We start from the raw sequence: 288358 nt of genomic DNA, 5'->3' as shown, positions 1-288358 counted from the left end.
TAAATATATATACACATATTTCTATGTGTGTACATATATACCTTTATATAGACATATGCAATTACATGTTTTATATATGTACATATAAATACATGTATATATGTGTGTTCATTTGGCTAAACTATTTTTTCTCCATTTTTATTACTTAAAAAATGACTTTGTAGAATAGGAAATAGAAAGTGATCAGTACGCAGGAAAATATAAAAATTAAATCTGTCAATAAAAATTCATAAAATATAAAACAAAATTATATCAATTACATGATTCAGACAAAACGTTCAGAAGTAAGAATGGGTCACTTCAAACCAGGGTGAGCAGGAAAGAATTCATAGAGATACTGAGACTATTTGAAATGTGTTTTATAAGCATTAAAGAGCTATATCATCATCATCTCTATTTCTATTTGCTACTTTCACGTATTATTCCTAGTTCTACCATCTGGACTGAATAGACTATAATCTAAATCCCTCTTGCACAAGTTTTTGTTGTTGTTGTTGTTGTTGTTGTTTAGTTGTTTCAGTCATTACCAACAATTTGTGACCCTATTTGGGGTTTTCTTGATAAAAATATTGGAGTAGTTTGCCATTTCCTTCTCCAGTTCATTTTATAGATGAGGAAACTAAGTAAATAGGATTAACTGATTTACCTAGGTCACACAGCTAGTGAGTGTCTGAGGCCAGATTTGAATTCAGAAGAACTTTCTGACTCCAGGCCCGGCATCCTATCCACTATGTCATCTAGTTCTTCCTTTTGCATATGACAACACTTCATATATTTGAAGAGAATGATCATGCTCCTCCTTTCCCCCAACTTCAGTTTTTCTCCTGGCTACATATTCCTAATGCTTCCAAGTGATATTCATATGACAGTTACTCAGACTATGGCTATGTACCTATGGATATTATATAATTTATCAACGACCTTCCTGGAATACAGAACTAAACACTCTAAATGTCACTAACCAGTATGAGTACAGTGATACTTTCATCTACCTCATTATGGATCCTTAGCCTTAAATTGTATTAGATTTAGCTGCCATATCATACTATTTACTCCAATTGATCTCACAATTGATTAAAATCTCAAAATCTTTTTCACATGAATTTCATCCAAAATTACCTTTTTGATCTAAATGTAAGACTTTAAAGTTTATCCCTGTTAAATGTCATTTTCTTATATTCAGCCTGTTATTCTAGCTGAAACAAGATCTTTCTGGATTGTACTGTTAACTATCTTACTTTCTGTCATTCATAAATCTCACTAGCATTCCATCTACTCTTTCATCCAAGTCAGTGGTAAAAATTTTATTGAGGACAGATCCCTGAAGGACTTTACCAGAAACCATTTTCCAAATTGAAATTGAATCATTAATGATTACTCTTGGGATCTCACCAACCTTTCCTAACTGTAATATAATCTAGTCCATATTTATCCAACCTCTCCACAAGAATAATGTGAAGTTCTTTATCAAAGATCTGGGGAAATTGGACCAAAGTGACTGAAAAGAAGAGTTTATATAATAAAATATAAGTTTGGGATGGAAGATGGAGAATATCATGCTAAGAGTTCTGGACTAGTTAATGAAGAGCTAGTAAAATTTACAACTAAAAAGCCAACATTATAAGAAGATTAATCTGGTGGTGATGTGCAGTAGATAACCAAAAAAAAAAAAAATAGTCAAGTTATAGTGATACAGATAGTGGTGTTTAGTAGATACAAAAGGAAATAGTCAAGCTACAATGATGCTAATCACAACTAGTATGTGACACAATCAGGCCATTTGTCAAAACAGTTGAGGATCAAAATCAACAACAGAAATAGTTAGGGATGGTAACCTAAACCTTCCATGTTAAAGGATGAAGAGATTACTATTACATTATAAACTCTTTTATGGTGAATAATATTATTATTTCACCTTTGTATTGCTACTGCCAAGCAATATAGTGTTGTTAACAGGAAAATTGAAAGAGGCAATAATAACCCAAGGCTACATAAAAGCAGAAAGGAACAAAATACATAGATTGATGATGATTAAGTATAATCAACTGTGAGAAATTCTCCCTCAGCAAGATGATTAATTATAGGAGAATATATATTGTCAGGTCAATTTACAGAAAACCTTTGATTTTTTCCGAGATTGACCCATCACAATTGTGAGTCTATATAGTAAGCAGTTTGAGATGTAGTCTTACTATAATAATCCAATAGATTCATTGCCTGGATCCTAACTGTCAAATCTGAGCTTTATTCCTAGGTTGCGAACAGGTTGTGGAGATGATTGAAAGTCAGGCCAAGAATTTGAGACACAGGTCATACCTCTAAGGTTACCTCTTCTTTTCCCTATCTCTACTTTTCCACTTAGTGATCTCATCAATTATGATGGATTTAATCATTATACTTGGACAGATGACTGAATTCTATATATTCATCCCTACTCTTATACTTGACATCTAATTCAACATCAGCAACTGCCCATTGGATATTTCCAACTGCATGTCCTGAAGACATCTCAAATATAACACGTGCAAGACAAAACTCATCATCTTTCCCCCAAACCTAGCCCTCTTCTGAGTTTCCCTATTTCTGTCAAGGGTACTGCCATCCCTTCAGTCACTCAGATTTCTGTCTTTGTTGGCTCCTCATTCTCCATATGTCATTAGTTGCCACATCTTATCTTAGCTCCATGATATCTCTCTCATACATCCCCCTTCTCTCTGGTCACTCAGCTACCATTTTAATTGAGTCCCATATTACCTCTCATCTGAACTATTGCAATAACCTCCTAACTCACTTCCTTGTCACAATTCTCTCCTTTCTCCAAAACATCACAGATATCAAAATGATTTTCTTAAAAAAAATTAGTCATCCCATTACTTCCCTACTTAATAAACTCCAAATATTACCTTTTACCTCAAACATCAGATTTAAGTTCCTCTATTTGCCTTATCAAGCCTTTTCCATGTCTTTAACCTAACTTTGTAGCTTATTATTCACTACTCCCCTTCCCTCATCAACAATCGGGAGCAGCTATGCAGTGCCATAGTGCAAAGAATACCTGGCCTGGAGTCAAGAAGACTGACTCATCTTCCCGAGTTTAAATCTGGCTTCAGACACTCAGCTGTGTGACCCTGGGCAAGAACTTAACACCGTTTGTCTCAATTTCCTCATCTGTAAAATGAGCTGAAGAAGGAAACCACTCCAGTAACTTTGCTAAGAAAACAATGAGGTCATAAAGAGTCAGACATGATTGAAACTACTGAACAACAACCAATAGTCCAATCAAATTGTTCTTATTGTTTCCCACACAAAATACTCTCCATCTCCCATCTCTGTGCCTTTGCAGTGACTATTCCCCATGCTTAGAATGTACACCCTCCTTACCCCCAGCTTACAACAGTTTTGGGAGATAGGTGCTATTATAATCCCTGTTTTACAAATGAGAAAATCAAGGCAAAAAGAGATTAAGTAACTGGCACAGAGTTGGAGAGCTAGTAAATATCTGAGGCTAGATTAGTACTCAGACCTTTGTGACTCCAGATTTGGTACTCTACCTACTGTGCCACTTATCTTACCAAAAAGAAATTATGGGGAGGATTCTGGGAAGATGGTGGAGTAAGTTAGTAAATTTCAAGCTCTCCCAATTTCCACCCCCACACACAAATAGAACAAATTTGCACCTCGAAACAAGGTTAGACTGGTGAGAAATCAAGATTTGGGGCAGAACAAAGGTCCTTCAGATACAACCCAAGAAGGCCTGAAGAAAGACCCTGGACTAGGGAGTAACTTATCTGAAATGCAAACACCTTCCGGCCAGTTCCAAAACATCAAGTGGGGACCCTTCAGGCTAGCTGAGTGTGGTTGGAGCCTCAGGGGGAACCACAAAGACTTTCACCTTCCAGACAGTTTGTCTAGTTGTGGTTTGAGTCCTAGAGGAGAACTTGGGTGTTTGGAAACACCAGACCCAGCTGTGCTGCCCTGGGTGGGTAGCAGCACCGGATGAGTGCAAAAATAATGGGGCAGGAACGCTGCTGGCTGTGGGCACTTGCAGGAGGGGGGACCTCTTGGTTTGGGTTTCCCGGTCAGAGTTTGGAGCTGAAGGGAAGCTTGAGGCACCACTACCCCCATCCCATAATTAGAGGTGCTTACACTAATATCTCTTTTTTTTTTTTTTTAAGAAAAAATGAACCAGCAAAGAAAAAAACCCAACATTGAAACATTATGGGAACAAGGAAGACTGGAGTTCATCTTCAGAGGAGGACACTTTAGTTTAAAAAAAAAAGGTTCTACCCAAAAAATAATGTGAAATGGCTTCCTGCCCAAAGAGAATTTATAGAACTAAAAAAAAAAATTAAAAAGACATTTGAGGAAAAGCTAAAATAAATAAAAATAATAACCATCCAAAAAAAACAAGATTATGAAAAAGAAAAGTTAACCAACTAGAAAAGGAGATATAGAGTCTCAAAGATGAAAATAATGCTTTGAAAATTAGAATTGGGCAAGGGGAAGCCAGTGAAGCTATGAAAGACCAAGAAATAACAAAACAGATTATAAAGAATGAGAAAATAGAATAAAATGTGAAACATCTTAAAAGAAAAACATCTGGAGAACAGATCAAGAAAAGAAAACATAAGAATAATTGTATTTCCAGAAAGTTGTGACCAAAAAGAGAACCTTGACACAATAATGCAAAAATTAAACCAAGAAAATTGTCCTGAAATGATAGAACATGAGGGAAAAGTAGAAATAGAAAAAAAAATACTATCATCACTTCAAAGAGATCCTTTGTGGAAAACACCACAGGAATTGCCAAATTCAACAGATCAAAGAGAAAATTTGGCAAGAAACAAGAAAATAATTCAAATATACTAGAGCTACAATTAAAATTGTACAAGACTTATCAGCAGCTAAATAAAAGATTGTAGCTCCTGGAATCATATATATCGACAATCAAAAGAACTAGGTTTGTGGCCAAAAATATCATATCCAGCAAAATTATCTATCATTTGAATGAGAAAAAAATGAATCTTCAATAAACTTGCAGATTTTTAGGACTTTCTATCAATCAAACTTGAACTTAACAGAAAATTTAATAGAAGATACAAAAGCCATTTGCAAAGACCAATTTTAAAGAGCAAAATATAGGCAAATTGTTCATGTTTTTTTTTAGATGGGAAATGTATACTATATGTTTAAGATTCACATCAACAATAGGATAGCTCAAAAAAAAAGATTGGCACAGTTAAGGTAAAAATAGTAATCATGTTTTACAAATGAGGTGCAGAGAAAGAATAGACACAGAAGCATTAGAGTGGGGAGGAAGGTTCATAGTTCTGAAAACCTACTCACATTGAAAATGGGTTAAATAGGCAACTACATACACACACACACACACACACACACACACCATGAAGGGTACAACACCCTCCAAAATCTATAAAGAAGCAAGGGGAGAGGGATGGGCTGATGGGGAAGGCAAAGGGTGAGGATAGAAAACGGGAGGGATCCTTGAGTGGGAGAAAGTTAAGTAATAGCAAGGCAAATTATAAAGCAGAATTTAATTAAAGAGTCAGCAGAGATAGGAAAGACGTGTGTATGGGGGGGGTGAGTTTTTGTGTATGTATGTATATATCTACATATTATACATAAATATATCTTTTCTTAACTACAACCTACTTGGGGGGGGGGGGATAAAAGGGGGGAAAAAGAATAAAGTAAATAAAACATGTAGCAGAGAACCAAAGAACAATTTACAAGGAAGTAAAGAAAAAATGGACATTCATGAATATAATTTCTTCTATTAATGTATATATACATACACACACACATACACATGCACACACACACACTCACTTTCTTGTTCTGGTAATTTGTTGTTATATATTTTGAATTTTCTCTAATGTTCTGCTAGACACATGACAAGGTTTTTGCTTTGTTTTATTTTGTTTTGCTTTCCTTTTGTTTTTCTTTTTTCTTAATCTTTTTTCAAATAAAATAATTTTAAAAGAAATTACAAAAAGGAAAAATTGTCAGAATTGATTTGGAACAAAGTAGAACCACAAGAAAATAACACATACCATGACTACAATAATGTAAACATAAAGAAAGAGGAAGAAAAACCCTGAATGTGGTATGATTGTAATGATCATGCTTTTTTCCCCCCACAAGAAAAGTTGAGAAAATGAACCTTTTGCTACTCCTTGATTGAAAGGTAAAGTAATAGAATATATTACAGGTGCTTTCAGGCTCAATTGATATATTGATTCATTTTACTATGCTGATTTTTTCCCCTCTTTTTTTAAGTATCTGTTATAAGGGATGATTTTTAGGTAGGGAAAGGGATAAAGAAAGACAGAGAGACAGAGAGACAGAGAAAGAAACAGAGAGACACACACACAGAGAAGTAAGTAGATATGCATATATGTGTAAAAACAAGACATAAAAAGATATCAATAAAAATAAGATAAAATTTTAAAGCTTCATAGAACTCCAGTTTCTCAATCCATAGCATGGATAAAAATACCCCTATATTACCTATCTTGTTGAATGTGTATAAAGAAAGTGTTTGGCACACCTTAAAATGTTATAAACATGATTTGCTTTTTTATTTAATTTTAAATTTAAATTTTATTTAACTGTTGAAATATTTTAGTACATTAATAGATCCTTGATGTCACTTGGTATGATACCTCTTGAGATACGGAAGCCACCTGCCAGTGGCTGCTGGAGGTCTAACTCAGACCTGGTGAATGGATCTCTTCATGTGAGAGAGGAGGAGGAGGAGGAGGAGGAGGATACAAGGAGACTGAGAGGCAGTTGCTGTTCTCTAACCTCTCTCCTCTTCCCTCTGCCTCCAATTTATTTCATTCCCAGTTACAAGGAACACCTGTGTCAGTAAAGGCTGCCCTGCAACAAATTCAGATATTATGATCCACAGCTGTGGAGGCTCTCGGATAATTAACCTGCCCCTTAACTTAGGCATGGTCCCTTAACAGGTACCCACATAACATTTTGACTTATGCATGTTTTTCCTCAAATTCTCTATAAATCTGAGACACTAGAAATCTTCTTCTGACTGGCCAACTTTTTCCAAGCATACATGTCTGTCATAGAAATGTTGTGCTACTTCTCATATACACATCATCACTGGTGACATATTACAACTGCCTTGTACCCATGATATAGTTTTCCATTGCCTTTTGTATTATTTATAATTTGATTCTTTCTTTTGAGTTATTGGTGTTGAAGATTTCCAGTCACATAGCATCACTAGGAGAATAAGCAGTTGAGAATCATTACAGAGTTTCCCTATTGGAATTCAGTCCATTTTCTTCCTACTCAAATTGGGGTCTAGCTTACTCAGTAAAATGATGTACTCAGGGTCTCACATAGCCAAGTCACACACTGTCCAAGATTTATATATTGATAGGCAAACTTGATGCCCACCCAGCTGCATGTCACAATCTCTTCCACTTAGATTTTTGTATAAAGATGATTAAATTGACGTTTTTCATTTCTGTTAGTTCACTGAAGAGACTGTAATGATCCAAGACTCACTATGATTGGTGCAAAAAAAAAAAAAATTGAAGCCTTTCAAGAACCAGATAGACAACAAGTAATCTTCCTATATTTAAACACTGTGTTCCATAACAGTGACAGACATCTTTCAGGGGTCCTCAAACTTTTTAAATAGGGGGCCAGTTCACTGTCCCTCAGACTACTGGGGGACTGGACTATAGTAAAAACAAAAACTTTGTTTTGTGGGCCTTTAAATAAAGAAATTTCACAGCCCTGGGTGAGGGGGATAAACGTCCTCAGCTGCTGCATCTGGCCTGCGGGCTGTAGTTTGAGGACCCATTTTACATGTCCCCTGATTCCAATTCTAAGCAGATCATTGAACACTATTTTGCCCTTTTTTGCAATTAATCTTGATTCAACTTGGGAGAAGATTTCTAATGAAATTTCCCAGGGATCTGTGCTTAGTCCTGGACTGCTTGATATTTTTATTAATGACCTGCATTAAAATATAAAAAGCATGCTTGTTAAATTTTCCAATGACACTAAAAGTGGGGGTGGATAACTTAATTACAGCATGTATTTACATAAAATGACATTTTAAGATTTGCAAAGACTTCTACAAAAGTTATCTCATATGATCCTCACTACAATCCTAGGGCATAAGTGATATATAATCCCCATTGTACAAAAAGAAAACTAAGACAGGAGGAAGTAAATGAGTTGCTCAGAATCATACCCCTAGTCAGAATTTAAGACATGACTTCAACTCAGTACTAGCAATCTATACCACCTAGCTACCATTGTATCAAATGATATAGTAAGGATCCAAAAAGATCTTCACAGATTAGAATAGGTTGAATATACTTAGATGAAATCAAATATATAGGAAATAGATTAATAACATGATCAAAAAGTCACCTTCTAAAATCTCCTACAAAGATCTGAGGATTTTAGTTTAATATGAATCAACAGTGTGATATGGCTGGCAAGCACACACACACACAAACCACATACACAACACACATACACACAACACACACACACACACACACTTAACCACAAACTAACTTTGGAGCCTTTCAAAATAGCATAAACAGGATTCAAAAAGCCTCTCCTTACTTTAAGGGTGTCTTTTCACATCATGATGTTGTTCAGCTGTCTGAATATTTGCAACTCTGTTCCTTTGAGATTAACTATCCCTTATAATGTCATTTCACTTAAATGTTTTAATTTTAATAACTTTAGATCAAGTATGCTTGTAATTTGATAATTTACCTTAATTGTTTCATTATGTTCACGATAAAGACCTCAATTTTAGATGCCCTGGGATTAGCTCTTATTACGAATATCCATTATCATTAGCTAGTTTCATTTTTAAAAAAACCACAATTCAGAAAATTCATCCAAAAAAATTGACTAAGACAGAAAATTTTCCAAAGTTGGTTTATTTCCAAAGGTGAAAAAGGCTGTAGTATGAGATTTCCCAATATTTTAAATTAAGTAAACATAAGATATGGAGTAGAGGGAGGGAAATCATGAAAGTCTCAGAACTGAATAAATAGTTCCCAAGTACATTAGTCTGTTTTAAATTAATAATCTTTTTGCTGTTATGTTTTTTTTTAAACTCATTTGTAGAAATCCCCTGGGTATACTACATAATAAATAAGGTCAGAATATTACTGTTCATGTCACATGCTTTTGGGCTCTATTTATATTGCTCTTAATCTGATTTTAACTGGACAATATATAAGCCCCTGATTCCATTGATAAAAGAGAGTGTTCTTGGGTAAATTACAAAGGTGAATGAATTATTATTCTGAAGCAATCTTTTATGTTATTTTGCTAAATCCTTTTGGGAAAAATACTTCCATAACAGTTTGTGTATTTATGCTTATCAACTTTGTTCAAACCAAATCTATCAGTAGAAAAGAGTCTTTGAGAAAACGTTGTTCTTCCTACCTAGGACAAGACTTAATAGTGGGTATTTAACTTTAGTCCCTCAAGTGCTAATAATAAAAGCTTTTTATTTGCATGGCACATTATGATTTATCACAGAAAAAATAAACAATTATTAAGCACTTGTCTATAAAGCATTGTATTAGGTGCTAATAAGATCCAAAGTTTAGAACATTCCTATTCTTTGCAATAAAGGAGTTTATAATTTAATAGGGGGATTAGTGAGTAACAAAGTTAGATATAATCAATTAAACCAATAGGAATTTATTAAGCATCTACTACAAATTAGATGCTAGGTCCTAAGGACAAAGACAAAACTAAAACTGATTTGCCTTCAAAAGCTTTTGTTTTACAAATATTTGTGTGTTCTTGTCATACAAACAGAACACATAAAAATGTATAACAGTAACTACAAAATAATTTGGAAGAGAAACTAGAAATTGGGAGCATTAGGAAAGGCCTCCTATAGAAAGTTATCCTAGAACTAAGCCTTAACTCCAAAAACAGCAATCTTTCCTTTGCTGTCAGCTGAGTTCATATCTAACCTCAGAAATTTACTAATGTAGGCAAATCACTTATGCTCATGCTGCCTCAGTTCCTTTTTTTATAAAATTTTGAGGTATTAACACCCAGGATTGTTGTGAGAATCACATAAGATATCTGTAAAACAATCCTGGCACATAATAAGCACTTTAAAAAGCTTGTTCCCTTCGTTTCCACCTTCCTCTGAAAGGTACAATGGGGGGAAATGGATTTATCATTAGAGGAACTGAGTTTGACTCTAGACTTTATGGCTTGTGTGAACTAAGGTAAGTCTTTTTACCTCAATGTTACTCAATAAGTGCTTTAAAGAATAATAAAGCAAAATATTGTCTAAGTTCTGAACTAGTAGTGTGAGTACCGTTTGGAGGAGGAAAAGGGGAGATGAGATAAGACTTCCTGAAGAGATAACTGACATTTGAGTTAAACATATAAGGATGAGTAAGAAGACCACATGGAAAGAGAGGGAAGGAGGGCAGTTCACATAAAGGAAATATTCTGAGCAGGATGAATTAATGAATTAATGAAAATGAGTGAATGAATGAAAAAGATTTATTAAGCATTATGTACAAAGAATAATGGTAAGAACTAGGGAAACAAATTAAATAGTATCTTAGTTCCTGATCTCAAGATTTCATTTTTTTTTACTTTTTGCAGTTAAAAGTATTTTTCCCAATTACATATAAAGATAGTTTTCAACATTCATTTGTTGTAAGAGTTTGAATTCCAAATTTTTCTCCTCTCCCTTTCCTCCTCTCTCTTTAGAGCAAGCAGTTTCTTATAGGTTTTATATGAACAATCATGTTAAATATCTTTCCACATTAGTCATGTTGTGAAAGAAGATTCAGAACAAAGGCAAAAACCATGAGAAAGAATAAAATAAGAAACAAAATGAAAATAATATGCTTCGATCTGCATTAAAACACAATAGTTCTTTCTCTGGATATGGATAGCATTTTCCAGCACGAGTTCAAGGATTTCATTTCAATCCAATAATCATTAAGTACTTTCGATGTACCAGGCATTGTACCAGACACTGAGAATGCAAAGTAAGAAAAAAAAAAGGCTGTTCTAACAAGGGAAGACAACATCCAAAAAGAAGCTGAAAAAGAATGGAGAGCCCATCATGGAATACCTGGTCAGGGTACAATATTCTTCTGTGGGTCAAAACCAAGCAGAGATGCTAGTGAGATGTAGAGACATACCTGGAAAGGTCATAATCCAGCCCTCTACAAAGGAAGGTTCACATTCTAATAGTAGGGCATTATTTATTAAAGAGATTTCAGATGAAAATCAAATGGAAAGATCCTCCCAAGCTCATAGGATATGGTGACAAAGTAGATGCTAAGAAATCTTTTTTAGTATCATTACCGTTAATAGAATCCTATGCATTAGAGCATTTGACATTTCAAAGGACTTTGTGAAAACGTTGTTTTCCTGTTCATACTATAGCTGCTGAGGAGGTTTGGATTGCAGCGTCTGGAGGAGCAGTTATCAGCATTATTCTTCCGACCAATGGCTCTAAGGAGTGGACTGGACAGAGTCAATTGTCTTTAGACAATTCAGACAAGCATGTTCCCAGGTTTTTGAGCTTACCTGCCCATAGCTGGCAGTTAGTCAAAAACTGACAGTGATGGTAGCTAGGATGTCAGGCACCCCCTTCACAGAGTTTGTTTCCCTGGATGATGGCTTGAGGGCAGAAAGGATGGACTGGAAGCTAGGAAGTCAGTTTGAGGAAAGAACAAGGCTTTGGGGTGCAGGATGCTGAATTGTTGTCATCAGTCTCTCAAGAGATTTGGTAGTCAAAGTGGTAATGGTATTTTGCCCTAACCTGTCACATGTCATCTTCTTAGCTCTTCCTCAGTACACTTGTATGTTATGCAAAAGTACTGACTGAATGACTGAACTAGTTGTGGTATATGACTATGATGGACTACTACTATACTACTATAATATAAAAAAACCTTGGAAAACCTATTTGAACTGATACAAAGTGAAGTGAGCAGAACTAGGAGAATACTGTATACATAATGTAATGATGATCAAACTACAAGTAACTATGCTACTCTGATCAAGACAATGATCTAAGACAATTCCAAAAGACTCATGATAAAAAATATCCTGATGGATTTATAGACTCTAGGTACACACTAAAGCATACAGTTTTTCTTTTTCTTGCTTTTTTGCAATGTGGCTAACATAGAAATGTTTTGTATGACTTCATATATATCATATTGCTTGTCTTCTCAGCAAGTAGGCTAAGGAAGGAAGAGAATTTGGAATGCAAAATGTTAAAGTAGATATTAAAAGTAATTAATTCTTTAAATGGGAGAGTACAGAATATTCCAGGAGACTGAAAGTCTGATTTGGCTTGAGAATGGAGTACGTAGAGTGAAATAATGTGGAATAAACAGTTAGCCAATCAACAAGTATTTATTAAGCAACAATAACTTTCTAGGCACTGAAAATATAAAAACAAAAATGCAATCATTTCTGCCTTCTAGAACCTTACATTTTAACAGGAGAAGCAACATGTATACATTTTTGTATAATATATATTAAATGAATATGAGATGGTAATGGGAGGAGAGTGCTCATAACTGACAGGACCAGGAAAAGCACTGTGTAGAATATGGCCCTCGAGCTGAATTTTGAAGAAAACTAGAGACAGATGTGAGGAAAGAGCACATTCCATATGTGGAGAACAGACTTCAAGACATAGAGTCTTAAAGGAAACTAAGAATCCAAGAAGCAGAGGTGAAGAGGAAGAGCATTCCAGTTATGGGGAATGAAAATGGCAAGCAACCATTATACCTAGTTCACACAGTCTGAACACATATGGTGACACCATCTAGTGTCTCCAGGATGGCTTTCAATACTAGGGAGAGAACTATGAACTTTGCTAATTAAGTAATAGAAGTTTTATGAGCAGAGGATTAATATAGTCATAGCTAAGCAAAAGAAAGATGTTTTCCAGGAGAAATATGAATGACATGAGTGGGAAAGAGTGGAAGAAAAAAAAAAATTTGGAAGCAAATGTAAGAGCGTATGGTGGCAACAGGAATTAAGAAAATGGAACAGTGAGAGATGTAGCAGAGATGGATGCAACAGTCCCTGGTAACTGGTTGGATATAATACATGAATGAGAAAAGAGACTGAAAGAAACCCCTAAGCTTGTAAATATGAAAGATCAGGTGAATGATGGTATCAGAGATAAAAGTAACAAGATTTAGAAGGAAGAGCAGCTTTAGGGGAAAAAGTAACCAGTTCAGTTTTAGTTATGTCAAAAGGACATCTAGGTAGGATCTGCCAGAATTTGCGCTCTGCATATATTACCTTTGAGAACTCAGAACCTCACCCACAACACAATAAAGCATTTGAGTAACACTTTGGTGTAGGAGTTCAACATAATTTTTTAAATTTTTTTATCTCAAGTTTTAGAGGATCAATAAGAAACAAATATGACTTTCCATGTTTATCATTGTATGATCAAAAACAATTTTATCTCCTAGAAATTGCTTAATTCAGGTTCTAGTGAAGGAGCAAGTAAAAAATGAACCATGGGACAGCGATTATTGTCAAAGGAAATAGTGTGTCTACAAAGAATTGGGTGAAAATTAAATGTCTGAAAAGTCCTATGAGTATTTAGGTATGCGGTCCTGTGTAACTTATACAAGAAATGACTACATTAATAACAAAACCCCATGTCCATATAGAGTGGTGTTAATAACTTTCAGGAATGCGTTACCAAATTCACCATGAACATGAATCAGAAGTGTACAACAATGCAATAATATTTTTCATCTTTTAAAAAAATGACTAATTCTACCAAGTAAATGTACGGCTGATGTAACTTTCTGGGAAAGATTGTGTTTGATTTCCCCCTTAAGGTTTGTCAAGATATTTATTTCACTTACCCTAGGAACAGCAGTCCCATTAGAGTTCTGTACCATCAAACACTGCAAACCCCTCATCATTCCTGACTCTCCCCCAACATTCTTGGCATGATAGCATCAAATCAGCAGACTCTGTACTTGGATTGGGATGTTATAATGGTTTACATGAGTGTCAAGTTGATCAAGCTGCTCTAGTTGATTTTAATATAAAGTCCAAACTCCCAAACAAAAAGAATGAAAAGAGAAAACATAGGAGAATGAAATCAGTTAAATCAGAAAAATAATTTATATAATGTCCAAAATAATATAGGAGAAACAATGTTGAATAACTTCAGGACTCTGATCAATGGAGTAGCAATCTTAATTTCAGGAGATGGTACTGTCCCACCCTTTGGCAAAGAGGATGAACCAGAGGTGCAGCATGAAACTCATTTTTAGACATAGCCAATGTACAAATTTATTTTGCTTGATACTTGGCAGGGTTTCTATTTAGGAGATGATGATGAGCTACAGAGAGATAAAAAAAATATCAATAAAACAATAAAGAATACAGAAAAAATATTTAGAAGGGGCCATAAACTAGATATGTTAATAACATTAAAGTGTATACATATATATAGGTATATATATATATATATATATATATATATATATATACACATATGTATTTATGTACTTTAAAAAAACCGCAGACTACACATAACAAAAGTTCACAATTTCATAGGTAGCCCCCCTTCAGGGATGCATACTGGAGGGTTATTTCTCCATTCCAAGAAGAGATATCTTCTTACTGCTTCCTGTCATACATTAGCAGCTGAGCTAGAACTCCAAGATATATAAAAGGAAATTCCCTTGAACTACAAGTGATATTTCAATCTCCAATATTTCATCCCTCTCCGTTTGACGACTCTTATGCATTTATCATGATCCAACTTATATTTCAGTTATTTATGTAGAAATCTTTATAAGGAAAAAAATTGGATGAGCATCCCATTGAGTTACTCTATCAGTAAACATATGTTAGATTGCAGAAGGACAATAATTTGGCAAGTGAATTTGAGAAAGAGAAAGGTCTGGATTATATTTGGAAAATTATAGCACTTTCAATGATCCTGAGTTGCTCTATGATGGGGGGAAAATTCTTCCTTTTTAAAAACAGGTATGATCTATGGCTATGAACCATGGGACATAATGACCTCTAAAGAATCCAAATCATGGATAAGCCAAAGGACAATGGAGACATGGTAACTTAAGTAATATATAGATTATTATCAAAATTGACCTGGGGTAAAAAGGGGTATAAAATATATCATTTAGAAAGTCCTTGAGGATTAAGAAATATATTAAATATAATGGAATAAGTCGATTCTCAACCTAACTCTGGAACCTCACCAATTGGGAATCAACCAGCAATACACTAGATATATAATAATTTAAAATGCAACAAGAAGAAAAGATGGGCAACATTACCACAAAATAAAAAACCTTCTGGAATAATAGCAAGAGACTAAATTAAGAACCCGCCATCATACCAGTTCACCCTATATAGCCAAACCGCATAGACTTCTATGTCAGACTTTGCTTATAGTGCTTCTATGGCTCACACCCTCTCAGCATTGACACAATTTGAGTTGATCATCATCATCATACCCACCACTAAATAAAGAGACTATTAAATTCATTCAGTCTCATAATTGGAAGGATGAACAAATACGTAGGGAAAGAAGACACAGCAATGTAAAATCAAATTTATGTGCTGAGGGAAGAAGATATAGATATACAACTGGCTAGAGTTACCATCTTCTTCACTCACAACACACACACACACACACACACAGAGTGGAGTTACTATATTTCATGGAACCAATTGGATACTGCCACATCTCAAAGGAGGCTTTGAAAATGCCCAGCCCTGATGGCTCAAACCAAAGAAAAATGTATGCCATTAACTGGGAGAGAGGCCAAATAGTTTGGAGATCTAATACGATGCCATTAGATAAGAAAAGAAGGAGTAATGGAAAAAAAAAAAAAAAACCTAACAAAGTTGAAAGGATGTTATAAACTCAGCCTCCAAGGAGTGAAACTCGTTTTTAAAAGAATGTTTTAAAAGTAAGAAAATTAGGAACGAGCACAACATAATGAAGAAATACCATACAAAAATGTTCACCAAAACTTTAAAGGAAAAAGAAGGCAAGACAACAAATTTCACAGGCACTGGGAAGAAATTCCAAAATGGTTCCAAAAAAAGGAATCAGGGTAGCTAGAGAAGAAATAAAAATGGAAATTGGGGCTAAATTATAAAACTTAGAAGAAAAATCAATAAGAAAAACAGTAGAGAAGACAAATTACAATACAGATGGAGAATATCTTTAAAAATAATAGAGAATATGAAAAAGAAGAATAGGTTTAGCAATGAAAAGTATAAATTTGGAACAAAACAGTAAAAAAAAATTAAAGAGAAGCAGCATTTGGAAAAATATGTGTTCTATGTTAAAGAACATATGTTCTATATGTAAAATATATTGTAAGTTAAAACAATTGCCTTAGAAAATTAGTATTCAAGTATAATTTGAGGATCATTGGACTCCCAGAAAAACATGATTAATTAAAATTCCTGAATACCATTTTGAATAAAATAAAAAAACTAAAATTAGCCAGAAGTATTAAATAAAAAAAAAGAGGACAAAATGTTTCATGATAGATCCATAAGTTACCAAAAGAGAAAAAAACCTGAACTTTAATAACCAGGGAATATAGTGGTTAGACTAGGTAACAACTTCAATCAACAAATATTGCAGGCAACCAAGAGAAAGGCCTTTGGCTAACAGTAGAAATTCATTTAACTGACCTGGGACTAACTCCTTATCTGTGAAAAAACAATAAAATCAGAATATGAAATTCTGAAAATAAAGGCAGTATGAATATACTTCAAATACAGAATAACAGACTCTAAAATACTGGATTAATTTGTTAATGAAAAATTGTCTTTCAACAACTAAGAGGTAATTTAATCGATCTTCCACAATAAATCAAATGTTTCAAATGAAAGAAACTTGAGAAAGTGAAATCAATATAATTAATAATACTAAATAATGCTGTCAGGATATCATAGAAAGATAAAGGTGTTTGTTTTTTTTAAATTCTTACAGGTTTGAGGAACCAAAGGGAGGAGAGAGATTATAGAAAGACAAGAGAAAGAAAAAGATCTAAGGAATCATTTAAATTTTAAATTTTTTATTTCTTTATATTTTATCAATGTTTTTGTTTGAAAATGAGTATATAGGTAACCTAGAAAGAAATAATTGTGACATGAAGAAGGGATAGAAGTGATAGAAGAAAGTCAAAATATATGTATAGTTAAGTATAACAAATTTCTTACGCTATCTAAAGACTTTATATTTGATCTTAGATAATAAGAAGCTTTTTAAATACATGTTGAGTTGGAAGTTGGGGAGAGCATCATGTTGTCAAAGAGATGAAATGATTAGTCTACATGGCAAAGTTGGGATTTGAATCTAGTTCCACAAGAAAGTTTGGAAGCCCACATACTTTTGCATCTTGAGAATGTCATCTCAAGTAAATATAAAATTCAATTTAGAAGCACTGGTTTCTTACAAATAAATATTTCCCAGCACAAAAGACATTTTTTTTGCCTTTGATGTGTGATATGTGAGATATTTCTCTATTAGAAGAAAGTCTTTCCCGTTGCTTGTAGTTCTTTAGTGAAAGGAAGCTGATAGACACCACTGAATTGATTCATCATTTTAATTAATGATTACTGCTACTCACATGGCCTTCTGCAAATTGGAGCTAATGAATTTTGTGGTCATATCGAAATTTCTCATATCACCTGGAGAAAGTGTCCAACAATTAGTAGCATTAATAAAGTAGCAATATAGAAAACAAACCTTAACTTCTTATCTGCCTCCATTTCCCCAATTGTAAAGTGGGATCAAGTAATAGTAGAATTATTGCTATTCTACTATTTATGTCTAAATAGCAGAATCCCAGAATCATAAGGATAAAACAAAATACTTTTAAAGCACTTAGCAAAGTGACTATCATAGAATAGGTGCTTAACAAATGCTTGTTTTCTTTTGTCCTTCCCCATCCAAAATAATTATTTAAAGTGTTTGAAAAAACTAAAATGTGGATTTAAAGTTTTGTTCCATGCTATCAAAATAGTGACCTGGGCTCACCTTAATCAAGAAAGAAAATTTTAAGAAAAAATATAACAAGCTTTCCTGCATTCAATTCTGGCATAACCCCTTTCTGGATGAAAGGTGCAGGGTTTCTAACTTTTATTATGTACAGTTCTATGGATTTCCTATTGTTGCCAGGGCTTAACACAGGAGTTCTTAACTTGTTTTGCTTCATAGAGCTCTTAGGCAATCTGTCAAAGCCTATGGATCCTTTCTCCAAATGTTTTAAGTCCACAAAATAAAATTTACAGGTATCTGTAAATTTTCTCTCTTATCTATGACCTTCAGGTCACTCTTCCTTGTCCCCAGTAAGTTCAGTACCTGGTTCAGTCTTCCTATTCACCCCAAACTCTGACCTTCTCACAAGGAATCCTCAACCTTCTCAATTCAAATGACCCCTAGCCCCAATCTCTCTTAATCAAATTTAGGACTGGCCACACCTTACTCAGATCCTTCATCCACTTCAAACAAATTAATTCAAGTTCCAGAATCCCTAGATACAGCTCTAAGTGCTGTGATCATTACAAACAATGCTTTACTTGGTCCAATCTAAAATCAAAGTAGCAATGGACAGTAGATTTGTTTGCAAGTGAATGTATGATGAATTGGACTCTATACAATAAGATTCACTTCAAAGGAAGAGACCACTTTCAAAAGCACATTCCAGGGACAAATGGGGGAACTATAGCTATTAATTCAGTAATTGGTAGCTCAAGATCAGGCCTTTAAAACATAGTCCAAAGCAGCTCATTTAGCTATCATAATGGTTCTTCCTTTATAACTGTGTAGACACAGCCTAGTTATTACTCACTCTGAGTGATATACTAAATCTGGGAAACTTGCCGATTTGAGCAGGAATTGGGGAATGCTGCCATTTTCCTCCTCCTCCTTTTCTTCTTCCTCCTCCTCCTCCTCCTCCTCCTCCTCCTCTTCTTCTTCTTCTTCTTCTTCTTCCTCCTCCTCCTCCTCCTTCTCTTCATCCCCCTCTCCTCTTCTTCTTCTTCCTCCTTCTTCTCTTTTTCTTCCTCCTCCTCCTCTTCTTCTTCTTCATTGTTAATTTTTTTTCTCAAAAACCTGAGACAAGTTACATTTTGTCCTGCTTGGTTTTCATTATTGATTCCTTGAAATTTAGCTCTGAAAAGACAGGCTTTGAAAAAGCCCATTATGCTTTATATGGAATTACTTAATGATTCCACCTTAAAACTCAAATTATTCTGGCTTTCACTGAATGGACAATAATAACCCCAACCCAAGTCTCTGTCTCTCTTTGTTTAGATTATGATGGTTTAGGAGTATAAACAGTGATTGTTCTCTGTTCCTGTTCCACCAGAAACTGAGAGTCTTTCCTTCCCAGACTGATACTTTATTATGGTAAATTGGGTCATCCTTTGCCTCAATTTTTGTCTAGTCCTTAGTCACTGAATGAGCATGGCCTCAGACAAACTGAGACCTGGGAGAGACATTAATTTAGAAAGGCCAAAATCTCCCACTGCATCCTGGGCCAGTCATCCTTGACCTTTGACTTGCCACTGAACCTTAATGATTCTGAGGAGAAAGTAAAGCTGATGACTTTGCACAGCCCTGCCACACTCATATCCAATTCATTTCCAAGTCAAGATATTACCCTCATGATGTCATTGGTCCTTTTCAGGAATAAAGGATGAATAACAGCCACCATATCTATAGACCAAATAACAACATCTCTAAAGTTAGGAGGGATCTCAGAAGCCATCTAATCCAACTTTCCCGTCATATGTTAAATGGATTGCTCAAAGTCACATATGTAATAAGATAAACATGATTAGAATCTCTGACTCTGATTTCTTCTGCTGCTGCTTCCAAGATAAAGGGGAGAAATGCCATTTCACCCCATGTTTGGTCTCTCTATTCTACTCTCAAAAAGACTATATACTAAGAGGAAAGAGAAGTCCATAGATAAACATATATCCATTTATTCAATAAACATTTATTGAGTGCCTACTATATGACAGGCAACTAAACTAATAGTCCCTGCTAAAAGAGGCAAGAAAGCAGAGGGGAAGGAGAGTTGGGTGCCACAGTGTATCTTGTTCCATAGAGTTGAAACCCAGTAGAGCAGTAGATAAAGAGCCAAAAAGTCCAGTTTCTGTCCTTCATAAAAAAAGACATTGGGAGGAGTTTGTTACACTAGCTCCCCAATCAGAGGAGAGAGAAGGCTAAAGAAGGGAATGTCAGTCAAGGCTTGAGTTAGAAGCTTGGTTATGAGATTAGAAATGATGAGTTTATCTTAGCAGGGACATCCTGTGCTGAGGAGTAGAAACCAAGCAGAGCAACAGATGCAGAATGGAGTGACTTTCTATAAAGTATAAATGTAAATAGAAATGTAAATAAAATAGATGGTAAAAGAGGGAAAGAGTCAATAATTTCCAGAATTAGGAGAGAGCTTTGGGTGGAAAAAAGAGCTTGAGGTGACTTGTGAAGAAAAGGAAGGATTTTATAAGAAGAAGAAGTAATATAGCATCAGTGCAAAAGCATATAAATGGGAGATAAAGGATTATGAGGGAGGAACTAGAGATTGCCTAAATTGCAAAGTGTAGGAGGCTGGAAAGATAGGCTGGGGACAGGTTGTGAAGGACATTAAAAGACAAACATAGAGGTTTGTATTTTTTGTTAGAGCCAATAGGAAATCCCTGGAGCTTACTGAGATTATGCAGTCCATCTAATGAGTGAAAAGGATATATTATTGGAATTTCAACATTGGTTATTTAAACTCACCAGAGAATATCGTTGATGCTAATGATGTAACCAAGTTAGTCTTTATCCTGTAAGGGAAAAGATTATTTAGGTATCTTTCTGAAAATTAACATGACATTAAACTTAATGTCTGGTCTCTTTCTCTGTAGTTATGGAATAAATGATTAAAGTCTGCTTCTCTTCCCAACTGTTCTCTTCCCATGGCCATGAGTGACAGAAGTCAAGCAATGATCAACATAAAGCTAAATAGAATCCGCCATTGCAAATGGATAATCTACACTGCTTGAGAAGAGGCAGAAAAACAACCTTACATCTTTAGTCCCTTTTGGAACCCAACTTTATCAATCCCTGGGAGTCTCTAGACATGTATCTCATTTCCCTTCTCTATAACTAGAAGTAAAGAAGAATGTTAGCTAATTATGTTAGGATTTCCTGCTTAGGCTGGAAGGAACAGAGAGGATGAGGGAACATAGATAAACATATGACTTAAGTCAAGTGCCACATGGAGGGAGAGTGCTTGTTCTAGAACTTGTAATTTAATGCTAAAAAGACCAAGAGGTTAAAAAAAAAAAAAAAAAAAAAAAAAAAAGGCAGAACTCTCCACCTAAAGGAAGTTCATATTAGAGAAGCTTCTTCACTCAACATCTCCCCCAAACAAGTCTATTTTACTTTCATCTGCTTCCTACAAAAGCTCTCCTTTGACTCATTTTGTATATTGTTATTCAGTAATTTTTCAGTCTTGTCCAATTCTTCATGATTCCATGAGAGGTTTTTTGGGCAAAAAATATTGGAGTGGTTTCCTGTTTCCTTCTCCAGCTCATATGACAGATAAGGAAACTGAAGCAAACGGGGATAAGTGATCCCCAGGATCACACAGCTAGTAAGTACCTGAGGTTAGATTTGAATTCAGAAAGATGAGTCCTCCTGACTTCAGGTCTGGCTCTCTAACCACTGCATCACCTAGCTGCCCCATTTTATGTGTAGCCTTTTTCATAATTAACCAAAACAAATTGCTTCTCTGTTCCTTTCGGCCTGACACTTAGGAGCAGATTGTATATTAATGGAAATTGTTCATATTGAATAGATAACTTTTCAGAGATAGGTCCTGGAACAGGGAATTGCTGCTTCTGCCATGGAAAATTGAAAACATTTGGGGCTGATGTGGAGCACAGAGGTTATTTTTTCCCCCTCCCTGAGAATAAAGGCTTAGATCGTGCCTGAGACACACTGCTGCTTGGCTAGGAACCAAGTGCAGATGTCTGAAATGGATGCTTATTACTTCTCTTTCCAGTTTAATGGAACCTCTTCTGTTACTGTTCCAAGACTGTTGCTTTCAGAGGTATTAGCAGTATCTTCAAAGGAAGTATGAGACAAAGGAAATTAGAATTAATACAGTTTCCCCAAAAGGAATTAGCTTAATAATAATAAACATTTGGTAAAGGAATTCCAAGATCAACTGATATTATCTTAATGATATTTTATACTACACTTTCTCCTAATGAGTTTCATATGAAGATCTCAAAGCATCAATGAATCTTCATCAGCTACAAATATTTATTGACTGAATCAGATTGCATAAGAATTCATACTCCTTACAGAATAGTGGATAAAACTTGACCCATCCAAAATAAATTACATCTATTGACCAACTGTCGTCTGGCCCCTGTGACTATCAGGTTCACCTTTCTTTCTGAATTAAATCAACAAACTCAGAAGTGGAAACTGAGGGACAAAAAAGAAAAGCGACTGTGAGTGCTAAAGGCAAAACAAAAATTAGAAAGCAAATTTCCTAATACCAGAGCATAAACCTCTCTTCTCATTACTCTACTATACCCCAAATCATTAGAGACAGAAAGAGAGAAAGAAAAAGAGAGACTGGGACAGACAGAAACTGAGACAGATGCAGATAGAATCAGGTTAAAATTAAATGCACCTACTATGTATACCATGCTGTTTTTTATAGATATTATCTCATTTGATCCACAGAACAATCCTAGGATGAAGGTGCTCATTTCAGCATATATTAAAAGCATGTATAAGTCTGACAAGATGACCGCTGAGGTTCCTTCCATTCTCAAGATCTGTGTTTGTGTGATTTTAATATTATATGGGAAAGGGGACATTGCATTGTGCCTTTCTTTTCTTTTTTGAGCACTTCAGTTTGTTTCAGCTGAGTATAGTAACTTTTCTTCTTGACTGGGATCAGTTTTCTGGAGAGATGAGTCTGTCATAAAACTGTTCTAAGATAGCCTATGACAATGCGATTACCTCAGACTACTCTTTATCAATCAATCAAAAAGCATTTATTAAGAATCTACTATGTACTAAGCACTATATCTATCATTCTTAGAGCATCAGTGGCAGAAAAAACCCCACTACTGTCTTTCCTTCTTTAATTTTCAGACAACATCCTATCTATACTATGCAATTAATGTCTTCATCATATAGCCCAACTAAGACTAGTTCCATTATAACTGCAATCCCTTGCCATGGGGTTGATCAATCTATCTCTCACTAGTTTTCCTGCTGGGGGCAGCCATTATGCCGACTCTTGTCTCTTAAAATACTACATTTTCTTTCATCTCCAGACAAATAAAGGACAAACTTTCTGATCTGGCATTCAGGCCCTCTACAATATAGCTCCATTTTACCTTTTGAGCCTTCTGTCACACTACTTCCCATCATATACCATTTCTGGAATATCTCCCATATTCCTATTTCAGCACCTTTGCTCAGACTATTTTAAAGATCTAAAGTATCTACCATTTCAATCTTATTCTTCTAAATATGGTGTGGTTAAAAAGTACATTGAATCAGCATTGAGAGATATGAATTTAAATCCTATCTCTAAACTAACTCTGTGGCCATGGGAAATCATTTAATCTTTCTCATCCTCAGTTTCTTCATATGAAAAATGGATATAATAACATTTGTTATACCTTCTAATCTAGGTTGCTGTAAGAATGAAAAGAGATAATGTGATTAAAGTATAAACACCAGCTCAATAGTCACCACCTCCATGAAATGTTCCCCCCCCATTGTTAGAAACAATTATTCCTTCTTCTGATCTAATAGCAGTTTTTACTCCTCTTATGCATTAATAGTTTAATTTGTATTATAGTTATAGCTCCAGCTTTAGTAATTTCTCCCATAAAATTGTTGATATTATTATTGTAACTTTAAAAGAGATACAGACTCTTTGAGTGACATTTTACTCTCACTATATGAGAAGTCTGTGAGGAGAAAGAAAAATTTAAGTATTGTTTTAGAGAAATTATTGACTGTGATAGTTATAGAAAGACCATTAAAAGACTAAGAGAACTTACTTCCTGAGAGAACAGTTTTATCTTTATTTTGCAAAGAAATACTAAGAGAATTCTTGAAGAGAAATTATAATTGACATCCTGAGAGAATTTATTTGTGGAACTATATTTTCAGAACTTAAAAGTTAGACATTTTAGGGAACTTCAAAGTGATTTTGGCTGTGATCTTTCTCACAGAAGTTTCTTTGGAAATCATTATTTATATTTGTTTTATTGTTTGCCACACCGTTAAAAAGTAACATGGCCAATAACTGTGATGTTTATTAAAACTAACAGATTTTTATAGGCTTGATAATAAAGGAAGAAATTACCATGAAAAAGAAATTTGTCCAGTTAATAAAACAAATAATACTATTAAAAGTAAAGTAGAGACTCAGAGATATTGGCTAAATAATGAGAAAACTGTTACAATTTTGTAATTAATATAAAGATACCAGAATATACCTCTTGATTACCTTAGAATCTACTATAAAAATGAATAAGGAATATAAGCAAATATGCAGGGAAAATACTGCTCACCTTACCTGGGCTACATGGAAGAGTCAACCCTAAAATTCCACAATGTTTTTAAGTGATGTTTTAATATATTATGTCTATATGAATCCTCCAACATATGGGTCAGTGCATTCTACATATTAGACACTTAATAAACAATTATTTTATGTATCATTGAATGACAACAGACATAAAGCATTCTTAAAATTTAAACTCCTACACAATATGTTATTATAACAACATTTTGCTACATTACTATTAACATTGAAAGAATATCTGGATCTGGGAGTCAGAAGGCCTAGTTTCCAGTTCTAGTTTTTCCCCCTATGTGCCATTAGGTAAATTGATTAACTATCTTCTCTATGTCTTAATTTCTCTATTTTATGAGGATAATAGCTCTTATTTCTGTTTATCTCAAAGGAAGTTATAAAGAGAAAATAAGAATCCGCTAAGTTATGGATGTATTATTGCCACTCAAGCTACTACTTTGTTTTGTAAATAATATAGCTAAATCATGCAAACCACAAGATGAAGCAATCTAAGAATCCCAATGGTGAAAATGGGAAGTTTACAGAGCTGTATCTTAGGATGATTGAGTACTTGAAAAAGCAGAATATTGTAAGAACCTAATGATTTGCCTCCAACGTCTAATGTATTAGGATATGACAAGATCATAGAACTAAAACCTGGAAAGACCAGAATATAAAAGTAAAGGATTGAGACAGATTCAGGAATAATAGAGATAACGATGAAATGAAACCCATAAGACCATCTGAAAAATTATTGTATTTATTTTTGGGAAACGATAAACCCCCAAGCCAAGAATACATTTGGCCCTGCCTGAAGTTCCAAAATGTAGTTTTAGGATTCTTGTGGGAGGAAGAAGGAAAGACCAGGAGGTTTCAAAAATGAAATAAAAAGAATGGTTCTAAAATATCATTGTTGTTGAGAAAATGGTGTTAGAGAGAATTCTGAGTAACAGAGACACATAAGAATCAGAGGCAAGATTAAACTGCAAAACATGAGAGAAATCTATGGCTATTGAATTGTTTTAAGGAAGAGTAAAAAGGATTACATGTGTTATGACAGCTGCAGAGTTAAAGGCAACCGAGTTGAAGGTGCCTGGGAATGGAGACAATAGAGCCCTTTGTAAGAGATTGAAGGGAGATATAAAACTGACTTTCTGAGAGAAAAATACAAACTATTTTAACTGAGAGCAGAGGAAGGTTTTAAAAGCTTAAAGGAAAAAGAGAAATCTATGAAAAGGTAGCAAATATTTTGGCTTTCCATAGGAATTTTACCATCTAATAATCTTAAAATACTTGCCAATCTTGGAAATAGATTTTGATTTCATTAGTTGTCATTAATTATGTATTAAGTTATTTTTGTATTCCCCTGAAGGGTTTAGCATTGCTGTGCACAGAATAGGCACTTAAAGATTATTAAATTAAGTAACCAATTGATTAAGCTCCCTGGGGGGAAAGTGTGATATAAACATAGTACCTTTATCCATATAATCCAAAACAGGAGAGAAGTCAACAGTAATGGTAATGGTTGGAGGGAGGAGAGGAAAAAGAGGAGTAATATCTAGTGTTTATATATTTTCCTGAATTTTGCAAAATGTTTTGATATATTACCTTATTTGCATAAGACCTAGTGTAGACTAAGTATTGGCCAAGATTTATATTTTGGAAATGGCAAACTGAGAAATATGTTGACATAGCCAGTGTGTATTTTTATGATTGTGCTTAAAACAAAGATGTCAGAGCTCAAATTGAGATCAAAGGAGACAAATTCCAGGTTTGGAACTAAGAAGAAAACCATAGAAGTTTTTTCACAAATCGTCTAATAATAAATAATCCACTAGACAACTTTGCTAACAGAACCCAAATAAATATTAGAAAATATAGAAATTAAGAAATTATTGTGTGTCTATGCTGCCATCTTCTGTTCATTTTTATAGTTTGTATCACTTTTATTTCTGGTTTCTGGCTCTATTTTTAATGTTTCATCTTATATCTTTACCTTTCTAATTCCCTTTCTCATTGTTAAATATTGCTGGTTCTAATCCTGCATTGTAAGAAGGCAAATTTTCTTCATGCTTCAGGAAGTGTTAAATTCATTGACTATGTGAGGCAGAGCTGTATGTTTAAATATGGTGGTATTGGTTTTAATCACCCCCTCCATAGCCATCATCAAATATTCCAAAGGAATAATAAATTCATAGAATTTGAAAATTGAAAGAAATCTTTCAAGTTCTCTAGGCCAGTCTACCATTCACTGCAGGAGTCACTTTTAAAAGATCTGTGATTATGCAATCTCTGTCTGAGCACATCTACTATTTGACTTCTCACCAGCAAGAACTGTTTTGCCTTTCTTTGCATTCCCCATGTTTGACAGGGCGTGCCATATAGGAAGTATTTCCTATTTATTGATTAATGGATTGACTAATTTAGGAAACTCTTCCTCTGTAGAAAGCTCATTGTATCTTTGAATGCTTGGGGCTAGTCCCAGTTCAACTATTGATTACCTCATTTACTTCTCTGAGACTCAATTTTAATGTTCTTTCCTGTAAAATGAATATTTTAATAGATTTATTCATGGTCATGGATATTCCATCAATTGGCACAGATCACAACTCATATACCTTGTCTCATTCTACACAATTCTTGTCCAAATTTCCTATTCTCCAATATGAGACATTATCAAAAAGACGTATGACTGGGGGGAGTGGGGCATCAGGTACATGGGATATGGATTGGCACCATAACAAGATGGAGGCTATAAGATGATTTGTCAGATAAATCAGTGCTGGGGTTCTTTTTATGTATGGGTTGGACCAAATGGCTGCTAACATCTTTTCTAATTCTAAAATTCTATGAATCTGTAATTCTGTGATTATACATGTAAATTGATCATTACCAATCACTATTATAGTTCCTTGGATTTCCATATCTTATATCAAAACATTATGTTGAGTGTAACCATGGTCTTTTTGCTCATCTAGTTCTTGCTGCTAGCCCATTCTAACTCCCACATCCCCATTAATTTCCAAGATAATTTGGAATTTATTTGACTATCCTAGTCTGACTCACAGTTATCTTAAACTAATAGAGAAATATAGGTTGTTTTTTGTTCCAATCTGACCACTCCTTTATGTAGTTCCTGCTATGGGTCAAGTTTATATGACCAATAACTAACTTTAATCTTCTAAGCACAATCAGTAAATAATATAAACATTTGTTAGACTATTCCAAAGTTGCCTACTCCTCCCCTGTAATCTGTCTGCCTTGTAACTCCCATTCTATAAGGCAAATAACTCCTATTTTGCTTCCATTTGCTTCACTGAAAAATATAGAATAAATACTATTTTAAAGGAAATATGATATGAAAAATAATATTGAATTTAGAGTCAGGCAATCTGGCTTTTAGTTTCTGTTCTACCACTAATTAGTTTTATGACCATGGTCATGTCAATTAACCTTTCTGAAGTTTAGTTTCCTTATCTATAAAATGGAAGGAATAATGATATTTACACTATTTGCCTCACAGGATTGCTATGAGAAAACACTTTTAAAAATTTAAAAATTAAAAATATTGTGAGTAAAGAACTCTAAGAAACTATAATAAATATTTCAAGGATCTGGGTTTTTTTTTTTTTTTTTTTTTTTTTACACTTTAAAAATTATAGAATGTCTTTGTCTTTCTTGCTGAGACACCAGGAGGGAGTTTCTGCCAACTAGGAACATTCCAAATATGAGAAAAGTATTTCATAAATGTGAGCTATTTCTGATTAAAGACAATTAGTATTTTATCATTACATGATCAGAATCTATAATAAAACAGATTTTAAAAATTAAAAAAAAAAACAAAAATTAAAAAACAAATTCAGCACCACATAGATCATGGACAGTTATAGAACAATGCACAGATATGGTTTTGTAATGCCACCTTGTGGAAACAAACTCTAAGAGCAGAAGAGTATCAATTTTTATTTTGTATTAAAGCTTTTTATTTACAAAACATATGCACAGGTAATTTTTCAACATTGACTCTTGAAAAGCCTTCAGTTCCAAATTATCCCTTCCTTGAACCCCCTATTCCCTACCCTAGATGCCAGCTAGTCCAATGCATTTTAAATATGTTAAAATACATGTTAAATCCAATATATGTATACATAGTTATACAATTATCTTGCTGCACAAGAAAAATTGAATCAAGAAGGAAAAAAAAAACTGAGAAAGAAAACAAAATGCAAGCAACCAGCAACAGAAAAAGTGAGAATGCTATGTTGTGGTTCACACTCAGTTCCCACAGTCCCCTCTCGGCTCTCTTCAGGACTGAACAATTGGAATTGGTTTGAATCATCTCAGTGTTAAAGAGGACCACGTCCATCAGAATTGATCATCATATAGTCTTGCTGTTGCCATGTATAATGCTCATTTCACTCATCATCAGTTCATATAAGTCTCTCTAGACCTCTTTGAAATAATCCTGCTGGTCATTTCTTATAGAACAATAATATTCTATAACATTCATATACCATAATTTATTCAGCCATTCTCCAATGATGGGCATCCATTCAGTTTCCAGTTTCTGGCCACTACAAAACATTTTTGCACATCTGGATCCCTTTCCCTCCTTTAAGAGCTCTTGGGATATAAGCCCAGTAGTAACACTGCTAGGTCAAAGAGTATGCACAGTTTGAGAACTTTTTGAGCATAGTTCCAAGTTGCTCTCCAGAATGGTTGGATCCATTCATAATTCCACCAACAATGTATCAGTATTCCAGTTTTCCACATCTCCTCCCACATTCGTCATTATCTTTTCTTGTCATCTTAGCCAATCTGACAGGTGTGTAGTGGTATCTCAGAGTTGTCTTAATTTGCATTTCTCTGATCAATAGTGATTTGGAGCAAGTTTTCATATGACTACAAATAGTTTCAATTTCTCCATCTGAAAATTGTCTGTTCATATCCTCTAATCATTTATCAATTGGAGAATGGCTTGAATTCTTATAAATTTGAGTCAATACTCTATATATTTTAGAAACAAGGTCTTTATCTAATCTCTTTCTCCATGTTTAGTTTTCTTTCTAGTACATCTACAGATGAACTGAGATTCAAGCACCTGAGATTATATTCAGAAATATTTATACAGCTGACATAATAATTATATGATAAATTTAAATGCCAAAGAAAGGGAAGTCAGCTAAGACTCAAGTTTTCCTGATCATTGTTCATGAATTATCTTTGTTCACAGACTACAACAATAACAGAAACAATATTTCACATTTAAAAGAAGTATCTTCAGGAAATTGAATGTTTAGCTCTATCATTCAACTATCACATTGTGATTGATTTTTCAGAGTTATATAGAAGAGACCTAAGAAGTCACAGTCCAACTCTCTACAAATACAAGAATTTTATCTACAGTATACTTAACAGATCTAATCTTTACTTGAATAATTCCAATGTCAAAAAACTTTTGTTTTTGTGAAACACCTTGTTCCACTGTTTGACTACTTTGGTTTTTTAAAAACTACTTTGTATCTTCTCAAAGTCTTAGAATCTTTGAGTTAGAAGGGACTTCAGAGGTCAATTAATCTAATACATATTTAATCAAAAATTCATTTTTCAATACCCCCAATAAGCTGCCATCCAGTTTTTACTCAAGAATTTCTAGGAAGGGGAAAACCACTAGATTCTAAGGCAACCCATTTCACTTTTGAATACCATTAAAAAGTTTTCCTTAAATCAAGCCATACTCTGTCTCTCTGAAATTCCCAACATATTGGTCCTGGCTATGTTCTTTGGAGCCAAGCAAAACAAAAAGAATCCTCCTTCTAATTGAGGACTCTTCAAATACTTGAAAAAAACTGACATCTCCCAAAAGTTTTCCCTTCCTTTCTCCAGACTTAATATCACACTTATTTCAACTGATCTTGATAAGGGGTTTGTACCATTGGTTGTGTTACTGAATCAACAACCCAATTATAAATTATAAAGGATAATTTGTTGTATAATTATTACAATTCTTCATCCTGAGCCCTTTTCTTCATGTTTTAAGCAAGCAAAGTGTCACTGACTTAACAGATTTCTTATCAATGGAAAATTTTAATATAATTCTAGAAATTCTAGCAAAAGGAATAAGAAAATAAAACTAAGGGAACAGGAAATCAAAAGAAAAGGAAATTTCTTCATTTTTGCAGATTAAGTTGTTTCACTTAAAGAACCCTAAACAGTCAACTAAAATTAATTTAAAATAAATTCAGCAAAGTTAGAGTATATTAAATAAAACTACATGAATCAAAATCTCCCAGCACTATTGAATGACTTTCTATATCTCTGAATAGTGCAGTTAATTTCCCTTTACAAATGTATATGTTAAGACATATAAGTTTAATATTAATATTCACAATGTGTTTTCTTTGTTTAATCTTTTTATGTTATGAATCTGTTTTTCACATTTATGATAAACAATTAGTAGTTTTATTATTATAATAATCATATTTTCTTTGTTCTGTCTAATAACATAATTGCAACTCCTGTTTCTTTGGATTCATCTGATTCATGGTAAATCTTTTCTCAGTTTTTCATTTTTATTCTATGGATGTCTTTGTTTAGGTTCTTGTAAACAACAGATTGTGGGATCTTGTTTTCTTATTTAATCTGATACCTTTTTCATTGTTTTAGATTGTTTAATCCATTCACATTTAAAATTGTGAGAATTAGGTTTACATTTTTCTCCAATCGTCTCTAATCACTAGGGTTGTTGTTATTTTTTTTTCCAAATAGAGATCTTTTTCTTCCTCTTCCTTTACAAACACAATACTTTCTTCAGTTATCTGAGTTTAATTTACTTTAAGGCTTACCTATTACTACTAGTTCTCTTCCACACACTTTCAAGCTCCAACCTCTTTCCTATTTGTTATCCTTTTAACCTATTCTTGGAGTTTTATTAAATTTGTCAGTTTTTTTTTTTAATATTTAGTTATTTAATTCTTCCCTTCTTTCCCCAACCCTTTTAATTAAGTAGTTAAGTAACTCCCCTTTCCTCTCCTCCCCTTCATCTCGGTTTGTTTGCTATGTGTGTGTGTGTGTGTGTGTGTGTGTGTGTGTTTTTGGAATTTTTTCTTAAAAGGATTTTTTTATACTCTTAATTGTTTATTTTTTCCTTTCTAATGTAGACTTATTCTTTGATTCATGACACATATTTATTGAGTTGTATTGGTTCTTCATTAACTTTTATATTCCTCATGGAAATCAAATCAAATTTAAAGATACCTATAAGGAGTTTCCCTTTCTAAAGAGTTTATATATTATGCTCTTATAGACCTTGCTCCATCCCAATACCCTTTTTCTTTGACAATGCCTCACCCTTAGAAATACCAATTACAGCAAGTGATAGAGAAAGTGTTGCCCAATGGTAGGAATTTTCGTATGTTCCTGATTGGACTGTTCATTATTAACTTTTGCCTGCTCTTTGCTCATTTTTCCCCATTTGCCATGGATCTCCTCCCTGATTCATGCCCTTTCACTCTTCTAGATTTCAGTTGCTGGAGTTTATTAAAAAGGACTTACAAGGTCAGAATTGTGCTTCAAGTCATTTTGACAGCAGTGTGAGACAGAATAAAGTGGTGACAGAATCAATGCACAGAGATCAAAGAGGAAGCTCTTTGCAATAATGTAGGCAAGAGGGAATGAGGGCCTGAACTAAGGTGGTGGCTATGTAAGTGGAAAAAAAGGCTACTTTTCAGACACCATCCTCACCTAGAAACTATCAGTCCACCTAGCAACAACTAGGCCAGATCCCTACTAACACATCAGGTAAGATTTGGTCCCTTCCCAGCTGGCTAAGAAGTTACTAACAGCATAAAAATTCTGAGATTATCAAATAAAATGGAATAATATGTTACCAGCATGGTTGTTCTTTTGTGTGACTACAGTATATTTGTCTTTCTCTCTCAAGTATTATTGCAAGCACTGGTCATTATGGAGCATAATAAAATCAAAAAGCAGATTTAGAGTAGAAGGGAACCTTAGAGGTTATCTACTACAATGCTCTTATTTTACAGAGGAAAAATCTGAGTCCCAGAATGATCAAGTCCCACTCAAGATTACACAGTTTGTTAAGTGGAAGAGGAAGGATTTGAATTCAAGGCTTCTGATACTAACTCAAGTGCTCATTCCATTGAACCATGTTCTCTCTCAAAGGAATTATTCCAGGTAAAGAAATAAATCTTTTCCTTTTTTGTTATTAGAATAAAAATCTCAATAAGACCTTGCTAGTATGAGTCTATGAGTAGTGGAAAGGAGTGAAAATACTAGTCTGAACTGTTAAGGAGCTCACAGTCTAATAACGAGGACAATCACACATACATACACACATACAACTATGTACAGGCAAGTCTTAAAGAGGTTAAACTGAGGTATTCAACAGAGAGAAGGCCCCTGCCAAGGGGGATTGGAAAGGGCTTTTAAAAGAAGATGGAATTCTAATAGAAGATAATTTAAGCTGATGCTTAAAGCCAGGGAAGTAGAAATGAGGAGGGAAAGGGCTTGAGACATAGGGGAGTGCCAGTGAAAATACCCAGCACAAAAAGACAGAGGAATAGCAAGAAAGCAAGTCTTATTGAATCTCAGTTGATGAAAAAGTTTAAGATAGAAGCAGCCTGGAAAGATAATGAAGATATAAATGTCAAACAGAAGCTTTTCTGTTTGATTCTGAAAGTAAAAGGAAGGCTCTGGAGTTTATTCAACGTGGTCAAATGCATGCTTTGGGAAGATTACTTTGGCAGCTAGGTGTAGGATAGACTGGATCCCAGCATCATGGGGTAATAAGGAATTAGATTGGTCCTGGTTGTTTAAAACTTAGGACTTTTACCTAAAGTTATCATCTTGCCAGCTCTAGCATGATGTCGGATTATCTATTGAAAGTATATTTATGTGTGTTGGGGGTCAAAAGAAGAAAGGAATAGAAAACAGTTTGGGAGAGAAAGGAGATTTGTTTTTAAGAGACATCATGGGAAATATTATAGGGAGTTTATCAAGCAACATGCAAAAGAGCCCAATTTGACAGACATATGATATATAAAATCAATGATGTTTACACAGTAGGGCTGTACTTCATTGTGAATAGCATATCATATAGTCAATTACAGAAATTAAGAGCTGAATGTGATCCCACAATCATCTAGTCTAACCCATCATCAAAAGGACCATCTAGTATAACATATTGGACCTTTGCCCAAAGACCTCAAATGAGGGCAAGGGCTAGATAATGTCAAAGGAAGCAGAGAAGCATATTTCTACTAGGTAGATGGATAGATACATCCATCCATCCATATATATATGTAAATGACAGATGATAAATAGATGTAATAGATAGATGACAGATGAATGATAGATGAGATAGATATATAAATGGCTGAAACAGATAGATGAAATAGATGAAAGAAAGATGACAGATGAGATCGATTAGAAAGATATAGATATATATATGTGTGTGTGTGTGTATGTATATTTATGCATGTGTGTATATAACATTTACCTCATCTATGGGGCACTGAAATTCCTTTTTCTTCTGTTTAAATACAAATTCGTATTAGCTGATTAATGGTGCATATTCATAGCCACACAATCATTTGTTAAGCATTTGCTATGGGCTGGACATTGTGTTAAGTAAGCAGTGAAATATAGAGAAGGGGGGAGGGGAATGGTCCCTATCTTCAAGGAGTTCTAAGGAGGGAATCAACATACAAATAACTAAACGAATACAAGGTGTATACAGTGTAAATGGAAGATTAACGGAAAACATATACAATTACACAGAGAGAACATAAAAAAAAATTTAGGACCATAGATTTAAAGTTGAAATTGTCCACAGAGCTAATAAGGAAGGTACAATTTCTTCACTTTACAGATGAGGAATCTCAGGCCATAAACTAGAAAGACTTGGCCAGCATCTCTCAGGGCAGTTAAGTATAGACCTAGGATTGAAACCATGGTCCTCTGACTCCTAAGCCAGCCCTAATTCCAAGACATAATAGTGCCTCACGATAAATGAGTCTCTTAACCTCTCTAAGCAGTTTTTTTCCCCAAATGAAGGAGTTCAGTCAGATAGTTTCTGAGGTCTCTCTATAATCCCATGATCTAGGATAATCAAATAGATGCAAAAAAACTCAATAACTGTCCTCCCCAATCCGCATAACAGCACCCCTTCCACGTATTCATCTTAACAGGGTAGCATTTTTTGAATAGGAAAGCGGATCCAGGAGGGGAAGGAATAATGCCACTTGAGACAGTCAGTAATAAGGGAGTGAGAATGTAGAGGCCCTAGAGAATGAGGGGCAAGAAAGGACCTGATGAAGGTTTGTAGAGCTGAGAGATAATGTAATATCTAATTAAGACTAAGGAGACCAAAGGTTGTTGGAGCAGGGGTAAAGGAATGAATTAAGGCAAGGAGATTAAAAATAGAGTTTAAGGACCTATTTTAGTTCACTCTTAAGGTAGTGTTTGGACTACAAAGAACTTCAGAATAACAAAGTCTTGGTAATTAAACTTCTGGGTTCCATCTGCTTGACTCAAAATGGCAATATTTCCCCAGTCCAAGCAAAATTAGAAGAACGAACCTATACATGTGATGGACCCTAAATAGGTTCAGGGGATTGTGGTGGGGATAGAGGAAGGACTGGAAGAAGCAGTATTGCCACAGCACAGAATTCCATGGCAGTTGGAAGCTGCTGTGGGGAGACATTGACCATAGGATTTTAAACTTCCTTAATTCTTAGGTTCTCAGTGATCCCACCATTTGAAGGAGGGGAATCTGTTGGGGAGTAGATGAGACCAAAAATCTGCTTGGAGTATGTCAGTGGTGTAAAAATTGGGCAGAGGATAATTAAACAGGGAATAGTCAGATCAAAGATATGTTGGTTTTTTGTTTTGTTTTTTTTTTTTTTTTTTTTTTTTTTAATAAGCAAAGAAGGGATTGTCATGACTCCAAATAAGTCAATCCTCCAATTAGAAACTTTAATATAGAGAGGATTCAATAGCCTGAAGGGATGCTGAAGGTATTCCCAGTTCTGCAGAGTATAGGAGTTATGTTTCTGGAGGAACAAAGGAAGAGAGAGACATTTAGTCAAGAAAGAGTGGGAATCACTTTTTCTCCCTTCTTCCTTCTTCCCCATCTTCCTCCTTTTCCTTGCCTCTATAGCCAATAAAATCTATCTTTTATTTCTGCTTTCCATATGAGGGCAGAAAAAGCTGGTCTTGGATCAAACCAGATTATAGATCTACATTTTCTGCATCAGCCTGGGTGAAATTGGCTCAATGTTTTGCATCTTTCCTCTAGGTACATTTAGTAGTACAGAAAAATAGTTTCCATGTGTTCCTTGTAGGATTCTGGATATTATGCAATCACACTATGTGCTGGGACCACATACTTCAGCCACCCTGTGAATGATCTCTCTGGATCTATGGATCATTTTATTAACTGACCCTTGCTGTGTTCTCAAACCCTGATCACTTGTTCCTTTCACACAGGGAATTTTTAGGGGATTCAGACAGGAGAAATTTTTAGCCTTATTATCTATGCACTTTAAAAAATATTTTGATATTTCAATATAATTGACTTACTTTGTAATTATCTTTGTTTTATATAATTCATTTTAAACATTATTCTTAGCAGGTATTTCTAGGATACACCAGTCTGTCAGGGAGTTGTCACATTCTTATACACACACACATACATATATATATATATATATATATACACTCACACACATAGCTAAGAAAAACTGAAATTTAGCATTTTCTTCAACCATGAATACAGGCAACAAACATTATTCTAAGAATGGATCCAGATAACTCAACAATCTGCTAAAAGAGTCCACACTGCCAAAAAGATCAAGAATCCTTGGAAGATCTTCCTTAGCTCTTTGCCTAGCATCCAAAGTATTCCTCTTGGTAAATTTGTGCCATCAACTAAGTTTTTCTTAGGCACTCTCAGTATCTGCTTTCTTTATAATTTTGCTATCTCAGCACCATGAAGAGTTTCTCTTTCCTCAGGTACTTATTCTTTCACCCCCTTTTTATTCTTAAAAGACTTTTAAAAAATATATCTGCATTGTATTATGGTATGAAACTAAGTCAACGTGTCTTATTTCCCAGGGCCATTGCCTTTTCCAGCTTATTTTCATTGTGGAATAAAAGGCTCTATCTCCAGTTAAAGGTATTTCAGGTATCATCTTGCATATAAGGAAGGCACTGGAACTGGGGTGAGGTGGAGTGGGCAGGCTTGCTGTTGTCTCCGAAGTTGTGACATGTGGGTGGCTTAAAGTTTACATGTAAATGTCAATTCTTTCTCCACCCTTTTCTGTCCCTTCCTTTCCTGTTCTAGACTGCCCACTGTCATCCCTAGGGCTTACTGTTTAACTTTAGTCTAGCTTCTCCTTTTCTCTTCAACTTCTCAATTTCTAATTCTCCAGGATGTTAGACCTCTTCCCTGTCATTAACATCATTACCATCAACTGACTGCACTACAAATCAATGGAAAAGGATTATTTGGATCTGGATATGACCACCATTTTTTTCACGTCTGGTATAGATGCTCCCCAGCAAGGCCATTGTTGGGCAGATTGGAGAAGTTAGCCAAATTTCATGGTTTATTTTTCTAGTACTTTTCCCATTCTATGCTCTTTCCTCTCCTTTAAGTATTCTCTCTCATAGTTTCTTCCCTGCCCTGACCCAGTTGTCTACAACTCTCGAGATGTCTGTGCCCTCATCCCTGAGGATAAAGGAGGATCTGGGAAAGGGAATCATCAATATAAAGGAAAATATTTCTTTTTAAAAATCATTATCATTATTATTAAATGCATTTCAAAAGGTTTCCAGACTTCAATCCTCCTTGACTAGGAAATTTTCCTGGTAACTCTTTTTTTTATAGCTTTTTATTTACAAGGTATATGCATGGGTAATTTTTTAGTATTGACAACTGCAAAACCTTTTGTTCCAATTTTTCCCCTCCTTCTCCAGACTTCCTCCCCCAGATGGTAGGTAGACCAATACATGTCAAATATGTTAAAGTATATGTTAAATACTATATATATATATATATATATATATATATATATATATATACATGTCTATATAGTTATTTTGCTGTACAAGAAGGATCGGACTTTGAAATAATGAACAATTAACCTGTGAAGGAAATCAAAAATGCAGGTGGACAAAAATAGGATTGGGAATTCTATGTAGTGGTTTACACTAATTTCCCAGAGTTCTTTCGCTGGGTATAGCTGGTTCTATTCATTACTGCACTATTGGAACTGATTTGGTTTATCTCATTGTTGAAGAGAGCCATGTCCATCAGACTTGATCATCATACAGTATTTTTTTTTTAATAGCCTTTTATTTACAGGATATATACATGGGTAACTTTACAGCATTAACAATTGCCAAACCTCTTGTTCCAATTTTTCACCTCTTACCCCCCACCCACCCCCTCCCCTAGATGGCAGGATGACCAGTAGAGATCATCATACAGTATTACTGTTGAAGTGTATAATGATCTCCTGGTCCTGCTCATTTCACTCAGCATCAGTTCATGTAAGTCTCTCCAGGCCCTTCTGAAATCATCCTGCTAGCAACTCTCAAATCAGGATTTGAGCGACTTTGGCCTTAGCTAACTGATCCCAGGGCTTTGGCCCTTCTTGATTTCCTTTCCTAATCCCCAAGTAGCTCTTCCCAGAGCACCAAGGTCTTTGAAGAAAAGTAGGGGGACAGCTCTTGAGGCAAGAGGGACGTGAAGGTCATGCTGAAATGTCTCTGATAACCAGAATCTATCTGCCTCCTCCTTTTTAGCCTTGTTATGCTCCTGGTACACATCGAAAGCAACACAAGGTATTCGATGGAGAGGAAATAGCCATGGATCTATCACCTCACTTTGGACTGGAGCTTCCTCTACCTGCTGGCTGGTAAGTTAGCTCTCTCTTCAGTATAAAAGGAGGAAAGGAAAATGCATTTTGGGGAGATACAAAGTTCTGCTGGGAGAGTGTTTTAGCTCCTGTACTTTCCCCTAAGACAGCTAAAGTTTTCTGATTTGAAAACACTACAAATTACATCTATTCTTAAGACCCTTGTCTTTGAAACAATTTCTATTAAAATTACCTCATTTCAATCAGGGCTAAAGTTTTAGAGAAAAGCTAGTGTCTATCTCCTTTCTAGTTCTTTTGTCTTGCCAGAAAGAAAAAAAAAATCCTTTAACAACATCTATTCATTCATTTAAAATGTTTTTACTATTATCGTCAATAATATCTAACAATTATATAGCACTTCACCACAATTCACAAGATATTTTACATATATTACCTCATTTAATATCACATACTTCCTGTGGGTGAGGCCCCTGGGAGAGATACAAAATTAAATGGGCTGATCCCTAATTCCTGCCTCTGGATCAAACATCATTACCTACTCTACCAGCAGCAAACTAAAGCAAAATCAACTCCCAAACCAGTCACCAAAAAAAGATCACTCTTACAATGAACATTGGAAGTAGGAAGAGAAAAAGGATACTAGTCCTAAGCACATGACACTTCACTCTTTTCCTTATTTGACAATAAATCTTCTATTACCTTTTTTTAAAATATATATTTTGTTGATACATTTTACTTTCTTTTTCCTATTCATCAACCACTTCCCAATTACCATCCCACAACACACAAACACCCTCTTTTCTAGAAAAAAAAAAAAAAAGTCCTTAAAAACCATCCCTGAGAGCAAATGCAAGGTTTCACCTTCTAATAGAAATGAGAAAAATATATCTCAACATCAGTCATCTTAAGCCACAATAGTTGTTGCATTTCTCTTAATTTGTTATCCTTTATATTTTAGGATTATCTTCATTTACATTAGTATAGTCCTTATGCATATTAGTCTCCTGAGTCTGACATGCATGTTTTTCTACTTGTTAATTTATTACAGGAGGTAGTAATTTCCCTCTGGGTCAGCAGACAAGAGGTGTTAATTTCTAAATTCCATTAAATCTGATCTTATCTATGTGTCCTCCTTCCAAGAATGTAGGTCTTTACCTATTCTTGATTGTTCATTCTGAGTAACTCAACTTATAATAAATATGGTGATAATGATGATAAAAACAATAATGGCTAGCATTTATGCAGTATTTTAAGGCTTGAAAATTTCTTTACAGATATTATCTCTTTTTATCCTCACAATATCCTCCTGTCCATATACTCTCCCAAATTTGTCCACTGAATGTGCTAGACTTCCACCAAAAAGCAGACACAAGGATCATCCATCATTTATTCCTCTATCTTGCCAAGTGATTAATCCTTTTTTCTTTTTTTGTTGAGGGAAATAATGATTTTTCTATTATATTAATAACCAATTATTAAATTAGGTTTGAGGTTTTTCCTTTCTATGTCCTCACCCCGGCAGATTATTCAGTTTCTAAGAGACCTTGCTGATAGATGAGCATGCCCAAATCCTCCTTGTTCTTAGACAGGACCCCACCTAACTAAAAAACCTTACTTCTGTCTACAACGTAAACATAATTCAGGGTAGGTGAGTTTTTGCCCCAGGGAAATGAGCCCTTGTCCTTGGAACTCTCCATTAGAATTCAGGATAAACCAGCTTAGGAAAATGAAAACCAGTCAGAATGGTCTGGGTAGAGACTGGTTCCTTTGTCCAGAGTGCTAGAGGCAGCTGAGTCTTGTGACCAAACCAAGTTATCAGCAAGAAAAGCTGACGATTTTTAGCCAATCTCCTCATTTGAAAGGCTACTCTCATTATTGCCAACCAGGGTTGATTTTTTTTACCTATCAGAGCATCTCCTTTTCCATAGGTATTTACATATTCACGGATATCCATGGTTTTGTCTTTGGTTACTGAGAGAGACCTCTGACCATCAATTATTTGATTATTTTTATAGTCTAATTAATAAATTTATTATTAATTACCCAGAAACTCTGTCTCTTTGACTTTTCATTCATCTCATTACCCATCTTTTCAAATCAGTTTTTAAATATAATTTTATAATGGTATATTAATTATTGTATTTCAATGAAATATTCCAAATATCCTACAATGTCTTTTCTATAGAATTTCATATTTAACCAATGCTGAATGATATCCCATCTTATGAATTTCATCCTAACTTCTTTTCCTAGGGCTCAATTTTTTATTCCATTATGCCAGCTAATCATATCCTACACCTGAGCAAAACCTCATTGGAATTTTCCTAAGAAGACCAGCAGTAGATTCTGGGAGATCTATGGCCTGATTATCTCCAGTGCAAGGTCACCATTGCCTGTTTCATAGATGGGGCTGAAGTCAATGAGAGAGTCATCTTCGTCAGCGTTAGGGTCAAGATTGCAATTAGTAGCACTGACAAGAGAAGGATCAACACTATTTGGAAGATCATCAGCAGATATAGGCAAAGGAAATATCCCAAGGTAAAAAGCAGGGGAGTAGAGGTGGGAATGGGGATGGGAGAATCTAGCTTCAATAAACATGAGATATAAGGGAAAGAAGCCATTGACAAATGAAAAAAATAGAATTGAGTTTAGAGGTTAGATCCTGCTCTTCATAACTGAGATTAGGTTATAGATTATGTATGTGTGTGTGTGTGTGTGTGTGTGTGTGTATATATATATATATATATATATATATATATATATATATATATACATATATATCAGAAGTAATTCTAAATTCATCTTAGAATGTTTCTAGTAAATTCTCCCCATATTACATACTATTCCTGTGTTACTTCAAAAGCAACAATTTGTAAATGACAAAAAAGTTATACAAAATTCATTAAAAGAAAAGTTTCCTAAAAGAAAATGGGCATGAATGTTGAGAGTGGTGAAAGCTAAGAAGTTTTAGAGATCTATGATCACACAGATTCAATGAAATGAGGAAATGAAATTTCAGCAAGAAATCATTTTCGTAATGATCCCCAGTGCCATTCACTATTCCTAATGCTGTGTGACTTTAAACCAAGAGATCAAACTGTCTTTTCCTGAGGTGTAGGGTCTGAAGATGGAAATGATTTTCTGTCTGCCCCCACCTACCTCAGGAAGATTTATTCATTAATTTTAAGTCAATAAAACATTATAGAGATCTGTTTTCTGTAAGACTCAATGAACTGAATTATTTTCATCCAATAATCAGTTCCAGAACATGCAGAAAAATGGGATTTTTGATGGGAATCCAGGGTGAATAACTTTGAGTTAGAAGACTCTCAATTATCAAGAGGATAACAAACAAGTTACTTAGAGTTCTTAAGTTTGAGTCAATATTTTAAGTATTTACTATGTGCAAGGAAATGGTCCAGGCACTTAGGAGACACCTTCTTCCCCACTCCCCCAAAACATGTCAAATAAACATTATAAGTATTATCATATCAGGTTACAAATGAAGAAACTGGGACCCAACTTAAGTGACTTGTCCAAGTTACACAGTTAGAAGAATCAGAAGTGGTATTTGAATCCAATTTTGTGTTTCAGGATTAAAAAGGAACATTTAATGTCTAATTTTAGTGACTAAGCTGGGCCCTAAAGAAAATATGAGAATATGCACTTTTCTCTCTTCTTTGCAGGATGTGGAACACTATATATATATTGCACCATTGGAACTCTGTGTATTTATTTAGTTGTGTGAAATTGTTTTTGTTTTTTCCTCTCTTAACACGGTATAGCCTTCTTAGAAGAGAAGACGACATGGAAAAATTTGGGAATAATAGTGCTATAAAAAATAAAAAGTATCCATTAAAAGTAAAAATTTATATTAGCATCTGGAAGGAGACTAATATAAATTTTGTCTACTTTGAATTATGTTTAAGGTTCTAGTATCAACTTATGTGCCACCAACAACCATTCATCTGAGTGATTGAAAACCTCTGCTTTCCTCAATTCATTCTAGTCTCTCCACTGTAGCCCGATATTTTTTATTTCCATTTGCCCCCTCTTCTACTGGGAGAAGGGGAAGGAGATGTGGGACGGCAAAGTGATAAGTATAATGTGGGCCAAAGAATATGAGTTCAAATCTTGACTCTGCTATTCACCTGTAAGACTCTGGACAATTCATTCTAGCTCTGTGGAATTTTTAACAGCAGCATCAGCAGAACCAAGCACAACTGTCTGACTCTTCTGTATTTTACTGTCGGTTTGATGAAATGTTAGTCTGTTTGCATGTTGCCTTCCCTCATTTCCATTCCTCTACTTTCCCCTTTTCAACTCCACAAATTATTTTCTTATCAATCTTTATAGAGAAAGAAAAATATTCCTTTCTTCCTAGAACTTGTGTTCAAAAACCTCAACACTTTTGAAAGTATCTCTGTGTGCACGGCTTTAAAATTGTAAATTTATTACTTCAACAATTTCTTGTTTTACATCTGCTATGAACAAGGCATTGTCGGTAGTATTAGTCCTGACAATTCTCCATACACCACTTACTCTGAAGACCAGTTAGGAGCAGCAACAGCTAGGGAAGGATTCATACCAACTGTCTACTGAATAAATCTGTGAGAATAGAATGCCTGTCACAGGGAAGATATTTATTTTGGAACCAATTCACTAAAGCCAAAAGACTATGCTGGGCATATAATCAGAGGCCAGAAAAAAGAGTTACTGTAGCTTTGTCCATTCAATTTCCTATAATCCTTTTATCTAAGACCAGGAAAGAATAGAAACAACAAGGACAGAAACACAATCAGGGTTTTATGTTCGTGGGCCACAATGGTGGAAGTTCTAGTGGGAAGACCAAAGACCCAACACCTCTTCCTCTACCCAAAGATTTACAGCATTTTGTCCTCTTCACTCAGATGCAACAAAGTAAAGAAAAATGCTTGTACAGTTAACACTTTTTGTAGACACATCCAATTCTAAAGTCAAATCAAAAGTTTTTTTTTTTTCATACCATAGTAAGTAGACTAGAAACAGAAATAGGAAATGTGAGAATGTTTTAAATTATAATAAATGAGAGATATCCTCAATTTCATATCATGAAAAGACTCAGCTTCGATGGGGAGAGATTACATCAGGCAAAGCAAATGGTGTATTCTCTGAGGGACTTGGTTCACATTGGTCAATCCTACATTACAGAAAATTTACAAAAAATTAAAAGAGATTCTTCCAATTAAATCAAAGCAAATGATAGGAAAGGACAGCAAAAATAATGTGGAAAGTATTTCACAAGTAATAAGCCAAATAATTATTGATATATGAAAACCCCCTGAATTATAAAAATGTCCATCAAAAAAAAATTGGGAAGATACTGGCCATGTTGCTTCTTGAATAGCACCCCCCACCCAGTGAAACTATGTCCTTTAAAAAAGTATGTGAGATACAACTCTAAGATACCACTACACACCTGTCAGATTGGCTAAGATGATAGGAAAAAATAATGATGATTGTTGGAGGGGATGTGGGAAAACTGGGACATTGATTCATTGTTGGTGGAGTTGTGAACGAATCCAACCATTTTGGAGAGTAGTTTGGAACTATGCTCAAAAAGTTATCAAACTGTGCATACCCTTTGATCCAGCAGTGTTACTACTGGGATTATATCCCAAAGAGATTATAAAGAAGGGAAAGGGACCTGTATGTGCACGAATGTTTGTGGCAGCCCTTTTTGTAGTGGCTAGAAACTGGAAACTGAATGGATGTCCATCAGTTGGAGAATGGCTGAATAAATTGTGGTATATGAATATTATGGAATATTATTGTTCTGTAAGAAATGACCAACAGGATGATTTCAGAAAGGCCTGGAGAGACTTACACGAACTGATGCTGACCAGTTCTGATGGACCTGGCCATCCTCAGCAACGAGATCAACCAAATCATTTCCAATGAAGCAGTAATGAACTGAACCAACTACGCCCAGAGAAAGAACTTTGGGAGATGACTAAAAACTATTACATTGAATTCCCAATCCCTATATTTATGTCCACCTGCATTTTTGATTTCCTTCACAAGCCAATTGTACAATATTTCAGAGTCTGATTCTTTTTGTACAGCAAAATAACGTTTTGGTCATGTATACTTATTGTGTATCTAATTTATATTTTAATGTACTTAACATCTACTGGTCATCCTGCCATCTGGGGGAGGGGGGAGGGGGTAAGAGGTGAAAAAATGGAACAAGAGGTTTGGCAATTGTTAATGTTGTAAAGTTACCTATGCATATATCCTGTATATAAAAGGCTATTAAAAAAAAAAAAAAAAGTATGTGAGATGAGGATCATCAAACCGCAGGCTTGTTTGAGTTAAGATCAAAAGTAATACAAAGATTGAAGAACAAAAATGAAAAAAGATGCAGCTTGCAAATTGTTGTTTGTTCATTATTTTAGAAGGGCAAAGACATTACAAGTGATGTCTTGACTCGTGGATGAATTGGATTTAAGTGAGGCAAGTTGCACAAAAAAGTTAGTCTTCACTCTCTCTTCCAGAGCCATCAGAATCCAAAGTCAAGATGACTGGTAATGACCTTGGCATCTTTGCTGTCTGCCCAAGCTCTAAGAGCTTAACAGCATTTGTTTTATGGCCATTGGAACAAACTGTTCTCATCTGCCCATTCCAGGGAAAGTCTACACATGCTTGGGGTAGGACCCCCTCCCCCCACTCAGCTACAGGTTGAGACCTATCTGTTACCCTCAACATTGTCTAGCCCATCTGCCAAAAAAGTGGCCACTGTGAACTTACAGCTCAGCATCAGACAAAAAAAGCAACATCAGAACGACCTATTTAAACAAGTATTTAATGCTGAAAAATAAAAAATGGATTAATCAATAACTATTTACCAGGCAACTACAAATATGCCAGGCTTTTTGCCAGGTGCAGGGGGTACAAAGACAAAGGCAGCACAGTTCCTGACAGTGATAATAATGATAGTAACAATGGGCAACATTTATAGAGCCTGTTAATGTTTGCCAAGTATTTTTATGTGTGATATCTTGTTTGATCCTTGAAACCCTTTTGAGGTATTTACTGTTATTATCCCCCATTTTATTAATGAGGAAAATGATTCTGAGGGATGCCAAGTGGCTTGCCTGAGGGAGGATTCAAAGTCAGGTCTCCCTGATTCCAAATCTAATATACTATATATACTGCTCCACCCAGTTGCCTCAGGTACATCAGTATATTTATCTAGATTGTGATTGTGTGTGTGTGTGTGTGTGTGTGTGTGTGTGTGTGCATTGATAGAGTGCCAGGTCTGGAGTCAGAAAGACTCCTCTTCCTTAGTTCAAATATGCCTCAGATACTTACTAGCTAGGTGATCCTGCTTAAGTCATTTAATGATGTTTGCTTCAATTTGCTTGCCTGTAAAATGAGCTGGAGAAGGAAATGGAAAATTACTCCAGTATCTTTGCCAGGAAAACCTTGAATGGTGTCATGAAGAGTTGATCACAACTGAAATGACTGAACAACAAATATATATGTGTGTGTGTGTGTGTGTGTGTGTGTGTGTATGCATTTGTATGTATGTGTATATATATACACAAATATATATGTAGATATATTTATATATGCATATGTATAGTTATATATCTATACATATATCTAGTATGTACAAAATAGATATAGGTAACTTGGGGTGGCAATAAGTACTACAGAGATGAGGAAAAGTCTCATATTGAAGGCAGCATTTAAGCAGAACTTTGAAGGAAAATAAGAGGCAAAGATGAAAAGGGGGTGGGTTCCAGGCACACAATATGTACATATGGATGTGACTTGAGGAAAGAATATCTACAGTGATTACAACCATTTTGTGAAAAATTTAGTTGGGCATGACTAATTTGGAATTATGTTTTGCATGATTCCACATATATAACCTATGTTAAATTGCTTACTGTCTCAGGGAGGGACAAGGGAAAGAAGAAAATTTGGAACTTAAAAATACGTCGTTAAATGAATGTGAAAAGTTGGTTTTTAAATGTAATTAGGAAAAAATAAAATATCAATAAAAAAGTTTAGTTGCAATAGCTTAATTGCTATAAATCTTGTCCATCATAATAAAATATGAACTAATTATATTTATATATTAAAGAGACAAGAAAAGCATGGTCAATCAATAAATATTATTATCTTAACACCAGTGATGGTTTGACATTGGTCATGTACACCAAAAATGAAATCTTTTAAATACTTACCCTCAATATTTACAAACTAACTTCTTATAAATTATCTACTTAGAATACCATACTAATATATTACATATATTATAAAACACATAAAATTAGACCCATGAATGGTCAAATAAAGATGAAACAAATATTTTTTAAATAGTTATATTAAGGGATAAAAAAATTTCCTCTCACTAAAAATGGAAATAATAAGACATGTAATGGATATGTTTTATTATTTTAAATCTTGGTTTAATACTATATCATAAGGAAAAACGAAATAATGAAATAACATTACAAAAAGGAAATTGATTACAGTTAACAAACAAGAAATGACTCAAATTGACATGGGAATTATTCCTGAATCACCTACAAATCAGGTTTCTAAGTTCAATTTATTCCAGTACTTGCTTTGAATGACTGCCAGAACAAAAAAGAAAAAAAGGCAATTCACAAACATATAGATATCAAAGGAAAAAATGCATTTTGGCTACAATTCCTAAGTTATGATACTCATTTTTTAAAGTCCCATTCACCAATCATGCAAAGGTTTTTGCTAAAAATTTAGTTAGTAAATTTCTATCTTTCTGAATTTCAATCAGTTGTTCTTGAAAATCAGACTATGTTTTATGTATTTTTAACAAATGGGTTCAAAGCTCATGCAAACCCTTCATGTGAAATGTCGGTAAACAGATTTGAACATTCTTTTTCCAAATTTCTCAACTGTAAATGTTATAGGTAACATATATCATTATCAAGGGGAAAAAAGATCTTAGTTTTTAGATGTCATACAATCAACTTGTTTTCACAGTCTCATTACCTTATATCTCAAAACTTTTTATGTTAGAGGAAAGTTCATCATTAATAATAGTAGGTATAAATTCACATTTCAAATAATTTTGATAATTTTGAATTGTTTTAGCAGACCATGTCAGATTTCAGTTGTTTTATCACATAATAGGAATGTCAATAAGCTAATAGTAAAATGAAGAGAAATGTCCTTTTCTTGTTTCTCAATTGTGTTCAAATTATCGTCAATTTGTAGTTCCTTTGTAGGAATTTTTTTAAGCCAATTGTCCATTTTGTGAGGGCTAATAAAATTTAAACTAGATTATATAATTCACAAATCATTTAGCAGGGCATACATAGAACACCCAGCTCCCAAATACCTATTCCAGAAAACTACTGAAATTTACATCTTAGCAAATAATTATCAAAAAATCCATGAGAAATCATAGAAAAGATTTTGCCTAGAGTATAAGTGCACACCAGCCAGAATCCCAAGGGCAGTAAGGAAGGGTGCCTCTAGCAAAGATGCTCTGCGGTAGACTAGTGAGGGTACAACTGGAAAAGGGACAAACACAGACTTCAAGGCTTTGTGTTTGGAGGCAGGAAGAACAGAGAGATCTTAAAAAGATCCAGGGTGGTTTTAAAACTCTACAGAGGAGACCTTCCAGGTCAGTACCTGGAAAACTCATCATCATTGAACTCCCTGAAAATCATGATAAAACAAAAAGCCTGGACATTATATTTCAAGAAATCATAAATAAAAACCACTTAGATATTCCAGAAGCAGAGGTCAAAGTAAAGAGAAATATCACAATTAATTCCCAGAAGAAACAACAGAAAGTTAAATCTCAAGAAGACCAAAATCCAAAGCTTCCACATCAAAGAAAAAATACTGTAACCATCCCATCCATTCACCCTTCTCATAAAAAATGCAGATGGTACTAAGGATCTGTAGTCAGGATCACATAAGATCTGGCAAATTCTACTCTAAATGAAAGGAGATATTATAACACATTCCAAAAGGCAAAAGAGATAATGTACAAGAATAACTCTGTAAAGGTAAATATCATTCTGTACTAGGGAAATGGACCTTTAATGGATCAATGGACTTTTAAGCATTAATGATGAAAAGATCCAGAATAGCATAAAAAATTTAAAAGACAAGAGGAAGTGAAAGAGGAAAGGAACAAGCATTAAGCATCTCTGATCTACCAGACACTCTGATAAATGCTTTACAAATAACAACACATTTGATCCTCACAGCAATCCTGTGAAGTAGCTGCTTATATTATGTCCATTTTACAGATGAGGAAATGGAGGTAGAGAGATTAAATTAATGCCCAGGGTCACAGCTAGTAAATATTTGAGGCTAGACTTAAACTCAGGTCTTCTTGACTACAGCACCTATGTCCCAAAGTTGCTGTGAAGATGAAATATTTGTTTCAAGTGTTCAACACGGTACCTGGTATATAATAAATGCTGTGTAAATGTTTATTTTCATCCCTTCCTGACTCCAGGTCCAATGTTCTTGTTACTTCCCTATCTAGAAATATAAACACAAGAGTCTAAAAATCTAAAAAGGTAAATTTATTTTGAACAATTGGAAGCCAAAGCTGATATGGGACTAACATAGAAGGGAGGAGAAACAAATGTCAAGATTGTAAAGTCTTCAAAGAAAAAGAGGTCCTGCTGGTAGATTAGTACTGTTCTATGAGTTTGAATAAAGGAAACAAAAGGGAGGGAGGAAAAGAAATATACCAGTGTAGAAAGATGGAATAAAAAGAGTGGAACTTGCAGAGAATTCTGGGTGATATGAAATGACACAGAATGAAGTTAGTGGAACTAGGAGAACAATTTATATCATCAGGTAGAAATGTTGTAAAGAAAAACAATTTTCAAAGATAAAGGAACTTTAATCAACACACTGATCATTGTATCCAGAAGATCTATGATGACATGTTATCCACCTCTTGACAAAGAAGTAATGGAAATAAGCTGCAAAAAGATCAATAAATATTAGACAAGGCAACTATGTAAATTTACTTTGTTTGACTTATGCTTATTTGTTAATAAAGATTTTTTTCCCTCCTTATTGGTTTTTAATTGGAAGTACTAGGTATGAGGAAGGAGGATTAGCAATACAAATATTAAAAAAAAAAAAAAAGTTCAGAAAAAAGCACATAGGATAATTTTGAAAGCAATGTGCAAATTTTATTAGGTATTTTGTAAAAAGTAATATAAAATGAAAATTTAGTTTCATAAAGAATTTTCTTCTAGCATTCTGCTATATACATGGAAATATTTCTCTTTTTGTTGTTTAAATTCAGAATATTTTAAATGAGAAGGGAAAAATGCAACAACCTGAAAATTAATAAATGAGTCAGCATCTCAATGTTTGAAAATCCTACTTCTCCTTCCATGTACCTGATATATTATACAAAACACGACATATGGATGAAGTAAGGTTCCAATATGAATTCACATTTTAAATATTAGTAACACTTAATTCTTCCTCTTTTTTAGATAAAAAGAAATACAAATAGAACATCTAATATTTTCTTCTCCATGCCCTAGTTGATAGTCTTGCATATACCATGTGGTAAACATATCTAACATATCACTGGTTTAGAATATAAATTTATTTGTAAAAGTTCGCAAAGAATAAAGCTGGAACATTATGCATACCATGATCTCATAAAATAGTGAGAAATCATGAAAGAGGGGGGGGAAAATAGGCTAAAGAATGCTTGATAAAAAAAAAAATTCCAACTAAGTGTAATCATTCCAGAAGGAGGACAAAAACCAGAAAAAAGATGGAAAAAATCTGTGAAGATTTTAAATACAAATACTTTTCATCACTAAGGTCAGAGTAACTACCACAATTAAACATCCACTTTCTAGATAAGTTTCTAAAGGAAACAACAATGGAACTGAAGAAAACTCAAGCAGAGAAAGCAACTGGATTAAACCAAATATGTGCAGAGGTGATATAATTTTGAGAGCATTGAGGGATCAATTCTTGAAGGATCTGAAAAAAAGGGAAGATACCAAAAGAAAAAAAAAAAAGACTCTGATCTCATTATTAACCCAGAAAGGTAGCCAAGAGAACATCAATTATTACTCAACCATATGCCTACTTCCATTTATATAAAAAATGTATGAGAATAATCTACATATGCCTCAAGGGCATCCTTGATGAGCATATTCAGAGGACAGGAAAGCTCTTTCACAAACAATATTCCACAGTATACTATATCTTTACCATCATAAAACTGACAGAAAAAAAATAAATATATAATGCTTATTGTTAGTTAACTATTAAAATGGGGGGGGGGGGTTGTTAAGAGTAAAATACTATGCTAAAGCATTTTTCTAACAAGTTGATTCCCAAAGGTATATCAAAGATTCAATGAAAAGCAAATCAATAATTTTGTTCAACAAATCTGATGATTAATATAAAAAAGACATAAAGATGAGTAGATTTTGCTCACTAAAGGCGCTCATCACACTCACAGAGGAGCTTCAGCACAAAATCCAAGTCGAGGAAAAAATTCCTAAAGGTGGTGAGGTCCTCCAAATATTGTGGATGTTAATTTGCATCAAGATCCCAGAACACTGCAGAAATCTCTAACGATAAACAATTATTCCAAAGTATTTGATCTATCTGTAAAGGAAAATCTAGGTAAAAGTACATGCCCATTTAGTAGACAATAATATAACAACAATGGCAACAACAATAAAATTCATATTAGCACTTTAAGGTCTACAAAGCACTTTTTAAAAAAATTATTTGATTTTATCTTCACAAAAACCCTGGGAAGTAGGTTCTACTATGTGATACTGTGCTAAGCAGTAAGAGATAGAAATCAAAGCAAAAATAATCCTTGTTCACATTCCAGTGGGGAAGATGATATCCAAACAACTATGAATACATAAGATATAAGCAGGGAAACCTGGAGAAATTATCAGAAAGAAAGCATTAGCAGTGAGGGACACTGGAAAAAGCTTCTTGAAAAAGGTAAGATTTAGGCTTATACTTGAAGTTAAAAAGCAAGATGAGAAGAGAGACCTCTTTTGTCAGTGTTTGCTAAAGTCTGTGGACTCCTTCTCAGAGTGATATTTTCAAATACATAAAATAAAATACATGAAAGCAAAAGAAACCAAATATATTGAAAGTTATTAAAATATTTTTAAAAAGAAAAACTTAGACCTCATATTGAGAATTCCTTTAGACTCTCAAAAAATTTTTAGCCTAAACATTGTAATTTGTTGCATATAAACTGAATGGAATTATTTTTTTTATCCAGTTATTTTTTATTTTGTTTTCATTATATTACATATTATTATATATTTAATCCAGTTATTTTTTAACTAGTGATTTTTAACCTGTGATTCTAGTGAATATGGGGAAAACTCAGAAGGGAAATTGTACCCATGTGGTTTAACACCTTTAAATCTTAGAAAATTGTGTAGGGCACTGAAAAATTAAGTGACTTGCCCAGAATAACACAACCTATAAGAGTCCTAGGTTTTCCTGATTCTGAGTTTGGCATTCTATCCACTCTAGCACATGCTTCATTAATAAGGAACATAAATTAGATCGCTGGTGAAGAGTCAAACCTCTTTCTGAATGTCCCATTTCTGGCTTTGGGTTTTTGTTATTGTTTTTTGATTTTGTTTCCTATACTATTTATATGATCATTTCTAAGGAACAAGTGTCCTGTTGGTTTCACCTGGCCTTGCCCAAGGGTTGTGCTTGAGGTGTGGAGCAGTAGGGAGTCTTCTGTGAAATTATTGAGGGGTCTGGCAAAGCATAACACAGCCAACATCTGTAAGGATGTATCTCTATGATTCTAATGCATATTTTAATAGCATTTTTGTTTGTAAAAATGCTTTACCTAATCATCTCAATAGTTTTTCACATCCCTATGAAAGAAGTGCTATTTATTATCCCTAAATTCCTGATGAGGAAGTTTGAGAGGCTAAGTTGACTGTGCCCAAAGTCACCTAGCTGGGAAATGTCTGAGCAGGATTTGGATCCAAATCTTCCTCACTACAAGTCTATTGCTCAATCTACCATATCACGTTGCCTCAAAATTCTAATTTTATGGAACAAAACAATTATATTTAATAAAGTGTGCCTGCATACTTAATGTGCTTTGTGTAAAAGGGATGTAAAGCAATAACAGTCAAGCCTTTGGAATGCCGTTTCTGTCTATACCCTTTAACTCAGAGATTATACTAGACATATATACTCCAAGAAGATTATTTTTTTTTTTAAGTCTCCATATAAACCAAAATATTTATAGAATCATTGAAAAAGCTATGCTCATTGATTTGGGATTGGCTAAACAAGTTGTGGTACACAAATGTGATAGAATATTACTATACTATAAAAAGTGGCACATTTTTTGACATGGTAAGTATAGGAATTTATTTTGTTTGACTATGGATATTTGTTTCAAGCTTTCTTCCTTTTTTAGGGAAGAGAAATTAGGAGGGAGAAAAATATCTCAATTGAAAAATAAAATCAAATATAAAAAAGAATGTGAACATGAATAGAGAAGCCTGGGAAGATTTACATAAACCGATGCAGAATGAAGTAAAACCAGAAAAATACTATGCATAATTATCAACAATTTAAATGGAAAAATCAAGAACAAAACAACCAAACTTGAATGTTGCAAAATTTTAATGACCATGACTAGACCCAAAGAAGCCATATAGGAGGCACTTCCTTCACACCTGTTTGCAGAAGTATTGATTTACCAGGTTTGGAATACTGCATATACTACCAGACTTTTTTCAAAAAATTGGTTAGTTTTGCTAGTTTTCTTTTCCCTCTTTTTTATTCTTTGTTAAAAGAACAATTTTTCTGGGAGGAAGAAGGATAATTAGGATATGCAAATGTTATCAAGACAAAAGAAAACAATTTAAACTTTTTTAAAAAAAGAAACAGTTTCTCATTTTAATTACAGGACACCTAATTAGTATCTGAGACTGGGTTTGACTCAGGTTTTCTTCATTTCAGTCCCTGCACTCTAAGCATCATATTTCCTAGATGCTTCTTTTTTATTACATGTAGATACACATGGATATATATGTGGATATACATATATGTATATAAAACAGCTATATCCTGATTAATACAAATAAGTCCCCTGAAGTAGACACGTACTTAGATTCACATTATTTAAAGTTATAATTATGTAAAATATGGTAACTGGTTGTAGTCCAATGGAATAATGCCATGTAAATTTAGAATAATATGGTTGCTCAAAGTAGTCTTTGTTTCACTAATAGGGACCCAAGATTCATTTTTCCCACATTATTAGCCTTGTTATCTATCTCTACATATAAATATGACAGAACAGATGCAAAAAAAATCTTTTCCTTTCTGTGCTGAAATGCCTGTAAAGATTAGGTTGGTTTGCAGGTCCAATCACCATTTACATGACCTAGAACTATCTGCAACTGTCCTTTCACTTATTTTCTCAGAAACAGATATGTAATTTTTTCTGCTTATAGTTTATGCGTTTCTGATGTGGTTTTCATGAGAGATCTTGCAGCCTTTCTTCTTTTAACACGCTTACTAAATAGCAGGTGCTTGAATTTTCTACTGTCATCCATTATTCATACTTGACCAGTCAGGAAGACTGGTTGCAATATATATCATTTATGTTGAATCTTGGCTGTGTTCCAGCCCCAGTTGTTTCTTGTCATTTTAACAATGCCTTGTAAGGTAGAGTATCACTATGGTACTGAAGGTATTCACCCTGGAAATAATCCTAGATGCCTAAATTATGGGTGAGGTGACAGATAACAATTCTAGGAAATATGAACAGGAACACACCAAATTAATATTATTTTGGTAATAATACTCAACTTGCTTTGAGGAAATGAGATAAAGTATATGGCCTCTTTTTGTGTTCTACTTCCACAACCAAGGCCCTGACCAATTCTTTAATCTGATAGTATATAGCATCATGTCTCAACCCTCTCCCCCATATACACACTTCCTATTGAGACTACCCTAGATTCCTAAAAATCATCACTGATGATGGTATTGATGAAATTAATGTAACAGGAAATTGACCAATAAGAACAAAGTCCAAGAAAGTGAACTTGCTTCTAGAACTGCCTGATAGAGAGGGAATGGAGGGCTTTGTGGCCCTGTCTTGATTCCGCGAATGAAGAATTCACAAGAATGTGTTCTCTGACTTTTCTGTCTGCTTACTGTATGGAGAAGAAAAGCCTTTTCTTATTTGTCTGATTTACAACAGACAAACTGGCTGCTAAGCTGAAACTGAGTGTAATTATGAAGTTGTTGTTCAGTCATTTTCCAGTTATGAATTTCTCTTTGTGACCCCACTTGGAATTTTCTTGGCAAAGATGCTAGAAGAGTTTTCCATTAACTGCACCAGTTCATTTTATAGATGAGGAAACTGAGGCAAACAGGGCTAAGTGACCTGCCCAGGGTCACACAGTTAATGCATCTGAGGCCAAATCTGAATTTAGGAAGATTAGTCTTCTTGACTCCAGACCATGTACACTGTGGCACTGTAATTACAAAAAGCACCACGAAAAAACTCTCCTTCTTTCCTAGCAGTGAATGGGAAAGAGGCCTTCCAGCTCTAAATTTAGGATGCAAGATATAGAGATAAGCAAATATAAAGTATCTGATAATAACAGATTTATGTGCCTAAGGTAGGCAAAGTACTTTAAATGTATTATCTCTTTTGACCCTCAAAACCACCCCATTTTTCATTTCATGAAAATGCAGCTCTAGGAGAAGTGGCCTGACAAGGATCATATGATTAAGTTAGTGTCTAAGGCAGAATTTGAAAGCAGATCTTCCCAGCTTCAAAGCTAACAAGCCACAGATGTCTCTCATTAAAGTTATAAGGAAAAAAAAATCTGGATTACTCAACATTCAATTTTAACAAACAATTGCCACAGACCTATTATATGCAAGGAGATAGACTGATCACTAAATAAATAAAGACAAAAATTTAACAATCTCTTGACCTCAAGTTTACTTTGGGTAAGAACAAGTAAGTAAATAGGAGGAATTTGAGCAGAAAGAGAATATTTACCAAATGTTAGAACTGGGAAGGGTTTCAATCAATATATATATCACCCAAACAGATTCTTGAAGGAAAATGAGAATTCTAGTAGACACATGACAAAGGCATGTGATATGACCTTATATGAATTCACAGGAGAGGGAGATATAATGCAGAATCTGGGATATAGCTAATAGTCTTACTGAGGCAGCTAGATAGCTGAAATCAGAAAGACATCTTCCTGAGGTCAAATCTGTTCTCAGACACTTTATAGCAGTGTGACCTTAGGCAAGTCACTTTACCCTGTTTGCCTCACTTTTCTTATCTGTAAAATAAGTGAGAGAAGAAAATGACAAAATCATTCCAATTTCTTTACTAACAAAGTTCCAAATAGGATCACAAAGAGTCAAACACAATTGAACAACAACAATAGTCTAATATGCCAGGAATGTTAAAGTTGTGAAAGAGAATAAAAGGAAATAAGACCAGAGAAGCAGGCTGAAGTCAAATTATGGAGGAGGTTTAAAGGCTAGGCTAATGAGGGTTGTTTTGGGGTTTTGTCCTGGACACAATGAGGAAACCCTGAAAAATTTCAAGACTGGCAATGATGTAGTCAGACAGCAGTTATCACAGAAAGAATATTTTGGCAGCTGTGTGATTAGAGATTGGAACCAATTAAGAGACAGAGTTCAGGAGTGGGGTGATGAAGTGCCCTATTAGTGGTGGCTAAGTACTTGGAGAGCTGCAAGAGATAATGTAAAGGGAAAATTAACAAAACAACAAATGATTGGATATGGAAATGAGGAGGACAGAAGAATTACAGATGACTCTGAATTTGAAAAACCTATAAGATGTCCAGATAGAGTTCCCCAATTTGGGCCTAGATTTAAGAGGGATTAGGATTATATAAAGATTGGGAGATATATGCAGAGAAATTATAATTGAATCTAGGGAAACAGATGAAATCCCAAAGAGTATATGTAGAAAGAAATTAAATGAGTTCTGACTAGAGTTGGAAATATCCCCACTAATTAAGAAACTATAGAAAATCCAGCAAAGAGTCAGTTAGGAAGAAAAGCAAAATTACTGAAGCAAAGAAAGCACTATGGGTCTAGGAGGAGGTTAAAAGCTGCAAAGAGATTGAGGACCAAGAAAAAGTCATTCATTCCACTTAGAATATATACTGAAATTTTTAAATGAAGAAATCTCAATAAAATGGTATGGTCAATAGATATATTGTAAGAAGCTGCTGATGAGGAAGTTGGGCATGAACAACTCTTTTGTGAGCCTGGTGGTTGAAAGGAATGATACAGGTTGAGAGCTTTAAAGAAAGGATGGCAATTATAAATGGAGTTTGCAGAATCAGGGAATAATCTGGCAATGATTGTAGGTATCAATCAGTAAAGAAGCTGGTAAATAGGGGGAAATCAGTGATAAGGAAGAAAAATAAAAACAGGGCAAACTCCCCTTTCAGAAAAAGCAGGAGACGGGATCCAGGCTCTGAGTAGAGCAGTTAGCAGAGGAAGAGTATAGAACAGAAAAAAGAAGAGGACAAGTGAAGATGGAAAGAATTTTGAGGTTTCTGGAAATGAGGTGTTTCATAACAAAAGGCATTTTTTTTTTTCAATTATATAGTAAATCAAGTAGTGGGAACCAGGAGTGTGACATTGTTTGACAGTTTATAGAAAGAGGTTTGGAATAGCACTTTGGGAAAGTTTGATAATCAGAGGGTAGAAGGACTATTATGTGGCAGAGGAGCACAGGATGTCATCATGAATTTGTAAAAATCCCATTGATAAAATTGCTTGACTTTCTCAGCACCATTCAGTAGCATGGGCAAGGCAAATGTTCTTTCTCCTTCACACAGTAACCTTTCTCTTTTGAGGTTCATGCTATTTATGTAATAGCATCAATCAAAATCCTGGTAGCCACTAACTAAACTTCAAGTCACTCTTCTTTCTCAATGGATTTAATAATAAGTGTACAATTTGTGCACTTCTTCCCCAACTCCTACCCCTCTTCTCTTTTAAAGCCTCTAACCACCCAGTTCCTTACTCACTCTCTTCCCACGAACTCTCCCATACCACCTCTGTCACACATAAAGATGGCTATAGCCTTGATCTTGCCACTCACTAAAGTATCTCCTCCTCCATGTTCAAGAATTCTGAAACAATCTATTTTTTACCTCTTCCTCTGTCTTTTCTTAAATACCCCTACTTTTCGTGGCAGTAATCTCAAATCCCTTGACCCTTCAGTTCTCTCCAAGACCATTTTCCCTGCACTAGCCACTTTCTCCTCTTCTATCTTGTCTCCTTGTTGAACCAATTTAATTCCATATGGTTTTCCTCTTTTGAATCCTTAGCCCCCTCATCATATCACCAATTAGACCCAGCCAAATCTCAATCTTGGATCATTCCCACCATTTGTCACTTTACATTCTCACCATTTATCACCACCTTGCCTTGAATGAAGGTGAAAAAAATCATGTGACCATTTTGACTTGGTGCCTCTACTTTCTCTCCTCTCACTTTCTTCTTACCCCTCTACAAGCTGACTTCTGATTATCATCATACTGAAATTGTTCTTTCCAGATTTACTAATGATCTCCTAATTGTCAAATTCGACGGCTTTTTCTCAATCCACATCCTCCTTGACCTCTCACAAGATTGATCATTCTCTCCTTGATACTTTCTTCTCTTTAGATTTTCAGGATGCCATTCTCCCTTGGTTATCCTACATACCTATCCATTCCTCCTCTCTCTTCTTTGTTAAATCTTCCTCCAGATTATCCCCTCCACCTTTAGATGTCCCTAGGGGCTCTCTTCTCTTCACCTACAATATCACTTAATCTTATCAGATCCCATGGATTTAATTATTACCCTAGGCTAAAGATTCTCTAATTTACCTTTCCTGCTCCAAGGGTCTTTCAAATCTCAAACTGGACTTCCAATAGATATCTTAAACTTAATATGTACAAAATAGAACTTATTGTCTTTCCCCAAAACCTTTTTCTCTCACTCCCCCACTCTTATCTACTTTCTGTTTTATTATAGAGGTGACACCATCCTCCCAGTCCCTCTGGCTTGTAACACAGAAATTATCCTAGATTCCTCATTACCTCATATCTCCTCTTCCCCCCATATCCAAGCCTCTATTGTCAAGACCTATCAATTGCACCTCTCCAACATCTTTTGAATATGCCCCCTCCTCTCCTCTGACATTGTCACCATTTGGGCATAGACTCCATCATCTCATACCTTAATTACGATAGCCTGCTTGGAAGGTCTGCCTGCCTTTAGTCTCTCTTCATTCTAACCTACCCTCCATTCAGCCATTAAAGTGATTTTCCTAAAGCTCAAAGCCAATCATGTTATCCCCATACTCAACAAACTCCACAGGCTTATTATTGCCTCTATAATACAAAAAGTTCTGTTTAACCTTCAAAATCCTTCATAACCTAATGTCCCCCCTCCCAATCTTCTGACACCTTAAATGGCAGTAGTCTCTTGGCTGTTCCATGAACAATATATCCCCATTTTTTTACTCCAGGAATTCTTTCTAGCTTCCTTCATAGCTAGAATTCTCTCCTTCAACTCCTGACTACTGACCTCCTTGGCTTCCTTTAAGTCCAGAATAAAACCCAACCTCCACAGGAAGTCTTCCCTAACAATTCTTAATTCTAATGCTTTCCTTCTTTTAGTTATTTCCTATTTATGTATGTATACATTATATATAACTTTCTTTGTATATATTTGTTTGCAAGTTGTCTCTCCGATTATATGTAAGCTCTTTGAAGGATATGTAGGTAATGTCAAGACCTAGAAACACGATGTGCCTCCCTAGGACCCTGAGAGATAGGAGCTGTTATTATCCCCATTTTACAATTGAGAAAACTGAAACAAACAGAGGTCAAGTGATTTACCCAGGGGTCACAAAGCTAGTAAGTGTCTGAGGCTAGATTTGAATACAGGTTCAAGATATAAATTATGATATAGAGATATATAAAGCTAAAATGGCTTAAAGATACCATTTTTGAAATAGGAAAATTAATGGAATCTATTTTTCCCCTGAGGCAATTGGGGTTAAGTGACTTGCCCAGGGTCACACAAGCTAGGAAGTGTTAAGTGTCTGAGGCTGGATTTGAACTCAGGTCCTCTCAGGGCTGCTGTTCTATCCACTGCACCTAGCTGCTCCAGAATCTATACTTTTAACAAAAATTGGAGGTAAAATAGAAAGTAGACTTTTAGTAACTTGGGTTGAAACAATGGATTCTCACCTCAGCTTAGTCACTTACTGTGACCTTGAGTGCTTACCAGTTAACCTCTCTTGAAGCTTGTTTTCTTATCTATTAACTGGAAAGACAACTCCCGTTCTTATTACAATTCTTATACTAGGGACTTGTGTCCAGAGAAGCCCAACTCACAAAACTTGGCTTCTGTCTGCCTTTCTCATGACCGATCCAGCATTCATCACTACACTTCTCTAAATCTAAATTCTCTAACCTTGTCACCTATAAAATCCATGTGACAAGAGTCTTACAATCTGAGTAGACTTCATACTGCAAGCCTTACACTCTTGCACTTTGGGCTATTTCATGTCCTGCCTTTCCTTTAAGACATAACTCAAGCTAAACTATTTGGCCATGAACTGTGCAAGGAATTAATGAAGAGGTAGGGAGGAACAAAGGGCTGACAATCAGGACTCCATTGCCACTAATTGTGTTACTTTGAAAAGTATGTGGCCTCTCCATGTCTGTTTCTCCACGTCTTATTTTCAATAGAACAGATATGAGTTAATGATCATCTCTTAATGGCATTTCTTTTAAATGGTATTCCAGAAATTTAAGTGTCTTATTAAATTGTCTAATATAAGGGTAACTGTGTGCTTTTGCTATAAACAATATAAGAAACTATTAATAAACATATGCTCACAAAGAAGTTAAACCTCTTTTAACTTTTAATCTTGTATAGTGCAAAGGAAAAAACTATATCACATGCCTAAAGTCAAATACTTCTCTTTGCCAAGGAATATTCTTTGAACTGGAAAAGAACGGAACAAAAAATGAAGCACTTAAGCTCATGGAAAAGTAAGGATTTAGCAATCAATCGGTCTGTCATTAAGAATTTCCTATACTGGGCACTAGCAATTTTGATAAGTCAAACAAGAAGCATTTAGGAGGCCTTCTATATACTAAGCACTGGAGAAACAAAGAAGGGCAAAAAACAGTCCTTGTTTTCAAGACCCACAGTCTAAGAGGGAAACAATGTGCAGACAACTGAGAGCCAACAAGATAAATCTACACAAGATAAAGCAAGAAATTACTAAGAGAGGGAAAGCACCAGTATTAAGGATGATTGGAAAAGGTTTTTGTAGAAAGTGAGATTTTGGCTGGGATTTGAAGTCAGAGAGGGAAGATGACAAAAGAATGAAAGAATTCCAAGCAAAAAAGATAGACTATGAAAGTGCCTATAGTGTGACAGATGAAGTGCCTACTACAGGAACAGCAAGGACCACAGAGCTGGTGAGTGGAATCTAAAGTGTAAGAAGACTGAATGGCAGGAGAGGGACAGGTTTTAAAGGGTTTTAAATAATAGAACAGAAATTTGAACGGAAGAAAAATTAGGAAGAGGGATTAGGGTAGGGGGAAATAATTTAGTTTTGGACATGTTGAGTTTAAGTTGTCTATGGCAGAACTTCTTAAATTTTTTCCACTAACAATCCCTTTTCACCTGAGAAATATATATGCAAACCTGAGCATATAAGCATATAAAATAGGTATACAAAACAAACATTTTCTGATCATAAAGAGATTTTAAAACAATTCTTTGGTATAGATATAACTTTACCATTTATTAATGATAAGAGCAACATATATATTGAGATAGATGTACTTGTTTATTATTTTTACACAAAATAATTAAATCTTGGCAGAATGTTACCAAAATTTTTGAGATCTCCACATTCACTTATAAAACCCCATGTAGGGTCACAACCTACAGTTTAAGAAGGGACACTCAGTTTGAAATAAGGCAGCGGGAGATGTAAAATTGGAAGTCAAGAAAGAAATTAGAGCTGTGAAAAAATTCCTGCTCTTGAACTTATAAAATGGCCAGGAAGAGATAATACATACATAGCTACATCTACAAAAAATGGTTGGTTGTTGTGCTTTGTTCTTGAAGATGATCAAAATGATAACTATGTTAGTCAAGTTATAGTACATTTGACTGTTGCTAATCAAATCAATATGACTTCAGAATGCTCTGTCACAGATTGGTCACAAATAGTTCTTATAAACATTTGGGGTGTATTCTTTAACTTGGTACATTTTGCATTTCTTCTGAGCTAACTCAATTCTGTGCAAAGAGTACAGCACCTTCTCTGATGAGGGCATGCCATGCTGGGCAGTCCTGTGCCAGTTTTTCACATAATATTATCAATTCTAAAGTTGAGAGACCTTCAGAGTAGTCTTTTTTGCCAAGTATACATTTGATATTCAATATGGCCAGCCCAATGGAATTGTGCTCTCTGCAGTACAGTTTGAATGCTTAGCAGTTTAGTTCGTGAAAGGACTCAATATCTATTATCTTATCTTGACAGATGACCTTCAAAATCTTCCTAAGACAATTCAAATGAAAGCAATTCAGTTTCCTGGTATAGCTCTGGTATTTTCTGGATTTCAGAAGCATACAATAAGATCGGCCTGTTGGTTCTGTAGATCTTCAGTTTGATAGTCAATCGAATACTTTTTTCTCTCCAACACTTTCCTTCCAAGAATTCCATATAGAATTGATCATTCCAGACTGACTTCCTTCTGAGTCTCCCAAACACTGAGCTAGCTCTGGAAATGCATGTAAAAAATAGATATAAGATAAATGGGAAGAGATAGCTGTTGGGGATAGGGAACCTCTTAGGTAAATTTCATACTGTTTGGGCCCAGTCAAGTAAGAGGTGGATTCTTAGAGGCAGTGGTGAGGAAATAATAAAAACAAAGCAAAGGGCCAGTCAACACAAAGATACTAAGATAACAGGCATTGGAGTATGATGTGTGAGGAAGAATAGGACCTTAAGTTTGGCTGGATCATAAACTTACATAAATAACACTTATGTAGTAGCCTTTTGAGGTCTACAAAGCCCTTTGCACAGTATCTTTTTTAATCCTCTCCACAAGCCTGGGTAGATAGGTGCTATTATTATTTCCATTTTGCAGATACGGATATTGACATAGACGTGATGTTTGTCCTTTGTTCTGGAAAAGGACATCAAAAATTAAGTAACATGCTCAGGGTCACACAGCCTCCACAGAGGCTGGATTTGAATTCAGCTCTAATTCCAGGTCTAGTGTCCTATCAATCACACAACTTAGCTTCCCATTGTTAAATAACTAACAAATGAGTCTTTAGGTAACAAGAATTCATCTGACTATCCTTAATGAATTCAAGTCATGAAGTATAAATTAATTTCAGCCCATAGATAGTGAAAGCTCTAGAAGCTGTGACTGGTGGGACACTTAGTTAAGATGACTGAAAGATCATTCTGTAGAAGTAGAGAAATGATAAAAATTTAGCCAACAAACTATAGTCCCAGTGACAATTGTCCAGAATCGATCATTCTAGACTAACTTAATTTTTTTTTGACAGGATTAGGAGACAACAGATCAGATCAATGTCAATATAGTAATATACTTACACATTAGTAAAACATTTGACAAAGAAACTTATGTTAATAATTTTGTATGAGGTGGAAAGATTTGAACAAAATCACTGGATACAGATAGACTCAAACTAGCTGTACAACCAAACCAAAGTTCAATCTGTCACTAATGATTAGACTGTAGGGTATTGAAGCCCATTCTTGGTCCTACTATTCAGAATTTTTATCTGAGTTAACTGGATGACAATATAGATGGTTTGCTTATGAAATATACAAATAAAGTTGGAAGAGAAAGCTTCCATACCATGTTACAGTACACATGCTAGAATATTGGATTTAATGTGGTAAAAATTAAAAGGGATGTTATAGTATTATGTTGTTATTCACCACCATAATATAAGGGAGCCTTAAATAAATCTTGTAACTCTAAATACTACTAATAATCTTTTAATTACCAAATCTAATGGTCTTCCTTTAATCCTCATCCTTCTAAACCTCTATGCAACCTTTATCATTGCTAACCATCATCTCCTCTATACTACTTTCCTGGTTCATTGGCCTTGATAGCTGCTTCTCAAATCTCCATTGCTCAATCTTCTTCCATATCATGTCCACTCAATGTCCTATAGGGTTCTGTCCTGGTCTTCTCGCTTTCTACATTATCTTACTTGGTGGTCTCATCAGCTCCCATGGGTTCAATTTTCATCTCTATGCAAATGATTGTCTGATCTCTCTCACAAACTATAGTCACTTATCACCAACTGCCTTTTGAACAACTTGAATTGGATGTGTCAGCATTTCAAACTCAAGATATTGAAAGCAAAAGTCATTTTCTCCTTCTACCCACAAACCCTCTCCTCTTTTCAATTTCATTATTATCAAAGGCACCATTTATCTTTCAAATTATTCCCCTTTCCCTAAAATTTGTCACTCTTGACTCTTCATTTGCACCTACCACAAATAACCAGTCTGTTGTCTATTGTCATTTCAATCTTCTGTCTTTCAATACATCCTCTTCTACTCCTTCAAAAGCATTCTCATTTCAGGTTTCATTCTATACAATTCAGTTTTTTAATTGGATTTCTCTCAATTCTGATCCCCACTCCAGTTCATCCTTCATTCAACTGTCAAGGTGGTTTATCTAAAACCTGGACCTGACAACATGATACTCTCCCCAACCCCTAACTCAACATGTATTTAAAAAGCATCTTATTATCTAAGATCAAATATAAAGTCTTTAGATAGCTTAAGAAATGTTATACTTAACTATACATATCTCTAACAGATGTTTTTCTTGCTTTCTTAGTGGGTATGGGAAGGGAAGGCAAGAGATAGAAAATTTGGCACTGAAAATAAAATTGAATTTAAAGGTCTTAACAACCTGGCCCCTCCACACCTTTCCAGTGTCCTTATTGTATTTCCCTTCATAGATTTAGCTAGAGGTTTTTCTGGTTCCTCACATGACAATCTCCTGAGTTTTCATCAGCTGTCTTTCCTACCTGAAATGCTCTTTCCTCACCTTCAACACTTCTTAGCTTCCGCCAAGATTCAGTGTAAATGTCACCTTCTCCAAGAGACCTTTCTGGTTCTTCCCTCCTTTCCTCCCTTCCCTCCCTCTCCTCTTACACAAATTTATTTACATATTTTCTTCCTTATTAGAATGTAAACTCCTAGAGGGAAGGGCAATTTTTCCTCCTTTCTTTAAATTCCCAGCACTTACTATAGTGCCTGGAACATAGTAAATGCTTAATGTTTGTTCACTAAAAAGAGGTGAGTTTAACAGACTTATAGCATATAAGTATGCTATAGTAGCTCAAAAAGCTAATATGATCTTAAGACAGTGTAAGAAAATATATGGTATACAAAGAATGGGAGGCATGAAAGCAGTAATACTCATTGGGCTATACCCCTGTTAGACCAAACTAAATATTATGTTTATTCAGGTATCATATTTTAGAAAGGTAATGGCAAAAGTACCATGAGTTAGGTGGTTAGGATTGTGAAGGGTTCAAGATCACCCCATTTAATAATGAACTGGAGGAGACCTAAGAGGCTAAATAATAGCTGTCTTCAAGTTTGTGAAAAACATATACAAAAAGTATTCAGTTTTTCTGCATGATCCCAGAATGCAGAATTAGGATCAATGATTGGAAATTGGAGAGGCTTATCTGAGAAAAAATTTTACAATTAAATTCATCCAGGAGATCTGCAAGCAAAGGCTAGATGACCACTTACCTGCCTAGTTTATTATAACAATGCCTAGGGGTAGCTAGTAAGTGCACCCATCCTTAAGTCAGGAGACCTAAGTTCAAATCTGGCCTCAGACATTTAATTCTTACTAGATGTGTGACCTGGGCAAGTCACTTAATCCAAAATGCCTCTCAAAATAAAATAGTGCTAAACTAGACAGTTCTTGAGGTATTTTGTAACTATAAGGTTCTGCAATTCTGGTTGCTCCTCAATATGCCATTTTTAGGAGCATTTATGAATACTATAGCCAACCTATAAGCTATTAAACTTTAGTTCTATCTGGAAACTATGTAATTTTAAAAATTGGTAACAGAATTTCCATCTCGAAACAAGAATACTTAACCCTTCCCAATTGGATACTAGAACGTCTTACCTGGTGGTCAGGACAAAGGGGTTTGGTTAACACTGGGAACCACAATACTAGCATGTGGGCAGACATCCTAATCAGACTGAGTGAGCATTCCATGATTGGCCTAAATAATGAAGATTCCTGGCTCTGTGGCTAATTTCAGATTGAGCCACATTTACAAAAAGGTTTTGATACCTTATGGCAGAGCCTGGTAAGAATGTATTCCATATATCATTACAAAACATTGGTTGACATAAAATTTTCATGTTATACCTATAAAACAGCGTTGTATTTTCTCTCAAATCTGTTCTGGAGACTGAGATTTTTATTGTAGTGCTCTGGATTTGCTGAAATTTATTATTTCTATTACCTAGTCTTTAGAAGAATTGTTTTACTATTTATCTGAGAAGTGATTTTCATTAGCACTTGCACAGTAAGATCACCTGGCAAATAAAGGTTGTTTACTTTTGTGGCCTTAAAACAATTAGAAATCTATGGGTGTTGTCTTTTCTTTTACTGGAATGGTGATTTCAATGGCACAGTCAACTCTTTTAGTAAGGACACTCCCTCCCTCTCCTAAAACTGAGAAACACTTGGCTCTACAACTTAAGTCACAAGAATTGCCCAAGGCCACAACAGAAGCCCATCATGTCAAAAATTTTCCAGACTCTGAGGCAGTCAGTCTATCCACTATGCTAAGGCATAGTTACAAAGTTCTTACTCTGAAAAATAGCAGTTTAAATCTTTTAAAAAGCCTAGTCAATTTTAATTAAGAAAGGTGGTGGGAAATTCCCATGAAGCAATCATAGAAGGTGCATGGAGACAAAAGACTTTACCAAGATGGCGTAGGCCAGTAGCAGTGCTCAGAGCACACTAACTACTCCCTTACTCATCACTCAGTTGACAATGACATTTTAGACATGGGAGCATCAGTTGTTTTATTGTCTATGGCATAGCTGCCTCATCCTGTTGTTTATGCATGAATGATATATTCAACAATTAGCCCAGCTAAGGGATAATAGGCACCACCTTGATATACCAGTCTTAAAAAAACAACAACAACAAAAAAAAACAATAACACGTGGGTCACCTCTCTGTGTCCAGAGTAGTTGTTAAGCTGGTTTACCTGGAATGGCATTAGTAACTCAATCTGAATCTAGGGTGAAGTTGAAAAATAAGAATTCAAGAAGGGCCCAGATGCTTTATATTTGAATGACGCCCAAAGTCACTGTTCATAAATAAATATGATAAGTAAATATTACATCATACTTAGTAGGAAAAGCGAATTATTTTGGTAAAATATCTTAAGATGAAGTAATTTTCTACCCTAGAAAATAAAGATGATAGGTTCAGTAATTTGGGGTAAACCTATCCGAATGAAGCCAAAGTGGCTAAATCTCCAAATGTAATGAGTCTGATCTATTACAACTTCTCCTTCAGGTCATCATGCTGGTCACATGATGCTAGCTAGGTTCCCTTGTTGCAGCGTATCAAACTAACAACTATAGAATCAGACTGGAACAGATTTTTTTCACTGTGGCATCAGTGTAGAATATGAATTGTTTTAACTCTGAGGCTCTAGTTCATACTGGATTACTTCATGCCTGAAGATAGGAAGATGATCACATAAAGACTCCCCTGTCATCTTTAACACTAGAAGCAGAGATTTACTTAAATTATTATAGAAGAAACTTTTTAAATATTTAAATATTTCTCCTTACTTCAAGTTTCCTACATGAAGGATGCATAAAACTAAACAATGAGAACTAGCTTGGGTTTTTATCAAAGACAAATCAATTTTACAATGGAGTTATGCAATCTTAACATATCCTTTGCTGACCTCAGCTGATCAGTATCCAGGAATAAAGCAAGAGTCCTGACAAGCTTCACATTTTTAAGCTGGCAAAATTTTATTTTTTTCCTTCCTGGGCTGTCCAAGGAATAGAAGCAATTAAGCAAATACTGGAAAGAAAAACATGGGATTATTCTTCCCAGTGTTGCTAATAAAATGGTTCCACTAGAGGTGTGCATCTATTAAACCAACTAAGCCCCTTCATTTAATAGTTGAAAAGACTGATTCAGAGAAGGGATGGCTGGCTTGAGTCAACGAAAAATCAGGACTTCTTACACAAGTCTTGTCAGACTCAACATATAGCACATCCCAGCTCTTTAGAAAAGTTTAAAGCGCTTAGAATTTTTGCACACTCTCCTAGCGCCCTCACCCCAAGGCAGACAAATGAAGGGATCCGAGATCGAGAACCAAGCCCCGGTCTTTAACCCCTCGGGGAACGCAGACTGAGCCACCACCTCCCGCGTTTGCGCCCCACGGCCGAGTCCCACCCCCGGAGCACACTTCTCCCCTTCTGCCCCCCCGAAATGCCTCCGTACACCGTATGCACTACGAGGGAGCCACGCTGGTGCTCCAGCCGCAGAACGAGGGTTCCTCGGCTTGGGGGGAGGCTCCGCCGTCTGGGAATCGCGAAAGCCAGGCGTAGGCGCTGCTCGCTTGGACGTGGAACCTGACTTGTCCCACGAGGTCCTCCCACGCGCGGCACTCGCCGACGGAACCAGGCTCCCACCCCGGCCGGGCTCCTGGACTAGGGCCGGGCCTCCTTCCTTAGTCTCTTCCCCATCGGAGCCTCTTTTCGGACAAGAGGTGGCTCCGAAGGCCCTCGGACGGAGACTCGCGGGGAGAGACTAGGCCTCGCCGCCCGGCCCGACGCGGAGGGCGGGCCCCGCTTGGAACTAGGTCCCACGCCACCCCCAAGTAGCCGGGTCAGGTCAGGTCGGCCCGGCCCTGCCGGGCCCTGGAAATACCAGAGCGGCGCAGGTCAGTCAGGCCGCGGTCACTCCCTCCACTCGTGGGAGCCTAGGAGGAGAGAGGAACGGGCGGGGGCGGACCTACATGACAACGGTCCTCGCCCGCCCGCCCCTCACTCCTCCGCCAGCGCTGTGGAACCACCCGCCGCGCCAATATGGCGGCGCCTCGGAGGCATTTCTCGCGCGCCCGCGCATGCGCTCTCCACAGTCTGGGCGCGGAGAAATCGGACCGGAAGGAAGGTGAGGGGCCGCGGGGGCGTCGGGGTTTCCCCGGGAGCCAAGCAGGGGCCACGGGGCAGGCGGCAAGCCGTCGCAACACGTCTCCGGCCCGGGAAGAAGGCGGGGCCGTGGGCGACGGGAAGAGGCGGGGCTCGCCTCTGGGGCGGGGTGAGGCGAGACGGCGTGACGGGACGCGGTGACGCAGGGCGGCGCGGTGACGCACGCCCCTTTGTTGGCTCAGTAGCGGTAGCAGCGGCCGTGGCGGTGGCGCTGGGGGTTGTTTTCTCTCGGAGGCCGGAGCGGAGCCGCGTCTGACCGAGGCGAGCGGGGCCCCCCCCTCCCTCCCCTCCCCCTCTCCTCCCCGCCGCCGCTGCTGCTGCTGCTGCCGCCGCCGCCGCCACCACCAGCACCGCCACCGCCACCACCCACCCCCGGCCACCACCTCCCGCCGCTGCCGATCAGGCCCCCCGCGTCCGGCCGGGGAGGAGCCGCCGCCCGCGCCCGCCGGGGCCGGAGCCGGGGCCGGAGCCGGCCAGGCCCGGGCTGTCCCCCCCTCCCCGCCCCGCCGCCGCCGCCCGCCCGCTCGCCCGCTCGCCCCCCGCGCGCCATGGACTCGGACGAGGGCTACAACTACGAGTTCGACGAGGACGAGGAGTGCAGCGAGGAGGACAGCGGCGCCGAGGAGGAGGAGGACGACGACGACGAGGAGCCCGACGACGATAACCTGGACCTGGGCGAGGTGGAGCTGGTGGAGCCCGGCCTGGGCGTCGGGAGCGAGCGGGACGGGCTGCTGTGCGGGGAGACGGGCGGCGGGGGCGGCGGCAGCGCCCTGGGGCCCGGCGGGGGCGGCGGCGGGGGCGGCGGCGGGGGCGGCCCCGGGCACGAGCAGGAGGAGGACTACCGCTACGAGGTGCTCACGGCCGAGCAGATCCTGCAGCACATGGTGGAATGTATCCGGGAGGTCAACGAGGTCATCCAGGTGAGGCGGGCGGCGGCGCGGCCCGGGCCCGGCCCGAGGGGGACTCGGACGAGCGGGGGGTGCGGGGCGGGACGGTCGTCCGGGGCCGGACACTTGTTGATCGGCGCCGGCCCCGTGGCTCCGGAGGGCCCGGCAGGAGAGGGCGGTGCTTCCGCGCCCCGCCATGGCGGAGGCCTCGGGCCGGCCGGACCGCCGCGAGCTCCCGGGGCCATCCCCCCGCCCCCCTCCGGGTTGGGCCGGCCGGCCCCAGGCGGTAACTTGGGAGCGCCCGGGAGCCGAGCTGGAGGGGGGTAGGGGCGCCGGGGTTTCCCAGAAGCAGCGTGGCGGGGCAGGGCCTCCCCCCGGGAGTGGGGCCGGAGCATGAACGCATCTGTTTACATCCTCGCAGGCCCAGTGTGGGGGAGGGGGCGGGCAGCCAAGCTCGGCTCACCTGCGCGGCTCTGCCGGCCGGAAGCGGGCGGGGGTCGGGGCGCTGGGGCCCGGAGGGAGGGAGCTTGGGCCGCGGCTTCTCGGTGCCCTCTGCCCCGAAGCTTTCCCGGGAGAGCAGTCCTGCGTTATTGTTTAGCTGGAGACAATACTGGGATTGTGAGCTCGCTGCCTCTGCCCTTCTTTCGCGGAAACTTCTCGGGGAGCAGCAGCTTTGTTCAGGCCGCTCCCAGGTCCCTTGGAAGCCTCTTTTCCTGTAGGTCAGATTGTATTTTGAGCTTCAGGAAATTGAGGAAAGTTTCCATTAGCTTGATAAGAGGCTAAGGAAGAGGAGTAAAACTGGAACCTTGATTTAAAGAAGTTTGCTTTTTTTTTTTTTTTAATCGCTAGTGTAAGAAAACGAAAGGAGATTTCTGAGCATCCCCAAGCTTCTTGCTTGGCCGAATTGCTTAGTAATTTTTCCTCTTTTCTGATAATGTATTGTGGAAAACCAATAAGAGCTTTCTATTTTTTGTTTTGTATTAAATCGAAATATTTAATAGGGACTGAAAATAATGAAAACAGATTAAATCATTCAGTAATCATTTGATAGTATTTCTAAAATCCTAAAAAAAGTGAATACAGATTTCCCTGATAGCATATTTTAAGCCCTGTTTTCACGGACACACTTAACTATATAAATAGAATGTGTTTGGAAAGGAAATGGGTGAGGCTGAGACCATGCTTTTAAATCCCAGAAACTTCAGGCTTTCCAGAGGTAGCTCACTGGCTGCAAGAGAAGCAGCCCTGAATTTGGAGTCAGGCTCTTAGGCTTCTGAGCTGAAATCCTCTATTTTGTTACTCGTGCGATCACCTAATCACCTAATCTTCCTGTGTCTTCGTATTTGCGTGTGTGTGTATGTATGTGTATGATGAGGGAGGTTGTGCTAGGTGACCCTTCAGCTCTAAAGCTTATGATCCATAAGGTGGTTCTTAAGGGAAACTAACATAGAAGTAATTGTGCGAATGTAAAAATAATAATAATAATAATAAAAGTACAACTTTAAGACCCTATAAGTTGGACAGATTCTAGAATTGTTTGTTTTTGTTATTTTACATTTTAAATTTTTGGCTAGTTTAAGTCTTCTTTAGCCTTTCTTTGGTGTTTTAAAATGATATTTCCTAACAAGTTTCTGATTGATTTTAATTAACTAGGCACTTCATAGGACCAGATTGTCAGAGCTAAATGAAACAACTTAGTATATTTTCCAAAATCAAGCTTATCAAGTACCTACTGTATGTCAGGTACTGTATGAGGCAGAGAAGAGAAGAGGAAAATAATGTGAGAGACTAGTCTTTTGCTCTTTAGGAACTTAGATTCTCAGTGAGTGATGGTCACTAAAGATACAAAAACATGTCTATTAGCATTTAAGTCTACTTTTAGATAATTGGGAGGAGATAAAGTGAATTCTGAACTTCAGAATGAACAAGATCCCCCTTAAGCTGATGGTCAGACATTGGCATGAAGATTTTCATGTCCATGCTACCTTAGTGATTCATATTTGAGGATCACCCCCCAAAATGAGATTCTTAGGAATAAAATGTTACCACAATAATAGCTAATATAGAATGATTTATGGTTTGATAATGATGACATAAAAATACAGGCTGTATTTTTACCAAAACGGTAAAATTGGTTTAAGGCTTCTTTTGCCAGTTCATTAATTTCAGCATAAAATTTGATAATTAATTATTATTTTTGTCTGATAGTGAGTTGAGTTGTCCTAAACCTTTTCTTTTGTAACACAATTATAGAATTAATAGGACACTTAAGATTTGCAAAGTTCCTAACTATATTATCCTTACAACAACACTGGTGGAGTAAGATTTTATTTATCCCTATTTTACAAATAGAGGAAATTGAGGTAAGAGTTTAACTTGCTCAGGGACATTCAGCTAGTAAATGTTTCCAAACCAGGTCCCTTATGTATGATTTTAAATGTTTCTTAGTCTAGGGTTTTGTGTATAGGAAACAAACAAAAGAATAACATAACATCAGAAAATATTCATGGTAAAAATAGATCCTAAATCAGATTATATGCCTACTGTGTCTAGTTTGTAAAGCAATCCTAACCGACTACTCTTTGTTCTAACCTCAACTTCTCAATAAATTAAAAGATTCACTTATATCACTAATTTTTAAATCTATTTGAAGGCAAAATAAGATCCCAAAGCTACTAATACAAGTTAAATTAACATTTGGCCTTCAATTGTATCTTTTTTCTTTTTCTTTTTTTTTTTTTTTTTTGGTAGGGAGGGGAAGGTATTCAATTGCCATTTCTCCTAGCCTGTAAGCCTACAAATTGCCATTTCGACATTTAAGTTCAAGAAACTTTGGTCTAGTGAAGCCATGTAGTAGGACTGTCCCTAGGCTAGGTTGTATGCAATTCTTTATTTAATTTATATTCTTGATCAATTATCTTTATGCCCTTCTTATCTGGCTGCATGAATTGCCTCTTGGAGCCTGAAGAGTTGCTTGTTACACATATAAAGGTCTTTGAACTTTTTAAGAACAATACCACTGTTACATTAGTATAATTTAAAGTAAGTTTGTACTATAACTTTTAAGAGCCTCTATTTAAACAAACTGCCAGCACAGATGCTACTTGTCATTCTGTGTGTATTCCATAACCTGAGGAAGAAAGTTAGGGTTGTGAAATTCCAAACCTTGACAGGCCTAATGAACCTCAAATTTTGTATAAAAATAAAGAATTATCATTTGAATTGGTTTCAATGGGTTGAAAATATTGTTTTAATTAAAAAGTATATTTAATGCAAATAGGAATTTAGCAATAGTAGATTTTTCCTAACAAACTAATTTTTTAAACTTTATTGACCATTTCATTATCTATAAGTAACACCAGGCTGTTTGTTGGATAAATTGCTAAACATCATATATAGTTGCTAAAAATCTTGTTTCCTTGAACTCTCCCCCTCCCCCCAAAAAAGACTGTTTTGATAATAAGATGCAAACTCATTAATATCTATAGCTTATATACATACATATATATACACACATAACTTAGGAGTTGAAAAGGGCATAAAACTTATTTTTGAGTGAAACAAAATAGCAATTGTGGAAATGAAAATTGTTGGTGAATCTTTTAAAGTATGGTAAACTTTTTCCCTTGAAAATAACTAAAATTGAAGTGAAAATTAAATATTTGTAGAAAGTTTATCATCTCCAATGTTGACATTAGAAAATTCTAACTAATCTTTCTATAATCACAATTTCAATTCCCAAATTATTGTATAAAGTTGAAATGTTTTTTTTTAAGTTGAAAAAAAAAATTTGAGACAAAAACAATCTTTTAACTTTTAGAAATACAGAGCTAGAAGAAAAGGTTTTGCTTGGTAGAGATGACTCAACAAAATTAAAATTGCATATTATTTTCAGGCAACAAAAGTTCCTGGAGTTATGACCTCTTTTTTCAGTAGAATTATGTTCATTAGAGATTTACAATCTCCTACACTATATAGGTTCTAGTAACCTCTGCCAAGGATTAAATGCATTAGCCACTACATTATTATATGATCCAATACTTTATTTGGGGATTAAGTGAACTAGAGCAAAAGTACATGACATAACACAAACATCCAACTCAAGGGATAAAAATAAAAGGTCAAGGACTGACTTTCAAATAATGTTAAAGAACATGAGAGCACATAGGTTTATGTGAGAGAAAAGACTTGTCCTTGCTAACATGCACAGTAGGTATTCAGCAGCAGCAGCATGACTGTGAAATGGCAAACAGCTGCATAAACTTCATTTTTCATTTATGTTTTGATGTATTGTTCATCATGTGGTATGGGTGGATGGACCAAAAATAGAAGGATAATGAGAAAGTAAAGTTATTGGTGAGGAGAGTTGCTAGGAATTCTGAAAGGCTGATAAATCTTAAGTGTCTAAGGCCTAAGACTTTTAGAAACTTAGACCATACAAAATATATTGTATGCATAGCTTGTTTTATGATTGTGCATATTTTACTTTGAAGAAAGAAGGTTATTAATGGCATTAAATGACAAAATGTGTTTGAGAAGTATTGTTTTCTAACCTAATCAGGCTTTCCACTCATAGTTGGGAACCTGTGCAGGTAAGAAAACACCACCAATAAAAGAAAATTGGAGGAGAGATAGTTGGCTTACCTTATAGTGTCTTGGAAATAAAATTGCCTCAAGTTTTGTGATGATAATTAAATCAAACAGTAATGTTGGATGCTATGGGATCTGAGAGGTATGTTTACTTTATTGCATTTTAAAAAACTTGAAAGACATCAGTAAATGGCAATCTGTGACCAAGTTTTAAGTAGTATGGAATAAACTGAAGTAGAGGCTGAGAAAAAAGGAGAGACACTGGGGTAGGACAGTAATCAGAAAAAGTTTCATAAAGGAGTTAAGAGATTGGTAGGATCTATTGGAGATAATTGAGAACTATAATTATACTTATGTGGGGTGCTGGAGGGAAGAGAAAGGAGGTTTGGGGATAGGTGAGAAGAGAAGGTTGGAATAGGCTTTTGTTTTAAAAGTACCTTGATAATTTTTAGTTGGCATTTGGCCTCAGTTATCTGTGATGATGGAGGGAACTTGGTTTGGATCATTTTTCCTGGATTATACAGAAATCATTTATTTTTGCCTTTGGAAAACATTTGACTTAAAAGCGAATTTCCAATCTTAGATTTTGCTAAGATGAAATTTAATTTGCAGTTATAAACTATATAAAACTGCTCAGCCTTGTATCCTCTGCTTGAACGCTTCCACTTAAGTAACATTTTTGTTAATTTATAAGGATGTTTATCCAAAATCCTTTATACTAGTCTAGTAAGGTCGTCTCCCTGTGGTAGTGGTTCTTAACTTGGACTCAAGTAGTCTTAATATTCCTAAGGAAAAACCCTTGTCAGAATAATGCTTTCAAATGCATAAAATTTGTAGGACGAGAAAGGAAACTAATTTTATATTGAAATGCATTTATCAAAAAAATTTTAACAAGTTTGTGAATTCTTATTTAAAATCTCTGGCTCTTAGAGACTTTCTTCATGAGTTTGCTTTGTGCTCTCAGGTCTCCTTAAATCTTTTCTTCTGACTTGGGGTTTTCTCAGTTCAGTCACACCATACCACCTTGCCCTCTTATCCCTTTCATTTGTCAATGTCCCTTTTAACTGAAGTGCCCAAGACTAATAGACTGGAAAAGAATACTGTTGGTCTCAATAATAATAACTTTATTCCACCAAGGCAGTGGAAAGACATTGACAGTATGGTTGTTCTGAAAAATATAAATCCTGGTATCTAAATCCTGTGGCTCTGTAAAGTGATCAGGTGACAGGTTCTTTGAAGTAGACACATTTTATACAAACGAATCAGTTCAGAAGCTATCTGCCTGGTGAGGGTAGTACTAAACTTGGGAGACAGACAGATAGACCTACTTTTCATCTAACTTCGAATCCTTGACTCCCTTAAGCTCTTTGAGCCTCCTGATCTGTTTGACATATACTGTAGTACCTACATCTGAGAATTATTGTAAGGCCCCAAAAGCAACCTTTTTAAGTACTTATATTAACATTAGGTATTATTTTTCACAGCTGATTGCAGAAGGAATGGTCCAGAGATAAGTTATATCTTTGGTATACTGAAAGGTTGGAGGATACCTAATTTTCCAGGTGAACTAGTACATTCAATTCTTGTTACTGATCAGTCTTGTAGCTGTTGGGGACACTCTTTTACTTGAATGCAAGTATATAGGTGGGCTTTCCTGGAACTTTATTTTGGTTGTTTGGTCCATGATTCATTTGGCCTTTGAATCTTAGAACAAGAAACAGGCATTTTTAGGGCCTAATGATATCTCAAAAGTCTTGACTGCAATTTAAACTTTATAGCTTATTTTTACCAAGATAAAAATTAGAGCCACTGCCCTACAGGACTATAATATTCTTTGGTATTGGCTATTTACCCAATTGGGGGCCATTTGCAGACTGATAAATATGCCTACTTTTATTTGAGGATTGACAAATTTTTTTCAGTTTTGTTTGAAACAAATTACTTTAAGAAAAAAAGATGCTGAATATATAGATAGATATAGATATCCAGAAAGAGACCAAAAGAAGAACTTCATTACTTAGTTTGTCTTTCTAGATGTTGGTTTATATATCCTGAGATTTTGATTCAACGGGCCTTTTTTAATTAAAAATTTTTTAATCAACAAAAATCTGCCTTTTCTCCCCTCCCTCTTCGTCTGCTCTCCAATATTGAGAAAGAAAGAAAAACAAATCTCCATTTATAAACATATGTAGCAGACCAGACAATGCCCAACCTGCATGGCTTCTCTTACTTCCCCTCAAAAAATGTCTGGAATTGTGTTTGATTATTGCATTGTTTAGAATATCTAAGTCTTTTAAAGTTTTGTCTTTATATTATTGGTGTAATTGTGTATATTACTCTCCTGACTTCATTCAGAATCAATTCATATAAGTCTTCCTCGATTTTTGTGAAACTGATACTGTCATTTACAGCACAATAGCATTTCATCCCATTTCTGTAACATAATTTATTCAACCATTCCCTAATTGTTGGACACATTTTCAAATTCCAAATTTGCCACTGCAAAAAAGTGCTCAACAAATATTTAGTAAATACTTAAATGTGTGCAGGCACGCCACTATTGGGCATCAAACAGTCTAGCAGTAAATTTTTGGCACAAATAAGTTATGGTCAGGAATTAAACTTTGTTTTCATAAAAAATGCTGTTTTTAGTATGCTGATAAAGCTACTGAGTTCTAATCCTTTTGAGCAAACTTTGCCCAACAGTTACTGCCATAACAATTTTGGGCTTTTTTAAAGTCATCCTCTTTAACCTATTTGCTGTTTTTTGGCACTCTGGCATTAAACTATTTCCATCTCATCATTGAATAGTTTCTCTTCCCTAACTCCTAAGAAACATCATACATTCTTTGGTTCTCCTACCTCTATGATGTCTCTTTTTTCATCTTTCATTGATTCCTTGTCTTTTTCTCAGCCTAATGTTGGAAGTCGTCCCCTAAATATGGGTCATTGGTACTCTTTGTGTACTTTTCCCTTTGATGTCTTTATTTAGTCTTACATTTCCCATGTGAATGATTCCCACGTTTATATTTCTAGTCTTGGTTTTTCTTCTGAACTGATTTCAAACTCAATATAAAGACACCTCCACCCTGAAAGATACTAGCATCTAAAACTAAGATCTTTCTATCTTAACCTTTATCTTTACCTGATTTGCATATTTACCTGGTCAGATATCACTAAGAATATGCCAACTTAAGCTCTTTAATATTTTTCTCCTGGCTAACTATTATTTAGCCAGGTCTTCTAATCTCCAGTCATTGCCAGAATAATCTTTCTCACATAGAAATATGGTTGTATTACTCCTGTTAATTTTGTGTGGTTTCTTAATGTTTTGCAAGTAAAATCAAATTCCTTTGCTTGGCATTCATTCATAATTCTTCATAGTCTGGCACAATCCCAACCTACCTTTCTCCTACTGCAACTTTACTTATTATTAAATTCCTAACAGTCCTTTTAAAATCTCTTTATGAAGATGCCTTCCTTGGTTCTTTTCTCTTTCCATACCTCAATTCATCCCTTCCCTCCAAAACTATTTTCTATCTTCACCTTAGAGCTAATAAAGGTTTGAGGCACTTTTTGTAATGCTTACTTAAATTATTTAGTAATGTGTTGAAATCTTATTTATGTATTTAGATTGTAAGTGCCTATGGCTAATAAACATGATCTCTGCACTTAGTACCTAGCACAGTTCTCTGTGTTACATAGTAGGCAAAAAACAAACAAACAAAAAAAAGCATGCTTATGACTGATGATTGCTGTAGATGCATAATATGTATCCCTAAATTTGGACCCACTACACTACATAAGTATCATAAGACAAGAGGTTGATGAATACTAATCTGTCACTTCCAGGAACATCTAATTGTTCTTCATTTTAATATTAGAATGACAACATATCTGGTAGCTTTGTATAAGATGTATATACATCTTTTCCCCTCTTTCAAAGGATAATTTCAGTTGAATCTTAGGTGTTGGAAAGGACTTTAAGATATCTTGAGTCAAATTTCTTCCTGAATATAACATTCCTAATGTGTTCTTATAGAAGAGCCACTGACAGAACTCATCATTTCATTTTTTTGACAGCTATTGTTGTCCTTTGTAGCATTAGGACAGACTTTCTTCAATTTGCTTTTCTGTTTTCTGGCAGACTACAAAAGTCATAGACTACAAAAATCTTGATGTGACCTGAAGGAGATTAAAATGTAATTGGAAAATATTTAACAAATAAAAATGCCATGTAATATAAATAATGTTAATTTGTATTTTTCTAAGTCAATATGTGACTGGGATCTATTTCTGTTTGAATTTGACACCACTATTCTGGTCTGTACAGAACAAATCTGGTTCCTCTTACATGACTGTTACTTGAATAGATATAGTGCTATTGCTCACATTTAATTCTGTCTTCATAAATATATTCCCACTTCCTTTGGAATTAAAAAGGGTATCCATTCCAGCTCATGAGCAAAAGAAAAAGTCCCCCAACCTCGGGTACCTTACAATAAAGGAGTTATATCACTCAACTAGTATTTATTTATTAAGTGTGGATTATGTGTCAGGCACCTTTTTTAGCATAAGAATGAAAACAGAACTGTTTTACATTCAGGGAGCTTGCATTCTGCTAGAAGTATACAACTTGTTTTTTAGTTGGCTTTTCTTGAACAACCTTATTAATTCATAGTTTTTTGTAATGTATGTGTTCCTGCCTCTCCATTATCCTTTAGATAATTCTCAGTTTGTTTTTTGGAGACTATTGGTTCAGGACTCAGATTATATTTTAAAAATTGACATCTGTTTCAGAGAGGAGTTTGAGGTCCTCAAGAGAATTGTAGTTTCCCAAAGGCAATCTCGCCCACTCTCCTCCTGTTTTAATTCTGGGCCCAGCTCTGTCCATTTGTATTTTCTGTCCTAGACACAGAAATGAAAAAAGCTCTTTTTTGTATGCCATAGACTGGACAGTAGGCTTTTATCATCCATCTTGGCTTTTGTGTGTAGAAAAGCCAAGTTCTTGGGGTGATTATAAAGCTCATTTAGGAGGCTCTACAATGTTTTGGGGCTTGAATTTATCAGCACTGTGTCATCCAAAAACAGGAACATCTTGAAGACCTTAGGGGAATCCACATTGGACTTATGACAGAGGCTAACATGTTTGGCAAGCATGTATCTTTGTTTTATGCCTGCCTTGATGTTAATGATCAGAGAACAATGTTATTTCTTTCAAGGATTTTTATATTTTGACATAGGCAGTAAAAGATAGTTGTTGGACATTAACATTCTGTTTTGTAAATGGAAATATTTTGTTCTTTTATAGACAGACAATAAAGTGTAGTAGGTTCCTTTCTACATCTTTTGGTCAATTACATGATTATGGATCTATGGAATGTTGATAGCAAAAGCTTCCCCTGTTCCCTTATCACAAATTTTTTTTAATAGCTTAAAAGTAGACATAGATTAGATAATTATAGATATTCTTAATCATCATTTTAAAATGTGAGGCTGTGTGATCTACACACAGGTCCATTAAGAAAACAGTACCATTAAAATTGTCACTATAAGGTGATAAGAGAATAGCAGTAAAATAGTGCATTGATGGTGAAGCTGTGAATCAGTACAACTATTTTGGAAAGTAATTTACAAATGTGCAAATAAAGTAAGCAAAATGGCCATACCATTTGATCCAAAGATTCTACTACTAGCCTTCTATTACAAGAAGATCACTGACAGAAAATCCAGTAATACCCAAAATAATAACAGAAGCATTTTTTTGGCACCACCCCCCCCCCCAAAAAAAAATGGAAATAAAGTGGATGTCTGTCAATTCAAGACTTGATGGCACATGAATGTGTTGGAATGTTATTCTGATATAAGGCATAATAAATAATATCAATACAGAGAAGCATGAAAGATTTACATGATTTGATGCAAAGTGAAGTAAATAGCCAAGTAAAATGGCATGCGTAGCTTAAAACCATATAACCAAAAAAAAAAATCTGTCTTGAGTTTATATTATTTTAGTGCATTGATTGGTTTTTACTGATCTTTTCTTTTAAAAAGTATATGTTATTATGGGATGATTCTCTGGAAAATTTGCCAAAATTCTGGTGGTTTTTATAAAGCAAAAGATAATAATAAAAATTTTATTTAAAAAAAAAAAAGTTGCCCGTTCCAGAATGGGCCCTTCTCTATGTGTCTTCATTCAATAGTTTTTCCCTTTTGTTTTCTTCACTATAGTTTTACATGAAGAACAAATTCCTGGGGTTCATGGATAGATATTAAGAAAACTTTGCAAGGATATGTGTTTTATGCATTTAAAAAATATTCTAAGAAGAATTTGCCAGCATTACAAGCATATCCCCAGCCTCTGTTGAAATCCAGATTGTGACTATGCCCCAAAAGCCAATCAACTAATACTGGGACAACCCTAAAGAAATCATAAAGGAGAAAAGGGGTTCATATGTACAAGAAAAATTCTAGCAGCTCTTTTTGTAGTAGCAAAGAATTGGGAACAAGAAGGTGTACTCTTTAATAGGGAAATGGCTAAACAAAATGTGGTATATAAAAGTGGTATATGATGGTATATCATGTGTATGTGGTATATTATGCAGTCCTACTGTACTTTAAGAAATGATAAAGGGCACAATTTTAGAGAAACCTGAGAATACTTGTATGAATTTATTCAAAGTGAAGTGAGCTTAACCAGGAGATTATTTTATATAGTAACAGCAATATAACTCGAAAAGATTTGATAACTGATCAACGTAATGTCCAACCACAGTTCCAAAGGACTTCTGATGAAACGGGCTATCCACCTCCAGATGCAGAACCAATGGACTCAGCATACAGATGAATTTTTCTTTTTTGTTTGTTTTTCTTGCCATCTCAATGGGGGGGGGGGGGGGGTGTAGTAGTAGCAAAGAAATAGAAACATAAGAACTAAAAATAAAATAGAATAAAGAAAAAAAAAACTTTGAAAATCAAATGCAGTGGCTTTATTAGCTTTTGAGACTCAGAAAGTTCATCATAAAAATTCCTAGGGACAGCTAAATGGCACAGCGATAGAGCATAGGACCTGGGTTCAAATGTGACCTCAGACACGGAACACTTCCCAGCTGTGTGACCCTGGGCAAATCACTTAACCCCTATCACCTCAGTAAAAATTAAATAAAATAAAAATTCCTGACAAACTTTTCTAATTTTTTCTTTACTTTGTTTCATCTTTAAATGCTTTCTAGATAACTTAAGTTTATTCCTTTTTTGAAGCAGTGGTTATCATATACTCTTCCATCATCCTTATGAATAGTTTTCCATTCTGGGCTTTCCCTCAACTATCTTATCTCTTCACTTAGCAAATAGGACAAGCATTTCTAGATTTAGGTTCATTTTCTTTGCTTGGTGAATGATTTATTTTGATCTTGTGTCTTTAAACAACTGATTGAAAAATCTATTGGTTTTTTTTCCTGTTAAAATACCAGTTACATTTTCCTCATTTTTATTCTCTAACTTTCTATTCATTTTGATCTTTTGTCTCTAAACATCTAATTGGAAAATCTATTGTTTTTTTCCCCTGTTAAAATACCAGTTATATGTTTTTTAGTGATCCTTAATTCTGAGGCTTTCATGTAGTTCATTAAAATTCGTGTAATCCTGCCTCACATTTAAAATATATATATATATAATTTTTTTTTAAATTGCTGTCCTCCCCTTTTATCCACTTCTGCATTTTAGACTTCGAAGAGGGTCTTAACAGATGTCTCATTAAGTGCTAAGGGAATTTTAAAAATCTTTGTCATTAGGCTTATTTTAATGTTTTAGTAAAAGTTAAAATACATGATTTTAACATAAAATGGGATGTTGTGTACATGAAAGTATCAAGTATTAGGTCAAGGAATGGAGCAAGTCATCATTCTGACTAGAAAAATCAAAAGAATATTAAATATAGAATTGGGCATTTAAAAACAGGTTCTTGAACAAGATATGTAGGTTGCCAGTAGATAAATGTTGGGAGGAGGAAGTTTTCCGAGATTTTGAAGAAATGCAATGTTAGATTCTGGCAGTTGTGAGTAGACCATTTTAATCTGGATTGTAAATTATGGGTAAAGGGAGAAAATGATTACAGATTATGGAGGGATTTCATGCAAAATTAATTGACACATATTCAGCTCCGACATGTAAAGGTTACCTCATTTGATTCTTATAAAAACCTTTTTTAAGGTGGTATATCTTTGATTTTAGACAAGAACACAAAAGGTTACTTATAATAGCTGTTATTTGCATAGTGCTAAAAGGTTCACACAAATCTGTTGTTTAATAGTTGCTGTTACTTTTTCCACTTCAGTATGTTATTAAACACTTGCTCATTATCACACACACAGCTAGGCAGTGAAAGGGCTGGGAAATAAACCTGACTTGCTTTTGACTCCCATGTCTAAAGCCTTTTTGACCAGATGATGATGTCACTCAGCATTTTATTAGGCAAGTAGTAGGGAATTGTTGAAGATTTTGAAGAGGCAAAGGACATTAAAAGAATGAAAGAAGGCTTCATCATGCACTAGTTCTAAATAGCTGCTATCTGCCAGGCACTATGCTAGATACTGGGGTAATGAAATAGTCTATATTGAAGATGAATTGGAAGGACAGTATAATGGGCGAGAAAAATAGTTTTCAAGGTGATTGGAAACATTCTTATACCAACTTGTTGCATTTTGGGACCTGTTAAGTCTTGCTGATTTTCTGAATTTCTTTGATTTGGGCATATAGCTGTCATCATATTTCATTTGCATGTCTTGATTGGCATAGGCTTTTAATAAACTCTTGTGCAGGTCATAAGAAGCAGGCAAAATACTGATACTGTGTTGCTCAATTAACTTGTTAGTTTCTGAGTTTTCATGTGATCTGTCAGTGGCATTGTGCCTAACAATACTGATTGTTAACCTCTTTGATAATGACCTCTTAAAGGAGAAAGCATTATTACTTATCTATTTATTCCAATAGGATTTTAGAGTGACTTTAGGCTTCATTCATGTGTTATTCACTTTTTTGTTGGTTTGTGGTTTTTGTACAAAAAATCAAGCAAGCTAGAAATAGCACCACTGTTTATTGTTGAAGTAGAATGAATCGTCTGATTCTTAACACTTAGAGATATTAGCAGAATGCCACTATTTGGATCTTGAGTATATTGGTATTTGATTCCATAATTAGTAATGCAATAATGATTGGAGGAGTTTGTGGAGTAGGGATAAATTTGTGTTTTGTCTTTCATTCTCATGTACTTTGCAACTCTTTGTGACACTTTTAGTTGAATGTTCACAGCTACTACAGGAATTTGTTCAAATTCTTGGGAAATCTTTTTTACTTTGTTTCTTGTAACAGATTTAAAGCATTTGCCATTTCGATGAAAAAAAATTCTACATTGCTTAGATGAAAGGGGAAGAAAAGGAAGTCCTCCTTGTCCATATTTTCATATGCTATAAAAGAAATGACTGTTTATGAATCCTACCTAATCAAGCCAAACTTAGAATTTTTAATAATGAATTTGGTATTCCTGATTTTACATAAAACCCAGTAAAGTGTGGCTCAAGCATGCATGTGTGACTGTGACTATAATGGAGGAAATGGAATATTGAATTTTGGAAGTAAAAAGGCACAATATCAGGAATAGATGATAGGAAGGGGGGGGTAAGTTAGCTTCTTGACAAGTTAAGCAAGGTAGTAACATGTACCTGTTTCTCAGATACCCTGTGGAGCTCTCTTTCCTGGTGGGATTCACACCACTGAAAATCTACTTTGTAGTTGACAAGATTTAAGAATCACTGAGATAAAGACAGTGCTTATATAGAAAGATGTACATCTACCACTGGATACATGTCTGGCTCCTTCACAGCTGATAGAAGCTACAGCAATCAAGAAATCATTAGGTAATGTTTTTTCCTGTTACTGAAGCATTCACATCTACATGAAACTACGAATAACTGGAAATACATTTTTGACTATACCTATAAGTCTCCTATGAAAAGTAGACATTTACTTCTGAAAGGAATCAGTTATGCTTCAGATTCAAGTCAATCCAACAAATTTTTATTAAAGCTAATGGATTATTTTCTGCATTTTTCTTCTGGAATAACTACTGAACATCATTTGGATAGGAATTGCTATATACCTATTGGAAGAATAGAGGACAGAAGTTTTTTCTGTGTGTTAAGAATTTTAAAACAGCAAATTTTCAAATCATATTAAAGTGGTAATTTGGATAGGATTTAGTTCTTTGCTTTATAAATATTTGTTTCACATGTAATACAAAGTAGCACTATTAAAAGAAATTCCAGGAAGACTGCTTATGATACTGTTTTCAAACACCTTCAGTACCATAGAAGCCATTTAACAAATTTTAACAAATAGTTTGCTCTAGTAGATAAGAATTTACTGTATATATGAACTGGTGTGCAAGTTACAAATCGATATAATATAAAGCAGTGCTTGCAAAGACATAAAGGAATAAAATTTTAAATTTGACTAATTAGGGGAGAATTGTGAGCCATCAATTATGGAAATAGAGATCTACGTTTTCTAGATATAGAGGATGATGTAGCACATCAGTGGGGATCACATGAAGTAATTCTGGACCTTGAAAGCCATTCAGAAAGGATTGTGTACTGGTGAGATACTGTTGGATCACTGGATCTCAAATGAGATCTGAAATACCTGAGCTAGAATTGGGTTAAGGATGCCGAGCTGTATTCTAAACTAAACATAGATCTATTTAGCTTCTTGATTCATACTTTTTAGAAAAATCAATTGAACTAATAAACTATTTGGATGATGCCACCCACAATACAAATCGGGAGTTTGGGGAGAAACAGCAGTCTTTCTCTTTGGAGAAAAAAAAAAAAAAAACTCTTTTGATAACCGATGAATGAATGGTAGAAGTGACCAAAAGTTACCGGGAACAGCTTTTTGAAGTATATTCTAGATGCTAACTTTCAGCTGATCAAAATTCTTCTCTTAGAAAAAAAGAGCTTTTCCATTGTAAAATATATAAGACATTCCCAGGTTAAATTGTAGATATTTTATTCATTGATTTTATTGAGTATTAACCTCAAATAAAAATGTTTAACCCTAGACATGTTCCCCAGAGATATAATATCCTGGGAGATGTTCTTATATTCTAAACCAAGAATTCAAAGGCAAGGTCTTCAACTCCTCATAGAAAGCAAGTGAAGTTAGAATATATCTTTAAAAGCTGCTTTTGTCACTGGAAATATTAGGACATTGCATACATAACCACATTGCATACATAAATTTGCATAAAAATAAATGAAAAGAACATTACTCCTAAGTGCCATACATTCTCCCCTCCCCCCTTGAGGCAATTGAGGTTAAGTGACTTGCCCAAGGTCACACAGTTAGGAAGAGTTAATGAGACCAGATTTGAATTCAGGTCCTCCTGACTTAAGGGCTGGCACTCTAATTATTGCACTGCCTAGTTGCCCCCAATGCCATACATTCTGGTAGGAAATTTTTTCGTTTCTCTCTATCCTATGGAACATCCCATAGCTGAATTAAATATTGAAGATTGCATTAGGTCTTTAATGGCTCCAGAATTATAAAAATCTTATCTTTTTATATAGCATTTCTTACTGTGTCTTCATCTGTTTGTAAAGTATGGAACATCACTGTCTCTGCATTAAAATTAATATAGAGGGGCAACAGACAGATCGTATACACAAATAGACTGCAATATATTACCAATAATCTTCAAGAAGTACATTAAAACATCATCAGATCTATAAGTTACTGAAAAATTAGCCATATGGTAATATAACAATAAATGGACCTCTCAGGACGTTAATGTTTCACTTCTGCCTCTAGCACATTGAAGGAAAAAAACAATCTGGTAGATTTATGGAAGAAGTTGGCAAAAATAACAAGATAGAGTATATAGAGCATGCCATGGGTACCAGTGGGTGAAGTAGTTCAAAGGACTATTAAGTTGATGTAAGATATGAATTAAATAGCTATGCTTCCATCCCAATCTAACCTCAATTAACATCCTCCTTGTCTGCCTTCCCCTTGTGTCTAGTATATGCTACTTTACTTCTTGTTTGGGTAACCTGGTGTTAGCTCGAAATCTGAGATAGGCCATATAATATATGAGTGATTCTGTGATTTTTTTTTTTTTTTGAGATATTGATGTTGGTCATCATAAAAGATTGTCACAGTCCCCGCGATCCCATGAGACTTTGTGTTAAGGTAATTCTGTGGAGGCTGAACAACATTCCATTACTAGAACTTAGATTTCCCTGTCAAATTCTTTGAGTCTGCCTGATTCTTTTGCCAAGCCTTCTGTTGTCTGTTTCTTCCTCTCCATTCCAAACTCTCAGTCTTAAAATTCTTACTATTTCTTGCCCCGATTATTACATTTGCTTCTTCCTGATCTATATTCTTGTACTTTTCCCCCCTCAGATTAAGCTTCTTTAAGAACAAATCATAGCTTTTACTAAAATTCATTAATAACTTCCCAATTCTGAACTCAGTATTCTAAAGCACAACCTGCCTTTCAATTTTATCTCCATTACATGTATCTCTAGACTGCTTACTTTTTTAAAGATAGTTATAATTTTTACATTTTTTATCCTGAACTTAAATGTCATAAAATGAACATCCCTAAATGTATAGCAGAATACAAAAAGAGGATTATGTAAGAAACCATTAATATCCATTTCATACCATTTGCTTTTTTGTGATAAATTCATTTTACTTTTCAAAACTTTCCTCTTTATTTTGTGCTTCTCTCTGAACATTTTTACATTTTAAAAAATGTTTTAGTGACTTTTTTTTTTTTTCCTGGCATTTGTCCCTATTGCTATCTCTTTCCCCTGGGGGGTGGGGGGGAGTATTTTTAAAGAGTAGTGGAGAAAACCCCTTGTAACAAGTACAGTCAAAAGAAATTCACACCGTAGCCACATCCAACTATGTACATAATGTCTCTCAGGAGTTAACATGTTTCATCATAGATCACCAGAATGTATGGTTGCTCATTATTTTTATTATAGTTCTTGGTATTATTATTTCTTAACAATGCTAACCTTGTATATTTTTTCATCATTTCTTGTAGTGCAATACATTTATGTACTGCAATTTGTTCAGCTATCCCCAGTTGATGAGCACACCATTCTTTGCCTTGGCTTTTCTCCATCCCCTAATTTTTCACTTATTCTCATTTTAGAATCAGGAAACTTCATTATTTTGTTCATTGAATTATCTTTCCTATAAACTGTGCCCCATTCTCTGATCCCTGCTTGTTTCTCTTTTGAGTTTAATGAATGGTGAGGGAGAGGGAGGAGAGAGGGGAAAGAGGAAGAGATGGGAAAAATTAGGCTAACCCTCTTTTGCCTATCTCAAATAATTACAGGAAGCTTTGCTGTAACTCCTTAATTTTAGTGCCTTCCCTCTATTAATTTTTTTTATTTATCTTGTGTATAGCATGCTATTTGCTTGAATGTTTCTTTCATCCATTAAACTGTAAGGTCTTTGAAGGCAGGAACTGTCGTTTGCATTTTTTTAATATCCTCAGAACTAATACAAAGTGCCTAGCATATATTATGTATTTAATAACTGTTTGTTGATTGATTTGAATAGGAATAAGCTTCATCTGATTACTACATTTTTCTCTTATCCAAATTAGAGAATGAATAAGATCTACTCTCTTCTCCTTTTGCCTTCTCATCTTGAAACTCTCAGAACAAATCCACTTCACCTTCAGGGTCACTTTTTCTTATTTCACTTCCACAGTACCCTTTGAGGACATTTAAGTTTTAAATGATTATTTGTTTATTCTTCATCATTTTGCAAACCCTTCTAATTTTTTTAATAAATAAGTTGACCTTCCTTAGAACTTGCATTTATATTTCAAAGTTCCTAATCAAATTCTAGGACTTGAAAATCATTTTCCCATTAAAGATCCATTAGTTTGCCCCCTACATGATAATACTTTCACTTACATGCTTATAAAAACCCCTCTCTTACTGTCTTTTGGAATACTGTATTTCCCTTATTTATAGTAGAATTGGAATCTCATGTTATCCTGACTATAGTTCTTTGATATTGTAATTGTTTCTTCCTGAATACTTGTAGTTTCTTTTCATGTGGGAGCCTCTGATTTTAGCAGTGACATTCTTGTTTACTCTTTGGGTTTCTTCCAGGAGATAGCTGGTAGATTCTATTTTCACTATAACTTCAGGTTCTAATAGATAAGGAAGTTTGTAATTTTCTGGTATTTACTAGATTGAGTTGACAATTTTCCTTCCTTTGACCTATTTTCTAGTTATTTATCTCTCTTCTTTTCCTTCTTTTTTGGGGGGAGGGCTGATATTTTGATTTTGTTCTAAAAACTTTGGCTATTTCATGGAGTTGTTGGTTTCTGTTTAGTTTCTTCTGATTTTTTTTCAGAGAATCTGTTACTTGAATAAGGTTTGCCAATTTCTGTTCAAAGATATTTATGCTCCCAGTTCTTCCAGAGAAGTTTTTTTTTTTTTTTTCATCTTTTCATCTCTTATAGGTTAGGTACTCATATAATCCTCCAGAAAATGCATTTTCTTCTTTCGAAGTTCTGCTTTGTAATATTATATAGCATTATTCTTATAAGCACTTGTAGTGGTCATTTTCTTCAGTGGTTTACTCATTTCTTCAGTCTTACTTCCTGAGCTGGAAACTTGAAATAGAAATAGGTCTGTATCTGGGAATTCCAACTACTAGGAAAAATCAAAACATTTTAAAGCCTGCTTGTTAATGTGAGGCCAATATAAAGTATGTCAATTGATGACTTAAGTTTACTAACCTATGAGAATATTAGTTGGTGGATTTTTAAAAATAATTTTTTAAAGTACACCTTAATCTAATGATTTATCATAGTGCTGATGATTATTCACTTGTTTGTATGATCTCTGGCGTGTTCTGTAAAAGATTGAATTTCCTGTTGTTTCTATGTGTCCTTATATTCTGGACACTTTGATAATTGGTCATTTCTAGTTCATTAGTAGTCTTTAAATCAAGATTCCCCCTTTCCCAACCATTATGGATAACTATGGTGAGGGTAACTTTAAGGAAGTTTTACCTTCTTTATAGAGTAATCTAGAGAATGATTTTAATTTGATTGAAGTAATATAAATCGATAGAAAGAATGTAACATAGAATTGACCCTTCCCTACTATAACTCTGGAGTCATTACTTTTCTCTTTGCTGAACATTAAGTGCCCTTGTACATTGTAGATATTACTACAGCTATAAGTATTATAGAGTATCATAATTGCTAGTTGTTGTTGCTTTATCTGGCTGTCTGACCTCTTAAAATAGACTTAAAAGTAGTCCCTTTGCTTCCAGATTGTATTTTATATTGCAGCAGGGGTAATTTTCCTAAAGCTAAAATAATTTCTAAACTACTTTCTGACACATTCCAGTCTACCTAGTCTTAATTACTACCCACCATACTTAAACTACATTTATTAGCCTCTATTTTGTTGTATAAAATCATTTCGTTTGAAAGGTATCGGTTGATGATTTGAATTCTTCAATAATTAATCTTCCTACTTCTTTGAATCTTTCCTTGGCCACCCTGGACCTGAAGTGTTTCTGTCCATATGGTTCAGCCTCATTGCTTCATTTTCACTTGTACTTGATGTTCAGTGAGTTTTTTTCTTCTTAAGGAAGTCTGTACAAAATTGCATACAGAAAAAGAGATTGAGTCCTGACAAATCTTGACACATCAGCCTCATTTTTTCCATTTATGAAATAATTCCCTGTTTTAATGCTGCTGTTGTGGGAATGCTGTTGGTTAAAAGACAAAATGGAATATTATGATCACTAATCTCATTAGTCCTGTTGGCTCTCAAACTACCTTTCTGATCTTCTTATTGGCTAGATTTATTTTGCCCCTTTGCTCTCAGCTGAGGAGACCCCTACCTTGTACTAAGAAAAATAGAGGCTGTTTGTCATGAACTTCTTTTTTACCTCTTTTCATTGCAAAACCATCTGATAACCCCTCCTGTTCCACTCTCTAATAAAGTTCCCTTTCTTCTTGACCAGCCCTTCTACATGTTTCCTTAATCCCTTTCTTTTCCATAACAAATTACTTACTCCATGCACTTCCCTTAAACATCACCACTTTTCATCTGTTTTTTTCCAGGATTGCCTTCAAATGCACCCTCAAGTCTTCTCAATCCTCGAAGTAAATGCCTTTATGCTCCCTAACATTCCCTCAAACTATCATCCTAGCTCTCTTCTCCCTTTCTAAGCCAACATTCTAGAAAAAGCTTTCCGTGTTTTAATTAATTACTTTCTTTTGCCTCATTTCTTTAAAATCTGGCTTCTAGCTTCACCCTTCGATAGAAACCATACTCTCTGAAATTTACAAGTGATCTTTATCAAATCTAGCCTTGTTACTCCTCCTCCCCCCTCAACCCCATTCCCCTGCAGCATTTGTTTGACATTATTGACTACCCTCTCCTGGATCCCTCTTTCTCCATTAGTTTTTTGTGACACTTCTCTTATGTATCTGACTTAATTCTCTTCTGTTGGCTGTCCCTCTCTACCAGTATCCTCTTCTCATTACTTGGTAAACTGCCCCATTAGTTCAGGCTCTCATTACTTTTTTTTTTTTTTCCTTAAAGCTTTTTATTTTCAAAACATGGATGGATAATTTTTCAACACTGACCCCCCTGCAAAACCTTGTGTTCCAGATTTTCCCCTCCTTTCCTCCAACCCCTCCCCTAGATGGCAAGTAATCTAATATATATTAAATCCAATATATGTATACATATTTATTTATAAAATTATCTTGCTGCACAAGAAACAGATCAGAAAGAAAAAAATGGCTCTCATTAATTTTCATCTAAATTATTGCAGTGGTCCATTTCATGTCTCCTCTGGTTCCACTCTGGTTCAGGTTCTCATGTACACTCAACCTAGAATATTGTAATATGACCTCCAATTTGACTTCCCGGCTTCAGGCCTGTCCCACTACCCTCCATATGACAGCCAAAAGTGATTTTCTTAAAGCCTCATTCTGATATCACACCCCTTTTCAAACTCTGTTGAAATTCTGTTGACTTTAGTATTAAATAAAAAGTCTTGCTCACCTTTTAAAACTTTTACAACCTGGTTCTAATCTTATTTTGCCTTATATGCCATCTTGTACTTTGCCTCCAAACTTTTTTTAGGTGTCATGTGGTTTCCATACATTGGACTGCTATCTTTCATCTTCATTCATTTGCCCTATTCCCTATTAAATCATTACTTCCTTAAGTACCACATTCTACATGAAAACTCCCTAGTCCTCTCACAGACCCACTGCCAAATGTTCTCTAAATTCCCCCATATATTACATATGTTTTTTCCTGTTATAAAATGGAAGCTCCTTGGGAGCAAGAACTGGTTCATTTTTGGTTTTATAACCCCTGGGGATGGCACATAGTAGTAGGTGTGTATTTGATAAATGCTTGTTGGCATCTGATTTATGTTGTCAACTGGTCTTTGTGGTATTTCTCACAAAAATGCTCTTTGTCCTCCATGCCTTTTTTACAGGCTCTTTGAAAAGTACTCCTTCCTCACCTCTATCTTTTGAATCACCAGTTCGGTTCCAAACCAGACCTTTTCTTTCCTATGAGATGATTTTTTTCCCCCTAAAAGTTAATAATGCTGCTCTTCTTTCCAAATTAACTTGTTATTAATGGTTTTTTAAGCTTTAATTTTCAAAGTATTTTCACAATTATATGTTGAAACAATTTTTTACATTTTGAGTTTCAAATCTATCCTGCCTCCACTCCCATACCACTCCCACACCCCTAAGAGTAAACAATCTGATATAAGCTATACATGGGCAATCAAATAAAAGGGTTTCATATTAAGTCCGTCTCCCCTCCCCCCCAAGATTTGAAAGTGAAAAATATTGTGCTTTGATCTCTGTTCTAACTCTTTTCAGTTCTTTCTTTGGGGATGGATAATATATTTCATTATGAATTCTTTGGAATTGTTTTGGATCATTGTATTGCTGAAAGTAGTTAAGTCATTCACAGTTGATCATTGGACAATATCTCTGTTACTCTGTACAGTTTTCTTGGTTATGCTTACTTCATTTTTGTATCAGTTCTTGTCAGTCGTTTTAGTTGTGTACTTTAGTACACAGGTTGTTCTCACAACGTGTTCTCCTCGAGTTCAAGGATTGGGTTTTTTTGCATTTATTTTGTCTCTATATCCACAGAACCTAGCATAGAAAAAGCATTTAAGTCTTTGTGGATTAATTATTATAGAAAACATCAAGTATAAATCTTGATTCTTTTTTAAATTGGCCTAAGTCATACTTTACCTTGACTAATCATATAATTCCCAACACTTTTGTAACCATTAGCTGTACTTACTATCCCAGTGTTTCCATTTTAATTTTAATATCTTTATGCTTTCCCCCCCATTCTTGCCAATTAGCAATTCATTTTTCAAAATCCAGCATTAAGTTTTTCTGTGAACCTGGATTTAAATCAATAAATCACTTTAAATCACTTAATATAGTAAGCAAAGAGAAAATCACTAACTCTTTGGGCCTTCATTTCCTCGTGGAAAAGTCCAAGGGCACTAGATGAACTAGAAGGTCCTATCATCTCTCCTGAGTCCATGATCCTATGGTGCTCTAAAAGTCTATGCCTTGGTTTATATTTAATCTTCATTGTAGCCAATTTTTTTTTAGCCTGAAAAAAATGTTCATGTTTTAGGTGTTTACTTAGTTGTAATCACTCAAGCTTTCTTTAATATTGGGGAAGTAGGAAGGGAGAACTCGTAAACTCTTCCCACTTCACGGATATTTAATTTAAAGCCCTTCTATACCTGACAAGTGACTAGATATATTTTTTCATCCTTGAAAGAGACATGTATTTTAATTCCCCTGATACTCTTCTATACACTTGAACCTAGGTAGGATCAAGCTGCTCCTCCTGCATTTTTGCTGAGCAATGATAACTAGCTAACTTTATTTCAGTCCTAGCTCCTTTTTCCTTTCTCAGAAATGCCATGTGTATAGCTTATATGGCTTGTTGTAGAGCCTTAGAGGAAGCTATTGAAAGAATGAATGGAGTGAAGAGGAGGAGGAGCTCAAATCCTTTCTCAGACACTTGGGAACTGGCTGACCTTGGGCTGCTGAAATTTGTTTGCCTTAGTTTTATCAACTGTAAGAGGTGGTGATAATAGCACCTACCTTCCAAAGATGTTTTGAGGATCAAATAAGATATTTGTAAACAATAAATAAAAAAAAAATTATCTCAGTTCCTGGCACATAGGAGGTTTTGGATAAATATTTAGTCCCTTTCCCACTCCTACCAGCCTTTCTCTTTTTATTGTTTCGCTGAGTATCTTAATTTCTATAAACATTATTAACCTTTTTTCCTTCGGTAAACTCTTGAATAATTGTCATTGGAAAATCTACATTATTCTAAGTCTCCCCTGCCCGCCACCCCTCACCCCCCCAAAATGCAAATCATAATGGATGCAGGGATTTTTATAGTCTGGTGAAAAGAGCAAACCGCCTCTGCAACCCTTGAATGTGTATTTGTAAACTATTAGTTCAGCTGTTGATTTCTCCTGTTCACCTCACCCCCACCCCCAAATTGCTATGGTTCTAGAAATATTTTCTACTGTTTTAATGCTTGATTTCAGTTATGTTGTGAGTTGGTTGTAGTACCTTGGGAACTTAATCACACTTCTAGTCACAATGACTTTTTTCCCCCTCTGGGAAACTGTTCTGAATTTCAAACAATTAACTTAATATGACATTTTTGGAACATAACCTATTTGTAAGGGAAATTGTTAAAATAAACCTATTTTCCTTGGGTAGGTTTTGTTGACTTTCATTTCTTAATGCATATTTTATGGCAGAGCTCCTGATAACCTTTTTTTTTTAAACTATGAACTAGAAAATAAAACAAACATTTCTATATACAAAGAAGCCTAAAAAAGAGGATTTTATGTGAAACTTTAGCTTGTTATATAATATTATATATATATTTATGAAATTTAACGTAGTAGTGTTAGCATTGTTCTACCTGTCTTGTGTCCCCTTCTGAACTTCCTTTGCTTTCTTCTGTGTGGTTTTTAAAAGATTTTGTTGACACTCATTTCTTCTTTCCCTCCCTCTCCCCCGTTCCTTTCTTTTCTCCCTTTTTCCCTTTCAACTCTATTCCTCTTCTCTTATCACTATTTCTCTGGTGTGAGTATACTCTCAGGATACCCAGAGTTTAGTGGCTTTTGCTCACAGTTAAATTGTTTTCCATAGAGGTCAGTTCACAATTCTAACAACAGTGCTTTAGTGTACCTGTCATTTTCACCCCGATAATTGTAATTTTCGTGTGTGTGATCTTTCCCTATTGTAATATGAAGTCTTGCTTTAAAAGATGATTTCTTTTCCATACATAAGGACTGAAAATGGATTCATACCAAAAAGTAAACATTTTGCAAATATGAGAATTTTAAAATTAATAAAATCAAAAATAAATTAAGCTGTGAAATAATGAGGCTTTATGTAATGAGAAATGTTCAGTATTGTAAGGTGTATTCCTACTTTAAGGAAATAATGTAGAGTATAACTTATGTCAGAGAACAAAGACTGCTGACTCGGTAAATTATAAATACTCATAAAATCTAAACAATTTAACCTAGATCGAGCAATAGGTGTTTTTATTAGATTACTTTGCCAGTAATTAGAGAATTAGTTATTGTATTATTCACTTTATTGTGTATCATGTAGATATTAAAAATAAATATAATTTATCGAGTTAAATGAAATACTTTGCAATGATTGCAAATATTTTCATAAAATTGCTTATTGCTTCTATTTAAACGAAACATGTGTAAAACAGTGTAATTATATTTTCTATAATAAAGTATAAAGAAAACTAGAGTATAAAATATATGTATATGTTATTGTAAAACACACAATTATATATTTGCTTGTTGTTTCAGACAGTGAAAAGGCAGTTTAATTTCTAGGATCCAGTGGGAGCTGGCGTTAGCTTGGTACTAAATTTTGTTTTTAGCTTAGTTTTTAGGAGTTTGCTCATCAAAGAGTTCTTAATTATATCACTGAAATCAGTAAAAATTATATCAATCCCTATTCCTTTAAGAAGTCATATTACAGAACTGTCAAATTTTGGTGTAAGTTTTTAATTTGATAAGTTTTAATTTAGAGCCACCAGACTTTTTAAATTTATAGATGTATGAAAGGTATCTCACACTTCCCATATAGCTCAAAATTTCAAACACAAAGCATAGCGTACCTGATGATGTCTCCAGTAAGTGATAGATGAAATGTGGTCAATTCCATAGGAATGGTGTTAATATTGAGAATGTGTTTTCACAGATGCCAAATTACTCTTTCTCCCTGCATAGCTCCTCCATCTTAGAAGTCAGATCCACTCATTCCTTTTGGAATCTCGGGGTAGGGTTCCTGCTTAAGAGTTGGAACAGATTAACCAAAGAGTATATTAAAATTGAGGGGAAAATTTTCCAAGGTTTAGGAGATAGTTGACAAATATAGACAGTAGCCTATAGAATTTGACCTATTTTTTAAGGCCATTTGTCTGCTTTTTTTTTTTTTTTTTTTTTTTGTCTTTTTCATCTTTTTCTTTTTATGTACATTATATAAAAACAGATTTCTTCAAGTGCTACCTAGTTACCAGTAAATACTCAGTAGTTCCTAAGTAAATTACCTGCTATTATATGAAGTGAAATTATTACCAGAGGATGGCAGTAGAATTTTTCCATCTGCATGTTATATAGGATATAATCCTATTATATAGGTCCTCCCATATAGGTCCTCCCAATCCTATCAGTTGTCAGTTGGCTCCCTTCAGAAAAAAAGTTGGGAGACCTTTCCCCTGTGTTGCCTAATGTGATTTTGGTTAATGAGACAAAAGAGTGTAATACTGAATCCTGGTCAGGTAGTTTACTTCGCATATGTATATTTTTCCACTGGCAATGTTAAATTAGTTCGGTAGTGTTCAGAAATACTTAACTGTCACGTGTGAGAGTTGACTATTTGGATGCTGCTGAATGGTAGTAATCACTCAAGTTGTTAGTTAATCAATCAAGTTGTTAGTTAATTTGTTCTGCTCCAAAAGAACTTAAAATCTTGAGTACCAATGCTAAATTCCAGGCTGCTTGGTGGGGGGGAAAGTTAGTCTTTCTGAGGGGAAAAAAGCAGTTATCATTAAACTTACTGTTTTTAAAATGTCTCGTTATTTTCAAGAGATCCTAAGTAGATTCTAATACTCCATTTTTCCAAATCAAGTATAATTCACAGACACAAGACTATATAAATTTGTGTATGTCACAAAAGACCTTAAGGTGTACCATGTTTTCTCTATTGAGGTTTTTAAGCTAAAGCTAGATAATAAATCATAGCCAGATGGCATAGTGGATAGATTACAGGGCTTGGAGTCAAGAAGACTCAGTTTCCTGAGTTCAAATCTGGCCTCAGATTCTTACTAACTTTGGGATCCTGGGCAAATCATTTAATCCTGTTTGCCTCAGTTTTCTCATCTGTAAAATGAATTAGAAAAGGAAATGGCAAAGTATTCCATTATCTTTGCCAACAAAATCCTGAATTGGGATCCTGAAGATTCAAATGCACCTGAAACAGTTGAAAACAAAAAGCTCACTCCCTTGTTTGAAATCATGCAGAGAAAGAATTCTTCATTTGCTCAGACTTTCTGTGCTGTGGAGCAGTGTTCACACATTCATTCCTAACTGCATGCTGAGTTTAACCCTAGTTTTTAGGAACCTTTGATATCCTTTGTAAAGTGTGGCACATTGAAGTAAAACATACTGTTTCCTTTCTTTTCCCTGACACTTCAGTGTGTGTAAGTGGGATAGGAAGGCTTCCTGGCAGGATCCCTGAGGAGAGGAGATGTTCTTCCAATGGTAGAACTTTTGAGGCAGGGCCATTTTTGAAAATCAGTATGCTAACTATTTATCTTCATTGCGTCTAATTCAGTGCTCATAGTCCCACTAGCATTGTTTGGGTTTTTTGCCTAACAGCAATATATTTTTCCTTGGTTTATCTTTCTTTAAGGATTCCTACCCATAAAATGATGAATAATTCGAAAAAGATGAAACAAACATATTTTTGAATGTTATTTCCCTGAACTGCCATTTGGAGATAGGTAGTTTAGGCCCACTATAGCTTATGGGAAGTGGATTTTTCTAATTCCTTCTTTAATAACTCTGAACATAATCTCTTTTGCTTACCAGAAGCAATTAGTGATTGTACTTAATAAAAAGTAAAAACTCTATAAAACTTTAAGCAAAATTTGGAGACCACATTAAGTAAAAAGATTATAATAAATTTAAGAAATTGAAAGGCGCATAACATGTCCTGAATAGATGGTTAAGACAAAAATTATTAGTTGACATAAATGCTAATACCATGAAATTTTTTTTTTTAAGGGGGAAAAGTTTCCTTGTAGATGTAGTGCCTTTACTTTAGAATGTTTATTATTTGAACAAACTTCATATTAAAAAGAATGAAATGACTACTAAATATGAGAATGCTTTTAAGGAAAAGCTTCTGTACTTAGTGATAATAGTTCACACAGATAGAACACTTGAATAAAGGTTTGCAAATGCTTTAAGTTCATGGTCTCATCTGACCAATATACTTAAAATGTTGATGTTAACAATGAAGAAAATTTCTCCATGTAACAATTTTCTTTTTAACATTAAAAAATGGTTCAAATAGGGAAAAGTACTTTCATCCTATTAAAAGACAATTAAAATCAATAAAAGCAAGACAGTTTGTGTCCAAAGACTTCATGTCTGCATATTTTTGGTCAAGTAGTAGAGGCAGCTTTGGGGGCCACACAATACAGATAGATCCCCATCTGGACCCTTCTTCCCCTTAATATACCCTAATTTTATTTTTTATCAAGTCTGTCATTCTGACCTCTGCCGCTGTGGCCCATTGATCTGTCCATCTGTCTGTTACAGTGCTTAATGGGTACTTCCAGAAGTGTGAATTCAGTGATGAAAAGGACAGGCGGGCTGCAGCAGCAAAGGTAGGACAGAACCATTCCAAAGACAAGTCATTCTTAAGGACCATCTTTTATTGATTGGCAGCCAGAACACAGTTATTCAGGCATAGAATATTTGTCCTGTAAATCTTTGGGGAAAGCCTTTTTGCTCTCCTTGCCCCGCCCCCCCTTTTCCCCCTGAGGCAATTGGGGTTAAATGACTTGCTCAGGGTCACATAGCCAGGAAGTGTTAAGTGTCTAAAGGCACATTAGAACTCGGGTCCTCCTGACTTCAGAGCTGGTGCTCTATCCACTATGCCACCTAGCTGGCCCTCTCCTCCCCTCCTCACGTCCCCCATTTTTTCAAAGCAAGTCTGGATAGGAAAAGTACTGTTTCCTTATCAGAAACTTACTTAGAATTTCAGTGGGAAAATAATTTAGCATTTTAATGAAAACTGTTTTGAAAGATGGTGTTAGTGAGAACCTTTAGGGTGTTTTCCTGATAGCCATTGGAACCAGGATAAATCGAAATTGACATTTTTTGAAAAGGGGTATCATTATTAAGTTGGGAAGGGAAAAGAAGATGAAGCAAAACCTGACAGTGTACAATGGAAGACATTTTCCTATTGCAGAAATAGTTAAGTGAACTAAAAGAAAATATAACTACAATAATATGAGAAAGTAAAATGTCTATAGACTTTTAAATAGGTCATGGATTTAGAGCATGTCATGGGCTACTAAGAGTGAACATTTTGAAGCCTGCCAGCCCTCTGCTCAGATAAGTTTTCAGAGCTCCTAAGGGTCCTGACAGGGTCATCAAGTCCAGCTCCCAGATACTCCAAATGAGGAAATAAAAGCCCTAAAAAGTGGGAGGCCCCAAATGAAGCAGTAAACATCCCAGGCCTATGGTTCAAGGTCTCCACTATATTTTTCAAAGGAGCATATATTTTAAAAGGAGGATAAAAGAAAGGATGAAGTTGTATATTACTGTTATCCTTATTTTCTTCAACATTTCCTGGTTCTAGAAAATTCCATTTTTAAGTTAACTTTATTTTCTCTGCTCATCACTTTAATCTTGCAGTTCCTTAAACCCAAATCTATACTTTTCCAATGAATTATAGATGGAGGATAAGATTAGACAATTGTTTTGAAAAAACTGTTTTCCACTTTATCCAAGACTTTTTACCTCTCTTCTCTGACTCTTCTTAAGAAGCCCAACCTTTCCATTCTAAGTCCAGGCCTTTTCCCTTTCCTATAGTGAAAGATTAGAAACTTAACTTTCCATTCTGCTAGACTCTGTATCCCTTCAGATAACTATATTCTCTGGGCTTTACTGATTGAAAATTTCCATAATAGAAATTTCCCACAATTTTTGTGTTGTTAAATCTGTTAAATTCAAGCACATTTTGAACACCTGAATGATTTGTTATATTTTTTGCATATTATCTGCTTTAGTGTATTAAATTCAAAGTTTACAAAAGGTGTGATGCCTTCACCACATTGTACCTTGGTAGCAAGATTTTAAAAATCATTGTGGAGGAAGATTTTGCCTTTTAAATTATTTTTGGTGTATTAACTTCCCAATTTAAGTGTGTTTCATACTGAAAGGCACATTTCATGCATTTTGAAGCACTGCCATTGCCTTATTTTGACTGATTTTGTAGTAAGCTACAGTCAGAATAACTTTTTAAGTTGATGGATAGAAATTCTAAGATTATTAAAGATAAACCTGTTTTGGGGACCATGGTACTAAATTTATACATTTTCCATTCTCTTTTCCTAAGTGGAAAATATTTAGCTATATTAACAAATCAAATTGAATTTAGTTGTAAATATTTTAGAGCACTGAAGTGCAAAATGCTTTCTCCCCAACATCTTTCTTCCAATAGCGGTAAGGCTTTCCTTACTAGCCTCTACTTCTGAACTGTTCCTACTGAACTGTTCCTTCTGAACTGTATAGGTCTGTTTTTTTATTCATCTTATATTGCATAGGATTTTTAACTAGTGAAATCTTTTCATTGGTCTCTTTAGATAAATCCCTATTATCAGAATTGTTTCTCTTTGTGTCTTCAGAATTATCTCATTAGCAATTTCCTGTTCTTTCTGCGCTAACTTCCTTGAAACAATTTTATTTTTATAGAAGGAATTTTGAGACCAAAAACTCTGGCGTTTCCTTCAGACTTGGAGCTAGGAATTTTCTTCCGGTTATACCAGCTCTCATAGCGATCTGATATATTTCTATGGCTATAACATTTATGCCATTGACTCTCAAGTCTGTAGCTATAAACCTGAGTTCCAGTACTGTTTCTCTAGTGCTTCAAAAATCAACATGGTAGAGACTGACCTCATCAGTTTCTTTAATATTTGCTGAAACATTTCTCTAGACAATCAGGATTGAAACCTTAATATCATAACTTAACATGTCCTTAAGTCCTGATTTTATCTCAGCAGTATTTCTTGCATCTTTCTCATCTTCTCTCTCTACCATCTCATTGTTTAGGCACTTCCCTCATCTCCCTGCTTCTCTCTCCAAATCATTCTTTTTACTAGTGTGTCAAACACTGTATGGAATAGATATTCCAAATGTAACATATGCATTCATTTATTTAGTTTGGATGTACAGGTATAGAATTATCAAGGGATTTTTCTCTGTTGTCTAACAAATCCATTAAACTGGTTTGATTTGTGGAATTCTTTGAATCAAGAAGCATTTATCAATGCCAGGCACTATAGAAATTCAAGTAGAAAGACACAATATATAGAGTCTTATAGTGCTATCCTAATCAAGCCCCATTTGAAGAAATGGCAGTTTGTTTAATTTACTCATACATTCTACATTAAATCTTTCGTTACCAACTTTTAACCAATAGCTTCCAAGTTCTTCCATCCTCAAGTTGTCTACCTTTTCCAACCATCTTTGTGATGGAGTTGTATTCCTTAATTAAACACAGGTCTAAATGCAATATTAGTACTAGTTCATTAGTTAATAAACACCAATAACTCCTTTACAATTTGGTTATTATAACCTGCCTTTTTCTGCCTTCCTTTATGTTACTGTACAGCTCAGCCCAAGCAATTTTCTTTTTATCAAATGACATTCCCTCTGGGAATTTTCCTCAAAACCTCTGTCAGAATTTCCAGTTTACTTTTAAAGTAAGTTTTTTTGATACCTTTTGTTTTTTGTTTTGTTTTGAATTATTGTTTATATTATTATAATCCCCACCCCACCCCCACCCCCGTGTCCTCCTTTCTCCTTCTTGAGAGCCACCCTAGAGAACATAATTTTTAAGAAAAAAAAATCATAGTTTATTAATGTTATTTTAAAAGCCTGAAAATCATGGTTTTGGCTAATACTTGAGAACTTTCTACCTCTACAAATAGATGAGGTAGCAATGTCTTTTGAGCCATGCTAGTTCTTCGTGATTATACAATATACTTAATTTTGCTTCAATGATTCTTTCCATATACAGTGTTGTAGTCATTGTATATATGCTGTTATTTTGGCGCACTCAACTTCACTCTGCATCATTTCATGTTGATCTTTAAATGTTTCTTGCTATTCTTTTGTATGATAAGATAATTTCTTACATCTGTTCATATACTCGGGTGCACATTGTCTTCAAACAATAGAATGTCATCAATTTGAGGAATGAGTTAGCTCCAGAGCTGTTTCTTTTATTTCATATCATTGCTTCTCAAAGTAGGTTTGATGGTTGATGATAATTTTGGGAAGAAGTTGCTAAGACACAGATTGAGGCTTGAAGTTAGGAAAGATTCCTCACAACTGAAACTATTCAAAAATGGAAAAGAGCCCCTACATTTGGAATCTGTAGGCAAAGATTGGCCAGGTAATCAGTTGTTGTGTGTATTGTAAAGGGAGAGGATTATTATTCAGTAGACAAATGTAACCTTCATGTTCTATGAGCTCTTCATGTCCTGGCATTGGATATAGTGCTGGACTTAGAAGGACCTGGATTTCAAATAGGATCATGACGATGAACAAACCACTCAACATCTGAGATTCTCAACTTCCTTTCCTGTAAAATGAAAATAATATTGATATTTTAACTAATAACTATGATTTATGCTTTTCAGGTCAATTTGCTTTCAACTATAGCTGGATTATGAATTAGTCGCTCTTCAGTTGTTGCTTTGCCTTCAAACATACCTAGTACACTACTTGTTTCCCTGTTTGTTGGCGAGCAGAGACTCCTGTGGCTGAACTTGATATAGCACCTATTAACTTAATAAAAACTAATTCAGATGAGTTTGTAAATAAAATGATAAAAGAAAAACAGTAACCATATAGGTTTGCTTGTCATTTAGCTATTCAGAAAAATATTTGCCAAGTTCTCTTTTCAGTAGTTTACTTAGTGTAAAAACCAGGGTTTATTTCTCTCCTTCAATAATTTTTTCTTTGTATCTGCCACTCTTAAGGATTTTGGAAAGAGTTTTCAGGTGGTTAAAAACAGAAATAATTATTTTGAAGTGTTAGCACCTCACTGCTCTTTATGACTGCTTATTCGTAAAACATTAAGTAGGAACATATATTGGAAGAATTTTAAGAAAGGGACTTTAATCGAATATCATTTTAAAATATTCATATCAAGTTGACTAGATTTCAAGTCCTGATTTGAAAAGAATAAGTTATTTCTGATTTTTTAAATAATCAATTTTATCTGTTTACTTTTTCAAATGCTAATTTATTGAACGTTTCTTTTTCTATTTAAGCTTTGCCCAAAATAAAGATGTAGCTGATAATTATTTAGTAAATGAAAGTATTGTTACTTTTAGTATCCATGGACATTATCTCTAGTACCCTGCCCAGGAGAGGGGTACAGTGTTGGTCTGTTTATTTTCCCAGAAGCTAAAAGTAATCTGGTTTCTTCTGGTATGTTAGTAGCAATGTGAAAGGTCTGTATACTGGGTTACTGTCTTTTTTCCAAATTAATGATTGTTCACTGAATATCAGCTATGGAAGACTAGGACCAGACCTTCAAGGAGTGAGTATGACTAGAAAGATAAAACAGATGTACCTCTATGTGAAGCACCTAATACAAATGTATATTGCTGGTGTTGAGAAAAAGGTCTAGGAATGCCTTTTATAAGGGGTGGGGGGCATTCTTCCTTTCATTGGATTACCATATAAACTGTTGAGTAACTTAACTCTGCTGCTATTGTGAGCCTCTTCCTAATTTTTATTCTTGATATGGGCAGGTTTAGAGAAGGTAAGGGAAACAATTTGAACCGAGTTGCTGAGAGTACTGGAATAAGACAACTATATGTGTGAGACTTAAGATAGTTGTTGAAAGTTATAGAAATATTTTGGAGGAAGAGGATAACCTCAGATTATCCCCCTCAAACACAGTGAAATTTTCTTCCCTTTTCATAACTTTGCAAGAGTCTTAACATTTTTATTGCTTACAAGAGCGAAACTACTAAATTTGTGTGTAGTGTAGTAAAAAGATAAGCGAATTGATTTTATATGTTGATATAAGCAAGGATTGATAATATATAATGTGTGACTTTGGACAAAGTCATCTAACCTCTGGGTCTTGAATTCTTAATCTGTAAAGTGAGAATTTTGTAGTATATCTATTTTCACCCCATCCTTTAAAAAAAACAAACAAACCAAAAAAAAAAAAAAACCCTGTGCCTAATATTCCACAAAAATTTTGTTCTTTGTGGAGTGGAAGTATAAGAATTCCATATTTGTTACCTGGTCATAAAAGTTTAGAGTTAAACATCATTTCATAATTGACTTTTTACAGTAGACATTAATATTGTTTCTTGGTGGATGTGTGTGGGTGTGGGTGTGTGTTGCTTTTTAGCAGTGCTATGCCAAGAACCTTGAAAATAAACTAAGTAAAGTCTATGAGGGAAAATGAATAATTGACAAGGGAAAAGCTTGTTTTAAGGGGAAAATGAAGGTATATATTCCCAGTTTTTCAGTTTTGTTTGATGGTTTGAAAACTTGGCTGTCTTGGATATTGAAAGAAATTGGGGAAGATTAGCTAGGCGTGATAACAAAAGCTATAAGGATATAACACTTACTCACATCACTGTGAAAATATGAAAGTAACAGTAAGTATTCCCATTTTTACATAAGCGAACTAAAGTTCCTAGAGTTATTTCTATTTTACCATGCAGTTCTCATCTGTATATCTTTGGTAATGTCTTCCCTGTATGTTTAGCAAGTAATTGATATGAAAAGTGATCAGGATTGTTGGAGGGGATGCGGGAAAACTGGAACATTGATGCATTGTTGGTGGAGTTGTGAACGATTCCAACCATTCTGGAGAGTAGTTTGGAACTATGCTCAAAAAGTTATCAAACTATGCATACCCTTTGATCCAGCAGTGTTACTACTGGGCTTATATCCCAAAGAGATCATAAAGAAGGGAAAGGGACCTGTATGTGCACGAATGTTTGTGGCAGCCCTTTTTGTAGTGGCTAGAAACTGGAAACTGAGTGGATGCCCATCAGTTGGAGAATGGCTGAATAAATGGTGGTATATGAATATTATGGAATATTATTGTTCTGTAAGAAATGACCAACAGGATGATTTCAGAAAGGCCTGGAGAGACTTACACGAACTGATGCTGTGAGTGAAATGAGCAGAACCAGGAGATCATTATATACTATATTATATACTATTATATACTATATTATATACAGTTCTGTAAGAAATGACCAACAGGATGATTTCAGAAAGGCCTGGAGAGACTTACACGAACTGATGCTGTGAGTGAAATGAGCAGAACCAGGAGATCATTATATACTATATTATATACTATTATATACTATATTATATACATTATATACTATATGATGACCAGTTCTGATGGACCTGGCCATCCTCAGCAATGAGATCAACCAAAGCATTTCCAATGGAGCAGTAATGAACTGAACCAGCTACGCCCAGAGAAAGAACTCTGGGTGATGACTAAAAACCATTACATTGAATTCCCAATCCCTATGTTTATGCCCACCTGCATTTTTTATTTCCTTCACAAGCTAATTGTACAATATTTCAGAGTCTGATTCTTTTTGTACAGCAAAATAAGTTTGGTCATGTATACTTATTGTGTATCTAATTTATATTTAAATATATTTAACATCTACTGGTCATCCTGCCATCTGGGAGAGGGGGTGTGGGGATAAGAGGTGAAAAAATGGAACAAGAGGTTTGGCAATTGTTAATGCTGTAAAGTTACCCATACATATAACCTGTAAACAAAAGGCTATTAAATAAAAATAAAAAAAATTTTAAAAAAGAAAAGTGATCAGAATAGATTCCAAAGGAAAGACCTTAGTAAAATTATTCTTTAGGAAATTGTTCATATCCAGAACATTAAAATACTGTTACTATGAATCATCTAAAGGAACATGCAAAGAGTTTTTCTTTGTAGTAATACATTGTAGTATTATCGAATTAATGTTTGGTATTAGGGTAGAGATCCCTGGTTTTCTATGATGAAATAGCTACATGGGCAAGACCATAACAGCATATAACCACCAAACCTAAATGGCCTTTTATTCTTTTACCTTTCCTAACTTTTGACCCTGCTCACCCTTTTCCTAGTTTTCCCCATGCTTTTAGACATACCATAATCTTAGGTTTTTCCCTATCTCTGCTGATAAGCTCTTCCATCTCCTTTCTGGCTCTCATACTCTTCTTTGACCCTTTAATAATTCTCCCAAGGCCATGTCTTTGACCTTTTTTCCTTTTCCTTTGGTTTCAGCTAACACACTCCATTCAGATAATGATCAGGGTTTTTTGTTTGTTTTTTCTGTCCTTATTTCTCTGATGAAGCCCTAACTAGCTTTCTCATGGACTGATTGATCCAACATTTCCAAATCTTCATGTGGTCATGCCCTATCTACCAACACTTTAAACTCGAACTTTTCTCAAAATTGAGCTTATCTCTCCCTAAAATAAAATGATTCTTTTTTTCAAGACTACATAATTAAAAAAAAAAAAAGTTCTTGAGTATGCAGTGAGAGAACAAAACTCTTCCTCCATGTTCATAACCTCCTACCTCCTCTGCCTTTATCTTGCTTCTAAGATAAAATAGCTCCTCTCTTTAGCATTTAAAGCCTCTTCAGCCTGACTCCAACTTTTCCAGCTTCATTGGACTTTTCTCTCACACACACATTTGTGATCCTACCAAACTGAATACTGTCTGAATACATCTACTCTCACCTGGCTTTGTACTGGACATAGTACATGCCTGGAATGTTCTCCCTCATTGTTTTTCATCTCAGTTCTTTTTCTTTAAGATAAGCAGCTCAAGTATCATCATCTGGATGAAAGCCTTTTCTGTTCTTGCTCTCTTTTCTCCTCCCCCAAAATTCATGCATTTCCACACTTCCTCCCCCACCCCACCCCTAGCAACATTGTTGTATTTTCTTTGTGTGTATAGGGTGTTCCAAAAGTCTTAGCTACTGGTTTAAATTCTCAGGACTTTAAACTTCATTCCCTAAGACTTTGGGGGCATCTCATATTTGTATTTATTCACTTTACATTTATATTTATGTATATATATATATAATATATATATATATATATATAAAATATATATATAATTTTTTAATGCTTTATCAAAATGTAGGTTTCCTGTGATTTCATGTTATTTCTTATACATAGTATAGTGCCTAGCATATAGTAGGTCCTTAACAATTGCTTTATTGATCTCATTTTTAAAAATATATTTCCACTATCATGATACTAGAACAGCCCTTAGTTTTCACCTACTTAATTATTTTCTTTTCAATACTTTTCTTCCTTTCTGATCTGTCATTCCAAATTTTTAATACTGAAACTTGTGGTAGTAATTTTAATGCATGTGTCTTGATATTCCTCTTGCTTTGGCTGTCCAATCAAGGCCAAAACTTAGTCAGCCTTAGTCAGACCCTACCTTTCCACTCTTCATGTCACATTATTCTATACAAGGTTAGTTGTTGCTTTATCCAAACTGAGTTTGGAACCACACTCTGCTTCTCTTCCCTTCTGCCCTTCACTACCAAAAGTTATTCTCTTTTAGGATAACTACTTTGCTTTGTTCTCTGTTTATGCCTGGATTGGGTGTTCCTTTCTCCTTGATGAATTCCTACTGTGTTTTAAAACCCAGTTCAGTTGTTGCCTTCCCTGAAGTGTCTTTATCTTGAATATTTTCTGGTTTGGTGAATAACAAACTCATCAGAATTTTGCAAGATGAGCAAAATGGTGCTTTCATTAAGGAGAGAGATGGGTTACTAGACTTTTGAGATCATTGCATTGTCAAAAACAACTTCTCCTTTCTCCCAGAGTCCCTCTTTGCCTTACATTATACTTTACTCTCTACATGTTTAATCTCATCTCCAGTAGAAGGTAGAGTTTCTTGAGTAGTCGGAACAGTCATTCATGTCTTTGTAAACATTGCCTGCTCCTTCCCTGTGTAAAAAGGTACTTAGTAAGTGTTTATGGCTATTAGCTTTATGTGTTGCTTGTAGCTGTAATATATAGCATGGTTTACATGTAAAATGATCAGCTTGAACTTTTTTTTTTTAATACAGATGTTTTTGAAAGATTCACCATTAAAAAAGACTGCATTCAGATGCAACTTTTGATGTCATGTGGATATAGAAAGTGTTAAACATTCTAATATAAATAAAAATGAGCATTTATTAAGTGCCTATTAATCTGTTTGAATTTTTTTTTAATTCTAGTTAAATTTTAGTAAGAAAATTTTCCAGTTTGGTAATGTCTTTTATAATCCACATCAGTTCTGTACAATAATGCACAGTTAATTTATTTTTCCCTGCTTGATCTTATGGTTAAGAGATTAGGTCCTTGAAGTAGGGACCAATGATTTTATCTAAATTGTTTTATCTCTCAAAATCTAGAAAGGAGGCAAGGGCACACTTTAGCAAAAGAAGAATCTATTGTATTTTTCTTCAGTACTTGAATCATTCATTCAGCAAGCATTTATTACATAATTAGTATGTGCCAAGTACTGTGTTAGTCACAAGGGATACAAAGACATTCAGCAAGAGTTCACTGAATGTCATTGAAATGGTATTACTCTAATGTGACTTCTTTCCCTCCTTTAGAATCCAGCAACTATCACAAGAATACTCCTTAGCCATTTCAATTGGGATAAAGAGAAGCTGATGGAAAGGTAAGATACCATTGACAGCTTTACGACTACAAATAAGGGGAAGATAATATAGGGAAGAACAACTGTTATAGATCCAAACGGGCAAACTATTGCATGGTGACCCCATCACTTCTTTTAAAATTTAGAACAGTTTGTAGGGCTGAACCTTAGACTCACAGGGAATTTAAAATCTTTCTAGTTGAGCCCTCGTCAAATTGATAATCACTACAGCATCTTCAGTAAGTGGTCATCCTTCTTCTTTTTGAAGACCCTCTAATGGTTAGAAATCATTTTCACCATTTCTCCCCCTCAATTTAAAAAAACTTATTTTTGAGAGATATGTATATTCTAAGTGAGGGAAAAAAACTTTTTTTGTTCCCCTAAGATTCATTTGCTTTTATTCTAACCTTCATTATACTCCTCCTTCTCTCTGGAGAAAAGTCAAAACTATTCTGCTTGGGTTTAGCCCACCAAAATGTTCTGATAACTATATGTGAAAGATCCTAAGAGTTTATTGGCTGAGAATTGAACCAAAATCTCTTCTACTCCACAGTGTTTGAAATAAAGAGGCACTCTTGCTTAATTTCCAAAGAGAAGTGAGAATTTTTTTTTTTTTTTTTTTTTACTGCTCTATCAAGGAAGACTTGGTTCAGTAGTTTTGCCATGAAAAATTGGATTAGGTACTTTAAAATACCAATTTAAAAAATTGGGGGGGGGGGTGCCACAGAGCCATAATTTTAAAAACCAGCAAATGGTTTGGTGGATGTTCCCCAGTATTTTGCAGAGAATTCTATTAGTTTCCAGATAGTGATAAGATATAGTTCACATAGGTTCATGCTCAGTCAGTGTCAGAAAGGAATGTTGGCCGAATTCTTTTTTAAAGCATTTCTTTTGACTTTGGTAAGCTGTAAAACTCTACCCCATTATTGCAGTGTTTTTGTAACTGTCCTTATGGGAAAGTAGAAATTTATCTGACAACATTATATATTGACAATAGTCATAATTAAGGGAATACCAATAAAGTGTGGTCTGGATTTTATTTGATGAATCCTTTCAAAATTCTTTATTTAAAAATTTGATGATCCCATTTCAAACTCACAACATGCTAATTTTTATATCATGTATGATTTAAAAATATTGCTGCAGATGTACTTGGTCATTGGTTTATCAGTTGATAAGTTCTTAAGTCTTAATTATTCAAAAAGAAATAGAGATATTTTCAATTAAATATTTTGTTGTGCTTTGCATAAAGGAAGTTCAGTTTTTTGTTGTTTTTAAGCAGCAACTTATTTGTGGTTTTGAAACATTTTTGATTCCATGACACTAAATACATTGTGTCCTGATTTCAGAATTTATCCTTTACTTTTGGGGAATTAAGAGAAGGAAATGTTTAGATAACTAAGACAGCTTTGAAAATTACATGTTGAGTTTACTGTGTATTCTCCAAAAGAAAACAAGATGTTCATGTGTGATTTGTGGTTTCATATAGAGTGTTCTTTTTGTATTCTATTTTGTAAATGGAAATTTTATATAGTTTTCAGGGGTTTAGGGGGTTTGTTGGGGCTCTCCCCTCCCCCCACATTATAGGGCTGGGACATTAAATATGGAACCTTTAACAAGAGTGTTGATAGTATTGATTAAGTTGTTTTTTTGGTTTTTGTTTTAGCACTGTAACAGATTCTTTGAAGGGCAGTGGCTTTAGATGCTAGGGAATGTATTGAGGAAGAAGGAGATACATGGGGGAATAATAAATAGCAAACTCGTAGAAAAGCTGTTTCAAATATATCAGAACACATCCAGTGGCCTGTTTGAGGAATGCTTGTTGACTAATTCAGCTTGCAGTCCATCAGAATTCCCAAAGCCTTTTCATCTAAACTATTTTTTCTTATCTAGATATTCATACTCACCTCCACTACCATTTTGCATTTGGGACATTGATTTTTTTATTTTAACCAATATGTTATATGTAACATTTTTCAGTGTTTATTTTGTTCAGTATGTTCTAGTCTGGCAAGGTCTTTTAAAATGCAGGCTCCAATCTAGTTTGCTAGCTCTCCACATCCTGTCATCTGGAAATGTTAAGAGCATTTCACCTGTGACATTATTTGTCATTAATAAAAATACTTAATTACTACTACACACCTGTCAGATTGTCTGTCTAAGATGACAGAAAAAGATAATGATGAATATTGGAGAGGATGTTTTCCCACAAACTGGGACACTGACATTGTTGGTGGAACTGTGAACGGAACTAACCATTCTGGAGAGTTATTTGGAACTGTGCTCAAAAAGTTATCAGACTGTGCATACACTTTGACCCAGGAGTGTTACTACTGGGCTTATATCCCAAAGAGATCTTAAAGGAGCGAAAGGGACTCACGTGTGCAAAAATGTTTGTGGTAGCCCTTTTTGTAGTGACTAGAAATTGGAAACTGAATGGATGCCCATCAATTGGAGAATGGCTGAATAAGTTATGGTATGTGAATATTATGGGATATTATTTTGTATATAAGGAGTAAGTATTCACAGTGTTTAACAAAATACTTTGATTAAAATTGTCTTTTTTTTTTTAAGTAGGGGTATGCCTTTTAACTTAGATAATACAGTACTAATACTGACTTGATTGTTTTTGACCAGTTTTGTTGCCTGCCATTATTGACTTTATGTCATTGTAATTAACATTTGCATTCTGCTTTCTTTTGGATCATGTCACAAATGCTTCACCATTTTTTCTGAATTTCTTCATTGTGATGTTCCCATCATTCCACAGTTATGACTGGGATCCAAAGATTCAAGTCCAGGTTTGATTTTAGTCCTGGAATTTTCAAAAATATTTAGATCCATTGACTTCCCAGGCATTTTGAAGCACATTTAGTTCCATCTCTTGGATACATTTCTTTTTGTTTTTAATATAATCACCTTTTTGGCATCACCTAAAATGGAAATGTATCAGTCAGGGATGGACCCAATCCTACTCTGATGGGCACAAAAATTTTGACTTCCTTCATTTTTCCAATTTGAATCAGTTTTCTCTTTTATAGACAATACCTGGGAGCTCACCTTGTTATACTGAACTTAATGCAGATAACCAGACAGCTTTGAATTTTTTTTTTTTTTTTTTGAACTACTGCAGCTTTGAACTTCCAAGCTCAAGAAGTCCTTCAGTCCCCATCTTTCTAGTAGTTTGAATTTACAGACATGTGCCTGCTTACATTTTAAGATTGATTTGCCAATTGTTGTTTTGTTTATTGTCTTACTTATAACATGGCTTCTCTGTAGTTAAATGCCCTGTCTAGTTACGCCTGGTCAATTACAAATGATTCCACCAATCACAATTAACTAACATCAAAAAACTACTACAAAGCACAGACATGTTAGACCATACTGAGTTTCTTGAACAAATTTCAACAAGGAATTTTGGTAAAGCCTTGAATGAAAAAGTAACTTGTAATGAAAATCACTCTTCCTCCCAATCATCAATATTCCAGTCTTAAAATAGTCTTGCCCATAACAAGTATTTTTTAGTTTATTGTTGTTAAAATAGCGATAGTTTTTTTTAGCTGTGGGGTTTTTTGTTTTGCTTTGTTTCATCTTACATCATCACGTTCTTCCAACATCAAAATGCCCATTACATCTTTTAGAGAAAAATTAAACTATCTTCCCCTCCCAGCTCTACTCCTGACTTTCTGGACTTGGCCACCTGCCACCGTTCTCAGCTTCCATTGCACCTTAGGAATTCCCTCTATGCCTGGGGCCTCCTCACCCTGGAGCATCCCTCAACCATGTCAGCCCTCTCTTCCCATTGGTGAGTCCCTCTCAGTCTTACATTTGGGGCAGGGCCTTGATCAGCCAATCTTTATTTCCCACACACCTTGACTTCTGACTTTCTTGACTTTCTCTTGTCCCCAAGCAGGTCTGTGTCTAGCTGTTCTCTTTCCCTTCCACTCTTGTGTTCCCTCATTAGAGTGGACCCTGTTAAAGGGCAAGGACTATCTTTTCCTTGTATTTGTATCTCTCAACGTTTTGTATAGTACCTGGTACGTAATAAACACTTAATAAATGTTATTCTCACATTTTTACATACACTGAATATAAGGTACATTTTTTAAAAAAATAAAATGTATTTCTAGGGGATGGTATGGAACCAAGATTTCTTGTAATTAAAATGAGTTCATATGCCAAGACTAGATTAATTTATTAATGTTTTCATTTATATAATTAATATAGTTCTTATGAATGGCTTTTGGCCTCATCCTTTAGCAGAAACTACTCTCTCCAATATTGCCAGCCATCACTTGTCAAATCTCGGGATTTTCAGTCTTCATCTCACTCAGCCTGCCATTGTATTTTACATGTAGACGAGTGGTGCCAGGGCCTTCTAATCCATACCTGAGGATCCTTGTAGGTCACATATTGTGATACAATAAAATCTGCTTTATTTTGTTTCTTTTGTTACCTATTTCCCAATTACATTTTAATCCAGTTCAGATTTTCCTTGAAACTATAGTGAAGTGTGTGTTTGACATCTGTGCTGTAGAGTATCCCTTCTTCTCTGGGTTTTAATGATATTGCTCTCTTCTGGATCACCTCATCAGACCTTATTTTCTTTGTATCAAAAATTCTTTACCTGAGGTTCACGAGAAAGAGAAAGAGGGAAAAAAAGTGCATCTTTATTTTTATTATCTTTAACTGAAATTTATCATTTTCCTCAATGACAAATGTGAGCAATGAATATTGTTTAAAATATGGGGTCCATAAGTTTTCCACCAAATATTGCCAAAGGTACAAATAAAAGATTCTGAACAAAATGGTTCGGAATAGTCTGTTCTACAGTTTCTTCTTCACTTCCCTATCAATTCTTAATATGAGACTCAAATCTATCTATTATGTGCTGTATGACTTGGAGAATGCACCTAATGTTGAAATCTCGTTGTCTTCACTCCCTCTGTTCTTACCCACTTAACTATTTCTGTTAAGTACTGCCAGACTTCCCTTCATCATTTCACCCTATGTGTCTGGTTACCACATATTGCTCTCCTGACCCTTGAAAGGAATGCATACAAGCCACCTCTAACCTGTATTATTGCAATAGCCTCTTGATTGATTTCCCTGCCTCTATTTTCTGTCTTTCGGTTCATCTTTTCAACTGCTGCTGCCAAAACAATTTTCTTTCTTTGCAGCCTGACCATGTGATTCCTCTACTCTCCAAACTCAATAACTTCCTCTTGCCTATGGGATAAAATAATGGACATTGGTGTTTCCATCTTTAACCTATCTTTGCCTACCCCAACCTATTTTTGCAGCTTTTATTGTAATTTACTTCCCCTTCTTTACACTATGATTCAGCCAGAATAACTTGGGAACAGGTTCCTATCTTGAATCCCTCTCTTTTAAGCCTTGAATTTTTCCTTTTGTTTATATCTTCCTTCTCTCCCTACCACCATTGCCAGAGACCTGCTTCCAATACATTGCATAACTACTTTCAATTTGTTTACATTTATGTGTTGTATATGCTTATTATGTGCCCCCTCAGAGTGTAACTGCCTCCCATTGAGCAACGTGTTTTCATTCTCAGTACTTTTCTCCCCTCGAACAGGGCCTCAAGCACAGTAGACACTTAAATGCCTGTTAATTGATTTGCTGATTCTTTGTTTTTCCATCATTTCATACAGATGTTTACATGTTTTTGAATTAGTCATTTTTTAAATAATTCAATACTCTTCCATTATTTATCTACTTCCTCAAATAGTGAGCACCCACATTTTTTTTGCTACTACTAATAATCTTAGATCCCTATGTCATTCTTTCTAATTTGCTTGATTACAAGATAAAACCAGAGTTGTCAATAGTTTACTTGTATTACTTTTTCATATATGAATTAATGGTTTGCATTCCTTTCTACAACTTCATCTTCTTTGTTGTTGTTCAGCCATGTTCTTTTTGTGAGTCATTTTGAGATTTTCTTGGCAGAGATCCTGGAGGGTTTTGCCATTTCCTTTCCCAGCCTATTTGACAGATAAGAAAACTAAGGCAAACAAGTTAAGTGACTTACTCAGGGTCACATATCTAGTCAGTGTCTGAGGTTAGATTTGAACTCAGGAAGATGAGTCTTCCTGAGTCAAGCCTGGCTCTCCATTCATTGGTCTACCTAGTTGACCTCATATTTCATCATCTTGTTTTCTGTTTTATCTTTTATAATCACCTTTTTTAGTTAATTATACAAACTTTTTTAGTTAGCAGTTCAATTCTCCATCCATAGCACCATTTTCCTAATTATTTTAATATAGAATCTTTTTACAATTTGGAAGTATGCCCACAAAGCAATCAAACAGCATATATTTTGACTCGTCAATACTTCCACTAAATCTATGCCAAAAAGAGACAACCTGAATCAAAGGAGGGAAATGACTGAAAATACTTTGGTATATGAATGTAACCAAATATCTTTATGCAAGAAGAAATGATAATGTGTTTTCCAAAAAGGGGGAGGGGCGGAAGCCCAGAAGACTTATAATGAAAACTGGAATAGAGTGAAATAAGCAGAACTACGACAGTAGTTTATATGGTAACACCAATGTTGTAAAAGACAAACAACTTTGCAAGACTTAAGAATTCTGATTAATGTAGTCAATCCGATGGCCCAATGATGAAATATTTTATCTCCTGACAGAAGTAGTCATTAAAGGGGCCAGTTTTAGATATTGCAAGTTATGGGATTTATTTTTCTTGATTGTGCTCATTTATTACCAAATGTCATTTTTCTATTTCCTGGAGAGTGGCAGGGTAGTCTAGGAGAAAAGGGGAGCTACTAATGATAATGCTGCCCAGAAAGAATATTGGTGAAATTTTCTTTTTTTAGTGTACAGAAGAGAACAGGCAAGCTAGAGACAGCTTTGAAAGTGATGGATTTATTATAGACTTCTTTACAAACACCTGGTCTGTGACAGATTCACAGTTTAACCATAATTTTCTTTCTCATTGACTTTGGACATAAAATGTTTTCTTTTATTTTTCCCAGTCTACTTTGTATCGTGCTGGTCTAAACCTTCCCCCCCCCCAAAAAAAAAAAACAAAAAAAAAACTACTCCACTTTTCTGAGGAAATTTTTCTCTTCCTTCTACCTTTTCCCTTAGTAGTTTGTGTTTGAACTATCAGTACACTGAATCTTTCATATTGGAATTTGGATTCCAGCGTGTTAATTTTTGTGTGTAGATTTACTCCCTCAAAGTTAAAAAATAAAATAAAATACAGAAGTTGAGGTTCTCACTGCTCTGGGAATCTGGTAGAAGAGGAGAAATTTGATCACCAATAACCAAACTTAATTTTTTTTGGGGGGGGGTGTTCTGTTTTTCAAGGGAAGAAATGTTAAAGGAAAAGCAGTTTTCAGATTACTCATTTGGAGGGCATTTTGAAATCCATTGAATCTATTCATCTTAGTCCTTTTTAACTTGGTATAGATTTTTTATTGAGACCCACTTTTCACATCATTAATCTATTAATTTCTGTCCACCTATTTTTCCCATGGAACACTTCCTTGATTGATGGTCTTTTGTTTGTTTGGGGGGGGCGGGGTGTAATTTTGTTCTATCATTCCAGTCACTTTACTAGATACTGTTTATTGGAAGGAGTAGGGGGAAAGGAAGACATTTCTTCTTCTGATCCCCATCCTACTCCTATGTAGAGTGCACTGTGGAGATTAACTAATGGCATAGTTTGGATCCTTTTGTAGCCTTTTAGTCAAGAGCTTTATTTATACTTGTTTGATTCTAAGTGGGACATGTTCCTTTTTGTGCTGTTAGTCAGATTTTTCACTGTAATGTTGTGGAGTTGCTGTGTTGCAAACCTTTTGTGAGAGTTGATAAATATTGTTAAATCTTTCAACAAAAACATTGTCTTTCTAACCTGAAGCATTGAAGAGGAAAACAATCAAGATGATTCATAATCAGTATTTGAGCTTATCCATGAGAGATTTTTTGTTGTTGTTGTTTTGGTTTGGCTTTTTTTTTCCCCAGACCTTTAAAATTCCTAGTTTGGATGTGTATAGGATCTTAATAATCATTATTAGTCACCAGTGCTTTCAAAAGCCTCTTGCCTAAAACAATTACATGTAGTCAATAGATCAAAAATCCACCTTTGGGAAAGAAAAGCTGTAATTTGTAATCTGAGGATTCCACAGCCACCACCTTATTTTGAGTTTGGCATTTTATATTGTTTTATTTATTTATTTATTGCTGAGGCAATTGGGGTTAAGTGACTTGCCCAGGATTACCTAGCTAGGAAGTATTAATTCAGATTTGAACTCGGGTCCCCCTGACTTCACCATCTAGCTGCTCCTGGTATTTTATTTTTAAGGGCCCAGTGGTGGGCCTTGAGTCAGGAAAATTCATCTTGTTGCATTATCTGGCCTCACAACTTTACTAGCTTTGTTGACCTTAGGCAAGTCACTGAACCCTTTTTTGAGAAACTGAATCTAGTTTCTCATCTATAAAATGATCTGGAGAAGGAAAAAGTATACCATTCTAGTAACTTTGCCAAGAAAACCCCAAATGGGGTCATGAATAGTTTTATTCATTTATTCAGACACAACTGAAACGACTGAAAAATATTTATTTTTTCCATCGCTATTCAGAATCACCTCTTAACATTGTATCAATCAAATTTTATTATGAAATGTTTCTATTTACCAATAAGTTTTCAAGAAAGTATTTAGTTCTACATTTGTTTTTAAAATAATTGCTTTTTAATGCGAGTTATTTTCAAATAATTTTCTGTTTTACCTTTCAGCTTCTCCCTGTAACAAAATCCAACCACAAGACAGCAGTCTCATCTTAACAGCATTCTATACCATTAGTCTGTCCCTCACTTCTCCATTGAAAGGAGAAGGGGGTTTCCTTATCTTTTCTTGCTCCAAGATTGGTTAGTAAGATTGTATGATATTTGGTTTTTCACACCATTTCTGACAGGTCACAGTGTTGAGACAGGTTTTAGAGGGGTGTGTCAGTTTTCTCTGTGTTGTATCTCCTGCTAAAATGTAAATTACTTGAGTGTAAGAGCCTATTAATTCCCATCAATGGTACAGCTTGGAGCATTCAAAACAGTCTTGTAGAGATGATAGTACCATATAACGGAGTGTTGGAATAGTAAAGTGGTCTCCATAGCCATGTCAAAAATTAAAAGTTTAACAACTAAGTCATTTCTAAATGTTTTATTTCCACTACCCACTGATACAGTTAAATAAAAAATAAAATAAGCTTTAGTTTGTGATCAGAAATCATTTATTAACAGCAGTCCTGTTGGTTTTACAACATAAGAAACAATATTTGCTTTGGGGCCTTTAGCATTTTTAGAGTGAAATGGGAGACAATGGTTAGAAGCTTGGTCCCAGGAAAGAATATTTGAAAAAATATAACAGGCATGTGAAGGTAGTGGCTTTTGGGGGGCAGGCTTTTACTCATTGAAATTTAAATATATTTCTAAAATTTAATATTCTTGATCCTTCCATTATAAGGTCTTTAAGACAAGGACCATAAATTAAAGCTGTAGGGACCTTTAAAAATCCTCCAATCCAAAAACCCCATTTTATAGAAGAAGAGACCTGATGCCAAAAAGGGTGATATGACTTCGAAGAATCAGAAATGGTATATAAACAGTGTCCTCTTGATTCCAGATTTGATGCCCTTTTGAATTTTTGAATTTTTTTATTTTGTTCTGTTTTTTAACTAAAAGCTTTTTATTTTCAAAATGCACACAAAGATTCATCCCTGCAAAACCTTGTTGAACCACACTTATTATTTCTATATATATGAATTAGTGCTATATAAATGACAGCTTTCTGCCCTAAAGAATTATATGATGGGTTTATAGTGTTTGGTAGACATCAGACTTTGTTCTAATTTGTCTAATACTCCTTATACATTGAGCGTGATTCTTGTTTAGACCTTCTATAGATTCGACATGAGATACCTCTAACATCTTGGAGAGGGCTTCATCTTTGTCTTTTAATATGTTTTGGGGTAATAGTGTCATGCTTGGAGCTTTTCTATTTTACTTTTTCCCTTTAGATATGGCTGTCTTGATATGTTATTTGTTTATCCATGTAAATTGTCATTGCTTATATATAGTTTTACCTACTTAGAACTAGTACATGTCATTTTCTCATTGACCTTTGGATCATTTTCTCAGTGTCCAGAATCATGGACATAGATCTAATGGTATAATGTTCTCATAGTGCCCAGCATATATAGTAGACCCTTTATAAATACTTATCCTCTTCCTGGGAGATATTCAAATCAAAATAGTGTAATCAAAACATTTTCTGGAATTTTTACCACATATAAAATCTTTTTAAAATTCAAGATTTTTTTCTTGTTGCTTTTTAAATGTAATTTATGCTATGTATGAATTGATGAACAATTTATTAGAAATTTTTAGAATATCTAAACATCAAAAATTGATTATTATTCACTTATAAAATCTGAAGAAACATTGTTTATGGATATCATTGAAATAAATATGTACTACACAAGTATATCTAAAATTGCTGAATTCCACCTTTTTTTTTTTTCAGAATCATATCTGATATATGATTTTTAATTTAATTATTTAGGTCAGCCTATTAAGAGACTGTCCTAATTGAGGTGAATTTAACAAGTCTGCTGATTGTCGATTCAGTTGTCTAATAACAGCTATGTGATGGGTGTCTTGTTTCCCTCATAGTTTATTTTAATAATAGTGACCCATCACTTCCAAAGACATATGGAACAAAAAGCTTGTATGTTATATGGAACAGAGAGTTTGTATGCTATGTTCTAGGTTGGCATGTCAATCTTTACTCTGGACCTTCAATACCAGCGGAAGTTTTAATTTCTGTATGCTCTTCCCTGGGCATAACCAGGTTTGGGGAAGTTCTCACTAGGTAATATCGCCAAGTTCTCATCCCTTCTGTTTGAATAATGCAGGTACTTTGATGGAAACCTGGAGAAGCTCTTTGCTGAGTGTCATGTAATTAATCCAAGTAAAAAGTCTCGAACGCGCCAGATGAACACACGGTCGTCAGCCCAGGACATGCCTTGTCAGATCTGCTACTTGAACTACCCTAACTCAGTGAGTATTTGCATAACCACATGGCAGCTCTGGCACAGAGAGCTTATATAGCATAGTGTTTGAGAAAAGTGGCTGGCCATAAAGCAAAGTCTCAGGCAAACCTCCTATAAGGTGCTAACACCAATGTCTAGTGGGAGAGACTCCCTGATAGTAAGATCACATGATTCCTTTCCCGTGAACTAAAACATCCTGAATTGCATATTACTTCTTAAATACATTCAAATTCTTTTAATACCAGGCCATTATGGAGATTGCAGGATTCACCATATGAAAAGGTTTTCCCAGTTATAAAAGTCATTATAATATAGAACCACATGTTAAGAATTAAAACATTAGTCCTTAAAGATAAATGTATTTAATATGCACAGGGAAAAAATTGGTTTAGGAATGTTGGTTTTACTTAAATAAAATAATGATCTTTCATGTAAATTTTCTAATAAGCAGAGGTCCAAAATCTTAGAACTTTCTGACTTAAAATGGGGCAAAGAGCACTGGTTTTGGAGCCTAAGGACCTGAGTTCAAATCAAGTTACTACTATTTCTGCTACATGATCTTGGGTCAGTTAACTAATTTCTTTGAGTCTCAGTTTCCCACATGTAAAATGAAAAGATTGGACTAAGATGCTCTCTAGTTCTATAACTCTAAAACTGGTCTCACTGGGTTGGTAATGAGTTATTGGTCCAAAATAAAATTAGCATAAGATTAACAAATTAATTTATTATAGCAATCCTTTATTCCTGTAATTATTTTGTCATTTCATCTCTCTTCTCTAACCCTTTGCAAAAACAAACTTCTCTTCTGTTAGAATTTCTTAGTCACATTGCATGTTCTTTTAAAAAAAATTTTTTTTTTCATTGTCTTCACATTCCCTATAGTAGCAGGAAAATAAAGTCACAATAGAATATTATTGACATGTGAAAGGACCTTTGAGGTCATTTAGTGCAAGCTTCTCAATAGGGAAAAGTACCAAACGTTAAACTTATAAATAGAAGTAGTGGTGTAAAAAGGGATGGTGTATTCTCTTGACTGTAGTGTATTTTTCTGAATTGAATCCATGACTTGTGTTTCTATTGATAAAAATCTAAATTCTTAAAATACTAAAATATACAGAAAATCTCTGCCTATCCTGATGTTATACATGTAAATTTTCTTTTGTTAAACAAGTTAATTTATAAAGTTTGTTTGAATTAGTAACATCTAAAGAACTTTTCTTGATGTAATATATTGATTGTTTTGTCCAGCATAGTTTGGTCAGGTTTACTGTTTCTATATTTCATAAATGTCCTATAGTTCTTAACTCATTTAAAAATTTGCAATATCAAAATAAGGAACTAGTAAGCCGAAATATATTGGAATCCATCACATTATACTGATCCAGATAGAATTCTCTATATTGTGGAATAGTAGACCAGGAGTCATCTAGTGACACGATAAAAGGGGTTATGGAACCCCTCAAGCTAAGGTGTTAAATCTGAGACCAGCCTCTGTAAGTCTCAGCTGTAGAAGTGATGAAAGCCAAAAAGAGCCCAGGCAAAGGCCAGGCTTCAAAGGAAGGTGCAGAACAAGCCTAAGGACAACGTGGTCCTATTCCACTACTGAGATAACACAGGTATGATTCACCAGCTGTCCATCCGTACACATTTACTAAGTATTCCCACGTGCCAGGCACTGTGCTAAGCATTTGCTGCTCCATGGTGAAAGATTACCACGACCTCTTGTTGTTTGTTTTCAAAGAGATCCAGTGACATCACAGGGTGAATTGGATTGAAGTGTGAGGCAAGCTGTACAAAGTCATCAGCTTCACTCTCTCCTCCAGAGCCATCTGAGGACAGTTTGTTCAGTTTGTCATCAGAAGCACCAGTGTAAGGGACGCAGCATGATGTAATGAAGAGAGGGCCAGTTCTCAAGTCAGGAAGATCTGGGTTCAAGTCACCTCTGTCACTAGCTGTGACCCTGGACAAATCATTGAACTTCATGGTACCCTAGGGAGCTCTCAAAAATTGTAAATTGCAGTCTTGGAGAATCCTCAACGAGAACTCCCTGTACCAATGAAATCCCAGATTCTATGCTGCCTCCCACAGAAAGAAAAAAATCAACCACATTTTAAATGTTAATAGTCAATGAAATTTTTAAAAATTCTAATGAGAGACATTTCTGTCATGAGGGCATTTAGTCCATGTAGGAACTTGTGTATAGTCACAGTTTTAAGGATTATTACTCACAGTTCTATTTACTTGGAAACATTTTGTGTAAAAACACTTAACCTTTCAAGCTTTATTTTTCACAGATAAAATAGATTTGGGTAATAACATACCTCAAAGTTATGTTGATTTGTAGACCAAATAAAATAATGTGAAAAGCTTTGAAAATTGTAAAATGGTTATATGAGGATAATATAAGGTCATTGATAACACTGTGAAACACAACAAAAAAAGTTTTAGAAGTGAGTGGTGGTATAAGAAGTGTTCCTTTATCTGTATAACAATTCTTAAAGTAATCCATTAAAATTAAATAAGGAACCAATTGTCCATCATAATTTGGAACTAAGAAAGCAGACTCCTTTGTATTATTGGACATAATGAGGATCAAATGCTTTGGTGTACAATGATATGCAGTTGTATGTATATACAAATCTATAAGCTATTTTTTTCTTAAGTCTTTTTCACTCTCTACCTTCTATGTTATTGTATGCAAGAGAATGGATTTTTTTCCCCAGATAGATTTATTCTGTTTTGTTGTTGTTGTTGTTGTTGTTTGTTTTTGCTGTTACCCTCAGTTATATTTTTTATCATAAGTAATTGGTTCAACATCAGTTCCAGCTTTCAGCATTTTTGGTTTCTGAATGTCAGAAGATAATACAGCTTTCCTTGTAATAGAAGAAAGCAAAAGAGACAAAATCTATAAAATTATCCATACCCTGCTGTTTCCCTCACAAGCCATTTGTTAGGAACAACTCTCTTTGAAAATCTTAATGCACCTACCTAAATGTGAATATTCATTTATAGAGGGAAAATGAACCAAAATCTTGTAGTATTGTCCCTAGATAAACATTAAGATAGTACTCGACAAACAAACCTCCGTTGTTTTTTTTTGAGATGATTTATCATTAACTAAATTTTCATTTTAACATCAACCTGAAATTGAAACTTGACTACAACATCTTTTGGAAAGTATTGTAAATTACTGCTGTTTCCTGCATTGTTCTTCATTTACTGTATTACTTGATAACTTGGCTAGGCCAGGTTTTAATAGTCATCAAATGGGGAGTAACTAATCTTTTTTACATTGAGCATTTATCTTTGGCTTAAGTGTTTTAGATTTTGCTTCTGGATTTTATTTATAGTTTATATCATCTTTTGCATTATTTTTATTGAGGCTAAAAGAATATTATTTTTGCCTTTTGTTTAATTCATATGTGTATGTGTGTGACACATACACATTCATTTATATGTGAAACACAAATGAATTGGTATGACAGAATTTGTTTGCTTGTCTAGGATCTCTCCCCTCACTGGAAGTTTATGGGCATGACCCTTTAATTCTGCATTGGACCCTATAAAGATGCATGTAATGTTATTTAATATTGCTGCCTTATCTCAAGGTGCATTCTTTGGTGATTGCCCAAATAAATCATTGCTAAAATTCATTCTTTGTTTTTGCTGCAGTATTTCACTGGCCTTGAATGTGGACATAAATTCTGTATGCAGTGCTGGAGCGAATATTTAACTACCAAAATTATGGAGGAAGGCATGGGACAGGTAAAGAAAACCTGTTTATATCTTTGGAATAGTTTTGTATGTCTTCATTATATGTGATCCTCACAATTTGAATTTGTTGAGCAAATTGACTCTTTACAGATTCTTTCTCCCTGCCCCTTATCCCAAAAAGCAGGAGTTAGAAATTAAGTGGCTGTATCTGTTACTGGTATTAATATTTTCATTAGGGTTTGAGCATGCCAGATAACACAGACAAATGAAGGAAACTATTGAACATTTTTGATTTATATTCTATATTGTTAATTAGAAGAATCCAGAACTAATAGATAAGAAGATGTATTTTGAATGAATGTGAATTCACTCTTTTTCAGACTATATCATGTCCTGCTCATGGTTGTGATATCTTAGTGGACGACAGCACAGTTATGTAAGTACTTAGGGTCCATAGGCTTTCCCCTTTGTTCAGACACCAAGCTAAATTGGCTTTTACAGAACATTGTGTAATTGCTGAATTTTAAATGTAAAAATATTAATACTTTCTTAATTCCTTTCTAGTGGTGTGGGCCAAAGACATTGCATTTACTACTTGAAGCACTTCTTGTAGTAAAATACCCAGTCAGTATTCAGGCAAACTATGGAATGTGATAAGCACCTTTTTATTACCCATGCTAATGGAGAGAGGGCAAAAATTGGGTATGTGGATTTCACAAATATCATTTTAGCTATTAGTTTCAACTCTTTTCTTCCCCAAACTTATAGAGCAGTAAATGATTAAGAGAAGTTTACTCTTAAGATTTCCCACTTTATTGGTTCCCCATTTTTTACTAAGACAACAGGACATGTGTAATATATATATATATATATATATATATATATATGAGGAATCACATCAGCAAATATATCTTGTGAATGGTCATCTGTTTTCTAAATATAACTCCCTAGTGTTGGAAGATTCAATTTTGTATACAAGCAAAGCTACATTTTTGGATGGCTATAATGAGAAAATTCTTTTCTCACATGGAGCTATAATCTGCTCTTCTGAAACGCCTGCCTATTATTAATCCTCATTCATAAAATAATAGACAAAGAACTGGAAGTCTAATCCAGCCCTCTCCACCAAATCACAAACTCAAATTAATTGACTGGATCCATCTCGCCTAGGGATTAGTGAGAAGAGCTGGGTTTTGAACCCAGGTCATTTGGGTTTTTTGAGAAAAGACCATCCAGCACAAACTTTAATTTCTTTTCTGTCAAACAACTCCTTAGATTCTTAAATTCAATTCAGCACACAGTAACCATCTACTAACTTAGAAAATAATTGTCCAGTACTGGGGATAAAAAGATGAAAAATCCCTTCCTGCCCAAAAAGTGCTTACTAATTAGATCAGTTCAACTCTTTCCTTTTATAAATGGGTAAACTGACTCTAGCTAGTTAAACTAATTTGCCTGTTACCTAACAAGTAGGAAATAGCAGCATCAAGGTGAGCATGGATCTTAATAGTCCCAAATCCAGTATATCTTTCTAGTTTGCCAAGCTGCTTCCAAGTTGAATTTGATTCTTCTTATGCCCTTCATAGAAATGTCTTCTCCTCTCCAGGCTTTACAGGGCCCAATTTCAGTGTATACACTGCAAGTGTTCTGCACCAAACATTGTCTGAGATTCCATTATTGCAAAAGCATCAGCTCTTTCAGAATCTGAAGAGCTACTTACAAATATCCCAAGGTAGCATTGTATTCCTGTTTTAGAAAACTTAAACATTGTTGCTAGTCATAAAAACTTTTGAAATACCTTGCTTTGTGGCTGCCTAGTTTATCCATTATAATTTATCCTCCATCCTCATAGAAAATAGGATATTCATTCAAGGAATTTATTCTCTGAAAAGCCTTCATTTGGATTGTAATAAGTGTTTTGAGCTTTGAAAGTATGCAGTTCTTGTTTCACATTTAAGGAAACAACCACAGAATGATGAAGGGACTTGCCTTAAGAACACTTAGGTAATAGATAGGAAAACCTGGCTAGAGCCCAGATCAAATGTCGGGTGACTTAATAGAGCCTAGATAAGTTATCTTGTTTTAAGTTGGATGTAAAGATATTTGAATTGAAGCAAGTTGCTGATGTTTTTTAATATCAAATTGTTTTGAATGCTCTGAGATAAGTTTTATTTAAGGGAATTTATATCTTTAAGCAAATATCAATACTCATGTTTCTATAAAACTTACACAATTTTACATTTTTTCTGTGTTTTTTATAGACAAAGCTCAGACTTCTTTCTGTATCTTTGTTTTCTAAGATCATATATTCTTGGCGAATGTTAAAAATCAGGCAGAACATTTTGGGATTTTTGAAAGAAAACAGAAAGAGAAAACCTTTCTTCTTGCCCTTTTGCCATCTCTGGACATGAGCACAATTGGGAAAAAATGAGATTTGAAAGAGAAAGTCTTTGGTTTGTGTTGTTGTTACTGTTATTTACAATAAATGCCTTAATTTTTAATCTATAAAGAAGGGAACTTTAGTAACTGTCTAAAAAGAATCAAATTGATCTTCAGCGTTTCAGCTTTTGCCTTTTACTTCTTTTTCCCCTCTTGATGCATGCTGACTTGGTTTGGAACATATACTCTTTGGTGCAATTAATGAGTGGGAAGAGAAGTAAAATGAAGCAACTACTTTTGAATTTTTGCATTTTAAAAATATTTAAGAACAAATTTTGAAATATTAGACTGCAATTAGATTTGATGGTGGTTTTAAAGAACCCACTTTAACCTTCCACTGCAGGTGAATCAATTTGTTGTATGAATAATAGAGGAAAAATCTTTTTTAAATTTGAAGGAGAATTATAAACCATATTTGTAAAATTTTTCAATACCTTGCAATGAGATTGAGGGTAATCTGTTTCTGTTCTTCCTGGGCTTTTAACCTAGATAGAGAGTTGGTATTCTGAATAATTGAGCTTAGCATGCTGAGTTCTCTATTGCCACAACTGTCATGAAACCCCATCTGTAGTCATTTCTTGATACCATGCCCCCTGCCATTTCATCTCAACCCACACCCACCCCCCAATCTGCTTACCTAATTGCTACCTTTTTTGTCTAGATAATGGAGATATCTAAAATGTTGCATCCTGACATGATGGAAGAGTTAGATCTATGTGGTTTTGATCCAAGTGAAGAGGATAAGGGGGGGAGGGGGAGGGTTAAAGAAAAACATCTTTGCCTATATCTCATGATATGAGTCATTTCCCTTTCTAACCCCTAATTGTTGACCTTATTGATTGGATCTTTTAATAGTTACAGAATTTCCTGGACAATATTTCCTTGTTAAGTTGATTTCCTAAAGTCACTTCTTTTAACTAAATATAATTAGAGGCACCCAAAATGAGCCTAATTCTGCTTGCTTTGAGATTCAGTTTTGTCATTTTTACACAAATGGTTTTGGTCAAACTTTCAAAAAGAAGATAGCTGTTTTGGCATTTTACCACACAGTGAAATAAGCAATTGTATATATCAAATGGCAATTCTGAACAAAATCATAGTGATAGTTTGGCTTAGAAATGAAACATAAAAGTCATGGCTCACAAAAATCTTTCCTGTGTCTGAAATATTTTCAGGAGAGGAGCAAAAAGATGTATTGAATATATATTCTAGACTGTTAGATTGTACTACAAAACTACAATCAGATGTCCTGTTAACAGGGAGTTAATGATAATGCATAGACTGGCATAGGGAAACCTTGCTGATATTTGTCACTTTTAAAGTAAAGATTCATAGATTAGTACAATTTTAATATTTTCCGTTCTTCATTTACTTCAGCAGAATAGAGTTGATCCTATACTAAGAGGATACAGGATGGTGACTAAATGTCATTTAAGAAAAAATAATTATTACTAACTGGATTCTTCAGAAAATGCTTTATGAAGGATGTGGTATTTGAACTTTATTGAATTTTATCAGGTGGAGATTTGGAATTCGCTAAGTAATAGCTTAAACCCTGGGAAGAAAAGACTTCTACAGAAAATAATGAATATTTTGTGTCTGTTGTATATGAGGAGTCTGTGGGATAGAAACTTCTTCTCCCAACACAGATCCACAACTGGTCTGTGATTTAGTAAGTTTCCAGGGAGTTGGCAAAGGAACAGAGGCTTAAATTATTTAGCCCGGCTTTCTTCAGTATCAGCATAGATTTTAAATCTAAGCTCTCTTTCTGTTATATCATGCTGTTTCTGCAATTTGAATTATATTCCGTAGTTAGTAGATTGAAAGATTGGAGGCATAATTGTGAATGACATGATTATCTGGTGTATAGTGATAAGAATGTTAATTGGGATGACATAATAAGAGGTTGGAAAGAAGAGGCATGCAGGCAAGTTACGGGAATAGAGACATAAAACTGGATGCAAAGGAAAGAGGTTTCTGGGCTTCAGAGAAGTAAAGAAAGATGATCATTGTATGAAGAAATCATTGTTTTTAGCTATTTCATTTGAGTAATGTGGGGGAGATAAGCCAGATTGTGAAGGCTTAAGTAGGTTTTGAAGAAGTAGGGCATTGATTATAGGCTTCCTGGACTAGTTCAGGCCTGGCTGTTTCATAGGGCAATGGAAAGGAAGAGATTAAAAGGAATATAATCCCAAATGATTGAACCAATCATTTGGAGAGGAGGCAGGGAAATTAGCTTTGGAAAAAGATCTATCTCCTTTCCTGGAAAAGGAGGAAAGCAAAGATGAGTTTAAAAAAAAAAAGTAACAATTCATAGCAAAGATGGGTGTAAAAAAAAAAAAAGTGACTAATTCTGAGCAGTAAATCTGGGCATGGAGCCTTTATTAGTGACATCTTTAATTATGAATTCATGAAAAATAATTTTTTGAAAGTTATACTATTGTGCGGTAGACACCCATTGAATATTGAATTATTAGTCAGAGAAGCTGGATCAAATCCTAATCCTGATATGCATTATACAGATAATTCTTATTTATTTGTCTGAGTTTTAAAAAAAAAATGATGAATTCTGAACATTGAGTAACTACCTTGTGTCCTAATATCTGCTGTGAATTAACTGAAGGTCAGGAGGTATTTGGAGATTTTCAGGGAAGAAAACAACAGTAATATATGAAAATTGAATGGGAGAATGAATAAAGATAATTGATGTTTTAAAATCTTGAGCTGATGATGTTGGGTTAGCTCTATTTTAGATCCAGTCTTAAGATTAGGTCAAACTTTAGTATTGATGTTATTTGTGGCTAAACTGTCCTTCTAATTTGGATGCAACACACTTGGGTTTAGTTGCAGAAAAATTTCTTAAGTTTGTGTGTGTGCTTTGTGGTGAAACCCTCCCTACCCCCCCAAAAAAAGTGTTACTTTTTTCCCTTTGGCCTTAGATTGCCAGATGATTTAGAATCAAATTTGCAATTGAGTTGTATGTAACTAGCTTACCTCAAGTACTTGTTAGCCTCTATTTCCTTGGTTTTTTTTAAGTAATGCTTTTAGTTCTGTTTTTATCCTTAAATATTCCATTTTATATTACTCATAATTTGTCATTTTGTGAATAACATCCTAAATAAATTCCCAAATAATTATCCTCTTGTAAATTCTATGATAAGAAGAAAGATAAAGCCATGAAATGAGCAGAACAAATTGATTATAGATTTCTAATTCCAGATAATTTAACCTGGTTGCAGTTCTGGGTGTGGGCATCAATTTAAAATTTATGAGACCTTTCCAAAGTTATGTTTAAAATCTTGATTTCATATAAGTGATGTTGATAAACTGTTTTGATTGGTGCAATTAAGTTGGATTATGGCAAACATACTAATGTCATTATTTACAGCCCATCTCCCTCCTTGTCAGTTTGTAGCCATAAGCAGAGATTAGCAATTATGAAATAATGTTTTATAATTGTTAATGTACTATGTTCTAGACAAACCTCCCAGTAAACTGTTTTTGCTTCTTTTCTTTCCTGATAGGCGTCTGATCACAGATTCAAAAGTTAAATTAAAGTACCAGCATTTAATAACTAATAGTTTTGTAGAGGTGAGTGGTTTTCTCCTGAAAATTCATTGTTGTTGTTGTTGTTTTAACTTTTGGGGTTTTTTCTTACATCATAAATTTCTAAAAATAATTGGATTGTAGATTTGTTTTAGAGGCTAATAATTATAATAAAAAACTCCCAAAACTGGAAACCAATCTGTTATCAAATAGGTGTGTCTCCTGAGAATTAGATCTTTAGCCATCAATTTTTAAACTTGTGAAAAGTATGGTAGAACTAACTTAGTATTTTATTAATAAATCAATCAGTATGCCTTTTTTTAAAAAAATTTTTTGCCTAATAGCACATTTTCAGTCTGTACAAAATCATAAATCAGTGAATATACATAATTAGAAAAGAACATATCAGCATTCAAAATGATCTTAATGTCTTTTTTCCTTTTTTAAAAATTGGTTTTCAAAATTTTTTTCAATTGTCCCCTTATTTTGAATAAAAATAAAAAATAAAACAAAACACTTGACTAACAAGTATATATAATGCAGCAAAACAAATCCCATTCATCATTACAGAAGTATATGTCTTAGTCATTAGAATAAGTCCCTTACCCTTTGGCAGGAAGTTGGGTTTCATCTCGAGTCTTTGGGACTTGTTATTGCATTTATTATTGATGTTCTCAAAGTCTTTTGAGATTTTTTTCCTGTTATGTTGTCATTGAATAACTTGTTCTAGTTCATCTCACTTCACGCTGCATAAATTCATGAGAAATCTTTTGTTTCTTCTGAAATGTCTTATATCATTTCTTATATTGTATAATATCCCATTGCATTTCTGTGCCACAAGTTATTTAGCCATTTGCCAGTAGACAGGCACATACCTATCCCTCTTAATTTCCAGTTTTTGATTACTATAAAAATGCTGCTATAAAATGTTTTTAGAAAGACACTTTTTCTTTCATCTCTTTGGGGGATAGACTATTATATAGCTAGATAAGAAGGTATATGTAATTTGGTACCTTCTGGCACATATTCCAAATTATTTTTCAGAATGATTCGCATAGTTAACACCAACAGTGTATAATTATGCCCAACTTTCTTAGTTTTTTCCAGGTTTTCCCCTCTGACATTTTCCATTTTCCTCAGCTGTCATCTTTGCTACTTAGATGGATGTGAGATGTTGGTTTTGAGTTGCTTTTAACTTGTAATTCTCTGATTATTAGTTGTGTGAAGCATTTTTTCCTAAGGCTGAAGAGAACTTGGATTTCTTTCCTTGAAAACTACCCGTTTGACATCCTTTGACTATTATTTACAGAATTTCTCAATATCTTAGTCACTTTCTCTAAAAGTTTTTATTTCATTTAAGTAAGGTAGAGAGTTCCTAAAGCTAGAGCTAATGCTCCTGAGCAGATTTCCTTAGTGTTGGGTAGTAACCAATAATCTTCCCTGACGTGAATTTCCATGAAAAACACTTTCCGTGAAAGAAATCACATTAGAAAGTAGGCATAAAATGGACTTATGCTCAGCACAAAAATAAAGTCATCTAACAATTTACAAAAATAGGCCAAGAGCCAGTGGAGGCTATACTCTAGAGATCATTTCATAAAGAAGAGCATTCATTCCTCAATTGGGTAATTTTCTGTCAAGCACTCCCTTTGTAAGGGTTGTTGACTGTTCAGAATGTCATTACCAACTATATATTGAATAGTATTTTGAACTAAATGTGGCCTACTCAACAACAGGCATAGAAAACCATTAAGACATCAAGAATTTTCAGCATGATTTTGTGAAATGAAGATCAGTGCACAACCCTACCCCAAACACCTCCCTCTCCCCAAAATAAGCTGACATGTTCTTGGGAATATTCATAGATAGAGATTGCCTTTGTTTGCTGTATTTGTGGTCCTTTTTTATTTTTTCGCTTAAATTTTTTCTTTCTTTTTTTTTTCCTAGTGCAATCGACTGTTAAAGTGGTGTCCTGCCCCAGACTGTCACCATGTTGTAAAAGTCCAGTATCCTGATGCTAAACCTGTTCGCTGCAAATGTGGGCGCCAGTTTTGGTGAGGACATATTGAATAAAATTTGAAAGAGTAGCTTTTCTTAGCTCATTGAGGGAGCTTTCTTATCTTGATTGTAGGTTCGCATGCTATTTTTCAATATGTATTAACTGGAGAAAAAGTTAAAAATTGAATTTTAAGTGATGTTGCTCATGATAAAATTGAACTTGGGAAGGGCAATAAGCAAATAAAAAGGCAAAAGGTCCAAATGGTTCCCACAGGAAAACATAACACCTTCTGAATCCTGGTCTAACCTTGTAATGCTTCCCAGTTTTTTTTTTTTTTTTTTTCCCCCTGAGGTAATTGGGGTTAAGTGAATTGCCCAGGGTCACACAGCTAGGAGGTGTTAAGTGTTTCTGTCAAGATTTGAACTCGGGTCCTCCTGACTTCAGGGCTGGTATTCTATCAACTGCACCACTTAGCTGCCCCAAGTCATTTAAACTCTTGATGACTTTTAAGTCCTCTTAAAATAATTCTGATTTCTATAGTGCCAAGTAGGTTATTTTGTAGCATGTAAATGGGCTGTAAGGCCCATGACTTGCTTATACATGATCATACAGCTCTCCTGGCTCCATGACTAATACTCTTGTCTGCTGTACTACTCTTTCTGATCAAGTCAGGTATGATTTCCCATTTTACCATTGAGGAAGCTGGAACTTGTATTGCTTAGGAATTGTCCATGGTCATATGTGTGGCTATTAACGGGCAAAGGCTTGCTCAACATCCAGGTATTCTGATGATTCATCTAGAATCATTCTGCTATCTTTCTAAAACTATTCGGATATTAATTTCATATCTTTCCCCTAACTTCATGGACCATCTCTTGTAATAAAGATTTTAAAAAGAAAGAAAAAGTTAAGCAAGCTGTTTGTGTTTTAGCCAAGTCACATGGATATCTTCTATACCTGTAGCCTTCCCATCTTTCTCCAAGGAAGAAATAATCCTTTCTCCTTCTCTGAAGACAAGCCTGATCCATCAACATTTCACATCATTGAATTTTCTGATTTTGTTTTTTCCATTTACTTTATTGTATTGGTTGTATTATTCTTCAAATCTTTACAGAGTAGTAATACTTCATTCCATTCACATTCCACAATTTGTTTAAGTATTCTCTTATCAGTGGGCGTACCTATTTTTGTTTCTAGTGCCAAGGAATCATCTGCATAAAGATAATTGAAATAATGGGAATTGATAAGGAAAGCTGAGTAAAAATAAAGCTGAGCAAAATATTCACAACAGTATTTTATTGTGGATGCAAAAAGAGCAGTCCTTTTAGAAGCTTCCACCAACTCCTCTCTTCCATTTTTCCACTTAGTAATACACCGGATTATTCTCTGATCACATATAATCAGTATTGCATGTTTCAGGAAGTGAATTTTCCTAGAGAAGGTGAAACTAAGCCATGTTTCAGAGCTCAGAAAATTTTAAATTGAGTTTAAGGCAAGTTCATTTGGGGCTATGGATGTGCTTCATTCAGATATGGACAGAGGTGTGTGCTTGAGGGCACCCATTTTTAAGAACAGTAAAAATGTGCTGCCTTTAATTTTGTAGTCTGTTAGATACTAATATGCAACTATACTAAGATAGTAAAATGCAACGATAACTTTTGTTACTTACAGGATGTCTCAGCCTAAATTCGAGAGAATTACATAGAGCACAGTAGCAAATGTCACTTTAATTTTCCTTTACTGCCAACAACCCAAAAGAAGTAAAATCCACAATTACCTAGAAAAGTGATGGTTTGACCTAATCTGGGCTTATGCCTTTAGAATGATAATACACAGATGGACTGTGGATGTCTGACTGTTTTTCTTGTGATGAAAAATCACAATATAACTGTCAAAGTGAGACCAGATATTATTTACTTTTAAGAATGCAAACTCTCTATCTCTTTGTGTGTGTCACAGCTTTAACTGTGGAGAAAATTGGCACGATCCTGTTAAATGCAAGGTGAGTTTGCCTAGGATGTTAGTTTTTAATATTTTCACATGACTTCAAAACGATTGCCAGCTTTCCCCAATATGTTCATCATTCTACCAGAAACGTTTCATAGGTACCGGGTCTCTTAACTATATTAAAGGACTATATTCAAAGCCTATTTTAAGGGAAATATTGGTAGTTTTGTAGATTTAAAATAGCAGCTTCACTTTCTATAGATTGAAAGCTTTGGAATAAATAAAAATTATTATATAAAATAGCACTTCTACATACTTGGTGTAGAAGCTGTTAAGAAATTTTTTTCACGTTACTAGTCATTAAGGAATTATTTTCTTTGCTCATAAATTGATTATATACAGATTCAATAACTTCTAGGGCCTTTGGGATGAAATCGAGTATAGTTAGTATTTTAATTTGGGAATAATGCTAGATTGGAAAGACAGACTTCTATATGCCATGACAAAAATAGAAATCCCGGTGGTAAATTCTTAAATTGATCATCAAGAAAAGTCCATGTAGAAAGGCATTGTTAGATATAAGAAAAAGATTTTCTTGTTAAATTGACTTTAAATTAAGTTTCATCAACTTGGAGATAGGTATTTGGAATATCCTTTAGTTGCAGGTTTGCAGTCAGAAGATTTAGGATTCACTGATGATATATAAATGTCTGTCCTCCATCCCCATCCCTCTGACTTATACATATTGGCAAGTTTGTATAAGAATAAAAGTTCATTAAAAGAAAGACCTTTAAAAATATTCAGCATTTTCCCCCACCTTAAACTCTTTATTGTAGACTAACAGTTACTGTTTCCAAACAGTGGTTAAAGAAGTGGATTAAAAAGTGTGATGATGACAGTGAAACCTCCAATTGGATTGCAGCCAACACAAAGGTTTGTATTTTGCCTGATTTAGTTCTTGATGATCAACTGTAGTTCTTCCTTTTTCTGCATATTGTGGCTCCTATATAGAAGATTGGGGGTGTGTATGAGAGGTGTTTTTTAATTTATTTATGTCTGAACAAAAGTTGGAAATTAAAAATGTGTAATTTCACAATGAAATTATTTTGCTTTGGTTCATAATTCCTTCATAGAAAATGTAGTTTCTCACGTATAGTTTATACTGAAGTTTTTATTGTCAGTTTCAGCATTGTTTCCTCATTGAGATGTTCAACATCATTTCCATGCAATGAATGTGTGAAATAGCAAGGTTTTCCCTTCTGCAGCTTGAAGAAGTGCCCTGAGTTTGCCTGGTTGGGATTTCTTTTCTTTATGACTGTTTGAAAAAATTAAAGGTCAGAGTAGATCAAAAGAACTGCTAAGAAACATAATAGAGATGAATTGAGGAAGGCAAACCTTTTAGGTTGATGAGTCCTGGATTGTTTTGTTGTTGTTGTTTTTAATCATGATTTAAGACAGTGGTGCTCTTTTTTACTCCTCAGTACTTACAGGTTTGTGTTTACTGATATACTTACTGTAGTTTAGAGATTTAAAATAAGCAATGTACATGCTTTTGTGGCAGTTTGTACTTTACTGTTTACCCAAGAACGATTTGGCTGGCATGTGATGTACACAGCCTCTCGACTGGTTTTAGATAAAATAAGCTTTTTAAATGTGCAGCATGAAAAGCTTATATTCTTTTCTTGGTAGAATTCCCCATACACTTTTTCCAGTGTCACCATCTAACCATAGGACTGTCAGACCATATGACTGGAATACTGAATAAGAAAAGCTTTCTGTGTGAATGATTTGTGAGTGTGTAACAGGCAACTCTTATATGACCACATCAGTTCGAAAGGGGTACTGCCTTCTCTGTGTAATAAAGGATGTTTTCTCGTCAGCAGTGTCACCCCCCCACTCTCCTTGTTCCCCCAAAATGTTCTGGAGTGCAATCTGATTCTTAACCCCATGATGGTCCTGCCTGTCTCGGGGGCTCTGACTTGTACATGAGGGATGCTAATTTGCCCAAGTACCTTTTTAGTGTGGCAATGCTAGTCTGTATCATTCTTTTTATGCTCTGTTCTGTATTCTATAGGCGACTTGGGACCAAAAGCTTCCTCAGTTTGCTTTTATAATTAGCTATTGTTGTAAAAATCCTTCTCATACCTGCCCAACTGAGTGTAAGAGTGAAAGTGATAAACTTGGTGGTGGTTCTTCACAGGAGTGCCCTAAATGCCATGTAACCATTGAAAAGGATGGAGGTTGCAATCACATGGTCTGTCGTAACCAGAACTGTAAAGCAGAGTTTTGCTGGGTGTGTCTTGGTCCCTGGGAGCCACATGGATCTGCCTGGTAAGTTAGGACAGGTCCGGGCGGAGTCGGGAGATCTGATTCAGCTTTGGTTCCTTACTGGGCCTCCCAGGGCATGTCCTTGGCTGGTGAATGACACACCTTTGTTCTGCTCCTAGGTACAATTGCAATCGCTATAATGAGGATGATGCCAAGGCAGCAAGAGATGCACAGGAGGTAAGTCTGGGATCTGGGGATGGGGATGGGGGGAGAGCAGCTCTGCTTCCTCTAGTGGGAGCTACGGGTCCCTATAACTGGCAGTATTCTGTCACCTCCTTACATAAGGGGGACTCGCCTTTGTGTCCCGTGACTCACAGACCATTGGATTCTCTTCTCCGTGGCTTGTCTGACTGCCTTGTGTGTTGTATATACATATAGATCAGAGATTGATGCTGGTCATGGGATGCTTCATTATACAGGGAAACTTCGCTTCTCTTACAGATTGCCATATTGATTCATTCTTGATTTTGATTATTAGATATTGAATTCACATTTAATGAGAAATTTGAAACAGTTCACCAATTCAACTTTTTCTTTCAACTTTTAAAAGTTCAGCAATTATTTTTGTCTTTTTTTCTCTCTTCCCCCCATGTCCAGTTTAGAAATGCTCCTACCCATCTCAGTTATAAAACTTCAAGCATTGAACAACCTTCCCTGCATCTAGCTGATGTCTCAGGGTTCCAGAAGCTGCCAGGGAAATGTTTCAAAGTCCCCTCAAATCAGCTAACTAGAAATCTGCTATTCGGATTTATTTCTTCATTTTCACTTTTAGGGGTTTCTCTTTTTATGTTAGTTGCTTTTATTTATTTCAGATGAGACAAGGTAGTTTAGTTTCCTGATGTATCGATACCTCTGTTATTTCCATAGCTGAAAAACTAAACTTGAATAGACACTTAACTCCTTCCTGTTGTTCAGTGTGAATTGTTTAAAATGAGTACTGAATCCTAGATCAAGTTTTTCTTAATATCTAAATCTTTATAATTAATGTAAATAATTACTTTTACTTTTTAATGAATTTCTACCTAGAAGAGTGTATATATTCCTTAGAAACCCCATCAAGACTGACATATTTATCTTTTGTCTTAATGACAGTGACATAAACCTAGCTTGAATTATGCCATTTTGGTGATTGGGCTGTGAGCATCATCTTTTTTTCACAGGGCAGGGAAATGGAGGCAGATGAGGTCAATGAACCCATCTGCTACCCTTAGCCCTTGGGAGGAGAGACTCAGGTTCCTGGTTTCTTCTGACCCTCTCTTCCCCTGGGCATGCTACAATTGATCTTGATCATTAAAAATGAGGAGCTACTTCTCTCCCCTTCCCTCCCTTCTCTAGTTCAGGAATGGGTCATACAATTTAGTGGATATAAGCATGGAAAGTAGAATAAAACTCATCTGGCTCCAGATTACCAGTTGGTGGCTTTGAGATGTGTTCATAGGACAGAATCCTGTCGTGATTGTTGTTACGTCATCTGGACAAGTCTGTATCAAGGGCCTGTTCTCTCCAAGGTGCTGCTCCTCTAGGCATTAGGAATACACAAAGGAAACAGACATAGTTCCTGATCATTTTGCTTTCTAATGAAGGTTTATTGGGATTTTAAAATTTAAATCAGCATTGCTTGGTTCAGGTTTGGGCTAAAGTGTCTGTAGGTAGGTACTCCAGATAAGGGAAAGAGAAAAGGAGCAAGGTTTATGTAATCAGTACACAGCTGTCAGGGGTTCTCAGCAGTTAGTAGCTCTTCAGTGCAGTGACCAATCATGACACATGCCTACTTTTTCACACTTAAGTGTACTACTTTGTTACAAAGGAAGAACCTTTCGGGAGGTTTGAATTTGCTTAGTGAAGCTTTTTCAAAATTTATTCTTCATTTGACAACTATGACCCCCACATTCTCCCAAATTTCCATGTATGAATTAGTAAAAAGGATTATAGATGAAATCACAATTTCTATTCTGTGTATCTGCTTTGTTTTTTTACAGCTTTCCTGCTTGTTTTTCCTTCTGAGTTTTGATGGCATTGATCTCCAGTCTAAAAGTTAGCCTTTTATAGTTATACCTTCATTGAATTTTCACAAACAGTAAAATAGAGTAATTGCTTTTCCTCACCCATGAGCACAATTTCTGGCCTCCTTCTGGGCTTGGTCAGCAGCTGCCTGTCTGTCTCAGTATGTTGCCTCCCTCCGGCTCCATCACAGAGACCATAAAGCACATGGTAAGAATCATTGTGCTCAGCCACGCACTCTGTCCATTCACAGCGGTCCCGGGCGGCCCTACAGAGGTACTTGTTCTACTGCAATCGCTACATGAACCACATGCAGAGTCTCCGCTTCGAGCACAAACTCTATGCTCAGGTGAAGCAGAAGATGGAGGAGATGCAGCAGCACAACATGTCCTGGATCGAGGTGCAATTTCTGAAGAAAGCAGTGGACGTGCTGTGCCAGTGTCGTGCCACTCTGATGTACACTTACGTCTTCGCCTTCTACCTCAAAAAGAATAATCAGTCCATCATCTTTGAGGTAGGAGATACCCCTTGAGGAGGGAGGGAGGGACAGGAGAGAAGCCAGGCCATTGAGCTGTGAATTCAGTTACCATCTTAGGACTAAAAGGCGAAATTCATCTTCCTGTCCTTCCTTTGGGGGAAGCTTCTGGACCTTACCTCAATCTCGGTTCTAAATCTTAAAATGAAATCCATCAATTACAAAATAAACTAGTTAAATTGAAATACTTAACATAATGTTTTTTTAAAGTTTGCTGATAATCATTTTTAAAACTCCAGTTTTAGAGGCAGATGAAAATAGGGAGAGGGAAAAATTTTTCTCTTTTGAAAAGTCTCCTTGAGATTAAATAGTAGTGACAGATTCTGTTCTCTTTGGTCACAAGATCTTCTCATGCCAAAGGATCTTTTCGGGTCCTCTTGTGATGATTTAGCAGTGAACACTTGATATTTCCTCAGATCAGATAAAGGTGCATACAGGAAGTTGCCTCAAGAGCTTCTCTTTAGTGAGATGGCAGGAGCTATTGAGGTTTCCATATATAGAATATAAATTTAACCTGGTTTGATGAATTTTGTTCCTGGAGGCCTTTGATCAGATCTGCCTTCTGGGGCCATCTTGAACAAACAAACCCTGTTTATTGCCCAGAACCTCAATATTGTTTCTACTAAATGCGTCTCATGTCTGTGCCTGATGTATTGTACTCATCAGTAATCATAACCTGAATTCAGCTTTGTTTCCTCAGGTTTCGTCTTAAGTTTCACACCAGTTTGCAGAAAATGAGCTGTCATGATCTATTAGGTTATAAATTCCTTCAGACTTTGTCCTCATCTGTCCCTCCCACCTACCCATGTATATTGGTATATTGGGGGAAGAAGGAGACCTGGAGCATTAAGTGATGTGTGCTAAGTCACATGCTAATGATGTCAGAAGTAGGATTTGAAGTTTTTTTTTACTCCAGTCTAAAACTACTGAGCCATGGTGTCCTTTAACTTACAGTTGAAACTATTTACATATTCTTACTTGAATTATAAAATATTAGATCTAAAGTTGGAAGGAACATCAAAGACCATTTTCAGTTCAGTTCCCTCCTAAGACATAACTGGAAACTTGAGACCCTTGGAGATTAAGGTACTTGCCATTATGTCACAAACAATAAATGTGAAAAGCAAAATTTGACCCCAGACTCTTGATTTCAGAGCTAGTCTTCTTTGAACTGTATCTTGCTTTCTCTCTTTTATGAAACAGATGTTGTTCCAAAATGTAAATTTCTATTTATGTTTTTTAAAGAAGATTGTGTATTATTTTTGTCATAAAGACCTTGTTTTTATGTTTTATTTAACATCAGAGGTTTAGTCAAATAGAAGATAACACTTTCTGGATGTGTATTTCTAAGACACAAATTTGGAGAAAGTGAGCACTGAGAAGTGCTCTATTTTGAAATTTCCATGGAAAGTGTGAACAGAGTGTTAGAAGTGAAGACTTGGTTGTAGTAGAGGCCTGAGATTTTGTCATTTGTAAGTGAACAGCATGAAAACAGTTATTGAATAACTGACTTACAGGCTTGACACTGTCTCAGACTCAAAAATGTTTAAAGCACAATACAGTTCTTGTCTTTGAGGAGTTTCTCATTTAGTGCCAGAGATACAAGACACCTCAAGCATCTTCATTTCCTTCTGACACCCCACCAGCTTGAATAAATTTTTTTTTCCTAATAAAATTAAGTGCAGTCTCAGATGGCCTCTTATACTCACAACTTATACTGAGTTTTTGATAACTGTATACAGTACTGCTGAATTCTGATGTTAACTCGATTGTGTACGAGTCTCGTTAATGTTGACTTCTTCTAATGAGAAGAAAATCCACAGACTAAGAAACCATGGGACTTCAGGGCAGAAAACACATTGATTTCCTAGAGCAATCATGTTAATCAAGGTTCTACTAGGGAGCCCCAACGGAGCCCTGTAGCTGTATATTGACTTAGATTTTAAATGTAATATGTTCTGCCCTTGGGAGTAGCCCAGGCCAGTGTTTGAGACTTAAGATAACAGAAAGTAAGGAGGAATAGCAGGGAGCTCACAGTTCTTTGAAGTAGAAAAAACTGAGGCTTCTTGTTGTTCTTGCAGAATAACCAGGCAGATCTGGAGAATGCTACCGAGGTGCTGTCAGGGTACCTGGAGCGAGATATATCCCAAGATTCACTGCAGGACATAAAGCAGAAAGTGCAAGACAAGTACAGGTGAGGTGCTGCAATCCAAGATTGCTTCTTGGTCAGCTGCCCGGCTTGTTCTAGCAACATAGGCCACGTGTCTGTACTTCGGCAATGGCTCAACGATAGGAGGGAACGCTGCCTCTGCAGGAGGCAGAGGTGCAGTCATTCACCCATTCTTTCCATAATCAAATCATTCTGTTTCTCTCATATTTTGGGGTGGGAGAACGGGAAGGAGGGAGATAGGCAACGCGACATGCTGTGCGGAGAAGAGGGAACAACAAAAAAGTTACATTTTGCACACGGGCATTTCAGACAGATGATTAGGCACAGAAGAGCACTTAGGAGGGGGAAGATCAGGTGAGCCGGTTGAGGTCTTGATCCAGTCAGGTCTCAGTGGAAAGTTAGAGGTGGGGGGGGCAAGAGCTTTGGGAGATTTTCTGTAAACTTGGGAAAGATGATGATGATGAATGGAATTGAGAATACATGGGAGGAAAAGAAGATACCATTCTGGAGCCATCTATTTTGAGGGACTTGGAAGAAGAGACAAGAGGAAAACCAGTCAGAGGTAACAGACTCTGTGTTTAGTTCACATGGCATCAGAGGGTATTATTAGGATGCACAGGGATTAAGACACACTTTAGATTTGGCCATTTAAATAGCCTTTTGATGTGGGGAGAAGTATGCTCTATATCAGGATAGTATTGGACAAAAGCCAGATCCAGAGGTTTGAATTGTCATAGGGAACGATGGTGCTGTTGATTAATGGGGGGAAGATCTTGGTTTTAAAGGAATTGGAGAAACCTGAGCAAAGGGTGAAGCTAAGGATACCTTGGAAGCAGGATGTAGGGAGGGAGGAAGGTGCTGCAGAAGCAGGACTGACTTGAGATGAATTCCCTTTAGGAGCAGAATGCTCTAGTAGGCCATTTGTAGATAGGATGCTGAAGAATGGATTGTTCCTCTTTTCTCTGAGTTCTCACTGGCCTCTTATCTCTTCCCTCCTTCCCCCACAGATACTGTGAGAGTCGACGAAGGGTTTTATTACAGCATGTGCATGAAGGCTATGAGAAAGACCTGTGGGAGTACATCGAGGACTGAGGAGGGCCCTGCATACAATGAACTCTGAAAACTTTACCATCTAGAGTGCTCATGCAATTAAAACAAAAAACACAAAAAAGGAGGCACTAAGCCTGTTCTGACACCGCTGGTCTGTAGTACCGGAATTCTGTTTTGTTAACGGAAAGTTTAAGTAAATTATATTGTAATAAAAAAAGGTAGATAAACCATTGTACAACAGTATTCTAGGCCGCCAACAAGTGTGACAGACGCACTAAAAGCCCTCCGACTTGGACTTGTACCGTAGCTTCATTCCCCCAGCTGGCTCCTCTCTTCTTTCTTTTCTTTCCCTGTGTGTAGTACAGTTCACTCTAAAACACAGTTTCTTGACACTGCTTTTCATGTCCAGACCAGCCACTTTGTTGTACTTTGGTGAGGGATTTCTCCCCCCTACCCCCCTGCTTCCCACACTCCTCTCCCTCCTCTCCCCCGAGTGCCCGATTGTCCAATGCTGACCCAGCTCTGGGGGGGAGGGGGGAGCAAGCAGCAGGGAAGGAACTTTGTACATGACTTTTAAACCCAGAGGACAACACAGTATTTTTCAAAATTGTATATAGCGCATATGCATGGACAAAGCAAGCGTGGCACGTGTTTGCATAATGTTTAATTACAAAAATATTTATTCTTTAAAATTCTTCAAGATTATGTCTATTTGCTGTGCATTTTCTTTCAGTTTGCTTCCTTTTCCAGGGTGGGGGCGGGGGGCTGGCGTGTTGGTCTCTCCACTTCTTCCTGGCTATACTAAAGCTGTTTGGTTCCCCTCCGCCGAAGTTGCGGCCTCTCATGTCCACAGCCTGGCCCATCTCAGGTGTGCCCTTGCTGGCAGTGGGCGCCACACCTGGAATCCTGGCTCCACATACAGAACAGTGAGAGGTCAATGGACAGGGCAGGGGGCGCCAAATGGATCGAGTGCTCTGAGTAGGGTTCTGATGGGTGGGCAGCTTTTCCTCTGACAGCCCCTACCTGTCCAGCCTTGTCCACTTGTGCCCAGAGCTGAAAGCTTCATCAATTTGTCTGAGGGTCAGCCCCACAGGAAGCGCTTCAGCATCTCTTCATCCTCAGTTTTTTAATGCTGCTTCAGAGCCTTTTAAAATGTTAGCTGTGGCTCTCTTCATCTTTATCTAGAGATCCTCCTACCCACCCTCTCCCCAGTAATATCAAACAATATTCTTTGCCTTGAAGACTTTTTTAAACCCCAAGCCAAAAAACACCACCATTCAGTTCATGAGAAACTGGATGTGAAAGAAAAGGTGGTGAGATGATCCACACATATTGCTGTGGATTCCCTTGTAAGGTAGTAGCCTTGGAAAGCAGAGCCCCTCACTAAGGTCTTCAGCTTGAGGCTCTGCAGCAGCCCCTCTGGAGAACTCTGTCCTAGAGCTGGCTGTGACTGCTCATTGCGTACACACTTGTTGGGCAGCTCCAGGGGTGATGTTTTTCACCAGGCTGGTTTCCCTAAACTTGTTACCAATTGGAATGAAAACTGAACAGAGGTCTTGGTGGACAAGATCAGGAGGAGCTGTAAGGACCTCTTGTTCTCTCCCTGAACATGTCATGTACCCAGGGAGTGATTCATTCCCTGTAACCTCCATGAGGCAACTTTGCCCTGACCATTGATTTGCCACGATATGTTTTAGGGACAGGAGTTGGCTTCCCTCTTAGCCTACATGGGTTTTTACAATGTCTACAGTTCCTTTTAGGAAATTTGTGTAAGTGCTCTTTATCCCCTAGTTAAAATCAGATAGCATTGTTAGTGTGAGGTCCTCCCACTATATAATTGCATTATGCTGCTTCCTGAAATAAGCCATCTTATAAGAGCGCATTCTCCACCCTTCAGCCATCCCGCTCTTGCTTCCCTGGTTTCAGATCTGAGCTCTCCCAGAGTGTTCTTTCTTTGGCTTAGAATCTGATCAACCCTAAGATGCACTTAGAATTAGGGTTGAGGAAGTTTTGTTTAAATCTTGAATAAAGGTTCTTTTCCTGAGGTCTTTCCAGGTGCAGCCAGTGTTGCTACATAGATATATGTGGATCATTTTTTAAATGCTGGAGTGTTTTTTCCCCCCCTTTCCAGTTGATTCTGCAGTTTTTAGGTTGGAGCTTTAAAATTTTTTTCCCTTCATATCGATTTTTTTGCAACAAGTAACCAAAAACAGCATGTGCTTCGTAATAGCCCTCAACAAGCGAGAGAATTACCTTTGAGATTTTGCATTGTGGTTTCATATTGGAGGCCTAAGGATGTTGCATGTGGATGAATTCAATAGTTAAGTCTGAATCAGGTGGTTCATTTTATTCTGGTCCCTGATTCTTAACAGCTGTCAATTATCTGTATTTAAAAACTTTCTTGTTGGCTTTAGGGCCTATAGCTGCTTCCCCATTTCACCAGCCTACAGCCTTTATTAGTAGTGGGCTCAGTTCACATCCAGCAACAGGGTCTATTTTCTTTTTTTTTTTTTTCCTTATTAAATTCATGTTTCAATTCAGCAGTGCACTGAGCAATAGATGAGATTTCAGTGAAATCCCAACTAGGAGCTCATGATATAAAGCAAAGTGTTCAGTGGCAGATCCCCAATTCTGTGTAAATTTTTACATCCCAGGTTGTGTGTATGTATATACATGCATATTGTATATATGTGTATACGCAGATCCAAGACTGGCTTTTGATTTTCAAAACGGTTGAATCTGTAGTGTTAAATGTAGTTCAACCACTATTAGGAACTGAAATTGATACAAAGAGAAGATAAGGGACTTCAGTCCCACTTGATGTTACTGAGGTCCTTTGAACTAAAAAAAAAACAAAAAACAAAAAAAAAACCCATTATAGAGCACTTGGGGGTGGGGGGGGATGGTAAGACAATCAGATTGGTGGATTGATTAAATGCTCCTAACCCTGTAATTTTGTGCATAGAGCACCTTGTGCTGTGGAAATTAATGTTCTTAGATTTTCATTGTAACTGGACTGTTCAGGTTGCCCAGAGGGAAAGAACATTCCTAATTCTAATAAAATAAACTTTTATTTTTATTCCATTAGTTATTTATGTTTTGTTTTAATAGTAAAATAGTGGTGCCCTCCCCTTCCCCCCCCCCCCCCCCCCCACAAGGGGCCACTCATATTATGTGCCTTAAGATACTGTTCTGACTTTGTAATTAGTCAGGAGTAGGTCTCTTCTGAATTGAGCTGTGAATAAACAAAGAATTCCAGTGTTGAGATCTTAAAAATTTGTAGACACTTCCCTTTTTTTTTTTTTAAAACCACATCTTGGGGATTCAGTCACAACATTGATCATAAATTCTCATTTCTTAATAGTGGGGAAAATTCCAAAAGTTGCTTTAAGTGATTTTCCATTAATCTCACACACACACACACACACACAAAAACAAATAATTGTCTTTTCCTTTCCCTCTTCTCTCTATCTCCTCATCTCTTCCTTTTCCAAAACAATTCAAGACAGACAAGAAGACTAGAGGTGTCAAAACAATACAGGCCTGGTCAGCTGCAATCTTGAATGGAGCCAAACCAAATTAAAATGTAATTGGGAAATATTTAATATTTAAAATGCAGTAAGACATTGGTGACATTACATTTTGCCTGCAGGCATCCGTGGATCACTAATAACATTCTAACTCATAACTTCATTGCCCTTCTCTTTTGATTAATTCCCAAATCACAGTGGAAGTGGAATCCTCCATTTGGTGGTAGCTTGCTGTTTAAAATAGATGTATCAGGGAACATGTGACCTACCCATACATTTGAACTAATGGGAATATTGTCTATTGACATTAGTCTTCCCTTAAGTTGTTAATGGACCTTGAGTTAATTTAGCAAAAGTGACAAAGACACGAGTATCTTCTATACTCAGTAGGGCTTTTTTTTTTTTTTTTGTTTTTTTGTTTTTGCTTTTTGGAAACCATACTTGAAGAGAAAGCCAAAACCTTGGCCATGTGGAAAACGTTGCTACACATGATATGATATGGAAAGCATACAGGTTCAATGCTATTATGGCAAAGGATTTTTAATCAGAAATGATGGATGTTTTATGATTGAAATAAATTAGGAGTATGGGAAAATTTCTAACACCCTTCTGCAGGCAAGTGTTTGTTTTCAGTGGATCTTTTTAGGAATACAGCGTGACATTTAGCATGCCCGCTCTTCCCCACCATCTTTTTTTCTTGGCCCAATTGTGTAAAATGAGTATCTAACCAGATGTAACCTAGAAGTTCTTTGCAGCTTCCCAGAGACCTAGATAAATTATAGGAAGAAGCTAAGGGACAGCATTATGGGCAAACCCAAACCGAGGGAGAGTATAATAGACATGAGACCCTTTGAGAAGAGGAAAGGGGAGATCTGAACCCCCTAGTGGTTAATTTCACTTCCTTTGGGAGAGGACCTAGTCTGATCTTTACTAGACCTGTATGATATGCTGTGGGCCCTCTCTCCTTAAGTGTAGATAAGGTGCTGGTCTAATAGTCTCTCAATAGAGAGTTCAGGGGATCTAAGTGGGTTATGTGACTTGCTCCGAGTCAGCTCTAATCAGTTTCCCGCTTAATATAGAATATGTGCAACACTTTTAGTGAAGGAAGGTCCAACAGCCTCAGAAATAAATGGCATTCTGAGCCCTGTGATTGCCTCATGTAATGAGACTTAAATCATTTACTTTTTGTTGGCTTAAACTTACCTTTTGGTAAGTTTTTAACTAAGCAGCAATGTTAGGGATTGAAGTGGATCTGGTAGTCTGGATGTATATTAACACATTTAAGCAGTTAACTTCTTAAAACCATGTACAAAAAACTTAGGTTATCCTAGGGGGTAAGATGTGGACAGAGAAGTATGAAGTCATTGAGAAAGAAGATGACATTTAATAGGCTCATTGGAGAAAGTTTCCTTGTATTAGGTGCAATCTGAGCTGAGCTTTGAAAAGAAGCTAAGAACTGTGAGAACAGAGGAGGGAAGCTTTCTTCCAGCCATGCAGGACCAGTGTTCTCCCTGTGGGGACAAACAACAATGCCCATCATAGCCCACCCTTAATTATACCTTTTGTGTTTGCCAATAAATCCACAGGAGATGCACTCAACACTGGGGCCTACTTCTAGGCTTCAAGGCATTGCATGGGTGGTACCCCAAAAGCATCAGTCTGCCTCCTTTTTTCCAGACATTGTTTCCTGGCAACTTTCAAGCCCCTCTTGTTGTTTCCCACTCTTAATCTCCTGGGAGTGGGGTTTTGGGGTAGGGGAGTGATCTGCAATTTCTTAAGATGGCGATAGTAGTGGGATTTGCAGAAGAAAACTGGGACCTTGCTTAGGTTTTGTATCAGTGTGATGAAATAGGAAACACTATGACCCCAGCTAAGTCACAAACCTAAATCAAAGTTGGTACTCTTGCTGTGAGATGAATTCTTTGTTAGACAACTCCTATACTTATGGCACTTGCAGGCTACCATTCTGTCTGTTTTCAGAGTAACCCTTGTCCATTTGTTGCGGATGAATCAGCCTGCAGCAACTTGGAGCAAGACCAGAAATGGACCATTCGCTTGTTCTTTCGTACAACAAAAAATTGGGAGGAGAAAAGTTAAAAATGCAACAGCATTCGCAACAATTGGTAGTGTATGTGGGCTCAAATTATGGTCATTTTAAAACTTCAGGCCACCTGCCTTGTACTCTTTAAATTAAATTAAATTAAAAGTTCAGGCACTGCTTCCTAGGATGAGTTGAGATTACAAAGGCAAAGAATTGACATACTTCTGGAGATTTCATTAACATATAACCAAAATGCCCCTAGGCAGAAAGCTTCCTTCCTATAGATTTTGCATTTCCAGTATACCATCTTGTAATGATTTCTGTAAGTGTGGTAACAGTGGCTTTTCCCCTGCACATTTGCTAGGATTACAAGCTCCATTCACTCTGGCTTTTCCCTAGGAAAAAAATTTTTTTTTAGACAAGGAGTAGCTATGAGGTGCCTGTTTAACTTAGATATATAGGGAACCCATAGTGGAGTGAACAACTTCACAAAAAAAGTGTACTCTTCATTTGTAAGCACTTTCAATGGTTGAATCTTTGAATCGTGAAGCTTAAAAAAATTTTGATTTCTTTGGTATGGATACTTCTTTGCCAACGTAGGCCCCAACTCTGCAGTGCTTCAGTAAATGGTTTGTTAACTGAGGCCAGTAACCTCTTGGCCAAACTTCAGATGATGAGTCTTGTCCTTGGCAACTAATTCTGAACATCTATGGCCCAAATGACTTTCAGGTTTGGTAAGACTTGAGGTGTAAACCCCTGGAGGCTACAGAAGTGACATTCAGAGTCTGGTGTGAAGGGAATATTTGGCAATTATATTTCTCTTTCATTTTAGGGTTTGACTTTCTCCTTTGATTTGGATGATTGTGTTAGAGATTCTCTTCTTTCTCCAGAGAACTCTCCTTCAGAAGGATATTCTTCAAAAATCTGTATGGTCATTTCATTAGTATTCCAACAAATGCCAAACCACATTTCAGAGGGAAAGGAGAAACTGAAAACCAAATACCAACTTTATTCTTATATTAGCTGCCTGACAATTAGCTTCTCTTTTCTGCCAGGGTTACTGAAGAGAAGTAAAATGGCTCTTATTTTAGATGGCCCCTCTGTTCATTTGTGTTTGTTTCTAAGATAGTGGTCCTCAACTTTTGGGGACATGAGGACTCCTTTTTAATCAAAATCTTATGGACCCCTAGAGAAGTTTTGGAGTACTATGTTTGAGAATATTTATGAGGACAAGCTATTCAGTGATAAGGATAGGGATTGTGAATTCATCAGTATAGGGAATTTCCCAGAAGAAAAAAACTGCATTTACCAACAATTTGAGTGGACATCTCCTCATTACTTAGAACACTGAGAAGTTAACTGATTTATCCAGCATCAACTTAAGTCAGGTGTTGGAGGTGAAGCTTGAACCTTGGTCAAGCTCTGAGCCCTGATATCTGCCATGATATATTACTTCTTGTGCATTCAGGAACATAAAACTAGATTTTATTAAATGTGTGTCATTTTGTTAGTAGGTCTGCAGAGCCAAATTTGTTTGCTTACTGTAGTTATTTACTCTGTGAGTTTTTGGACCATCTATAATACTTCCATGAGCCACAGATGGGAAACTGCTGCTCCAGAATGAGGAAGCTCTGTCAAAAAAAACAGCCAATGAAAATCCCAAAGATTTCTTCACACAAGTGTCTATGGACCTCTAAACAAATTGGGGTACTCCAACCACATTAAAATATTTGTGTACCAACTAGTATCAAATAAGGTGTTGACAGTTTGAAACCTAGAAGGAGGTAACATTATACTTCCAAGTAGAATGAAATGAAGGATGTATTTGCTGAAGAAAATAATTCCAAATTCAAGTTCCTAGGGTGCAATTCTGAAGATGTCTGGAGCAATATAAATTTTTTTACAATAATAAAAGCCCTGCAGGGCTCATTCTCTTTATTGAAGTGGCCTTTGAGAGAGTTCACCTTGTACTTAGGACTCAGAAGATAAGAAAGGATTTGTAGATAAGAGAGAAATCTACCTGAATGCTACTTGCTTTTAGGAAACTGCCTTACTCTGGAAGCTGTTGGTACCAGATTGAAAACTGGTGTCCTTTCCCAACAATTCTCCAGAAATGGATTTTTGGAGATATTTGTATGTGCAAAGGGGGTGACCCTGATGATTACCAAAGAATTTGCTTTAAAATGTGCACATTAGTGTTCTTTATATACATCAAGGAATTTTATCCTATCTTGAATAACTTTTTTTTTTTTTTTTTTTTTGCATTACATTCTCTTTTCTTAAGAATTCTACAAAATTGGATGAAAAGTGGATTGATACTGGAGAGTCAGTCTTTTGTTCAATGAAAAATTTGAAATTTGGTTCCAGAAAACTTTTGATTTCTTATCAGAGTGGCACTATAGCGAGATGGACATCACACTTTAGGAGCTGAGAATCTAAAGATAATATTGAGACTAAACTGAACCTGACAGCAAGTATCACAAACAGCTCCCATCTTTCACACCACTCCCATCCCTTTAGAAGTTGGAAAGTCACCCTGAGGTACGAAATTTTTAAAGTACTTCCTATAAGTCCATATCAATCTCACTAATACCATTTAAAATGCTTCACATGCTCAAATTGGCACTATATAGCTTTCTATTATTTAGGATTTTAATTCTGAAGACCTAAGGCATCATGATTTGCAGTTCGTTTGTACTATGAGAATTTTGCCATATAAAAAAACAGTTTTTGCATTGGTGGGCAACTTGAAATTGCCGAAGACATTGTAGTTTCCCAAATGAAGCCCAGCCTTCAGCAGCCTTTTTTGCCTGCTGAATTCTAGGCCCAGTTCTAGTCTGAGCACATCACAGGTGCATGATAACGGGCTAATGCCACAACTGAACGTTACTGGAAATGACCAGCATGGCTAGGAAAGATGAGCTAGTCCTGTAGTGAAAATGAGAGATGGACAGTCCAAAGGATCCATGAGTAGCCTTGAAATAGTTAAAGATGAGAAATGTCAATGCATCTTGGATCCATGAAAGATCACATGAACATAAGTTGTATGGGTAGAGGGAAAGCACCCATATATGGAAAGAAACAAGCATTTATTAAACACCTACTATGTTCCAGGTACTGTGCTTTGTGAATATCTCACTTGATCCTCACAACAACCCTGGGAGGTAAATCTCTTGGGAGGCTATTAGTATCCTCATTTTACCAGTTGTGGCCCAGGGCTGTAGAGAAATCTTGACTGGAAACCCATTGCTTCTGTGGAATGTACACATTGCATTTTATGCAATATTCCATATCTGTAGCCCTCCATCTCCCCAAAGGAACAAGAGAAGGTACCTCAGGTGCCAAATGCACCTCTTCAAGTAAAGCTTTCCTCTTCTATATACAATTTCTAAATAGGCAAATCTGACTATTTTTACTGACCTCTCTACAACATCTAATGTTAGTGATCCGTGTCTCTTCCTGAATTTCTCTTTTCTCTAGATTTTCCCACATAATACTCCAGGATTTCTTCCAACTTGCCGTTCTCCTGTTTCCTCTGCTTATTCATCACTCATATATCTTGTTTCCTAATCTGGGCGACTCTAAAGCTTTGTGCTGGGCTTTCTCTCCCTTCTCCCTTCTTTCTCTTATTGATTGAGCCAACCACAGACTTTTAAGCATGTTTCAGAAAACTCGGGGATAACCCAGGCAGCTTTCTCACATAAACTGCAACATACAGGACAAGATGAACATTGACATCTGGCTATGTATTGCCATAGTCTGGGTTGATTTCAAAAATTTGTCCCTTTAAAGAACTGCCAAATTTTATTTCCCAAGTTAACATCAGTTCAAGACTATTTAAAAATTTAAAAATGTGACCACATTCATAAAAGTCTACTCTTGGAAATGTAGTCATGGAGTAGTAGCTCCTGCTCCTGCCCCCAAGGGAGAGAGCTCCCAACCCTGCTCTAGGAAAGGGTCATTTCTCCTGTGTCCTCATGCTGCAAAGAGACACCAGGACCCATGAGAACAGACTTGACTCCAGCCATTTATGAGAAACAATATTAAATCAACCAATGTATTTTGTAGCATAATTTGTTAAAAACATATTTAATCAAAGCCACTAATTCCTTTGCTACTAGAGAGAGAACCCACAATAAGAATCCACAATCATTCATGACCTCCTAGTTTCTCTATTTAGAAGTAATTTCTCACGGTTTTGAAGGAGGGAACTGCAGATGTGGCAGTTAATGAGTGCTGCCAGAGAGAGATGAGAGAGAGAATGAGGGAAGAGAGAGAAGAAAGGAGAGAATGAGAGGAGACAGACAAGGGTAGGTTTTTGCTATTTTCCAGCTTCTTAAGTATGCATTTGTTACTTAATAAAGAAAAGGTCCACTGCCAACATGGATCCTTGGGTCTAGACACCAACTCATTTGAGAATGCCAGGATATATGTAAGTATGTGTGTGTATAAGGACAAGATAGGGATAAAAGTTGATAGTCCAAAGATTTCCCACCTGAAGCTCCAATGCTCATGGTTGTGTGGGTCTCCTCCTTGTGTTGTCACGAACCTGAACTGTTCATTACTATCCTTCAAAGGATTTTCTTTAAAGGACCCAATATACCTCATTTTTTTTTTTTTCAATATACCTCACTGAGCTTCAGTTTCCTCATTATAAAAGAGATAATATTGTCTACTTAATAAAGTTCTTGCAACTATCAAATGTAAAATACTTTGCAAATTTCAAAGTATGAATTAAAAGTCAGGGATATCTATTCAAGAGAGGAAAGTAGGAGATCGGGGGCAGGGCGAGTGCATGTGCGACAACAGGTTCAAAGGCAGCTCAGGTTGACATAGAAATTCACTGATTCTTTACACTGAAACATCACATGCCAGATTCCAGAACATGAAAAAACAAGCCACGTTTCTAACAAAATTCCCCGCAAACTTTTCCCAACAGTCCCACCCCCTGCCCGCCTCTTATCCCCCACCACGTTCCCGCCACCGAATTGGGTGAATGAAAAGCCACTGATTCTTTTCTTTTTCTTTTTTCCCCAATCCAGCAAAGACAACTCTCTCCGGCGCGCTCAGACACAGCTCTAGGCTCTGTGAGCATTACAGACGAGCCGAGGCAGTGACGCATGCAGTAGGGGCACACTTATGGCAGCGTTTGGATCCGTGCCACGCACGGGCGCTTGTGCTGGACGGGCTGCCACGGTTCCCTCGCTCACCAGCTCTAGCTGGGCTGATCTTCAGATACAGACACGGACACGATCCGAGCAGGTCCCATTCAGGACACTTCCGGGTTCCCTCTTCTAATTTTCTGCCACGTTAGATGAGGAAAACACCTCAAAGCTCCGAGAGACCGAGCCCAGCCCCTTCTCTCTGCCAGGCAGAGCCTCCCCCGCCCTGCACCGCACCTGCCTGCTTCCGGCGCCCGCTGGGGACCTCTCCTCCTCGCGCCTCGCGCCTCCGCACGGCGGTCCCGGCGCTCGGGACGCAGCCATAAAGCCCCTCCCCCAGCAGCCCGGCGGCCCCTCCTACACCCGACCTTCCCAGAGGTCCGCGTTGGAGACGTTTGCGCCGCGTACACATCTCCCCATAGTCACGGAAACATGCATATATGCATTCATTCATACGCACACGTGTATGCATTTGTCCACACGTGTGTCCGTGCGCATGCGCGCGCGCATCACCCTCCGTACCACCCAAGCGCTACCGCCTATCGCCCGATGCTACTTTCTCTCTGCCTTTTAAGCCGCTGGGTGGATCCCCTGAGCCGCTAGAGGGCGATGGAGCTTCCGTGCACGAAAGTAAGTACCTTCTAGCCAAACATCCGCTTTCTCTATTGTCCACTTCCCTTGCTCCTTTTCTTTTCCAAGGGTCAGGAAGAGTTTCCGGGTTCGCTCGTCGCCTTGGAAACGAGGTTTTTCCGGTGGCTTCAGGGGAGGGGCCAAGATGGCCGAGGAGAAGCCGTCTACGGTGAGAGAGTTTGGGGTTTGAAGGGCCCGGAATGGATTCCCCACTCCCCCAGTCCTCGAGTCGCAGCCTTGGGGCGGGGGAGGAGGGCGGGGGCGTGGCGGAAACTGGGTTTCCTCCTCCCCCGGCGGGATCTCAGAGATCTCCCAGCGTCTCCGGGGTTCAGCGGATCTCTTTGCGAGAAGAGAAGGCCGCGGCGAAATAGGGCTGGCGCCCCCCGGCGGGCAAGGGCGAGAGAGGAGAGATCCGGGAAGGGGGAGGGGCCTGAATGTTCCTTATTAATCTTTTTATCCGGCGTTTAGCCCAGGGCCTGCATGCAGCAGGTGCCTAATTAATGCTGCGCCGCTGAAGGAAGCCCTTTGCTTGACTGGTACCTCGGGCAGAGGGAAGGGAAGAGGTGTTCCCCGCCCCCGCCCCCCCAGGAAGGAGGGAGGGGCGGGGAGAGAAAGAGACCCTTGGGGGGGGGGGTGTCCTCAGGGGAGGGGTCCGGTCCGAGCTTGTTCCCCAGATCCTGTGATTCTGCGAAGTCGCTAAGCCCACGTGTGCCTCAGTTTCCCTTTCTGTAACGAGGCACAGGTGCGGCTGTCTCAGACAAGGAAATCAAGACATCTCGCAGCCCGCCCAGTGTCTGTCTATAGGTGTCAGAGGCAGGATTCAGACCTTCCGTGGGTTCCTCAAAATGGTCTCTTGCAGATTTTCTTCCATCTCTCAGAGCTTTGATATATTTTCATTATCTAATGGGCCAGAAAATAGATTCCTGAATTCTCTTAGGAAAACTCAGGACCTAGACCACAAAAGGCCGAGTACATAGAGCTAGAGTTTCTGTCTTGGCTCTTCTTTCCATGCTCAATACCAGGACCGAAGGGTAGGCTCTGAAAAGGAATTGGTTATAACCTGGTTGTCATAGACCTCGACCTCCTCTCCTTTTCCAGCAGGGATAAATTTCAAAGCTAAAAGTGAAATATTTTTATGCAGGCATATATATATGTATACATATATATATATGCCTGCATAAAAAAATATATATACATACATATATTTATTTATATATACATATATCTGCCTGCATAAAAATATATATTTATCATATATATGTGTATATATATATATATACATATATTTATTTATATATATACATATATCTGCCTGCATAAAAATATATATTTATCATATATATGTATATATATATACATATATATATTTATTTATATATATACATATATCTGCCTACATAAAATATATATTTATCATATATATGTATATATATATACATACATATATTTATTTATATATATACATATATCTGCCTGCATAAAAATATATATTTATCATATATATGTATATATATATACATACATATATTTATTTATATATATACATATATCTGCCTGCATAAAAATATATATTTATCATATATATGTATATATATATATACATATATATATTTATTTATATATATATACATATATATAGCCATAAATGCAACTTAAATTTTTTATAATGGTGAATATTTTTAGTGTTGTATGTGGGAACATTCTTCAGCTACAATTTTATAAATGTATTTTGTTTTAATTGAACATAATTCACTTATTGGTAAATTGATAAGTTCATCATTTTCGTTTCTTTTATTTAACTTTAATAACCAGTTTTCTGTCATAGAAAAATTAATATCAAAGTCTCTGCCTTAAAATACACGTTTTTTTCTTTTCAAAATGAAAACTACATCAAGCAGTCACCATACTTATTTTTTTCCACCTAAGATCAAAAGAGTTTTTCTTCACAGCATGTTTGTTAAATGTCTGCGTGTTTCTCACAAAATCTCAGTAGAGATTCTTCAAAATATTTTTTAGTAAAAAAATGGAATAAGTGATTGAATTCAAAGCCACCATAATTCAAATCTACACATTATATATCAAGTAAACTGCTCTTCATCCAATAGTTTGAAGACTAGAAAGAAAAAGTGGAAACCAAGTTTAAATAAATAAAACTAGCCCTTTCACTCAAAAGAGTTTATACGAGGAAAAACTAAAGTGGATGAATATTATTTCTCATCTAGACTGATAATTCATTTGGATGAGCAAATTATGTAGCCTGTGTGTCATAGGCAGATAGTGCAGATAGTCAACGAGCTAGGCCCAAATTAAATAGGAAATGACAAGCAGGCTGTATTCTTTTTTGAAAGGTAATTTTCCTGAGCTTAGGCTCCTCCCTGAAGCTTTTTGTGGGATAACAGGACCATAGGTTGAGAGTTGGCAGGGATTTTAGAAGCCCTCAAGTCTAACCTCCTTGCTCTATAGATGAGAAAGCTGAAGCTTCCCAGATAGGAGACGTGCTCACGCTCACACAGCAAATGTTAGATGCAGGATTTGAATCCAGATTTTCCTTACTATTGCCACAGCAATACCTTTTCTGTCTCCTGATTAAGTCAATTTTCCTTCAGGCACTCTTCATTTCTGACCCTCCTGGTTGGTCTCCCCACTTCCAAGAACTCCACTCTGTTTAGTCCTTCACATGGGGGGAGAGGGTTTGACCTTCCCTAAGTACAGATGACTGTCACTCCCTTTCCCAATAAATGCCAGAGGATAAAGGAGAAACTCCTCTGTTACTTTTTAAAAATCCTTTATATCTAGTCCCGTCTAGCTCTGCTGTGTGTTATTCTGAGAACCAGACAAAAAGAGTTTCTCTTTGTGCCTCACATGGGACATCCTCCTGTCTTGGCATTGGTTATGCCCCCATACATGGAATGTCCTTCCTCGATGAGACCTCAGAGTCCCTCTCTTCAAGATTAGTTCAAAAGCAAAACTTTCCTGATTCTCCCCCAATGACTAGATGGAGGAGAACTCCACAATATGAACTACATTCTATATATTCTCTTTATGGTTATTCTGTACATATTTATTTATACTTTTCTTCCCTATTACAATATAAGCTCAGGGCAGCTAAATGGCACAATGGAGCATTGGCCCTGAAGTCAGGAGAACCTGACTTCAAATTTGGCCTCAGACCCTTAACACTTTCTGGGCAAGTCACTTAACTCCAATTCCTTGTTCTTCTCCTCTCCCTCCTCCCCCCCCCACCCCCCAACTCCCTCTCCTAAAATCTAAGCAGGTGGGGATTGCTTTCTTCATTGGATCTGTATCCCCAGAATCTGAATAGGTCCTGGCACAGGGTAGGCCCTGAGAGTGACTTACTGATAGATTGAGGCAGACTCCCCATTTTTCTGTTGAGGAAAGCAGTATGTCTGTGAGTCATGACTGAAGTCCGGCATCCCCCAGTGACAAAGGAGAAGCAGGTGCCCTGCATGAGCAGATCACAGCACTTTATTAAAAAAGAAAAAAAAAAGAAGAATTAGGCTGAAGGAGGCTTAAAGTGGGTCATAAAAAAAAAAAAAAGATGCTGGAATGAGCTGGGCTGATGCTGGGGGGAAGCCCTCTGATCTTTTCACAGCAGGAGGTGGGCTTCACAAAGCCCCTTCACCTGGTGGACCTTTTTTGTGAACCCAATCCATGAAAGCTTCATAGTTATTAGCATTCTGGATATTTTTTAAGCTTTTTTTTTCACTTCTGTAAGGATTGATCAGATAATTCAATATGTTAATGGTAGATTTAGACAACCAGGTATCAGAATGAATGGAGAGCTGGGCTCAGAGGTAGGAAGAGCCAAGTTCAGCTCCTGCCTCAGACATGACTAGCAGCATGAAGGCCAGCCTGGTACCTCTGAATAGCACCTAGTCCCAAGGATTGTTATAAAGATCAAATAAGATAATAATCTGAATGTTAGCCTGTGTTATATTCCTTGGCATTTGGGGTTTGAACTTGTAAGAACAAATCCCTTGTCTATTCCTTCCCAATAACTACGTGTTTCAAATGAGGAGTAATTTAGTTCACTCTACATTCATTGTATAGTGAATACATACATGGTACTTTTAGATTTCTTTTCCAGCAAAGATTGAGGAGTCAGAGGAATACTGCATTAGGAAAGAGAAAAGGAAGGGAATAAGCATTGATTAGCACTTACTGTGGATCAGGTTCTGTGCTAATCTTTTATAAATATTACCTCATTTGTTTTGGTTAATATTTCAAATCATTGAGTCTTACTGTTAATATCATTTGATCTCTATTAAAGGGAATTGGGGTTTTTATTATATATTCCTTTAGTTGATGTCATTAACTTAAGTTTTTGGTGGTTAAATCATCTATTATGAGTCTCTAGGCAAGGTAAATCCTTTTTTTTAACCCAATCACACAGTGCTCTACTCTTTGTACATAGCATCTTATTCCATTTGTTTTGTTCTTTGGAAATTAGGTCTGGAAATCACACACTTTTATTGCTAATACACCTTTTGAGCTAAAAGATAGCTTGGCATAATGAGTAGAGAGTAAAGGTCTGGGCCAGGACGACTTGAGTTGAGACCCCTCTCTTGTGACCCTGCACAGGTCATTTTATTTCTCAGTCCTCTGAGCAGCTCATAATACTAAAAACTGCAGAAGGTGGTACTGGCCGGTGCATCCTCACCTTCGAGTTCCTCCCACCAAGGAAGTCTCAACTTGTTGAGTCACCATAAGGATAGAAAGGAGAGAGAATAGTCATACCATTCTAAAACTCTGAAGGGTCGGGTCTAGGATTTCACTAGTGTCCGTGCTCTCTTTAGTGATTCATATGGCAACGCATGCCATCCCTACCCATCCTCTGTGAACCTTCTCAGAGCCTAGATTGAAAGAAAGTTCACTCAGAGGGAATCTGGTCCCTCCTTGTGAATTTACATAAGAGAAAACAAAAGTTCAAGGCTTTCTTGTATCTCCTTGTCTTGTCCAAGGTCACACCAGTAATAAATCTCAAGAGTCAGACTTTGAATCATTTATTCTAGTTCTTGTCCATGCCTATGTTTATGCAATTTGTGTGCTTAAGACAGAATTAGAATTCAAGCTTTGTGATTCTAGGTCTTTCTATTGAACCACATTGTCCCTTACCATCATTGTAAGTTTCAAAGAAGATAGCTACTGGAGATTGTAGAGAGGGATTATGGCAAGACATAGTAGATAGCTTTAGGTTTAGGATATAGATCACCCCCAATTCTTAAGAGTTTTTATTTTGGTGGATTTGATCACAGTCTGTTTCCAGGGAGGCAGTTTCATCTTTTTCATTCACTGTGACATTATAATGTCATAGTTAGCTTTGTAATAAAAAGACAGTAATTCACTAAAGTTCTCCTTTTCTTCATATTTTAGAAGTAATCATTATAAAAGTACAGCAAGAAATGTATATTTTCCAAAAGAACATATCCTCATACTGTTTCCTCTTGCCTTCAGCTATGTGCAATAATACTTTAGAAGCATCAAAAAGTAATTGAATTACATGCATAGTCAGCTTTAGAATATAATATGCTATCTCCATTTCACTAGTTATAAAATATACTTACTTTGAATAGCTTGGTACCCAGCATGCTACAGTTGAATTTACAGAGCTTGCAGGTGAGTGTTATATGCATAAATCTTATTTCTTTAAAACATTTTTCCCTTTTTTTTAATTAAAAAAAAAAACAACAAAATATTTTGTAGGCCAGTGGGTTTTTTTCATTTTATATTTTATCTATTTTTTCCTTTTTTTTAGATAATACAGTATATTTTTTCTTATTTCTATAAATAAGTCACATTGGGAGAATAAAATCAGAACAAAAGGGAAAAACTACAAAAAAAAAAAAAGGTGAAAATAGTATGCTACAATCTGCATTCAATCTCCATAGTTCTCTCCCTGGATGCAGATGGCATTTTCCAGCCAGTTTATTTGAATTGTCTTGGATCATTGAATTGCTAAGAAGAGCCAAGATCTATCTTAGTTGATCATTACACAATCTTGCTGTTTCTGTGTACATTTTTCTGGTTCTGCTTGTTTTGCTCAACATCAGTTCATGTCGATCTTTTCAAGCTTTTTTAAAATCAGCCTGTTCATCATTTTTTATAGAACAATAATATTCCATTACATTTATGTACCATAGTTTATTCAGCTGTTCCCCAACTGATGGGCATCGATTCATTCTCCAATTCTTGCCACCACAAACGAGCTGCTATAAACGTTTTTGCACAAATGGGTCCTTTTCCCTCTTTTATAATCTCTTTGGGGGATACAAGCCAATGTTTTTTAATGTACTCCGTATAGTTACTTGATGAAACTTAATGGACTTGAAACTTGTGTAATTGTTGTTTTCCAGTCTACACTGGACTTCAAATCACTGTTTAACCTGTTGGTTCTATAGTACCCCAAAAGTACCACTTAGAAACACTTTCTGTCTAATTAAAGCGGTAAGTAAGCAGTTTGTGAGAACCTACTTCCTGGTCATTCTTAGAGACCCATCAGACTTATCTTTGTAGCTTCTGCCCATCATAATGTATGGTACCTGAACATGGCATTTTCTCTTTCAGACAGCTCAGTTTCCTGGGACAATAGAATCTCAAAAACCTCGCTTGAGAAAAGGTCTGTTTGTAATCTTTGTGTATTTGGATATTGTTCTTTGTTCCATTGAATGCCACTGCACAAGTCTTTCTTTGGTTCTTTGGTGGACACCTGGCTTTGGGGACTCTGGAACACTAACCTGCCATGTCCCACTTTAGATTTCAGGGACATGTTTTAATCCGCAGTATTCTCTAATGTTATCCTGGAGTTTACTCTGAGTAGTAATTCTTTGAGTATTACAGCACAGCTGACCAGTGCTGAGACTTCTCAGACTAGAGACATGGATTGCCAGTCACACAAGAGCAAGGAAATGAGCAGTTCTGCATTTTATTACACCAATCTCAAGTGGGAGCCCCAAGCCACAGCTTCTTTTAGTCAGAGATGCTCCACTAGTGGAATGAGGAAAGTATTGGCAGTGGCTTTATGACAACTTTTTGTATATTCTTATGCAAGGCTCTGTGGGAATGAAACTTGTAACAGCTTCCTGTTTATGGGAATAGGATTTATTTCACCTTATGTTATGACAGGTTTGTGTTTGCTATATTGGAGTTTCTGAACCAAGCTGGGGGCCACCAATATTTGGCATCTCCTTTTCTACATGTGACAAACTTTTTTCAAGTGCTTAGAGCATACGTGGCTACAATCTGCCCAGAATAATTTTTTGTGCACCTATAAACTTTTTCTATAAATAAACTGATTTTCTACAAATTGAGTATGGATAAACGTTTCTAAATAAACATAATAAAAGCTAAAATTACAAATTAAAGTGGGTTGCATCTATGCGTTTAAAAAAAAAACACAACTTACATGATGTTCCCTTCATGAATTCCCCACCTGCTGTCTAAATCTTTCCAAGTGACTGAGGAAAAAATGAAATCAAATCCTCCAGCCCAGACATTGTTCTTAGTTCCCCACCTCTCTCATCTGCCTTGCACAAAGTTAGAGCTTAATAAATGCTTATTGACCGACTGACTACACAGTGAGAAGGGCCGTGTGTATTTGTCCTTTTTTCTTTTGGGTCATTATTGATCTTTAAACTTCATTAGAATTCAGCTGTCTTTCACTGTTGCTTTTGTTTAGAATATAGTCATGGTGTATTTTTTTTCCTGGTTTGGCATACAGAATGTTCGATTTTGCAAAATAATTTCATAATTTCAATAACCTGTGAAATTCTAATATCAGGTGTTTGGAACATCTTTAGGTGCTCAACAGAAGTGAATTATCTAATAATTGGAATTTTTCTTTTTAAAAACAAAAACCTTGATTGTTTTTGCAAACAGAATTTTTCTGACATTATTATTTAAACAGATTTTATGAAGTTTGAGAATGTAAGAAATTTAAGATTGAGAGGTAGAGTTGGTGGGGTTCCACTCAGTCAGTCAATCAGTAAGCTTTTAAGTGCTTACACTATGTCCAAAGCATTGTGTTAAACCTGGGGATACAAAAAAAAGCAATAGACTCTGCCCTCAAGGAACTCACAATCTAGCATCCTGTGCTGCCTTTAATTAAACAAAGTGACCAAATATATCTCTTAACATAACAGAGTTAGTGTCCACGGCTTAAAATTAGGAGCTTGGATTAAAAATGTAAGGGACATTTTTCCTGGTGACACAAAATCACTGTGTTGTGATGTCATTGAAAGTACCCCGGATGTGAAGGCAAAAGATTGACATTTGTCCCTTAGCTCTGAGTTGGGTCCCCTGGGGTAAACATTTTACCTTCTCTGAGACTGGGTTCCTAAATCCATAGAATGGGGATAATGAAATCTGGCCTACCCTCTTCTAGGATTGCTCTGATGATCAAGTGAGATAATGGATGTGAAGAGGCTTTTGTGAAATAGTAAATAAGATTATAATTTTAATACTGTCGGTGAAAAGAGCCAGCACTTGGAGTGGAAAGCCTGGGTTCAAAGCTGGCAGCTCTGGCTGTGTTACTGTGGGCCAGTCCTTGGGCCTGTCTGAGCTTTGACTGTGTTATATTTGGCAACTTTCCAGAATCCAAAAACTGCCAGGGAAACAAGCCGCAGGGGATATTGAGGTCTGTAGGACATTTATAGGGCCCCAGACTGCTCTCCTTTTTTACTTCTTATATCATCGTCTTTTTAGCGCTTTTCTGAATGCTCTCTCTGTTGTTAGGCTTTCTGATCTGCAGTGAGGAAGCAAATCAGATACTCAAGCTTGTTAGAATCATACTAAAAGGAAAGTAAATTACCTGTGGTTAGAGGATTGGGGGGCTTTCTCCCAAGTCCCATGTGGATCCCCTTTGAGGCGTGGGCTTTGTGGCCTTTGGGCTTGCTCCTTGGTTCAGGACTTCAATTCTTCATAGCTGTGAGTACTGGAAAACTGCAGAGTTGCCCTCAGATAGCACCATTCATTGAACTGGGGAAAAGAAGTCAGAAGGGAGAGCAATTACCTTCTCCCTTTCCAGGCCTTTTGTCACAACTTGTCAGAGGCAGAATTAGCAACTGAACGGCCCACTTGGGTATGTATGGTAAGATTTGGTAACTATCCCAGGAGCCAGAACACTAGCTACTTAAGTTTTCCTCACCCTGCTCAGAGATCTCTCATTATTCCTTCTCTGTTGCTAGGAACACATCTCTTTTTAGACTGCTGAGTAACAGAGCTCAAAGCAGTCTAAATTTCTCTGGTTTGCTGATAATTAAATATTTTGGTTAAAAGGACTAATAGCTTCCTTTGGGAGATCCTATTTATATCGACAAAGAACTTAATCAAGCTAGATAGGTGACTAGGTCAGTAAGTACTTGAGATTAATACTCATCACAGAACACTTAAGAAGATTTGGTTGTATAAGGCTAGAGAAACACTCAATAATGTAGCAGCTGTTCTACCTGGAGCTTAAATGGGATCATTGAGGACAAAAAATACTGTAGGCATCCACTAATAAGTGTAACTTCAGGCACTGTGTTATAAAAGAGAATTGATTAGAAACTTAGCTAATTCCTGGCTTCTGGCTAGAAAGCTAGGTAGGAATTGATCTTTTTTGAGCAAGGCTTGTGATTCCAGATAAGTTGTGAAGGCCTTTAAGCAGCAACAGAAGAGTTTGTATTTGATCTTAGAGGAAAAGTTTTTCTCTCTATTATTTGTGTGTGTGTGTGTGTGTGTGTGTGTGTGTGTGTGTTTTAGAAATGTCTCTTTGGCAACAGTGCAGAGGGTAACTTGGAAGATAAGAGATGAAATGGAGGTTAATTAGGATGTGATTGTTAAGAGACCAGGGAAGAAGTGAATAGAACACTGTGTGTGAATAGAGAAAAAGGGCTAGGTGCAAGAGACTTTATGTGGTAGACATAAGCCTTCACAAAAACCTTCTCGGCCTAAATTCTCTCATTCCTCATTTACCCCAGCTGGATTCCTCACTGTCACCGATGCTTTTTCTGTCTTTCACCACCATATCTTTATGGCCAAGTTCTCTCAATGATACTTTTACATCAGTTCTTTTCTTTGGACCTTTCACACTGCCACCACCCTAGTTCAGGCCTTCATCTCCATATATCTAGGCTATTACAAAAGTCTCCTAAATGCTCTCTATTGCCGTTCTTTCTCCTCAGTCCTTCAAGTTTAGTTGTACTTTTTAGACATAATTTTACCCTCTTTCATACTCAAGTTCTGTCCAAACCAAATTATTTGTCATTAGCCACTGCAAGTATTTGCACATCACTGCCAATCTCCATACCTGGAAGAGACTTTTCCTATTTCTCAGCCTATGGAAATTTCTTCTTTAAGGCCCAGTTTGGGTACTACCTCCTTCCTAAATGTTTCAGTGATCTCTTTACCTAAAAGTGACCTTTACTTCTCAAATCTCCCACTCTGACCTCCTTTTACCAATCACCTAAAATAGTCTAAGCTGTTTGCTAACCCTTTGTATAATTTCATTCATGTACACTTTTGAGTATAACCCTCCCCACTGTTGTATTGTGATTACCTTCCGACTGACCTCCTTGGCTTGTGTTTATCCTCTCATCCTTACCACATATATCAAAGTAATCTTCCTGAAGTAAGCACAACTGTTTCCAGCAGTGTCTCGTTCCCAAAAGCCTTCAATATTTCTCTCTTGCCTAGAGCACATGTTCTTAAATTTTCATGTCCTGGGCTCCTCTGGCATTAGATAAAAAAGGCTGGGGATCCTTTTCATTGTAATATTTTTAGTGCATAAAATAAAGTAATACAAGATTACCAAAAACCCCAACAATTTTATGATTATCAAAACTAAAAAAAGAAAAAGAACAAAACAGGTTGCCAGTCCCTAGTTTTAGATACTTTGTCCTAAAAGATAAAATATAAACTCCCTATTTCGGGCATTTTACAATCTGGCTTCAAAGTTGAAACCATTAGTAGCTAAGTGAAAAATAAAAAAAGATCCCAATCATTAATAATTAGAGAAATGTAAATTAAATCAGTTCTGAGATTCTACTTCACACCTATCAGATTAGCCAACTTGACCTAGAAAAACAGGTAAATTAATATATTGTTGAAGTTCTTATTTGGCCTAGACATTAGTTATTAAATTATAACTAAACTTTGATTCAGCAATACCACTGCTAGGATTACATCCCAAAGAGATCAAAGAAAGAAAAAGTACCTCTGTGAACAAAAATATTTATAATAGATCTTTTAGTGTTTGCAAAAAACTAGAAATCAGGGGGGTACTTATCAGTTGGGTAATGGCTGAAACAGATCAATGGAAGGGAATATTATTGTACTATAACAGAATTTTAAAGAAATGACTTTGAAAGACTTAAGAAATTGATTAACTCAGTGACCAACTATGATTCCAGAGAATCCATGATGAAGCATGCTACCCACCTCCTGACAGAGAGGAGATATGATATTTAGAGTGAAGATCTAGACATGTTCTTTGAACAAAGTTATATTATGGGAGTGGCCAGTGAAAGAATTTTTTTTTCACTTGACTTCATATTTGTAATAAGGTTTATTTATTGTTGTTTATTTTATTTTAATAGAAAAGGGAGTAGGTGACAAGAAGAGAAAATTGATTTTTTTTTTTAATTTAAAATTTAACAAAGTTGGCTTCAACCTATCCTTCAGCTTTATTTTCACCATTTGCCATTCAACATTATGATCAACTGGATTATTAGTTTACTTGATCTTGTCTTGTTATCTTCCATCTCTCTGCTTTTCTACAACTCATTTTTACCATGCTGCCTCCTCAGCTCTGCCTGTTTCAAATCCTCTCATAGTCAGAGGGCTAGCTTGGATGATTAGTTTTTTGTTTTTGTTTTTTTAATGGAAGTACAATGCTGGCTCCCAAGGGATCTCACATCCATGTCAAACTTCAGCCTCTAAGTGCCTGATGGGGCAAAGGGCCTGTTCTTTAGGGAGCTTTTTCAGCTTCAACTCCCAGTGCTCGCCTATGTAATTGGGGGAATAGAAACTGGTGTAAGAATCTCTGTAGTTTATAAGGGCTATGTCATACTGATAGCTCACATTTCTATAAGGGTTTTAACATTTAGAAAAATCTCACAATAACCCAGGAGTCTGGTAAGCATTATTTCCTTTTTACATATCAACTAATTGAAATTCATATTAAATAAATTGCCCACAGTAAGTATGAGAGCCAAGATCAAGGCCAAGCCATATGGCTCTTAAATCCAGTGTGCTTTTTACTGTACACACGGAACTTCATACATGTAGCCTATTTTAACATCATCTCCCCCAAATCTTCTGTCCCTTCCCACAGTTGATTGTGGGGAAATGGTATTTGCCCAAGATTATTGATGGACTTGGGTGATTTGATTAAACTCACCCAAAGGTTTGCGAAAGCTTCTAGTTTGTGTGCTTCTAACCAAATGTGAAATGTCCTTTTGAGTAGAAACTCTCCTCTAGATGTCAAAGGAGAAGGATGTCAAGATTTATTGTCATCCTAGCTGAAGTGAAAGTTTGTGAAGTTGCCAGAAGCAGGTGGATAACGGTAGCTGCTGCTGTTGCTGGAGTTTGTGTGTGTATCCGAGAGAGAGTGTATGTGCTTGCACATGCATGCATACATATTGTGTCCCTCTATATATGTATACATGTATGCATTCTGTGTGTGTGTGTCTGTCTCTGTCTAGAGGTAGAAAGGTCTTCACTAAGATACAGTCCCCAAAGGCCCTGTATCATTACATAGTTGAGGTACTGTAGGGAGGGCTGTATCTTTTGTCAGGTAAGGAAAATTCCTAAGATGTTTTTTCTTGGGATGAAAACTTTGCTAATAAGAGAAAGGTTTTTTCCTTTTGTGTTTTTCTGACCAAAAGAAGATGGTTTAGCTGAAAAAAGGCCATATGTGGGGCTCTTACAAGATCTAAAAGGAAATGCAGAAGGAGCCAGGCCAGAACAAATCGTGGGAGCAGTAGGGGCCACTGTAGAAGAAGCCTCCCTACCTAGGACAGCTGCAGAAAGCAATACCCTTGACCAGTCGATGATAACTACGTACAGAGAGGATCTCTTCTCATATTTGGAACTGTAAGTGACTGGGGATTGAAATAGATCTTTGGGATTAATGGTTACTCATTCACAGAGCTCTAATTAGAACAGGGCAACTGGGGATTTATTCCAGAGCATTGAAATTTTATAATGCTCTGGCAGCACTCAGTGGTCCTTCCTCAGGTATAAACAACTGAGCTTAGCACTTAGTGAGTAAAAAATTAATTTAAATAAGAATCTAAGCTCATAAATTTACACCAACCTGATATACCCACTTCAACTTTAAAAAGTTGATTTGATGATTTTATGCTCTATGTTCTAGGTACAAAGTTTGTTAGTTGCAAGTATGCTTTAATGTGTTCCCAATTTTTTAAAAAACATACCACCAAGCCTTTTTTTTTTATTAATATTTCAAACTATGTCTCAGTTTCCTTTGCTGGTTCATCATCCATATTTATATCTTCTAATTGGGTGTTCCCCAAGGGTGTCATAGGCCCATTTCTATTCTCTCACCATCCTTACTGATTTCATCAGCTCCTCTGGGTTTAATTATCCCAATGCAGATGATTCCCAGATCTATATAACTAGCCCTGATATTCTCAATTCTGCAACCTTAGGTAGATTTCAAATAAGATACTCCATAAGCATTCCAGACCAAACAGCAATCTATATTCCAAATTGAACTTTCTCTCTTCTTGTGGCAGGTGGGGTGAGATTCACAGACTTTATGTCCTTCCTACCTCTTCTCTGTCCCTTAGCCCACATAACTGATCAGTTGCCAAATCTTGTTGTTTATACCTCCTAGAACATGTCCTCTGTCTGTCTCTATCTTAACTAACTTGGCCATCATCCTAGTTCAGAGTCTCATTGCCTCTGGACTGGACTATTGCAACTGCCTATTCATTTTCCTGTCTGGAATCCTTTCCTTTTCTAATCCACCCTCCACACAGCTGCTGAAGCAATTTCCTCCAGTGAACATCTGACTCCCTGTTTCCTCAGTGATCAATTATGAGCTCTTCTGTCTATCTTTTAGAGCCCTTCATAGTCTAGATCCAGTCTGCTTTTCCAGTGAGTGTTATCTCTCTCCCTTCCTACACTTGATGATCCAGCTGAATTGGCTTTTTTGTTATTTTCCTACATGACCCACCTAGGCCTGGATGCTTACTCTCCCCCATTCTTGGAATGTTCTGCTTCTTCATTACTATCTCTTCAAAGTCCCAGTGGCAGCCTTCTTTATGAAGCCTGGCCTCGTTCTGTCCCAAATGCTGGATGTTTATCTTGTTATATAGACTTATTTATGTATATGTTGTCTACCCACTGAATATAAGCTTCTTGAGAGCAGGGCCTTGATTTTTGTCTCTATCTCTATCATTCCCACCAGCCCTAGTGCATTGTAAGTGCTTAATAAGTACTGGTTGATTAATAAATAAATTCTTATTGCTTGAAATTGAAGTCAGTCTCTAACAGTGATTATCTGGAGGTTTTCTAGCTAGTGGCATTAGAGGCTTAAGAGTTCAGAGAAATAATAAAAAACCTGAATGTGCAACTGAGGTCTTTCTGGTATGGGAGTCTCATGACACAAAGATTATCTCCGAAAGCTTTAGGTCTCACTGAGATAGAGCTATATGTTTCTTGTCCTTTAAACATGTTCCTCATTCCTGTCTGAGTACCCTTGTGCTCTTTTTCTTTGGTGTCTAGAATAGCCTATCCTTTTCTCCTTGCCTACATGATTCTGCCCACCTCAGACCACTTTTTCTGTGAAGCTTTCTTGCCTATCCCAGCTTCAGAGGCTTTAGGACAAGCATCTCACACTCTCCAAAATTTTAATAGTACTCATTATCTATTACCCAGCCACTTGGCACTTAGCCTAAACAACCTTACTTTTTTCTCTTTTCCCATTCACTCTTCCTATGGGCAAGGACCATATATGAGCATAATATGCATATGCCCTTTGGTATCTCCTTTGCTAGAATAGACACTCAAATATTTGTTTATTTAAATCTTATGTTTATTTATATAAACATATCAGTATGGAACAAGCCAAGTTAATTATATTTGTGCAGTAATGATCATGTATTTTGTGGTACAAACACGTAACATGAAATCAAACCCTTTAGAAATTGAAAAGAAAAGCTTAGACGTGAGATGAGCTTGTGGGTGTTACAGGGATGCCTGTCTTATTCTGAGATTTTGGGGGGTATTAGTGAACGTGACATCTCACTAAAGGAGATGAAAAATATGATTTTAGTGCCCATTAGACATGATGGATTTCTTTTTTTATTATTAAAGCTTTTTATTTACAAGACATTTGCATAGGTTAATTTTTCAACATTGACCCTTGCAAAACCGTCTGTTCCAGCTTTTCCCCTCCTTCTCCCCTCCCTAGATGGCAGATAGTCCAATACATGTTAAATATGTTAAAGTATATGTTAAATCCAATATATGTATACTTATTTATACAGTTGTCGATGGATTTTTTTTTCTTCAATTCACAAATGTTATTTTATTTTATTTTTTATTATAGCTTTTTATTTACAAGATATATGCATGGGTAATTTTTCAGCATTGATAATTGAAAAAACCTTTTGTTCCAATTTTTCCCCTCCTTCTTCCCACCCCCTCCCCCAGATGGCAGGTTGACCAATACATGTAAAATATGTTAAAGTATAAGTTAAATACAATATATGTATACATGTCCACACATTTATTTTGCTGTACAAAAAGAATCAGACTTTGAAATAGTCTACAATTAACCTGTGAAGGAAATCAAAAATGCAGGCGGACAAAAATAGAAGGATTGGGAATTCTGTGTAGTGGTTCACACTCATTTCCTAGAGTTCTTTCACTGGGTGTAGCTGGTTCAACTCATTACTGCTCTGTTGGAACTGATTTGGTTCATCACATTGTTGAAGGAGGGCCACGTCTATCGATGGAAAGAAATGAATCAAAGATTGCTTTGGACTTCATGTTGGAATTGGTTGTTGAAGGGAAAGAATTGGTTGTTGAATTCTTTCCCTTCCCTTGATTTGCTGGCAGAGCTATCCCATGACTGCCTCATCATGAATAACTTAAAGGTTGAGATTAAACGATCTTTTGTACAGACAATTCAAAGGGGATATTAGAAACATTCCATGGATGTTCTGTATAAAACAGAAAGGAATTGGAAATGAAGCTTGAAACTTTTAATCTAATGGTACAAACAGAAGCAAGTGAAAGGAAGTAACAGTGACAAAAAAAAAAAAAGCAAATTCCTCTTAGTCATAGAACTATTATTCCGGCAGGAAATGATGCATAAGGAGTTAAAACCCAGCATCTGTCCTCTGCCCTACAAAGGGATTGCTGATTCCATTTGTTGTTGGATCAAAATCTCTACTTTTTCCTATGTTGTTTCTTTTTTCAAGCTAAGTGGTAATAGAAGAAAAATTACTGTTAATTGAAGCATCATGGAATTGTTTTCAGGCTAGAATACTCTTATTATCATGATAGGATTTTAATGTCCTATCATTTCATAATTTGAAATGAATTCTTTCTGAAATGCTTTTCTTATTTTGAATTGAAATTTTTGCATTCACTTTTTCCTGATTTCTTTTCCCTAAATTTTCTAACAGATTACTTACAGAAAATGATTTAATGCTATGGAAAATTAAAGGGTTTTAATTTTTTCCCCCCACTTATCATAGGGTACTTAATTCTATTTGTCATTTATTACAAAAATGTAATAAACAAAAGGCACTTAGGACTCTTGGTTAAAAACAGGATTTTATAAAGTGAGAGGGTTGAACTAGATTATCTTTTAAGTCCCATCCAATTATAAAATCTTATGATCAAGTATTTTTAAGGCAATGTTTTCTTATTTTAATGAAAAGTTAAGGGATAAGTCATAATGAAGTTTCAGATATTTTTGACAATTTTTCTATGCTGTTCTAAAAAGTTGAAAAATAGTGATTTGCTTTTCTTGGTTTTTATAGAAGAGGTTGACAAACATCTGGGAGTGTTTTTGTAGTACAGACAAAAAGTAGTCTGAAAAAAGGTTAGAATAACTTTATCTGAGAAAAATCCCTAAGCTAAAAGAGTTGAGGAAATCATAGTTGAAAACTCCAGTCTTTAAGTCGAGAGCTTTCCTACCATTGTTCTGTTTCATGTTAAAGTTTATTTAATTCTGGTTTCCAACAAATAAAGAATCATGTGAGTCTTAGCCCAATTTATATTAGTTAGCTTCTTCAAAAAAATCATATTTTTGTTGATATCTTTTGTTTTTATGTCAGCCTTATTTCCAAATTATATCCCTGGCCCTATTCTTACCTAGAGAACCATCTTTTATAACAAAGATTAAAAAAATAAAAAAGTCTGTCCAGCAAAACTCATTAACATGTAAATCATATTGCAAATTCAGTATTTTATACCTATATTTCCTCATGTTGCAAAGAAGAGTCAAGATATATTTTCTCTTGATCATTATAATTAAAGCATTCAGTTCTGAGATCAGATTTTTGTGTTTTGGTCCTTTCCATTTACATTGATATACTCAGTTTTATTTTTCTGATTTTCATTCATTACTCTGTATTGGTTCATATAAATCTAATCATCTTTCTCTGAATTCTTCATGTCTGTTGTTTCTTACCATGCAGTATTCTGTTATATTCTGGTACCACAATTTATTTAGCTACTTTTCCAAAGTGATGCATACTGATTCTCTACTCTCACAAGAAAGAGAGCTACTGCAGACCTCAAGGAGCCATTGGATGTTTCTTTCTATCTTTGTTGTTTTTGAGGGATACACATTGAATCAATTTCCTCCATTTGCTTTGTAGTTAGCTTTATTTAAAGTTACCTCAGCTGCTTGGACTAGGATGAAAATTGCCGATTTAGGGTTCTTAAAATGCTTGAGGCTCCTTTTCCTAATAGAGTTTGGTGATGATGGCTGAAGGAGAACAAGATTTTTTTTCAACTTCAACTTTTCAACTTTCAGTGTTCACCGCATTCTTGATTACCCTGACCCAGTGGGGTACAAGTGTGTCTGCACAGGTGAATGCCAGGCAGGCAAACCTCAGGGAAGTGCTCTTTCACCTTTTTCCTCCAGAGATTAAACAGGCTCCAAGGTAGGCCCTGTGGTGCAAGCACAGCATTGCCTAAGCAACAGGCCACTCAGTACTAGAATCCAAGAGCTCCCTAGAGTCCTTTACCAGCCTCTGCTGGTGCCTGGTTCATCCCTTCCCATGAAGGGGAGAGCCCCTTTGGTAAGGATTGTGCTGTCCAGACCATTTTATATGTTTTTCTAACTAGTTCAAGAACAAAAAGCAGTATTTTTTCTGAAATTATTGGTAAATATGTCATTGTTGTGTCTCAGTGGTTAAGTAGACATAAGTAGGACATTTAACGGAATATGACTTATTTAGAGAAAAATCAGTAGGATTCCAAGATAAATATCAGATACAAAACAAACGAGAACACATTTTAAATGAGAAATAACATGGTACTATAAGCAGTAAATTTTGACATTCCAATAAATTATGAGCTAAAGGCACAAAGAAAATAATAAATTTATAATTGAGATTTCTTTTTTACTTAATCCATGCCAATGGAGGACAGAAAGAAGAGAATAAAAAAGTAGTCTCTTTTTGCCATGTATGGCATACATAGGTATCTAAAGTAAATGTATGAAAAATTTCTAACAGCAGCTGAGATACCATATTACAGATAAGGAAACTTGAACTCAGGTGTAGTGTAGTGTAATGTAGTTTATCCATCTACTGTACCTATTGTCTGCCAAGCCAGATCACTTTGAACCCTGATTCTGTTTTCCAAGCTTTCCAGCTGTTTATCTGCTAACTTGAAAAATGTACTCCCTTATATTTAAATGCACCCGGTATTTTCAAATTAACATCTATTAATTTCTCAAAACAGTTTTAAAGTCAACTTTGAACTTGGAGTGAAATTCCATCTGCAAAAAAAAACTACATAAAAACAATAAGAAAATTATTTATGTGATTATATTAGCTTTTACACAAGTATGCCAAGTAAAATGTCAGAAAAATGCCAGTGTAGTGTACTTAATATTGTAACTTTTATTTATACCTAGAAGATAATTAGAAAGATTGTCTCCAAGAAGTAGTTCTGTGAAATATACTGTAAAATTCCTAAGAATATTCACAGATAAGATTTTTCTAGTAGGATCGGTCCAATTAAAAATGACTGAACAGCAGGTTTTAATCATATAAGTCTGAATGTGTTATTTAAAATGTATTTTCTGATTGCATATTCAAATCTTTTGCCATTATCCCCACTTATATAGACTAGTATATATACAAGTACAAAAGGGAATATAGGACTGTGGAAGGATCAGGAGTCTTGGAGGTTAGACTGATTGCTTCACCAAGTTGTTTCCCTTTTCTGGGCCTTAGTTTTCTTATCTATAAAATGAAAAACTTGAAATAGAAGGTCTTTGTAGTCTTTCTGGCTCTCTTATTATGTATGTTGGAAAAAAAAAGTTTACCCAAATGTAAATGTGTCTGCCTTCATTAAACATCTCAGAAGAGCAGAATTTCTGAAATGATAATTTGCTTTTTGGTTGGACCCATTCCCAAAGAGCTGGAAGGCCTCATGAGCATTCAGTAGTTTCCAATGTATTCACATTTTATCCTATCATGTTCCAATTGGTTTGAAGACTTTGGTATTTTATTTCCTGTCTGCCAGTGTCAACACTTGGCCAACTGTAATAATAGGAAGAAAAAAGAAAAATGATTTACTTGAAAAATATATATTTAGGATAGGCAAAATTTGACAGTTTTTTAGAGCAATAGAGAGACAATGCTTATAAATTGGCAATGATACATTGTGAATAATAACTTACATCTAAGAAAAAAGATCTCAGTTTAAAGACTGTATAACCTATATAATGAAAAACTATAGCTCCAAAAAAAATTATGTGAGGGAGAGATAGCTAGATAGATAATCCAGATGTTCCCCTGGTGTTTGGGAAATATTTAAAAGAACTTTAAAAAGGTCCCTAAGCATTTGAATGTCTTCTCCAGAGGATGGATAGAAAGGCATGGGCAGGAATCGTACAAATTGACAAAGTGTGGGGGAATTGTGATCCAAACAGAGATCAGATTAATCACATTGTCAGTGGGAATATTTAAGGATTATTCTTTGTTCTAAAACCATTTTTATAAGCCACTCTCAGTTCTTCCCTATGTGATACCGGCAATGTCACTTAACCCTCAGAGCCTTCAATTATTTGGACAAATGGAAATCATAAAATGGGACTGGCACCATGGAGAGCTCAAATGAGATATGAACATGTATAGAATGTTTTGTAAACGTTATTGATGACTTTTGATTTGTAGATACAAATGTGTATAGTAATCTAGACAATTATTCTAGAACCTTAGGCTCACCAGTGTAGAGCTGATGGGAGCCATGGGGGCCAGCTCCTTGAACCTCCTCATTTTAAAAATAAAACTGACAGGGAGATTGAGTGATTATTGCTGGATCACTCAATAAACTTCAGAGGCAGATTTTTCTTTTAAATTTATTGTATTTTTAAAAAAACAATAAAAAAGAAAAACAGAAAAGGAATACAAAATAAAAGAGATGTTGTCATGCGTCCAACAGAACATCAGGGAGGATTCAACATAAAACAATGAATTACCAGTTCAAGAATGTATATTAGAAGAAATTATATTCCTGAGTGTCCATCTTTTCTTGTAAATTGTTCTTTTGTTCTCTGCTGTGTACTTTTTTTACTTTTTTTTTTTCCTCCCCTTTGATTTCTCCTTACTCCCAAGCTGGCTGTAATAAAGAAAAGATATATTTATGGATATACATATGTAGTTATATACATACACATACATAACACACCTCCCACACATATCTTTCCTATCCCTACTCTTTGCTTTAATTCTGCTCTTTAACTTGCCTTGCTATTACTTAACCTTCCCTTACTCATAGATTCTTCCTTTGTCTTCTTCCCTCATCCTTTGCTTCCCCATTTGCCCATCCCTCTCCCCTTATATCTTTATAGATTTTGGAGGGTGCTACACCCTTCATGGTATATATGTCATCTTGCTTATTTAATCCATTCTTGATGTGAGTAGATTTTCAGAATTGCAAGCATTCCTTCCCCCTCTAATGTCTCTGTATTCTTCCTCTGCACCTCATTTGTATAACATAACTATTTTTACCTTAACTCTGCCTCAATCTTTCTTTTGAACTATGCTATTATTGATATCAATCTTAAACATATGGTATACATTTCCCATTTAAAAAACAAACAATTTGTCCATGTTGAGTTTCCTTGAAATTGATTTTTGATATTGGCTCTTATAGGTTAAATTTTCTATTAAGTTTGGGTTTGGTTGATTGAAAGTCCCGAAAATCTGCAAGTTTACTAAATGATCATTTTTTTTCTCATCCAACTTTATAGATAATTTTGCTAGGTATGATATTTTTGGCTACAGGCCTACTACTTTGATTATCAATAGATATGATTCCAGCATGTGTGGTCTTTTATTGTGGCTGCTAGGTTCTATACAATTCTCATTGTAGCTTCGGTGTATTTAAATTGTTTTTTCTTGTTTCTTGTAAAATTTTCTCTTTGATCTGAGGTTTTTGAAATTTGGCAATAATATTCTTATGTGTTTTCCACAAAGGATCTCATTGAGATGGTGATTGGTGGATTTTCTATTTCTGTTTTCCCCTTCTGTTCTATCACTCATTTTCATGGATTGTTTCTTGCATTATTGTGTCAAGGTTCTTTAGTTGGTTGCAACTTTCAGGTAGTCCAATTCTTATATTTTCTCTTCTTCATCTGTTCTCTAAATTTGTTGTTTTTCATATAAGATGTTTCACATTCTGTTCTATTTTTTCATTCTTTATAATCTGTTTTGTTACTTTTTGGTCTCTCATAGCTTCACTGGCTTCCCTTTGCTCAGTTCTAATTTTCAAAGATTTTTTTTCCTCTCTCCCTTCCTCCCTTCCTCCCTTCCTCCCTCCCTTCCTTCCTTCCTTCCTTCTCTTGCCCAGGGTCTCACAGCTAGGAAGTGTTAAGTGTATGAGTCCCATTTGGATTCAGGTCCTCCTGACTTCAGGGTTGGTACTCTTATCTACTGCATCACCTAGCTGCCCCTCAAATAGTTATTTTCATCTTTGAGACTGTATCTTCTTTTCTAGTTGATTAACTTTTTTTTTTTCATAATCTTGTTTTTCTTGGATTTTATTTATTTATTTTAGTTTTTCTTCAGTGTGTCTCATTTGATTTTTAAATTCTTTTTTCAGTTCTTCTATAAATTCTCTTTGAGCAGGAAACCATTTCAGGTTACTTTTTGTTGTAGAAGCTTCTTCTTCTTTTTTTAAATTTCAATGTCCTTCTCTGAAGATTAACCCTTCTTTCCTATTCCATAGCCTGTTTCTAGATGGGGTTCTTTCTTCTTTGCTGCTTCATTTTTTTTTTTTTTTTTAATAAGCAGTTTTAATGTAAGCACTAATAACGGTGCAAGGGGAATGGTACTTCAAGCTTCCCTTCAGCTCCCCACTCTAATCAAGAACCTCCCAAACTAAGCGCTCCCCTCTTCTTCAGGTGCCCATAGCCAGCAGTATCCTTGCCCTGTTGCTTCTATACTCACTGGGGGCTGGCTCCTTCTTGCCCAGGGCTGTGTCTCAGTAGCACAGCCGGGCCGGGCCTGGCATTCCCAGTCAGCTGAGGTTCATTCTGTCCTCCTGGACTCAGACCCTGATTCAGGAGGTAAAAGTTTCTGTGGTTCCTAAAGAGGCTCCAGCCACACACCCCCTGGCCCCAGGGTTCCCCACTTCATGTTTCTACAAAGATAGCTGGGAGGTGTTTGCATTTCACATGGACTAATGGGCACCCATGGTCTTTCTTCAGATCTGGTGTTATGCTCTGTTTGCCCCAAATCTTGATTTTCCATTTTACCCTGGGGCTCAAATTTGTTCTACTTGTGGGAGAAATTTGAAGAGCTTGAAATTTACCACCCTGCTCTAGCTCCCAGAATCCTCCCCTCCAGAGGCAGAATTTGAATCCAATGCTCTTTCTACTGTATAGTACTACTTCTCTGGAGTTTTTGTAGCAAATGAATTAAGTTGATTCCTAAAATGTTCATAGATTTTCTAATCTAGCTGTACTGCTCACATTCCTTCCAGCCTCATTCTTCCCATCTCTCTCTCTCAAGCTACTTCATATACACACACTCAGCTCACTCTTCAGTCTAGAGTGTTTTGTAGCCTACTTCTTAATATATGTGATGGAAATGAAATCTTTCTGGGCTGTCAGAATAATATTAACAAGAATAGTAATTACAGTGAAGGGTTCAGAAGATTAAGTGGATTCTCTGGGTCACTTAGGAAGGACGGGAGGCAGTATTTCATCCTTTAGTTGAGTAGCCCAATAAAGCCGATATACACTGTGGTAGTAGTTTCTGCAACCAGTTCCACTCAGCTACATTTATTAAGTGCCAGCCACCATCAAAATAGTGGGGTAATCAGTTACAAACGTGAAACAACCCTTGCCCATGAGGAGCTTCCATTCTACAGGGCAGAAGCAACCTGGACACTGAGAGATCTATACAGTGGAGATGAAGCAAGCATAAAGTTATTTGGAGAGAGAGTAAGAACGCTAGCATTTTGGAAGAACAAAACATGAACAAAGATAAATATTGAAAGGTAATTTTAATGGAAGGAACAGTTATCAACTATTGAATGGGTTTAGAGAAGCCTTCTGGATATGCCTAAGCTGAACCATAAAGGAAAATGAGGATTGTGAAAGACAGAGATAAAGAAGGAATATTGTCTACATGGACAGTAGCTTGTACTGTCAACAATCTACTTTTAGAGGCAAAAGTTAAGAGTCCTGAATTTAAAAAACTTATCTTTATTATACTTTAGGCTAACTGGGATATATATCACATAAAGCCAAATAAAGCTTGAAAGGCAGGTTAGAGCAAGACAGTGGAGGTCTTGGAGCATATATTTTATCCTAAAGATAATACAGAGCCATTGATGGTGTTTGAGCAGGGAACAGTCAGTCCTAGTTATTAGAAACATTTTGGCATCTGGGTGAAGAATGGAGGAGAAGGGAGATGCTAAAGAGAATGTTGTAAGTCTGTTGAGACAAATTTAAACTTATCAGCACCAGGAGATCATGAAATTTCAAGCTGGAAGGAACCTTAGCAATCATCTTATCCAACCCAACCTAAAAGTAATCAAGATATTTTTGGATCTTTACCAGCTTCATACACAGATCCCAGGAACATCATTAGCAGCCATTTTTCAGGGCCCTCCATTTAGCCATATTTAGTTGTATATGATCTAATCCACACCTCTCCATCTTTTCCAGAAGAGTAACATAGTATGGTTTATTGAATGCTTTTGCTAAAATCTCAGTAAACTACAGTTAACAGCATTTTGTGATCTACCAGTTTAGTTACTATGTCAAAAAAGTAAAGTCTGGTTTTTCTTTTTTCTTTCTTTTTTTTTGGCAAGGGTTCATGTTTTCACCACTAAAGTCCATGTCTTTAATCATCCCATTTAGAATTTGCTCAAGCATACAAGTCAGACTCAAAGGTCTATAGTTTATAAATTCTTTTCTTCATTTTTAAAAAAGTCAGGTCATTTTTCCTTTTCCAGGTTTGTTGTGCCCTTCATATTCCCCTTGATCTACAATGATTTGACTCAGCAGATGAATCATCTGGGGAAGGGACTTGAATTCATAAAGGATGACTGTGAATTTAATTACTATCACATTCCTGTGTTGGATATCAACTCCCTGTTAATCCTTTTGTTCTATCATTTACGTTAGCATAATCATTGCCTTTGACAGAGAAAATAGAGGCAGAATAAGAATTGAGCAGTTCTGTGTTCTCTCTGTCATCTCTATTCTTATCTATTCTAGAAAGTAGTCCTTTGCCCTTTTTTGTTCTCCTACTTTCTTTCCCCACTGTAGCTTTAGAAACTGATCTTTTCGATTTCCCAGTGATCCCAGTTTATTTTAATGCCCCTGATAATATTTTCACAGGTCTTAACATTCATACTGTATAACTGGCTCTTGATTCCATCTTCTTTACCTGTTTTTGAAAAAAACAAACAAACAAACTTGATTGATGAGTTTTCTATGCATCCTCATCAGGCTCTTTAGACAACAACAGTTTTTCTTCCTCACTGAAATGATTTTCCTTTGTATCTTTGGCATTCTATTTTAAGGGCTTTCCATTCCTCTTAAGACTTCCTTTGCAGAATTTAGTTTGTGGGATCCTACCTAGACTTTTTTGAACCTTTTGAAATCTTTGTCCAAATCTAGGATTCATGTCAAATCCTGGCTCTCTTTCTCCACTTAGTTGTTTCCATTATTTCCACTTCCACAACCAATTACTCCACATACTTCATGATGTAATAATGTTTCTTCTTACTCTGTTAAAAATCGACTCCTTTATTAGATTCACACTGATCTTCTAATAATATGTCCACTTGTTGAACATTGGACAAGGATCTTATGTACCCTTAGCTAAATTACTGTTTATATATATATCAAAAAACTGTGATTCTAACACCTTTACCACCTTTCCTGTCACTTGACACCATCACTATAAAATCAAAGGGAAATAGTACTGAAAGATATGTTGTATATTACTTTGTTTCGTGAATTTACCATGGCCAGTGAATTCATTGCCAAGTGGCCAATCTACTGGTGATGAGCCTCATTGTACTTAGATAGCCTGGTCCTTTGAAGTCTTTTGCTCTCACTGTTAGAATCTAATAGAACTTGTATATGAGTAATGTGGCTTTACCCAGGGTTCACCACCATGTCTCATAAAGATCTTTCAGATATTCAAAGGATAGCACTTTTTTTTTTTTTTTTTTCAAAATAATTTTGGTCTTAGGGCAATCTGGCTGGCACACTAGAGAAATTCACAAAAATTCTTGCATTTGTTATTGCTTCAATCCAATTTTGTTCATTTCAATCATTAAAGGTATACTGTGTGCAAAGTATTATTCTTCTAGGCAAAGTAATTAAAAAAAAAAAAAAACTTTGCTTGCCATGCTCTTCCTTTTCTTTCTAGTTTCCTCTTGGTCCCAAAACAAGCTATTTTATGTGGCCTGAATTGCTAGTATGTAGCTAGGAGTACAGTACAGTGTCTCTGATGCTCTGCCTCTTCCTACTCAGATAACAATGCAAAAAAGCATTCACTTGTATCCTAAGCCATGTGGTTTGGATTCCAGTGGGCCCTTTAGTTAATTAGGTCAGCTTCTTTGAGTAAATCACAGTCATCCAGAACCTTGGGTTCTTCATCTGTAAAATAAAGTGGTTGAACTGGTTGATTTCTAAGATCACTTCTAACTTGGGGATTCCAGGGTCTCTCGTGGTTCTTCCTAACTCTCTGATCCCATCACTTCCAAAGGTACCTTCTGCTCTAAAATGACGTGCACAGTAACAAGAAATCCCACTGTACTCTGCTCTGTTCAGAACTGAACAGCTAAAGTATGTGTTCAGTTTTGGACGATACATTTTAGGAAGGACATTGATAGTCAATAGAAGAAGTCAATAGAAGTCAATGTTGAGTGTCCAGAAAAAAGCAACCAGGGTAGTAAAAGACCTTAAGCTAATGCCCCATAGGATTGGTTAAAAGAATTGGTAATATTTAGTATGAAATAGAGAAGTTCTGGGAGGTTGGGGAAGGATGGGCCAGAATAGCTGTCTCCACATATTTTAAAGGCTTTCATGTGGAAGAGAGGGTAGTCTTATTCTGCTTGGACCCACAGGGCATAATTTGGAGCAGTGGATAGAAGTTTCAAAGAGGCATAGTTAGGCTTATAAAAGGAAAAACCTAACAATTAGAACTATCCAAAAGTTCATTGGGCTGCCTTGGAAGTTGGTGGCTTTCCCCCAGTTGGATGGAGGTCCTTAAGAGAAGATGAGATGGTTACTTGTCAGGCATATTGTGAATGGAATTCTTTTTTCAGATACAGGTAAACCAGATGACTTCTAGGTGACCTTCTATAGTGAAATTTTTTGACTCTATAGTTTTATATGCTAGATTACAAAGTCTTTGAAAGTATGAATTAACAATGGTCTGATTTGCTTAAATCTAAAAAAAAAATAGGTAATAATGGGATCATTTTGTAGGGAAGTGGATATTTAAATTAAGCACATCAAATAAGTATAAAAGGATACACTGTCAGCTTAAATACTTTTTACACAAAAATAAGATCTTAGAAGGTCATATTTAATTTACTCTCTTGGTGGAAAACAACAGTGATTTAGTAGAAAGCTATTTAGTATTAGAAAACCTAGTTCCTGTTTTTTACTTTGGTTAAATCTTTTTTTTTATACTTTTATCTTTTTATCAGCAGTAGATTAGGATTGCTTAAAATGTTATTTTGACTTAAATTAGTTATGGATAGTTTCAATACTAGATTTGCATAAATTCTGGATTTGGAAGCAACATAAAGTAGGAAGAAAAGCAATGGCCTAAGATCCCTGGGGTCCTAGATTCTGGTCCTCTACACATAACTCTTTGTCCTTAGGTATCACAACCTCTCTGCATCCTAATTTGTTGAATGGGGATAGTAACCACTGTCCTGTCTACTTTATGGGATGACAGAAAGATTAAATGAAATAATGGACTTGAAAATACTTTTTTAAACATATACAAACAAGTTATCTGTTTTCTCTTAGTAAAATGCAGGCTCCTGGAGAGTAGTGACTTTTTTCCCCCTGTTGCTTCCTTAGCATCTGCCTGACACATATCAGGTACTTAATATATACTTGTTTACTTGAGTTAAATAAAACTCTATTTATAGAAACAGTGATATAAATGAACATTTGGTTGAATGAAGTTACAACAAAGCTTCCTGATGGTACAGTGAGGTGTGATCATAATTTTTTAGTAACTTTATTGCAAAAACATATTGGTAGGAAGGTTGTTCTATGAGATATGCCTTTAAGATACCATATAACTTAACATAATAATAACAAGTATGTTATCTATTATTGGGGTTTGATTTAAGGCATCAAGGTGATATGTAATGATTTTTAATGTACAGTAAAACTTGATTAACCAGAATTTTTAAATAACTATTATTTTTTTTTCTGAACTCCACTTTTAGGAAAAAGCTGCACATGGCAAGCAAACAAGCTGATAACAGGGATTTAGCTACAAAAAGCAACTTCCAGCATATATCCTGGGGTCAGTACAGACTTAGCCGAATTCCTGTACCTTCTGCCTCTCCATCTGTGTAGTTCTGGGCAATGAGAATTAATGTTCTGAGTGATGATCATAGCAATACCTTACTTTTTCTAGTTTGTTGTCTTTTCCAGAAAGCATTCTCATTATTCATCTGCTCCGAATTCATAACATCTCTATAAGTTAGGGAGGGAACTTATTATCCTTATCATTGGACAGATAAGGAAATGAGGGTGTGCTGGAAAGGGTAAATCACATGTGATATCACTGGTAGAGTTGGGCCTAGAATCTTATTTCATGGCTCTTCTTATTAATGAACTCTTTTTTCTCTACCTTTTCGTCATCCAAGTCTGCAGCACTAGAAAAATTTCATTTGGTACTTAGGAAGAGAGTAAAAAGAACTAATGATTTTTTTTTTTCTTTTTCCCTTTTTTCCCTGCCCTTTTCCTTTTCCTATATCCTTCCTTCCTTGCTTTGTCTTTATTTTTGTTTTTATCCCACAGACATTTTTCTTTAAATCTGCTGCCGTTGAGTTCTTTAACAAAGAAAAAATACTGAAGCCATACCATCAAACTATGGCTGTGTCTGAGAGTTTATATCCCAAATCACATCTACCACCTCTCTACAGAGAGGAGACATTGAGTGTTTATCATCAATTCTTGAGAACCTAGATTGGTCTTTACAGTTAATTGAACTAATGATTTCAGAAAGATTTTCAAAATATGAATTCAGAGAAAAAATTTTTTTCTTATATCTAATTACAACAGCATTGTTTTTTAGTTAGCTTACTTTTTAAAAATAAAGGGAAAGGGATATATTCCATATTATAGGATTGTGAATTTGACTTCAATTACTATCAAAATTCTAGATCATATCATGGATACAACCAAACCTATTTACTTCTTGCCTCCCTCTTTTACAAATAAATATTTAAAAAGTAGTTTAAAATTATATTAATCCAAAACTTTTGGATTAACGTGAAAGAATGTTTATTAGTCTTTGAATAACTTTTAATTCAGAAAGCATCCTGCTCTTCTCTTCTTGATTAGCCTTGGAAAAACTCATCTGCAAGTAATTAGGTTGGTGGCAAGATTAGGGAAAAGTACCCTAATTGATCCAGTTTAAAGCAATTGTAATCTTTTTCTCCTTGCTCTGAAGGGAATTAGAGTGATAGACTGGGACATCTCTCAAGTTTTCTCTTTGATCAGCTAGAAAGGAGCATTCTTGAAAGAACTGGTCCAAGAGAGATTGAATAGTTCTAGAGAAATAATTCTTCAAGGTTGTTCTGTTTGATGAAGCAAACTCTTGCCTACAGTGCAGAATATAATATAAAATTTTCTTCTAAATGGAGAGAGAACCTGGTTGAATGACCAGACTAGTAGAGTATTTCTTAATAGGTTATTGTCAAAGTGAAGGAAGGTCTTTAGGTGACTTACATAGGGATCTGTCCTTGGCTCTGTGGTGGTCAGTGTTTCTATCAGTGACTTAAGTCAATCAAATTATTAAGCCCCTTCCATGTGTCAGGCATTGTGCTAGGCACTGGGGATACAAATACAAAGAATGAAATAATTGCTATCATTGCGATCACATTTTTAAATAATACAAAGTCAGGGGATTCAATATGTTGAATAGCAGATTCAGGACCCAAAAAAGATTTCAGCAATCTAGACTGGTGGGTTGAGATAGGTAAGAAATTTCATAGGAATACATGTACAGTTCTATAGTTAGCTTCAAAAAAATCAGCTCTACAAGCATGAACTAGAGAAAAGCCTGGTTTCCATAACAGTATATGTGAAAAGATCTAAAGTTATTATCTGAATCTGAGTCGATTTCGTGGTAGGCCTAGTGGGTTCAGACGTGGGATTCATTGGTGTGGGGAACTTATAGTGTGAATATTTCTTGCATTGGCTCAGTCCCTTTCTAACTTAGTCTTAGAGAATTGCCAAGTATTCTCTAAATTAAATGAGGAGCTTATAGTCATTCATCTATGGGTCAGACAGAACTGGAACCTATACCTCCCTGACTCTTAAGGCTGCCTCCCAACATGATTTTAGACTATTTATCAAGATTACTTTCCAGAGCCGAGCTAATGGTCTTACTCAATATGGACCCCATTTGCAGGAGTAATTGACATAAATTGACATGACTATAGTTTGAAACAGTAGAGGATGGTTGTCTTTAAGTCTGTTTGAAAGATTTTCACACGAAAAAAGATTATACTTATTTACTTGGCCTCAGGGATCATAGAGAACATTGGGGAAAAATTTCAAAGGGCAAATTTTATCTTAATATAAGGAAAAATTTGCTATAAATTGGGGCTATCCCAATGAGGAATGTGCTATCTTAGGAGTCAGAGGGCTTTCTGTCACTGGATGAATTTAAAAAGAGGTGGGGCCTCTCCTTGAGAGGGAAGCATCTGGTGAATTAGAGTCATACTCTAGTACTCTGAAGATGGAAATGGAGTGGCCCAGACAAATTCTATTGTGGACTACCCTCTCAGTCTATTATAACATTTATATATATATACAAATTTGCATAACATTATTGCTCAGGACAATGTTGCTTGAGGGTTGTGTTTAGTGGGGAGAAATGGGATGGCACTCCCAGGAATAGCTTTAGTTTTCTTTTGCTTTACCAGAGTGGCACTGAAAGCAGAGTGAATGTGGTAGACAGTTGCTCATTGAGCATAAATGTCTCAGCTTGTTTGTTTGTTTGTTTTGCACTAGAGTGGGTTTACTTTCTCCTTTTATTGCTGCTTGGGCCTCAGAGTAACATGCCAGCTATAGTAAGCATTCGGGTGATTTTTATTGTGCTATACCCTAATGATGGCTTAGTTATGGTGTAATGGGAAGAGCACCGGACCTGAAGCTGGAAGTGGTGGTTGTCCTGTTCAGTTGTAGCTATGCTCCATGACTCCATGGACCGTAGCATTCCAGACCTTCTGCTTACACTTATCTCCTGAAGTCTGTCCAAGCTCATGTTTGTTGCTTCTAGGACAATGTCCGTCCATCTTGTCCTCTGCCATTTTCTTCTCCTTTTGCCTTCGATATTTCCCAAAATCATGATCTTTTCCTATGAGTTCCATCTCCTCATTATTTGTTCAAAGTATTTAAGCTTTAACTTCAGTATTTTGACCTTTCAGGGAATAGCTTGAGTTAATTTCTTTATGTAGTGACTGATTTGATCTCCTTGCTGTCCAAGGAAATGTCTAATATCCAAAATATCAATTCTGTGCCACTGTAGTCCAAAAATCATAACTTTGACATATGGATCGTTGTTGGCAAGGTGATGTCTCTGCTTTTAATTTGCCGTCTTTTCTTCCTAGGAACTTTGTTTTAAGTTCATGGCTGAAATTGGCATCTACGGTGAGCTTTGAATGCAAGAACATAAAATTTGACAGTGTTTCTGTTTCTTTACCCTCTATTTGCCAGGGAGTAATGGGACCAGTCACCAAGATCTTCATTTTTTGATGTTAAGCTTCTCCTCTTTTATCACCCTTATCAAGAGACTTGTTAATATTTCTTCCTTTTCTGAAATCAGAATCATATCATCTGCCTGAGATTGTTGATATTTCTTCCAGTTTTTGATGTCCAGTAAAGAATTTTGCATGATGTAATTCTACATATAAGTTAAATAGATGTGTTCCATACAGAAGCTTTAGTGTAGTCAGTAAATCAGAAGTAGATGTTTTTCTGTAACTCTTTTGCTTTTTCCATAATCCAGTGAATGTTAGCAATTTGGTCTCTACCATCCTGCTCTTATGGTAATTCTTGGTATACATATTTCTGAAACTTACTTTGCAGAATCTTAAGCATAATCTTTAATGGTATATTTTTTAGCATTGTCCTTTAAGATTAGGATTTTTTCCAATCTGGTGGTCACTGTTGAGTTTTCCAAATTTGCTGACATGTTGAATGTAGCATTTTAATACCATTTAAATATTTTAGGATTTAAAATAGCTCAGCTGGAATTCTGTCACCTTCACTAGCTTTACTATTAAATGTTGCCTAAGGTCCACTTGACTTCATTCTAAAGAATGTCTGACTCTTGATTAGTAACCACACCATTATGGTTATTGGTGATGTTAAGGTCTTTTTTATATAGTTCTTTTGTTTATTCTTCCTCTTAGCTTCTCCTACTTCTGTTAAATCCCTACCATTTTGTGCTTTATTTTGGGCATTTTCACAGGAAACATTCCCTTGATACCTTTAATTTTCTTGAAGAGATTTCTTGCTTTTCCAATCCGGTTGTTCTCTTATATTTCTTTGTATTGCTCATCTAAGAAAATTTTCTGATTTCTTCTTGCTGTTTTCTAGAATTCTGCATTCTGTATATCTTTCCTCTTCATTTTCCTTTTTTCCGCAGCTATTTTAGAGAAAGAGATTCATCAGATAGCCATTTTGCTTTCATATTCTTCTCTTTCTTTGGAATGGTTTTTGTTGCTGCGTCCTGTACAACATTGTAAATCTATATATCCATAGTTCTTCAGCTACTTTACCTACCAGTCTAGTCCCTTAAATCTGTTCATCACTTCAAGTTCATCTTCATAATGGATATTTTTTATGGTCTGAATGTTTTCCCTGCTTTCTTCAATTTAAAACCTAATATTATTGAGTTCCCTATGAGATCCTTATGATCATAGCAAGGCAATGATCCAGGAGGGTTGGAGTCAAAAGACCTGAGTTCAAATTTCAGAGGTGTGCCACATGTTAGCTTTGAGCAAGTCATGTCTGTTTTTCCATTTGCAAAATGAGGGGTTTGGCATAATGATCTCTAAAATCCGTTTAAACTCTTAAGTTGTACCATTTTTCAAGGATTTTATAAATAACTAAGTCTCACTATGAAAGAAAATAAGTAATAGTGGTGGGGTCAGTGAGGTAAATTGCCATGATCATTATTTCAAATAGAGTAAATACAGTTTTCTATCCTTTGGGTAAAATCTGTCTTGGGAGCATCATCAATTTTCAGTTTGCCTGTTCTTTAGGAATAAAAGAATTTCTAAGATTTTTAGAATCCCTTTATCTTTGAGAATTTCCCATAAGAGTTATACAGTTGAGAGATTTATTCACATCAAAATAAGAGGACTATTATAGGGTATTTACAAGTAGCATTTAGGCGACAAAATTTTGGTGCTCAAAATCTCTTTCTTAGACTTTCTTAGAAAGTTGAAAATCAATGTTCCCTTATCCACTTGACACATTGTTATTCCACAGTGAGCTTAGTGACCCCTAGTGTTCACCTCTGGAAACTGCCTTAACTCTTTTAAATGGTACCTTGAAGATACCTTCTAAAGTGCAAATCTATGAATAGTTCTGGGGAAAAATCCACAAAGTAGGTCACATTTTATCCAAAACTTTTAATTATAAGTAAGACATCTGAGTTTCTATAAACATGGAAATAAGCTTTTTTCCTCATCTTAGTATTATATAAAACCCAGAAAATTTTCCTTCCACATATTTCCTATATCTTGCTTCCATGGTTGGTAAATGGCAGAATTTGCCTTGTTAGACAAAAGGGAAAGGAGGTAAGAAGAATTGTAGTTTATCTTAAAGGCTCAATGAGCCATTTGCAGTCACATGGTCTGATCACTATAGTATGCTAATTTGCTGTTTATTATTTTGGTGTTTTACATAGTTTGGTTTTTACTCCAATGTGGAGAATTCAATTCAGCAAATGTTTACTACAAAGGAAGTTTTTAAGGAGACTTGCTATGAGGTGGGGCAGGGAGAGAATAGGTAAAAGAAATTAGTGATAACTTGGGACTGAGAGGAATAATGGTGCCACTGATGAAAATGAGGGTCTTTGTGTAGGACAAAAAAAAAATGAGTACTGTGAAAAGATCAAGGTTTTATCTTTTGTATAGTTACTTGTGTAAAATGCTTATGACGATACTTTTCTGTCTTAAGTTACAAAGACTGAAAAGTTTATCATCTGGTGGCTATTTTTCTAGTATCTAGCGTCTCTAAACTAATCTGTTAGTTGACAAATGTCTTAAAACTTTCCAAGCTCCGAAGATTAGGGAGAATTTGTCCTCCACTGGCCTTATGGAACCTTATGGCTCACTTGCATGGAAAAAGGAGGTCACAAGGTACCATTTATCATGACCACATTTTCTTCGCTCTCAGGGTATTAAAAAAAAAAAAAATTCATTCCAGAACTGGAACAAAGTGAGTGGAACTTGGACCCAAGACATTGATGTAATTCCTACTTATAGTTGTGAATCATACCTTGGCTCTTTTGTTATTTCACTTTCTTAAACATTCTGTTCTCTTGTGGGAAAAAGTATTGCTTCTGCATTTGTGCGTCAACCGCCAAGGTTGACATGGAAGCCTCAGCTTACTACAGTTGCTGTGGTTATCTTAGAACCAAGAGAAGTGAATAAGATGGCATTGTTTCAAGTTCATCAATAAGATGATAGTATTTTAGATGAAACACATGTTACTAATCAATGGACTGTTATTTTGTGGTTTCAAATGCTTTGATATTGATTAACTATCCCAATTTTGATAGTTTTTGACTCCATATTTTTTTCTTTATACTTTTTAATGTTTTTTTGTATTCAGGTAACATTCTTTTCAACACAAATAAGAAAAATGTTAATTGGATATAACATTATTTGTAAGTGCTGTTTGGTCTAAAGGGGGATACAAGAGGAGAATATCTGACAGTGACAGTTTTTGTTTTTGTTTTGGCAAAATGTTCCACCAGCCTCCGAGTTTCCTATCTTGGAGAAGCAGAACTGGCTGATACATCTTCATTATATCCGCAAAGACTATGCAGCATGCAAGGTAAGCTATACCCTGAGATATTAAAATGAGAAGCAGAGAAACTTTGATGCCATAAATTATTATTTTCTAGACATATGCAAGGATAATTTTTCAACATTGACCCTTGCAAAACCTTATGTTCCAATTTCCCCTTCTTCCCCCCATCCCCTCTCCTAAATGGCAAGTAATCCAGTATTTGTTAAACATGATAAAAATATGTAAATTGAATATAGGCATACATATTTATACAATTATCTTGCTGCACAAGAAAAATACGATCAAAAAGGAAGAAAAATGAGAAATTCAAAGCAAACAACAACAAAAGAAGTGAAAATGTCATATTGTGAACCACACTCAGTTCCCACAGTCATCTCTTTGGGTGTAGATGGCTCTCATCATTACAAGATCATTGGAACTGGCCTGAATAATCTCATGGCTATAAATTATTTTTAAAGACCTTTTCTCCATTCACTATGTTTAAAGATAGGATGACGGTTGGCCACTTCTGAAAGTTTCCAAATTTCAAAGATGGTAATATATTTAGAACTTTTTTCTTGTGATATAAATCAGAGAAGAAGTTGAAAAACCTTTCATTTCTCATAAGGATTTAAGATCTCAGATGGCTATATCAAAAGCATCAGTCTCCTGTACCTTAATAGATTATAGTTATATAATTATGGGGCCCTAAGACAAGAACCTCTCTTAAGTCACCCAACCATTTGGGAGAACAACTTGGCAGCGTCTGTCTGTTCTAGACACTTTGATGAACAGGAGCTCTCCTCTGAGCCTTTTTGAAGAGCAGTATTGGCTGCCTGAGCTTCTTCCAGCACTGAGGTATCAGTTTTTAAAATTCTGTTTTCTCAGGTGTTGACATCCTTGATATCTAGAGTCATTCAATCCATCCTACAGGGAGAATTTCTTCCTTTCCTCACCCACCTTTTTAAGTGATTCTTTCTGATATCTTCATCAAATCCTGGGTTCTTGTTTCAACAGTCTTGTACAGAGAAGGAAAGGAGAAATATCCTCCAAAGAGTACACTAAGGAAAAACCAAAAATTTCCTTTGAGGGACTTATTTTAATTTAAAAGGCCTCATAAGCTCCAGACCTTCAAGTTGTATAGAAAGAAATATCCCTTAAGAGAACAGTAGTTCAGAACTGGGGCCTTAAGAGAACCAACATGACAGATAACTAATCCTAGTTCTTTTTCCTACTAAACCTTTAAGTAGCTATCTTATAATAATGGGGAATAAAATGTTGCTAATGAAATCCTTGATCTAAAAAAAAAATTGGACTTTTTCAGAATAAACAAATCCTATACTGGCATTCAATATTTTCTGTATCACTTTTAAAAATGGGACACAGACAACAAAAATAATATTAATTAAAATAATTTCATCTAGAATTTAAGCCAATATAAATTAATTATTTTGGCAAAGAAGCCAAAAGATCCCTTAGTGGTCAAACTTTCAGCTTACTTATCAATTAGAAGAAATTGCTTGTAAACACTGGGCTATTAGATTATAAACTCCATTTTCCCACCATTGCTTTCTGACAGTAAGACCTAGACCACTACTGCTTCTGAAGGGTTAAAGAAAAGCATCACACACTCAGGGCAATGGAAGGGGGCAGGCTGTGTGTCATGTGACCTACTGGGACTGCCCAGAAAGACCATCCTTGGGAATTGTGAGGTACCAAGAGAACAAGGTCTGCTCTTATCGGGAGAGTGAGAGCTTGTCAGGGTGACTCCAAGGCTCCATGGGTGCAACATGAGGAGAGAGTGAGGAAGGACGGCCTAGTGAGGGAACCTGCTGTTGCCAGCTGTCAGCAGGACATGGCCAGGAGTGGATGGGTGGTAATCTGCATCACTCAATTGGGAGCCCTTAAAGAAGTGAGATCATAGATACATCTGAGTATTTTAAGGCCATTGTCCTCAGTTTGAAGGATGTTAATCCCATTATGATGAATCTCATTTAAAAAAAGAAAAAAACCGTTAACTCGGAGAATGCTGCCTTTATTTGTTTTGATGGTGTCTCTTGTATTTTATAACACAGATATTTTTTTGATTTCCTTAGCCTCATTCCATTAGAATCTTTTTAGATATCTTGGAAGGTGTTTGCCCTGTTATTACCATCTTCCTTATTGGTTTATCTGCTTGCTCACAAGGTTTCTGACTGAATTTTCTTTCTGAAATCTTTGTTAATTTCATTCTTTTAAAAAAATAATTCCCTATTATTCATTTTATGATACTTTCCCATTTGATGTCATACCTTTAAGGGTTGTACTTCAAAACTCTTTTAGCCTGCTCATGTACTGCAGAATTTATTTTTCACCAGCCTCAGTTTTTACTCCAAATGACTTCTGGAAAAAGAAAGCAACTCCTTAAAAAATAGAATTGGCCATATTGGGGGGGAGGGATGGAATCTACTGAATAAGAATTTCAGGAGATATCTGAGTATCTATGGAAATATTTATTTTTTTAAAAACTTTAAAAAAAAAACCCCTGCATTGCACGGAACTGAATATCTATGGAAATATTTAATTAAAAAAAAATTTTTTTTAAATATGCATTGTACAGAACTCATTTTTAGAGTGGAGAATTGGAAAGAAAACTGAGCCAGTAATCAAGAGGCCTGGTTTTGAATCCTGGATTTGAAATGAATATGCTTTTAGACATGTAATTTTGACATTATGAATCTCAGTTTTATTATCTGTTAAATGGAGATCTTTATACTCCTGATTTCTCAGTGTTGCTGGGAAAGAAAGTCCTTTGTAAGCCTTTTAAAAGGCTACATAAATGACTGAATGGGAAACTTTTTTTTCTTCCAAACTGAGCCAAAGTCCTAAAAAATTATTGAATTGATTTGCCTCTCTGAATAAATTGCTTTATAATGGATAATTTAGTGTTTTAAGATTCTCGTATAAATGAATAGTATTAGTTTGCAATTTTGTGACTGTAACAAACTACAAGTTAAAGTTTTTTTCTTTTTCTTTTAGGCTCTTATCAAGGAACAGCTTCAGGAAACTCAAGGGTTATGTGAATATGCTATCTATGTCCAAGGTAAAAAACATATTCTTTTACCTCTTTTTTTTTTTTTTTAATTTTTTTGGTGGGAGAGAGATACAGATTCAGATTCTGGGTTTGAAAACAAACTTCCAACAAAATATCTTTTAATTCCCTCTTCTTTATATCTCTCTCTTCAGAAGTTAATGCCAATGTGGGGGGAAACAATGTGTTCTCCTCAATTCTTGTTCAGCCCTCTTTAACCATTATCTCTCCAAGACAGTGCAAAGGGACCTGGGGCTCACAAAGTGATTCAGTGATGAGAGAACTGGGAGAAGGAGCCGGGCCTTGGGAGGCCAGGCAGGATGGAGGGCAAGGACTGATTTGCTAGGGGTGCTAGGTGAAGGAAAATTGATCCAAAGCTCTTTCAGGACCACCAAGCTGACCTGTGTTCTTTAATATAAGAGAATCACATTGGACTTTCAGAAACTTCCTCTCTTGCTTCTGTGCATAAATGAATATTTTTTCATTCATTGTCCACCAAGTAGGTGGTCTTACTAGGACTGATGTGATCCCATCTCCTATTATCAGCATGTTACGTTAAGGTATGTTGGGGCAGGTTTAGCAGAAGCACCATAATATTGCCAACCTTAAAAAACTCTGGACTTTACAAGTCAGTAATTCAATTCATTTAAATTCACTGAGCATTTATTAACCACCTGTTAAGTGTCAGGCATTGAGCTAGTTATTGGGGATGCAAGGGCAAAAATCAAAGTAGCCTCTGCCTGAAGTACAGACATTCTCCTGGAGAAAAGCAAATGTATCCCAATAAATACATACAAAATATGGAAAATTTCTTTATTTTTGAGATCCTGGAAGGTCCTCACAATGGAAATATCCCAAAAGGTCAGACATAAGAGATGGCACTTGAAGAGATCTGTGGATTCCAAGAAGTAGAGAGGGATATTACTCTAGAAATAGGAGAAAAGCCTCTGTTGGGGGCAGGAGCAAGAACTGGAGTAGCATATAAGAACTAGCAGGCAGGTCTGGAGATAAGGGTTAGAGGAAAGAGTACAAAATCAAATTAGAAAGGCTGGAGCCAGGTCACGAAGAGCTCAAAATTACAAGCAGTGGAACTCAATTCTTATTGTAGAAGCACGAGGGACCCCCTGAAGCTTCTTAGGAAATTTTTAGTCAAGGAAAAGTTCCTACTTTGGGACTGACAGAAACAATGTCTGAACACTCACTCAACTTATTAAAACCAGAGAGCAGCCTTGGACCAACTTGTGGCCCTGGGGGGTCTCTGAATTTGCATTTTAAAGCTATTTGGATAATTGTACTTCAGCATAATTGTCTTCTTGCTTTGTAGCCCTCTGTATTTTGTGGATTTGAAAGCATTTTGAGAGGAGGTCCCTAGGCTACACCATGTCAAAGGGGTCCACATTATTTAAAAAAGAACTCCTCGCCTAGAGATTCCCTCTTGAAACAATCAGGTCGAAAACCCAAAGCAGCCGGCAAAGGAGGCCTCCCCACAGGAGGAAGAGTGCTATTGTTGGACCATCTTGTAGGCACCACGTTGGCTGCTCTTAGTCATTTTGCAAGGGAATGCAAAGGGAAGGGAAGATAGCCAGGAGTTTTATGGTTGCAGACAACCTTACCGTACTTTACTCCAGGGGCACTTCAACATCTAAATCCCTTCTTAAGTTAGATCCTGATTGATAGAGTGCCCCTGGGGAAACAATGTTAAGAGGCTATACATTAAAGTCTTTATCTGACAAGCTTGTGCTTATGTTATCCTGTCTCTCCAGGTCATGGTTTTACTCACTTTTTGTTTGTTGCCTCATAGCTTTAATATATCGTCTTGAAGGGAATATCCAAGAATCCCTAGAACTCTTTCAGTCTTGTGCTGTTCTCAATCCTCAGAATGCTGACAACCTCAAGCAGGTGGCCAGGTCCTTGTAAGTACCATCAACTGGCACTGGAATTGCAGAGTTAAAATTAGGTTTTCTTTCTTCACTATCTAATGTCAAATGCTGCATTATTCTTGGTGAATTTCCTGGTGTGCTCATCTACTAATGGCAGCTTGACCAATAGGCATATAAGAAAATATAGATCCATAAAATAAGTGATATTTTCTTTGTACAATGTGAATGTATGAGAGAAATATGGTGAGTAACGAACTGAATGTTTTAATTTTTAAAGAACTTTATTTTCAGTTCAGAATGGTAGGGATCGAATTGATTATGTACCTATTCTTTATGCCTCTGCCATGAGATTCTGTACTATTGAAATAGCTAGGGAGTTTTCCTTGTTTAGGTTCTCTGGATAAAGTAAAAGAATCTCTTATTCTCTATACCTAGACTTTTGTATATCCCAAGTCCTTTAAACCTTCACCCTTGTTTCCTTTCTTATCTTAATCTCTAAGAAATCAAATCGGCTTAAATCTAGGAAAGTAAGACAGTTATTGGATTGTTAATGTATCTTAGCACAGATGTATGAAGGATATTGTTAATATATTGGATAATGTATGTACATACATCAGTAGCACTGATGTATGAAGGAAGTGTAGTTAATGTTTTAGTTGATATTTATATTGAATCAGGTGAGTTGAGTGTTAGTGAAACAGGTGTGTCAGAGGTAGAAACATTGTTTCTCCAGAGGAAAATAATATAAACATGATAATAACTCCATTTATTTATATAGCATTTTTATTCTTAGAAAGTACTTTACATACATTAAGCTCATCTGATGAATTTTTATTGTATCTAAATCTTTACTTCTTTTTTTTTTTTTTTTAAACCTCTTTATCTACAGGATATTGGGGTAACTTTAAGCATTAACAATTGCCAAACCTCTTGTTCCAATTTTTCCCCTTCCCCCCTTCCCCAGATGGGGATAAGTAGATGTTAAATATATTAAAATATAAATTAGATACACAATAAGTATACATGACCAAAGCTTATTTTGCTTACAAAAAAGTCAGACTCTAAATATTGTACAATTAGCTTGTGAAAAATCAAAAAATGCAGATGTCATAAATATAGGGATTGGGAATTCAATGTAATGGTTTTAGTCCTCCCAGAGTTCTTTTTCTGGGCATAGCTGGTTCAGTTCATTACTGCTCCATTGGAAATGATTTGGTTGATCTGGCTGAGGATGGCCTGGTCCATCAGAACTGGCATCATATAGTATTTTGTTGAAGTATATAATGATCTTGGTCCTGCTCATTTCCTCAGCATCAGTTCATTAAAGTCTCCCAGGCCTTTCTGGAAATCATCCTTTGGTCATTTCTTACAGAACAGTAATATTCCATAATATTCATATACACAATTTATTCAATTCTCAACTGATGGACATCCATTCAGTTTCCAGTTTTAGCCACTACAAAAAGGGCTGCCACAAACATTCGTGCACATACAGGTCCCTTTCCCTTCTTTATAATCTCTTTGGGATAATCACTGACTTCTTAATTGGTTTCATAAAACCTGGTGTTCCAGCATACATCTCTGAATGTTTATTTCTTTTTTTTTTTTTTTTTTTTTTTTTTTCTTTTTTTATTTAATAGCCTTTTATTTACAGGTTATATGTATGGGTAACTTTACAGCATTAACAATTGCAAACCTCTTTTCCAATTTTTTCACCTCTTACCCTCCACCCCTCCCAGATGGCAGGATGACCAGTAGATGTTAAATATATTAAAATAAAATTAGATACACAATAAGTATACATGACAAACCGTTATTTTGCTGTACATAAAAATCAGACTCTGAAATATTTACAATTAGCTTGTGAAGGAAATAAAAATGGGTGTGCATAAATTAGGGATTAGAATTCAATGTAATGGTTTTAGTCATCACCCAGAGTTCTTTCTCTGGGCTGTAAGTTCAGTTCATTACTGCTCCATTGGAAATGATTGGTTGATCTCATTGCTGGAGGATGGCCAGGTCCATCAGAACTGGTCATCATATAGTATTGTTGTTGAAGTATATAATGATCTGCTGGTGCTGCTCATTTCACTCAGCATCAGTTCATGTAAGTCTCTCCAGGCCTTTCTGAAATCATCCTGTGAAAGACCATGTTTCTTAATGAGTAGCTCTTCCTCATAGTCCTGTGGAGCTGAATGTTTATTTCTTATGTAATTTCTTTATAATAGGTTTTTGTTTTTTTCCAAATGCATGCAAAGATAGTTTTCAACATTCACCTTTGCAAAACCTTGTGTTCCAATTTTTTCTCCCTCCTCCCCCCTTTCCTAGATAGCAGCAATCCACTATAGGTTAAACATGTGCAATTCTAAACATATTTCCATATTCGTTATGCTGTGCAAGAAAAATCAGGTCAAAAGGGAAAAAAATTAAGCAGGCAACACCACCACAAAAAAAGTGAAAATAGTATGCTTAGATCCACTTTCAGAATGCACAGTTCTTTCTCTGGATGCAGATGGCTCTTTTCATCACAAGTCTATCATAATTGCCTTGAATCACTTCATTGTTGAAAAGAGTCAAATCTATCACAGTTGATCATCACACAGTCTTCTTGTTGCTGTATACAACATTCTCTTGGTTCTACTCACTTAATTCAGCATCAGTTCATGTAAGTTTATCCCGGCTTTTCTGAAATCAGCCTGCTTGCCATTTCTTATAGAACAATAGTATTCCATTACACTGAATGTTTCTTAAAAGAAAGTACTTAGTTCCACTGGGCTATAAATGGGTACTCCAGATCTTATCCCAACATTGTAACAGAATCTGGTGTTCCAGAGTAGGGAGATAACCATGCAAAGGTTCCATAGCTCCTTTACATGTGCTCTATATACCCATGTGACATCTTGTTCCTTTTTATGGTTATTTTTATCACTTCAAATTTCATGTCTCATGAAAAAACATAGCACTTTAGGGAAGTGGACAAATCCCTTAACCTCTCAGCTGTTCAGTTTTTTAATCTATAAAATAGGAACATTAATGCTCAATTATTGTGAGAATCAAATGAGGGAATGTGTGTAGACTTTCTAACTATTCCTACCTAAATGTAACCTATTATTATTCTTTGGAAAATCAAAGCTTCAACATGTGGCAAGGTCACCTGGTTCATCAACATTCAGTTCCTCAAAAACTAGATTGACAAGGAAGAATTGAAGCACAATAAAAATCATAGATAAAACTCTTTAAAATAGTCATTTTGCTATTCATCTTGCTGGCAAAATAGTTTACTTTGAAGAAGTTTCCTAAGACTATACAAGTAACGGATGTGCCTGAAATGTTGGGTCTGTGGGTTAATTGGGTAATAAGAGTGATTTTCATAATTCTGCAAATTTCATTCTTCTGCAGATTTCTTTTGGGGAAACATAAAGCAGCTATTGAAGTGTATAATGAAGCAGCCAAACTTAACCAGAAAGATTGGGTAAGTAGAGAATGTTCACTTCTTTTCAATTAAGAATCATGAATATCTCATCATTTATCAAGTTAATGTATCTTATTGTAATTAATATTTCATTAATAATCTGTTAATACTTCTCTTGTTCTTATCTGGGCACGATTGACAAATAATCTGGTACCAAAACTTGAATCAGAGGCATCCAGCATGCCTTTAATTATCACGTATTTGTTTTGAATATACCTTACAAACATAAATAAATATGTACACACACACACACACACACACATATATATATATATACATATATCTTTATAAATATAAGTATATATGTCTATATACATACACATCCATCACGCACACATACATTATATACATTTACACATATACTGTGCTGCAGATCTACACATATATTTCACATGTCCACAAGCAGATAATATACATACACATACACATATTATCCACACATCCACACAAAGAAAAATAGCTCATAGCCACACATAGAAAAGTAGCCAGTAGAGGAGATGACATGCAGACAATATTACAAACAAAATGTGGACAGGATGAATAGGAAATAGTCAACAGAACAAGCACCAGCAGTTGGGAGACTGTAAGGCTTTCCTCTTTAAGGATTCATTGTTATAGAATGAAGGAACCAAGGTAATAAGGAATAGCTTTTCCATTTCCCAAATATGTCTCTTGCCATGACAAATAAGATCTTGCAAATATACCTAATTCATATGCCTGATAGACATAAATTGGATAGGTATTCATTTCCCTCTTGAAGTTTTTCCTTCCTGTTAAAATTTGCACAGTTAGAATTCCTTCTGTGCTCTTGGACATCTCTTTTTCAGAGATGTGTGTGGCTTCTAGAAACCAATAGTTTTACTCTCTCTAAAACTAGCCCCTATAACCCCATAGTTACTGAGAATGCCAAATTATTTAGGAATAATAAATAATATTTATAGAAAGGAGTAAATGGGTACTTGTTTTATAGTTTGTATTTATAAAGTACTTTCTTCACAGAAATTCTGTGCAAATGGCATTAAGGTCTGTTTTACAGAAAATTAACATGAGCGTCTGAAAATAAAGTTCTTGGCTCAGGGTCACATAGCTAGTAAGTTCCTGATTTAGAATATGAACCTAGGTCTTAAAATTCCAGGGCCAATTCTTTCCATTATGCCACAATACTCCAGTATAAGAAATTTAAAATTATATGGTGTTAGTCTCTGTCAAGGTACACTAAAATCTTCTTTCCTCTTTGGGTTACATTATATAATACTTTGTTCTGGTATGGATGAGGAACATTATCAATAATTCTGAAATAATGTCTTTTATTTTAGGTTTTTCTGTCATATTTATCAGTGCTTATCTTAATTTATCTTAATGCTTATCAATGGAGATTATTCATCATTTTTGTGTCCTGGACCTCATTGGCAGTCCAGTAAAATCTTTCTTAGAATAATGCTGTAAAATGCATAACATAAAATATACATAGGATTACAAGGAAAATCAACTTATCAACATATTAACAAAACTAGTTCATAGATCTCAGATGAAGAATCTTTGCTCTTAAGGGGAGAAACTGGATCATTCCAGGAAAAGTTTCTCCTTGATATTGACTAGAATAATAATCAGATTAAGAGCAAGAGCATCCTTTGATTAACCTAGTTAATAGAAATATATCTTGAGTTCACCTTTGACCAGATTGAAAGGAAAATAGCTGGAAGAAATGGTTCCAAAGTAATATATTGATTTTAGGGAAATGATACTTCCTGGGTATGCTGGAAGTTATTACTGTTGTTCTGTTTCAGAAATCTAAAACTATTATGTATACTTTGTACTTTTGTTCACTCTTAGATATAGATCATTTTTCTTTGTTCTTGATTGATTGATATAAACTGCATATGTCAGCTTGGGCAGAAAGATTTTCAAAAGCCAGATGGGATGCTGAATCTTTAGAATTTTCTCTATAATAGTCTCTCTCTCAGGTCTGTGAATAAGTTTCCATAAGTCCCATCTCTGGGAGGAATTTATGGCCAAAGAAGAACTTGAAAATATTATGAAATGAAAAATTGATAATTTTTATTATATTAAATTAGAAATGTTTTGCACAAACAAAATCAATATAGCCAAGATTAAAAGGGAAGCAGAAATCTGGGAAAACATCTTTACAGCTAATGTTTCTGATAAATGCCTCATTTCTAAAATATGTAGAAAATTGACTCAAATTTATGAGAAGAAAAATTTTCCCAATTGATAAATTGTCAAAGGATATGAATAATTTTCACATGAAGAAATTAAAACAATTTCTAGTCATATGAAAAAATGCTCTCAATCACTGTTGATTAGATTCAAATTAAAACAACTCTGAGGTACTACTACACACCTCTTAGATTAGGTAAGATGACAAAAAAGATAATGATAAATGTTGGAGGGGATGTGGGAAAACTGGGACACTAATTCATTGTTGGTGAAGTTGTGAAATAATCCAGCCATTCTGGAGAGCAATATGGAACTATGCCTAAAGAGCTGTCAAACTGCATACATACCATTTGATCTAGTAGTGTTTTTACTGAATCTATATCCCAAAGAGATCATAAGAAAGGGAAAAGGACCCACATGTGCAAAAAAAGTTTGTAGTTGCCTTTTTTGTAATGTCAAGGAACAGGAAAATTGAGTGGTTGCCCATTAGTTAGGGAATGGTTAAATAAGTTATGGTATATGAATGTTACGAAATATTGTTCTGAAAGAAATATTATTGTTCTATAAGAAAGCAGGATGATTTCAGAAAAGCTAAGTAAACTGATGCTAAGTGAAGTGAGCAAAACCAAAACCAAAGAACATTATCTATAGCAACAAGATTATGTGATGATCAAGTGTGATAGACTTGGCTCTTTTCAACAATGAGGTGATTCAAGGCAATTACAGTAGACTTGTGATAACAAATGCCATCTGCATCCAGAGAGAGAATTAAAAGATTAAATGTAAATTAAAGCATAGAATTTTCATATTTTTTTGTTTGCATTTTTTTCTTATGCTTTTTTCTCTTTTGATCTGATTTTTCTTGTGCAGCATGACAAATATGGAAATATATTTAGAACAATTCTACATGTTTTCTACATTGGATTGCTTGTGCTATTTCTTGAGGAGAGGGAAGAAAGGACAGGGGGAGAAAAATTTGGAACACAAGGTTTCGCAAAGATGAATATTGAAAACTATCTTTACATGTATATGAAAAAACAAATACTATTAATTGAAAAAAAAAAAGAGTTTTCACTACTGAGAGACACTTAGAATAATAAATTTGACTCTGACAAATTTGTTTCTAAAACATTAAGAATCCTGAGCATTTCATTCAAGCACTGGAAGCGGTTTTAAAACTGAAGAAGGTGCAATTCTCACCTTTGTCATCCTCTTTATTTTTGTTTTGTGGTGGTGGTGGGTCAAGTTTACAACTTAGAACACAGGTGCTTGTCATCATCTCCAAGCCAGAGGAATGGTTTTACTCAAATTACTGTTGGGGTTATACTTTTTGTCTCAGATTCTGCCAGTTAATCCTGTTTCCAGGGACACCTTTTAATTCAGTTCTCACTAGTAACTCTTACAACTTCTGCTTTCTTAGAAAATCACTCATTCATCTTGTTTTTGTTGTTCAGAGAATTGGAACCGTTTGTTTCTCATCAAGAACCCCAATTTATATATAACATTTAATCTGTTAAATGAAAGTAACATTTAAAATCCTTGACTTGAAAAACAGATACAGTTTGTGTTTTCAAATTGAGATTTGACTGAGCAAAGATTGTTCACACAAGATCCTGTTCTGTTCTGCCCGTTTGCCAGATATAAAGATGTAGCTGATGCTGTTTTCCCTTCTCTTGTGTACAGGAGATCTGCCATAACTTAGGAGTTTGCTACATGTACCTGAAACATTTCAACAAGGTAATTTGCACAAACAGGTTTTTTCTGGGTAGGAGATTTCAGAGGCTGAGTCATCATACTTTAGTCCCATTGCATTGTTGTTTTGGTTCATATGACTTGGAAAACAAGTTCCTGGGCTTAAAAAGTTTAGATCTTACTGCTTAGAACTACAGTAGTGAATGTTAGTTTCTAAGTTTCTTCTGCATTTTCTGCCTTTTGCTTTTGTAATTACTTTGTGTTTTCAGTATTTTTTAAAAGGAAAGATAGATTTGGTGGCTTTTGGGAAGCAGTAGAAATGTGGAGTATGGCTTTCTCCATTCTGCTGTCCCTTTCCTACTCCTCTAATTGTAAGGTTTACAGCATTAACCTCATATGTTAAAAGTAGACCCTTCAAATGAATATCTACAAGAACTGTAACTCTTTCACAGTTCACCCTGGATTCTGACACCATTTGGGTTAAGCATTATATGGTAGACAGTGATTTTCAACTTTAAGGAGATCTGATGTCTGAGCATTTATATAAGCTTTTTGATGTTCTGATTCAGTTTCCAAGAGAAAAGTTTGTATTTCATTGTATATTTAGTCATTAAGTTTAGTTAATAAAAAAAAAAAAAAAACTATTAGGGTATCCTAGGTAATGTAAATAAAGATAACCAAGTTGCCCTGAGGTAAGGAGTGGGGGGGTGGCCAGCTGGTGAATGAAAAACACAAAGGAATGAATAGCCAGAGGTAAGGACTGTAGTATCTTTTGTAAAGCAGGACATGGACATAAAAGGAATGATGAGAACTTGGATGACTTGGGGCATGTGTGAGTATCCTCTTAATGTCAAGGAAAGAATAATTCCTTTCTGTCCTTATTTAACATGGTTCTCTCTTTAAAGTATTAATATTGAAAAGAACTGTAAACTCTCATTCCTTTCTCACTGGATTATTTTGGTAAGGAATCATGGCCAGATCTAATCATTATGAGAGCCTTGTTACTTAGTTTTTAATAGGATGTCAAATTGAGCAAGGTGTGGCTAGTCCAAGGAAAACAAGCAAAACTTAACTTTATACAGGAACTTTAACGTGAAAACTTTCCTCGTGTTTTGTATGTTAATTGATATGTTGGATCCTGGGGGACTCTTGTTCATTTCAGCAGCCTCTTTCTGAAACATGCTGAATAAGGGGCCTCAGAGAAGTAATTTGTTACGGGTGTAAGGAGAGTTGCCGTTAAACCCTGGAGCGTTGAGGCACTACACAGGGCTAAGAAAGTCCTTGAGCAAACTCAGATAGTGACTTAAGGGATACTGTATGTGACTGATCAGCCATCATGCCAAATTAGTCTTCTTAGAGCAGCTCTCTCAGGTGGCTGATGACATAAGACAAGGTGGTCACTCGCTGAACTGCCATAGAGGTGTACCAGGGAACATGTAACATCCCAGATGTGTCACTGGGTAAATGCTAAGTAAGGCTATTGTTGCAGCAGTGTCATTATTAATAATGGAATATAGCCCTCAACTAAGTGGTGCAGAGTTGGTTGTTTGCCTTTTCTTTGTGTCTCACTGACTTGAGTTTGGGTATTTTTTTCTTATCATCTAGGCAAAAGACCAGTTGCACAATGCCCTACAGCTCAACAGACATGATCTGACTTACATAATGTTGGGAAAAATTCATCTGCTGGAGGGGGACCTAGAGAAGGCTATTGACATTTATAAGAAGGCAGTGGAGTAAGTATATCCATAGGATTGCAAATTGGAATGAAAGCCCAATGACTTGCTTTTTTGTCCATTGCTCAGGTTGGGTTAGTTGTTGGAATGTCCTGCTTAAAGGGGTAGTTACTGTATTGTCTCCCTAACAGTCTGTCCCATTAAGCCCCCGAATTTCTTCATCCCTGCTTTGTTGTTGACACTGAAGGAGAGATTCAGACTTTCAGATCTTTGAATTTGAAAAATGAATTATTACCCAAAGCCCTTTCTCTTCCTGAGGAACACCTTGTGGTTCAGTCAGTAAAGCATTTCGGGAATCGAGGGACCAGTGTGAGTCTTCCATGTCTATAATCAATTTATGTCTGTGTACATGTAAACTAGGAACACTGTAGCCCCCGGAATGACCACTTATAGGAAAGGAAGCACAGACACTAATTGACAGGCTTTGGACATGGCCCATAATGTGTGCTGTGGTGTGCCCTCTGCCTTAGGGCCTTGTACCTCTGTAAGTTACAGACAGTCTGATTCTGTGTGGCCACATAAGCCGAGAGCCAACAGTATGAACCAATACCAATAGATAACCACGCCCTGATGGTTGACGTTAGTGGGTGAACCTCTTACTTGTGGAGTTGACTGTCTAGCTTCCCTCGACTGCTCCTTCATCTCCTTGTGGGGTATTAGCTCTGTCAGGTTTCTGCACAAGTTGGTTCTCAGGGCACTTTTTTGCAGGAGGAGTCTTCCCAATATGTTTTGGTACTTTGGGAGTTTTATCAGAGCAGAAATGTCTGAGGTTTATAATTTCTGCCCTAAATTATCTCCTCTCTTAGATCTATTCTTACCAAAGTGGTGTTTTGTAACTTTGTTTTTTACAATTCTGGCCCATCAACAGCCACTTTATTAGAATAGGCATAATAATATTTACTGAAACCCAGCCCATGCAGAATGACCCCAGCAAAACTTCAGTTTCACCAAACAACTCCTCCGGCCGGAGGTATCAGATTTTTTTTTCTAAGATCTTGGTGAAGTTCTTGTGGGTAAGTAGCTTGCAGCACTATAGCTCCTTGTGGATTGTTATCAGCTCCATTAAGTCACTGAATTTCAGCACCTTAATTCAGTAAGCATTTATTAGGAGCCTGCTATAGTCCAAGAACTGCCTAAGTCACTGAGGATAGAAAGGCCCCTTTCCTCAGAGGGCCTGTACAAGGAGTGCACAGATGAGTAAAGAGAATGGCATTTGGAGGACCTTTGGCTGGAGGCATCAGGGAAGGGCCAGCTGAGGGAGCTCCCAAGGGAAGAAGGGGTGAGGAGGGAGAGCAGTGCTGGGAAAAGCCTCAGGCTGGAGATGGGCTGTCACATGTGAGGAGGGAGGGGAAGCGCTTGGGAGTCACAGGAGATTGTGGTCTGGTCCTCAGGCCCAAGAGAGAGGGCTGATGTGCTGGACTTGCTCTGGGCAGCTGGTGGGTCAGGAACCAGCTGCCTGGAGTCTGAGCAGCTAAGGGGAAAGGGGAGTGCTGGGGAAGAAAGGGCTGAGACCTCTTTAGATATGTGCTGTGGGAGGTGTCTGGTGGATGTGGTCGGCTCTAATGGAGTCTGCAGCTTCAAAGGGAGGGAACTCCCCACATAGAGGGGCTGGAGTAGAGAGAGAGGTGAGCCAGGGGCTGGGCTGCCTATGGATGGGGAGAGGGCTCATGCTTTGCAGCTAATTGATGAGAATTGATATCGCAAGCCGCCTGGTCTATGTTACAGGTTCTCCCCGGAAAGCACAGAGCTGCTTACGACCTTAGGACTACTCTATTTACAGGTAATCCCGGCCCTCCTTACTCATGAGCTGATATAGTCCTTAGGTCCAAAGGTACTTACTTGAGGCTGTTTGATGTGAGCTCGACATTCTTCACCAAAGGCCACAATAGACAGGATCACACAGACTTTCATGAGGATTCTCCTGGGGGCCCCTGACCGTCAGCGTCAGAACAAGAGTTCCCTCCGGGGCCAGCCCAGGAGAACTCGAGGATGAAAAACTGCCTCGTGAAAAAGTTCAGATGATTCCTGCAGAACTCCTGCGGCTCTGTTCCTTTTATCAGAAAACCTCAGTGCTGGGGCCTCCAGGCTGAAGTTTTGAGGAACTGCAACCCAAAATTAGGACGGGGAAGTCTTCCCTTTCACTACCCCTACCCAGAAAACACAGGCTTTCTGCTCCAAGTCCCAATGGCTCAGTGCAACCCAGCTGCCGGCCCTAAGAGATGGAGTCTGGTGACCTTTGTGCTGTTTTGTTCTTGTTTTTTTATCCTTTCATTGAACTGACAAGGACGAGGTCTTCTAAACAGTGTCCAACACAGAGGATTGGGGCTGTAGGGAGGGGAACTCTGGACTCTAAGGTCTTTTCCTCTGGCAGCCAGAGATAGAAGGGGCCGTGTCTAGCATGATCCATTTCTGTGGCTGCTTCTGTCCAGGCAGCAGCATGGGAGAGGGGAACATGGCCATAGGGGTTGCTCCCATTTTTTTTAAGCTGGTTTACTTCATTGTGACGGTGTAGACGTCCCAGCAAACCTAACACAAAGGATGTTCTCTGGACATAACGAAGCACTCCCACAGAATAGTCCAGGCCTCTTGCTGTTTCATCATTGATCAGTTAATGGAAAGGATCAGTTTGAACTTTGATCTTTGCTACCAACAATACAAGTTTTTGCTTGATCTTCATCATGATCATCACAATGTCTCATTTCAATCAAGTCTTCTCAGATTGTTCTGAACTCCTAATTTTCTTCATATCTTACAGTACAATAATGTTCTAGTACATTGATATGCCACAGTTTATTCTGTGCCCATGATATCACACAACCATACTCTCTTCTCTACAGAACATCTTAGGAAAAAGTTATAAAAACCTAGGAGTCGCTGGTTTTCATCTTGGGACAGATCTGGCTTCAGCCATGGGAAATTGTTTGCCCCAAGATACATTTGTTGACTTTTTCGTTCTCAGTCCCTTCCCCTCCCCCCCCAAGAAATTTCTACATGACCCGGCTACATAAGTATATAAAATAGGTATACAAACCAAATATTTACTAATAATCATAGTTTTGTGACCCCCACATTCAGTTATGAGACCCCCAATAGGGTTCCAAGCCACAGTTTTAAGAAGCTGGGGTCTGGAGAAGGTTAGAGGAGTTGGGTGCTACTTCCTCGATCCTAAACTCGGTCCACAGTTTTCTGTCTCTGATGTCATTTTCTTGTTTTCTTGCCCTCCCCCTCCTCCCCAGCTTGGCATTTACCAGAAGGCATTTGAACATCTTGGAAATGCGCTGACTTTTGACCCTACCAACTACAAGGTATCAAAGGATATAGCACAAGAGGAATGTCACTGCCTATCCCACATGATGGAGTCCAGTGCTGGTCCAGCAGGAGTCCTGGAGCTTGGGGGAGCGGTGGGGCTGGGATGTCTGTGGGGATGTGTTAATGAGTGAGGAGGTAAAAGAATGGATGGGTGGGTGACACGGATGGCATGTCAGGATGGCTCTACGAGGAGGTCACATACGGGGATCGGCCTTGGGCAGTCTGATGGAAGGCGGAATTGGTGTGTCACATTAGGTGAGGGGAAATTGGTTCCTGATTGTCATTCCTGCTTATTGTTTCCTCAGTCAAATAAAAAGCATTTATTAAGTGCCCTACTAAAGTAAACTATGTGTAAATCCATACAGGGCATGCAGAGTTCTGCCCCTTAAGACTTTTACCTTGTTAGCTCTGAGCCTCCCAAAAATACTACAGTGGGATGGGTTCTTTTTACAGGGGAAGATGCATTGACAAATTGGCAAAAGCTAGTATATCTCTGAGGAAAGGGAGATAGGAAACCCTGTGGGTCTCTCCCAGAAGTGGGAAGAATAAGCTTTAACCTTTGTTTCAGTGTCTTTAATGAACAGTCTGGTCCCTGTGGGAATTTAGAACAGAGTGAGGCTTGAAGTTTGGAAATGAGCCAGGCAGCGCCCATCCCCCTGGTGAAGCTGGGAAGGAGCAGCATCTCCTGTGGGCTGCGGGCTGCGGGCCTGGCCTGGCTAAACAATGACAGAGATTCCTTGTGGACTTTTAGGCCATCTTAGCAGCCGGCAGCATGATGCAGACCCACGGCGACTTTGACGTTGCGCTCACCAAGTACAGAGTCGTGGCCTATACTGTGCCAGAAAGCCCCCCGCTGTGGAACAACATCGGAATGTGCTTTTTTGGCAAGAAGAAATACGTGGCAGTGAGTGTCTCCCCTTCTTCCTCTCCTGATGTGGGGCTTCAGGAGCTTCTCACATTCCCATCATGCTTCTCTTCTCTGCAGGCGATCAGCTGCTTGAAAAGAGCCAATTATTTGGCACCATTTGACTGGAAGATCCTGTACAACCTGGGGCTCGTCCATCTGACTATGCAGCAGTACGCCTCGGCCTTCCACTTCCTCAGCGCTGCTATCAACTTCCAGCCCAAGATGGGGGAGCTCTACATGCTCTTGGCAAGTAGGTGATGTCCTCTTGGCCCCAAGCCCGTAGTTGGGTAGAAGGGAACGGCTGTAGCCCTCTCCTCATTGCAGCTGCCCTTTCCCACTGCTGAGTGTCAGAACACCGAGGGAGGAATGGCCACGTGGGAGGGAGGCAATGCCATCTGCTCGAGCTGGCCTTTGTCTCCCAAAGTCAGGATGTTAGCACAAGGTCATCCCTAGCTCAGTTCTGCTTCTGGGCTCCATGACAGCAGTCACATGAAGTTCTAGCTTCCAGAGGCAGAGGGAAGGCAGAGTCCTAGTCTCAGAGTCACCGAGGCCCGGGTCCGAGGAGTTCAGCTCTAACAGAAGTTAGAGAGCATGAAGGGCCCACATGGGAAGAAGGGCCCGACCAAGCTGGGCTTGTTTTGTTCAGCACCTAAGTTCAGACTAGAACTGATGGGTAGGAGTGTCAAGGGAGTAGATTTCAGCTCAATACAAGAAGAAATTTGAGGAAAATTAGAGGCAATCTAAAGTTAATAGGTGGGGAGGTCTTTATCAGTGAGGATGTTATAGAAGGGGCTCCTGATTGTCTTGTCTTGGTTAGATCTGGGATTCTTCTTGGGATTCTGAAATTTAAGTCTAGAGCCATAAGCCCAATGTTGGCACTTACTCGCTGTCCATCTATGAGCCAGTCGCTTAACATCTCGGGACATTAATTAATGTGTCTGTAAAGTGGAGAGAAGAAGACTTGATAGTGTGAGTTGGAGGACCTGGCTTAAAATCCTGCTTCCATTGGCCTCCTCGCCCGCTGCCCCCTCACCCCCCAAACTGCGGCAAGGACAAGGGCCGTTGGAGGATTGGGAACCCGGGCCCAAGTCAGAACTTGTTCAAACCCGTTTTTCCCAGAGTTCCCTTGATGGTTGCAGCCACTTCTTTCTTTCCTGTGCTACAGTTGCTCTGACCAACCTGGAAGATACAGAGAACGCTAGTCGAGCCTATGCAGAAGCAGTTGCCCTTGATCAGTGAGTTGGGGGATTCTTGGTTTGCTGACCACCTTGCCCTTCTGTCAGTCTGGGGGAGGACGGTCTACTCCCAGAGCTGGTTCACTGTGCTGCCCAATCTTGGCTGTGTCCAGTCTGCCTCTGGACTCCTTGGACAGTGGAGGAATCCCAGGGTCCCCAGGAAGAGCCAAAGTAGGAGCTGGATTTACTGCCTGCCCTCAGCATGTTAGAAATCCCCGACAGGACTCCTCCTTGGGATACGTTTCCATTGGCATCCTTAGCCATTCAGCAGCCAAAGACCTTGGATGGTCAGAACTGACTGTGGCCTTGGTCCCTGCAGCCCTTGGGCCGGGCCCTGGCAATACGGGGGCAATGTAGCCTCCAGTCAGTCCGGCACAAACGATGCAGGGGGCGATTCGCCCAAATCCTTTCTTCTTTTTATGCATCCTGGCAGTTTTCTTATGACAGAAGAGAAGGGGAGCATAATGCTAGGGACAGAACTCAGAGGGCCAGTGCCAGGGTCCGACACTGGCTCTCAGGGAGGGCTGTGGGGATGCTACAGGGCACTCAGATGACTGGTTCTTTGCAAGGTCAAGATCACAGTGCATCTATTTTCTATCTGCCGCTCCCAGGTCTAATCCTTTGGTAAATCTGAATTATGCCGTGCTGCTGTACAATCAGGGAGAGAAGAGGAGGGCTCTGGCCCAGTACCAGGAGATGGAGAAAAAAGTCACCCTGCTAAAGGGGACCAGTTCTTTGGATTTTGACCCTGAGGTATGTCTGACCGCCCCTTGAGGGCACAGGTCACCCCAAGTAAAGAGGGCTGAGCAGAAGACTTTGTCTTTAACTGAACTAGGTTTGCTCAGTAATCCTGTTTGCAAGATCTGTGTCTGATCAAATCCCAAAATGGTTAGTACTTCGAAGGATGGAATTTTTAAAAAAACAAAATTTTATTGGTACCTTTTGTTTTTATAGTTTTATGCATATTTCTCATTGTGTCCCCCAAAAAGAAAAAACCATGAACACTGCAAGTAGACGGTGCTCCTTACCCACAGTCTGTTTCTGCAAAGGAGAGGATGAAGTTGAAGGCTATAATTTTCTCTCTTTATTTGAAAGCTGAAATTTCCATTCATTTTAGGGATGTGCCTCAACATGTCCAAAACAGAACTTATTTTCTTTCCCCCAGAATCCACTTGTCTTCAGCGCTCCCCTCTTTGTTGATAATACATCCTCCTCTCACAGATATCCAGACTCACCACCTCAGGGCCATTCCCACATGGCCACATTGCCCATTTCTGTCACGGAGCCCTCCACAACATCTGTCCAGTCTTTGCCCTTTGCTCCCAAGGCCTCCAGCCTCGTGTCCACTTTGCTTCTCTGACCACTGCAGCAGCCCTCTGATGGGCTGATCCACGCTGCTGCCAAAGGAATTTCTAGAAGTATAGATCTGACCCTTGCACCCTCTTCCCCACTCAAGGAACCAATGGCTCCCTGTTATCCTTGGGACGAAATAGCAGTTTCTCCTATTTCTGGTGCTTCATGCTTCTCCACGTCCCGGCCCCAGTGTCCCTCTGTTCATTCATGTTGTGTGTTAAGCTTGTCCCTCCAGCAGCTGCTCCTACGCAGCTCCTCCCACTCTTCCCTCTTGAGCCCCCCCTGCTGTGTTCTGTTTTCCCTAGTCCTAGGAACTTGTTCACTACCATTAGAATGCATGTTTCTTAAAGACAGGGACGCTTTAGGTTTTCTTGCTTTTATGCCCAGGGTCTGGCACATAGTAAGTGTGCAATAAATGCTTGTTGATTGAGGTCCTGGGGTTTAATGCCTTTTCCAGCAGAAACTCAGAACTCGCCTTCCTCACTCATTTTCTGCATTTCTCTTCCTGTCTCAGAATAGGGAAGTGTTCTTAGCTTCTGTCAAAGGAAGGGAAGAAGTATTTATTAAGTACCAACTATGTGCACCAGGCATCGGGCTGATCGCTTTCTAAGTATTATCTCATTTGATCCTCTCCACAACTGGAGAGATAGGTGTTATGTTCCCCATTTTACAGATGAGGAAACTAAGGCAGACAGTCTTGCCCAAGGTCACTTAACTAGAAACGCCTAAAGCCTGATTTGAACTCAGAACCCAATACTCTGCCCACTGGGCCACCTGCTGCTAAGGTGGAGTATCCTTGTAGCTCTCTGTTCCCTCCTAGAGTCTCATTTAAACAACCCATGAGGGCTCCTGGACTTACAAATCACCTTTAACCCTCAGCATGCTGACATTTCTCAGTCAAACTTGTTTAAGTAGTTCTACTCCAGAGCTTTCTCTTCCCTCAGCACTCATCCTCGGGGGTCTGTCCCCCTTCCCCCCACAGTTGCTGGGGCGACCCCTGACAGCAGGGCTCACATTTGTGATGATGGAGCGAATTCTTGGCTATTCTTTCCTTTCCCCCAATCCCAGCACCCTCCCTGCAGAGGCTGTCAGATTGGGTGCCGGGGTCTCTCATCTTTGCCTCCATTTTGTTCTCTGGCAGTTTCTTTCCCTCCCATGATGTCAGCCACTCTCTTTGTAGATCACCACCCAGACCACGTGTCAGGCTGTCTCCTCTCAAGCCCCAAACATATACTTCCTCCTGCCTGTAATTTAGCTATTTGTGACTGAAGGCTATTGCAGTAGACTTGGGATGGAAAATGGCCCTACGGAAACTCATTGTGGGCCAGAGCATAGTATTTCCACCTTTCTAGTTTTTGTTGTTTCTTTCTCATGGTTTTTTCCCTCCTGGTCTGATTTTTCTTGCACATGACAAATATGGAAATGTCTTTAAGAGGATTGGCCATACTTTATATCAGGTTGTTTGCTGTCTTGGGAGAGGATAGAGGGAGGGGGAAAAATTTGAAACACAAAGTCTTACAAAAACGAATGTTGAAAACTATCTTTACATATATTTGGAAAAATAAAACATTGACCAAAAAAAAAATTTTTTTTTACCTCTGCACATTGCAGCTGCACTTCAAATTGAATGTGTCCAAAATCTCCTGTATTGTTACCATCATTCCTTATTCCCCATTCCCATTCTCAAATCTTGCATTGCCTCTACTTTTTCTTTCTTCTTAATGCCCCTGAGAACCTTGTCTTCTCCGTTTGCCCAATCTCATCACCCCTGGGGATACTCTTCTCCTTAGGACCATTTTCATAGCTTTGAAACTGATCTACCTCTCCTCTATGTCCTTCCCCATCACTTCCATATGAGGTTTCCTGACTTAATAAAACTTAACTGGGTCACTTCTGTGTCTAAAACTCTTCATGGCCACCTGGTTCTCTAGTTCCAGTCCTCAGCCGGGTCCTTGTCCTGATTTTGTACTAGAGTACTGGTCTCCCTCCACATCCCATGATCCAGCAGACTTCATGGCTGTATTTCAATGTGTGCCTCTCCTTTAAACCAAGTCAAGTAATGTCTCTGTGGAGTTTTCACTGATCTTTCCCTCCTCAGCTTGAACGAATTTTTCTGTGCTTGTCTTAAGCAATGACTGTGTACCATTTTATTCGAATTGGGGTTATTTGTTTGTGCTAGCCTTCTCCCTCATTTCACCAAGAAATAAAAGGATCTAACCTAGTCTTTGAGGCCTTTGGTTTTGCTTTTCTTTCATGAGGTATAATAAATCTCTGTACAAGCCCTTGAGTGTCATTATCTCTTGGTAGTCTTTCTCTCATAAAAATCCAGTTGAGTTTAGAATCCTTTTGGAGCCAGTAAGATAAAATGGCCAAGTCACATGATCTTGAGATTTTTTTTTTCCCCCCCTTGGATGGACAAGATGGTGGAGATGGCTCAGAAAATGGGTGCAGCTCTACAAGTTGGAGAAGCACTGGTCTGGACTAAACCAGCTAAAGATCTCAGATCAAAGCATCGAACAACTTCCAACAGATCATCCAATTTCCAACAGCCCTTGGGTACCAACCAAGCTCTAGGGCAAGCCATGTCTTCAGCAGCTGGCTATGGGAAAACCATACAGCTCCCTACAGGTGAGTATTTCTGCAGGATACCGGCGACTTTATTATTTTTGTAGATGTTTTTAAACTAGTGCTTTCCAGAAGAAGTCTATCATCATACCAACAAATTGGCACTTGATTCTTTATGCAAATCATAAGGCTCAGATATAAACCTCCAGTCATTGTTGGATAATTGGTATCTTGGATCTATAGCCAGTTTGGAAACACTGGGAAAATGGCTTATTTGTGTCAGTGCCCTGATACAACCTAACTCCATCCAACCAGGCCAGGGAGCTTTTCAACTTCTGCATATTTAATTAAAACTTTTCCTTACGCCATTGAAACAGAATACTTTTTCCTGCTGAAAGTCCCAGAATTCTCATTTGTAATCTCCCAATAGCTTCACTTCTTTCTACTAATTGTTCAGGCCCTTAGATTTGGGGACTGAGAACTGGAATTGTATCTCCTCAACTAACTAGGTGCTGGAAGATCATCTCACCTTTCAAAGCCTCCTTCCCTCCCTCTGGAGCCAGAGGTGGATCCAGCCGAAGCGATAAGGTCTGAGGTCCAAGAACAAGGAGAAATGCAAAAAAGCAGCCTGGCCCCAGAATAAAGATGTCTCCTTGGGAAGAATGGGGAGGATTTAGAAAGGTAACGGTATACCCACATGCAGTGGCTTTTGGTAGGCAGAGGGCCAAGTCTGGGTGCAGCCTGCAGTCAGGATCAAGGTGTGGGTCTCCCAGCTTCCCTTCCTGTCAAACCCTAGCATGAGTCTGAGAAGTCGGGGGTTGTCTATCCTTTGGAGCTCAGACTAAGGGTGGTCAGAGGGGAGAGGGTCCATGGGCCCTCATAGCCCAGCTAATGTCTATAAGCCTGCTGGAAGGTACTCTTACTGTCTGGTTGTTTTGGGTACAGAGCAGAAGGGGCACAGACACAGCAGATTGGTGCCCTCCGGTAACAACCTTCATCTACAGGCCTGACTCACCTGTGTCCCGATGGCAATTCTCAGAGCCTGAAGCTGTGCACTGTAGCAACCACTTGATTTCTGGCCAGTTGTTAGAGTAGCTGTCTTCAGGCCCAGCTTAGCAAGTGTCCCAGCCTCACCTGCTCCAGGGGAACCCGAAACATGGCTCTGAGCTCAGCTCAGCTGCTTAAATGGTCAGAGTCCGGAGCTTAGAGCACGTCGTCCCTGGCTACTGAATCAACAGTAGCAGCTCTTGTTGGATGAAAAGGAAGAGCTGCTTGGTCTAAGTTTTTTTTAAGGCAATCACTGACTACCGTCTATTTGTATGTTCTTTATAGAATAAAGATTATGTATTGTCACTTGTTTCTCTGATGCTATTTTCCTTTGGCTAGCAACCTCTTCCTTGCTCACCTGGTTGGAAATATATTAGTAAAATATTTGAAAGGTTCTTGTTCCTCTGTTCTTATTTAGGAAATTCAGGGTTTTAATTTGTAAACTGAGCCTTTATACATTTTATATCTTAAATGTCAACCTCAAGCTCAACAGCAACTAGGAAGGACTGTATCATCAGGATATGAGACAGGCTGATCTGCAAAGAAGTTACCTATGGAAGCCAGAACTCCTCTTGTTCTTCTAGAACTGAGAGAGGAAGTATTGGAAGCAATTTTCTTTTTTTGGGGGTGGGGGGAGGGAAGACGGCAGAGCCACTTCGAGAGGGCCCAGCACAAAAAGCCTTTCCAAAAACAGCCCTGGTGAATTGGACACAAATAGCATAAATTGGATTTCTCGAGCCAACTATTTAGTGCCATTCTCAGGTCAAGAGCAGTTTTGAAATTGGTTACATCTATCATGTCCAGTTTCATATAAAATTTTTAAAAAACTGAATGGCTGCTAGAAGGCACAGTGGCTAGAGCATCAGCCCTCAGGAGGACCTGAATTCAAATCTGACTCACATTTTATACTTTCTAGCTGTGTGACCCTGGGCAAGTCACTTAAACCCAACCGCCTCACCTTCAAAAAAATAAACTCATTAGACTGTCATTTGCAAATGGATCTGTACTTTAGGGATGAGTACATCAGGATTTTTTCTCAAAGTACTATATAAGTAAATTAAAACTAATGTTTTATTATAAATAATATTCCAAGAAAGGAAGAACATGGGGGGCAAAATGATTTCAATAAAATAAGGCAACAGCAACACTTTAAAAATTCACCACTTTGGTCACAGCCAAATATATCACAATGACTGGTCAGTCTTCCTCTGCTTTCAAGTGCAGAATGTTCTTAATGCTGCTTTAAATCAAATAAATAAGCCCCTCCTTTTTACATCGTACACAAGAAATCGTTTTTCAGCCTTTGTTTAACTCAGATTTTTCAGTCACAGGATTGTTAAGTGTGTGTCTACCCCAACTTCACGAAGCCAGGTTGGCCTCTACTTACGGCTTCTGCACGCTTGGCCAAAGTGAACACATTGCTAGAATGGATTTTATTAGGTAAGACTCCATAACTCTGCCACAAGTTCCTATGATCTGTTTCTGAATTTGTCATCTCATCGTCATTGGCAGAGCTAGCTGATGAGAAGACCGGGCTGATGTTCAATGGGTGGCTATGCTGTTCAGGGGTGATACCTTTGGATCATCACATTGACAAATGAGTGAATCTAAACAAAGCAACCCTGCCTGAATGGGCTTGAATAAAACTATCCAAAACAAATGCACGAATGCACTGAGAGCACTGGCAACTTTGCAACTACTTCACCCTCAAGAACCAGAGGCAGCAATGAAGGGGTGGCAAGAAAAACTGCTTTTACTTCTACACGGAGCTGTCTTCAGACTTTAAAAACTAGCTTCCAACATTAGCTTTAATGAGGGTTAATTTTGTGGTTTGTTTCTTTTCTGCTTGGATAGGACACCAATTAACTTACTTATATTCTCATCTGCTAATTAATTTGGGGGGTGGATGGATAGACTCAATTTCTAAGACTGATGCAATGGGCTCATGTTATTGTTCAAAAAAGTATTGCATCTTCAGCTGCAGCAATAAAAAAATGGATTTTGGATGAAATGCAACAACTGCCATCTCCATAAACCTTCTTCCCTAAAGATTTAGGGTAAAACAGAGCTTAGGAACCATGTCTTAATTACCTTAACTTCTGCACCTTACACACTGTAGATGCTCAATAAGAGAAATGCCATTGTGCTTCCAGGCTGGCAGCTTGATGAAGAAATATGAATAATCCTAATGTAGCTGGTATTAACATCCACCAGAGAACCAAATGCCAAACTATTGCAACCCTAACCTGGTTTAGCAAAACTTACCCAAGTTTCTTGGTGCCTGCTTTGGCAAGTCCTGTTGTGGAACATCAAACCCTCTGACTTGGAAATACTGATTCTTACCCAAACCACTACAAACTTTAAAATGCAAGTCAGAAATTTGTTTCAGACAGATTCCATTCGGTTGCTTTTGGTTTGGCTCTGGCTGTGTGGTAAGGAGGAAGCCCCCAAGTCATCAATAATGATAATTTATGTGGTTCAACTATGCAAACTCAAAACAAAACGGTGTCCAAGCAGCAGCACCCAGAATCACACTGGCTATTCCAAAAGGTCATCCTTTAAATGGAATCAAAATCCCAACCCCTCATGTAACTACTTCTGAATGACTCTGGTTATTCACTCATTTTAAACAGTTCCAAACATATCTTGAAAATTGTCAGTAATTAATCTCTTGTCCCTGAAAACTCTTTCTAGGTCATTAATAATGACATCTGACATCTGTGGTCCCTCAGTTCTCAAGACAAAGGACTTCTTCGGGTGCCTCCTTAAGAAACAAACTATTTTTTTAAAAAAAACAATCCAAATAAATACTGGGCAAAGAAAATAGAGGGCTTTAAAGGGAGAGTGCCAGGATAAAAACAAACTGAACTGCAGGCTTAAAGTTCTGTCAGAACACAATTCACAACTTGTTCCAACATCTGATCTGCTGCTGCTGCTAGTCACTTCCCAATTTGGCAAAGTAGAAAATATGGGAGAAGGGGTATGGTTGTAAAGTTAAGATTATTGAGATTTGGGAAACATTCTTGGCTCTGTAGCAGATGCTCTTAACCGGAGGTCTATGAAGTTTTAAAAATGTTGATAACTGTTTCACTTAAAATCCTATCCAGTTAATTTTGTAAGGGTTCACAGGCTTCCTCAGACTTAGAATGGACACTGACCCTCTGCTTGCCACAATGTTCTGTAGGAAGCAGATAAGGAAGCCTGGTTCTCCTCCCAGTTATATTTTCATAGGCTGTTAATTAATTCTAGCACATCCCACACGAGCTGGTTTTATACTTTTTCAAGTTTGGCCTTTAAACAAAGGTAGCTACAAAATTTCCAAGCTGCCCCAGGAAGGCAGGCCCATATTGGTGTTTAAGCCCCTACAGGAGTATGTCCATGATAGGTCCCATCTATTAGTGTTCCAATACAAAAGGGATAATGAAGATTTTGGGAGAGCCCATTTAAACACAGCAGCACAACTCTAAGAAAAGCTCCAGAAAACATCCACGCAGAAAACAGATTGTTGGTTTATTTAAGATGCCCCCTTTCCTTCCCTTTCTTGGAAGACTGTAATGATCTCTCCAAGTTTTAAATTGTAAATGAGTTAGTCCAACTGTTGTGGAACAAATGAGTTCACTCTACCTCAACAAATGAAAACAAATGGCACACTGATCGTCCAAAAGTAGAGGGGTGACGGGGGAGGAGGGAAGTAAGGACAAGGGTCGGTAATGGTTAGGTTTTCATCAGCACCATGTTCTCCTCACCGTGTACAGCAGAACTCCCTGGGAGAAATTCCTCCAGTCCCACTCCTCCCCAACCCTAAGTATTGTTCAGTCAGGATTCTGATGCAGGAGCAAGTCCTGGCCCGAGAGCCCCGGGCAAATACCAGGGAGTCTATAAGGAAAGAAATCATCCTAGGGACCTGGGGCTCCAAAAGGGAGATGCTCCCATGACATGCTGGCAAGTGATTAAAAGTTAACAGTCAAAGAAAACACTGCTGGGGGCCTGCTCCAAATGCCTCCCTGCGGCTTTATTTCTGGCTCTGCTGTTGTGGCAAAGAACAAAAGGCCAGAGATCCACTGAGAGATGGAAGTGCCCAAGGGTCACTGTAGCCCTGTGGCTGCTTCCTCCTCATACCACTCCCCTCCACCTGGACACGTCCCATGACATCCATTACTTGTGAAAGGCTGGGCTCCATCCAATTCAGACACATTGTAAAGGATAATGTAACATAAGGCTTGGGGAGGGGAAGGGAAGTAACAGATATCCAAAATGGGGGACAACCTAATTCACATTTCCAGGTAGAAGTGAATTTACATTTTATCTGCATCCCTGTAACACATAGCCACTTCCTATTGTTTCCCAAAATAGAAACAGAAAAAGTTCTTATCTTGAGGGAAATGAAGTATAAATTGTTTAAAAAAATTTTTAAAGCACACAAAAAAATTCCTTATGTTATAAAAATAAATACATAATATAACTTGTGGTAAATCATCTTTCATAATCCTGGTGATGTAATACTTAGGTGCTCTTCTTGCAGCATCTGATGAGGTCAACTTGCACCTTTTAACGGAATTAAGTTTGTGTCACATGATTGAGAAAAGGAACCTATCGGGGACAGGGAAGCATATTCCAGTCACATAAAGAAGGATGAGAGTAATCAAAGGTCAGATTTCCTATTGCAATAACTTAGTCTTAAGTTGGACAACAAGGCCAAGCATAAGCCTATAAACGCTCTGATCTCACTAAGCAACCCATGTGCAGAGGCAGCCCTTGCAGTCATCGAAGGAGAGGAAGGGAGGGCATCTTCCCTTCCCCCCACGATGACACAAAGCCAACCCGCCAAAGCTTCGAGGGGCCAGGGCATGTGTCTCCGGCTTGCCTGCATCTAAACACAGCAGGCCCCCCACTTTCTTCCTATTTTGCTGGAGCAGAAGGTTAGGAGGTTCTTCTCGTTGAATGTTTTGATCATCAAAACGAATGGAAGTTTTGCTCCAGCCACTGAGCAATGAACTACTTCCTAGGAGCTGATTCAAGGGTCTTTGACTAGGCTTAGAGAAGGCAGGAGCAAAGGCTGGGCAGCATGCTCTTCAGGACGGGCTGAGGGAAACCCTCCTTCCAACTGCCAAGGCTTTCAATTATGCTGAGATGGATTAAATGAACCAGTGACCTTCTGCACAGAAGGGGGATTTCTTCCCTGAAATGTGCACCCACACATGCGCACGCACGCACACACACACACACACACACACACACACACGCATACGCACACATACTCCAGTCTTACCAGTAAAGAGCTAAAACTCCTTGATTAAAATCTGAAATGCTTCCTGTGCCATTGCCAATAGGCTGGAATGTGTTGATACAGTTATTTCTTTGGCTATCCTCCAATTAGACCTAGAACTTCCTTAAACATCCTAAATTCTATTTCTTATACCATCTATTGATCTGAAATTCTCAAGCCATTTATAATTCCTCAGAGGCCCGATACATGCCCCTGTTCACATCAATGAGGGTATACTTCAGAATAGAACAGTCCTTCTGCTGAAATAGCATCCCCGAGGCCCACAGTTCGGATGGGATCCTTACAAACCAGGACAGGGGTGAAGTGAAAAGAGATTCCCTCTCGGTGCCACTCAACTACTGGCTCATCTGGATTGATAGACACCTTAGAGCCTGCCTCTGAATGAGAAGTCAGAAACTCTAAGGGAGCCTTGAGGGACACCCGGCCGGCATCGATCGTTTCTGACGCACAGGCCTGCGTTCCTGCTACCCGGGCTCCTGCAGCCACGGAGGCGAGCTGGTTCCCCCAGTGCCCGTCCACGGTGGCCAGGATGTGGTAGGCTAGAGTGTGGAAATGGATCCGCGTGAGATCTGACGCTCTCTCTCGACTCCTGCCGTGCTCCTTCAAGATCCAGAAGAGAATGTCACTGACCACCCCCACGTCAGGGACACCACTCCACGCCAGCAGAGATGAATGAGGACCTGAAGCTGACTGGCTAAGGAAGAGCAGCTCCTGTTCATTCAATCCAAGGGAATTCACCAGAGGGAAAACCTGCTAACAAAACAGAACAATAGTTTTCTTTTTGAGAAGAAAAGTTCAGCACAAAGAGCCCCTTGAGACTTTGCCTATAATGGAATCACAGGGAAGGAAGGGGCCCTCCCTTTTTCTCCTTAAAAGATCACAGCAGCCCAGGTGTGTGAAGGGCATGTGAACGAGAGCTTGACATCACCTGTGGGTCTTGGCCCTTTACCTCAAACCCTCAAACTCTGACCTTGCCACACCTGTGCCAAGTCACAGCTCTGGTGAGAGGCTCCATGCTCTGAGAGCCCCTCTTAAGAGCCCTTTAAAATGGGGTCTTTGAGGCACGTGGATGACTAAGTCTCTCGACCAACACCAAACTATCAGATTCTACCTTATGATAAATGGTATAACTGCAAGTTGCCCCAAACCATAGCTTTTTGGCACTGCCCACAGCACCTAATGGAATCCTTTAACGCAAAACAGATGCTCCACAAATGATTAATGAGCTTCTTGTATTAATTACTGAAACGATAGGAATCCAATGGGTCTCATACATTAGGGCAACACAAACCAAACAAAAGGGGAAACACTGAGGACGTCAGCAAATAAAGATTTACATGAAGTCTGAGATTTTTGCACAAAGGCTAAATAAGACCCAAATTGCCGAATAAGTGAGGGTAAGAACTGGCTAAAATGGAAAGCCATCATGCTCTGGTGAAGCTAACCTCACTCTATCTCATCTCCACCACGCATATTTGTTCATTCAGGAATGAGTGTTTGTGTATTGAATATAGTGGTATTTTTGTTTTGTTTTTTAAGGAAAAGTATAGGAATTGCTAGCTATCCTAAGATTTCTATTTATGCCAAACTTTTAGGTATTTGTAATTCTTTTCTTTTTAACATTTATTTTAAAATTTTGAATTCCAAATTCTCTCCCTTCTTCTAGCTCCTTCCCCACTCATTGAGAAGGCAAACAATATGACATCCATTACTCATATGAAATTAAGCAAAACTCATCAGCCCTGTTGCAAGGAATAAAGTGGGGGGGAAAATATGCTTTAATTTGCACTGAGTCCATCAGTTTTCTCTCTGGAGATGGATAACATTTTTCAATCCTAAGTCCTTTGCAAGTGTCTTAGATCACTGTACGGATCAGAACAGATAAGTCATTCAGTTGATCATCATAAAATATTGCTGTTACTGCATACAATGTTCTGGTTCTGTCACTTTACTTTGCATAGATTTATATTGTCTTTCCAGATTTTTCTGAAACCATTCCTTTCAACATTTCTTAAAAGTACAACAGTATCCCATCATAATCATTTAACACAATTTGTTCAGCCATTTCCCAATTGATGAGCATCCCCCTCAATTTCCAATTTTTTGCCACTTCAAAAAGAACTGCTGTAAGTATTTCTGTATATACGGGTCCTTCTCCTTTGATCCCTTTGAGGCACAGATCTAGTGATGATATTACTGGGTAAAAGGGTATATACATCTCATATACAAAAAGGGTAGCCCTTTGGACACAGTTCCAAACTCTCTCCAGAATGGCTGCATCAGTTCACAACACTACCAATGGTGCATTAGTGTCCCAAAATTTCCATCTCCTCCCCAGCACTTGTCATTTCCCTTTTTCTAGCATATTACCCAATTTGATAGGTGTGAGGCAACAACTAAGTAGGCTGCAAGAATTACAAGAGGGAGTGGTAAAAGACCTGGCTTTAGGGTCAAGTAACACTTCCTAACCCATACTGGTTGTGTGACCGGCACTTATCAGCAGACACACAGAACTCTTCAATAGAAAACAGTCCTGTAAAAAGCATTCTATGAACTCTGATCGATTCCATAATAAACTGTGAATCCAGAAACCTCGAGTAAAACCCATCACTCAGAGCCTTCTAGAGAGGTGATGAACTTAAAATGCAGAGAGACACATATCTGTGGCTATGACCAATGTGAAATTGGTTTTGCTGTAGTATGAATGTTTATGAGAAGGGTACTTTTGTTTTTCTGTTGCTTCTGATTAACTTGGGAACAGGGGAATAGAACAGAATAGAAAAGAGAAATTATAAATACAAAATAAAATAATTAAAAATACATAATAATTACCATTTATATAGTGCTTATATATGTGACAGGCAAGGTTACAACTATTATCTTACCTGATCCTCACAACTACCCTGGGAGATAGATGCTATTATTATCCCCATTTTATAGATTAGACATACAGAGGTTAAGCAATTTGGTTAGGTTCACACAGCTAGTAAATGTCTTGAAGCTGCATTTGAACTCAAGTCTTCCTGAGAATATAGGCTATGGGCTCTGAGTGCTACACCACCTAGCTAATTTACTAGAAAAAAAAAATTACTTTTCAAGTAAAGAAACTATGTAGCCAAACTTTTGAATCATCTTCCTTATGATATATTGTTTCAGAAAAATCACAACTCTTCATCAGAGTTTTAAGCAAAACTTGGGTATGTTAGGTAAGTAAAGAACAAAGGATTAAAAAAATAACAAAGGGCCATTTTCACTTTATAGCAGCTCTTTTTGTAATGATTAAAAAAAAAAACCCTAAAAACTAACACTAAACTTATTTGAGGAATGGCTAAAAAAAATTGTGATCTATGAATGTCATAGAGTACTATTGTGCTGAAATGAAGAAGATAATTTCTAAGAGACACAGAAAGATCTGTATGAACTGATACAAAATAAGTGAGCAGAATCAGAAGAACAAATGGTACTATGACATCAGTACTGTAAAAATAAGCAATTTTTAGGACTTTCATAAACTGATAAAGAATGAAATGAGCAGAACCCGGAGAATAATTTATACAATAACATTAAAGACAAACAACTTTGAAAGAACTATAGCTAATATAAGGAACACCCCTGATTCCAGAGGACCAATGATGAAATAAGCTCTTCATGATAGAGAGATGTGGGATCTGGGGAACAGAATACGATATATATTTTTGTATACAACAATGGAGGAATTTGTTTTGTTTGATTACATCTTATTTGCTACAAGCAATTTGTTTTTTCTTTTCTTTTTCCAATGGAATACAGAGAAAATAGATTTCTGTTAATTCAAAAGAAAGCAAAAGGTGGTGGAGAGTGGTATACCTGTGAAATGCCATATATACTTTTAAATAAGGTCACTGTCTTATTACTTTCACTTAACAATTTTACTTTGTTATAAAAGACCTTTAGGATGTGGAAATAATTCATAAATGTGTGTAATATAAAAATAAAACCCAGCAATAAAACCTAAAAACAAAATTAAAAAACAAATCAAAAAGTCAAAGGCTCCAACAACACGCTACCCTTGAGGTTACCTGATGCATAATATTGCTCATGAGTTCTCGATCAGTCATACTGGCCAATTCTAAGTGAACTGGAATGTCAGTGGGTATATCTGAGATAGAAATCACAGCCTGCAAAGAAAAAAAAAGAGAGATACCATAACTACCCTAACAAGGGGCAAAAAAAAAAAAAAAAAAAGGCAATCAAAAAAAAACAGGAGGGGAATCTGATAACCAAAAAGCTCCTGTGATGTCTGAGATTTCTATGTGTTCAATCAGTGGCCCTAGATGACAAGTACTTCCACACAAAGGGGAACAGTGAGGCTCTGCTGAGTCATTAATAGTCCAGGGAAATAAATTCTCTTTTGCATTGTCACTTCTCCCAAATACCCTGGGGGGGACTAAACTGAGACACAGAAGTCATCCAAGTTCTCAAAAAAAGTCACTTGTTTCAGCACAAAACAATCAAGGGCTTGGAGAAAACACTGCTCTCTATGTGATGGGTTCTTTCTAGCAGAGTTCAGCAAGAACACGACCTTAGGCTTCTTCTAAGTTTCTCAGTTAATCGAAGAAACAGAATTTATTTGCATTCCATACCCAGAATAGACACCAAGATGGAGAAACCTCAGGGAGGTTTCTTAGCTAGCCCATAGAAATTTCTTAGCTAGCAGAAAATCTTAAGGAACACAAAAAACAAGGCATTTTTGTTAAAATTTGCAAAGACTCTAAAATTTACCTCTAGAAGTCTCTTCTTCTGAATCTCTTTGCTCTGTCCTTCCATCATATGCAATCCAGAGAGGACCACAAGATCTGGTTGAAACTCTTCAAGACTGGACACAAATACTTCCAGCATATTCATAGCTCCATTGGACAGATCATGGGAGAAGATGAATCGGTTGGCATTGGGTGCAGTCAATTGTCCCCACTGCTCCCCTAGACCAGCCCAGACACCATAGTGGGAAGAAAAGGAAAAATCATTTAAATCTCCTCATTTGGATATAAACTGTAGCTTTCTTGTTAAAATCTCAGCTCTAGGAATAAAAATAAAACCTCTTCAGGACCGTTGTACCATCCCGTAAAGGACATATTTAGAAGAACAGTCCAAGAATGGAGGATTGGGGCTGGGGACAGTGGAACATCTATCCTTCACTTTCACTCTGCTGTTCTATTTTTATACTTGCTGTCACTTTTCCCCTTGCTTTGGTAAACGAGTAGAACAAGTTCTGAGAGAAGTGACAGCAATTATCATGTGGTTAAAAACACACTACCATTTTTTCCTGGTTTATTTTTTTTAATCTTTGTTTTTGCAAAGTAGGCATAGTTCTAAAAGTATTCCTTTTTCTTAAGACTCCAGGGAAGCTCCATTAAGCTCTCTAATTTTAGAAGTGAGGATTAAGCTAATTTTCCCTCCTTCTCCAAATATCAATATTTACCTGGGGATTGATCTATCACATAAGCAAACAGTTTAGCCCCTTTATACTTACCAGAGGGTAGTTCTCTAATGGTAAGAATCTGAAGCCCTTATCCCAAACCTATCTCCCCTGTAGAAGCTGTCCCTAACCCCTGATCACCAATCTAAAGAATGCACATTTGGCATATCATCAAATACAGCCTTGGACCGCCTCTTCTGCTGCAATCTTGGACCACGACTTTAACTCAAGGAACAAACATGTCACTCCCCATTTTTTTCCTACCCACTCTAGAAGTTAACCCAGAATTTATGGCTAAATTTGGATAAGGAAAAGCTGTACATATCATCTACCAAGTAGAGCTTCAAAAAAACATTACTGAACCCTAAAGCTGCAAGGGAAGCAGCACATATTTGAGTTCTTGACATCACCTCATTTTTCTTCACTGTCCCATGAATCAAGCTTTAAGACATATTTCAACCTTGATTTGATCCCCAATACACATCCTAAAAAAGTCAACGAAACAAGTTATGCCTGGGATTCATTCAAAGAAAGGATACTTAGCCCTGGATTTCATAATCAAACCTAAGACATTAAAAGGAATTAATCATAGCCACCGTGTGCAAATGACCTTGAGCTTTTAGCCCAAGAGACAGAGGTAATGTATTTCAGGAGATAAGGATAGACTCTTAACAGATATTAACCTTTTACCCAAAAAAAGTCTATGTTTAGGAAACCCAAAATACTGAGGTGAGAGGCTGTGAGTTTTGTGGTTCTTTTTTCCTCCTCCCATTTTCAGTCAAAAGTGAGGACTCTAGAAGAAAAAGATTACAAAGAGTAAACAGATGACTAAGTAGATGGTATCATCAAAAGAATGGGATCTGGTTTTCTGGACTATAATTTAAGATACTAAAATAGTCTTTTGGCTGGTGACAGAAAATAATTCAAAAACTGGGAAGAATGTATTTGCCCAAAGACTTGCCAACTTGTTTAAGTGGGCTTTAAACTGAAAACTGGATGTGGAACAAGAAAAATGCCTACATGAAAGTCACATATTAAAGAGAGCACAGAAAGAAAATCCAAGTACCTCATAAGAGAAATGTTGGGAAGAAGTTTGGGAACAAAAATTATGCTTTTATATGTTTATTTACTAATATACATAGTAATATTGAGTGAACTTGATATATTTTAAACATAAGTAATAAACGAAATCTCATTAAGTATCAAGAATATTTGACAGATTGAAATATGGCATTGTAAAGTGATTTCTTCTTCAAAAGAAACATCTACAGAAAGATCATCTAAGGACACTGTATGTCAAGAAAATCTAGACCTTAGGGAAATTTATAGAGATGAAATAGAAAACATTTAACACTATTTAGATGAATACCAAAAAGAAAACAAAAACTATGGAAGCATACTACAGACCTGTTTGGCCATTTGGGAAGAGATGATGATGAGTTCTTTGTACTACTAATAAAATTGGCAGAGAGTCAAGAAGTAGTAGTCATGGGAGAATATAACAAGACATCTGTTGACAGTCTCATTCTGCTAAAAGCAAAGCATCTGATTCATTCCTGACTAGCCTCCTTGAAAATATTTCTTAGGAGGATAAGTGAAATGGGAGGAGGTGAGAATCTGAACTTAAAAAAAAAAAAAGTCACAGAATTTTGGGAGTTGGAAGAGATCTCAGAGGTTGGTCATCTAGTTCACTCATCCCTGAATGCATATTTACTAATTAAATACAAAAACTTGGATTAAAATATAATTTTTAAGAGAAAAGGATGAAATGACACCTTCTAAAGTTAACAGGAATCTGGCGTCTGGGTGGAGGGCAGTAATCTGGTCAGACCTGCTTTTTGGCAGCCCAACAGAGGATGAGTTAATTAAGGTAGACTGAAGCACAGACAGTTCTAAGGGAGAGGGGAAAGCCTGGACTAAGAGGAGGAGCTGTAGGAGTAAAGAAGGCAGAGGTGAGATGTGAAACAAGATTCTGCACCTGATCAGATCTGTAAAATGAGGGGGAGAGAGTGAAGAGCAAGGTATAGGTATTCTGGGAGACTAGAATAATCATAATAATAGCTACTATTTCACAGGGCTGTAAGGTCTGGAGCCGACCATATATTCTCACCCTGGATCCTCATCCCTGAACTGTGAATGAAGTGTTGGTGCTATTATCATAACTCACATTATACAGATGAGGAAAAGAGGCCTGCAATGCCTGGAAAAGCCAAGGCCTTGTCTGACCATCAGACTCCCCCACTTCAGGTCCAACACTTTGAACTAGCATGGGGATGGTATTGTCCTTGACCAAAATAAGGGAGTTCAGAAGAGAGATTTAGGGGGAAAGATGATATAATGAGATGTACCCATGCAGACTGCAAAGCAGCCATATCTTGTGCACATCGGGCTCTACCGTCTATGGCACCTGTAGGTATCATGTATTTTCTAGCTTGTTCCTATTTTTCCTGCTGCGTTATCTGAGAACATGATGGCCAGTACAGCTTTTCTGTAGTCAGCTAAGGTGCAATCAGTTCTACTTCTGCCATCCTTCTCTAGTTTTGTATATAAGTTTATATCATTTACATCCATAATTATGATTAAGTTTATCCTCTGTCAAAGCCTATTATATTTTTTCCCAATTAAAAAATAATCAGCATTAGACATTAATGAGTTTATGCTATATAGAACAATGCCAACCTTCTGTTTCCCATCAGCCCTAGATATGGTGCCTCCCTTCCCCCCAACTTGTCATCTTTAAAATCTTAAATCATATAAATGTAAAGGTCACTCATAATTCAGATGGAAATTACAGAAACCCTGGGGGAAAGTGAATGTCATCTTAAGAGTTGGAGTGTGTGTCACTTAAACTCAATGTGTAAATTCTTTGGCAAATAAGATTAATGGCTTGCAAATCAGACAACTGAAAATGTAAAACAGTAAGCAATAAAATTCAACTGCACTATCACAGCAAGACAATCATAGGTATTAGGTTAATTAAGCTTTCAAAATATCAAAATGAATTATCATGGTGATTCCATAGGAACTGAACATTTTCAAAGCATTTTATTTGCCTCTACACACAAGTTTTTTGGGCATTCTAACCCTTCCTCCTCAGAAGAGCTCTATGGTTATTGATTTTATGAAAAGTTTTAAAAACAAAAGCTAAAAGCTTTAAAAAAAAAAATACCTCTTTGAGAAGAGTAGGAATGAGTAGAAAAAGAATGAAATTGAGACATTTCTACAAAAATCTTAAAAACATCATTTATCAGAGGATGGGGCCAGATTTCTTACTGTAAGCAGACTAATTGTAAAGTTCTTGCCAGATGATGATGGTTTCAACTCTCTTGCCTTTACTCAAACTTCATCTAAGGTGGAATTTGTACTTAAGCTGTTTGAATTAGGAAAATGGATGTTTAGTCAAGAATAACTCAAGTTATTGAATTAAAAATTTAAGTGATGCTAAAAACATAAGGAGAGAAGAGACCTTTTCTTTCCTTTCAAGGAAGGAAAGCTTAGAAAACAAAGGGTAGATTGTTCATTCTCCCAGGGGAATGTGAAGAAATTGATCATGTAGTTTGGGATAATGTACTCACTCCAAAATGCAGAAACAGAAGAATTGATCATCTAATCAGATTCTGGACTATATGTAACATAATTCTACTACTAAATGCAAGTAAGATTACTCTGGAGCTGGCCTCTATACCTCATATGAGGATTTTTAATTAACACTGAGGATTTTGGCCAGTACTTTCTACCATACTTTTCACATAAAAAGCTAATAATGTTTAAGCACTAATTATCCTTACCACACCTTTGTAAAATATTCAGTCAACAACAACTTGTTTCACAGTTATGGGAATTAAGGCGGGAAGAAACTAAGACTCCTTTATCATCAAATGAGAATCACCACACCAAATTTAGTTCCCAATTGTAAGGGCATGTCCTTCTTGAGTTCCTGATCAATTCTGATAAGAAGCTCAAAAAAATCTCAGGCTAGAAACAAGAGCTTCTTTTTATACCTGGACAAACACTATAATTCATCATACAACACTGCACATCGGAATAGGAGTTAAAATTAAACTGGCATTCTTCCAGTTGCTTGGCTTAGAAACTGTTCACTAAAATATACTTTTTGTACTCCAGTGAATACATTACTCTCTTTAGGGTAAAGACATGAAGAGTCAAAAAGTCTGTTGGAATGCATGTAGAATAGTGAAAGAGAAGGGTACAATAAACATGGGAACTACTCTACAGAGAAGAAATTAATATGTTTCAAAAAATTTCATGCCAATCCAGAAACTGATACCACATGCAATTCATCATTCAGGATCAAATTATACTCATTTTTGTTAACACTGAAAATAATTTGGGGGCTAAATTTCTATATTTTGAAGTAGCTTTCCCTTGATTCCTTTATAAACAAATTGAAAAGATAACTAAAGTTAAACTGGATATTCATTTTTTTCAATCTTTCCGTTCACTTCTTCAATCACTACAAGTAACTATTAATAAATAGCAAATTAACCAAAACAGCCCAGAGAATCAGTTTTTTATTATTCAGAGCTGACAATAAATGGTCAGATGAGTCAGGTATAAGAGATTTTAACAATCAACTTGCAGAATTGTGTCTCACACTGCATAATGTCTTTTGAATAGTAGAAAGTATCACGAGTTTGAAATAGTATGCAGTGATGGTGCTACACTTTGAATTTCTTTCATACACCTTGGGTTTCAAAACAAGGGTGATTTTCTAGATGGCCCAACTCCCCCAAATCTCCCTGAGACAAAGGTAAAAGGTACTAACGACAAAGCTTTTTAGTTTCTATAATTATTTAAAGAATTCAAGGTCTATTTTATTTAAGCAGCTAATGATATATACTTTTAATGTGGCTAAGAAGAGAAACTTATTAAGCATTTTCATTACCTGCTTGATACTCCAGAATGAGATGGAACTCATCTACTTCTTGCATTGATTCTGGGGGAACAACTATATTGTCATCAAGAAGTTGGTGTAGCTTGGGGCCAACTGGACCACAAAGAAGAACCTGGAGAGAACCAAAATGAAGTCTATCAAGAGGTTCTTTTCCCAATAAATTTAAGTTCTGACTGCTAAAGCACACACAATTCAATCCCTCTACTAAAATATACCATTGTGGTTTGGAGGGAATACTAATGACAGAGAGCATTATCATTAAGAGAGGTGATTTTCCTAGAATGTTCTAAGGAGGTGGTAAGTCAAGGGACTAGAAACAAAGATGGGAAATCACACAGACTCTATAGATAATAGATTTGTTGTTAAAGCAAGATCTCCATTGTAGCCCCACTTTTACTCTCTTCCTTTTCCTAAGCCACCAAACACATGTAGGTAGAACAGAGAATACCAAATCATACTACAATCCGCCATTTCACCAGGCACACCAGCTCAAAGGTACTAAAGGAAAACTGATCTGTTTCAATTTTAGACAAGTAGAGAAAAGGTGTCTTGGTAACATAACATAATTAATGACAACTTGGCCTAATTTATACAAGTAATTTCTTTTTAGGTTTTTTTTTTTTTAAACACATATGTACTAATCTTCAAAGTAAGGGAATTGTCTAGACATACGTCAATGCAGAAAAGAAATGGAAAATGTTACGAAATCTTCCTAAAATCTGCTCTAACCTAAGGCTCCCTTTGCCTTTCTTATTGTAAATCACCTCATAACTGCCAATGTACCTCAGTTCTGACAAGCTGCTTCCTCTGCTACTCCAGTCCTGGGACTCTCTCAAGCAAATAGTGTGGAATTCTTTGGTGGCTGTGCAACACAGACAAATGTCCATTAGCATGAGCAATGTCTGAACAAGGACTGTCATGTCCAAAAGGTGAGGAACAAATAAGTATCATATTAACGTCTTTTCAAATGACTAAAATAAATTTAGAATTTGCTACTTGGCTTACTGTTTTTTTCAATGAGTAAGTACTATAGCATTTTAATAATAGCACATACTAAGAAATAAAAATTAGATTTCATAGGATTAAAATATGCTTTTCTTCCCTTCCTCCTTTTATCACATCCATATATCAACACTGAAGGTATTCCTGGCCTCAACTAGGCAACCTATCACTTGGCCCTATAATCTCTGCATTTAATTTTACATACCAGCAGTTCTCTTCTAGTCTGGATTTTTTGTTTTTAATCTTTTTAATTGCTTTATTTTTTTTCTGGTTATAAATTAACTTTTTTTAGAGACACATTTCTTTATGAATCATGTTGGGAAAGAAAAATCAGAACAAAAGGGAAAAATCTGATTTTGTTTTTAACAAGAAGCCACAAGTTACCTACTCTTACAGAATGAAATAGCTATTGGTCCTCAGCCTTCAGAGATTTGAAGAATCACAGTTCCTGATGACAGTTAAAAGGGATGAAGAGATCATTTAGTCCAAATCAAATTCTTGCAACACTAATGAAATGGTCACCTAGTCTCTGGTGAAGATCTCCAATCTCTTTGATTGTTCAGTAGCTCTTAGTTACGAGTTGAAATCTGCCTCTCTGCAATTGATGAACACTCTTTCTAATTCTGCATGATAAATCTCATCCCTCCTCTTCCTTGGCAATCCTTTAGACTCTTGAAAACAGTAGTCACATTCCTCCATATTTTTTTTTCTCCAGGCCAAACTCTTCAGTCCTTAAAACTATCTATATATGTCATGATCTCAAATGCTCTAATATCCTACAGAAGTTAGGATATCCTAATCTTGTTTCCCCTGATACACTGTATTTCTCAAAATGTGGTATCCTAGACTAAATATTCAAGGTGTCAACTCATGAAGGCAAAATCCAGTGGGACTATCACTTACTCAGCCTTCTATTCATGAAACCTAAAATCACATTAACCTTTTTGATCATCAAGACACAACAACTATTTACACTAAGATGTTTACACCAGATGTTTTCTAATACCTGTAGCCTGCTCCATACTTCCATGAAATTGATTTCTGATTCCATATGTAGGATTTTCCATTTAATATCACTCAAGTCTATGGAGAATTTTTTGGATCCTTACTATTTCTCATTGTGTAATCAAAATTTCCAACTTTTTCTCATCTCCAAGATATGAAGAACATGTAATGCATGCCTCCATACAATTCAGCAATGAGTAGTTAGAAGAGAAAAGCAGTGCTTCATTAGATTTCTCAACCCCTAATCAGTTTTTTTTCTTCTTCAATATGATTTCCTCTTCTAGAGTTATACTTTCAATGGACAGCAATAAAAATAATAGTCTAAACTGCTCCTAATGTATTCAGTTTGTTGCCCAGAACTTTGTAGTCCTCAGTGGTAGTATTATCTATCCCTCAACTAAATCACCATTAGCAAAGATACTGGAATTGTCCATTAGATCTGATTAATCATGGGAGGCAATTTCATCCCTGATACAAATCCCATGAAGACAGAATACTTCTGCCAATACGTGACTGCCAATATATGACTTGTCTTGCTATCCCTCAGCAGGTTACCATCCCCTTACCTACTGCTTCATTCTTCTTCTAATATGTACTAGATAACTGCTCTGTGGAAAGAACCTATGAATCCATATCCACACCCTGTACAAGAAGTGCCTCTTAGATATGACTCAGAAGCTTCAATATTCCTTTCTTCACTGTCACATTATTTCACCCTTCATTATCTTGACATGGATTCAGGTTCTCCATCTTGAGACATTTTGCCCCCTTCATTTTTTTTTCCCCACATCATGATTTTTTTTTAATCAGTCCACCCACTTTCAGAGGCATCAAAGCAAGTTAAATATAATTTTCTGAATATCTTTTTGGTTCTCTAAAAATTGATATTAGTCCAGGGCCTCTCTGGGGGCTGTTCCTTCAAAAATAGCTTTGAGCAGGCATAGAAGAGGGGAAAGACGCCCCTCCAGATTCAAAGACGGCTCTGAAGAAGGCGATTGCAGTGATTCAATTTTTATTCTCTCCAGAACCTTCCAAGTTTCCCAAACTCAGAGAAGGCCAGTTGGACAGGCATAGAAGGCTCATGAGGCATAGAAGAGGGGAAAGACGCCCCTCCAGATTCAAAGATGGCTCTGAAGAAGGCGATTGCAGTGATTCAATTTTTATTTGCTCCAGAACCTTCCAAGTTTCCCAAACTCAGAGAAGGCCAGTTGGACAGTCTTTTTCATGATCTTCATGACTGAGAGTAATCTCATGAGCCTTCATCTGATAAACTTCCAACCAAATCCAAGGAGAATGTATGTAAAGGGAATGGTCTTGATTTACCTATTTTTATCTGGCTCTATGCCTGTCCCATTTCCTCCTTCTATAGGCTCAATGATATTCTTAGTGCTCTATCTAGTTTATCAGTTTTTTGGCTTTTTTTCACTCCTCAATGACAGAGTATCTCCTAAATATCTGAGATTTCCACTTAACTCCCCAAAATGATTTGGTGTGTGTACTAAAGGGGAAAAAATTACCACTTGATAATGCTGATGCCTCCAAACCCCTCATTTTCCTAATATTTAACCATATTCAATTCTTGCTATTCATAGGACACTTTGTCAATATGATCCTGCTTTCCAATCCTACTACCTTAATTCAAGGTTTAATTATTTTACAACTGGATTCCAGGAATAAGTTGGCTGATCGACAACTTCATATCATACAACATACAACTTCTATCAGCCTTTTCTTCTTTAGTCTTCCTAAGTTTTAATAGCTCTTCTCTGGTTTACCTAACTCAGCATAATAACCTAATAAATTTGCAACAAAAAAGAAAGATGGACAGGGTCCCATTCTAAGTCCTCAGTAGTATGAAGGGATGCGCTCATTGTGTTCATAGTAATAAGCTTTCTCGGATGGCCTTACAGATGACAGTATTACTTTCTAAATTCCTCAAGTGAAACAGACTTCAAGAAATTCTATTAAATGGATCATCCTACACTCATTTGACTCTTAACTTTCCTGTCAAATATACTTGCCTAAATCACTCATATGATTGGCATCTCCTGGTCACCAAAGATCTCTGTCCTCCCACTAAGAAAGTATATTAAGCAGAAAAGAAAGCTATGGGAATGTGAAACTTTCTGGAATGCTTAATCATAAAATTATGGAAATATTTATGAAAGATATTAAAGTTTTTATAGGGAAATTTGACTTACCTTCAAATCTGAATTTGCTGCAAGCTTCTGCCCAATTAAAGCTGCATTTCCTCCAACATAGTGCTGTAAAATAGTTCATTTAAATTTGTTAAATTGATTTGTAAATGATTTTCTTTTACTAAATATTAAAAATATAATTGGATTAATTTTTATGCGCTCCTTCCTGAACTTCACAGGTATTGGTTGAGCTTACTGATTCACTCAAATAGCTGAATGCCTACTATATTTAAGGAACTTTAGATCAAGCAGCACATACTATCTTTCTATTAAATGATCTACCTCTAGGGCATATATTCTGAAATATGGCCTTTCAATTAAAAAGACAAAAAGAAGTACTTCTTCTTTAACTGCTATAATTAAAAGAATTTACTGTCTTGGGAAAATGATTATAAAGTGAGTTTCAAACTGTTTATAATTAAGCATATAGTATTTTCCCTCTGCTAATTATCCAATAGGATTTTATTAGCCTAGAAATGGTGCTAAAAAATATGCAATAGTTGTCAAAGAGCTGATCTTACCTTCTGAGTCATAAATAAAAGGGAAACTGATCATCTATACAAAAGTGCTGACAGATCCTTTAATGATAAGATCTAAAGTCTCCATAAGTCACATTACTGAAGACTGAATAAATCATGTCACATTAATCTCATAGAATATTCTGGTGTTATAAGGCAAATGCCCAAACAGATAAAGTACTGACTTCAGACTTAGGAAGAGCTGGGTTCAAGTCTTGCCTCTACCTACTGGCTCTGTGACCCTGGGCAGATCACTTGACCTCTCAATGCTATAAGTAACTTTCTAAGGTGATAAAATGTAAAGCAGATTCTGCTTGTGAAAAGGCAAAGAGAAAGGAGGTAGCATGTCATGTGGGGGGGCAGCAAACAGGCAACAGGGAAGCCCTGAAGATTCTTGAGGAGGGAAGAAACTGCTTTCAGCAGTGCCATAGTTTGGGAGAGAGAGGGGGAAATTATTTTACTGTATCCTTCCCTCCTTCCAGCCGTGGCTTTCTTTGTCCAACATGTGAATTCTTAGTTATTGTTCCTTCTTGGTGGCCCATTTACCCCTTCCTAATCTTCCTTGGAACTTTCACTGATGGAAGAAAGAAACATTCTAAATCTCCATTTTTAAAAAGTGTCAGTGACTTAAGGGGAGGAGGCCCACCAGACACTCCTGAATTAGAGCTTTCCCTTCCCTTCCCTAGAAGAACAGCTCAGATCCTAAATCCACCATGCTACTCAGGCTGATCCATGAAGTGTCCTGATGAAATCACTGACCCAGGACAATTAATGGGATGTGAGAGGTGAAGGAGGGTGGGGATGAGTTCAAGGCTGTACACTTGTGTGAAAAGGACAGGTGGGGGGCCTTCAAAAGGGGGCAAAGTACAGAGAAGTTAAGTCCGGGGGCAAAATAACAACCTCTATTTTGGATAAGTTGAGTTTAAGATGCCTGTGGGAAATCACAGTGAGACTATCTAACAAAGAAGTTGCTAATGCAGGATAGGAACCCAGGAGAGAGTTCAGAGTTTGCTGTATAGATCTGGAAGTCATCTGCATAGGAAAAATATTTGACTCCATGGGAGTTTATAATATCACCGAGAGAGATTTAGAGAAAGTAAAGAAAAGGCCTTAAGACAGTTACCAGGGTATGTTGAGGACAGAACATGGAGGATGATCTAGCAAAGGACAGTTGACAAATTGGAAAACCAGGAGAGGACAGTGTTGCAAAATGTAACTGAAGAGAAAGTATTAGTGTTTAAAGCAGCAGAGAGATCAAGATGGATGAAGACTGAGAAAAGGTTATTGGATTCAGCATTTAACAAATCACAGCTAAACTTGAAGACCAGTTTCAGTAGAGTAGTGGGGTGAGAAACCAAATTTCAAAGAGCTGAAAGTGAGTGGAAGGGAAGGAAATGAAGGCAATGCGTATAGAAGGCTAAAAAGGAAGACGCTAAGAATATATACTTTTTTAATTACTCTGAGACACAGCATGACATGGTGGATACTGTATTGGACTTGTACTAATAAAGACCTGGACTCACCTAACCTGGCAATTACAAGCTATATGACCTTGGGTACTCTAAGCCTCTGTTTCCTTCTCTGTAAAATGAAAGGTGTTATGGTTAAAATAAGGTAAACTGAGGCACAAAGCTCCAAGCACGATCAATTTATTAGTAAAGTGCAAATTTACCAATAAATAGGATCTCAGCTTCCCCTGCTAATCTGAGACTTCAAGAAAAGGGTACAACTCTTTTATAAATCTGCAAAGTACAGAACAAAAAGCTGACCTTCATAGGCAAGGAATAAGTTGTAATTGGTTAAAGAGCTAGACTCATGAAAGGTGAAATTAATATGACTGATTACAGAGCTGAGGAATGGGCAATTATATGATTGATCAGAAATTGGAAATGAGGTGCTAGCAACAACCCTCTCCTTCCCTTCTGTGACTACTATTTGAGTCTACCTGAAAGATTAGAGATAGTGGTCCTGACCTGTTTGAAGAGCAAACCAGACATCCTTGAAGGATAGCTTGGTAGTATAAAGATACTAGACCAGACTCCCTTGAGGCACAACAGAATAGTGATTAGCAGAACTAGATTCTGAACTTAACTCATTGGCCCACTAAATTTGTTACAGGACAAAATCAATTAATTTTAAATAGGATCAATTAAAAACAGAAATAGAATCAATCTGTTTATTTCAAGGGGTTGGACTAGATTACCTTTAAAGCTCTTTTCGGTTCTAAAGTGGTGTTCCTTGGAACTTAGTAAACAGTGTCACAGAAAAAAATATGTTTTATACCAAACTCTGAAAATTATTAAGACTGAATTTTCAGCATGTTTGCAGGCAAGAAGGAAGGAGCCAGTAGATTAGAAGATAATGAAGATTAAGGAGATTAAGGAGATAAAACCAACGACAGGGCATGCTCCTACAGGACAAAGGAGGGGATGGATCATGAGAACAAGTAAAGGGGTTGATTTTGGACCACTCTTTTCTCAGACTAGAGTAATGGCAGATGAGAAAGAGGAAATTTTAAGTACAGAATGGAAAGAAGTTCATTTTCTCAGCAGAGGGAAAGACGAGACTGCTAAGAAAGAGGGGGACTGAGGAGCACCCACAGAGAGTCAAAGAATAGAAAAATTGCTGCAAAACCATGTCAGCACAGTTGGCATTTCAGCAGTTGTGAGATTTTCTTCCTTCAGTGATATACAGGAATGGGGGAAACAGATGGGGAAGGAGGGAAAGAAGAGACTTAAGCATCTAGGACATGCAGTCAATAAAATCAAACATAGAACCCAAGGTGAAGTTCAAGTGAAGTGGGAGAGCCTATGAAGCACCCTTTCTCCCTCCGTCTTGTATAAATATTAAGATAATATTAATGTCTTTTTCTGAAGCCTTTGGACTAATCTGAAAGAGAATTCTTATCAATCTTTCTTTAATTATATATTCCAAAAATATTCTGCCCTAAATCGTTTCCTCCTCTTACCAAAGACCTAACCATTTCCTTTGAAGCAAAAAATTTGGAAGGAACTTGGTCTTCTCTTTTGAAAGCATTTGGGACTACAAAGGAGGGAGGGAACAAACGGACTTCAAAGAACCCTAGGATGATTTATACTCAATATCAGCATTCTTTTTACCTCTTTCTAAAAAAGAGAATCCTTCAAATGGCTGAAAAGGGAAGGAAGGGTTCTCCAAGATTGCAATCTGTTAATTAAACTGCTGACTAAAATCTTAACTTATATTCAATCTTGACAGTGGAATTTTGTCTATTGTCTGGAAAAGCTGTAAGTTGTAATTCCGAAAAACTTGTAAGAGATTTCCAAGGGCATGAGGGATCTATGAGAGTTTAGGCTTTTCTTTCTCTAGGGAGAAAGATACTTGGAATTCTTTAATCTAAAATGAGTGAAAATCGTTTCTGGGAGGAATATATCTAAAATATAGAGTACAAAATTATCTTCCACAGATGAAAGTGAGACCAGAACAGGGAAAGTGGGACTTGGAGAGTAAGGAATGAAATGACTGAAGATGGCAGAATTAAAAATACTTTTTAAAATTCACATCCAATCCCAACCAATCCTTGTAATTTTAAGATCATCTAAGAATTCTGACACTAAAGTAAATAAGCCTGTTTAAAAAAATTTTTTAACAGTATTTCAAAATATTGTTCGCCTTTGTAATTCTATGTAGTTTATTTTATGCAACATGATTCTGAGCAATCCCCACAGGTTTCATCAGACCATCAAAGGAGTTCCACTTTTGTTTAAAACACAGCCAAGTACTGCTCATTTATGAAGGAGATTACTATAAAAAGAGGTTTGAAAAGTAGGTTGAACTGTGACAATAGAGGGATTTTAATGGTAAGTACATTTCATTTGATAGACAGTGGGGAGATATGATCTTGGGAGACATAGTTGTAAGTTAGATGAGTATTTGTTAGGGTTATTATTGTAAATGGCAGTTTTTCTTATTGGGGAAAGATTACAATAAATCACCTATAGTGTCCCACCTAATTCTTGCTCTCTTTTAAGCCAAAAACTGTATTTTAGAAGAAAATAATAGCAGTACCAGGGAGGGTGAACTGAAGAGTAAACTGGAACCAGATGGATCAGTTAGGAAATGTTCTAACAGTCTTGGCAAGAAATGATGCTCGAACTAAGGTAGCAGCCATGAAAATGAAAGAGTGAATGGAAATGAAACATTACTATTTAACAACAGATTTGACAATGAGGATGAATGAATAATCAAAGATGTCATCAAGATTTTAAGTATGGGTCTCTGAAAGAATGATGATACACTATATCAACAGAAGTACACAAGGAAGGGAGAACAGATTTAACAGTAGGGGGACTTGTGATTTTACTTTAAGATGACACACTGAGTTTGACATCTGCAAGACATTAAGGTGGAAGCTGTTCAGTGGACAGATGGAAACAGATGCCTGGAACTGAGGGATGGTTCAGAATACATCATCAGTTTGGAAGTTATTCGTTAAGAGCAAATACAGAAGTTTATCTTTTAGCCTTCTATTTTATAAGCTGATCACATCTATCAAAATATTTCTGCACAGTAATAAACATTTAAAACTCCTTAGGGGCAGGAATTGTTATATTTTTCTCTTTTTTATCCCTAGCACCTAGAACAACGTGTTATATATACTATATGCTTTTAAGTATTGTTGTATTGAATTGAACTGGTACTCTTCCCCCTCCCCCAGGTATTTGGGGTTAAATGACTTGGCCAGGGTCACACAGTTAGAAAGTGTTAGATGTCTGAAGTCACATTTGAACTCAGATCCTCCTGACTTCAGGGCAAGTACTCTGTCCACTGTACTATCTAGCTACCCCTGAAGTGGTACTTTTAAATAGTTATTATAAACTTAATAATGATAGCAAATATGTATCAAGCATCTAGCCAGGCACTGTACTAAACACTTTACAAAGACTATCTCATTTGATTTTAATAATCATTAACAAATAATAATCAAATATTCATAGATGATAAAGAATAAAATCTTATACAAAACTCATATTCTTTTCTCTCAGCCTCAGCCTTATTCCTTTTTAACCAAGATTCAGTCAGATATAGAGTAATCAGAAAGAAAAAAGCCCACTTTTAAAAAGAGGAATTGTTTATCTTTTTTTGTCAGCCCCCTTTACCAGGGAGTCTGGTGAAAACATGTGCAACTGACCTCAGAATAATGATTTAAAATACATAAAATACATGGGAATACAAAGGGAAACTATCATATTGATATATATCAAAATTTTTAAAAAAACAAGTCCACAGATTTCAAGTTAAGATCCTCTATTAAAGAGGATCTTAAAAATCACAAAAATTTCCTGGGGATAATACAGATTAAAACTGGAGTAGGCATTTCCCAACCCTCAAATCTATTCAAAATTTTTGATTTAGAAAGGGCCTTAATAAAGTACCTAGTCACACTCTTTCACTGAAGCTCACAGAAATCAAGTGCGATGTCCAAGGTTAGTGGAGAAAGGGGAACTAGAACTGTGGCCATTTGACCCTCACTTTATTGCCTTTCCTACTACTCCCATCACAAGGAAGTATACAATCCTACATCTGACATGACAAGCTTTTAAAATGACAATAATGGAGCAAATTTACCAAAAAAAAGGGGCTGGGGGGAAGAAATGGAGAATTATATAAATAACCAAAAACTTTCAAGTCACAATGAAAAAAGTGAGTGGTAGTAAAGTGTCAGCATTAGCCATCAGGAAACCATTGTTAAACTAAAGGATCTCTAAGGTAATTTCCAGCTGTAATTTTTTTTAATGAGGAATTTGCTCTAGCTTCAGAGAAAATCTGAAATGAACAACCTCTTTTCAACAAAAGATAACTTTCACAAAAATCCCCAAGATGCCAAGCCAGTGACATTCCCTTCTTTTACAAACCGACACATACTTTACTCCAGAAGTCAGCAAACATATAACAAATTTCTATCTGGAGTATCCAACATTAATCACACTAAGAAGCTCTTGTCCAAAGTATGTACAAGGAGGAAAACCCTTTGAAAAACTAGAAAATAAAAGGACATGGAATCTAGAGCTAAGATAGAAATCACTGGGCCTAACGCTTTCATTTTTCATGAGGAAACTGATGTGAATCACACATGTTCATAAGATTAGGAGTGACTGAGGATTTGAATGGAGCTTAATCCCAACACAAAGGCCAGGAGCATCCTAGTGCCAAAATGTATGATTCTATCCATAAATGCTCAATTCTCACACCCATAACAAAGTGCCTCTTGTCCTTACTCATCTCAGACGCACTACTTCCAGTTTCCTGGAGGGACACACAAATACAGTCACAATCAACAGAGCATATACCTTAAAAGTAGTCTTATTCCTGAAGGAGAAGGCTCCATGGAGTCACCCTTATACACAAAGAGACTTCGCCAAACTGTCAGTTACAATAAAACAAGGTCAGAAAGTGTGAGAACCCAAGTTTTGGTATTGTGCGTATGTGGAAGGATTTAATAGATGACCCAGATGTGACATATTAAGAAACTGAACTAGGAAAGCCAATGGAATTTAAAGGATATTTATGAGATACAGGAACATATATAGGAACTGTATTCCTTACAAGTATTACAAATATGTCATGAAGTCAAGATGCATGAGCTATCTTTTTAGTACTAAGTTAGCAGTGACAATGCACCCAAAAAAACCCAAAAGAGGAACAGACCTGGGCTCCTGGGAGGGCAGATGCAATCTGGGAGATGTTGTGAAAAGCCTCCTCATCACTGAAGAAGCGCTCAGCAGCTGCTCCTCTGCCCATGAAATGAATGAAAGCTTCTTCCAGATCTTCCCTTGAATGTAAGACACTATGATCTTTTCCATTACCAGGACTGAGGCCAAGCGCTTGTAAGAGTTTCACTCCTGAGAGGACTACGTCCACACAGGCATTAACCCTGAGAAAAAGAAGAAAAAATTGCAAAAAGAACTGTAATACCTTATCACTGAAAGTATGGTAAAAGGGAAGCAATTTAAAGTCTCTTATATTTTAAAAGATTGAAGTGTTAGAAACAATATTCTGAACCCCCAAAAGGGCATAGTGAATGAATACTCGAAATAAGTGAGTTTAAGTTATACTTTAATTTAACTTAGAGTTATACTTTAAAATCCCACCCTAACTCCTCCTCCTCCAAGTTTCCACTGGAAGAGACCCTTCAGAATCATACTACATGCACATGCATTCCTTAATATGTCCCACTCCCCTGATCATATGTTGCATGTTAATGAAGCCTAAGCTCCTCCTGGGGAGAAGTTAACATGAGGCTAATTAAGCACACGCAGTAGCAAGAACACTGTGATCACAGTTTGAACCCAGGGGGTTTGAATCTCTGTCATGTCTTGTGGTCTTTGAATTACTAATGGGTCACAACCCAGGGTCCATTACAAACTGCATGTCCAGTCAAGGAATGTGGAGTAATTAAAACCCCCCCATCCAGATTTTTTGTCTTTTTGTAAAAGCTCACTTTAGTCACCTCTAAATCACAGATCTTTCTTATCTCTCTTCAATTTACAATTAGTAGGCTATCAGTTTGTTAGTTAAGCCCTAAACTTTGAGTACATATAGACTTCTTAAATTTCATCTAATTGCTAGACTGCTAGAGACTAATCTGCACTAATAATGTACTAATATGTACAATAAAGTTTATTTGTGACTATAAGCATTACTGCTGGCCAAAGTAGTATTGACCAATGGTTTGATTCCCCTCTTGTTCCTCATCTTTGTAGCCAAGTTACAGCTTCTGTAAGAACCTTATCCTCCCACACTCCTCACAAAAAGGATCTGACTTGAAGAATTCATCCCATATTGACTGAGGGTCTAACAATGTACTAGCTCACGACAGGTAACATAAAGACAACAAGGTCAGAGATCTAAAGATGGGACAGATCACAGAAGAAATCCTCTAGAACAATCCATTTTCCAGGTATGGAAGATGAAACCTCAAAGAGAGTAAATAACTTTTCCTGATAATGCAAACAGCTGATCCACAATTAAGACCCACGCACTCTGACTTCAGATTCTGTTCTTTTCCCACTATGAGCTGAACCAGAGCAGCTGAATTTTTCTGAACACTAAAAGCAAACATTCAAGATCCTTAAACTTACTATGGTGAGAAACTAATAAAGTTGTACAAAGTTTGTCCACTTTCAGTTTTTACAGACCTTCTGCTCCCTTTTCCAGCTACTTTTCCAAGAAGAAAGATTTAATTATAACATCTGCCAAACCACCCCCTCAGAGCTCACCTCCCTCTGCCCCAGGGGCTGGTACTGGATCATCTTTAATAGAACTATGGTGAGATTCCCCCATAGGAATCTGAAAATGGCTCAGATGTACTAAGAAGCTAAATCGTCTCATCTTAGTAATAAGCAAAACCACAGTTCACAGGCTTTAATTAAGTTTTATAGCTTAAGACAACTAAGAAAATATAAACTCACTAATAAAAGGGAGCTGAAGGATTTGTTTAAAAGATATTGCAGCTATTTTGGTAAATATGTCCCTCCCCACTTTATAAAAAGTTGCTTTTTTGGAAACTAAATGAATTTACACATTTTTAAAAAGTTTTGTTTTTTGGTTTTTTAAGTTTACTATCCAATCTTTTTTCTGACTTTCTCCACTACCCATTCTCTTATTCCATTTCACTGCTCTCCTTTCTGTTCTATAGACAGGTCACAAAACTTCTAGTACCCATTTAATGTAAAATTAATTAAGGGACTGTGTACAGACCACAATTCTAGGCGACAGGCAAGACAAAATTTATATAGGGCAGTATTTTTGCGCAGATAAAGCTTACAGTTTAGTACAGGGACATATATAAATAATCAGAATACATAATAATACTATATTCAATTCAGAAAATTAGCACAAACAGGGTTAAGATATTGCAATCCTTGTCACCAGGGAGACAATGAAGAGACAAATACAGCTGTAATCAGGAAAGCTAATACAAGATAATTTTAGGTGACTCATATCATGGGGACCATGAACTTGTTTCTTAAAAAATATTTTATAACAATATTAAATCTTAGGTATTTTCTTTTATCTATTTAAAAATATGAATCTGAACAGTCCACAGGCTTCTCCAGAATGTCAAACAGGACCATGATACAAAAAAGGCTAAGAACCTAATAAGGGAATCAGGAAAGATTTCTTCTAGAAGGTACTGCCAGCACCACCAACTAGCTCTGTCCTTTCCACTTTCCCAAATTTTCTTTTTCCTTCCCTCCCTTTCTTTCTTCCCATGGAGAGCTCCCAATGTTAGAACTTAAAGGTTCTCAAGTTGCTTCACTTACCCTTAACCTAATCTGACCAAATCTGAAAGCAAAGATTTCTATTAATACTCAATTCACCTGCACAGAGCAATAAAGAAAGGTTTCAAAACAAAAAACTAACAAAAAACACTTGAGAGCAAGGTGTTTGTTGACCAATTAAAATCTTGAAAGGACTCATGCTTTGGCTCTATCTAACAGAGTATAGAGATGAAATGATAAAGATTTGTCTACATTTCTTATGAACTTCCACTCATCATTCTTTGCAATCAATCTGCTGAACACAACTCTCTCCTGATGGAACGGCCTTTTCTCAGTTTTCATTCCACTTTGTTTTTGAAGCTTTTGATATCTGGTTACTTCTCTCACAGACACAAGCTCTGGTGACTAGAAATCATCTCCCAAAAATTACCAATAATCTCTTAATTACTAAATCAAACTTCTCAATCCTGATTTCTCCTTGAAAACTCTGCAGTCTTTGAAACTACTGCTCAGCTCCTGGATGCTCTCTCCTCTCCAAATTTTTCTGACATGGTTCTCTCCTAGTTCACCCCTCTTTACTCCCTCTCATGCATGCCCATTAACTGTGAGGGTTCTCCAAGACTCTTGTCTCTGGTCTTTTTTTTCCTTTCTCTCTACATAATCCCATTTAATCTCATCATCTCCTATGAATCTAATCATCATCTCTATGCTGATGATCCTTAGATTTGTCAAGAGCGCCAACTTGAGTGTCATCCTTGATTCACCTATCAACTATACAATGTTAAATTCTGTAATTTGTAGCTTTACAACATCTGTCACAGGGATCCCCTTTTCTCTACTTATTTTAAATCAATTAGTATTATGTTCCAACTATGTGCCAGGTACTGTGCTAAGCACTGAGAATACAGAAAGCGTAAGACAGTTCTTGCCCTCAAGGAGTTTACTATCTGAAGGATATAGTTACACCATTCCAGTTTAGATCTTCATGGTCACTTGCCTGGACTACTGAAATAACATTCTGATTGGTCTCCCGGGTTCAAGTCTTTCCTTGAACAAATCCATCTTTCACTCAGATGGCAAAGTGGTTTCCTACAGTCTAAGTCAAACCCTGCCACTCTCCTGCTCAGTCTGCTCCAGGATTTAATAGACTGTTTGGCACTGAAAACTTTCCACTCGCTTTCTATCTTTCCAATCTTATACCTAATTTCCTTCCTAGTCTATATGATGCAGCCACCCTTCTTATTGGGTCTACATGGGCTGCCTTTCTAACCCCAAACTCATAGATTCCCTGACTTCCCTCAAGGCTCAATTCATGTCCTACCCTGCAAATTATTCTGTGTCCTTTCAGTGTTTGGTGCCTTCCCCTTTCTGATTACTTTTATCTGCTTTGTACTACATACTACATACACCTAGTCATTTACATGCTTTTACCCAATAGAAATGTAAGCCCTCTGAAGGAAGAGATTTCTGCTCTCCTCCTCACCCTCCACCTTTCTGTGTATCATATATTGTAAAAACTTTAAAAATAGCAGTTTATTGACTGGCTTCATTAACACATTATTCTCTTGTTTCTCCTAGTCCCCGATTCCTTTCTCAGTTTTCCTTACTAGATCATCACATTTTTACCTAGCTACTAAGAAGCTTCCCAAAGACAGTGTCATAAACTATTCTCTCACTATTCCCCTTGGTTAAATTATCATCTCTATGCAAAAGATTATCACATCTCTTTATCTAGATCTCACTAAACTCTGGTACCACCATATCACTAACTGCCAGCAAAACATTTCTACATGAAATGTCTGGTAGATATTCCAAACTCAACATGACTTGTTATAGATGAAAAACCCAAGTTAAGCAACTTATCTAAATGAGAAAGCTGCAATCAAAACTCAAGTCTTCTAACTTAAATCCAGAACTTTTCCCAATATATTATGAGGCCCCTCCCCAAATTCTCCATTTTGATTAATTAACTTTGGTATTCTTAGCTTATCTGATAGCAAGACTTATGGTATATATGGAACATAAAATGGTATGGCTTTCTTCCCAGAAATCTTTTGCACTACTCTCATATTAGGGAACTTCAATATCTATACTTACTCTCTTGAATACCCTAAGTTCCCAGTTTCTCAATCTACTAAATAACTAGTTTCATAAGGACTTGAACCCAGAGGTTTCTGTCTCCAAGTCGGCTGTCTCCACTTTGGCTTCTTCAAAGAAAGACAGGCCCATCCTAACCCTCAAAATAAAAAAAAAAAAAACAAAAAAACAAAAACAAAGTTCTGAAATATTTTACAATATTTCTGCAATACGTGACAAAACCTAACAGATTAACTTCACAAAGTGGGCCCACCACAGGATGTGGTGTTCTCCTGTATATACACAATTCAATAATTAAGGTAGACACTAGGGGATGAAAAGATGGAAAAAAATTGGACTCCCTGCTGCCCCCAAGAAGCTTACAATTTAACAGGGGAGAGGGAGTTGGATGTGACATTCACACAGGGTGGGACAGAATTGGAGAAACTGCTCTAGAAAAAGTTGAGGAGAAAAGCTCCCTTTCCCCAGATCACAAGAGCAAGTAACTTGCCAAGGTCACAAAAAGCATTAGATTTTGGATTTGAATCTGTATTTCCCTGACTCCAAATCCAGAGCTCTTTGTACTGTACAGACCTGCCTCTTTTTTTTTTTCATTTAATGCTTTCTCTAATTTACCTTTACATAATGGCACTTTCCAGGATAACCCAGGAATCAAACAAGTCTATGCTAATGAGGGCCCACACAAGTAATTAGACAAACAACCAGGATGGTGAAGAGAAGAGTTATTTTAAAGTCACAAAGGCATGGAGTATGTTTTGCCTGGCAGCCTAGTTGTGTGTTGAGTGAAAGTTACTTAATCTCTCGCTACTCCCAGGCAATTCTGAGATTAAATTACAGGTAACTACAGATCATAGAGGAAAGCATCACAGGTAACACAGATTCAGAACTTCTCCCCACCCTACCTCTCCAAAAAAAAAAAAAAAATACAAAGCACTTTTCTTACAACTATATGAATAAAGTAGTAGAATACTATCTACACTTTACAAAGAAGGTGAAGTACAGAAAGCTCAAGGATCAGTTATAATTTAAAGCTGCATCTCCAGACTCAAAAGGGAGGATAGATTAAAACAAAGCAAATCAGAAATGAAGGAAAGGGTCCTTATAGCTAAGATTTTTGTCAGAAAAACAAGACATGAAAGACCCGACCAATAAATATTTTTAATCACACATCTGAATGATAAATCCATAATTTATAATACTTGAGGCCTAGGTAGCATTTTACTTAAGATGTCTAGAAGCAGATTTAAAATAAATATCAAAGCTAAGAACCTAACCCACTTCAAACATGACAGTTTAACTTTCACAAGTATATCTCTCTATACAAAAAACTTCTGAATGTTAATGTACTATACAACACAGACAGTGGTAAAACTGAAGGATGGGAAATTGTGTCTACAAGTGAAATGCAAATTACAAAAGGCTTTTCTTGTCAAGTAGTGTGGGAGGCAAATACTAACATTTTAACAGGATTTTGTAGAATCAGAATCACAGAAATTTCAAGTTGGAAGGAACTTCAATGCCTCACTACTCTAACTTGCGCCCCCAAAAATCCCTATTACTTACTAACTACAAAATTGGTTCTCTTTGAAAACAAAGGACAAACAACAAAGACAACACAGGGCGATTCCTTTACTTTGGAGTGAATTGGATTTAAGTGAGGGAGGAGTTGCATCAAGTTGTCAGCCTCTCTCTTCCACAGCCACAGGTCAGAAGCAAGACAAAAATCAAGACAACTGGCACTGGAAAGCAGTGGATGATCTTGATCAACAAGAGACCAAGCTCTAACTGCTCCACAATGCACTTGCCTTTGTGGCCTTGGACAAATTGTTCTCACCTGCCCATTCCACCCAGGGAAAGTTTTCACATGGACAGGACAATCTCTAATCTAAAGGGGAATCTGTGATCCACCAATCACCCTCAACCTCTGCCCATCAGTTCCTGAGATATGGCTGGCCGCTGCTCTTGACACAGCTTCTTGGAACCACAGGCAGGAGGATGAAGGTGCCAAAAAGGTGGATGAGAATCTCTGAAAAGGGCTCAGCAAACTCTCACACCAGAGGTGGCAGTCCTCCCTGAACACCCATACACGCATATAAACTACAACATCACCCAACAACTCATTTCATTTTCCTGAAAGCTTCTATCAGGATAAAGCCATTCCACTTTTGGACAGTTCTGAGAGCATTTTTTCCCTCCCATGGACAGTCTCAGGATTAAATTTTGCCTCCTTGGAATTTCCATCCATGATTAAATTGTCAATTCCTTTTCTACATGGCTCCCCTCCAGATACCTGAAGCTAGCTATTCAGTCTCCATAGCTTTGTTTCCCACTTCTTTCAAGTGATCCTTATAGGACCCAGATTCAAGAGGCTCTCCAGCGGACTCAATCCAGCTTATCAAGGAACTTCCTTTAATTACAAAGCCCAGAATTGAACACAGTCCTCAAGACGTACTTTCAGCGGGGCAACTCTAGCTCCCTTTTCAATTCCTGCAAGTTGTTCACGAAACCCAAGGCTCCGCGAGCTCTTTTTGGATTTGTCTCGGCCCCCAGATCTGATCCTCCCCCCAAAACCTGTATCTGAAGTTGAATTTTTTTCTAAACATCTCTAAGCTTTTACTTTTCTTGGGGAAAGAAGGGAGATGCATTTACTTTTATCTTCCCCTAAAATGCGCGCTGCTGGGAAAGGATGGGATCACAGGTGATCAGTCCTTCACCCGCAGGCAGAGGACGGGTGCGCGCCTTGCCCGGCAGGAGGGAGGTCTGGCCTCCCGCGCTTCCCAGGTTCCGGGGGAACCCCCCGGCCAGTCAGTCCCTCGGACGGCCCGAGCCTCACACGCCCCCCTCCTGCACACGCCCCCCCCAGCGCGCGCCTCCCCGCCCCCTTCCCCCTCCCCCTCGCGGGCCCCGGAGGACAAGGCGGAGGGGAGCACTTCCTGCGCTTCTCCCTTCCGAGACTGGGGGGAGGGGTCGATGACAGCTGGGGTGTCTCCAGGGCCGGCGCCCCTGCTCCAAGGGTCAGGCGAGAGAGCGGGCTCCGCGCCGCCGCACTCACCCCACGGCCACGCGGCTCCACGGCCGCGCGGGGCGCACGATGAGCGCCTCCCAGGCCGCGGCCAGACGACCCTCGGCGGAAGCCCCCCCGGACGGGGGCGCCCAGAGCCCGGGGCCCCAGAGCGCGCGCAGCGCCGAGCCGGGGAGCTCGGGCTGCAGCAGCAGCACGCAGCCGACGGCCAGCGCCAGAAAGCCCGCGCACGCCGGCCCGCTCCACACAGCCATGACGGCGGCCGCGGAGACCGGCGCTGCTCACCCAGACTGGCAGCCCGGAGCGGGGCTTCCGCATCCTGCCGGCGCGCGCCGCTCGTCACCGCGCGCCCTGCGTCAGCACGCACGCCACGTCGGCCGTCGGGCCTGAGCCCGCGCGCGCCCCCTCGCGGCCATCGTCAGCCGAGGGAGGAAGGTCGGAGAGCAAGCCCCTCCTCCCTGGGCCCGCCCGGCGGAGTTCTCCGAACCCGGGTCTCCTCAGCTCCAAAATGGTGTCCTAAGTCTCTCCCGCAAAGGCGTGGCCTTCCAGCCGTTCGGCGGGCGCAGAGCGGAAGAGGCCGAGGGCGGTCAGCAGCGCTAGAAGGGAGGGGCGGGGTGATGGAGCTGACCTCTGCCTCGGCGCTGACCTCTGACCCTGCCGCCCCTTCCCCCTGCTCCGCAGGCTTCGGGAGCGGACCCCGTGGCTCCGCCCTCCCCGAGCCCGGGCTTTGCACAAGTCGGGCGACTTTCCCACAGCGCTGTCTGGGAAGCAGTGTGTTCATGCACAGCTACCTCCTGCGCCCGGGTGATTTGTGCCTACAGGTGTGGGACCGGTTGCGCCCCCCACTGTATCCGAGACGTACTCCGTGGTGGGCCCGGCCCAGCAGCTCTCGGGCCCGCAGGCCTGACCGTTATCCCTCCCCACGCAGGTCCCCAGAGAGACGCGCGGGGCTTGGGAAAGGAGCCCGCCCAGCCAGGCCGCCCCTCCCCCCCCCGCGGGACCCAGAAGCGCTACTTTAAGCGCTCCCCCACTGGGTGCTTCCCGGGAGGAGGGGCGGGCTGGGTGTGGAGGTGGCACCTTGGGCCCCGCTCCCTGACCTGCTCCCGCCGAGCACTCCCCTCCCCCCTCCGGGAGCTGTAGCTCTGGGACCTAGGCGTCTGTGTGCCCCCGCAGGGCCGGGCCCGAGACCTGCCGGCGGGTGTTGGCCATCTCGGGCCGTGGCTCCGATCTGACACTGCTGCCCCCTGCGGGGGCCGCTGGGAGAAGGGACGTGCGGCACGCCCGGGCGGGCAAAACCCAAGGGCAACGGGGGCCAAGCAAGCACGGAGCGCGAAGCATTTTTTATCATCTTGTCAAAATGCTTCGGGTTATGAATGGGACTAGTTTTTGAAGCAGAGGAGTGCCGAGGCACTACTGCTCTTATCAAAGCCAACTGTACGCGGGCACTGATGCAAAACACTTTGCAAGCATTTTATTCCCACCTCATTTGTACTTCTAAAAGCAAAGTAAACTCACTGCCCCTGTGCATCATCTTTGTACTACGGAGAATAAGGGTGCAGCTGCCTCCTGTTGCTACCCACTAAGTTTCTCACCACGATCTGCCTCTCCCCAAAGCACCCGCATGGTTAAGGTGGAGCAATCTGAGTGGAAATCGTCCCCTCACGATGGAACCTTCCGCGGGCACTCTGCCTCCACCGCCAACTCCCTCCCCTTCTGTAACCGAAGTTTTCTGTAGCTTTCGGCCGGTTATGAATCTGCTGGCCACAAACCCAGTCAGCAACCAATTCCAATCCCTAATAATCCCGCTGGGTATTCGAGGCCAGACACTCTGCCCTAGAGTTCCAGCAGAGCAGGAATATTCTGTCCACCGTGCCTAGGATAATTCCCTCAGTCAGTGCAGACGGAGCAGATTGGGAGATAACACCGCGCCTCTTGGAATTACCCACTCATACTCTGTGACCTGGAATTATCTGGCTATTGACAAAGGTGCAGACATAAGCAAAAAAAAACTCCTGGCATGCGCTCCCGAGTAATCTCTACTATTCAACTGACATCTGCAGTGGCTCTGACAGCTTGGGTTTGTTACCCAAATCCACAGTGCTATTGGATCAGATGCAGCTGACCACATTAATGTTTTGCCTGCTGGCCCCTTGCCCAGTCATTCTTCCTGATGATGTGATAATGCCCGAGTGCTGCAGCAAATGCTGGCTATGTGTGTGGTCTGAGGTGGGGGTGCAAAGGGGGATTCTGGAACTAATCAAATTCATTATCTCTTTTCTACTTCTCTCTTTCCAGGAATCAGAGGATTATAAGATTTAGAACTCGAAGAGATCCTAGCTAGCCATCATCTAGGTCATCCTTCTAACTCTGGACCAACTGTCATGTAATCTAAATAAGAGGGGAATAAGTCAAATGGGATTCCTTGGGAAGTTGCGGGTCCCCCCTTAGAAGAGATTTTCAAGCAGAGAATGAATGGATAGCTCCTTGTCTGACATGCTGGGAGGAGAGTGTCATGAACCTTCCAATTCTGAAATCGCTTGACAATACTATGGCATCAACCATCACACAGATACTTGATTGCATACACAGCTACATAGGTGTCAGCACAGGAGAGTGGCTATTTTTAGTTAAAGATATAGAATTCAGAATCGGGATAGACTTAGAAGGCTCATTTACCATCATGCAGGAACCAAATTGTTCCCTGTCTCACCACATTCAGTCAGCCTCTTTATGCTCTGCACTTAAGGTCTCTTAACTGTGTCTCAGAGTAGTACTTGGCTCCCTTCAGCACTGAACATGCTCAATCTGTGACAGCTAGTTCAGCAATCAATGGACAGGAAATATATATACATCAGCACTTTATTAGGCCCATTCTGGGGAGTTAGGGGAAAGAAGTCCCCTCAGAGGGAGCTAAACCTTGAAAACCAAGAATTTAGAATAAAGGATCCAGAGATATAAGAGAGCTTGGAGGAAGGAAGAAAACAAGCGCTTGTTAAGTGCCTACTATGCGCCATGCACTGTGTTAAGTATTTTACAAATATCTCATTTGATTCTCACAATAACTCTGGAATAGGCACATTATTATCTTCACTTTACCTTTGAGGAAACTGAAGGAAGGGGAATGTGCAGTACACCTGGCCAACCTCACATCCCTACTATAGGACCAGGACGAAAACCAAGGGCAACGAGTGCTAAGCAAGCATCGAGTGCCGAAGCATTTTTTTTTCTTGTCAAAATGCTTCAGGTTATGAATTCGACTAGTTTTTGAAGCAGAGGAGTGCCAAAGTCACATGACTTAGTAGGTATCTGATGCTGCCTTGCAACTCAGCTCTTCCTGACATGAAGTCCAGAGTTTAATCCATTGAGCTACCTCTCTGCCTCTGGTCACTGATAACATCTAGCCTGAAAGGAGCAAAGACTCAAGGGGGAATATATATCTTCTAATAGTTGAAGGACTGTCAAATGGAATAGGGATTAGGTTTGTTTGGTTTAGCCCTCTCCGCAAAAGAGCCAGGAGGAGGGGAGAGGAGGGAAGTTGAAAAAAAAAAAAAAGCAAATCTAGGCTTGTTATCAGGCCAAACTACTAATAATGACAGTTGTTCAAAAAGAGCTGCCTTCCTTGAGAGCTTTCAGGAAAGGTGGAATGATTACTTGTTGACTAGCGAGGATTTCTTTTGGCTTTACATTGGAATGGAAGGTCATCGAGAGCCCTTCAATCTATCACATTCTATAATGGTGGGCCTAAAGATATCTGCACCTCAGATGCGTTAAGTGTCCTCCCAAGCACTTCATGGATTTACCAAGACAATTCTGTTCATGCCTTCTTTGTGTCAGGAGGCAGAGATAAGGAGATTCAGGTGTAGGAGACAGCCAGGAAGAAGGCACTGGGCAATGCAGGATCATCAAGTATATGGAAGTTAATAAAATGTAAGAAGAATGAAATGGTCTCTGCAGCTTCTAGGTCCATTCTTTTACCCTTCAAAGCTACAAGTCATTCACTTCTTCCTGAGATTTTCCCCAACTATTGTCAGCATCTTAAAACCTCTGACTGCCTATATCTGCTTCAGAGAATAGGCCAGAGCTACAAAGGTTGTTATTAATAATGCAACCATTGTTGACTTTGTGATAGGGCACCATCAATATTCTCTTTGTCTTAAGGCCTCGAACCGCCTTCACAGTATTCCATTCCATAAGATTCTCCCCAGGGTCACAGAAGAAACAGGGGAATATAGCACAGAAGCAGCAAAATCCACTGGTAGCCAAATCCCCTGGAGGTGTGCTGCTGCTGGCCCCCAGATGGCTCGTCTGACTCTCTTCCTTTTCTTATCAGTAACAAAAAACAGTTCGGCAGATTAAGGGTCAGATTTCAGCTCCTTCTGCTTTTATAAGGCGGCTTCACACTGCCTCGGGGAGGGGGAGGTTGGTGCCCTCATCAGGATTGTTAGCATCAGCTCTTGCTTTGCCTCCTCAGAGATCATGGCCCTAGCTCTTACCTGTGCTAATGGCTACTTCTCCTACTAATGCTGTGGCAAACTGCCTGACTAGGTTACATTTGTTTATTTTGTGTCCAGTGCAGACAGAAGACCCTTTAGGAAACATGTATGTTTGGATTAAATGTTAAAAAAATGAGGGTGAGAGAGAGGTACTGAGGCTCTGAAAATCTATATTCGGAGGTGCAGCTTTAGAGAATAGTTTTTCAACTGTAAGATTGTGGGGTCTCATTTCTAGATACCCCAGCTGCTAATGCATGCCATCTCTCTCTTTCCACAAATGACCTTGCGTTTTCTTTGTTTAAAATGTCTATATGCTTATATGAGTGCATGTGGTCTCCCTTAGGTAGAATGCAAGCTATTTGACCATAGTAACCACTTCATTTTTACCGTGGTATTCCCAGGGCTTAGCACAGTACCCAGTATACACCAGGTGCTTAATCATACTTGTAGATTGGTTCCTTTTTCAGGGACAAGGAACTTCTCAGGCAATCCATCAATCAACAAACAGTAAAAGAGCATCGCCCACATCATAGGATGGGAAGGTTTAGAGTTAGAAGAGGGATGATTTAGTCCAGTTCTCTCACTTTAGAAAGGAAAATACTACAGAAAAGATTTGATTGAAGTTTCTTTAAGTTTGACTGACAAAAGTTTCTTTGTCACAAGGAGACATAGCAAAAGACTCAGGATGCTTCATTTGTGCCTAGTTCTCCCAGAAAAGCAATTCTCTGGAGGTAAATCCACGAGGATAGAGACTGATGCTTTTCTTTCATCAGCTGAGGATGGAACTTGTGATCACAAGTTCCTGGGCAAGCAGAAGGTGTTAATGAGTATTTCCAGGAGTGACAGGGAGGTGCTGCATAACAACTCTGCTTTTGCATCTATTAAAAAAAATTTTTTTTGAAAGGGGACTCCCTATTTTCAATTCAGATGAACATTTATTGAGTACCTACTATAGATAAAGCCTTTGTCCTCAGGGAGGAGGCCAGAGAGGGCGGCATGTCTCCCAGTGCTTTGTGGTCCTGAAACTCCAATAAGATCTACTTCAACAGATATTTTCCTCTTGTTGGGTAGGTGGATTATGTATGTGCACTGATGCATAAAGTCCTATTGATGCAACCAGACCTCTGAAGAAAGGTTCAAAGCCCTTGATTTATTGAGCCTGGAGAGAGAGGTCTGTGAGATCATTTCACAATGGTCATCAATCCCAGGCTCCTTTTTTCAAAGGAGAAAAGCTATGTAGGCTGCTTTCCCTTTCAGGATGAGGTGATATTCCTTTAAGCTATAGCAGGGAGGCTTTAAGCTAGGTAAAGGGAAGGCCACCCAGACAACACTTTTGAAAACTGGAATGAATTTTTAAGGATGGGCACCACGTTAATGTTTTCAGGATATCTTTATTTTTTTTTTATTTCTTTGTTGTTGTTTTTTAAGCACAAACTACTCTTAGATTTAAAGCATTCTCATATTCTTTATAAGAAAACAAAAGAGTATAAAGGATTATGTTTGAATAAAAACTGACAGCACAAAACAGTATTTCTTGACTTAGAGCCAAATTTTATTAACACACTTCTTATGTGCCTTTTACATATGCTGCCTCATTTGATCCTCACAATGACCCTATGAGGTAGGTGCTATTTTTATCCCTATTTTACAGATAAGGAAACTAAGGCCTCAGAGTGATTGAGTGATCTGCCCAAGATCACACACCTAATATGTGTCTGAGGCAGGATTTGAACTGAGGTGTCCCTGTTTTTAGGTATCACACTTTCTCCACTGCATAGCCTAGCTGCCTCTATCATCTTAAAAGGCAAAACCCCTCCAAATGCAATGAGCACCACCCATGCTTGATCCTTGCCCATTCTCCAGAATGATTTAGAAGTGACTTATCCGAATTCAAACGAATTAGTTCTCTTAGCAAGATTCTTTCTGATTCCATGAATCTCTGATATGTGCTTATTCCTATGTTCCTTTGTTCTATTTATTTATTTTTGTGAGGCAATTACAGTTAAGCAACATGCTCAGGGTCACAGCTAGTAAGTATCAAGTATCTGAGATCATATTTGAACTCAAGTCCGGTGCTCTATTGGCTGAGCCTCCTAGCTGACCCTGTTTCCCTTTGGTTTATAAATATCATGAATGTGGAATAGTAACAGTAATAGCAGGTGCTCTGAAACATAATAATCCCATGAAGTGGGTAACAGTAAGGGTGATTATTCCTATTTTACAGATGAGGAAACTAAGGCTCAGAAACATTAAGGCTCAGGTTTCAACAGAGACTTCTTGGGATCCCATTACCCTCTGCAGTACAATGGGCTGGACCTTCTCCCCTTGCTTTGCTGAGAACATAGCAAATGCTTAGCTGGTGCTCAACAGAGATATGACATCAGCAAGAGCTGATTCATCCTCACCTGTACCACATATGTTTATATAATATATATACATACATATATACATGTATATCTATATATGTGTGTATGTATATACACATGCAGAGAAAGAGATATAGGGAGAGAGACAGAGACAGAGACAAAGACAGGCAAAGAGAAAACTACAGAGACAGAGAGAGACACACACACACACAGGAAGGCCAAAACAGAGACAGAGAGGGAGAGAGAGAGACAAAGAGAGAGGGAGAGAAAGAGAAAAACAGAGACACAGAGAGAAAGAGACAAAGGGAGAAAGAAGACAGAGACAGAGAAAGACCAAGACAGAGAGAGACAAGAGACAAAGAAGGATAAAAAGAGACAGAGAAAGGTAGAGAGAGAAAAATACAGAGATAGGGACAGAGACACACACACACACACACACACACACACACACACACACACACAAAGAGAAAGACCAGACAGAGAGACAGAGGCAAAGAGAGAGATAGGAGAGAGACAGACAGAGACAGAGAAAGACCAAGACAGAGAGACAGAGAGAGAAGGAGGAAGATGGGGAGAGAGAGACACACACAAAGAGAGAGACGGAGAGAGAGAGAGAGAGAGAGAGAGAGAGAGAGAGAGAAAGGGAGGGAGGAAAAGAGGGAGGAGGAGAAAGAGACAGAGAGACAGAAATAGAGTCAGAGAGATGGATGCAGTGTATGGAATGTGATACCAAAAATCAAGAAATCTCAATTCAAATCCTGCCTCAGATATCAGCTGGATCACTGTGGACAGATCACTCAACCTCTCTGTACCTGCTTCCTTATCTGTAAAATTGGGATAATTTTATTTATCTCATCTATCTCACAGGGTTGTTGTGAGGATCAAATAAGCCAACATATGAAAAGGGCACATGCGCGCGCGCATACACACATACACACACACACACACACATACACACACACCATGGTGTTATGGAAAGAAGGCCAGGCTTGAAAATCAGGAAGTCTTTAGGTTCCAATCCAAAGTTATGTGAGTCTAAACAATTAATTGGCATCTAGGTGATTTGGAAAAAATACTGAACTCAGGAAGACCTGAGTTCAAATCCTGACTCAGACATTTACTGGCTGGGTGACCCTGGGCTAATCCCTTAATTTCTCTCAATCTTGGTTTCCTTATGTGAAAAAGGCGGGCCATAACAGCACTTATCTCACAGTTTGCTGTTGCTCACCTTGCATTTTCAGATAGGACCAATGACATCCTGGGATGATGTCTTGACTTGCCTATGAATTGGATTTAAGCGAGGAAGAGTTGCAGAAAGTTGGACTCACTCTTTAGTTATCAACCTCATGTTTTCTCATGCTTGAAGACCAGTAGCAGGACAAAAGTCAAGCCAACTGGTGCTGGTCCCAGGGTACAGTGGATGACCTTGATATAATGTCTATCCAGGCTCTAGGTGCTCCACAGTGACCGCTTTAGCCACCTTTGTGGCCCTTGAAACAAACTGTTCTCATCTACCCTGTTGGGGGAAATCCTCCCATGCTTGGAGCAGACATACTTCTAAATCACTGCTGGGTTTAAGGCCCACCAGTTACCCTCAACCTGGTTTAGCCCATATGCCAAGACTGTTCATTGGGGTGTGGACACTACTCATGCTACAGCTTCTTGGAGCCACAGGTGAAGTGGACACCAAAGGTGGATGATCAGCCCTGAAAAGGGCTTGGCTGCCATCACACCAGGATTTCCAGATCTCCCTAAACATCCAATACACCCCAAGAGGTTGCTGCTAAGAGCAAGTATAAAGTGTTTGGAAAACCTTAAAGAGCCATAAAATGCTAGCCATTTCTATTATTAATTAACTTTATTGTGCCTCAGGAATTTCCTAAGATTTAATTCTCAGTAGTCCTACTTAAACATAGACGGTTGATTATAATCTGAGTTGGTAAAGAGATTTCTGACACAGGGATGTTCTCACACTAATGAAATTCTATACCTTTTCATCATGTAAATGATTAACAATATATTAAAAAACAGTGTGAGATAGAGAAATAGGGGAGATTATGTCTAAAAATGAGAGAACAAAAGGAAGTTAATGATAAAGTTCATAATGCATGCAAATTTGTTCAGGAACAAAGGGAATAATTGGTGTAGAGTTGGGGCTAGGTCCATTTTATAAGCTGAGTGAATATTTGGTCACTGATGGTGTTAAATCATGAAATATTTGTTTAATTGAATTTATAGAGGAGATTTGGTTTGATTGGGACCCTAAAGGACATGAAGGATTTGGACAAGGAAAATTGGGCGTGGGATCCAGAGTTGGAATGATATAAAATGAGTGAGGGGGAGTGGTTAATGAGATGAGGTTGTACAGTTATGGGTTTAGGATGTGTTTATGTGTAGGAGGTAATTAATGGAAGTCCTTGAACATTAGATTGAAGGGCATTCGATTTAACTTGAGAGTAAATATGGAACCACTGTAGGTTCTTAGCTGGGGAACAATGTGATGAAACCTGTGTTAATTGGTGGAGATTTCTTAGGCTCCAAATATGTGCTATTTGAGATCCTGTTCTTGCAATTTTTCCCACTGTTGCTAAAATTCTGGGCAGCCGCCCAACTCTGCTGGTGTTCTTCGGTATGGAAGGGTGGCCACCCCTGACCAAGCTTCCCTCTGGGCTCTCACTTTGCTCTGTTCCATAACAGGCTCTGTTACTACTGCCTAAAGATGGCGGCTCTTCTGACCCGTCCATCATTCTTGATTGTTTGTTGGTTCTATAGAGTGTGAAACCACAAAGCTCGTTTTCACTTGTCATCTGACAAGACACCTAATGATTCTCATTCCCACACTCTGAGGCTCTGAACAGAAGAAGTCAGTCAGCAAACAGCCTCCCACTAAGATCCTTAAAGGCGCCCTGATGCTAACAATATTAATAACCTGATCGCCTGGCTATGGAACATCTCAAAACCTGTGCGTCTGACATTGGGGCTTCCCCCATGGAGCAGATGGAAAATCTCATCCTGACTGACCTCCCCAGAGATGGGGCCTATCCTTGTTCACAAATCTCCATCTCGAAGTCTGAACACAGAATAAGAAATGAGATTCATCATCATTTTATTTAATGCAGCGTCTTGCACATAGTAGGTACTCGATAGATATTTGTGATGTAAAAGAGTGATTTCTATTTTCGAGGCATTAGGACTATAAAGTGGTTTAAGACCGGGTCCATACAGAGTTTACAGGCTATTTGGGAGAGGAAGATTGAGTCCTAATCTTGCCTCAGATTCTTACTTAGCTGTGTGATCCTAGATTGCATATGGTGATTAAAAGAGGGAGGAGTTGAAAAGGAAACTTAAATTGTGAGCCTGGGTAACTGGGATTATGGTGGTAAAGCCATCAACAATATTGGGGAATCATGCTTGTGGAATTTGAACTTATAGAGACTGGAGGCAGAGAGATTTATAATATTCTCAGTAGTAACATGCTTAGGATCTGAAGTTGGTGACTAACTAGTCAATTAGTTAGTCCTCTAACTGGATCCAGGACAAGGAGGAAGAGCCGATCAAACTAGAAAACACAAGTGGAAGGTGCAGAGCAACAGAGTTTGCCTTGATGTATGGAGAACTTTGCTAACATTTAGAATCGTCCCAAAGCAGAATGATCTGTCCTGTAGCAGGAGCTTGCTGGCAAATATTTAACAAGCGGCTCTTGAAGGGGTAAGTGGCCGTGTTTATGATATACTTTGAAGTTTAACCTACTTTATAAAAATTTTCTCCAATCAAGTCCCCATTAGTGTTTCTGATTCATATTGAAACAGCAGCTGGACAGTTATTTGGCTTCCTCCACTCTGGCTTGGAAGGTAGTAAGTTCCCTCAGTAAAACAGGATCAAAACGAAACTTCACCATAGACCTTTGTTGGCTAGACGATCATTTGTTGGAGACATTGTAGGAAGACTGGCTTTGGTTCAGTTTGGTGTAGATGATCTCTGAAGTCTCTTCTAATTTAGAGATTTGAGGAATAGAAGACCCCAAAGATCTTCCTCCCTCTAAAACTATGATCTTGTAATCCAGGCTTGCTTAACCCGGGAGGGGTCCATGAATAGATTTCTGGGGATCAATGAAATTGGATGGGAAGGAAATGACATTTTCATTTCAATGCAGTTTCCTTTGTAATCCTATGCATTTTATATTAAGTATTTAGATTTATTCTGAGAATACTTGTAATTACTATACCAAGGCCCAGAGATGGGAAATGGGCTGCTATGGGTAAGGGACAGGCTAGCAGGCCAGTTTGAATGGATTGTAGAATTCAGGAAGAGGCATGGTGTGTAATAAATCTGGAAAGGTCTTGGTCCTGACCGTTCTTACCAGTTTCCCAAGGATTTCAATTCTTCCATGGCTTTCTGGCCTGTTCTTTATGCATAGCACCCCATTTCCCATCTCTGTATCTTGGTAAAAGCTATCTCCTATACCTGGAATTTACTTTCTTCTCTTCTTGATCATTTGAATCATTAACATTCAAAACTTAGTCCTAGTACCACTTTCTACAATCTTTTCCTGACCTTTCTCTCCACCCCCACCTAACAGAACCTCATGCTCCAAATTAACCTTTTATTTATTCTGTATATACTTTGGGTATATATGCATGTTATCTCCTTTGGGTAGAATATACACTCCTTGAGGACAGGAACTCTTTCATTTTTGTCTTTTTCTCCCCAGTTGCTTGCTATTTGTCCTTCACCCAGCACAGTATTTAGTACAATATAAATGCTTAATAAATACTTGCTAGTTATTTTAAAAGTGATAGACTAGTGCTTCTACTGGATGGATGGATAGTGAACTTAAGAAAACATACCAAATCTTAGCAGTTGTTATAGGATTTAAAGGAAAAGAGATTCTCTAATCCAGGGGTTCTTAACCTTTTGGGGGTCATTGACTCCCCTGGCAGCTTAGTAAAGAGCCCTTCTCAGAATCACATTTTTTAAATACACACAATAAAGTCCATAGGATTATAAAGAAAACCAGTTCTACTGAAGTACAGTTATCAAAAATCAGGGAGAAAAAGTTATGGTTACCAGATTCAGGGCACCAGACCCTTTGATCCAGTCCCATTTTACAGATGAAGAAATGGAGGCCCAATGAGTTAAAGTCAATTGCCCTTGATTACAAGGTACGAGCTGGTCTGGAACAGAGTCCTTTGATTCAAAGCCGGCATTCTTTCCTTGACGTTGTTGTTGTTGTTGTTGCAAGATGCAAGTCAGGAAAAAATCTAACCTCACTACCAGAGGGAGCAGAATTCTAAATGCATCTTTTGGGCCTCAGCTCTCCAGGCTGGAGGAAGGCCGGACCCCCTACAGGCCCTATCTATGGCAGGTGCTCAGTGCAGCATCTGCTAACAAAAGAGCAAGCTGTTGAGTGCAACTTCGTGGTTGCCTTGGGGTGGGGGCACTTTAGAGCCGCCCGGGCCCTTCTGCTTCCCCAGGTTATGCGGGACTGCCGCTGGCAAAGGCCCCCAGACGGCGGGTCACCTGCAGTCTCCCTGGAAATGTGTGTGTGCTGCCTTCTAAATGGCTTTTCCCCTTCGGGATTCTTGGGGAGCCGTCTTGGTGCAGCCAGCAGTGCCGCGCGCGGCCACGAGGGGACACTGTGCGCTTGTAATTCTCTCTTGCCGGCAGGGAAACCCCCCCCCATTCCTCTGGCAGCCCCAGGAAAGACGCGGACCTGCTGAGGGTCGGGGACAATCGGGAGAGGGGAGAAGACAATGAGCGCGGGGGAAGAGGGAGGCCGAGCCGGCTGCGAGGGTCCGGCCGTTAGCAGGGAGCTGGGGTGGGGAGCCTGGAAGGGGGGGGATCGGGGGCAGGCTTGCTGGGGGAAGGGGCTGCTGGAGGGGCTCCCACGCTCCCGCTCACCCCCAGCCGCAGGCGAGGGAGACAGCGGGACAGGACCGTTTCCTCCTTCCCTTGCAAGAGAAGAGGAGGGGGGACCAGCCTCCCCAATGTGGGAAAGGCTGGGGCAAGCTCAGCTCGAGGCAGGCAAGTGTGGCTGCCCCCTGTTTCCATGGAAACAGACCACTGCTCCCTGAAAGGAGGGGCGGTGGGAGGCAGCCTCCTTTCTCCCCGGCCCTGGGCAGCTCAAGGCCACAGGCCAGGCAGGAGGATGACAAGGCGGGGAGAGTTATGGCAGAGGGAGCTTCCCATCGGGGGGCTCCAGCGCTGTTGCGTTAGTACGCCCCCCCCAAAAAAACCCAATTTTAAAAATCCCGCTGTTTCAAAGAAATGTATACTGTAAAACATTCTTTCTGTCTTCCATTCTTCTTCTCTTCTGTTTCCTCCACCCGTTCTGGCTTTCCTTTATCCATATCCTCAGCAAATGGAGCTCCCCCAGCTCAAGTTCCTTAGAAGCCGGACATGTGTCCTGCTAGGGCTCCTGGGCTACAGCCCTCCCCGTCCTGAGTGTGTGGCTGGGGTAATGGAGGGAGCCAGGGCTGGCTGGGAGGGGGAAGCTCAAGTCCGTGTATATGAGTGTGTGGCTGCCTGTTTACATCCGTTTCTGTGCTTCTCTGTCCACGGGCTCGTCCATATTTGGGGCTTTTCTGTGCACACGGGGGTCTCTGGATATAACGCATGTGTCCCCGTCCCTGTTTTTGCTCATCCGCATTCTTGAAAATGGATATCTGGCCCTCTTTCGCCTTCAGCCAAGTCTATTCAGTCAATACCTGGCAAACAGAAGGTCTCCTGTTCACAGATTTTCTCTAAGTATGAACTGTGAGCCCTCTGAGAGGAACTTGTCAGTATGTTGAACATGGCTCTCCTCCGGGAATTTATTGTTTAATGTGGGGAAGAGGAAGGAGAAAGGGAGAGGGGAAAGAGGGCTCCTGCAGCACCATATAATGTAGGCTGATGATCTAATCATGAGTTTTATTTAATGCTTATACATCATTTACCCTGTTAAGTACTCCATTATCTGCGCATCCAGCAAAGGCTACCTATCATCAGTGACACACTCAAGTAAGTGCTCAAACACTCCAAAGAATCTGTGATCTCATTAATAACAATAGTCATTATTATTATAACATTTATATAGCACTTTAAGCTTTAGAGATTGCTTTACATATGCTGTCTCATTTGGTCCTCACAACAGTCCTGAGAGGGAGGTGCTATTATTATCTCCATTTTACAGATGAAAAAACTGAGCTTGAGAGAGATTAAGTGGCTTGTCTATACATATAAGAAGTATCTGAGGCAGAATTGATGTGGGGCTTCTTTTCAATGGACACAGTTCATCTATACCTGACTATGCAGTTCCTATGTTTTCCCCAGTGTACTGGGAGCCTTCTTTTTCTTATGCCATGGAAAGGATAATAATAGTAAGGTACCTGGATTGCCTATTGGGCATCTCTCATTCTTGTCACAAGACCAGCCCATCTTTTTTTTTGCTCATATACTTCTGTTTCCTTTGTTCTTCTTGATTATCATATGCAATGCCCTCCTTCATTGTTCACTGAGTTGATAGTTATTTCTAACTAATCAGCGAGTGTAGCATTCCATGTCTATAAGCTGTACATTGGAATGATGTTGGTATTATAAAGATGGGTCTTTGTTTCAGTGAGAAGACTGGGGTCATTCAAAAAATAAAATGATGTCTAATCTGTGTAATTAGATTGTAGCAGTTAGAAAACCCAAAGAATGTTCTGTATATATGTAATATGTCCATGATAACTGAAAAGTCTTAGTTCTGTTTAAAGCTATTACTACTTGAAGACTTTTGAGACTCTGTTTCTTGCTCTTTCTCTCTCACCCTGATTTATGTGTATATATATTATACATGTATACATACACACATGTGTGTATATACATATATGTACTTCTATGTATATCTATAAGCACATACAATACATATCATAGATAGGCACTATAAATAGACAATGACCTGGTCCCAGAACTGAATAGGAGGAGGAGAGATGGCTGGATTACCTCTGGCAAGTTGGGCAAAGCTTCTCATGACACCTAATTTAGGCAAATGTAACTCCTAATTGAAACCCTTTGTAATGATAGTACCTTAGCTAGTATCTCAAAGTTCTTTCTAAAACAAATGGATATTGAGAACTCTCCTTCCCACTCTTGTCCTCCTTATTCTGGGAGCAGCTCCCATTGCAGGTGAAGAAACTTAACAAAGCAGAGCAGTAATTTGATTATAGGAAATGTGTTGATTATTGGGTTCGAAAATGGCATCCTCCCTTCTGATCAAGGGTCACAGTGTGTCTCAATCATCCAGGGCTGTAGAGTATGGGAGCTGTTTCAATGGAAGCCAGCTCTTGATTACTCATTGTTGTTATTATTGTTGTCATTGCTTGTCCTTTGTACTTGAATAGTACCATGAAATCAGGGAAGAGATGCCATAACATGCATAGTTAGTTGGATTGAAATGAAAGAGCTTCATTTTGTCCTCCTGAGCCATCTGGGTCCAATGGCAAGATATGGATGGGGATGACTGGAGATGACCTTGGGGATGCAGTGGAAGACCTTGGTCTTTTTAAGCTAAAATCTTTCTTAGGTCTCGGTTAGACTAAGGCATTGCCCATTCAGTGATTAAGGCTAGTGAGAAATGAGGCAGAGAATGACCTCTTAAGGCATTCATGAATCTCCAAGCTCTTCCCCCCACACACACACACTCTTTGGGGCTCCATCTAACTTTGGCAACTGAGTTTCTCTTACTTTTCCGTTCACGATTTGTTTTCAGGGGAAACATAATACCTTGCCCAAGTCCCAAATGCAAAAATAAAACATTTGTCCGAACCAACCCAGATCAATAGCCCCTTTCAAATACTGTGGTTAATTAAGATGAATTTCTCTACTCAGTCTCTGATTTGTGTCATTTAGAACAAGTGCTGCCCAAGTCAGTTAAATAAAGACTTTGCTCTGAAAGGAGGATAGAGTTGCCACAGGAAAATGTAAATGATTGAAAACGATGTAAGCTCTGGGAAAACTTCCTGGTTCAATGAGATTCTTCGGCAGAACCTATGACCCTCAGTTCTCTCTCATCCCACAGACTTCTTCCCATCCTTTGTGATGGCTCTTCCTTGATCAGTACTTGAAATTACTCATGGCATAGTGCTGGGAGATCAACAAGGAAAGTGACTTCCTTTTCTCTCATCCCCTACAGTCTTGTGATTTCAGCAGAGACCCATTGGCAGGGGTAGGGATTCTTACTAGATTGAATTACCTTCTAAAGACCTAACTTTACTGTCAACTATTTTGTTCTTTCATAGGTATGATCTTGGACACTTCTCTCAGTCTTCTCTGCACTCCCATATTTTTCCTATATCTCCCTTGAAGTCTAACATAGTGCTAAGCATTAGAATGGGAACTCAATAATTATCATTTGAAAGAATCTGAATCCCATGTAAAGAATCCCTGATTTAGCTAAATCCCCCTATTTTGCAGCTGAGAAAATTGAGATTCAGAAAGGTCAGATTATTTGTCCAAGATCACACAAGTAGTGAGTATCAAAAGTGGGATGAAGACAAAGGAATGAATCTCTAATGGTAGGATTTCAGATATTAGCAAATCATGTGAGCGGATATTTAAGGGATAATAAAGACCTTCCTAGTGTTCAGAAATCACATCCCTGTGACAGATTATCTACCCGCCTATCTATGATGGTAATCCCCAATGGGGCCAATATTTTCCCTTAAATGGACTAGGGTTAAAGCTCTTAAAAGAAATTTGGCAAGAATACCAAGGACAGAATGGGGAGCTGTATCCAGCCAGGAGCTCTGCAAGTTCCAGAGTGGCTATTGAGGCTCCATCTTTTGCCCTCACAAACTTTCAAAGCAACCCAAAGTTGGTTTTTAGTTTCATGGAACAGAGGTCAGAAGAGGAAGAGTTTTTTTTAATCTCTATTTTGGGGAGAATGTATTGCTCACATCTTCTTGTAGAGATTTAGCAACCAGCAAACGTCTCCTGAGCATTGTCTCTGCACAAGATCCTACAATAGATTCTGTGACTTCACAGAGAGGAAGGACACATAGCTCCTGACCTCTAGGAGTTTGCAATACAATTAGAGATAAAAATCAGCACCAATAATCAGTAAACAGTAAACGTGAATTAAGTGGGCAATGAGTGATGCAAAGTGTAGATTGCAGGATTGCAGGCATATAATTCTGAGATGGAAGGAATCTCAGCAGCCACCAACCTATACCTGAAAAATAATCTTCCCTGAACATTAGTTCAGTCTGCCAGACTTTGCTTGAAAGTGTCCAGTGAGGAACTGGAGGGAAGAGAGAATCACTTCCTCCACAGGTGGGTTCCTTTTTTTTGTTAGGGATGAAGAAGATGACAAGATTCAGGTGGATCAGAGTGGTCTGGGAAACCTTTCTGAGGAGGAAGAATTTGCAGGTAGGTAGGACTTTGAAAGACAGAGAGAAGAAAAGGGCATTCCAAGGTGGGATGGATGGGACTATAATCTCACACCGAGATGAGAATGTGAAAGCAGACACTGGAGAGTAGCATGACTGGAGCATAGGATTCTTGTTGGAGGGGAGATAAGTTTACAAAAGTGTGCCAGAAATTCAGTCTCAGTGCTGGATGGTATCTCAGAGGCATCTAGGCTAAAGCAGATCTGAATAAGAATCCTCTCTCCAATGTGCCTGGGGTTCAAGATCTGGAGGCAGGTTGAGAGAGAGGGTCTTAATTGCTAGGTTGAGCCTTTTATTCTGGAGGCCATGGAGAATGACAGGATTTTTGAGCAAGAGAATCATCTGACCTGAGCAATCCTTAAGAAAAATTTATCTGAACATGTGCACGGGATCAGAAGAGATAGGTCAGAGGTGAAAATGGCCTGAGCTGATGCAGAGTGGGGCAAATAGAAATGGAGAGAATGTGGAAAAGGAGAAGGAGCTTCCAAAGAGATAAGCCAACAGAACTTTGTGACTGATTGGATATGGGATTAGTGAAAGAGGAATCAGAGGATTTCTAGTTTTTAAGCCAAAATGACTGCAAATTAGTGTTTAACGTTGTTTACCCAAAATTCATCCCAGGAGACTCCCCTCCACAAGAGATGTTCCTTTCTCCTTATCTTATTCTTATCCCCTTTCATCCTCCTAAGCTGTTCCAGAACTAAGGGTCTTGTAGAGCCAGCTCAAACTGGTTATAAGAATTGATTGTTAAATATATGCATTTATACTTTGGAAATTGGCAAAGCTGGAATTTGTTTGTTTATTAGGTTTTGTTTTGTTGAATGTCCGGATTTAAGAGAAAACGTTAATGCAGATTAAATTTAAAAGTGTATAATGTGTCCATTCTCCCCCCATTTCTCCAGCCAGTTTCCAAAAATTTAGAAGTACACAACTGCCTAGAATTCCATTGAGGGAAGAGGAATGATTCCCTCTACCTGCTTCCTCCCTTCCCCCACTTTGTTTCTCTTCCTTTCCTCTTCCCTTAGATGGTAGGCTTAGAACCCATCTGGGCTGCTTGATGACTTCAACAACTTAAATCAGAAGTAAGTCACCTATTTTTTGAGTGTGATGAAGGAGCACCTCCAGGCCTTGCCATCTGTCCTGCCTCTATTGTGTTATACACCTTCACCAAAATATCCTGGCCTATTCTTGAGATGCAAGGATCTCTGGACTTTTCCACCTTCCCTGCAGATGAATTTGGATTATGAGTAAGTTATTACATATGACAAATGAAGAATTATTGAGAACTGATATCATCAGGAAAATGTATAATTGAAAAAGCAGACAGAGTAGCTAGCCACATGGCTGTCCCCGTCTCCAGGTTCAGTAGCTGATGCACTACAGTTCCATCAGATCAGGGATTCTTATTCTGCCAAGAAATCTGTGGATAGATTTTTGGAGGAGTAGGTGAATTTAGATGGGAAAGAACATTATAAAAAAACCATCGGTTTATTTAAATTACTAATTTATTACTAATTAAAGTACTGATATAATAAAATAAATTACGACTAATAAATTATTAGTTTCCTTTGTGGTCCTATTTATCTTATTACATGCATTTAAAAACAGTGTTTTAAGCAGAGCCTGTCAAAGGATTCAGGACACTCAAAAGGTTAAGAATCCATTTCTTAGGACCAGCAAATCATAAGGAGATGGCAGACTTTAATCCATTCCTATCTGCCCTTAGTTCAAGAACCGAGTTCCAGACTTGGACATATACTGTGGTGTTCTCTCTGAACCATTTTCTGCTCTGGTATAACATTAAGGCCTGGAACTTTGAAAGAACCATAGGCTTTAGAGCTGGAGTGCAGTCAGTGACCCTGTAGTCTAATCCTTTCCATTTTTGCAGGCAAGGAAACTGAGATTCAGAGAGGTGAGATCACTTCAATCAAAAGTAGAATCAGGGTCTAAAATCAGTTCTTCTGATTCAAATCCCAGAGCTTTTGGCTACAACCCTCAACTTGGGACAAAGATACAGTTTCAAGCCAATGGGCAGAGATACCCAGCTGTCCCTATCATGATTGTTGTGCCAGGGAGCAGGCGTCTTACTCCCCAGCCCCTGGCCACATGATCATGGGAGCTGATATTTGATCTTCAGCACCAATTTGTCCTTAAACTCCCACGGCTTCTATTCTCTCTTCTCCTTAAGGAAGAAGCAACAAGCAAACAGAATCCACTTAGTTTTGTGGGGAGGTGAGCCACGTACTCAACCCAAGCGGGGTACTTCTCAGAATTTACAACACAGCCTGGGGGCTCCTCTAAGGCATAAAGGCAGGGACATCTGTGCTTCCAAATACCTCTCAACAAGGGCAACCTCCCTCGCCCCTCTTCCATTGAAACTCTCAGCAAGTCACTCTTCCTGAACGGAAATAATGGAGAGGAGCACACAAAAAGGTGAAAAATCGGGCTCTCTGCTTTTAGCTGTGGCTTATTAATATGGAGATGACATCACTGACAGCCAATCCCAGAACTCCCTTTGTGTCTCGAGTTCTAATAAAGCCAATCCGTCAGAATAATTTAACAAGGCTAACGGAACTCCGCACCAAGCCCAGTTCCCCGAGTCTCTCCCAATGTGCAGGGAAACATCCATAATAAAGCCGTCCACTCACCCTTTCAGGGTACCAGGAGCTCTCTAGTAATCAACTATCCCACTGGTATTTGTGGGAAATCTGAGGGCTGAGGAGTTGGGGGAGGGCAGGACAACCAGGTGCAAGTCAGAGAGCCTCATCCTAGAACATAGCTGCCATATCCCAAGCAAGGTCCCAGTGGTATCCATGGGGAGGTCAGGAACTTGGTTAAGGAGCCAGGCTCCCCTTTTAGCTCCTCTGGATTCAGTCTCTGTAGCTGAGCAAGGCTTCATTGCCCTGTAACTCTAAGAAAGTGCCCTCTTCCTTGGTGGTGAAGTGTCTAGGGGTGGGATTGAAACATTAGAAAAACATGGGAAATGCTATAGACCTTATGTGTAGGGAAGGAGCTCAGGGTATTCAGCCACTAGATCACAGAGTCATTCTATATAGTCTTTTAAATTCACAAAATATTTTCTTTTTAGTTTAGGGGGAAAACAAGCATTTCCATCACAGTGTAACTAAAAAAAAAGTGCATACAAATCTTCAACTCAATTATGTGCAGCTTGCTATTCTTTTAAAATATATAATAAATGCATCATGTAAATTTCTTCTTTTCCCTTTTTTTTCTCTTCCCCCTACTAAGAGTTATAGATTCTTAAAGATTAAGGGTCCTCCCTGCCACCCAGTTAATCCAACCTCCCACACAGAGCAGGAATATCTTGGTGACAGGGAAATGTCCTTTCTTTTAACAGAGGAGAATGCAATTTTAGAGTTGAATCTCAGGGGTCCCCTGGTCTAATCTATTCCTGAAAAAGAATTCTCGTTACAATCTACCTGAAAAGTGGTCATCTAGCTGTAGCTTGAAGACCTCCAGTGATGGGAGAGCATGCTACTTCCAGAGGCAGCCTTTTGATTGTTGGACAGCTCTAATTGTTAAGAAGATTTTCCTGATATCAAGTCCAATTTTGCCTCTTTTTAATATCCGACCATTAACCTTGGTTTTGTCCTTTAGGGTCAGACAAAACAAGTCGAAATCACCTACGTTTCAGATACTAAAAGAGAGCTGTCATGTCTCATGCCCACCTCCCCCAACCATCAGGTTTTCTTCCCTCTCAATGCTTTCTTTCACTCAATGCCTTTCACTATCCTGCTTTTCTTCCCCTTGACTGTGTCTGCTTCATTAAGGCCCTTCCCTAACAATGGTACCCAGAAATGACCCCCTTCCTGCAATGATAATCTGAGTGGGACAGAGTGCAGCTGGAATAGCCTCTCCTTATTCCTGGAAGCAGTTTCTCTCCGAATGCACCCTACAATTGCATTAGCTTTTTAGTGGCCATATCACATTGCTGACGCATCGAGCTTGAAACCCATTAAAACGCCCTGGTCATTTTCAGACAAACTGCCATCTATTCATGATTTGTCATAACGTTCTCTTGCTCTCTGACCAAGGGCACAAATCTGTGAGATGCTAGGATTAGGAGTGCAGTTTGTGGCCAGGTACAATTTTCCTTCTGAGAGAAAATCTGGGCTTTTAAAAATGCTACAGTTTGGGGCTTAGATGCACCATGCTCTAATATAAAGAAGTAACTGAGGCAGGGCGCATGATTGTGACAGCTGGTAGCATGGTAGTTCTAGTGCTAAGCCTAGATTTAGAGAGACCTGAGTTGAAAATTCCCTTCAGACACACTTAATGACTGTGTGATCCTGAGCAAATCACTTCATCTCTGTCTCAGTTTCCTCAGTTGTTAAATGAAGGTAATAACAGCACATAGTAGGCACTATATAAGCATGTGCTCTCTTTCCCTTTCCCTAATATAAACCTACGGGATAAAGGATATTTACTCAAGTCTCTAAGAACCTTTCTAGAAAAACTAAAAGGCACAGTTCATTCACAAAGACAATTTAGGACAAGTCAATCAAATATTTTTTGTGGACAGAATAGGTTAAAAATCCGGTACACAAATTTCCAATTTGGTTGTATTCCTTTGGATTTCTCTGTCATGGCCCCTGCAGTCTCAATATCCTGTAAGATTGCCTCATTAGTATCTTATATACTGGGATCCCTCTGGTTGGAGGACATTTACTCATTTTCCCTCCATCTACAATCCTTTGGGCTTCTTTATTAAGTCTCCAGCTGGGTTCTCCCCTCCACCTTTTCAATTTACTTTTTATAAATTGTTTTCCTCTTAGCTTAGACTATAAGCTCCTGGAGGGCAGGCACTGCCCTTTTTTTTCTTTTTATATTTGTATCCCTAGCTTTTGGTACAGTGCCTAAAATGTAGTGGGAACTTAATAAAGATTTATTGACTGATGAGAGGATCTTCTTAAAACCTCAGAGTCATTTTTGTTTCTTTTGGATATTTTCCTCAAATTTCATATCCAAATAGTTGCCAAATCCTACGGATTCCAGGCCTGAAATCTTCTTTGTCTCCACCCTTTCCTTTCCATTTCCACAGCCACCACTCTGGTTAATGTTTTCACCACCTCTTGCCTGAACTATTATATGTCTCCCACCTGGTCTGCTGGCCCCTGATTTTTCCTCTCTACAATTTTTTTTAAAAAAACATTATGTGACAAATAGTAAGTTCTTAATAAATTATTTTATTCATTAGTTCATTTATTCATACTTTCCTTGATTTGGTGAAATAATATATCTAACCTCGCCAAGGCTCAAAAACTTCCTTGGCTCACCATTGCTTATAGACTAAAATACACATTTTTTAGCTCACAGTTTGGTACCTGCTTGTCTTTCCAGCCATATGCACATTGTTCATTTTCATGCATGAGTGGTTCCATGCATTCTGGACTCAGTGGCTTCTCCAGTCATATCTTATGTATTCTTTTATCTCTGTGCACTTAAGCAGGCTTTTCCCCAGTCCTGGAATAACCTTCTTCTACATCTTAGAATTATGGATTTAAAATACCTTGGAAGCCATCTGGTCCTTTTCCCTTCTCTGCCATTTTCTAAATTAAAACTGAGACCTGGAGAGGCTGACTTACCTAAAAGCCATAGAAGTGGTAAGTGGAAGGGCAGGATTCAATTCTCTCTTCTCTGACAGTTTCTACTGTACTACATAGTGGTCAGTCTGCTTAAATAGTTCTTTTTATTTAATGCTCAACTTAGGCTAAGTCCAGCCTTCTCTAATGACCCCTTTCTTCTTTCTCCATGATATGAAAGTAAGCCCTCTCTCCCTTAGCATAGTTGGATTGACCTGAGCTCTCCCTAAACTTTAGGGTGAACCATGAGGGAAATTTAGGTAATGAGATGGAGATTAATATGTGTATAGAAAAACACTTCAAAATTGCTGACTTACTTCCAGGGTCTAATGATAAACTCCTAATCTTGATGGCCACTTAGCACAGTGAATTTGCAGTAACCCGTGGCCTTCCCACTCATCCCCCAGCCAGCTTCAGTTAGCCATTTCAGGTGACCCCAAAGCTCACCCCCTCAATGTGTCCACTGGAAGTTGCTTGAATCATCTTGCTCTTGTACTTAGATGCATTGATTCCCAGAAACAGAGCAAGCCCCCAGAATAAATAACCCGTGTTTTAACAGTCTCCTAATTAAGCCAGTAGCCCCTAACAGCTTCAAAGGAATCCATGAGAGGAGACTCTGCAAAGACGAGATGAGCCACGGTGTTTCCAAATGCCATTCTTCTATCAAGCACACCTGTTTAAGACACAGCCTGGGCTTCCTTGACCAACAGCTAGAAAGCAAGGTCACTAATTGAATTATAACACGTTATAAGATTAATAACAATGGATTAAAAAAACTCTCATTGGACATGATTCCAGAGTCATAGATCTGAACCTGAAAAGGAACGAGAGGTCACCTAATCCAAATCACCCTTTTACAGAGGCTTGTTTAAGGTCACACAGGTAGAAAGCTGCAGGGCTGGGATATGGGTCCAGATTTTTAAACTCTGAATCTAGTGTACTTTTCATGTAATATTTTCACTCAAAGAGAAGCCCTTTAGATCTGTCCCAAAGGAATGGAAATATCTTAAGAATAAATTCACTTACTCAAGATCTAGTTAAATCCTTTCTTGGATGAATGGCTACAAACTAACACAGCAAGTTCAATGAGTTAACTGTGTGATATGGCAGGCCCAAAAGCAAATGGCATTTTAGGTTTCAGTAAGAGACCTAACTTCCAGGAATGGATGAATGAATGAGAGGCAGTATGCATTTGTGAAAAGAGCTCTAGATTGGGAATCAGATGATCTGGTTTCTAGTCCCACGTCTGCCTCTGGTTAATTCTGTGACTTTGGGAAGCCAACTTCCCCTCTCTGGGCCTATATCCCTCATCTGTAAAATGATGGAAGAATGGGAAAGTTGGATTAAATCTCTAGATCTCTTCCCCTCTAACATTCTAATGTTTTTATGTCAGTTAATCATATAACCCCGAGACATCTGCTGTGTTCAATCTTTAACTTGGCTTTGGACCAAGAGATTAAGTATGGTGCTAGACTTCCATCCCTGCAATAAGCCTTACTGGTCCTGGCAGTTAACCAAACTCCCTCTTTTGCTGGCTTATGGCCTCCTGAACCGAGTGGAAGGAGCTTTAATTCTGTTGGAACCCTTAATCTATCACTTTTATGGCACAGGAATAGAAATTGAAAGGCCAAGGTACTGATGGATCTTCCTCTTCAGCCATAACAGGGATCTATCATAGAAATGTTTGGCTCTACTACTAAATGGCATTTCAAGAACAGAAGGGGATGCTCCATCAGGATTTTGTTATTCACAATCTGAAGGGCTCCAAATCTATAAAGTGATTAATTCATGCATATATTCGTGTATTCAATTAAATTCAACAAGTAGTTCTCAAATGACAATTATACTCATAATGCTGAGCATCTATCAAGAAAAAGAGAAAAATCCCTACTCGCAAGGAGCTTCTGTTCTTCTACACATATACATTTATATACTCTCTGAATGCCCCATACAATAGCAGATGGCTGGGGAATATAAAGAATAATATGGCGCCTATCCCAGAAGAGCTTATGGTCTGTTTTTGAAGATTAGACTAGTAAGAATTTCCAGGAATAAGATAATACAAGAGTAAAATAAAAATACAACAATGAGATGGATGAATAAAAACTATGGATTATAGGGAGTCTGGTTTTCTGGTCTGGGGCCAAATAAAAGAATAATACAAGCATGAAATAAAAATATAGAAACATAATTGAGATCACAAGACGATCTGATAATGTGTCAAATGAATGTGCTGTGCAGACTAAATATCCTTGTGTGCTGAAATGATCAGGTAAGGATGCAAGATAGATATGGGGCTTTCTTTGGCTAATAAGGATTGGTAGGAGTTAGGTGAGATGAGAGGAAGAAAGATGGGGAAATGAAAAGAATAGAATGAAGACGAGTGGCCAAAGCACTGTAGGAGACAAGGAAGAGGCTATCCAGGCTGGAGCAGAGCATTTATATCAAGGAATAATAAAAGATGTTTGATTTCAGATTACAAAGGCTTTGAATTCCAGACTGAGGAGTCAGGGCTTGATATCTATATCATAAATAATGGGACAGGACTGGAAGTTTGTGTGTGGGATAGAAATATCATCGAGGCTATGAATTAATAGCTTCCACATTTATATAATGTTTTGTGATTTACAAAATATTTTTCTCATTATCCCCATTTTATAGATGAAGAAATTGAGATGCTAGGTAATCAAATGACTTGTCTGAAGTCACAAAGATAGTATCTGCTGAACTGCAGACTTATCATATGTGCTGCCATGATTATAACTAGGATCTTTTTCAGTCTAAGGCTATTAGAGTTAGAAAGACTAGGACTTACACTTAGAAAGACTAGAGCTTAGAAAGACTAGGACTTAGAGTTAGAAAACTAGGACTTAGTTAGAGTTAGGAAGACTAGAATTTAGAGTTAGGAAGACTAGGACTTAAGAGTTAAGAAGACATAAGACTTGAGTTCAAATCCTACCTCAGATATGTTATAGTTATGTGACTTTGGCCAAGTAATCTTTTTTAGTCTCAATTCCCTTATCTGTAAAGTGAGGATAATAATATCACCTACCTCAAAAGCTTGTTGTGAGGACCAAAAGTGTTAACATGTATTAAATTATTCTTTAAGCTTAGAGTGCTATATAAATGCTAATTCTTGTTGTGGATGAGGCTGTTCCAAACCTACCTCCCCATTCCCCACCACCATCCTGCTCCAGGGCCAAGCTGATTCTACAAGGGCTTAGTTCTAGAGAGTTGTAAAAAGCATCTCACATTTTGAGACAGAGGATCTGGGTTCAAATCTCGACTTGATTACTTTCTACCTAGGTAACATGGGGCAAAAATCACTTAACTTCTCCGTTTATCTATAAAATGAGAAAGTTGGAGCAGATGTTCCCTAAGGTCCCTTCTAGCCCTCGAGCCTACAACTTCCATTTATTCTTGTAGCATTCAAGTATTTACTCCGGTACACTGGTCTGGTAGTCTCTTTTTTGGGGGGTCATAGACTCCTTTGGCTGCCTGGTGAATTCTATGGACCCCTCAGAACAGTGTTTTTAAACAGACAGCATTATAGAGGGTGATTATGATGAGTAAAATTAAAGATGTCACTTCTTTCCCATAGGGTTATGAATTCCACCCCCACCCCCGAATTTATCCCATCCCTACTCCAGTCTCCTCTGAATTTGCTCGTTCCTGGCTCAGAGGAAAAGCCAGAAACAGGATCACAGGTCAGGCTCTGGAGAACAGTGGGAAAATAAGCAGTCCCCGCTCTGGCTTCCTTGGAAATCTGGACAGTGTCTGGGGCTAATCTTTTCTGCTACATTACCCTGAAGTCAAGTCCTTTGCCCTAATTAAGTGGCATGCCAGGAAATAGAAGTCAAGCTTTCAGGAGTTCTCAGAAGCCTTTTTATGAGTCATTTAGTCAACTCTGAAAAGGCAAACTATTAATAAACAGGGTGACTACAAAGACCATCCGAGCAATCCAGGAGACGCTGTGCAGCCAGAACAAGGGGCCACAGGCCTTCCAGAAGCAAAGCCCCCAGTAAGGAAGCACATTGTCTGCCAATAGATCGGGTGAGCTGGAACCCCCTCCCCTCCCCGGGGGGCAGGGACCCTGAGGCTGGAATTCCAGTTTTCCTTTCTCCTTGTGCTGGCTTTCAGATAACCTTGGAGCAGACTGATTGGTGGAAACCATTCATCTTCCTTCTGTCAGGGAACTCTCTACAAGAGAAGAGCTTAACTCTTTCTGCTCCAGGACCTTCCCGTGACCCACCATCAGTCAGGGAAAATTAGGGACACCAGAGGAAAAGCTGTCTGAAGAGCTCTCCCCTAACAAGGGCTGTTTTAGAGACCCCCGCCCCTGCTCCCCAGGATAAGAGAGTTAAAACCACGTCTGCCTCCTCTGTGTACCCTCTGGGGGATTGAGGCCCTGAAAGGCGTACAATTGAGATGATCTCATTTACATTTTTCCGACACCTGAGGAGTTGAAAATGTTTATCTCAGCAAAAGTGAAAGGATGGAGAAGTCCAGTGCTGGAGCTGCAGAATCTAACTGGGTGGGAGCCGGAGGGTGCCGTTTGCAAGCCTTGCGTCCTCAGGTCTGGGTGCACACCCTTAAATCTTGTATGAATTTGTAGGCAAGGCGGGCAGAGCAAAAGCACACTAGTTCTGGGAGTCAGAGAACCCGGGTTCTAATCCTGTCCCTGATGAATAGGAGCAGAGTGATTTTGCACAAATCACAAATGACCTTGAGCATTAGTAAAATAAGGGATTGGGATTAAATGGCCTCTGATACCTCTTCTATTCTACATTTTAAAATATATTTTTATCTCATTATGTTTATGGAAATGCTTATTTTGTTCCAAAAATTAAAAACAAATATAATACAATTCTAGATTTATGAATCACCACATCTAGATTTATGAATTTATGCATCTAGATTTATGAATCAAAAATTAAAAACAAAATAAATATAATCCAAATCTAGATTTATGAAAATCTAGAATTTATGAGTCAAATCTAGATTCATGAATCATTTTCTGAGTTTCTTTTCCCTCTCTGTAAAATGTGGGGGAAGGTGTGGAGAAGGTAATTCCTGCCTTGCTCCCCTTCCATAGTGGAGAGGATCCAAGTGAGATAAGGCCGGTTAGATCTGGCCGACAGATATCAGGTTTGATGAAGTGATTGCTAAGAGCCTTTCCACATCTAGCATTTTGTGATCTTATGATTAGTCAGATATATTTACTTTTAGTGGTTCGCAATTTTCTTACTTCTAAAAGGGGAATTAAACATTGTTGTGAGGATCAAATGAGATAATGAACACAAAGCATTTTGGCAAGGTAGCCCCACCTCCTGTGCCACGTGTGATCCCCCAAAGCTCTGTCCAGACTCCAGAAGGGTCCATCACCTACTCAGGCCCCCATTTCCCATAAATATCTGCAGACCAATTTAGATGACATATGAATTCAATGCAAAAGACATTTAATTGAAATATGAGTTCATTGAAATAAGTAGCACACGTATTTGGGATTTATACTTTCCAAATGTTCTTGGGAGCTGCGAATCCACTTCTTATTCAGTCTCATTGTCTTTCCAACACTGGGAAAATACACAGGGGATTGGACTTCACAGCAAGATATCAAAGAGTATCATCCTCAAACAGGCTCTGCAAGGTCACTTCCTTTTCTACCTCACTACAAAAGCCACGTCTTCTCAGGGATCTGAGTTTCCACACATCGGTTTGGGGGGTCTCTCCTGATTCTCCACCATCTTTGCATCTATAGCATAGGTTCAGAGCCCGCCGCTGTGATCTAGGCACCCCATCTTGTCTCTGGCTGCATCTGTCCCTCCGATGGCCCGTGAATGTTAAAGCTCCGGCCACGGCTGTCAATCTTCCCTGTATCCCTCCATCCCAAGTTCCTCAGCTCATACTCACACCAGCCTTACAAGGCTCTGTCTACTCTTTTAATTGCCTAAGTTAAAATTGTGCCTGAGACCAATTGGGATCCCATGCTGGGTGACTACCTGAAGGGAACCTCATGCACAGCCTTCTGGGAGATATATTAAAGACTTTTTTTGTCCAGTAAATAAGTACCTAGCAGAGTTCTTGCTACCCATGGGTACTTAAAAATCTGTTTATTCACTGTTTGAATCAACAAAGTTTTCCCATCCTGTTGTTAAAGGGGATAAAGTCTTCCTTTGTTCAGTTTCCTTAAACTAACTTTAAGATTTCATCTTATACAAATGTATGCTCACATTGTTATTACGATCTCTGAGATTCATATTCTATGACAGAGATAGAAGAGATCTAGAAGTCATCTAGTCCAACAGCCTCATTTTACAGATGGGAAAATTGAGGCCCAAATCCATTGCCTTGTCCAAGGTCACTTTACACATAGTAAAATGTAGGATTTGAACTCAGGGCTTTTGATTCCAAAACCAATTCTTTTATATTATACTAGTCTTCACAGAATGACAGAATTTTGGCACTGAAAGGAGCCACAAAGTCCGACCCATAACTGAAAAAGATTTTGTTTTACTGCACCCTAAATGTGTCCATCTAGCCTCTGATAGAAGATTTCCAGGGATGAGAAAATTGCCTTCTCCCGGGGCCACCCATTCTACTTTTGGACAGCTCTAATTATAAAGAAGTTTGTCCTTATATCGATCTCCAGTCTACTTCTCTCTAACTTCCTCCTTTGTTCCTACCTCTGTCCTCTGGGGCTGGGAAGAACAAGGGTAATCCCTCTTCCTGACAGCCCCCTAAAAAAGCTTCACCGTGTAATCTGTCATACATGGGGAGGGGGTGTAGTCTGACTTGTGTGGTTTATATCGGGGCCACAGGACAGTAGCCGCTGGATTGTGTTTGCTTTTTAAATTTTTGTTCCTTGGGTGTTGGTTAATATTGTTGTCTTTTCCCTGAAGGCTTCTGGCTTCAACTCCTATGTCTAGTATGAGATCAGAGGAGATCTTTCCCTCCTTCTGGAGTTAAAAAATAGATGATGAGCCAGATCCACTGTTATATTCATTAAATTCATTTTCCACTGCATGGAAAGCCTCCAAGCTTTCAGACAGACAATATGAAGTATCCATTGTCTTTTTCATAATGAAGAAAATAATTTTGCACTGGCTGAAGTGGGCAGGCCGAATCCTGGTTTTAGTCATCAAATCAGGGAGTATTTGCCATGGCCCAAACCAGCAGCCATCCTGGGAACCCAGCAAGAGATCTCAGCACAGCTAGTCCCTCGATGGAAAATTCAGCTCAATCCAATAGCATTTATTAAATGTTTAATAAACTAGACGCCATGCTTATCAAGGAAAACAATGAATATAATCTCTATCCTCAAGGACCTTACATTCAAAGAAGTTAGAATGGTTGTCCTACTGATCCTAAGGAAGTAGAATCACAGAAGGCTGGAGAACAGAAGCTTCTTCAGGGCAGGAGCAAAATATTTCCTTTTTGTCTTTGCATCCCCAGCTTCTAGCTAATAGTGTTTTATGGATAGAAGGCATTTAACATTTATTTCTTTGAAATTATATGGACTAGAGACATCTTAGATATCATCCATTCATTTTACACATCTAAAATAGGACATTATTGCATTATACCCAAGCAACTTTAGGACAACTCTCTGTTCTTCACAACTAAAGAATTATTTCCAAAGGAATTAAGGGGGTCAAGTATGTGTTTAACTGCTTTTAAAAAATTGAATGTATACTTCCATGTGTCCTATGCAGTTTCAATACTACTACTAGTCTCTAGTTATTGATCCAATTCTTCGATAATGGTTCTTTTACAAAAATTATTGAAGTTTTTTATTTTCAAAACATATGCAAGGATAATTTTTCAATACTGACCCCTGAAGACCCTTGTGTTCTGATTTTTCTCCTCCTTCTCCCCACCACCTCCCATAGATGGCATGTAACCTAATATATGTTAAACATGGTAAAAATACATGTTAAATCCAATATAGGTATGCCTATTTATATAATTATCTTGCTGCACAAGAAAAATCTGATCAAAAAGAAAAAAAATGGGAAAGAAAATAAAATTCAAGCAAACCACGATAAAAAGAGTGAAAATTCTATGTTGTGAACCACACCCAGTTCCTACATAGACAAGGATTCTTAGCCTTTTTGTGTGTGACATGGACACCTTTGGAAGTCTGGTGAAGCAAGTCTGTTGATTCCTTCTTGGAATCATTATTTTTCCAAGTCATAATTGAAGAAAAGTGTCAACTACTGATTAGTAGGTAAACATTTATTCAAGTACTTATTATATACTAGGCATTGTGTTAAGTGCCTGGAGATACAAAGAAAGGTAAGTCTCTGTTCTCAAGGACCATGCAAGGGAGAAAACATGCAAATAAAATGTGCAACAAGTTATTTACTGGATAAATTGGAAATAATCAATAGAAGACAGACACTAGAATTAAAAGAGACCAAGAAAGGCTTCCTGGAGAGGGTGGAATTTTATTTGGATTAATGAAAATAAAAGTGTTAATAAAAAAATAAAGACATCTATCCATAGATTCCTTAAGTTTCTTGGGACCCCAGATTAAGAACATCTACTTTAATGGGTTCCATTCCCAGTAAAGTATATTAACTCTTCGATTTTGGTTTCATAGGATCTCCCTCAACTTTTCCTATTCTCTCATTACCATTTTTCCCCTTGAGTCTGATCATTTTAGACTTCTTTTCTTGTTCTTCCTTTTCCTGACTTTAAACATTCTTCTAAACCATTTCTTGCTCTGAAACAACTTTCTCCTTTTCTACTTTAATCATTCTTACTTAATTCCTTCTTCACCCCTCAAATCTTATAATCTTTTCTCATGAACATCAAATCTTTATTGCAGTCTTATTGGGTACCAGCTTCTGTCCTGGGTAAGGGCTTTTCACTTTCCCCCAGTGGGGTTGGAACAGAAATAAATGTGGATTTTCTCTTGGCTTTACCATTGTTGGCTGATCTTTTCCTCTCCTGGCGAGGGAGAGTTCTAAGCAAACAACTCAAGCCTAGATCATAAGAAGATAACAGCTTAAGTTGTTATACTTGCCTTTCCTTTGTCTTTCTTTTTATTTATGAAATGTAGACTTCTGAGACAAATTGGTACTGTGTCTTTCCTATGTTTTGAAGCCCAGGGACTTTGGGACTATGTGATCAATAAACATTAATTAGTGATGATATTCCTGCTCTCTGACATCAAAGCCCACTTTTCAACACCAGTATTCTCTGGGTGAAGCTACCAGGGTGCAAATCATGTAAAACCTCAATCTTGGATAAATCAAAATTGTGGGTAACCTAAAAGGTAATCCAACAGCCTGTAGTATCTCAATGGCATATATGTGGGAAGTGTTATAAAGGACAAGAATAAGGACATAGAGGAGGTAGACCTGTCATGCCTTAAGACAATTTGAGTGTTATATGGTTATTTGTGAGATATTAAAAGGCAAAGAGCAGGAGTTCTTAACTCAGGAGAAGAAAGGGTCTAGGAGCTTGTTTTTTTTTTTTTTAATTCTAATAATTGGTTTTCTTTGCAATCCCATATATTTTATGCTATGCCTTTAAAAACATGATTTTTTGAGAACAGGACAATAATTTTCATCAAATTGCCAAAGGGGGCCAGGATACAAAAGATTAACCCCTTTGTCTAGAAAAATGCCTCTGGTGTTTGGAGTAGATGCCATCTTGAAGGAAGTAGATGAAAATAACATAAGGATAGGAAAGAGTCACAATCTGCTGTGATGGAGGTAGCCATGGATCATGATGGGGTCATGGAGTCCTGAATTATAGAAATCAGTTCCTGCTCTCAGGGTTAGACCTATTCAAGGGTTGTCAGAGTTGGGTTACCAGTTAAATGCTCAGAGAAGTCAAAGCACTATGTATAAAGCAGGGATGTAAAAGAACGTGTTCTTAGATCCACAGTTGCAGGTATTCTTGCCTGGTAGTTCATAAATCCCTGTAAATACTCACAGATCAGTCAACTGAAACCCCAAACTTTAGAAGAAATTAATTGAAACAGCTATCGAACTGAGGAGGTTTTGCCTGAGTAAATATTTTCCATTTTGAACTCTAATACATTCATTTAATAATCCTAAATACAGTTTTGTTAATTTAGGAGTAGTTCCACAAAAAATAAATCTATTCCATTAGGAACTGTCACCAACGTAAGAGGATTTGGTTTCTCATTTTATGATTTCTTTCAAAGGAAATTTATTCCGGCAATAGATTTAATGATTCTTCGCTAATTCCCTAGCAGAGCTCCCTTGCTGTAGAAGGATCACAATAAAATACTTCGGGCTTTTTGTTAGACGTAGACATTCCCTGCTGTTGGTAATGACATCCTTCTCCTCATTGTCTCTCTGAAAACCTTCAGTTTTGTTCCATTTACCCTGTCAGCACCCTCTTCAGTAGGATCTCACAACCGTAATCCCCCAGGATATTGGGCAAAAATTTGGAAAAATGCCATTCAATTTCCGGCATATTCTGTCCTATTTATTATCTCCATAGAAGGTATTGTAATAGCCCCTGGGTAGCCTAGAAAAGAAACATCAGTTACTTGTTCCATTAGTAATCAATCAATCAATCAATCAACAAGCCTTTATTAAATGTTTGCTCCATTCCAGGTGCTGTGCCAAGTACCGAAGATAAAAAGAAAAATTAAAGAGCCCTGTTCTTTTGGGGAATACTTGCACATCTAATCATGTGCAATGTGGATGGCCCAAGCCATCTTTTATCTCTCCTTTCTAGGTGTCCCAACCTGTGGCAGGGGCCGCAGTACTTCCAGGCTTGCCAGCACTGGAGGTCTGAGTGCTTTGCCAGTACAAATCACAGAAAATGATCTTTCTAATCACCTACCTTCATCATCGGATTTCACTGTTACCTGGGCCTGGACTCCTTCCCCAGTAGTTAGCAGGGACCTCCCGGTCCTGTATTCTTTTCATCCTTGTCATATTGACTCCCTGAAGGCCAAAGAATCTCCCAACTTTCCATCCTGACTGCTTCCTCTCTTATCACTTAGTTCTTTATCCCTTGTAGTCTGGCTTTTGACTTTTCATTCAACTGAAATGGTTTTCTCTAGTTACCAATGACTTTTTTTAAAGACCAAATCTAATAGCTTCTTCTCAATCCTCATTCTTCTTGACAACTTCTCTGTAGCATTAAATGCTATTTCCCACCTTTTCCTGCTGGATACTCTTATTTCTCTGAGTTTTTGTGACTATTCTTTCTTGGTTTTCTTCCTGTTTCTCTAACTGTTTTTCTTCAATCTATGGTTTCTTTTTTTCCCCTTCACACATTTCCTTTCTGGCTCTGTGGTATTGACTTAATGGACTTCATAAACCATCTTAACCGCTTGGGCTGTCTCATCCTGGAATATCCAAATGTCCTGGAAGGCCTCCCACTCTGGAAGATTTTTTTTTTTTTACCAGGCTGATTGATCCCTTTCTCTCACTGGGGCTGCCATTTTGTGGACAAGCCAGCCTGGCCCTCCTTCATTTTCTCAGGTTCCATTCCTGACTTCTGGACTTTGCTAGTCTGTATTTCATCTGTGTTCCTTTTTCATTGGCTTTCCCTCATTTCCCTCAGGAATACTTTCCTTCTCAGGTTTTGACTCTTAGAATTTCTGGATTCCTTTAAGACACAGCTCTTCCTTCAGGAGAATTTTATTGCTTTCTGCTTACCTATGAAATTTCATTATTTTGCCCTTTTGTCTTTAATTGTTAGGAAGATCTCATTTTCAAAAATATGATAATGCTCAGCCCTGCATAAGTTATTTTTTGTTGCACCCTTGTTCTTATAAAAACAACTGATTCCTAAGCCCTAAGTAGGATCATCCCTCTGATTTCATTCTTATTATTCTGTTCAGATAATCACTGCTCTGGAATTCCTGGAAATTAGAAAAAATGGAAACCTTTATAATGCGAGTCTGAGATGGGATTTTTTTGGATTAAAAAAGGGAAATCCTATGTGCCTTGCTAGAGGGGTAAAACCAGCTTCCTTTTGATACAATATCTGTGATTTTGAGCTTCTGATTCTCCTTACTGCCAGCTATCTCTGCTGCTGCAACTCCTCAGGCATTTACAATCCATTCCTTCCCATTTGCCTCTGTGGGATTTAATGTTCTTTCTTTTTCTTCACCTTCTTTCCTGACTTATATAAAACTACAAGCCTCTGTGGCTTCTGTTATCTGATGGAGGAGACACAGCTCAAGAGAAAGATCTAATGAACATCTCATCTTACCAGTGCTGAGGTCTCTCCTGGCTACAAAGAATATTTTTCAGTAAATCTTATTGTAAGATTTTTAAACTTTATGTTTGACTTGTTTCCCTTTTCCCTGGATACAGAAGGGAAGTTTATTAGGAAAAAATAGTCATTTAGCAGGCAATTGCTACTAAATGTACAAAGTCACATGAACATAGAAGAATCTGATCAGTCCTCTTCTTTAATTATCTTCTATAAACTTCAAGAATAACCTTGACTATTTGGAAAAAGTAGTAGAACATTAAAATAGAGCCATTTAGATATATTGCTTTCCAGGAAAACTTCTTTTTTTTTTTTAATTTTTATTTAATAGCCTTTTATTTACAGATTATATGCATGGGTAACTTTACAGCATTAACAATTGCCAAACCTCTTGTTCCAGTTTTTCACCTCTTACCCCCTACCCTCTCCCCCACATGGCAGGATGACCAGTAGATGTTAAATATATTAAAATATAAATTAGATACACAATAAGTATACATGACCAAAACGTTATTTTGCTGTACAAAAAGAATCAGACTCTGAAATATTGTACAATTAGCTTGTGAAGGAAATCAAAAATGCAGGTGGGCATAAGTATAGGGATTGGGAGTTCAATGTAATGGTTTTTAGTCATCACCCAGAGTTCTTTCTCTGGGCGTAGCTGGTTCAGTTCATTACTGCTCCATTGGAAATGATTTGGTTGATCTCGTTGCTGAGGATGGCCAGGTCCATCACAACTGGTCATCATATAGTATTGTTGTTGAAGTATATAATGATTTCTTGGTCCTGCTCATTTCACTCAGCATCAGTTCGTGTAAGTCTCTCCAGGCCTTTCTGAAATCATCCTGTTGGTCATTTCTTACAGAACAGTAATATTCCATAATATTCATATACCACAATTTATTCAGCCATTCTCCAATTGATGGGCATCCATTCAGTTTCCAGTTTCTAGCCACTACAAAGAGGGCTGCCACAAACATTCGTGCACATACAGGTCCCTTTCCCTTCTTTATAATCTCTTTGGGATATAAGCCCAGTAGTAACACTGTCCAGGAATACTTCTATGTGGGTTCTGCCTCTTTCCTTTGACCCGAAGAAGAAGGGAAAACTGGAACTCTCCTCCTTTTGGTCTCTTTCAGGATGGCCCCAATTGAGCACCTCCTCTACTTCCTAAATTCAGAAATCAGAGAATTTTCACTTCTCCTCTCTCTTTATCTAAGCCTTATGGGTCTTGATATGCCTATGAAAGATTTGGGATGTACCTGAAATCTCTATTTCTTTTTCCTTCTGTTTCCTTCCTGCAACCACAGGGCCAATGGTGAGAGACTCGTATCTGAAATGTCCATTTTTTTTTCTTTTTCAGACACTGCAACCATTGGTGAAGAGGTAAGAATTTTTCCAAGGATCTTTTTATGTTTAGGCCAATTTTATTCAGAGGTTTATTCCCAAGTATTTGTTAATTATGTTATCCCTGTATTCATATTTTAAACTAGAGAGCCAGAAGAATTAGGGGAATTAAAGAGTTCAAAGAATGCCTTTCCTACCTTGGAATTTTGCAACTGGGAATGAATGAAAAGTCACTTATTTAGTGCTTACTACATATTAGATGATGTGCTGAATAGTAGAGCTACAAATATTTAAAAAGCAACATAGTCTTTTCAAAGAGCTCATATTCTAATAGAGAAAATAAAGGATATAAGTAGCTAGGGAATGGTGAAATGACAGGAACGTTGAGTAGACAATTTAAGATTTTTAAACTTTATGTTTGATTTGTTTCCCTTTTCCCTGGATACAGAAGGTATCTGATGAAAAGGTGCAATATGTGAAAATGGGCATCTTGAGGCACTGTTCACCCCAAATCTCCCCATCTTGTTAATTTTTTCTTTTCTCTCTGCTCCCAGAAAGACACCGAGAGAACTTGGACTTTGTCATTAATATCATGTTCTTTCTCTCCTCTCTCTCAAAAAGCCTAGCTCAAGAAGTAGCAAAGAAAAAAAAAAAACCTTATTTTTACTTTAAAAAAATGAGAGAGAGTTTGGGGAAAGGGGACCTTGATACATCACAGCTGAAAAAAATCAGCTGTTTGTTCAGTTTCAGTCTTTGTTGCTTGCTAAATTAGTCTTTGTCTTAATTTCCTGGCTGGCCCCAGAGGATTTCTCTGTTCTCAAATTGCCAGCATCTGATTTCCACTCCATTTCCTCCCCCAGTACCTGCTGCTCCCTTATTTCTCCTCTAGGGAATCCCAATATAGCCAGAACCTAGAGGTCAAGGTCTCCTTAACATCAACTACCTTGTGGGAATACAATGTCGACCCTGTTCTTGCTGAGGGAATAGATTTATTATAATCTGAAGGACCTTCATTCTTCATTTACATAGGCAGCCCTATTTCGGATCCTTTCCAGTCTTGTTCAAGTGGGAGGGAAAGAGACAGGAAATGAAAATCAGAAAAAGAAGGCAGGTAGGAGCTTCCAGGACCACATGCTCAGTAATTCTAGTCTGTCTCTTCTCAGTCATCATCCCCCAGATCCCAAATAGTCTCTCTAAAACGCATATTAGACCATGTCACTCCCCTCTTGCTGTTATTGTTTGTCCTTCATGCTCAAAGAGGACCGTGACATTCAAGGGAATTGCCATGACATGCAAGTGAGTTGGATTTAAGTGAGGGAAGGCTGTGCAAAGTCACCAGCCCCACTTTTCCTCCAGAGCCATCTGGGTCCAGTGACAAGACATAGATCAGGATGACTAGAGATGACTCTAGATACAGTGAGAGACCCTGGCTTTTTAAAGCTAAGGCTTTTACCTGGTCTCAATTTGACTAAAGCAATGCTCAATTAATACTTAAGGGTAGGTAAGAAATGAGTCAGACAAAGGCCTATTTTACCTAGTTTTATGTATGCATATATAAATATATGTATATTTATAGTCAAGTCAAATCAACAAGAGTTTATTAAGCACTACATACCAAGGAGTGCAGTAAGCACTGACAATACAAATAGAAATAAAAACTTACATTCTTTTTTTTATTAAAGCTTTTTATTTTCAAAACATATACACGGATGATTTTTCAATAGTGATCTTGCAAAACCTTCTGTTGCAATATTGCTCCCCTTTTCCCCCCACCCCCTCCTCTAGATGGTAAGTCATCCAATGATATATATATATATATATATATATATATATATATATATGGATATATATGGATATTTATATGTACCACACATAAAAATAGATATAGACATCTAAATCTATCTATAGACACATACATGTACATAATATATATATAATTACACACATACATACACATACATCTATATACATATACAAATATAAATCTGGGAAGACCTTCAGGGTTTCTGGCCAAAACAAAAATACTTGCTATTTACATTCACTCTGAGCCAATGAGGGTTCAAACAGTGACTCAATGGGGTTTGGTTTGGACTTGTTGTTGGCCAGTCAAAGAGAACCAGAGTGATTTGGGTTCCCTGTTAGAGAAACTTCAATGGCATTCTATTTCCTCTAGGATAAAATGAAAACTTACTTTATCTTGCCCTTTAAAGCTTTTTACTTTCAGGCTCTAGCCTATCCCCAGGATTATCAATCCACTTTTTACACTTTGTGTTTAAATTTTTTAAAAAGGCTCTTTTTTTCATTGTGACCTTCACAATCATCAATATCCTGCCAAGATTTCAATATATGTGTAAAAAAGAATAAGAGGCTTGCATATGAAACTGGGAACCCTTTTCTGCAGTTTGTTTAAAAAGAAATGTGTGTTATACATAATTTAACAAGGTAGTAACAAAACCTCTCTGCATTTCCTTCTGAACTTTTTATTTCTCTTCTGTGTATGGAAATGTTTTCTTGATGTTGTTTTTGTGCATAGTACTCCCTGGTGGAACCTACTACTTTCCTCCCCTCCTTTATTAGAAATTCTGTTTTCTAACCAATATGTAATAGTTCAGTAAGACAAGGTAATGCATTGGCCATATGTGAGAACACACATCCTATTTGGCATCTCTAGTGCATTTGAAAAATGAGCAGAACACCAATAATATAAAGAAAAACAACAATTAAGGGCCATGTGCTCTGTGTTTCTGCAACGCTGACCTTTTCCCCATTTCCTGAACTTCTCCAGCCATCTCCCACCTCTGTGCCTTTGCATGCTTGGAACACACTCCCTTTTTACCTGGGGACTCTTGCTTCCTTCCAGGCACAGAGTAAGAGTAAGGAAGCCCTTTCCAATCTCCTCAGGCAATCATGATCTCTCCTTCTCCAAGTTATCATAAATATGCTTATCTGACCCTACCTGCCCCCAGCTAGAATGTAATCTTGGGGGCAAGGGACAATTTTTCTTTTCTCTTTATCCTAGTACCCTGCACATAATAAGTGCTTAATAAATGCTTTTTGGGTTGTATTTTTTTTTTGAAAGCTACGTATTGCCTGACAGGACTCCCACAACCTTCTCAGCTACTGTGAATTAAGCACTGAGATGGAATGTATGTCTTAGAGGCTTGGGACCATGGAACCAAACATTTAGAAGCGAGTCACAGACGTCTCCTTTCCAGCACAGCAAGTTCCTAGAACATCTTGGCCATCAAGATCCCGGTCTGAAAAAGTATCTGTGACTTCCAAAATCTTGGGTACCAGAAAACTCTGGCTTGGAAATATTCAAATGTAACAACTGCGCTGAATTTATGAGAGAAACATGAAAAGGAATGAGCCAGGACGTTTCCTCAGGAAGAACTACATTGAACAAGTCATTCCATGTTACAATATAAGGAAGGAAGTTAAATGAAAACTTGACCAAGGTCATATGATTAGCTTGGGATAGAGTCAGAATGAGAACCCAGATCTCTCTCTATTTAAAAAAGAGTTCCAAATTCTTCCCCTTCCTTCTACCCCACACTTACTGAGAATATTGATATCAATTATATCTGTGAAATTATACAAAACACATTTCTACATTAGTCATGTTGTAAAAAAACAAAAAGCAAGAAACATAAAGAAAATGAAATAAATACACTTCAATCTGCATTCAGAATTCATAAGTTTTCTCCCTGGAGTTAGCATTTCATCATGGGTCTTTTAGAAGCCTTAGATTATTGTATTGATCATTGTTACAATAGCGATGTTACTATGTACAATGTTCTCCTGGTCTGTTCACTTTACTTTTTATCAGTTCATATAAGTCTTTCCAAAGCCCAGGTCTCTTAACTCTTATCCCTCTTTCAACTATATATTATACTTCCTCTGACAGTGCTGTTACTGATACCCTCCACCACATGGGGAAAAAAAAAGATAGATCCATTTGTCTATAGAGCTGGGAGTGCATCCAGTACCTCTCACTGTCTGAATCCTGCTCGGTGCTCTGGGGCTGCATTTGGTAAGGTTCCAATAGTGACCCTACATCACCCATTAACTTTCCTGTCTGGTGTTTTTTCTCCTTTTCTCCCTCCCTTTGTTCTTTCCTCTCTCTTTCCTTCTCCTTCCTTCCTTCTCCCTCCTTCCCTCCCTCCTTTCTTTTCCTCCCTCCCTGCCTTCTTTTCTTCCTTCCTTCCTTCCTTCCTTCCTTCCTTCCTTCCTTTCTTCTTACTTTTCTTCCTTTCCCTCTTTCCTTCCATATTTTTCATTCATTCAGATTTACTGAGTACCTCCCATATTACCATCCTTGTGCCCAGACACTGTGAGAGACAAAAAAGTAATTGAAGGCAGTAAGGCTGCCCTTGAGGAGCTCCACCCTCTTAACTAGGGAGATAAGATTCACTAACAGGAGCAGATCTATGATAATTACAAGGTATCTGTGCAGACTCTTACAGCATTAAGAGCAGGAATAAGAGACAGGTCAAAATAAGCACAACAAGGACAGTCTTCATGGAAAGAGATGAAATCTGCACTGGATTGCTTCATTCTTCATCTCTCTCTCTCTCTGTGCCCCTTTTGCCTCTGCCCTTAATATCCCTACAGCTAAGGGGACCAAGTAGGTGAGTCACCAAGTTCAGTACATACCCTCCTGATGATACCTTCTTGGCCCCTCCAACAGCTGGCACCCTCCCTCCTCCCCTTCCGGCATCCCTCTTTAACCACCTTGCATTTATTTGGATTTATTCTGCCTATATTTATACATCTAGATGGGAATTCTTTCTCATTCTTCGTATCTGCATTTGAAAGTTCTTTCTTTGTGCCTGGGACAGAGTAGGTGCTTAATAAATGCTTGTTGAT

At 37.5% G+C, this 288358-nt stretch overlaps 3 protein-coding genes across 11 annotated transcripts; 2 read left to right on the top strand and 1 right to left on the bottom strand.

The window, feature by feature from the left end:
- The first annotated feature begins 69501 nt into the window (after nucleotides 1-69501).
- Nucleotides 69502-144577, top strand: ARIH1 (ariadne RBR E3 ubiquitin protein ligase 1). Of its 2 annotated transcripts, XM_031956667.1 has the most exons (15): nucleotides 69502-69931; nucleotides 108625-108692; nucleotides 112342-112476; nucleotides 119630-119774; nucleotides 123440-123532; nucleotides 123862-123917; nucleotides 129445-129511; nucleotides 131414-131520; nucleotides 133425-133467; nucleotides 134274-134345; nucleotides 135613-135743; nucleotides 135860-135917; nucleotides 137995-138255; nucleotides 140358-140470; nucleotides 141454-144577. In XM_031956667.1, the coding sequence occupies exons 1-15, from the start codon at nucleotides 69560-69562 to the stop codon at nucleotides 141536-141538; spliced, it is 1806 nt and encodes a 601-aa protein (XP_031812527.1). In that variant the 5' UTR covers nucleotides 69502-69559; the 3' UTR covers nucleotides 141539-144577. The 2 variants fall into 2 exon arrangements, with proteins under 2 accessions (XP_031812527.1, XP_031812528.1); XM_031956668.1 differs by lacking the exon at nucleotides 112342-112476 and having other exon boundaries at nucleotides 141454-144573.
- Nucleotides 144578-152928: 8351 nt separating this feature from the next.
- On the top strand, nucleotides 152929-212601 carry BBS4 (Bardet-Biedl syndrome 4). Of its 6 annotated transcripts, none has more exons than XM_031956666.1 (19): nucleotides 152929-153028; nucleotides 159445-159496; nucleotides 165747-165951; nucleotides 181030-181109; nucleotides 187815-187894; nucleotides 190868-190931; nucleotides 192721-192832; nucleotides 196199-196271; nucleotides 200133-200186; nucleotides 201747-201874; nucleotides 203600-203654; nucleotides 205111-205179; nucleotides 205935-206087; nucleotides 206169-206340; nucleotides 207256-207325; nucleotides 207937-208078; nucleotides 211099-211306; nucleotides 211753-211924; nucleotides 212248-212601. In XM_031956666.1, the coding sequence occupies exons 1-18, from the start codon at nucleotides 153005-153007 to the stop codon at nucleotides 211884-211886; spliced, it is 1875 nt and encodes a 624-aa protein (XP_031812526.1). In that variant the 5' UTR covers nucleotides 152929-153004; the 3' UTR covers nucleotides 211887-211924; nucleotides 212248-212601. The 6 variants fall into 6 exon arrangements, with proteins under 6 accessions (XP_031812526.1, XP_031812525.1, XP_031812524.1 ...); XM_031956665.1 differs by having other exon boundaries at nucleotides 212194-212601; XM_031956664.1 differs by having other exon boundaries at nucleotides 212189-212601.
- Nucleotides 212602-215777: 3176 nt separating this feature from the next.
- On the bottom strand, nucleotides 215778-247414 carry ADPGK (ADP dependent glucokinase). 3 transcript variants are annotated; one of them, XM_031956661.1, is made up of 7 exons: nucleotides 247083-247414; nucleotides 239358-239583; nucleotides 232156-232218; nucleotides 227939-228059; nucleotides 222339-222535; nucleotides 221636-221734; nucleotides 215778-218330 (listed from the first exon to the last, which is right to left on the bottom strand). In XM_031956661.1, exons 1-7 carry the CDS (start codon nucleotides 247304-247306, stop codon nucleotides 217779-217781), a joined length of 1482 nt encoding a protein of 493 aa, XP_031812521.1. In that variant the 5' UTR covers nucleotides 247307-247414; the 3' UTR covers nucleotides 215778-217778. The 3 variants fall into 3 exon arrangements, with proteins under 3 accessions (XP_031812521.1, XP_031812522.1, XP_031812523.1); XM_031956662.1 differs by having other exon boundaries at nucleotides 215778-218327; XM_031956663.1 differs by having other exon boundaries at nucleotides 247338-247398.
- Between the last annotated feature and the right edge of the window lie 40944 nt (nucleotides 247415-288358).

Source organism: Sarcophilus harrisii, chromosome 2 (assembly GCF_902635505.1).
Source record: "Sarcophilus harrisii chromosome 2, mSarHar1.11, whole genome shotgun sequence".
In the NCBI taxonomy this organism is placed as follows: Eukaryota; Metazoa; Chordata; class Mammalia; order Dasyuromorphia; family Dasyuridae; genus Sarcophilus; species Sarcophilus harrisii.
Note: the sequence above shows the minus strand (reverse complement) of the source record. Positions and strands in the feature narration are given on the sequence as shown.

Coding starts and splice junctions, on each gene's coding strand:
- ARIH1 (XM_031956667.1), top strand. CDS start 69,560: ATGGACTCGGACGAGGGCTACAACTACGAGTTCGACGAGGACGAGGAG. Junction 138,256..140,357: donor ATCAGTCCATCATCTTTGAG/GTAGGAGATACC, acceptor TTGTTCTTGCAG/AATAACCAGGCAGATCTGGA. Junction 140,471..141,453: donor AAAGTGCAAGACAAGTACAG/GTGAGGTGCTGC, acceptor CTTCCCCCACAG/ATACTGTGAGAGTCGACGAA.
- BBS4 (XM_031956666.1), top strand. CDS start 153,005: ATGGCCGAGGAGAAGCCGTCTACG. Junction 205,180..205,934: donor TTGACCCTACCAACTACAAG/GTATCAAAGGAT, acceptor GTGGACTTTTAG/GCCATCTTAGCAGCCGGCAG. Junction 207,326..207,936: donor GAAGCAGTTGCCCTTGATCA/GTGAGTTGGGGG, acceptor TGCCGCTCCCAG/GTCTAATCCTTTGGTAAATC.
- ADPGK (XM_031956661.1), bottom strand. CDS start 247,306: ATGGCTGTGTGGAGCGGGCCGGCGTGCGCGGGCTTTCTGGCGCTGGCC. Junction 232,219..239,357: donor CTGCCCTCCCAGGAGCCCAG/GTCTGTTCCTCT, acceptor ACTATTTTACAG/CACTATGTTGGAGGAAATGC. Junction 218,331..221,635: donor TGAGCAATATTATGCATCAG/GTAACCTCAAGG, acceptor CTGTTTTGTTAG/CAGGTTTTCCCTCTGGTGAA.